The sequence below is a fragment of the Dermacentor silvarum genome, chromosome 1, assembly GCF_013339745.2.
Source record: "Dermacentor silvarum isolate Dsil-2018 chromosome 1, BIME_Dsil_1.4, whole genome shotgun sequence".
Classification (NCBI taxonomy): Eukaryota; Metazoa; Arthropoda; class Arachnida; order Ixodida; family Ixodidae; genus Dermacentor; species Dermacentor silvarum.
Genome location: NC_051154.1, coordinates 134,156,480 through 134,444,837, shown reverse-complemented (window position 1 = coordinate 134,444,837; position 288,358 = coordinate 134,156,480). Strand labels below are relative to the sequence as shown.

General features: G+C 46.1%; 5 protein-coding genes and 1 long non-coding RNA gene across 7 annotated transcripts; 2 read left to right on the top strand and 4 right to left on the bottom strand.

Annotated features, from left to right (window-relative positions):
* The first annotated feature begins 12,282 nt into the window (after nucleotides 1–12,282).
* On the top strand, nucleotides 12,283–19,339 carry LOC125939973 (adult-specific rigid cuticular protein 15.7-like). Its single transcript, XM_049655582.1, has 4 exons — nucleotides 12,283–12,306; nucleotides 15,412–15,501; nucleotides 18,089–18,465; nucleotides 19,182–19,339. The coding sequence occupies exons 1-3, from the start codon at nucleotides 12,295–12,297 to the stop codon at nucleotides 18,416–18,418; spliced, it is 432 nt and encodes a 143-aa protein (XP_049511539.1). The 5' UTR covers nucleotides 12,283–12,294; the 3' UTR covers nucleotides 18,419–18,465; nucleotides 19,182–19,339.
* Nucleotides 19,340–51,159: 31,820 nt separating this feature from the next.
* LOC119460371 (adult-specific rigid cuticular protein 15.7-like) lies at nucleotides 51,160–58,379 on the top strand. The gene is made up of 4 exons (XM_049669229.1): nucleotides 51,160–51,174; nucleotides 52,496–52,612; nucleotides 53,684–54,032; nucleotides 55,923–58,379. The coding sequence occupies exons 1-3, from the start codon at nucleotides 51,160–51,162 to the stop codon at nucleotides 54,002–54,004; spliced, it is 453 nt and encodes a 150-aa protein (XP_049525186.1). The 3' UTR covers nucleotides 54,005–54,032; nucleotides 55,923–58,379.
* Nucleotides 58,380–81,860: 23,481 nt separating this feature from the next.
* Nucleotides 81,861–178,613, bottom strand: LOC119460212 (large neutral amino acids transporter small subunit 2-like). Its single transcript, XM_037721407.2, is given in 11 exon segments — nucleotides 81,861–86,029; nucleotides 93,721–93,898; nucleotides 108,874–109,023; nucleotides 110,998–111,033; nucleotides 111,035–111,095; nucleotides 115,711–115,814; nucleotides 118,049–118,172; nucleotides 119,692–119,736; nucleotides 123,781–123,877; nucleotides 126,669–126,794; nucleotides 178,065–178,613. Coding segments are annotated over 11 exon segments (1,434 nt in total). The 5' UTR covers nucleotides 178,495–178,613; the 3' UTR covers nucleotides 81,861–85,946.
* A 7,820-nt stretch (nucleotides 178,614–186,433) lies between these two features.
* On the bottom strand, nucleotides 186,434–187,895 carry LOC125939983 (uncharacterized). Its single transcript, XR_007463224.1, has 2 exons — nucleotides 187,647–187,895; nucleotides 186,434–186,558 (listed from the first exon to the last, which is right to left on the bottom strand). It is a non-coding gene; the product is annotated as an uncharacterized LOC125939983 (long non-coding RNA).
* Nucleotides 187,896–191,618: 3,723 nt separating this feature from the next.
* Nucleotides 191,619–209,954, bottom strand: LOC119436066 (uncharacterized). Of its 2 annotated transcripts, XM_037702808.2 has the most exons (5): nucleotides 209,677–209,954; nucleotides 203,233–203,244; nucleotides 195,190–195,470; nucleotides 194,127–194,286; nucleotides 191,619–192,281 (listed from the first exon to the last, which is right to left on the bottom strand). In XM_037702808.2, exons 1-5 carry the CDS (start codon nucleotides 209,694–209,696, stop codon nucleotides 191,807–191,809), a joined length of 948 nt encoding a protein of 315 aa, XP_037558736.1. In that variant the 5' UTR covers nucleotides 209,697–209,954; the 3' UTR covers nucleotides 191,619–191,806. The 2 variants fall into 2 exon arrangements, with proteins under 2 accessions (XP_037558736.1, XP_037558737.1); XM_037702809.2 differs by lacking the exon at nucleotides 203,233–203,244.
* A 971-nt stretch (nucleotides 209,955–210,925) lies between these two features.
* On the bottom strand, nucleotides 210,926–266,121 carry LOC119436065 (Y+L amino acid transporter 2-like). The gene is made up of 10 exons (XM_037702807.2): nucleotides 265,363–266,121; nucleotides 264,502–264,627; nucleotides 262,234–262,333; nucleotides 260,195–260,239; nucleotides 259,534–259,657; nucleotides 258,592–258,695; nucleotides 255,719–255,815; nucleotides 253,748–253,897; nucleotides 245,821–245,998; nucleotides 210,926–214,332 (listed from the first exon to the last, which is right to left on the bottom strand). The coding sequence occupies exons 1-10, from the start codon at nucleotides 265,862–265,864 to the stop codon at nucleotides 214,262–214,264; spliced, it is 1,497 nt and encodes a 498-aa protein (XP_037558735.1). The 5' UTR covers nucleotides 265,865–266,121; the 3' UTR covers nucleotides 210,926–214,261.
* Between the last annotated feature and the right edge of the window lie 22,237 nt (nucleotides 266,122–288,358).

Genomic DNA, 288,358 nt, shown 5'->3' with positions numbered 1-288,358 from the left:
TTCGACACCTTTCACGACTACCATCCCACCATTTAGCCAGTTTGCCAGCGCGACGACCACAGGCTACATACTGTAGTATTGTGACGAGACAACACGAGTCGATAACTTCTGGCTTCAAGCCTGCAAAACGCCCAACATCGGCATTGTGGTGTCTCCGGCAAATTCGCGTGTGCCTCTCAGTTCCTGGGATTGCTAAGAAATCAGACCTGTCACCCTTAGCCCTGAAGCAGTTGTCCCTGCTTTGCCTACACGAGTCTTATCTTGACCGAATACATATTTACACGGACGGTTCCACTAATTCCAACAGTTCAACCGGAGCAGTGGTTGTTCCATCGGACGCCGTCTCTTTACAATTTAAGTACTCTCACAACACCACGTCGACAGCAGCAGAACTTGCGGCTCTTCAAGGTGCAATCCATTACGTGCTCCAGCAACCACCAAATCGCTGGGCCATTTTCTGCGATTCGAAAGCAGCCCTACAAACTTTGCAGTTTGCCCTACGTCACGGGTTACACGAACAGCTAGTGTACGAAATAAGACAAGCTCATCACCATGCGATTTAGAAAGGACAGGACATCGTATTTCAGTGGTTGCCGAGCCACTGCGGAATTGTTGGCAACGACAGCGCCGATGAAGCTGCTCGCTCGGCTCATCAAAAACATCAGCGAGTGCCTGTACCACTCTCAAGAACGGACGCTGCGCGGCAACTTCAATCACTTGCTCGCCACATCACACTTCAAAGATGGAATTCACCAGGTTTCAGCAACTCACGCTTGCATTCTCTCGACCCTAAATTGCGACTTCACCTGCCACCTGGACTCTCCCGTGGTGAAGCAACTTTACTGTGTCGCGTGTGGTTGGGCGTCGCATTTACAAATTCCTATTCATTCCTAAAAGGAATGGCTAACAATGCGGCATGCAATTTGTGCGGCTGCGATGAGACGCTAGAGCACCTTCTGTGTTATTCCCCAGCTTTTGACGCTCAACGACGGATTCTTCAAACTCAACTCAGCATGTTAGATAGCAGAGTGCTGTCAGAGGAAAAGATTCTGGGACCATGGCCTACGCATTCCTGCATGCGAAAGGCCACAAAAGCTCTTCTTCAGTTCTTGAAGGAGACTGGACTTTATGAGCGCTTGTGAGAGTGGACCTTCCTCTGCGACTGACTGTGTGAATAACTGACTCTTTATGTGTGTGTTTTTTTTTTCGTATTCTCGCTCCTTATCTATTCTTCCCCTTTCCCTCTCCCCAAGCGTAGGGTAGCCAACCGGGCACGTCCTTGGTTAACCTCCCTACCTTTCTCTTCTCGTTTCTCTCTCTCTCTCTCTCTCTAATGGTCCACCGGTTATCCATCCTACGCATTACATGGCCTGCCCAGCTCCATTTCCCCCGCTTAATGTCAACTAGAATATCGGCTATCCCCGTTTGCTCTCTGGTCCACACCGCTCTCTTCCTGTCTCTTATCGTTAAGCCTAACATTTTTCGTTCCATCGCTCTTTGTGTGGTCCTTAACTTGTTCTCGAGCTTCTTTGTTAACCTCCAAGTTTCTGCCCCATATGTTAGCACCGGTAGAATACAATGATTGTACACGTTTCTTTTCAACGACAGTGGTAGGCTCCCAGTCAGGATTTGGTAATGTCTGCCGTATGCCCTCCAATCAACTTTTATTCTTCTGTAAATTTGTTTCTCATGATCATGGTCCCCTGTGAGTAATTGAACTAGATAAGCGTACTCCTTTACAGACTCTAGAGGCTGACTGGCGATCCTGAATTCTTCTTCCCTTGCCAGGCTATTGAACATTATGTTTGTCTTCTGCATATTAATCTTCAACCCCACTCTTACACTTTCTCGGTTAAGGTCCTCAATCATTTGCTGTAATTCGTCCCCATTGTTGCTTAATAGGACAATGTCATCTGCAAACCGAAGGTTACTGAGATATTCGCCGTTGATCCTCACTCCTAAGCCTTCCCAGTCTAAGAGCTTGAACACTTCTTCTAAGCATGCAGTGAATAGCATTGTAGAGATTGTGTCTCCTTGCCTGACCCATTTCTTTATAGGTAACTTTCTACTTTTGTTGTGGAGAACCAAGGTTGCTGTGCAATCTTTGTACATATTTCCCAATATACTCACATATCCCTCCTTTACTCCTTGATTATGCAATGCCTCTATGACTGCTGGTATCTCTACTGAATCAAATGCTTTTTCATAATCTATGAAAGCCATATAGAGAGGTTGATTGTACTGCGCAGATTTCTCTATTACCTGGTTGATGACATGGATATGATCCATCGTAGAATATCCCTTCTTAAAGCCAGACTGTTCTCTTGGTTGGCTGAAGTGCTGCCCTGATTCTATTTGAAATTACCTTGGTGAATATTTTATACAACACTGAAAGTAAGCTAATGAGCCTATAATTCTTCAATTCTCTAACGTCTCCCTTCTTATGGATTAGTATAATGTTGGCGTTCTTCCAGCTTTCTGGTACACTTGAAGTTGTGAGGCATTGCGTATAAAGGGCCGCAAGCTTTTCACGCATATCTCCTCCATGTTTGATTAAATCGACTGTTATTGCATCTTCTCCGGCAGCTTTTCCCCTGGTCATGTCTTTCAAGGCCCTGCTAACTTCATCGCTAGTTATAGAAGGAACATCTGTATCCTGTTCATCACTACTTCGAATGAAAGTAGCTTGGCTGCTATGGGGACTCTACAGGTCTGTATAGAATTCTTCCGCTGCTTTTACTAAGTCATCGAAATTGCTGATGATATTACCCTGCTTATCTTTCAGTGCATACATTTTGCCTTGTCCTATGCCAAGTTTTCTTCTCACTCATTTGATGCTGCGCCCATATTTTACTGCTTCCTCAATATTTTCCACATTATAATTTCGGACATCCCTTACTCTCTTCTTGTTGATCAGTTTCGACAGTTCTGTGAATTCTATCTTATCTCTCGAGTTTGAGACTTTCATGTTTTGCCGTTTCTTTATTAGGTCCTTTCTTACTTGGGAGAGCTTACCTACTGGTTGGTCATTGTGAACAAGGCTTCCGTAGCGAAGCCGGAACGTCTTTTATTCAGTTTTATTATTTTTTAGTTTTTCTTTTGGTCGGTGTCTGTCATTTTGTTGCTTCATGTTTCATCCCGACCAGACGGGCTTCCGTCAAACCCTCGATTTCACCTACTGGTTGCCTTGGTGCCTTACCTCCCCCTTCAATTGCTGCTTCTGAGATCAACCTAGTTACGGTTTCATTCATTACCTCTATGTTGTCTTTATCTTCCTGTTCTAAAGCTGCATATTTGTTTGCGAGCACCAGCCTGAATTGGTCTGCTTTCACCCTTACTGCGTCTAGGTCGGCCTGTTTCTTCTTCACTAATTTTATTCTTTCTCTCTTCAAATTGAGAGAAATCCTAGACCTCACTAACCTATGGTCACTGAACTTTACCCTACCTAACACTTCTACATCCTGTACTATGCTGTGATCGGCAGAGAGTATGAAATCCATTTGATTCCTTGTTTCTCCATTAGGACTTTTCCAGGTCCACTTGCTGTTGCTGCGCTTCCTGAAGAAGGTATTCATTATTCGTAGCCTATTCCTTTCCGCGAATTCTACCAACATCTCTCCTCTAGTGTTCCTAGAATCGATGCCGTATTAGCCAATTGCTTGCTGACCAGCCTGCTTTCCCCCCACTTTTGCATTGAAGTCGCCCATGACTACCGTATACTCAGTTTGCACCTTTCTCATTGCTAATGCAACATCTTCATAAAACTGTTCTATTTCTTCATCATCGTGACTGGAGGTTGGGGCGTAGGCTTGTACTACCTTCATTCTATGCCTCCTATTAAGCTTTATTACGACGAATGCTACCCTCTCATTAATGCTGTAGAATTCATCACTGTTGCCCGCTATGTCCTTATGGACTAGAAATCCTACTTCGAATTCTCTCTTATCTGGGAGACCTCTGTAGCAGAGGACGTGGCCGTTAGTCAGCACTGTATAGGCCTCATCAGTTCTAGGTAATTCACCTAGGTAATTATTTAGCGGTAAAGATCGACTATATTGTGTTACAAAGGAGCCAAAGACTTAATGTGGCAAGTTTCGGGAAATTTTATTAAGCCAACGCCACCAGAATGCGAAAAAATTACTTCGAAATCCGTGCCGACGTGCGAGTTCCGGCGCGAAATTTAAAAAATGATATTTTCGCCTTCATTTTCTCTTCTAATAACCGACAACAGAGTTTTCAAGCACTGCTTAATCAGTCTAATCTTTTTTATTCTTTCGCTTTAGTGTGTCTTGAAATTTGCTCGGCAGCACACACCGACATCTGCCGAAAGTTGGACATTCTAACACCAACTGCTCAAGCATTTCTCTGGAGTGTCCCGCAAGCAAGCAAGTAACATTAATTCAATCGCAACAAATTACATGGGGAATTTACGCTGCTTGAAAGATGTGCATAAGAAATGGCACACCGAAATTAAAGTAACAAAAGTAAGCACATGTGATTCAATACGGCCTTGACTGTCGAAGGCCGTGTACTAGAGGGGGTTTGGGATTTCTCTTTGCACCCCAACTTTGACGTCATTAAAATGTTTTTGAGTATTCGCAATTTGTCTACCCAAAGAGCCCGAAAAATTACCCCACATCAACGTGTTGTTTGGCCGCTATCTTTTCCCTGGTGCCACGGTACCAGCGGATTTTTTTTTTAAAAAAGGTGTTCTAAGGTAATACTCTTTTAAGTTTTGAATTCGTACGTCCAGTGCCGTCACACTATACTTACGCTAGTTATGACAGCTGCACGTTGAAATTTATAACCTTATGCAGTAAAATGAAATATCTTTTCACCTACGGAAATTAAGACATTTTTACTATTATAATAAAATAAAAAATATTATTGCTTTCATTTAGAAAATGCCGTTCACTTCTACATGTGAACTGCATCGCTTCCACCAGTATTGCAGTGCATGTCGTATCTTGGGGCTAAATAAAAAATAAAATAGTACAATACCTCTGCCGCACCATACAAATACAGTATGTGGTTTTACTATACAACACGAATCAGCGATACTGCAGTGTCACCATGTGTAATGCGAGGGCAAAAAAAAAATAAAAAATTAGCGTAGCTTGCACTGGAGGCGCAATGCTAAAGAAACAGCGGAACTGATGGGCACCTAGCTAGTCCTGGCATTTGGGCTAGGCTAATCACTACCATGTCATCCCTAGTATTTTCAGAAATTTATTGAATATTGATTGATTATCGATTAGCTGTTGATTGGCTATCGATTGGCTATCGCAAAATATTGGCCACGTATTTGGGCTAGGCTAAGCACTGCCAAGTCATCCCCAGCGTTTTCTGGAATTTATTGATTATTGATCGATTATCGATTAGCTATTGATTGGCTATCAATTGGCTATCGATGACTGACTAAGCTTAATTGGATTGGATCGGAACAAACTTTATTTATGCCTGCAGTTGGGCGCTCGTGCGCCCCGACAAGAGCCTACGTCGTCTACGGGGTTGCCGTTACTCGACGCGGGTCTTCGCTCGCCGTTGCCGGCTCACTGGGTCCCTGCCTTTCGAGCGCCCCGAGGACCTGCTGGACGGCCCAGAGCTGTTGGTCTTGGTCATAGCTCATAGCGGCTGCCTCGAGCCGCGGCGGGATCGTTCTTGATCTTCCTTCCTCTGGGTGTTTGATGCAGAGCCACAAGATGTGCGTGTGATCTGCCATCTCCGTCCGGCAGACCACTTGTCGGTCGGGTATGTCTCGCGGTACATGCGATGCATCAGTCCCGGGCTCGGTAGCGATCCTGTCTGGAGCTGTCTCAGTAGTACCGCCTCCGCTCGACTCAGCCTCGGGTGCGGGGGTGGGAGAGTCCTGCGAACCAGGCGGTAGGCCATCGTGATGTCGTTATAATCCGTTATGCGGTTCTTGGCTCCGAACCACGTCGAATGGTCTGTCGCCGGGGCGGGGTTGGTTGACTAAGCTTAAGTAGTCCCAACCACGCTTAGCTAGACTTAGCCAGGCTGTGCTACGCTAGTTCACATGGGTATGTGCCATTGCACTTGGACCCTTTCTGCACGACCGCCAGGATCGGCCCACATTTTCTGTTCGCGGTTGACACATTACGCTCGTATCGCTGGGATTCACGGCGCCCGCAGTGCTTCCATGGACGGCCGTTCTTGTCACCGCTTGGCCGGCGAAAGAATCGACGCGCACTCTGCGTAAACCTTGCAGCAGTATGTCGAAGCAGCAGACACTGCTCTTAATCGAGGCTGCAGTGGAGCGTACCGTTATGCTCATGTAATAAGGCTATCGCGTCAACAGCGATTTTGTGGCATGTACTAAACGAAATATTTAACAGCTGTTGGCATAAGAGACGTCAGTTTTCAGAAACTCTGGGGGCTCATTCCTGCTACCAGGAGGCCCGGAGTGGGGCATTAGTTCCTTTGGGACGAATAAATGTTATTTCTGTCTCTCTCTATTTCTCTCTGGGGGCGGCACTGACAGAAAGTCGCGTTTTCATAATTAGCCCAGTTGGAATTACAATAACTTCCTCCAGCGAATAACACTCGCTAAGCTCGGAAATTCAGCATTATCGGTACATTTTTACCACATTTCACTAACGACCATTTATCTCGCTGGCGATGCCATGCCTAGTGGCATTGTATACTCCCCACTTTTGTGACACGCAATTGTGATGAAAAATGGTGACGTGTCGCAGCAATATACGACACACGGCGCGCTAGAAGACGGGTCTCGTTTTGGTCCTGACGTTATCTAACGTATAATTCCGCAGAATGCGATGTTGGGCTAGGCACAAGGAAAACTAAGCCGGAAGAAGATGGGACAGACAGAGCGATTAAGGGAACACAGCTTATCGATGAAAAATGGAACAGGTTCGCACTTCATTGTGCTTCGTGCGGCTGCGTGCCGCAGTTTGGGCATACGCGTCGGCTAGGTAAGAGCCGGGATTCTGTGGCACATGAATTGCTGGACGCGCTTTACATAAAGAAAAAGTGATTCTTGTATCAGTGTCTCGTAGGTCTCAATGCACAATAAAGAATATCAATTTTTAGATTCTCTATGATGATTTTTCATCTTGATTGCATGTCTTGTCTTTCCCTACGGAAATAACGTTGCTTTTACACGTGTAGTGCACTTGATGGGTTTGCGCATGTCACTCCTGTTTGTATAAAATATGGGTGCTTCTGGGTAATAAATTCAGTTGCAAGTTCGCGGTCTTTTTGTCTCTTCTTCTTTGCGCTTAGTTTTCATTAGGCCAGAACCACATTTCAAGTTATCTGACATCTATCAGAGATGCCTAGTCGAGTAGAATTGCATAGCTGACGTCTGCGTACGAGAGGTAGTACAATTGCCCAGGCATTCGTCCCACCCTTGAAAGGTTCACCGAGGTTACGGCAGCATGCAGACGGGTTGCATATCTCTCTCATTTTGTGGGGAAGGAGCCCTTAAAGCCGGCAATTCCAATACACAGTTGAGAAATATGCACACGCTTGTCACAAGCACACAGAAATAATTAATCTAAAAAAATAATTGGAAATAGATAAACCAAACAAAACAAGAAAAATAGGCCCATATGCAACCGTGTTAAGTAAGAGTTCATGTACACTGTACAATAATATCACTACTAGACACAAAACACAAGAATGTAATTCTTCAAGTAGTCCTGGCGTCAAACCCTCGATTCACATATAGTTCATAAAAGACTACAATTCAAATCATATTAACCAAATTGCTGTCTACAAGAAAATCCCTCAGGGCTGTCAAGGCACATCGCTGTTAAGCGGGGCATCACCATGGACAAAGTATTTTCGTAATGGAAAATTCAGGTCTGTCCAAGTAGCTTAACAGTACAAAAATGGACTCACTGTTGATCGTATTGTGGACAGAATATGAGCAAGTGCTCCACGGAAGTGTCTGGGGTGCCACAGTAGATGCAGTTGGAGGTTGACTTCTTCCTTATTCGGTGCAAAAAGCGAGGCGCATAGGTCACGTCCGGTCGTAAACGGTGCAGAAGGATATCTAATGTACGGTCAATATTTGTGTTCACAGAAAACCATAGAGTGGTGCCGACTCGATACAGCAATGACGTCTCAGCTATGCAGGCTCTGCTGTATGATGAAATAGGGAAGTGGCTGACGTATACTGGCAACAAGAGGCCACATGTCTGTGGGATTCCCGCACAAGCATTTAGACTAAAGACTCGCGGTCTTTAGACATTTGGCCCTGAGGACGAAATGTGGGAACACTAAACCAGACGCTCTGCTAGAAGCTCAGAAAAAAACAAAAAAAAAAACAAAGTAAAGCCATCAGACTTCCACGACTCATTCGGCTTCGAACTCATTTACTGCGATGGCAATATTCCCCCACATTGCAGACGACCATTTTTTTTTTGCCTGCTCGTAGCTCGAATAACTGTGCGCCCCCACCTTGCCCGCTACGGCCGAATGGCCAAAAAGTCATTGGTCATAGAGTGGTTGGTTGGGGGATTGGCCGTTGAATAATGTAATAATAGAAAGTGAAATAACATAAAAAATGAAATATTTGAAATGATATTTAACAGATAATTATAAATCATGCAATATTAAAGAAATAAAAGATTGTTTAGATAAATAATACCATTACTTCATCTTCTTTGTAATGTACCCAGCATCCTCTCTGTGTGATATAGTATTGCATGTTGTGGTGTACAAAATGCATGCACAGACTTCAGCACTTTCAGACACCCCAATTTTAAGCAGACACGATTTATTGAGTTTGAATGAATAGCTTCATGGAACCTTACGCCTGCATCTGTTTGACCAAAGCATTATAAATTTTTTTTCTAGTTGGAAGTGGTTAACTATTTCGAAAATGCTTGATTTACACAGTCTTGGTGTACCATGTTCATTTTCGTTTCTTATGTGTTGCAACATGTTAATGTTACTTTGTGGACAATGTAATAAGTTGGGAGAAGCTGTGTAAAACATATTTTGTTTCAGTAATCCTAAAGACAACATCCAAGCAACCAGCTATCCCACTTGTCAGCAGCGCGGCACTTGAAATGACCTTAAAATATAAAGTTTCTGTACATCATTTTTAAAATTCAGTGTTTTTGCGTAGTAGTATAAACTTTATTTCCCTTCGCGGTTTTGGGCGGTGGGTGGGTCCATCAGGCCAGCGTTCCCCTGGTCTCTGCGGCTCTCTAAGCTCGATCGATAGGAGCTCTCTGGCTCTCTAGTAAATCAATGTTAAATTCGTGGCTGATGAAGGAGTTGCTGCTTCGAATATTTCTCTCTTTTCAGTCTGGATGAGTCGTTTTGAAGGTCCTGGCCGCCGAGCGCTCGAATCTCGGCCGCAGCGTTCCCATTTCGAGGGGGATATATTGTAAAAGTGCTCGCGTAACGTATTTTACGTCACGGTAAAGAACCTCAGGTAGTCTAAATTAATCCGGAACACTCCATTATGACTATTTGTTTATAATAAAACCCACTATGCAGTTTCGGACGTTGAACCCAATGAGATAAAATTGATTTTCGTCACTGCAAGCGTCGCTCGCTGTACGCCTATAAAGTTGTGCGAACGCTGGCAATAAAGCCATAATTGCTGAATTGCAGAACCTACAATTTATTTATTTTTTTACTTGAGCGAAGTTCGATGTATAGAAGTTTTTTCTTTCTTTTTTTTTCAAATATAATTTTGTTTAAGTGGAACGAGTAGAACAGTGATGTATCGACTGTTGTAATTGTCGGAAGTTTTGTTAACTTGACTCGAGTTAAGCGTGTGGGGGGTTCTGTGTCGCATGTTTAAGTTGATTCTGCGCAAAGAATGTAAGCGCACATGAGTTCATAGCAAAATATTTGTAAGGTCATCCTATAGAGCCGGTGATGCGGCAGTGTCCTACTTTCATGATGCCTTGGGTGTTTTTTTTTTTCTATTCTTTAGCATGGTTTAGAACATGAAAACTAGCGCTTCGTTGGTTTCGGATTTCCATGCGATAAGGCAAATTTGGATCTCGTAACATTCGTACAAGATTCTGTAAAAGTTTTGTTTAACCAAAGTTAAAAAGAAAACCATTTCCATTATCCTGAGAATGTAATCATATTGGAATCGCATCACCATTTGACATAATAAGCACAGTTTTACTTGACCGTAATCTCGCTTTATCTAGATTCTAATGCAAACAGAGGAACTACTGTCTCGCGCTGTTTAGGATCCGATACGGAACTTGCATTAAGAAACGATATCGATACCAGTAACATAGAATATTTTTTGCACGACCCACCGGATTTCACACAGCACCTTAGGCAAATTGTTGCGTATTAGTGATTTTGCACATGTATCCTCCAGTTTCGATCCGAAGTGCTTAGAATGCGCTTAGGTGGCAGGTCAAGCGTCTTCATACAGGATTGTTCTCGTTCTCTTGAACTATTTGACCTAAGTTTTGGCAGCAAGCGTCACCACATTGTTTTGTTTTCTGTGCAATAAAAAACCAAAAATATTCGCTTAATCGGTATTGAAATGTTATTGAAGTCTCTTTGCATAGTAAAGTTGCGTTTTTACTTCGACGGAACTCACACTTTACGGATATGACTATTTCGACCTTACCCGCATGTAGTACCCTGCGAGCCTTGAAGGATTACCCTTCCACAATGCTGGGGTTCTCGCTAATGAATCGTGATGCCACCAAAGTCAGTCGTGTAACCTTGAGGCACGCTTTTTACATATTCACAGACCTGCCGCGTAAACCTTGCAATCAGCAGACACCACCTACGTCGTGCTTGATCCGACTGGCCACACAGATCTGGTCAGCCGGGAACCAAACATCGCATATTGCACCGAAATGACGGTATTTACGGAAGTCCTGCGTCTAGATACTGATGGGCCCCACGGCAATGATTTTCTACGCAGAGTGCCTTTACTCAGCGCTGTAATGTGATGTGTGTCGAGCTAAGAACAGAGGCGACTGCATGGTGACTGGAACAAGAAGAACGAGCAGGGTTTATAAGCACGCCTTTATATAGGTGATGTGGCGGAGCAATAGCAGTGCCAAGCGCACAGCTTATCATAACACCTTCACAGCATGATAAGACAGTCAACGCGCTGTCACGATAGGGCAGACAGCGCATGCCTGATACAACCGCATTGACAAAAAGCGTGTAGGTTATAGAGCTGTTAACATCCTCCTTTACTGAGGAGAACTCGCACAATATACATTTGATGTCGATGGTCGCGCTTGGGTTTCATATAATGCGCGTACCGACGCTCCTGAGGCTAATCCTGTCTTCCATGGTATCTTTCTCCCTTCGAAATGTCCCATTCTTTCATCCGTCCGCGTTTTCTTACGATTATGAAACAGAAGTGCTATTGTTATTGGCATGACGAACACTCTAGTACTGAGCTGTATAAATCAATTCCCATGATTCATAGTATTGAAAACAAATTTCCACCAGCCATGCAAGGATGAGGAGACGCTGTAGATTGAAGGTTTCATAAGTTAGCGCAAGAAAATGTGTCTTCGCTTCCCTGCATCATTTCTCAATTTTCTTGCACGTACTTACAGGTGAATATAGAATACGCATGGATCGATATACCGAAGAAAATCCGCCAAGTCTTTTACCTGGAGGTTTCTGTCCAGTCTGTGTACAACATACATTAGCCCCGTGCAACAAGAGGGATCGCGAAGTTCACTGGCCCTCTCAGGGAAGGCCGGACAAAAGCTGGCCCTCAACCTTGCAAGTAAGAGGTGGAACGAAGGTCGAATATACTGCTCACGGTTGCGCAAATGGAGTGGTGCTACTTTGTATCACTTTGTGTTTCTTTTTGTTTTAAATATTTTTCGAGAAAGAACGCTCGAAAAAAAAAAGGAGGGCAAAAAGACGGCGACACATTCGACGGCAGCATGTGGCCGAGGCGTGCAGTGAGCACGTGGCACAAAGTTCACCAAAGCGCGAACGAAACTTTGGTCGGTGGGTAATAAGGCCGCACTCGGCTCGCAAATTGCCGGCAAAACACGCTGGGAAGCCGATTCTGCTCCATACTTTTGCTCAGCGACATAACCTGGCCAACGGTTATGGTCGCTCAAATTTGACTCAACGATGCCGCGCGTCATGCAAAGGTGGCGCGGAGGTGGCCATTCTGGGGCGAAAAAGCCAGCCCCCGCCCCTGCTTATGTCTAAGGTCATTGGAAACAAAGAAAAAAGGATGTGCGCAGAGTTACCGGCCACGGTGCCGAAGTATATAAGGCCAGCGCGAGCAAACAGCGTGCCACTTGGGAATAACAGCACCGACGAGGAGACATGATCGCAAAGGTAAGCCCGTTGTCTTTCTGTGACTTGCAGAGACAATGCGCTTTTGCGCTTTGTGAAGGAGAGACAAGTGCGTACTCTCAACTCCAGTTAATGGTGTTTTTGAGGATTAAATGATTTCATTCGCTCTTTGTTAGGATGGAAGCTTTTAGCCAATGTAGAAGATGCGAGGGTAGGACCATCACAGTGCTGACTTCTGGCCCATTTGTTAAAGCATTGAAAAAGCTTGAAGCGCTACACCGCCGCTACGGCGCAATTTTGGCGCTGCTTCAAAATTAAATCGAGCGGCGTCGTGCTTGTTCTTCCCCTTAGTAGGGTCTTGGTATTTCCCAAGTTTTCAGAAGAATGTAACACCTTTGCTGAAGGCTTTGCTGTTGTTCCCCTGTATGACCTCAATGACTCAATGGAGCTGAAGCGAAGCCTAAGCAGGTGAAGCTCGCTTTCTTGTAGTTATAAGTACCTCTGACGATTTTTATATCACACAAGGCTTTATGGTTTATTTCACGTGCATCGTGCTCAGTAAGAATAAACGTGTTGCTTAAGCAAAGTGTTTTTTTTTTCAGCCGTGCCGAGTACTACTGTTTATTGACCACGAACAGAACGTAAAAACAGAAACGTAATTTGAGAGGTTCTTTTTTCTTTTTTTACCAAGGAAATAGGAAATGAAGCACTAAAGTATGTGCATATTCTACAAGATATGCGCATGAATAACGATCGTGTTAGTACACACAAACGCATAAGTGAAATCGTGAGGTAATTCCAGAGCCCTGACTCTTGTATTCTCAGTCATACGGAGGCTAATATATGAATTCCAGAGACTAGACTGACAAATTCTTCAAGCCGTGGTGCGCGCTGCATAACCTCTGCAGCAGTTGAGCGAACACATCAGAAAGTAGCGATATAATTGCAAAGAAAGTGATGGCTAAGTTGGCTGAAAACAGAGAATAAAAGAGCAAAATTGGTAGAACTTAGCCTTCATGGTTTCCTGGTTACTTGTCTGCGTGAGTCAAACGGCAAGAGTGTTTGCGAGCTTCTTTGTGAAGCACATACAACAAATAACCACTTGGAGTCAACAGACAATGAACACAAGAAAGTCCGTTGGCTTCATGTGATTGTCACTACAAAAAATATATAGAGAGCTCCTCAGTTTCCCTCATTTATTCAAACCGTAAGGCGCGCGAGAAAATAATACGAGCGCTACTGAACTTGCCCTACTGAATTGAACTATGGACATAAGTTGTAGAATCCGGTAGTTGATTCTTAAACAAATCAATCTATATAGGGCGACCGTAAAGTAATATAGCTGAAATATGTTTTTCTCGGGGTTTCTTTTTTTTTTTATGTGTGTGTGGTCGACAATGTCCAGTGTTCTCAACCACGTATGAGTCTCGAACTTATGGCCACGGAAGCATCGATAAGACGTGTTGTAGAGAAAATTTATGACCACGATGGCAGGCCAGCTCGAAGCGCAATGCCTATAGACAAACTGCTATCACCTGCTGTCGCAATATCAGGTATCATAAAGCCAGTATATGTAGCAAGCGCTCTGTTGGCTTACATTCAACGAACCTGGCGTTGTTAAGGACGAAATATAACTGTAGGGTCAAAAACACATCAGTGCTTTATGATTAATTAATTAATTGATTGATTGATTGATTGATTGATTGATTGATTGATTGATTGATTGATTGATTGATTGATTTAGAGCGCCCCAAGGGAACACAGAGGCTATTCATGCTTCTGATCTAATTAGGATAACGAAGCTCTTTTTTTTATGTGCGTTGAAAGATTCATACCGAACCCATCGGATTGCGGCGGGAAATCGAAGCCGCGACCTCGCGCTCAGCAGCGGCACTCCATAGCCATTGAACCACAGAGACGAGTAGCGTTCGTGTTCCGCTCTAGATCATAAAACATTTTCCCGAGTTCAGTGTTCTAGTATAAATGAATTCAGGTTGTCCATAAGCAGCATTTCAAACAGTGAGTATACTCGCCAGAAATTATAAGTAATAGCGCACGAGGCCACCTGCGAGCAAGGCGGCCACGGCTATTTCACAGCATAAATATTAGCTACATTTCACTATATTACGTTTTTATTGCCTGCCGCACCGAAAGGCTGATTCTGACGATATCTCGAGCTAGGCTTCGTTCGAGCTAAGCGCTAATAGGACAGAAATAATGGATTTGGAATGGAAAATAAATAAAATTGTGGAGTCGTGGTGGCATAGTGGCATTGGCGTTGTGCTGCTAACCCCAAGGGCGTGGGATCAAGTCCTGGTAGCGGCGGCCGCATTTCGATGGGGGCGAAATGCAAACGCCCGTGGACCGTGCATTTGACACGTGTTAAAGAACCCGAGTTCGTCAAAACTATTCCAGAGTCCCCCACTGCGGCGTGCCTCAAAATCATATTGTGGCTTTGGTACGTAATACCCCAGACTCTAATTAATGAAATCCCTCCATGCCAGGACTGCAGTGCAAAGAACAGAACGACCATTTCCTGCATGTGTGTGTGGTTGTGCGTGCCAAAAGAACGCCCCTGAAACGCTTGACGTCAGACTTGCATTTTTTTATAACTTATATCCAGCCTTATATCCGTCGCCTGCAGTGACGAGACTAGAGTAACCGCCCCTGTGATACAGCGGTAGGTACTACGCAGCACAAGCAACTAGTCATGTGTGACAAATGTCGAAAGAATGTTGATCTCCGATATTCGCGATGGCGCGTCGATGGCCTCTCAGTGGCGCTTGCACCTTCAATGGATGAGCAATGTGCCGAGACCTGACAATGCCGAAATCGGTGTCCATCCGTCCGCACTAGTTTAATCAAGAAATAAATATTTTCAAGAAGCATACCGCACCGAGAGACGTATTAATGGCACTTTGACATCTCGGAAGTGCTACATCGTTTACAGGTAGACCACTGAAAATAGGCGCCATTGATGTTTTAACAAAGTCACCTTCTTTTATTAGCCGATAAACAATTACGTAGCCACATCGAAAGTTTATTTGCTGTCTGGCTGATTATTATTTGCTGAGCTATAATCATTGTACAGCGCGCGATGTGAGGAACGGCTAAATGGTAAATATTTTTCTCCAAATCTTCCCGCAGGTGGCAACCATCCTGAGCCTAGCAGCAATGGCTGCAGCCGGAGCCATAGCACCACACGGAGGTTTTAGTACAACTCACCGGAAGCAAGATGTAAGCTCACGTCCACGGCGCCTAACTGGATATCTACCTTCCGGTTAACCTCCCTGTCTTTCGCATTTCATATATATATATATATATATATATATATATATATATATATATATATATATAGTGACAATATCTATTGGTTAAAAAAGTTTTATGAACGCAACCCGACGTACACGTAGTTGTATATGAAAGGTTGAGACTTGAACATGAAATATCTGGGCACGAAGGCGGGAAAGCTTCAGTAGAGGGTTTGTATACACCATTCCCTGCATTTTCTGCACAATTCGTTCCAAGTGGACGGATCCACTTGGAACGAATTGTTGGGATGACACCAGTTTCCGAGATATTAATTCCCGAACTTTGCGGAGAAATGCATTATCGTTGCAGTTAGTTTCTTAACAAAACGTCGCTTTATGCGTTGAAGCACAAAATTAACTAGAACGCCAGTGCATTTCTCCGCAAAGTTCGGGAATTAATATCTCGAAACTGGTGTCATCCTGAGAATTAATTCCAAGTGGATCCGTCTTGCGAACTCCACGGCTAGAGTTTGTAAATTGCAATATGGGTCATCAGGTAATTAGTTAAAAACTTAATTAGTGAATTTTTGTTGGTTCGTCGATTATGCATTTCAATTTTATGTGCAACTAATGTCCGCCTCTTCGAGAAGACTAGCTCATTAACTATAATTGGGCTATCTGCCCCAGGCAACCTTAAATAAATTTTGCAAGTGTTCGCTGAAACACCCAGTATATATCTACTTAAGAAGGAAACGCCGGGAGGTGACCCAAGGTCACACCCGGTTGGCTATACTACACGTGGGGAAAGGGGAAACAAAAGATAAGAAGGGAAAAGGAGAGTTATTTTGCAAACACGTGCAGATGAATGTTCGCGCATGTATACAGTGACAAGGGCTTGTCTAGTACGATTGTCCTCAAGAAGCGCATTAGCGTTTTAGTGGCCTTGTGCCCACCAGAGTTCTGCGGCCAAGGTCCCAAGACGGTCTGTCATTTAAGAGTCATGTGCAGAACATGTCGTTTAGAGTCGTAGGTTGGACAGGGGCATAGCATGGGCTCTATGGTCTCATCCCGTCCGCAATACTGGCTTGTGACGCTGGTGGCCATTCCGATGAGGCATGAATAAGCGTTCGGGAATGCGATGCCCATCCTACAAGCGGCACTCTAAAGTTGTTTGACGACGGGAAAGTCCATGTGTCAGGCGAAGTCGCAATCAGGCTCGAGTGAATACAATCGCGAGTTGACGAAAGCTTGCGAATTCCAATGTAGAAGTGTGATGCTACGACCAAATGAGTAAAGCTCCCGCACTGCATCAGTCCTCGATAGCAGCATTCGTACTTACTGATCTCGCTGGTCAGACTAAAGCGCGGCTTCATCTGCCCTGTCGTTGCCGGCAACTCCTCAGCGGCTCGGTAGCCACTGAAATATAGTGTCATGGCTGAGCTTGATGGTGAGCATGTCTAATTTCATACCTGTATTATACTGCCGACCTCCGTCAGTGCACCAAGCTTCTTATTATGAAAGATATGTATCTGCTTTATTCTCAGAATCCATGCTCTCACCTTAGCAACCCCGAGAATTCTCTTCCGCAAGTAGCATGCTATTAGAGGGTCGACAAGACCAGCGTCTAGGCGATATAACGCAAGCTTTTTTTAACCTCTTCTTCGCTTGGTTCATTCACAGATCGACATCTGCGATGTCAAACTCAAGGTGTAACGGTGTCAGTAGGCCTCTGTAGATGACAAGTATCTTCGCTATCCTGAGTGCCGTACGTGCATAGACTTTGTTTGAAAACTAGAGTTATCTACAAAGTTCGCAGGAATTCCAGCCACTTCTGCGCACGGATTACTTATTTGGTAACAATACTGCGCTTCTATGTGAGCGCATGAATGCTTATCACTAAAATCATGCATCTATCTGTACTCAGAGGGTTCCATGATTTCAACTTTTGTGCTTTGCTTATTTTATCAATACTACTGCAATATAAGTGTGAGTGAAGTTCTATAATTAGCCTCTTTGATTTCTTCCAACTTCATTTATGGCTTTCTCAAGGGTTATTTATTATCGAAAAAAATAATCTTGTCATAGAGATTAGTGCCCATGGGATATTTTAAACAACTCAATGAAGTTAACAGCCTATCTTTGTGTGGAGAACTTATTACGATGCAAAAACGCCCGTGTGCTTGCGTTGTAGTGCACGTTAAAGAACCCCAGGTGGTCAAAATTAATCCGGAGCCCTCCACTATGGCATGCCTCATAATCAGAACTGGTTTTGGCACGTAAAACCCCAGAAAGAAGAACTAATTACGAGAATAATTTCGCCAACTGTGCCATAAACACAATGTCTAAAACGAGTGAAATGGGGCTTGCGACACACATATAATACACACCAAACATTATGCTTTCAGGCAAGCCTTCATAGCAATAGAAATAATACTTAAAAATGGGCTGCACAACTGCAAACTGCATGGTGCCACATCTGTAGCTGAGTAGGTCATGTAAAGCGCTGTTAGGTAGCAATGATGCGGGCGATACTGCAGAGATGCTAACGTGTGAGCGCACGCATGTGGTCGCAGGACTTCGGGCGCTACAGCTTCGGCTACAACGTGGTGAACGGCCTGGGCGCCAGGAACAGCCGCTACGAGACCGGCGCGGCATATGGACCCGTAGTGGGCAGCTACAGCCTCGCCGACATCGATGGCCGCGCCCGTCGCGTCGATTACGTGGCCGACAAACTCGGCTTCCGCGCCGTGGTGCGCACCAATGAGCCTGGCACCAAGACGAGCCTGGCCGCCGCCGCGCCCTACGTGTCCGCCAAGGGACCTGTAGTACCTTCGGCTGGATTCGGAGGAGGATACTTCCCCTTCGCTGGTGGCTACGGAGGCTACGGAGGCTTCTACGGCTGAGACGCTTGCCTGAGTCGCCTAAACACACTCCGTCTACGCTTGCGCTAGTGCGTATACATGGACGTCACTGAAATATTTAACACGTATTTGGCACTGAACGTTAAGAAAACTAAGGGAAAATGCTACGTCAGTGAACACTATCGTAGCGGTACGGAAGGCTTCCTTTAAGGTTTGTGGGAAGGTTGTTCTGCGAGGCTTCTATAAATCACTGCTCTAATGTGTCTTGCTGGGATAGTCTCGAGGGAACACAAATTATATACGTCTAGTAGCGTACCAGTACACAGTAAAGAAATAACTTATAGGTGAAATGTGTGCGTAAAGATTTCATCACCAACTGCGGTGATAAGGCATGTCAAGTAGATGTACGATCCAGAAAGCTGATTCCATGATTATTAATCAAACAATGTGGCCTAGCACGGAGATCTTTTTTTTTTCCTTCTTCTTGTGCGTCCTGCCACCACTGACAGGCTCCAGTTCGATGAGTAAATTACAAGAGGGATAAAAGTACTTTTATTGCCTCTGACTTGTGACGTTGCTCACAGTAATTAACGACATATATAAATATGTCGAAAGTGTATTTTCTATTAAGCTAGACGTGATGCGTATTAATTTAAATTTTTTCTATCTGAGTGCAATAAAAATACAATGAATAACTGATACAGCATTTTGCTGCTCTGATGCGTGGGTAAGACAGCACGACGTTCTATGTTCCAGTTCTAACGGAGCCACCTTCTTCCTCCGCTGCTTTTCTCTACTGATGCAGAGTTCGGCGGAGTCTGCTCTTTCAAGCTTACCTCTCTCCGTTCCTGCTGTGCATCGTGATTGTCCGTCATCTTCCGTGACTCCCGTTGCTGATCGCTGCTGAGGCCCTTCTTCGTCCCCGTGTTGTCTCTAGTCTTGTCGCTGCTTGTGTTGATGCTTAGCTTCTCGTGTTTTAAATGGTGCCAGTCTCAGCCATTTCATTATGGGGATGTATATGTGTTCCTAAATATTAACCGCGCATGAATTCTCCTGGCACGACGAAAGTTTTAATGACATTCCCCCGAAAGCTTGTGTTCCTTTGTTCCTGTGATTAACGCTCCTATGATTAACGCTATGTGTAAATAAATATTCCTTGTACATGCGAACTCTCTTTCATTATTTTGCCTCAAGGACTTTCAAACTACCACGCTGTATTACAGATAAGTTATACTTAAGGACTGTCCTAGCAGTCCCGAATAACTTCTTTCTTTTTAGTCTAGACAAAAGGTGCCGATATGCCAAATTACATAATGGCGCCACCATACCATTCTCACCTTTTTTCGTTTTCTGTCTCCTTTATTTATACGCGAAGCGCAGGCAGACATGTGATCGTAGCAGATGTCACACAGCGAGGAGTCAGCAGGGAATGCAAACTTCCGCGTACACTCACGTGCATCCAACTACGCATTGACAATATAGCTAAAAATGACGCGATAAGAGATTTCATGTTCATGTCTGTGCCGACTGATATAGAGCGGGTGTTTTAGCGAATACGCTTCAAGGCAATATAAAACGCAGAGTCATTGAGATTAAAAAAAAAGACTTCTTTTGAAACACGTCATTCGCATGTGGAGCATGAAGTTACTCACAAATTCATAAAATAATTGGCTAAAATTTACTAAATAATAATTTTAATTAGCACGTTTGGAGGAAACGTTGTAGCAGCAAATTTGAAGCTATAGCTAGAACCCAACTGAGCCTACCCATTTGCTAGAAGTCCTTTTCCTAGCGCCAGTATTGAGAAAACCGCCCTCAAAATTTTCAGTGAAATGCATACCTGTTCCATTAAACGCTTAACAGATCTGCGAGAAGAAGAGTGCGCACGTGTAGTGGGGCCGAGTAGGGGCCCGGTGTGCTTGAGGGGTGTATATGGGGTGTGTGTGGGCAGCACTTAATTGCCAGCGACAATATTTTATATTCTGCTGAAGCCTCTTAGTAGGGCAGTCACCGCTGTTATTAACCCACATCTTGATATATTCATGCCGACAGAAAACTGTGGTGCATCAGTCTAAGAAACGTTTTAAACCTCGGCCATTGATCGGAAAAGCTTTCACGTTTACGAAACACCTACCTTTCTGTCTTATTCCTAAATGACGATCTCTTATAATACCTTCGACGCGATCTCCAAGGCCGTGCAAAGAAAGCAGCCTAACTCTAATGGTAAGTTGGCTCGCGAAGACGACGCACAGCATGCTCTTGAAAAGTTGTTATACTGTAGTAGCAGGAGCATTACATAAGAGCGCTTGCCGACAATAGACTTCCACCAGGAAACGACGATCACTGGATAGCTTTCGGCACTCGCAATCAACTGCTGAGGAATGGTCCAGTCATATGCGCTCAAGCCGCAGTACTGAATTAGAAACACATCCCACGGTGAAAACTTCTGATTCCCACCGTTATTACAACGTGCGCTGGCTCACTAACAACCTCAATAGAACTCGAGCCATTCAGCTTAGCAAGAACAACAATAGAAATAGGAAAATTGGCCGTGGCAGAATACTGCTACACACGTGTACGTACATATAAATATATATAGAACTGGGGGTATATTGCGCTGTGTCGGAGGAGGAAAAAAAGGCACGGCTGTTGGCGTTATTACAGAACACCAAGAATGTGTTACATGAACCGTGCGAACACACAAATAAAATGCACGCTGAAAGCAAAGCATCCGAATAAACAAATACGGCATTGTTGCCCGAGCCATGCACGCTGCTTGTCCCGTACCCCGCAAACCACGTTATGCCTTTATGTGCATTACGGCCAAGAAAGGCATGATCTCTTTCACAGCGCAGTAGGCAGAGTCCACGTTAAGGTAAATTTTGAAACGATGCTCCGGTGATGAACCAAAGCAGCAAGAAAGTCAGAACCAAATTTACGGCGCAAAACTGGGGTTTCATGTGCTATCCTGCAGCGTTATTGCGCTGCATGATCAATTAGAAATATGTAACTGAGTCCGAATTTCGGCCAGGTAATTTATAACAACACGCGCAATTGGCCACGCGTTGCCTTGAATAGCTGTTGTCAAAACAAACGAAACAATGTTGACGGACAAACAATGTGGAGAAACGACATGCACAGCGCCTATGTGATTTCTTATGGTTTGTCATGTTCAACGAGCAGCTTTGTTGCCCCTGCATGAGTAATTAATTTGCCCAACTTCAACTGCCGACGTGTACTTCAAACGTGTGTACTTCGACGTGTACTTCAAATATATACGAGTGTGTTGCCAAAATTGTATTCATAAATCAGTGGTATATTTCAAAGCGGTGTATTATACATGAATTTTGTGAACTTTAAAGATATCTCAATAGATACACTTTACAGAATTGTGACATCATTTTTTTTTAATTTCTGACTTAAAAAGTTGTAAACTTGATTCTTGACTTAGTTTTTGTTTGCTACTTTCGCGATTACCGTGATTTAAAAAATAAACATCAATGTCCTGAATCAAGAATGTGCTCCCTGGTACCGGTAGATCATAACTTTTTTTTTTTTTTAACGCAGCAAATACAATCAAATTCGGTGCAGTGGACGCCAAGTAAACAGACTTCTCAGCTTCCGGGGAGAGCACCAAAACTGCTGAAGAAGGCTTCCCTTTCGTGTTAGTGCACTGAGTTACGGTGGCTAGTAACTGAGTTTAGAAACTCCTTCTTGAGAGCTGTGGGAGCGTGACGACGGAACGAGGGCGCTGTGTTGCTGTCTCGCTCGTCTGCTCGACCTCCGGCGGTAACAAGCCGGTTGGACACCACCCACCCCGAACGGGTTCGCTTCACGCAAAACAGCGTAGACGAATCAACCTTACCTGCCACGCTCAGTCGCATTGAGCCCGGCAAAAACACATGACTATGCGTGCTGTTTCGGAGTTCTTTATTGGGGAGCGGCTGAGATAATTATAACCTCGGTCACTATACAGCAGACCTTCAGGAAAAGCACTGCGCCCGAATTCACAAAGCTTCTTGGCACGTACTCGCGAAAAGTTCTTACGCTAAAATTGTTCTTAAGAGCGAATTTCAGCTAATCCGGATGCTCGACATATACTTACTTAAGACGGCCGGCCAATGGCGAAGAGCACTTACGAACGAAAAGCTTTATGAATTCCGACCCTTGTTCATAAGTGCTCGTGGGAATTGGCTGGCGTTTTCGCTAATAATTTGTCCAGCCCCGGCATTCACAGAAAAATTTCCGGCAGAACGCATGTCACGATGAACGTCGACGTGAATGCGATTAGCAACTCAAGCAATGTAGCCGCACACCATATTTGCAACGCCGAAACACGTCATGTATGAGGCGTGTATGCAGCGGGGCTCCTCTCTCGCACTTCCCACTGGACACGTTGTGCGATCTAGTGGCGCCGCCGCGAAGTCCGCGCACGGCGGGTGTGTGAATACATTTTCATACAAAATTGTCTAAGTACATATTAAGCGGGTTCGATTCCGCCCAGCGCCGGACAAGCTCTTAAAGGATTTTTTCTGTCATTCAAAAAGCGGCACATACGCAGTGACACATAGCCAGTTACCCAAGTTCGCGCGAAAGAGGTTCATTGAAGAGCGGATCATACCCATTGGCCCAAGTTGGCCCGACGATTGGTTTCGTAGTCAATTCCCTCAGCACAGCAGCCCGATGAGCTACCCTATAGGACATATGGACTACCCAGTGACTCAAGGTGGGGCGCTATAGCGTAAGGCTATTCCAAACTGTTTTTATTCCGATCTCCTGACGTCAACTTTACGCAACCACCGACGCAGGCATCGGGCGGTGACCCGCAGCGTTGTCTGAACAACTCAATCAAACATCTCCACGTTTATAGGAGGTCACCTTTGTTCGCTTTCAAAACGAATAACATTGCCTGCACTGAGAGGTGTTTGATATCTAATTGGCTGACAAGAGGCGAGGAGCACGCTCTAGTGGAGAGTATTTCGATGGGGCCGAGCCAGCGCAGTGAAATGAGATAACCGCATGAAGAGGGTGGTGCCGGCTTCTCCGATTGGTCCGCTTCGCCTTACTTAGCTTGCGGTGGCTGGTCGAAAATCGCGGCGGCGTGCAACGGTAGGATAAGAATGCCACTAAAACGGATACTCAGCTAGGAAGAGTTGGCAGAGCGATGTCTTATACGTACCAAAAGGACTCTATAACGTTTTACTGCCGCGCAAAAAGGTTTATCATGCGCAAGTAAATACATGCTCACCGGCAGGTGCGAGTAGCGAGGGCCTGAGCGATCGGCGGGCAGCCATCTTCTATTCCTTTCGGAACGGGTCAGTCTCTGGCTAGTCAGAAAAATTTTCAGTTTTGTTCGGCATATTAATCCATTTTTTTCGCGTACACGTCACTTTGACGCGGTTAGTTTTCGTTTTGTGAGGTCGCGTGACAGACAGGCGAAGTTGGCGCAGCCCGAAAACATTGAACCAATAGCAGGCGGCTAATGTTGAAAAGGCGTCGAATCAAGAATAATTATTTTTCTTTTGTGCGGTTTAATCATGCATAATCTTTTCGTGACATCGCGTGACAGACAGGCGACGTTGGGAGTGGCCCGGAAATGTTTTGACCAATCATGGTGGGTTGATTGCAGAATTGGAATAGAAAAGTTTGGAATAGCTTTACGTTGTAGCGCCCTTGGTTGTGAAGCGCTTAGAGACACAAGTAGGTAGGTAGATAGGTAGGTAGAGCCCGCTGAAAATGCGTGAAGTATCCTAAGAATGCTAGTCGTATTAAAATACTAGTGAAAGAGCTTTTTGTGACTACGGTCCCTTGTTACTTCTATGAATATACTCTAACATTTACAAAAAATACCGCGAAAGTAGGGTGAAGGATTACCATCCCCGGGAAGACCGCTATTGGGAGAGCGCCACTCACCCCCTGCGGATGCTTTGGGTTCGAATCCGACTGATAGCTTGTTGTCTTTACGGTTCCTTTCACTTTAACTATAACCGTGACAAACCCTATAAACTGGCGTCCGCCCACAAGTAAAGAAAACTTCCAAGTTGCCTGTACGCCCCTTGATTTCACTGAAAGCCGGCTGCTTTGGTGGCGCCCCTTGACCGCTATTGTTTTGAGCTGATATTTAGTTTCGGCTCATTCTTCGGACATTTTCGGCAACCAGAATGCGTCACCGCTGGGCGCGGCCAACCTGTGCTGTAAGCTAAGTGAGTTGTGACCACTTCGTAAGCGCTTATAGGAGCAGCATGTATACGCAGCTGAAGAGACTGGTGCTTGCAGGCGAGGTGGTGTCGGTATGCCACAACACTATGACGATCTGAGGTTACTATATTAAGCTGGAGACAATGGACCGACACATGTTTTTGTATGTTCGCGAGCTATCTCTCCTTTATATAGCGGGCGGGACGAATTTGGCGACTACTTTACGACCGCCGTCTTGAGTCATTCTTAGGTAGTCGTTTCCGCATTCGACCCTCGCTTCAACACAGTGAGCTAAACTGAGCGGTAAGTGAAGCGTGGAACGTAATACTGTCCTTCCAGCGAAGCGTTTCTTCTCGGGAGAGGTTTATTTAAGACCGGGGCCTTTAATCTTCAGCTCACGCGTCCTCGGGAAGTCAGCAAACGAGCACCTCAGCTTCTGAAGTGCAACAGCCAGTGGGGTTTTTATTTGTCCTTTTTGTTGCTGTTACCAGAGTCCTTACCACTGTTGTTATCACCTTCCACCTCTCACAGGCAAACGTTTGTTCGCCAGTGAGTAAAGAAAATTCTGACAAGAAAAAACAAAAGCACGAAAAAAGAAGAGGATGGCCTGCACTGACGAGCAAGATTAGCAACACTAACTTTGGATTTAAAGGTACGAAGATCCAAGGCACAAGATCCAGGACGCATCGACGTCTCTCTGCCAGGCCGGTCTGCGAGGTCTCCGTTTTCCCGTGTTCATGCCGCCCAAGGTGATGCAGTGGTTGGTAAACTCCGGTTGGTAAACTTAATCACGGCCGCATTGTACACCGACGATGACGGTTTAATCCTTTCTAAATTCTCCAGAATAAGACCTGCCATTGACTCTCATTGCACAGGCTCGCATAACGGGGCGAACGTGAGTTACGTCTGATTGCATCGGCTGTGGTTTTATTGCGATAGCAATTATATGAACACTTCAAGCGGATTTGAGCCATCGTCGTCGCCGTCGTCGTCGCCATCGCCGTGAGGTTCCGTATAAAGTTCAAGGGCGATAAAATCGTCGCCGCGAGCCGTATGTGCGAGTGGCGCAGGGTACGCGCGCTATCCCGGAGAGCGAACGCACGGCGGAGAGCAAACGCGACTTCCGTCGCGTGAAAGGCTGTGGGGGTATCGGAGGGAGGGAGAGGGTGCGACTCTGTGCTGCGGCACCAAATGCGTATGTTGCAACTGGGCGCAAGGGGAACTGGCCACTCAATCTCCCACGCGAAAGGAGGAAAGCGGGAAGGCAGCGCGGGAGGAAGGGGGGGCAGCTTCTATTCTGCCAACAACTTCGCTTGTACTTTGCGCCGGTGCGCGCGACAGCCTGCACCGGCGCAAAGAGCCTCTGGAGCTTACTTGTACTTTGCGTGGCTGAGGGCTGTTGCGTGCATCGTATCTTGAAAGCGATCTCCACACGGCTCTGCCCTTTGTATGCGCTGTGAATTCGCCGCTCAGTTTCCGTTGAAGCGATATACCATACGAACCTTCGCTCGCTGCGGCGGCTGCGCTTGCTGCCAGCGTTTTGACAGTGGTTGTCTGCGGTCATCGAGTGGGATCTATTCGTGTTTGCTTGTGCGCGCTGACACCGCGCTTGTTAATTCAGTTAGTAAGCGAATATGTCCAAGTTTATGCAGCCGATAAAAGTACTATCCCTACTATACTAATTTGCTATCGCAATTGATGCTTCGCCTTTCGGGCGAAACTGCGACATTTTTGTCTTTCATCATATTTTTAGCACAATCAGTGTCATAGGAAATGTCACGTAATGTAGTGCTTCTTCTGAATAGCTGAAAAGCTTAAACGATGAATAGCAAGGTCACAATCAGGCAAATATCTTTTTCTATTGGAATTCCGGACATACAGGTGCTTTCCTTGCATATTTAAAGCAGAGAGAGAGAGAAACAGAATTGCGGAAAGGCACGGAGGTTAACCAGACGGACCTCCGGTTTGCTACCCTGCACTGGGGGGAAGGGCATATAGGGATTAAAAAAGAGTGGGAGAGAGAGCACAGTTTCAAGCACATTGGAAGGAAACAGACATATAACGCACCTCCTCGCATGCACATTACAATTTAGGATACTTGCTTATGCCCATCGGACGATCTTGTTGTTTCTTTGATTAATTAATTAATTAATTATTTATTTAATTGATCGTTCTTTTGCATTCTTGTCAGTGACGACTGTTGAATTATTCATCAGGCCTAGCCTCAGGAACCTGTCAAAAAAACACATTGGCTGACTACCTTTGTGAAAATTAATCGAGCTCTCTGGGGAACAGAAGATTAACGATTCTGCAAGGCAGGGCATTACAAGCAGTTTTCACACTTCAGGCGCGTTTGTCCAAGGAACATACTGCAACATACCAACCACACCAACACATGCACCTCAGCAATTAACAGACCACTGAGCCCCTACGACAACATTTCTGCGCTCTGAAATCATTCAATACAAAAAATCGGCTGCTTCCCACATATTGTGTCGTCAACCCATCGCTTACCTCAGTTGAGTGGCCATCATCGTTCCCATTACCGTGATTCTTACTGCTACTTAATTTAATAAAGAATTCATTGTCCCCTCAAATTTGATCCTCGTTCGCTTTGTGGTGGTGGTGGTGGTGGTGGTGGTGGTCGTGGTGGTCGTAGTAGTAGTAGTAGTAGTAGTAGTAGTAGTAGTAGTAGTAGTAGTAGTAGTAGTAGTAGTAGTAGTAGTAGTAGTAGTAGTAGTAGTAGTAGTAGTAGTAGTAGTAGTAGTAGTAGTAGTAGTAGTAGTAGTAGTAGTAGTAGTAGTAGTAGTAGTAGTAGTAGTAGTAGTAGTAGTAGTAGTAGTAGTAGTAGTAGTAGTAGTAGTAGTAGTAGTAGTAGTAGTAGTAGTAGTAGTAGTAGTAGTAGTAGTAGTAGTAGTAGTAGTAGTAGTAGTAGTAGTAGTAGTAGTAGTAGTAGTAGTAGTAGTAGTAGTAGTAGTAGTAGTAGTAGTAGTAGTAGTAGTAGTAGTAGTAGTAGTAGTAGTAGTAGTAGTAGTAGTAGTAGTAGTAGTAGTAGTAGTAGTAGTAGTAGTAGTAGTAGTAGTAGTAGTAGTAGTAGTAGTAGTAGTAGTAGTAGTAGTAGTAGTAGTAGTAGTAGTAGTAGTAGTAGTAGTAGTAGTAGTAGTAGTAGTAGTAGTAGTAGTAGTAGTAGTAGTAGTAGTAGTAGTAGTAGTAGTAGTAGTAGTAGTAGTAGTAGTAGTAGTAGTAGTAGTAGTAGTAGTAGTAGTAGTAGTAGTAGTAGTAGTAGTAGTAGTAGTAGTAGTAGTAGTAGTAGTAGTAGTAGTAGTAGTAGTAGTAGTAGTAGTAGTAGTAGTAGTAGTAGTAGTAGTAGTAGTAGTAGTAGTAGTAGTAGTAGTAGTAGTAGTAGTAGTAGTAGTAGTAGTAGTAGTAGTAGTAGTAGTAGTAGTAGTAGTAGTAGTAGTAGTAGTAGTAGTAGTAGTAGTAGTAGTAGTAGTAGTAGTAGTAGTAGTAGTAGTAGTAGTAGTAGTAGTAGTAGTAGTAGTAGTAGTAGTAGTAGTAGTAGTAGTAGTAGTAGTAGTAGTAGTAGTAGTAGTAGTAGTAGTAGTAGTAGTAGTAGTAGTAGTAGTAGTAGTAGTAGTAGTAGTAGTAGTAGTAGTAGTAGTAGTAGTAGTAGTAGTAGTAGTAGTAGTAGTAGTAGTAGTAGTAGTAGTAGTAGTAGTAGTAGTAGTAGTAGTAGTAGTAGTAGTAGTAGTAGTAGTAGTAGTAGTAGTAGTAGTAGTAGTAGTAGTAGTAGTAGTAGTAGTAGTAGTAGTAGTAGTAGTAGTAGTAGTAGTAGTAGTAGTAGTAGTAGTAGTAGTAGTAGTAGTAGTAGTAGTAGTAGTAGTAGTAGTAGTAGTAGTAGTAGTAGTAGTAGTAGTAGTAGTAGTAGTAGTAGTAGTAGTAGTAGTAGTAGTAGTAGTAGTAGTAGTAGTAGTAGTAGTAGTAGTAGTAGTAGTAGTAGTAGTAGTAGTAGTAGTAGTAGTAGTAGTAGTAGTAGTAGTAGTAGTAGTAGTAGTAGTAGTAGTAGTAGTAGTAGTAGTAGTAGTAGTAGTAGTAGTAGTAGTAGTAGTAGTAGTAGTAGTAGTAGTAGTAGTAGTAGTAGTAGTAGTAGTAGTAGTAGTAGTAGTAGTAGTAGTAGTAGTAGTAGTAGTAGTAGTAGTAGTAGTAGTAGTAGTAGTAGTAGTAGTAGTAGTAGTAGTAGTAGTAGTAGTAGTAGTAGTAGTAGTAGTAGTAGTAGTAGTAGTAGTAGTAGTAGTAGTAGTAGTAGTAGTAGTAGTAGTAGTAGTAGTAGTAGTAGTAGTAGTAGTAGTAGTAGTAGTAGTAGTAGTAGTAGTAGTAGTAGTAGTAGTAGTAGTAGTAGTAGTAGTAGTAGTAGTAGTAGTAGTAGTAGTAGTAGTAGTAGTAGTAGTAGTAGTAGTAGTAGTAGTAGTAGTAGTAGTAGTAGTAGTAGTAGTAGTAGTAGTATAAACTTCATTGATATACACAAGATTCTCTGCGTGGTTAAATCCCGAGTGGTGCCCTCCTGCAGATCCCCACTTGTTAACGCGGCTAGCCGGGCCTGGTCTAGGGTGGCCAGTTGGCTTCCCGAGTCCAGCTCGAAGAGTCATGCCTCCCAAGACCACGTTGTGAGCGTGTGCATTGTATATATTTCTCGACAACGTTAATGACTACATTCTTCCTGAAAATAATATCCGCGCTAAACACACAGGTTTTATTGAGCCCTTTGTGACCTAGATCGAGTCAGGCGACATTTCTTTTTTTTTTTCTCGTCATCACTGAGTGTACCTACACCGCACTTCATGCAGTGAGTATACACTACACGCAGTGAGTATACCTACACTGCACTCATTTGCTACACCTGATGCATAACACATTGAGGGCAGAAAAATACAAAAGTTTTCTGTGTGGTGACGCACGTATACGTAAAAAGGAAGAACGCGTACGCTGTAGCCATCTACGGAAAATGTTCACTGCTAAATATTTTAAAATGAAGGCTTTGGCACAATCATATACCATATTGAATATGAAATGCTGTGAGAGATGGTGATGAATTCCTCACTTATTCCAGTAGAAGTGAGAAATACAACCGCAATCGGTGATTACAGAAAATAGATAGCCGACCCGATTCGCGCTGTTATGGAAGACGGAAGCAGCCATCAGGTATTGCGTCGTAACGAGAAAGACGACGATGATGACATTGAGGAGGAGGAGAGAAAGAGAGAAGGCAGGGATGTTAAGCAGAAATGCGTCTGGTTGGCTATACCCTACTCTGGGTGTCGGGAAAGGGGGAATAGAAAGATGAGATAGAGAAAGGAATGGTGGGGGGAGGAAGGACACGGTGAGCTCGCGCACGCACGCGGGGGGCCTGAGCAATTCAAAGGCGTTCACATATAGGCCAGTCGCGCTTAAGAAAGACGACAGTGTCTTCACAGCTTTGTGGGAGGACGAGCGATGGAGACGGTCTTCAAGGAGCATCCGCACGGACAACGGCCGATCGTCCAGTCGTCGCAATGCATTCAATAATGTTTGTCTTTCCGACTGAAATCGATCGCAGTGACAGAATAAATGTTCCATGTTCTCTTTGCTACCGCAGACGTCGCACGTAGCCCTTTCGGTCATGGCAATCAAAGCACCCAGTACGCCTTCGTGAAAGCCACTCCAAACCGCAGCCGTTATAGAAGCGATGCCTCACGTCAGTGAATCCCGGGTGGAGGTCGGAGTTGAAGCGAAGGGTTCAGATCGTGCAGCCTGGTGCGCCTTATATTTGAGGTGTTTCATTCAGCTAAAGATAGCTTGCGCGCCAGATGACGAAGCTGCCTTGCAGCGTCTGTCCTGGAAAGAGGAATGGGAACGCTGTGTTGTTCTTGATGTGACTCTCGGGCAGCTTTGTCTGCGTGATCGTTTCCACTGATCCCGCAATGACCAGGGAGCCATTGGAAAATAATTTCGTGGCCTTTCAGTTTGACGTAGTGGTGCAGTTTGACAATTTCGTACGTTAGTTGTTCGTGAGCTCCACGTCGGAGAACTGCCTGCATACTGTGTAAAGCCGGTCTCGAGTCGGAAAACACGGCCCATGTACCAGGACTCTCTGCGTCAATAAATTGAAGTGCACTGCGCAGAGCCGTGAGCTCTGCAGCCCTGGACGTCGTGACATGTGACGTCTTGAATCGCATTGTTACTCCTTTCGTCGGTATAAACACAGCACCGCCAGAACTGGTCGATGTAGTCGATCGGTCCGTATAGACGTGAATGTGACTGCTGTATCTCTCGTACAACAGGAGTAAGCTCAATTGTTTTAGTGCAGACGGTGATAGATCTGACTTTTTCTGAAGTCATGGAATTCTGAGTTGTACTTCAGGGACGGCACAAACACCATGGAGGAGACACCGGCCTGGCCGTAGGTGCGTACCCCGATGTAATCGAGGCACGATATGCACTGACAGTTGTATATTATATGAAGTGCGGGGTCTTTCCACGGTGAGTGCGGCGAGGTGGTGGCAAGGAGTCTGGGAAATGTGCCTGACATGTGCACGCATTATCTCGACGGCGATGTGCGTCGTGATGGAATAATCTTGAGCAATGGCGATAGTTTCAGCCGTTGACGCATTGCGTGGTACTCCAAGACATATCCCAAGAGCTTGCGCCTGAATGCTTTGAATCGTACGCAAATTAGTTTTGTAGGTGTTGGATATAACATGTCGGCTGTACCGGAGGAACCCAACAAACAACACCTTGTATAGCTGTAACATGGATTGTGTGGATACCCCTCAGTTCTTTCCTGCAAGGAACTTGAACAGATGACAAATCGCCATCAGGCGCTTTTTCACGAGGTTGGCGTGAGGAGTCCAGAGACAGGACGCTGCGCCGCAACGACGCTATAGAGGCGACGGGTCCCTTTGTAGCGTCAGTCGCAGTTGCCCGCAGCTTTTACAGCTGTTTACATGCACGTGAAAACCTCGCTGCCCGCGAAATCAATGAAAGCCTCGAAAACGTGCAGCTACGCCTTAAATTGTTTCCATCGAAACTGAAATGGCGCACCAGCACATTGCGCGTAATTGGGTCTGATTCCGAAGACGTTGAAACTAAGAGGCAAGTTGAATGACCGCGATGCGAGAATAAGCATTTTGTACTTATGCCTGTACTGCCGAACATGGAATAGACGTATTCACGTTTAGTAAATAAAGTACTTAGCACATCTACCTCCATACTGCTCACCCTTTCACATCTCTAAAAACTTTAAAATGAGCAACAACAATAAAGAAGTGCTCCAGGTTTCACGCACTGTGGGAATCTAGGTTATGCCAAGTAGTTTGCAAGTACCTGACTATCCAGCATTGTTTGGGGTTCCGCAAAACGATACCAGGTGGACCAACGTAAATTGAGCAGCAAATTGAGCCGTTGTGTGTGTGTGACGACAGCTACATGACAACAACCACGTTGTAGGCCGTCGTATGACAGCAATTGCATGATTTCTACGCCGGCCATTCGAAGCGAGTCTACGACATGGCGATTGTTGTGTTCTACATAGGTAGTGGACGAACGTAAGTGAAGGAAACATGGAATGTGACGTAATGAGCGACTACGTGTTGTACAATCGTACGTACATATGGCTATTTCATGTGACGTATGTTATAACCTACGATTACATTTGTAATTCGGCGAAGAAATGTTAAAACTTGATTAACTTGGGCGATCATGAAGTCTGTACAACGTCGCGCAGTTTCTACTTAGCGAAAAATTCTACTTAGTTTCTACTTACTACGAGGAAATTACTGGCCAAAGTGGGCCGGTCCCAGCGATAGTGCAGTCTAACACAGTGCCTCAAAGCGAGGGCTGCCACAAGGAAAAAACGACGACAAAGTGGCATGGGGTGCACATGCCGAGTGTTTCAAAGAGCAACACTTCTTTTTCACATGCCGCCGATACCTTATTCAAAGGAAAAGATTTTTCGAAGAACCCTTCCAAAACCTTGGCTTGAATTTGACTCTTCCAGTAATTCTTTCCTTTGGGGCTACCGTACTGAACTACAGCCACAGGAACGTTTGTGAAGCCCCGCCCAACCCCGGATGCGCGGAGGCGAGTGCCAGCTGGTGGCGCTGCAAGGAACCCAGCGGCGCGTGCGGCGCGCGGGCTCCGCTGTGATTGGTTGGCCTATTCGGCAAGGGAACAGCCAGGCCGCAGCCACGATCAAGAAATCCGGCGAGGTTCGCAAAGAAAAGCTTTTAAAAGGGTATATGAGAAAGTTATGAGTATGCAAGAAGGAATAGCCAATTATAGAGTGCATACTATGCGTTTAAAATAGCACGAAAGCATGCAGTGCAGTTAGAAAGGGGTGGAACAGCATCCCACTTCTCTATCCATCGTGCTGTTTCATTCCTCCCAAGGACACAGGGCAGAGCAAAATCACTTTCCACGTGGAACGGTCATTAATTAAGCTTAAAAGCACAGGGATAGAAAAAGTTCCATAAATGCGCGTTTTGAAGATCTTTTTTATTAGCACATCTTTGTTTCTGTTTTGGCTTCAGAATGCTAAAAACAAGACAGTTAAAGTTAGTTACTTTTTGAAGCAGAAGAAAACGATTTTCCTTGCACCCGCGCTTCTCCACGACGAAGCGCAGCCACAGATTGTGATGGAAACTATTTCAAGCCGATGACCGATGTATGTATACAATTCTTTCAATATGTTATAGGCTTAAGAAATTAATCGAGCCTTTTTTTTGTGTGTGTGATGAGGACACAGAAAGACATGTCAGAACAAGCGTTGTCATTCTTTCCTTCTTAAGAAAAAAATAATAATGCATCACTATAAGTAGCCCCGCAACGTGTTTTGTTATGTTACATGCTCCCCCGTCGTAATGCCATTTATGGCGCTGTCTGCACAATGAAAATATATAACAAATATACATAAAATTTTGCTTGTTCTGCGGAATCTTTAGACATAAATATCAAAAAAGGGCCTTAATCAAGACGCCTTGGTGAATTGCGTCGGGGCGCTTTTGGAGACAACAATTACGTGTAGGCCGGCGTCACTCCACCGCCGTAGTTGGTCACGCAGGCAACACGGAAATTGAATGATTAGCGCTTTCACTGGATTCCAAAAGGAGCAAAATAGCGAGACCAGCAAATACAACCCGCAGAACTCTCGTTCAACAAATTATATATGGTTGGGCAGCCTCAGGGCAAACATAACAAAAGAACTAAATCAGCGAATCGAATAACGCGCAGGTAGGCGGTGCACTGTTTAAACTTGTTATAATAAATCGGAAAGAAGCCGTGTGTAACGTGCTTTTTTTTATTTTTTAAGATTCTCTGCAGGCGTCTCAGCGAGCTCACAAACTCCACGCGGAAAAGAAATGTTAACCAGGCGCAGATGGCCACCGCTAGCAAAAAGACAAAAAAGCCACAGATATCACGGAAGGCTGCAGTACGGCTTTTGGGAAGCTACAACGATATGCGTTTCGCGTCGTGTGCCGCTCAAGAACATTACAGCAACGACAAGTGACGCTAAACCCGACGTCCCTTGCACAAATTTGTCTTTGTTTGGCGGTGCGCATATCAAGACAGCCTTTCTCTCGGTGGCGTCAATCTCGCCGGGCCAAGATCGAGGAAGACGGCGAAAACAACGGACGGCGACGGAGCGAGCGCACCTTTCATCGCAAGTTGAGCAACTGCCGCCGCGACCCCGCCCAGAGGATAAGTGAGGCTCGCGATGGGGACCCACTGGCCGCCGCGCGGAACAAACACAGCAACATGAGGGATATAGTGCCTCCCACCTCCTCGGAGTGGAAAGAAATAAAAAGCACCAAAGGTACGGCCAGCACACAAATACGCACAAAAGGCCGCGAAATGCCCGCGCTCCACAAAGCGTAACGGGCTCGGACGCTCGGCGAGCCAGCCGCTACCGCCGTCCGGACAGCCGGGCACGAGCGTGCGAGAAGTGGGGGAGGGGGCGCACCGAGAAAGTTGCGCCGCGCGCACGAAATGATAGTGCCCGGAATAACGCCGCCGGCCAACGGGATACAATGCTTGGAGGCCGCCGACACGAACAAACGCTCGCGCGCGCCCATGGCAGATGAAGAGAAAAACGCGGGCGAGAAAATACACGGCAGTCGCGTTAAGCGCAAACTGCGAAGGACTCCATCCAATTGCGCCGATCGAACGGCCCGCGGATATACTATACAGGCAACGACGCACTCGGCTCCTCCGCGACGGCGGCGGCACCGACCGTTCTGGAAGCCGCCTGCCGCCTGCTCGAGCGGCAAAGAAACAAAAGAGAGCAACCGCGTCCGCCTGCGGACACAGCAGTCAGTCAAGCGTCATGCGAGCGCGGCCCCCTCGCTGGAAAGCTCCCCGCTAGCTCCGCAACGCAAAATGCCTGTATGCCGACACAGTGTGCGTTATTTATTTATTTATTTTTTTCCCCTGGCGGAACTTCGTTCCGTATTCAAGACACGCAGTGCCCGACTTATGCGCCACAATCTCTTCGGTCGTATATACGCGCCATTGAAATACTGTTTGATATGCCATTTATGAGTGACGCACACGCTCGCGCTTGCCAGCAGCAGAGATTGTTGTTCACCGCTGTGAGTGACAGCAGGCGTGCTGTCAAAAGTATAGGAGCCGACATTACTCGTCACCAGCGCTCCCCGTTTCTTTTTTTTTTTTTTTTTTCTTTCATCGTGCAGTTCTCATGCATTTTTCTCCCTTTTTATAACAACTGCTCTTTCCCACTTCCTCTGTTTTGTTTTGGTGTTTTTGCCTCCACGTCTCTTTGCACATTGATAAATGCTTGCACACAATTCTCTGGATTACCATTCAAGTGCGCAGTATTCAAACGGCAATGCGCGACCAGTACAACGCGTCAGCGCGTCGCATGCGCGCTGACGCATTTTACCGGTCGCGCGCGTGTCATGCCTGCAGGAGCAGCTTTATTTCCTGCCGTTTCTTTCTCAGCGGCGCGTTCGTTCCCTGAAATAGAAAACGAACTGAATACCTTCTCTTGCACGCAGAAAAATTGTTTGCAACTCTTTGGTAACGTGTGAGTGGCGGGGTGGATCATACTAAGGGGGCGTTTTCATGCGCGAACGTGTGCGCGCATTCAGTTTTGGAGCATAATCAGCCCATTTTATGAGAGCTCGGCGCCCCCGCCGTTACGGTGGAAGACAATGACGCGTGAACTCCATCAGAACGGTACTCCACAGACATCGTTATTTTGCTTTCATGGCGTCCACTGGGGTTCGAGCTTCTTTGCCAGGTTAGGTAGCAACGGTTGGCGCAAGCGAATGCCATAAAATAAAGGGACGATGTGCGTTTTGTTTTCCACAATTTCGAGCACATGCACAGCCTTTTACTGGGTTCGTTCTGCACGTGAGACCAGCACGTGCCTCGCAAAAAGATGCACAGCGTTCTTTGCATCCTTGCGGGAAAAGGGCTTCTTGGTTCTACCTTGTGCTCTCATTTCGCAGTGGTGATGTTGCAGCAGGCGGGTTCACCTTGCCGTGCACGCTTGGCCGCCACTTGTTCTACCTGAGCATCCATTTCGCTGTTAGTACGGGCGTTTTACCAACCATTCATCGATTCGGTGTCTCGGAGAAAAGCAATCAACAGGCATAGAACTGCTCTAATCTTTCTCATTTCTCTTCTTAATTTGTAGCCACGTAGGGCTTCCTTGGTTATCCACAGTTTGAGCTATCGCGCTTACCTACCGACTCCTCAATACTTAATGCCGGTGTCACACGTACAGTTCTGATCGCAATCGGGACCGATTCGGATCGGATTTCTTGATCGCGATCAACCATGGTCTCTGCTACAAGGTTTAACGATTCGGATCGAGTTATTATCGTCGGCTGATCTTCTGCAACTCTCAGAACTGCAAAATGCCTTGGCTGCAGATGCATATTTGCCAAATATGGTTGAATTTGAACAATATTTCGATTTTACAGCTTACGATTGCCGATAAAACGGTTTTTAAACGTTTTTTATTGAGCTGCCTCCGCTTTCTTTGTTTTTAGCGTTTTCAGAATACTGCACTAGAGGGCGCAGGTGTCAGCCTGCGATCGCGATCAAGAAACATGATCGCGATTCACAGGTCGCGAGATTGCAATGACGATCCGACATTGACCGTGTAGCAGCACACGGATCCGGATTGAGCTTAATCCGGATCGTCTCGATCGCGATCAGAAGTGCACGTGTGACACCGGTATAAGGTTCCCTGGTATTGAAACATATTTTTGTATTTCTGCTGTCTTCATTTTACATTTCACTTTATTCGTTTTTTGCAATGCTATGGCCAGAAATTAGCACTGTCCAAGAGGCCAATTTCCGACATTTACGTTCATGCAGGCTCAGTGTCAAACTTACAATAATCAATGATTCATCAACAACAACAGCAGATGTGTGATTGCGCATTGGGTTGTATGTGTCGCCTGCTAAATTCTTTGTAAGCTGTAAAGCCCTGTATATGGTAAAAGTAAGAATAGCCATTTGCCGAAAGGAAATTCTTTTTGCAGTTAATTTAACTCGGGAGCATCGGCAGCAGGGAGACCCAAGAAACGTTTCTCATCATTTTGAGTTCCTTGCGTACGAAAGAGTGAGAAAGACATTGAAAAGGACGGAAGGGGCAGGAAGGTCAACAAGACGTAGTACGCACGGTTTTTTACCACGCATACACTCGGAAATGGTGATCAAATCATGCAAAAGGGGGAGCAATATAAGACTATTAATCAACAGTGAGACGCGCATGCCCATAAAAGGTGTCACAAGGTCACAAACAAATATTGCTAATGACACCACAATAGCTTGGTCAGTTACTAATACAGTTCAGCTTATTTTTATTTGGTGTCCCTCTAAATGAATGGTTTCCCATCCCGAAGCCGTCCAGTGGCCTACTATGTTGAAAGTTGAAAGCTTGAGATTAACATTTACCGCCTGGGATGCTTTAATGTGCACCGAAAGCCCGATACACAAGCGTTGTTTTCTTACTTCCGCTTCTTCCTCTGTTTTTTTTTTTTTTTTTTTTTTTTTTTTTTTAAGATCCCATCGGGACGTAGTAGACCCCGCAAATTGGACGCTTCAAGTCTTCAATCGGGACCAGTTGCATGGCTCTTCTGGTTAAAAATGTTTGTTGTGCAAATTTGCATAAATTGAATAATTACTTCTCCAATTACTAAACCGAGTCATTTTCACATGTATGCCTCTGTGGTAGAAGCAATCCAGAGCGAATCATTTAAAAGTCTTCTATTTAAACGAAATTTCAAACGCGTTTCGTGGAACACCCGGTATAAAACAATTGTCTAAGTTACGACAGAGAAAAAAATATGGCCGTAGTGGCTTCGAATGTATCGTTTATGTATGTGCTCACTGTGACGTTGCATGCCAAGCTGTGACACTTATAAAACGTTCGTAATAACGGCACAACGAGACAACGGTACCAACGAGACATTGGTGTTTTTTTTTTTGTTGTTTTTTTTTTATGTACGGTAACGTGAATACGTTCTAAACATAAGGCTGCAATATAATTCAAGACTTCAATGTTGGAAAAATGCAGTGTTTATACTGAGCGAAACGGACAAATCTTCTCAACGTCGATTATATTGAAATCTTCAAGTATCTTAGTGGTGGTACCTAGCGGTTTAATATTTCCGATATAACGAATTATCTTCGTTTATACAACAAGGATTTTACCCTTGTTCATTCTTGTTGGCAGTACCGCGTGTTAACTTAATCCATCAATGGGCGTGCCTCGTGTGTATTACAGAGGAGAAAAATAAAATTTCAGCAGTAACACTTAAGAGTACTTACGAGCAGGAATGCGAAAGCATTATACTGTTTATAGACCTCGGAACGTCATGAACGCGCTCATGTTATACACATGACGTGGCGCCACCATTGGCTACGCCGTCACGTGCCAAATGACGCACGCACTAGGCCACACCTTTAGTCAGCCAAATGGCTGCGACATGACATGTGCAATGACACACGCACTAGTCACACCTTTAGTTAGAGCCGTGGAGCCACCGTAGCGTCAGGGAAGCATGCTCGACTCGCAGCCCGGAAGTCCCGGTTCGATTCCCACCCAGACCGAAATGTACAAAATTTTCTTTTCGAAACCGTTAATTTACATTGTTTACAGGAACCTCCCTGAGAAATGTGAAGTCAATCCAAGGCTTTCTTGACGTGTTTTACTCGTTTTGACTTTCATGCTTTGACGTTTCTTTAGTAGGTCCTTTGTTACTCACCTACTGGTTGCCTTAGTGCCTTACCTCCCACTTCAATTGCTGCTTCTGACATCAGCCTAGTTAAGCTTTCATTCATTACCTCTATGTTATCCTCATCTTTCTGTACAAAAACTGCATATTTGTTTGCGAGCACCAGCCTCAATTGGTCTGCTTTTACCCTTACTACGTCTAGGTTGGCCTGTTTCTTCTTGACTAATTTTACTCTTTCTCTCTTCAAACTGGTAGAAATCCTAGACATCACTGACCTATGGTCACTGCACTTTACCTCACCTAACACTTTTACATCTTTCACTATGCTGGGATCGGCAGAGAGCATGAAATGTATTTAATTTCTTGTTTCTCCAATCGGCTTTTCCAGGTCCACTTGCTGTTACTACGCTTCCTGAACAAGGTATTTATTATTCGGAGCCCATTCCTTTCCGCGAATTCTACCAAGATCTCTCCTCTAGTGTTCCTAGAATGGATGCCGTAGTTGCCAATTGCTTGTTCACCAGCCTGCTTTTTCCCCACTTTTGCACTGAAGTCGCCCATGACTACAGTAGACTGAGTTTGCACCTTTCTCATCGCCTATTCAACATCTTCATAAAACTGTTCTATTTCTTCATCATGGTGACTGGTGGTTGGGGCGTAGGCTCGTACTACCTTTATTCTATACCTCCTATTCAGCTTTATTACGACGACTGCTACGCTCTCATTAATGCTGTAGAATTCGTCAATGTTGCCGCAATGTGATTATGGATTAGAAATTCTACCCCCTATTCTCTTTTATCTGGAAGACCTCTGTAAGAGAGGACGTAGCCGTGGCATGAAAGCGTCAAACTCAAGAGATCAGATAGAATTCGCTGAACTGTCAAAACTGATCAACAAGAAGAAAGTAAGGAATATTCGAAATTATAGCCTGGAAAAGATTGAGGAAGCCGTAAAATATGGACGCAGCATTAAATCAGTGAAAAGAAAACTTGGCACAGGACAAGGCAAGATGTATGCACTGAAAGATAAGCACGGTAATATCATCAGCAATTTCGATGACATGGTAAAAGCAGCGGAAGAATTATATACTGACCTGTATAGTACCCAGAGCAGCCAAGCTACTTTCATTCGAAGTAGTGATGAAGAGGATACAGAGGTTCCTTCTATAACTAGCGATGAAGTTAGAAGGACCTTGAAAAACATGACCAGGGGAAAAGCAGCTGGAGAAGATGAAATAAAAGTTGATTTAATCAAAGATAGTGGAGATATCATGCTTGAAAAGCTTGCGTGGCCCTTTATACGCAATGCCTCACGACTTCAAGTGTACCAGAAAGCTGGAAGAACGCCAACATTATACTAATCCATAAGAAGGGAGATGTTAAAGAATTGAAGAATTATAGGCCCATTAGCTTGCTTTCAGTACTGTATAAAATATTCACCTAGATAATTTCCAATTCAATCCGGGCAACACTTCACTTCAATCAACCAAGAGAACAGGGTTATTCTACAATTGATCACATCCATGTCATCACATCTATCGATGGATCGACTACGTCGTCCAGTTCTGGTGGTGCGGTAGTTATACCAACGCGAGGAATAACACTGCGGTTCAATACATCGCATGTCACGACCTCAACGGCGGCAGAACTAACGGCTCCGCGTCGGGCACTGAAATTCATTGATTCTGAAAGACCTAGAAAATGGGCTGTGTTTTCTGACTCAAAACCGGCATTACAGTGCACGCAGTCAGTTCTCCGACGCGGATGTCATGAACAGCTGACATACGAAACCGTTAAACTTCACCATCACGTCCAACAAAAAGGCCACGAGGTTGTCTTTCAATGGGTACCTGGTCATTGTGGAATCAGTGGCAATAATTCCGCAGATAACGCTATTCGCACATCACACCAAGAAGAGCACAGCGTTCCAATTCCGCTTTCGAGGACAGACGCCGCAAGGCAGCTTCGACACCTGGTACGCAGTCTCTCATTGACCGAGTGGAACTCGCCAAACTTAAGACTTACATGACTGCATCAATTAAACCCGTCACTGCAACTCCGACCTCCATTCGGACTTCCTCGACGTGAAGCTTCGCTTCTCTGTCGCCTTTGGTTAGGAGTTGCCTTCACAAAGGCATACTGTACATTAATTGGAGTGACTAATAGTGCAGCATGTGAGGTCTGCGGCACCTACGAAACTATCGACCACCTGCTGTGCCACCCTCGATATGCCCCAGAAAGGCAAGAACTTGCTGACTCGCTAAAAAAACTGGACAATCGGACACTTTCTGTGCAGGTGCTGCTGGAACACCGCCCCCATCGTTCGTCGGCCCATAAAGCGGTGAAGGCACTTTTGTGCTTCTTGAGGACGACAGGCTTGTGTCAACGTCTGTGACATGAGTGCAACACACGCGTCAGCGAACTCACCGCTTATTTCCCTTCTTTTCTTTGTGTTTCCCTTTCGCATTCCCCCGGTGCAGGGTAGCCAACCGGACGTTATTCTGGTTAACCTCCCTACCTTCTGCCTTTCTCTTTCCCCCTCCCCTTTATGTCATCGATCAGGTAATCGAGAAATCTACGGAGTATAATAAACTCTATATATGGCTTTCATAGATTATGAGAATGCATTTGATTCAGTAGAGATACCGGCAGTCATAGAGGCATTGCGTAATCAAGGAGTACAGGAGGCATACGTGAACATCTTAGCAAACATCTCCAAGGATTCCACAGCTACCTTGGTTACATTGGTTCTCCACAAGATGAGTAGAAAGTTACCTATCAAGAAAGTGGTCAGCAAGGAGAGACAATCTTTCCTATTCGCTGCATACTTAGAAGAAGTGTTCAAGGTCTTAGACTGGGGAGGCTTACGAGTGAGGATCAACGGCGAATATCTCAGCAACCTTCGGTTTGCGGATGACATTGTTCTATTCAGCAACAATGGGGACGAATTACAAGAAACGATTGAGGACCTTAACCGAGAAAGTGTAAGAGTGGGGTTGAAGATTAATATGCAGAAGACAAACATAATGTTCAATCGCCTGGCAAGGGAAGAAGAATTCAGGATCGCCAGTCAGCCTCTAGAGTCTGTAAAGGAGTACGTTTATCAAGTTCAATTACTCACAGGGGACCATGATCATGAGAAACAAATTTACAGAAGAATAAAAGTTGATTATAGTGCATACGGCAGACATTACCAAATCCTGACTGGGAGCCTACCACTGTCGTTGAAAAGAAACGTGTACAATCATTGCATTCTACCGGTGCTAACATATGGGGTAGAAACTTGGAGGTTAAGATAGAAGCTCGAGAACAAGTCAAGGACCGCACAAATAGCGATGGAATGAAAAATATTAGGCCTAACCTTAAGAGACAGGTAGAGAGCGGTGTGGATTAGAGACCAAACGGGGATAGCCGATGTTCTAATTGACATTAGGAGAAAAAAAATGGAGCTAGGCAAGCCATGTAATGCGTAGGATAGATAACCGGTGGATCATTAGAGTTACAGAATGGGTACCTAGAGAAAGGAAGCGCAGTCGAGGATAGCAGAAAACTGGGTGGAGTGATGAAGTTAGGAAATTAGCAGGTGGAAGTTGGAATCAGCTAGCGCAAGACAGGGGTAATTGGAGATGGCAGGGAGAGGCCTTCATCCTGCAGTGGACATAAATATTGTCTTATTATGTTGATAACGATGATGATGACTCTATTTGACATCGGCCATTTCTGGTACCATCTCAGTCACGCCAACGCCCGCGAATTTTCGCGTAATGGGGCATATAATGATTTAGCAGTAATAAAGGCACCAATCTAGACTCCTGAGTCATTCCAGAAAAGTCATTAGACGCTGAAAACCGACTCAATCATTTCCAGGACTACAATTATATGCGGATGATTACCTGAGCGCAAATAAAGAAGGCAAGGAGATCACGTTCACCTCTATTCAGATTCTCTGACGACAAAATTAATGACGCGGCAGCCTGTGGCCTCAGACACCAGACGCCATATATCAGCCCGCGGAGATGGTGCACATTTTAACTTCCGAGCTAAGCGATCATGACTTAAAAATGAGTTTTCTTGAAGCACGTTACCAAAACTTGTTATAGGTGCGCCCACTACAAATCTCTTCTGACGATAGGGCGGAACGCAAAAACGCACGTTACAGAACCTATGATGTCTAAAATTATTTGTAACCCCTCCACTACGGCGTATCTCGCAGCACCTGGGTTGCTTTTGGACGTTAGATCACATGAATCATTACTCTCCGTCTAGAATGGAATGACTTGCTTATTGAATATGCAAACCCGTGTCATAAAATCAACAATCAAAGCCACTGAGCGTCTCAAGACGCCATCATGGCACTGAACGCCTGGCAAGAAAACTGACCGCTCGAAATAAATAAATAAATAAGTGGAACTGACCCCCTCGTCAGGAACCTGCAATTTTCGCAAGGTCATAGCGGCCCGCAGCGAGCATAGGAATTATGACGGTTGCGCACACCGCGGATATGCAAAATTATACAAAACGAGCGCAGATTTCTCTCGCGGAACAATGGTATTGTTGCGCATGCAGCTGCTCGCGCCCGTAGACGCCAACCCCACCAAACGTGTGTTGCTTACGAGCCGCTACCGTGAGACGAGGCAGAAAAACGCCCATTGGTTCGGTCGTTGAATTTTGGTCTAAATGACACGGTTATTACGGTGCGTCTAACTAACCGTTTCTCGCTGCACGTTACATACAGTAGAGTTTAGTTCGAGCGCCCGTGTAATGGGCCGAATTGACGTATTTCTTGGCCATTTTTATATTATAGCGCACTGCTCAACGCGCGCACAAGGGGGCATTTCCTTGCAGACACGGTGACTGCGCAGCACACAATAGCTCTTCACGGACTGAACGCGGTCTAAGAGGCACGCCCATAACGTTGGCCTCCCTGTAATTACTAAAGCGTTTTCCTTCCTTTTCAGGCGCCCACACATCAACGGCTTTTTTTTTCGGTAACGTGAATGAAAATGCTTGTACTCCAATGTGCAATACGTGTTTGTGTGCATAATCCCTATGTTTTAAATACAGAGAGCTCCATTAGATGGCATCGATTTAGGCTCAGGCTGTTCGTACGTATACCGTTGATCTCGCAGTTAATTCATATACGTCATTGTCTACAGCCAATGTTTACGGGCGAGCAGATGATGTGCGGCTGATCAACGTAATAGCCTTACCATAGGCTACATAGAGGTGGATGTTAACCTTAATTATTCGGTGATGTAAAAAAGTTCGAGCCCCGAATGGAAGCCCCTCGTAACTCGTTCATGGAGTGGGGTAGGGGGTAGGGATATTTGTTGTGAAGCTGGAGATGGGTTCTTTGCCATATAAGAATGAAGAAGAGCAAGAAGCACTTGTTCCAGAACTGAAATAATTGTGTATACACGCGACCGATGAAGGACACGGTGACTACCTTAGAATCAACAGCATCGGAACGAATGGAACGGAACTGCACGTAAACAGTGTTCAGGTTCACGACATCTGATAGCGGCACAACACGCGATGTTTGAAACAAGCCCTATCCTATGTTTTTACGATTACCTTTTCCCTCCGTTGGTCGGACAAGGCGGAATCATTATAGAATGAGCGCGCATACAATGTCATCATCGATGTCGATCAAGTAGCCAAAAATAAATTACGATCAAGAGCGTGCTCTTACACACGGGCAAATGTAAAGTCCTTTGCAGGAAACCCCCTTTGTTACTCCGAAGTACCCTTTGCACAAAGGAGTTGCGCCGATGACACACGACATCGCACTAACTTCTTTAGGTGGTTCCTCAGATGAAAGCGGGGGGGGGGGGGGGGGGGGGGGGGCGTTGTTTGTTAAAGAAGCAAGAGCGAAAACGTTTACAAAAAGATGCGCATGTATATTACATTTAGTGATTGCAGAACCTAAACACATATTTTTTTTTTCATTTTTGGTGATAATGCGCATATTGGGAATTCAACATGGCGGCGCTAGCGACGTGGCGCGAGCCTTTGAGAGTATAGCTAGAGTAAATCTTCACTGTTCGATAAATCGCATTACCACTACAAATTTAAACATTTCCCAAGGTAAAAAAAAAAATACTTACGGGGCACCGTAGTTATCTAACACGTTTTCGTCTATTGATGAGTTGTACACGCTGTACGCGACAGTACACCTTTCAGCTCGAAAAGTAGATGCCCGATCTTCTTTCCCGCAAAGGAACTTTGCCGGGAGGGAGATACTCCTTTGGCGTGTGTCACTGCGCTTGAACGCCTTTCCGGTAGATGTCCCCTTACCTAAAGGACTTTAGAGTGCCCGTGTGTCAGGGGTATTACATGATCATTAGAGTAGGCTACTTACTTATATCGGAAACCCTAAAGTACGTCGGACAATCTTTCACGGCCCGCTACGGCACCGCAGTGGCTATATGGCTTTGCGCTGCTGAGCACAAAGTCGAGGATTTGATCCCAGACGCGGCGGCTGCATTCCGATCAAGGCGGAATTCCCACACACTCGTCTATCGTGCATTGAGCACACGTTAAATGAACCGCTTGTTACCCATATCTTGCCTGCTACCTTGAATTATTCACTATATGCAGACGACTTGTGCATATGGGCATCTGACACGAGTACTGAAGCCGTTTAGCAAAAGTTGCAAGCTGGCCTAACAGTGATTAATGATTTTTTTTAAAGTAGAGGTATGATTATTTCACTTGAGAAAACTGCTATACTTCCTTTTACAAGGAAATGCCTCAAGATATTCCAGCTCGTGCTAGACTCTCAGCGTTTGCAACAACACAAGTGCTTGGGTATTATTATAGACAGACGGCTATCATGGGCTCCCCAAATAAAAGCATTAGAGGAGAAAGCCAACTCCCTAATCAACATTCTTCGTCGATTTGTTGGAGTGAGATGGGGTAGTTCAACCTCTTCTTTATTACGCATTCACTCGGTGATCATTAGACAAAGAATAGCATACTCTGCCCCTGTACTACATGGAATATCCCTTAATTTAGAGGAAACAATTCAAATATTAATGGCCAGAAGCCTTCGCATATGTCTTGGCATTCACCGTGCATCTGCCAGTGCTTTGGTAATTGCTGAGTCCCGTCAACCAACTTTTCATGCACTAAGATTTACGGAAACTTATCGTCACTTTTTTCGTTTGGCAACACAACACGCTAATCATCCACTATGCCAAGACCTTCAAGGTAGAACCGCTGCACGCATACATGATGAAATACGGCGGTGCAAAAACTTACTACCTGCTTACGAATACTGGCCTGCATGCGCAACTCATTCCCCATGGCGATTTGCAATTCCAGAAATAGTCACTTCAATTCCTGGAGTAGGTCGTAAATGTGATATGCCCGTAGTTGAGATAAATCAATTAACTTTATCACATCTTTACACTAACTACGTAGATCGCATTCACGTATATACCGATGTATCATGCTGGAAACAAAGCTCTACATCAGCGTTTTATTTACCTGCATACCAAGAGAAAAGAGCTTATAAGCTTTGCCAATTTACAACGTCCACAACGGCAGAACTTTACGCAACACTTTCTGCTTTACGTTACATATGTCAGCATTCAGGACCTCTTCGTTGGGTAGTTCTGAGTGATTCGCAAGTCTCATTGCTGAGCTTAAATGAAATCAGCTTAAGAAAAACAAACAGCACATTGGCATACGAAATACAGAAGACATACGCCATAGCGAAAGAACTACAACACGACATAACTTTCCAGTGGATTCCAAGTCACTGTGAAATCATAGGAAATGTAACAGCTGACCACATGGCACGTGCAGCTCATCAAAAGAATGAATTATAACTAGTTCCTCTAGCAACGAGTGATGCGCGCTGTTTATTGAACAAACTATGCGGTAAATTGTCCAAGGAAACTTGGTTCATACATGATGCGCAGAACTCTCAATTATATAATATTGATCCTGGAATAGAAGTCAATATTCCGTTTAAAATTAACCGATCGGTTGAAGCAACAGTACATAGGCTTCGGCTAGGCACTGCCTATACTAAAAGCTTCCTGTATAGGATAAGAAAAACTAATAGTGCTACATGCTCACGTGGAGAGGCTGAAAAAACATACAACACCTTCTTCTACACTGTAAAACACATGATGCTCCCCGTAAGAAGCTTTCAGAAAAACTACATGGCTTCGATAGACGACCACTATCCATAGGAAAAATTTTGGGTTCATGGCCGACAGAAAAACTACAAAACATCGCTGCGCGCGCCTTAGTACGATTTTTGGAGGACTCAAAAATATCACAAAATTACTAAGTCAGATATCAGTTATTGCTGGCATTGTTATTATTAACAGGCACTCTTGATTACATGTTTATTGTGTCTTCGTATTTATGTAGCATTTGTGTCTGCGTAAAAGACTGTTGTATTTAGAGCGCGGCCTTCAAGAGGGACCTAATTTGCAAGTGCCCAACATCTTCTGTGTGAACATCTTGGTTTTCTGAACATTTATGCTTTGTGAACTCATGTGTTGCGTGTGAACACTTCGGTTTTGTGATTATTTATGTTAGGTGAACTCTTCTGTTGCGCGAACATTTATTTATATTGCAGTTAAGACTTAGTACGTGAATGTTCGTACATGTGGTTATTAGTCCAGTTTTGTAATTTTTGACAGCTTTCTGAGGACAACTATCATGTCAGAGAAGAGTGTATCCGGCGCTGCATATAAGCATCAACCTCTCCTTAAATACATTTAATAAAAAACAACGCTTGTTCAAAATTAATTCGGCATGTTTCCCCCACATTACGGCATGCCTCATAATCAGATCTTAGTTTGGGCACGTAAAACCCAGAACTTAATTAAATTTTTAACTTCGACGGTTGTGGAGCAAGTTAAAGAGTGATTCGGTTTACCGGGAGTGTCGTTTTTTTTTTTTTTTTTTTTTTTTTTTTAACGGTTCATCCTTGACGAGCGTAACGTTTCGGCCTTGTTGATTAGATTTGTTTGAGCGCATTGACTGCGGGGTTGAGCAAGTGGACGCACAGAAGCGCTAACTTCAACGAAGGCATTATTAGAAACAGGTGCACATATTTATATGCCTGCATTTTGCACTCATGCGGAAGCAAAGATGCCATGTGCGCACTATCAGCATGGTGTCGTGTCGACACACCAAGACGCAGAGATGAACTCACTAGGCTGATTATTGAAGCAGCAAAACTAGCAATCTTAAATGACAGGTGTGGGCGCATCTCTTCACTTGCGTTGTCAAGAAAATAACTATTTCTTTTAAATATGATATAGTGCACTTAGTCTTTTTCGCAGACAAACGCACTCCCTGTCTCTGGAGGTTCTCAATCCTCCGCACGCGCGCCATGCATGCGCCGTCAGCGGCACAGCACGATAACGACGGCGGCGGTGCCGACGGCGTGAATGCGTCTCCTGCGTTCCTATAATTGCTGTCGCAAAAAAAAAAATGACACAATAACCGCCTTACGCGTAGATGCAGTCGGTCGTGGGGTGTCGATTCATGACTCTTGCTGCACTTCTCGCGGTTGGTAGCTTAGGGATTGCAGTCATCTCCGCTCCATACTCTATGTTTCTTTAGTGAGAACAGCCATTGCCAAGGAGGAGCAGGGAAAAAGAGAAAGGAAAGGTAGGAAGGTCGAGCAGTAGCCACTGTCAAACCATGTGGCCAAAGCTGACTCCGCGCCTTGCGATATGCTCCCTTCATGGTTCTTGCGCTATTTACTTTGCACTGACGGGGACAAGAGGAACGCTGGCTAGGAACGAAGACACAAACGGGCACGAAACAGCGCTTCTTCGTGTCAGTTTGTGTCAGCGTTCCGCTTGTCCCCGTCAGTGTGTGCAGCACACAGCGCGAGGACAATGAACGTATACCCCAACTAGCATAATTCATCGCTCTGTTAAATATACTCCCTATCGCATCGCCGGCACTCAAAAGTAATGGGCGGTGGACAAGGGAGCTCTGGTAGTTATTTCCTGCAGTGGATGGATACGGGCGAAAGATAGCGTGCCGATTAAGTACTTCATAATTAGTTTTTTACACACGCCGAGTGAACCGTGTATACCTCTACACAGGCTGCACGTTCAGCCTTGGTTGTCCTACGTATAGCTTTCGCTGTCTGAACGCGTTTCAGGCACTTTGCGTGCCAGTGGGCGGGCAGGAACGTGCGGTGCGGAAAAGCAGCCACTTTCAGCTTATATCCCTCACGTAAGGTAAATAGCTTGTCTAATGAGGGCATGTGCTTGAAAAGGTGTGACATTGCCCTCACAGTCTTCTATTGTTCATTCGTACCTTCTGCACTTCTTTTTTTTTTTCATCTTTAATACCCATTTTCCGCTACCCGAATGCAGACATCCTGAGATATCTTCTGGTTCACCTGCCAACCTTTTCATTGCTTTTCTTTTTTCTGCATCTTTGTTGTGGCGTCGATGGCTGCGCCTCTTTGTTGATTATAAGAGTGACGTCTCACTCTTCTTTATCGTGTACTAGATATGTACAATTTTTAATAAGTAGATCAGTTCACTTTATTTTCTTCCTTCGTTTTCTTTTTCCCCTTTGCCATACATACAAATTCGCTTCTCATCTTGGCTTCCTTACCATCCTCCTAGTACCTCCGTTTTCTTAAGCAGGCTTAGTTTGTTTCATGACTTCCTGTAACATCGTAAATGAAGTCGCCTTTTGCGATAAGTATCATGATTATAAAAGTTGAGAAAGTTTTCCACATAGATTCCAACATGTGCGTTGTATCTGCATAACTTTTGTTGGCGATTGCGTATTCCTTCAGAACATTACTAAATGTCGGTAATAGTTCAAAAAATAATAATAATAGAATTGTAAGATTAGGACATTACGTACAGCTGAATGGAACATTGACCAAACAGAGGAACATAAGAATATTTCTGGGAGGCTCAGGTGTACAATATGCATGTGTGTATAAATAAGCAAATGAATAATAAATAAATAAATAATGTCCTACTTCTGTCATCATTTATTTCTTATATATATATATATATATATATATATATATATATATATATATATATATACCAAAGCTACTTTTTTACCCTATGGCGTCACGTAACACGTGAACTTAGGAGAGCAGGCAGGTGGCTCAAAAGCTCTCGCAAGCTAGGACATCAATGCTGCCAGATTTGAGACCCTAGCTATGAATGAACGCGAGAATAAGGTAAACCGAGGGGTTCGATTTTTTTCATCATGACCATATGAAGCCAACCGACAATGCAGCCAAGGAAAGCATCGGGGAAATTAGCTGTGGTTCACTCCCAGGGCTAGACCTAGTAAACATAAAAACCCAAGTTAGTGGACGGATTGATAGCCATCGCCGTAGCCCAATTGGTAGTACAACGCAGGCGTAATGCGGAGGTTGTGGGTTCGGCTTTCACCGGCGACGAGTTATCTTTTCGCCCAATTTCATTTCCATTTTCTTAATTATTTTCTACATTTCAATTTTTACCACAGCTAATTTCCCCGATGTTTTCCTTGGCTTCATTGTCTGTTGGCTTTATATGGTCATGATTATCAAAATCGACCCCTTTGTCTTTTTTTATTATCGTATTATATATATATATATATATATATATATATATATATACAAAGTGCCACTAATTATGTGAGCGCAAGCGCTACCGTCACAGAGCCCTGAGCTGTAGCTATCTTCGTTGCACAAGTAAATCGGTGACCACACAACGATGTTCGTTCCATGTTTCCTCCTACATCGCAGTGGCCCGTGGAGAGCCGTCTAGTGGAGCCGTGCTTTGTTGATAGCGACGACAAAACGGCCACCGCGGAGCAATTGCCTTCATGAATGCGTGTCGTCGGAATGCATGTTTACCGTCGGAAGCGGAACAACGCAGTGCGTCGGCCCCGCGTTTCTTCATTATTACTATTTTTTCTCACTCTCTCCCTCTTTTTTCCCCGGTTCTGCGTATAACAGGTAATGCGCGCCTCATCTCCGGCCAATCTGAGAGGAGGCGCGCTCGAGTTTAGGCGAAAAGGAAAGCCACGTGGGAAAGCGGGGCGCAATGGTGAGAACCGTTTGAAGAAAGAGTTTAATGCGCCGCAACAAAGGCCGGGGGATTACAAGGGGACTCCCTTTTAATAACCTCCGCTAGCCTAGATACTTTTTTTCTGCGCTGCCGGATTGGCCCGTTCCGCGGCGAAAGTAGGTGGGCGCAGCACCGCCCGGAAATGGCCGTATAAAGCAGCCCGCTGCGGCAGGGTCACTCCCCACCAAGCAGTGCACCGCCGACGCGCGCTCGCATCACTTCGCTCGATCAGTGCGCACACCGAAGGAGAGACGACGACCATGATGCTCGCACCCGTGAGTAGTGTCGCCGCCTCAAGGGCACGCGCTGCCAGCGGTTGCTGCTCCACGCTGCGCGGCCAACAGTCAACCGGTGCCGGAGCGGGCATCGGTTCGCTGTCGCCGCGCGGTCCGTGTTCGCGCACCTCGGTACGCCCCCTGGATATGGCAACGCGGGAATTCTGCCGAGTTTGCGACATTGCTTTTTTTTTTTACATTTGCCTGTAGATCCGCGTGTATTCTCCACCCACTCTTCGACGGCCACTGAACGGATGCTTTGTGAACCTGGTGAAAAATTATTAGGTTGTTGATCCAAGCAGCCTGATAATTTAACGCTTCGGAAAACTGCCTGCGCCGAGGGTCCAATCCTTATTTTCCGCTGCTCCTCCCGTCCTGCTAGTGGATGAGCCTGACTTGCCGCGACAACGCAGGAAAGTCAAGAAAATGTCGCTTTAAATGGTGCTTTGGACTAACGTTTGTAAGTTTGTTTGAGAAAGCAGCTCTTGAGACAATGAAACGAGAATATATATCATAGAAAAGAAAATAATTAAATATTGTACAAGCCCAATAACTTCGAAAATTGCGCTATGCATCAATGACAAAAAACAACGAAGAAAAACTCTATAACATGGGCATCCGCTGTCACTGCTGCATACATATGATAGCCGAAGGGAAGCTTTAACGTCTAAATAACTTGTTTTCGATATTGGCATATTAAATTTTGTTTTGTGCGTTGCCTTGTGAACCAGTATAAATTTTAAAAAATGGGCTTATCTTCGCAATTTTTTTTTTCGTGTCAGATGGTTTCCTGATTGCCTGGCGTTCGGGCACCCGATACTCAAGATAACTATAGGCGTGGTAACGGCACTGTCGCCAGGCCCTTGGTCAGCCTTGGAAAGCACTTACAAAAGAAATCCCGTCTGCGCTAGAATTGCTCGTAATAGAACATTTCAGCCAATCCTGATGCTGGACATACGATTGTCGATGGCGGCAGCCAATGGCAAGGAGCACCTACGAACGAAAAGCTTTGTGAATTTGGCCCCATACGTTTTTTTTTTTTTTTTTTGTAAATAATGGACCCATATTTTTCCGACGTTCGTATTTGACATGAAGCGCAATGACAAGTGATTCATGCCAACTTATTCCTTAAAGCACTTTTTCCTATTAGCTCGTTCTGATGGAACTGTGAAAACTCGCCTAATATGCGCCCGGTATGGCCTATCTGATGAATTATAACACGCACACACGCGTTGCTGCCTCGCAGCTTAGCTTCACTCAGCTAATCTTCTGCGCACAAGTCATAAATTCGGTTGTTGTGACACAAGATCGTGCCCGCTAGCCATCCCATTCCTGGTCTCCTCTGCAGGCTGCTGTCTTTTTTGCACTCCTGGCCCTGGCAAATGCCGGTTACCACGGGCATCACGGAGGTCACAGCAACACCTACAGGAAGCAGAACGTAAGTTTCGTAATTTCCTTTTTTTTAATTTTTTTACACCGAGTGCGTGCAGTGAAAGCAACGGACTAGTTGTGGAAGCAGTGAAGAAGGATCGATGCAAGGTGGCATAAACTTCTTGCCTTGTGGCCGTTCCGTTAAGTTTTGTACCAAATGTCAGATCTCAGAATGCATATATAGTGCGGTATTGAATTCACAGATATGAATCTGCTATCTTCCTCTGGTGCTGTTTTCTTCTTCTTGATGATGATGATGGTGATTTTTTTTTAATAAGATCCATTAGCGACTGCGTTTGCGCTTTGAGGTGGCGGCTGCAACTCCTAGTTGCGTAGTACTAGCAAAACAAGAAAATTTCACTAGCAGAACTTCTCACATCCTTTCTATACAAAACTTAATGTACAGTGTAATTCAATTCTTATTTAGATTTGATTTGTACGGAAAGAACTAATTGTCATTAATGACAAAACGTCCATGAAGCGTTCGTTTAACTTTACTTTCCTCACATATTTTTGCTTTGGCTATCGGTATGCTAGACAACGGTACGTTTTCCAAGCTACTTGCTAAGAATACGATAGTGCTAACAGCGTGACGCTTATTACGGTCTAAGAAGTTTGCAATGATATTGATGGCGGCGAGTGAGGAGGCTGCCTGACACTTCCTCAGTCTGAGCGGCAAAATGGTTGTTCAGCTCTCATATGTCCTGTGGCGTGGCGATTACGCACGTTCTACTATAATCAGTGGAGCCACATAAGCCATATATCGGGGCTGGCATGATGCAACGATTCCTTTCTCTCGATTGTTCTGCTTTTATACCCATCCTCTGTTCACGACCGACCACTCCCAGTGACAACGAAGACGGAGCACTGCTCGGACAACTGACAGAACGCGGAGAAGAATAGCGTTGGAATAAAATCGGTACATTATTCTTGCCCAGATCGCCTTTAAGTAGGGTTGTTCGAATGACTTTGAGTGAATACCATGGCATGGGCGCTGTTGCGGGCTTCAAAGATGGCGAAAAAAATGTAGCCAAACTTTTATTGATGTAATTTACGTGATTATTTTGTCCCTTGCTAGGACTACGGCGAATACTCGTTCGGTTACGACGTTGTGGACGGCTACGGCAGCATCCACGGCCGTCACGAGACCGGCTCCAAGCACGGACCAGTGGTGGGCTCCTACTACCTGGGCAACATCGACGGCCGCCACCGGCAGGTGCACTACGTGGCCGACAAGTGGGGCTTCCGTGCCATGGTCAAGACAAACGAGCCCGGTACCAAGACGAGCCTGCCGGCGGCCGCGCCCTACCACTCGGCCAATGGAAAGCACGTGCCCGCGTACGGCATCTCCGGCTACGGCCACGGCGGTTACGGCGGCTACGGCGGATACCACGGCTAGACCACCGGTTACCCGGAGGCCACGACAAGTAAGCAACACCACGGCGTCGTGACTGGTGCCTGATAGCCATGGCCATCGTGTAGCGCGTGTAACAGAAGTAACAAAGTCCGAGTTCCGCGCCTGCATTCCGCATGCAGTTCAAAAAAGAAAAAGATAGAGAGAAAAAAAAAAGCAAAGAAGCTCGAAAGTAGGACATCGTATGACGGCCACTATTATAAATAACTCTGTTCTATTGGTCTTATGTCACTGTTTCAACAATATAACGAATAAACTATGCGCATGCCACGTCGAAAGTTTGCAGTCCACTGCGCACGTGATCAGAGCTGCAATTGCAGAGCCGTGCGATCGGGGCCTGCATTCGCAAAAAAAAATATTCTTATGCTAGAACTGTTTGTAAGAGGAGGTGACCGACAATCGTGATTTATCGACATATTATTAGCAGAGGCGGCGTCAAATGGCAAAGAGCATTTAAGAACAAAATGCGCTGTGTATTCATCCCGAGGCTCCTGCGATCGAGTACCAACCGTCTCGGCAAGGAAGGAGAAGTCTTCTGAGTGTCCACTGCTTTAGAACGCTGGGATTGCAGTACGAGGACTTGTAAACTACCTGTAGTCAAGTGCGGCCACACGAGGTGTGGCCTCTCTGCTTCTGTCGAATTGTGTGCACATTGTAAAAGAAACAATAGGAGTATATGACTCGCATAATTTCAGTCGGCTTTGCCTATTTTGCTTCAAAATACTAAAAACTACTCTTGGAACTTTCACAGACCCTTGTTTGGAGGTCCAGCACTTCTATATGTCTCGCGAGTACCCTCGACTTCCATTTCCAGCATAACGCCGGTTTGTTTCCAGTCACCATACGGTGTTAGAAGCGGTGTATTCATCACACCGTCCAATCTCTCCAGTAAGAAACACAGCACAAAGATCATGCAGTGATTGTTGCACGGGTGACCCCTATCCCCGTCTTACCAGTGCCTCGTAAGTGTCCTTAAGTGTACTAATCGCAATTCTAAACGGGGCATGAAGCCTCGCAATAGAAAAAGAACAGCTTGTTTTGTTTTCTGTAGTTACTTTCAAAATTTTAGTATGGGCAACACCATGCAATCTTGTACAAGATATACCATTACCCATGTTACGCAGAGCTGTGTTTTAGATTATAGGTGTTGGGACCTTGTGGGATGAGTGAACGCTCGGGTGCATAGTGGCCAAGGCCAAGCTATAGAAATAATAAGGCGCACTGCAGAAAGGCAAAAGCACCATGCCGCTGCAGTTACATTATGACAATTATAATGATAATTAGCCATTTATCCGTACATTATTACATGACGCTCTAGACCTTGAAGCTTTACAGGCCTAAAGATGAACACTTAGTAGCATAATTCCTGACTGTATGACTGTAATATGTTACGGTAAATGATAATATTCAGTGATAGGCCCTTGAACAAAACACAATGTTCATATGGCCCGCGGCATGTAACTGCGCACTCAAAAATAATGGTTAGTGGCTGGTGCCACTGCGCACAAAAATACGTGTAGCTACAACCATGACAGCAACTCTTGCGAGCGGTCACTGTCACGTTCACTTTAATTTTCACCCGCGCTTTATTTCACGTGCCGGAAATAAAAGGCGGGTAGCCGAAATAATGCAACGTTTTCGAATGAGTATTGCTTCATATGATGTTAACCTTAACGTCGCATGGCTCCCAAAATGATAATTTTCGCATTATCTGCCGCATTTAAAAAAGAAAAGCAGAGCAAATTGCGTCAGTTAACTAATCTGTTATGATTGAATAAATCAATCTTCATTCACGTATACGGCTGTCTAAAGAGGATCACAGTCGCACACTTTATCGTTGCAGATGATGCGTACCTTGAGAGAAGCAGCGCTGTGAAATGTGACGCCGTTAATGTTGTCTCAGTTCTCTTTCAGAAAGCGTTTGCAGTACAGACAAAAGCCCAAGCGCCTGGAGTGAACGAAGTGCAACCTCCAGAGGCAACACATGCAGGCAAACAGGGAGAGTGCGTGGCGACGACGAGCGCAGCCCCCGCCGGCGAATCTTCAATTCAGAGCTCCCGTCCAAACATGTCGGGCGTGTCTGTATTTTTGCCTGTTATTTTTTTTATTTCTACCTGAGCGATTTAGGCACTTGCATTCGTTTGATATTGCCAAGAGTCGTAAATACGCAAGAAGATCACCTCTTCTTTCCTTTACGTTTTTTTTTTTTTTTTTTTTTTTACATTGCTGATGCTAGAAGAACAAAAATACTTTGGCCCGCCGTAGTGTCGTCGTTGTCAAATTGATTGTTGCGGCATGCGTCGTGAAAGGATTACATGCGATAAAGCAACACTCAATTAAGCAATAACATCCCGTCCACGCAGATTTAACCGGTACTAATCGGAAGCTGTGGTATGTTGAGAAGCACCTTTATGATTCCTGCCGGCGCATGCAGGCAAGTTTCCCATGAACGGGCTCCCAAACTTCGAATTATTTTCAATATTCACCTTTTCGTAAGTATTCGGGAAGAAAATAACATGCTGGAAATTTACGGCCATGGGTTCCTACAAAAAGTATGACCCGGAATGAATCCGAACATAGCGTGCTCACAAAAAGAGAGAAAGCAAGGAGAGGAAAGGCAGGGGAGGGCAACCGGACGAGCATCTGGTTTGCTACCCTACACTGGGGGTAAGGGAAAGGGGGAATGGAAAAACGGAATTCTTGAGAAAAGTTCCTTCTTCAAGACAGCCTCTTTTATATTTATTTGCTTACTTTGTCTGCAAGAGAAAAGCGAACTTGAAATTACTTCACGTGAACTTCTATTGTTTTGTTATGTTTTTGTTTAAATAGTGTGCTGACAGACGTGGAAGCGACGCATGCCTGTTTCACTTTTGTAATGTTCTATCAACACAAAATTTCCCACATTTTTCACCAATTAGCAGAAAAGGAAATGTATTGCCGTGACAGCCCGTCTCTGTTCTTTTTGCTTGATGCAATGTCAAGATTTTTAGCACTCTATGCGACACTACGGCCAATCGTTCACACAGTCGCTTGGCTCTACAGTGAGGACAGGGTGTGGTCGATGAAGAAAGGGTCGTGCAGCTTAGCTGGTCAATTCAATCGTTAAGCTGCAGTGGTTTGTTTAAGAAAAGAAAAAGAAAAGAAAACTTCGTTGAGCCGGCAGCGACGTCCCCATCCTAATGACGAAATCACCGGCTTTAACAACGTCGACTTTCATTGTGTATACGTGTACAGACAGCTCTCTGCATTGTACTGTTCTCTTTGTAAAATTTTCATGTTCATTGTGCATAAGTGTACAGACAACTATCCACGTTGTGTTAACTACAACTTGTAAACTTCCCCCGTGCAATATATATATAAGTGTACAGACAATTCCCTGCTGTCTTTGCTTCTATTTGTAGTATTTCTTTAATGCCTTTGCCTGTGTGCTGGCTGGAAGTAACCAAATACCTAACTCTTTCCCGCGAAGCAAGACTTTCAACACAGCTTTGGTGCCTTTTTTTTTTTTTTTTTTCTTGCTTCGTGCTGCTTCTGATACCGCTGCTCTCGGCTTGCACCGTTTTGACACGTGTGTTTTCGGCGGACTTAATCCCTTAGCGCGACTAATTTTCTCTTAGTCTGAGTACCATTGGCGAACAACGTACGAATCAATAAGAAAGCATGCCCTCGTTTTAGTCGCAAGTGCGACGACATTGTTTTGATTTTGCTCCAACGACCGCTTCCTGCAATTACCCGCCCGCACGACGCATGCTCCGTATAAGTATTGTTCCGCTCTACTAGCGCCTCGCGTCTGCAGCCTAGAAAACTCACGTTTTCGGTCGGATTAACTCCCTGGAAATTGAAAATGCCCGTTATTTTTGGCTTCAATCTCCTCGTGATTGCAAGCACCGCGATATAAACTGTGCATGCCCACGAAATTCGGCATTGCTTCGCTTCGCTTCGAGGTCTCGTTTAAGCGAGTTTTGTGTACATACGCTCCTTTGTGACTCGCGCGCTCTGTATTTTCCTGGGTTTCATTCTCCGTTCACGTGCTGCGTCGATTTGACGCTCCTTCCTATCTGCGAGCGGGCGTTGCTCGCAGTGCCAACGTGTTGTCGTGGTGCATGGTGAATGCCACGTTGCTTCCATTAAACTGTATGTTGTGGCCGTCCTTGTGCTGTGCGTGCGTCTGTGTGTGTGTGTTCTGTGGCAAATGAGCGAGCGCTCAGCGTTGCACTAACCCCATAGGCACGCGAAAGTTATATAGTTTCCGGCACTCGTGTGCGTCATCTGGTCTGTGATTTGGTATTTAATATTTCCTCTATCCTCTGTACAAAGTGTGCGTTTGGTTCAGCGAAAATAAAAGAAATGCTACTTGTTTGCCTTATGCCTGAAGTTCACTATGCCTCGACAGTTGTGCTCGCCTGGCCCGCCAAAGAAGCTCTGTATGAAATTACGTGCGTGACCTGGGGTAGCGCACAGACACATAGAGAACGTCCATTACGCTAGGTCAGCGCACCTAGTCTTTCCACCACCATTAATTTATTTAGAGCGATCATCATGTCCAAAGGCCAACTAACCCATTTTTATACTTTATGAGTGCCATGAGGAGGAGATAGAAAATGCCCCCCGCCCCCCTTATAAAAATACATCGCGTTCATACATTCAGCGCATACAGTACTGACGGGCAGATCTGCATGCAAAAATAGAATGGTCATGATAACCGCTGAATTACGGCATATAATCCGTAATAAAGTAGTTCCTCTTGTAGTAGACATAAAGGTGTCATTAATAATAGTTAATAATGTAATAGACAGAAGGTGTCCAATGTTAACAAAACTTATAACAAAGTAAAATTTTTAAAAATGTTTGAAAAAGAGAGAACAAAACCTATATAAGGGCTTTGGCTTTATGTGACGGTTTCAAGTACAATTTTCCTCGGGAGGAGGAGGAAGAACAAAAGGTGAAAGGGCAGAAAGGTTAACCAGATTAAGTGTCCAGTTGGCTACTCTGCACAGGGGGATGGAGTAAGGGTAGAAAGGATAAGAAAACAAGAGAACATTAAAAAAAAAGGAACGCAATCAGTTCGCACATTCTATAGTTTTTCAACTACCTTCAAAGTTTTCAGAGAACGTTTTGAACTGCTAGAACACCTTAGTTTTTGCTCCACCCAGAGCTTTATTTAATGAAGACAACGAGTCTGTTCATTATCACATAACCAGTACAAGACATGTGACGGTAGCTCCACCCAGAGCTCTATTTTAATGAAGAAAAGTTTGTTCAATATCTCATTAACAGTAAAAGACAAGTGACCAGCACACAGCAAAACCTATATTTACTCCACCATGTTCCTGCATGCTCCTGAATCGCCTATGCGCTTCTATAACAGAGGATGTGGCAAGTGAAAAGAGAAAGTTCCCGTATTTCATTGTGTTTTCCCGAGGGCTGCCCCTTCACAGAAAAAGAATTAAAAAGGTTCTTTCCAGCTTCAGTAAAACCAGGACCATATAACGAACGAGCTCGATGTGAGCCGTGCTATATCGCTCTACTGTAAATACTAAAGCAGAAAGAACACCTCTGCTCATGCCCATTGATGCTTGCATTTAAACCAGCCATCCGGCAAGCAACATACCGACCGGAGCTAAAAAGAATGATATTGGCCCGGCGTAATTAGTGTTCGTGCAGCCAATACAGTAACTCTGGGCATAATAAAGGGCATCGTACGCCTGAAGCAGCGCGTCACTTATATAGTCACCGTATAAGGCAATATCCACACTGACTCGGCACACATGTGCTTTGGTGTTCTAGCTCCGCCCCAATGCAGCCTTTAATCGAGAGCTCCAGCAGTATCAGTATAGAACGCCGCTAGGCGAACAGGGGCATCTATCAAGTAATAAAAAGTTCAATGACGGAGACAACTTGACTGTCGTTTTGAGCGAGAGAGTATGCATAGTCCCGCTGAACAAGCCTTCTCGGTTCCCAGGGTCTCACTAAATGCCAGTAGTGGGACGCAAATCCTGTTTTTTTTTTAATTGTATTTTTCAATACATGAGTACAATCTTCAGATTCGCTTTCAATGCTTCTGTTAGTTTTGATATTGGTAAATACAACTTTTTTTTTTCATTCGGCAGTGCTAAATGACCGAAAAGGCGTCTGTACTGCTAAAGGAAAAAAATCGTATTTCGAGCGTCTAATTTCCAGTACTGGATAATTCTAATTCCCTTTTCAGCCGTTGCCAGAACTGAAGAATTAGAGGAACTTGGCGCCGGCCAGCGGTTATATTAGAAGCGACGGTTCGGTCACATCAAACGTGTTGACCACGCACAAACAAGCTTGCGAATCCCCTCCTAATCATAGCTTGTTTTACGAGGCTCGGATTCACACAGTGCAGTGAAAGTGTAGACACGGAAGACCCGGCTGAGTTGACCGCCGAGATCACGTCCGTACCAGGGAACGTGGACACGAAAGCCAGGTTAGAGACGTGAGAGTCTTGCAATTTTGCTTGTGCCGCGTCATACTTGGGACTTACGAACGCTAGCACCGGTAACGACAAGCGAGTCCAAGAGCCGCAATATACGGTGACTCATGTTCACACAGCACGCAATGCCGACTAAGCTCTGTGGTGCATATCGCTGTTGCAAGAATTTTCTTATGGTATCATCCTGCGATTATGCGAGTAAATCACCATGACAAGATAATTTACGCAACTGAATGTTTCATTAATTGCACATTTCGTGCACAGCCCTTATGTCGAGCTTCAGATAATTCAAACTAATTATGAATGCCCCGCCGCAGTCGAATAATAAGTCCTGTGCAATGGTCAGCTGCATGAAAGCTATCATTCCAATAGCAAATAAATGTTCTGGCAACGGCTGAAAAGGGAATCGATTTTATGCGAAGCATGTTGCAGCTAGCTATACCTACGCGGCATCGTTTGGGCTTCTGCGAAGCATGGCTAAAACGGGCGAACGTGTCTGTGTAAAGCGAGCAATTGCGACCAGTGTGCGTGCGTGCGTGCGTGCGTGCGTGCGTGCGTGCGTGCGTGCGTGCGTGCGTGTTTTGATGTGCTACGGCGATTCCTAAGGCGCTACAACGTCGCACAGCGTCTATGTAACGCTAGCTGCTACGAGTAAAGGGCTGGAGAATCGGACCTACGGCGGATTTATTTCGACCACTTAGGTTTTGTTAGCGCACCGGTAAATCTAAGTACACGAGCGTTTGTTCATTGCGGCCGCCGCGGCCAGGTATCGAACCCGCGACCTCGTGCTCTGCAGTAGAACGCCATAGCCACATAGCCGTCACAACGGGTCTAAATCATGCTTGACTATTACAGGCCATGATAAAACTCCGCGCCACGATTGCTTAAGATTAACTGCTAGTCAGTGACATTTTCAGATTTTTCGCATCATCACTTTAGCAGTTCATTATGTAACACTAAATAAGTGGAATTGTGAGCGAAATGTACCGTATTTTCGCGCGTATAACCCGTCCTTGCATATAACCCGCACCCCTAACTTTGAACTCCACGAAAAAGAAAAAAGTAACCTCGCGTATAACCCGCACGCGTATCCGAAAAAAAGTGGGGACTATAAGAAGTTACAACTACGCGCAGTGATCATTTCGTTTTCAAAACAAATTTATTTCAAAACGACTGCCGCAACGTTGTCAGTGCTGTCGTCCGATTCACTGCTGCCGTCCGAGGCTTCATCGCCGCTCTCAAAGACGTAATCGTCTTGGGAACCATCTCGCAGCAGCAGGTAATTACCCATTTCTTCAGCAGCGGCTACGATCTTCAGTTTCTCTTTCACTGTAAAAGGCTGCCGCCGAGACACACTCGTGATACCTAAACAAGGCTGGCCAACTGTGCAAACTGGACTTCCAAGAAACGGCACCTGACTCATGCGAGAAGCGTGCGAAAAGCATCTAACCAGACTATGGATGTGGATCTGGCTATAACCTGTGTTGGCCTCTGATTGTATCGTTGGCGCCTAAGCAAAACGACACACAAAGTGGTTGGGCAGCAAAAACTGGCTTGTCTCTTCATTAAGTTCTATTTCATAGCATCCTGCGAGAGGATGCCGCATGCGCCGAAGTGGTTAGGGGAAAGAAGGATGCGCTTGCTATCAGATCGTCTGCTTCCGTGATAGCCAAGTATGCTACACTTATTGGCTTAACACACGTCGATGTCGATAGGCATGCGGACAACGCGGACTCTGCACGGCAGGCCGCGCGTTGCCGTGAAGCCGACCCCCAACCCCTCCCTTCGCGAATCTTCGCAGATAACCCGCACCTCCACTTTTTAAGCAATTTTTTTCAATTTTTGGTGCGGGTTACATGCGAGAAAATACGGTATATATAATTGAACTTTGTCGGCATAGCTTTGCGAATGAGTTACGATTACGTTGGTGCGCTCCCTGGCCCCCACGATTGCGGTTTTGTGAAAGTCCGATAAAAGCTATGACATTATTAGCTGGCTTAAAATTACTAACATTTATAAAATTAGCGCTCAAAAAGATGTGAAAGGTAATTACCGAGTACCATGATCTACGTGTGCACGCATTGAGAGCTCGAATGAACGAATGAACTTGGAACGATCCCGCCCACATCTTAGCAGACAACACAGGGGACAGTCCGCTAGTAAACGTCACTAATCCCCCCACTCTCAGAGTCGCTATTGAGCGTGAGCATGGTCAACAGACATCCGCGAAGTATTGCCACGTTGGAATACTTAATCAGCACTAAAGTTGTCGCATGAGTTGGCTTAATGAACTTCTGAGAAAATACACTGTTCAGTCGGCTCAATGCACATCTAAGCACCGTTTCAATAGGCCGGTCCTTTTTAGTAACCATGAAGAGAAAGAACTGCAGTGGCACAATCGTTTGGATCCTTAGTGCCGACGTACTTGTCTGACTGCATCGAGCCGGTGATCACCTATTGCTTGTTTGGAATAAAGGACGCTCTATGCCGATTAAAGAAACTTGGCTTCGGGAAAGCATTGACTTCCCCGAAGCCAATGCTCCAGCACGTTGCAACTCTTCCAGCCCTTCCGGAGAAGGAAGAGGCGGTGCAGAAAAAGAAATAAGGGTTGCTATAATGCACGGTTTGCTATCGCTCGTTTTTATTTCTTTTATATCATCCACGGCTCACGAGCGGCAGATCCAGGTGATAACATGAGCGTAGCGCCGCTCGTACCACTGCCGAAGCGCGGCAATGAATAGAATTGAAATATCGTTCTTCCTCGTGGTTGCAGGTTAGGTCCGTATACATAGCTTCTTTTGTGATGTTATACCAAGCTGCGCACGTTACTAACCGCTTTAGCAGACTGTAAGCAACCACTTAGTTTCGGCGGCGAAGAAGCTGCGCGAAACATTTGATGGCGCGGGTTGTAAAATGCGCTTATAGACAGTTCTGTGACATGTGATTTTTTTGGTAACGTTTGAGACCACTTACCTGTAGCTATGCTGCTTATGTTACGCCTAGGAATGCTCTTCGCCATGGAGAGACTCATTTAAAGAGCAATCGCCTTCATCGATCCTCCGCAACATCACCTATAACCGTCAAGGTTAGTATCAGAGCGCTGATCGGTTGAGCGCAAACTCCTGGGTTTCATCGAGTACTGTGGGCCATAAAATTTGCTATAGAATCCAGCCGTGCTGATTCTCGGTTTATAGCGTTTCACTTTACACGAGCTGCTATCCGCTTGGGGACTCGTGCTGCGCGATATCTTGGATCACCGCCGGCGTGTTCCGCCAAGAGGGAGATGTTTAATTGTTTAGGAAAGGCCTGTTTATGAATTGTTTAGCTCTGCCTGGACCAGCGTGTTCTAGCCAGGTACGTGGCGTTGGAACGAAGGGAAAGGGAGCAAAAGGATATGGATAGAATGACGATGATGACGACAGGAATCTCCGTTCGCTTTGCGTGGGATTACTGCCGCTTCCCGCTGCGATCATCCTTGCTGGCTGGCTAGCTGTGTTTTCCACCTCTACACAAAATGCCGGTAGCGTTCACGCCGTCTTAACAAAATATAAGGCGTGCTAGCACAGGCCTTGTCTGTCGCTCTCCCTTTCGTGTCTTGTCCACCTGAAGCTGTAGCTTGTATAGATGTACTGCTAAAGGCGCATTTTGAATGTGCGCAATATTACCAAAAATAAGCAGTTCTTTTTTTTTCAAGCACAATTAGTATATGATATTTGGATATATAAATTAGTTTAATGATTATTCAAAACAGTAAACATGAAAAAAGATAAAATAAGCTAGAAAATCATGCACATGCTATACGGCTTACTGGACATAACATTGAATTTGTCAACGCAATCTGCCAATCAGGTCCAGCTCTCCCGAACATAGGCGTTTAGATCGCGTGGGTACCACCACGTGCCGCAGGATCTTTGAATCGAGATGTGTGAAGTTACGTCACGGACCAAAAAACATAAGTGATAAAGGTTGCTTTTGAACGCAGTGTTTCCCGATGAAGCGGAGTTCACTGGCAATCGTCGTCATCAAACTCAAGCTACTAGAAAGGGTACAAAACTTCGCGGTAAGGTTTGCCCTCAACAATAGACCTCTCCTGGGGTACGTCACACCGCACCGGCGACGTCACAGCGTGACGTCAGCGACGCCTGTGCGGTGACCCTGGTTGGCAAAACACAGCCGCCGCCGGCTTTCTGCTTGGATGACAAAGCCATTGTTACCTGTTGGCTGAGAAGCTACGAATAGGGCATCCAGGCTGCGGTCGTCACGCTGCTCTTCCCGGAAGGTGGACAGGTCGGGCAAAATAATATCGTCGATGGCGGCCAGAAACTCATCGAAATTGTCAGCGTCACATTCACTTGTTGGTAGAGGGAGCCTCGAAAAACAATCGGCGTCCGCATGATGTCGGCCACTGTTGTAACGGACTGCAAAGACAAATTCTTGTAAACGTAGCGCCCATCGAGCAAGGCGGCCAGACGGGTCGCGGAGACCAACCAACCAACATAGTGAATGATGGTCAGTAACGATCGTGAAGCGGCGCCTGTAGAGGCGACAGCGAGGCACTCTTGCTCAGTGACGGTGTAATTTTGTTCGGCCTTGCTCAACGAACGACTGGCGTATGCAATCGTATGCTCGGCGTCACCAAAGCGCTGCACGAGGACAGCGCCGAGGCCGATTCCACTCGCGTCGGTGTGCAATTCTGTTGTAGCAGAGGGGTCAAAATGACGAAGTATGGGTCCGGAAGAGAGCAGGAACTTCAGTTGACGAAACGAGGAATCGCAATCTGCTGTCCAGATGACAGGGTTATCCTTGCGCAGCAATGAAGTCAGAGGGTAGGCAGTATCGGCAAAGTTGGGCGCAAAACATCGAAAGTACGAGCAAAGACCCAAGAAGCTCATCAGCTCGCGTTGTGACTGCGGTTGTTTAAAGCCACTAACTGCAGCGGCCTTCTGTGGGTCTGGTCGCATCCCGTGCTTGTCCACTACATGCCCAAGTACTATCGCCTCTCGTTGGCCAAAGTGACATTTCTTTGAATTGAGTGTAAGGGCAGCTTTTTCAAGGCACGTCAAAACAATGTCCAGTCTATCGTTGTGCTCTGCAAAAGTGCGGCCAAAAATGACGACGTCAACAAGATAACACAAACAAATCTCCCATTTCAGGCCGCGCCGTACCGTGTCCATAAACCTTTCAAATGTTACAGGCGCGTTGCATAAACCAAACGGCATGACGTTCAATTCGAAGCCGTCTGGGGTCACAAAAGCAGTTTTCTCTTTGTCAGCTGAATGCATGGGTATCTGCCAGTAGCCTGATCGGAGGTCCACAGATGAAAAGTAGGACGCGGAATGAAGGCAGTCGATAACGTCATCGATCCGGGGAAGTGGATACACATCCTTTTTCGTCACAGAATTGAGACACCGGTAGTCGACATAAAACATCCAGGACCCATCTTTCTTTTTCAAGAGGATGACCGGCGCAGCCCATGGGCTAGAGGATTCTTGGATGATACCCTTGTCTAGCATGTCGCCGACCTGTTCAGCGATGATCTTGCGCTCTGATGCGGACACGCGGTAAGGCTTCTGGCTTATGGGATGCGCGGAACCCGTGTCGATCCTGTGGCGAACCCGCGTAGCTGGAACGCGAACTTTGCTAGCGTTCTGCTCGAAATTAAATAATGACGCATGCTTGCTAAGGACGCTGACAAGGGCTTGACGCTTCTCTGAAGACAGTGACTTGTTTATCATTTTTAGAAAAGGCAACGAGTCTTCAGGGACACCGGAGCCAGCCCCGTGCTCGGGATTCGTGTGACGTGTAATCAGTTAAAGCGCCTATGCGGAGGCTGGTATCCACTTCAAAAGAGGCAAGTCGCATACCCCTGGGTAGCACAACTAACTGGGAGGCTAAATTTGACACCCACAATGTAGTTGTTCCGCAGGCCACAGAGAGGACGCATCGAGGTACGAGCACATTTTTCTTCACAACCATCGAAGGCACAGGCTCAACAATTGCATCAAATGTATCGGCGTCGACACCGCAAGCAGCAACTCGAACTCTGGATAAGGAACGTGCCGGTAACACAGCATCTTCAATGACGGCGAGAGTGCATGAACAGGTAGCAGGTTCTACGTCGGCAAGCGGAGAGAGGAAAAGCTCGCCAGTACCGCAGTCAACAGTGGCACCGTACTGTTGTAGGAAATCGAGGCCAAGAATTACGTTGTGAGTGGATTGAGCAAGCACTGCAAATTCGGCTTGATACACGTTATCAGAGAAATAAAGGTTCGCGGCACGTGCTCACTCCAATATGTCGGAGCAACTCTCCACTCACAGCACGAAATGCATTAGCGTTATCCCATAGAAACATCACTTTAAGGGCTAATCAGGTTTTGAAATCCAGGCTGATAACGGAGACACTCGCTCCTGTGTCCACTAAGGCCAACGTAGCAACATTTTTCACTAAAACACGAATCTGGTTATGACACATGGTGACTGCATGGCGGAGGCATAGGGGCGTGTAACTGATGATGACTGGCGACCTCACCTCCATTGGTCGCGCCTTGTTTCCCGGCGGCGGTGACGTGAGACGCCGTCGCGGAGATGGAGACCTGCGCTGGTGTGAAGGCGGTGACTGTCAAGCTCCGCACAGAAGCTGGTGAGTCGCTACGGTAATTCGCCTGGTGGTTTGTCCTGCCATCGGAGTCAGAAGGCCAGCGTGTCCCATCACCGTGACGATTGCTATGCCGATAAAAAGTGCGCGGTCGCTCATACGACGGTGGTGACGCGTGCGACGGCGATGACGACAAAATCTGGCGACGTGTCCGCGAATACCGCATTGGAAGCAGATGGGACGCTCACGGGACGCACTGAAATTGTCAGAAGTAGGATAACTGGCATGGCCGTCCCACTCCTGAGAAACTTCAGGTGGTCTGGGTGAGTAACCGCAGTGGAACTGATAACTGGGATGCACGTTCATAGTAGGGTTTGGCGCTCTTGAACGAGGAGCGAAGTTGTAGGTGTCTGCGGAGAGGGCAGTGATGGACATCTCACCGAAGTCGCAGTGAGCAAAGGGCTCTCGAACCCGCGGAGTCGAGAGGGAAGCCGCCTCACGTCGGTCAAGCTCTTCGCGCACCACTTGCCGAATAACTGACGCAAGGTCGGATGAAGCTGGGACCACGTCAACACTGGCGACGTTAGTTACGTTGGCCAGACGGCCGAACTTCGGTGTGATACGCCGAGGTCTCAAGGCTTCAAACGTGCGGCAGAGCCGAATGACGTCACTGACGGAGACCAGAGTGTCCTTTCCGATCAGGAACTGGTACACGTCCTCGGCGATCCCTTTTAGAAGATGACCAACTTTGTCCTCTTCTGTCATCTGAGGGTCCGAGGCCTTGCACAATTTCAGCGCTTCCTCGATGTACGTCGTGCATGTTTCGCCGGGAACTTGGGCTCGCCGCATTAGGGTTTGTTCTGCACGCTTCTTTTTAGCTGCCAGATCTCCGAAGCACTTCTTGATTTCATCTACGAAGCGTTCCCACGTCGTTATGCTTTCTTCGTGGTTTTCAAACCACACTGACGCGGTTCCCTTGAGGAAGAAGGCAACGTTGTTAAGCTGGGCGGTGGCATTCCAGCCATTGAACCGACTTGCGCGTTGGTAAAAGCTGAGCCATCCGTCCTCGTCTTCCCCGGCTTTTCCGGCGAAGGTTCGTGGTTCGATGTAGGGCTGCCATGGGGAGCTGGAAGAAGTCGGTGGGTTGTCGCCGTCCGAAGCCATCTCTGGTGGCAGACCGGCAATTCGGCGACTTCGGCGAAGCACCACGGATTGCGTTTATGCGGGCGGTTCGTCGTCGTTGTTCGGGGACGCCGTTATTTTACCCCGCACCTCCACCAAAACTTTTACGATGGGGAACGTTTATTTAAAAGATGAATTGATGAAAGGGGGCTGCGCAGACACCGAGCCGCTACAAAGACAAGCGCACTTCGTCCTCCTCTTCTTCCGTCCTTCCGTAGCTTTAGCGTAACAGTATTTTTAATAAAAACAGAGGTATTGTATATGAAAATATCAGCATCATTATTTTACTCGGGGTGTTAATTCACAAATTATGGGACCCAGATTAGTGGTTTCGTTGGCTCTAAACAAATTATTTCGCCGCAAGCGGCTTTGCCATGTGAGCTCCACTTACTGGTGTATACGGGGTGTTTCAGCGAACGCTTTCAAATACTTTTAAAAATTGCCTGTCGCAAATAGCACAATTCTAGTCCATGAGCTGGCCTACTCAAAGAAGAGGACATTAGTTCCACAAAAAAATTGAAATGCACAATCGGATAATTAATAAACATTCACTAATTAAGTTTTTAACTATTTACCTCATGGCATATATATTGCAATTTATAAATTCTAACCAGGAAGTTCGCAAGGCGGATCCACTTGCAACGAACTCTCAGGATGACACCAGTTTCGAGATATTAATTCCCGAACTTTGCGGAGAAGCGCATTGACGTTCCAGTTATTTTTGCGCTTAAATGCATAAAACGACTTTTTGTTGACAAAGTGGAATGACAATGCATGTTTACCGCAAGCTTGACGGCGCATATATCGTGAATGGTGTCATCCACACAATTTTTTTTTCAAGTGGATATGCCTTTCAGTCTCACCCACTACAATTTGTAAATTGCAATATCTGCAAAAAGATAATTAGTTAAAACTTTATTAGCGAATTTTTGTAAATGAGTCGATTATGCATTTCAATTTCTTGTGCAAGTAATGTCCGCCTCTTTGAGCAGACCAGCTCATACACTAGAATTGTGCTATCTGCCACAGGTAATTGAAAAAAAAATTTTTGATAGTGTTCGCTTAGACACCCTGAATATCCATGCATCGTCACCTATACTGCAGGACACGTTTAGGAAAGAAGAGCGGCTTTAATGGATGGCGCGCGAAAGATCGTATAATTAGAGGTTAATATCCTGTTACAGTGTTGATGAACTAGAGAATGCGCCTTTTTTTTTTTTGCATGCTATAAACATGGCTTAGTCAAGTCGCAAATATTAGTCTCCTGAAAGAAAGGGACAATTTAGCGAAATTAAATTTAAGGCACTTGGGGATAATGTGAAGGGTGATGTGCAGGCAAATTATGAAGTGTGGGGCTAATTAGGGGCTAAATGAAAATTACCAAACCATCATTCCCTGCTTTATCGCAGGCGTTATTGAACAGCGTACAAAGTTTCCCGCTATCTTTCGTTATATTTCTATGCAGAACACGAGGCGCGCAGTTGGTTTTCCCAGTACACTCGTTAGACCATAGATAAAAATACGTTGTGCCTATCTTTATTGTAAGAAATATTCAAAAAGCGCGCAAAATTCAGCTGAAATACTCACGTTAAAGCGTTTAAATGGATACCAGGATACTGTAATACTCGCAATGTTTCCAGTCCTATGAGAACTGTACGTGACACGGCGTTCACATCCGGTGGAAAAAGTGGCCATTTTAGGTGCGATTTCTGGAGAACGTTTAATGTTCTTGTTATATTTGTGATCGTCACAAATATAAACAGAATACTGCAAAAACCTTTTCGCAAGCCCTTTATTTAGGTGCACTTTGCAATTGTAATATGTCGGAATATGTAAGAGCCCGCGAAAGTTTCAAGGAATAAACATGGACAGCATGTTAAAAACTCCGACTTTATTTTATCAGTTGGCTGCACTGGATAACACCCTAAAACGCATTTGATATAATTAGTTGCGCAAGCTTGCCCTATGCGACATCTATATTTAACACCAAGTTCACATTCGCTATCAATCAGGGCCATGTTGGGGGAGGTGTGTGCGGAAATTTCAACGTTTCTGAAATAATTATTCTCTTAGCAAATACATGTTGAATACTTGTAATCTGCCTATTATCGTGCGTAACGAGATGCTTCTAAAACATTTGATTGATGCAATCGATGAACTATACAAATAAAGAGCAGTGATCTGTAGGTAAAACGTAATGCGCGGGCGCCATTACGATTCCTAAATCAAAAAACGTATTCACGCTCTCTGGAGCGCTTATGGAGCGCTTATGTGTGTTTGATATAGGACGCTCAAGTTAGGCCACTGTCCGAGAAGAACTATAAGGGCCACCGCGGTCACTTTAGTGAAAATGCATGGTGGGATTACTATGTGTAGCGAAGAGAGACGCTAGTGGGTCCGGCTGTGCGGAGGGACAGTCCAGTAACGGGCATCGTAACTTTCCGAATAAAGCGACAAAGTTTTCGGAGCAGCGCAGCGTCTCTCTTCGCTACATATGGTTAATATACCTGTGAAAGTAAATGTGCGGGGATAAATTAAAGCGTATATAAAGAACTCATTCGACAGGTGCTATGAAGTGCTATATTGCTATTATTCACTGTGTTTGGCCTATAGAAAGTGTGATGTCTGGCGAAAGGTTAATGTTTTTGACTTAACTATGTACTTTGCGAATAATTTCTGAACCCTTGTTTCTTTTGTGTTCTTAAGCATTAAAAGAAGTTCGTAACATGTTTCCTCGCTATCCTCTGGGAACTCAATAAGCCAGCTTGTTTATACTTCGTGGAAATAAGGACAGGTTTTGGGTGACGTGTGGGCAAGGCCCTACGTTTGTGGGTTAAGTAGGTCTTTTGCAGTGAATCATGTATTTAAGTGTGCTGTGGAGCGTTATAACTGTGCTTTACGAACGTCGCCGCATTTATCCCGCTGTCCCGAGAGAAATATAATGACCACCGAGATAAAATTTAACGAAAATGTAAGGAACAATATGGCTGAAGTGCATGCAGAGGCAAAAGTGAGTAGGTGAAGTACGATATTTGCTAAATGTTCCTTAATTCCGCAAAGCCCAAACACTATTCCACATGAATAAAAACTACGCTTGTTCACCCTTATTTCTGGCCACGAAGAGGACAGCCGTAAAAGAGAGAAATAGAAAGCCAGGAGTGGAAAAGCAGCGATGTCAGCCAGACCAGCGTCCGATTTGCTACCCTACACTGGGGGTAAGAAAAACGGGGAATATAAAGAAGAAAAAAGGAAAAGAATGAGCACTGAATGTACGTGGGAGGATGCGCACGAACACTTTAAATGGTCTCTCAAGGTCTCTCAATCCACTAGTAAACGAATCGCTTTTTGTGCCAGCGACGGATGTATCTTTGACTCAGAGAACGGTCTCGAGTCTAGTCGGTTGAAAGTTGTCCGGAGAGAGAGAGAGAGAGAGAGAGGGAGTTGGACGTTGTAGAGAGGAGAGATACACAATAGGTGCTCGATGGTTTTCTCGCACCCACAGTAGTCGTACGTCGCTCTATAGGCCATTCTCATATGGTAGGAGTGAGCGTTCTGAAACGCAACTCCCAGACACAATTGGGACAGCAATGTCGCTTCGGCCGCAGGAAAAGCAAGAGCTAAAGCGAGGAGTAAAACTTACGCAGTCAGCAAATAAAGACACTTGGCAAACTCCAGAAAACTTTTTTTGAGCAATCAGACAAAGTTGCTTGGTATTGTCCGTCCTCGCCAAATGTATTGGAAGCGTCTAGGTTTCATCGTGGGCAGACCTGTCACCCTTGCCAGCAAAGTCGTTGCCGCCGATGCCACAGTGAGCCGAAAGCCACTTAAAGATTATGCTGTGTCCTGTTTCCAGAGCATGGTGGTGTATTTCCCTAATGTTCGATACCATCTCTTCGTAATGTTACGATTCCCTTAGGCCTGCGATGCCCGGACCACGTGTGGTGAATTCCGATTCACCCAGAGCGACCATGCTCGGACCACGTGCAAACGCATGGTGATCGGCGTGCCTAACGATCTCGCTCGTCAACCTGAATAGACGTGTCAGTCGCGAGGGTCAGAGACAAAACCTTGCTCCCCCGCTGAGGACGTTCACCCGGCTCCGATCGCCTACCATTCCTGCTAACCTTTGGATTGCCCTAGCCTGCAGTAGGCGAGAAGAGAGGGAGAAAGTGCCCGGATGGCCAGCCAGCAGCCACGTGGAGAACACTTTTGCTTTGCCCTAGCGTGCGGGTGGACGTACGCTGAACGTTTCTTGTATGTTTTCTTTGGAGCACACCGCTCACCCGTAACCATGTATTAAACTTGTGTTACTTGTTTTTACGTCGCTTCGGCTTCCCTGCCGGGCCCTCACCGATGGTCAACCTGGTTCGAGCTCCAAGCAGGTGCTGTTGAAGGTACCCCCGAACCTTGGCCCGTGACAGTACGTTCTGTGACGTAAAGCAGACTTGAGGCTGTGAATAGCTGCTTTAAAGCAAAATATATGACCCATTTCTGTGCCGGTTCATCGGTGACGTAGTTCAAAGCGGCATATGCGGATAGCTTTAAGTAATATTTACACTTTGAATTTAACTGTGACCTGCTTCGCTAAAGCCACAAAAGCTGCTGCTGTGCTGGTAGGCGAGATTGAACCGTCTGTATGTATATGTATGCGGTACAGTAATGGCAGTCACTTGCTTCAGAGCCAGGGACGGATGATGATGATGATGATGAGTAGGAGGAGGAGGTGGAGGAGGAGGATGCGGTGTTTAGTGGCGCAAGGGCCATATATTGCCAAAAATTGCCAAGGGACGGATGACTGGCCTTCTGTGAAATTCCGGAAATAGCTCGGTTCACTTGAGGCTGTTGCAATCACTACAGGGGAGATGAATGCTTCAGCGCAGGTGTACCGTGTTTCCCAGCTAATGTTAGCCAAGCTCTTTAACTAAAAAAAAAAAAAGAAGATTAAAAAGCATGGTGCAAGATACGATTGTAGGACCTACAGTATTCGGTCGTCACAGCTATGTTGACCGAACACAGTAGGTTTTTTTGACGGTATATACGCCCTTGATGAGCGCTTATCACTCGCGAAAACGTCGCTTGAGGTATCTCTGCCACCAGAGAAGACATTCGTATAAAGAACAAGTAAATACTACTTAGGTGAAAATTAATGTAATGAGTTATTTAGTGACAGGTTTTCTAAACTCTCCGCAATTGGAACGTCGCTCCAACGTATCAGAAACACTACTATACTGTGGGCATTGCATTAAGCTTCGCGCGCTACAATAAATATCTTGGGTATCAGCCCAATGGCTATGGAATATGAGGTGGCGCTTTCGATCCCAGCCGTGGCGGCCGCATTCCGGTGGGAAAAAACTCCCGTATGCCGTGCATTGAATGCATGTTAAAGAACCCCAGCTGTTCAAAATGAATCCAGAATGAATAGTCAGATTACAATTTTGGCCCGTGAAATCCCAGAATGACATTTTTATAAATGATACGTATGCCCTTTGTTAGATTCAACAAGCGCTGGAAAGCGTTGTGTGGACAACGTCTCCAACTAGCGAGTAATATGCGCGAAACATTTAAAAGTTTGTCCTTTAATTACCGGTAACTGGATTTTCTACTGCAACTGCTAAAAAAAAAAAACTTTTTTTTTTATCGTACTGTAGTTCACGGTTGCGCAAGCAAAAGTCTGGGCCGCGATTTATAGCGGTACCATAGAGAAAGAAATTCAACAAGAGGGGACACTCCCATAGGGCCCAGCGGTCGAATTGACTGCAGCGTGTCAAGCGTTCGGCATCAATCTCTTCTGGTTTCGGTTTTGGGCGCGCGTATTTTGAACGCAAGCTAGCACGCCGGCTGCAACAGAGACTCCCAGCCGGACCATGCTAGACGTTCGCAGAATGCCTTCTACTCGCACTCAAAACAAATGCGTGGGCGCAAAGCCCGTTTCCAGTCCTTTAGAAGACGTAATTTTCGAATTACAAGTTTCTGATATGCTCCTCGGCGTTATCTTTCGCGCGTTCTGCCGGCGCCAGCAGCGCACCCCATGTTATCACTCTTGGCAATCGCCCATCGCATTTTCAACAGGCGTGAGTACCGAAAGAAGGTATATGTTGTTGCGGAGCCACAAAAAACGCCACAGACTTGTCCCTCTAAGATTCATTAACCGCCAAACTAACTTTATCACCACGGCCGAGCTGCTTATCGCGAACTGCGTCACAGCGCGCCTCAAAAGTACCCCAGAAAGGAACGAAATTACTTGTCAGTAATGTCTGGCGTCAGAGAAAGCGGCACAAACTTCTCCTAGCAAGATGCACTAGACTGAGCACCACGGCCGAGTTAGTTCTCGCTAACTGCGACACTGCGCCCTATGCGGCCAGTGTGGCTCAAAAACCAAAATAAGTTGCCATAATCCCTAGGAAGCGTCGGAAACATGTCTCAGCACGATTCATTAACACAAATTAACTGCGCCAGGATGGCCGAGCTGTTTTTCGCTAACTGCGTCGTAAGTCTCGGTCACGCGTGCCGTAAGCCTAATTGCGTCGTAGACTGTGAAACAAGATTTCTCACCTTGCCGTAGACAATAGTGCAGTGGTGTCTTGTCCCAGTGCAGAAGCAACGCAAGAATACGCCAAGAGCCCAATAAACCAGGTTACATAAAAAAAAAGAAGAAAAAGCAGGAGACAGACAGGTCGCCGCGCGCAAGCACTCAAACGCGCACGCAGTACCCGCCGTGGTTGCTCAGTGGCTATGGTGTTGGGCTGCTGAGCACGAGGTCGCGGGATCGAATCCCGGCCACGGCGGCCGCATTTCGATGGGGGCGAAATGCGAAAACACCCGTGTACTTAGATTTAGGTGCACGTTAAAAAAACCCAGGTGGTCCAAATTTCCGGAGTCCCCCACTACGGCGTGCCTCATAATCAGAAGTGGTTTAGGCACGTAAAACCCCATAATTTTTTTTTTTTAACGCGCACGCAGCCATCCTCGCTGGCTTAGGGGGAGTGTCTGGCGGATGACACATGTATCTGGCGCGTCATTGACCTGTGGCTAGGTAAGGCAAGGAAAATAAGTCGCAAAGCTTAAGTTTATTTATACGCAAAACCTTTTAGCTTTCGCGGCAAAGAATTTTAAAAATAAATCAATGCCTGTTAACTTAAGTTCCTTTCTTTTTTTTTTTTTTTTCGATGCTCGCGGCAGCTAACGTTCGGTGTCAAAAGTATAGCGTGACGTATGGTGACGCGTTTCCTGTTGCCAGTTTTTGCCGAGTGTCCCCTCTTGTTGAATTGCTTTCTCTATGGCGGTACCTTTATTTATCCTATTTCTTTTCCCACTTCCTTGCGGTGGTCAGAGCGACGCGGCGACGCTTCGCCCGCCTTATCATCGGGATACCCGCCGTGAACGGCGGATGATAAGATGTAGCGCTGCATCACTGGTTTTGCCGCACGTCAGATGAAAAAAAAAAAGAACGAAAAAAAGAAAGTAAGAAACCCTGGTTCTTCCTACTCATGCCATATACTACGTTCTATCTGTCCGCCATATAATAGGTGCATTCATTTCCTAATTAACTGTGGTGGAATAGCCTTCTTTTGTGCCTTGCAAGTCCGACCAACTATGCGTATTCACCAATGCTTACTCATTAAATACATGGCATGACCGATAGCGCCTATAATTAATATCTGCGTTTGTGGAGAAACCGTAGAACACCTGCTGTGCGACTGCCTTTGAAGATGAAGGATCGCCCTCTGCACCGCTCTATGCCGACTAGAACAGGACACCATAATATGCGGCTTCCGAGCAGATTTGTAGTATTCCGCGGCCGAGTTTTAACTTCTATGGTGTGCCGATACTGCGATCTGAGCATGTATCCATTTGATGAACAATACATTTTTAATTTTTTTTCTTGCCAAAGCCAGGAACAACATGAACCGTTGGCGGTGTCAAGCACGTAAAAGAGATGCGTGGTAGCGTTGGATCTCTTGAAGGGAGCATATAAGAAAGGCGTACGAGTGAGGCAGTTTGGCAAAATTCATGTTGTCTATAATAGTTGATACTTTGAACGAATGTTATGGTGAAAACGCCGACCAAGGATAGCTTTGGTTTGCGTTTACATTATTTAATTCGCTAAACATGCCTCCTCCTGACCCGATGAGATGTCGTCGAACCATCGATTTCATTAGTTGAGTTCATTAGATATTGTATTGGGGGCGAGGAGAAACCGTGGTGCCGACTGCCATGAAACTAGTAACACTTGCCGGACCGTCTGCTTCAGCGCCGTCGCGTGCTTCGGTTTCCGACAAACTGCCACGGAATTTCGGTTGGTTTAGTAGTTTTACGCAACAGCGCTAGTCCTTCGGTCTGATTTTAAGGTTTTATACGATCTACGATAATAGTTAGGATGTTTCAAGTGCCGATATGGGTCATATTTTGCTCTAGGTACTATCGCAGAAATTGAAAGCACAGTAGTCTCTAGAAAGATTTAACGGCCGTTAAACTCCGGTGGCAAATTTTAAAACTACCCGCATATACATTTACAAATAAGTTCCATCCGAAAGCGTGACGTTATCGAACACGTGAAGCGAGATATACGCGACTAATGCAGTCAGTCATGCACATGGCAAAGCGACATACCTTGCAAATCGATGGCCTTTAGTTGTTTTGAACATGTCAAGGGATCTTGTAGTAGATGTTCGGAATTAATTGGCACGTTTTAATTGCACATTTTTCGTTTTCTCGCGGACAACGTGCCCACACGATTGTACCGCAAGGTTCGGATTAGTCAGATAGTGATCATTATCTTAAGCAGTCTATGACCGGGAAATGCGGCTTCACTACCTGCATAACTTGATGCTGCAAGTATCTTCCTAGCTTACTTAAGTTACGAGCAATATCGTTGGTCGATAACGTTCTGTAGCAGCGTAAATTTTATTGCCCGTACAATGCAAAGGTTTCGGGATCAGCGCGCGCCTTTATTAGCCTGCATAAGAAACGCATCATGCCGCGTAGTCGCTTCTCGTTCGCATGCGCCCCAGCGCGCGATAACACAAACGATATCTTGCTGTAATTATCGAGTTTTAGCGTAGAAAATCACTGAAAATAACAGAAGAAAAGAAAGCCCAAAACTACGAAGTGAAGTGGGGAGTGGTCCGGTTTTATATATATTTATTTATTATATATATATAATATATATTATATATATATATAATATGGTTTTATTATATGGACACTCCAGGCGCATTTCTGCCGTATACTCGTCGCCATGATGTTCCGCATAAAGTTCAAGGGCGATAACACCGTCGCCGCGCACCGTATTCTGTATGTGCAAGTGAAAGCATGCGAGGGGAGCCGACGATCGCGGCTTAATCGCGCGCGCAGGGAGGAAAGCGGGGCGGAAACGCAACGTCTTCCGTCGCGCGCAGACTCCGAGGGGAGGGAGGGGGGAGCGCGACGTTGTTGCGCATCCGTATTGGGCGGTCGCGCGCGCCCTATCTTGAAAGCGATCTGCGTTGGAGGCAGCACCGAGACGGCTCGTACCTTTGTGCGTGCTGCGTTCTCACCGCTCAGATCGTGTTGATGCGAGAGACGGCACGAAGGTCAATTAGCTCGATGCTGTTTTCGAGCCTCCTCAGCGTACGGCCACGCTAGCGGCAAAAAATGCGCGCGTCATGCCGCGGGCGGCAAGTTGCCGCGCGTCAGAGCCTTGCCGCGACGCCACCGTGGCAAGCGCCCGCGCGGCTGCGCGATAAGATCTCCCGCGCTCTCCGAACGCGCGAGCAACACCGCGAGTACTCGTTGTTTCATGCGAGAGACGACGATTTTCGATTGAAAACCCGGCGCGGACCAGCGGCGGTCCGGTGTGATGGCTCCGTGACGTCACCCTCGTCGCTCTTGATTGGTTCTTCGCCGCAGAAATGGGTCTCGAACCCATTTCGCACGGCACGCCGCAAAACCCCCGATTCCTGCCGCTTTTGCCGCGCGCGGCATAAAGCAGGAGACACACGGTACGATTCGGCGTCCGATCCGATGTGCAGCGCCGCATGCTCCGGCATGCGGCATACGACGATTCGGGGCACACGAGACGGGCATCCGAACGAGCGAGCGGCGCCTAAGCTCCGCCCAGATTTTGCGCCACAGCTTGTACGCTCGGAAGACTTCGCATCCTCGTCAAGAAATACAAAATAAACAACTTTGCGCAATGCGGCCTCGCTTTACGCGAACACTGTCACTAAAATTACGTCTTTGCGAGCGACAAAACACTAAGCAGCGGTGTGCTCCACTGACGGCTCCACTGACGGCTCCGCCGACAGCCAGCGATAGGGCCGGTAGGCCTAGCTCGGCGGACGCCACGGCCGACGGCTCTTGCAATCCAGTCCGAGCTCGTCGAAGTGCGCTTATTTTTGCCAACACGATTAACACTGTACACGTAGGTTACCCGTAATTAAATACACTTGGATTACTCGACGCCGTCGATGCGAAGGACAAGCGTGCAAGCTATGCGAGTAGCCTCGCTCAGACATTCAGTGTGTGCTGTCTACCTGCGAAATGCTGTCGCATCGCGGCTCCCGGCCGATCTCGCAAGTAGCCGAGTGCTAGTACTAGGCGCGGCTTTGGAGAACAGGTACAGGTTCGAGATAATTTTACCGAACTGGTAACTATTTCGTGTCAGAAACGAATTGTAGCCATGCTGTTGCAGCCTGCATGAAAAAAAAAATGTCACAGTTTCGCCCTAAGGGCGAAGCAATGAATGCGATAGCAACACAGCAATGTCATACGATGTAAGGTAAGCGGCTTTGGTAGCAATATAAATTGTAGTAAACATGAGCTGATTAAGTAAGCAGGTGTGCTGCGGCGTAAGTAGACCGACATGAAGAGAGACTCGATGTCCACGAGAAGGCGCGTGTGAAACGGTGGTGTTGATGAGAAGCGCTTCCCGTGGGCAGCGCGTGCGAAGGGACACACCTGTAGCGCTGCACTGCCGATCCGGGCAGCATTACATGTGTAGCGTGAGTTGGAAAATGTGGCCCGACTATTACTAACTGAATGAACAAGCGTGGTGTGAGCGCGCACAAACAAACATGAATAGATCACACTGAATGACTGCAGACAACGACTGTCAAAACGCTGGCAGCAAGCCCATACGCTGCAGCGGGCGAAGGTACGTGCGGTCTATCGCTTCAACAGAAACTGAGCGGCGAATGCACAGTGCATAAAGGTCAGAGCCGTGTGGAGATAAGAGACGGTGCGGTCGAGCGACGAGCGCGGTTGTTGGCAGAGTAGAAGTGCGCCCCCCCCCCCTCCACTCCGCTCCCTCCGGCGCTGGCTTCCCGCTTCCTTGCTTGCGCGTGGGAGAGATAAGAGACTGTGCGGACGAGCGACGAGCGCGGTTGTTGGCAAAGAAGTGCCCCCCCCCCCCCCCCCTGCTCCCTCCGGCGCTGGCTTTCCGCTTCCTCGCTTGCGCGTGGGAGATTGAGTGCGTTCGCTCTCCGTGATAGCGCGCGTCCCCGCACGCTTCCGCTGGGGCATACGGCGCGCGGCGAAGATTTTATCTATACGGAACCTCACGGCGACGGCGACGACGACGGCCGCGCCGACGGCAGAAATCCGGTTGAAGTGTCCATATATTTGCTATCGCAATAAAAAAGAGGCGACGAGAGACCGGCCCGCCGGCTCCGCCTCTCTGGAGGGAGCGTCAGAGAACGTCACATGCCAGGCGCGCTGTCATTGGCTGCGGCCAAACGACGGTGCGGTTGTCGGACGCGTCGGACGGTGAAAATCTGTTCAGTTTGTCGCACGCCGGGCATCCGATCCGGCGCTTCGGCACGGCAAAACGCCTCGGTTCCGGCTGCCGTTCCGGCACGTCGGACGCCGGATCGGACACCGAATCGGACCGTGTCTTTGCCGCGCGTTTTTGCCACTAGCGTGGCGTACCCTCACTCCAGCGTTTTGACAGCGAGTTTCCGCGGTCATCGAGCGAGATGTGTTTGTTTACCTGTGCACGCGTTACATCGTGTTTTATTGCGATAGCAATTATATGGACTCTTCCACCGGATTTCTGCCGTCGGCGTCGCCGTGAGGTTCCGTATAGATAAAATCTTCGCCGCGCGGCTTATGCCCGAGCGGAAGCGTGCGGAGACGCACGCTGTCACGGAGAGCGAACGCACTCAATCTTCCACGCGCAAGCAAGGAAGCGGGAAGCGAGCGCCGGAGGGAGCGGGGGGGGGGGGGGGGGGGGCGCATTTCTACTCTGCCAACAACCGCGCTCGTCGCTCGCTCGCACCGTCTCTTATCTCCACACGGCTCTGACCTTTATGCGCTGTGCATTCGCCGCTCAGTTTCCGTTGAAGCGATAGACCGCACGTACCTTCGCCCGCTGCGGCGTATATGCGCTTGCTGCCAGCGTTTTGACAGTCGTTGTCTGCAGTCATTCAGTGTGATCTATTCATGTTTGTGCGCGCTCACACCACAGTTAGTAATAGTCGGGCCACATTTTCCAACGCACGCTACACATGCAATGCTGCCCGGATCGGCAGTGCAGCGCTACAGGTGTGTCCCTTCGCACGCGCTGCCCACGGGCAGCGCTTCTCATCAACACCACCGTTTCACACGCGCCTTCTCGTGGTCATCGAGTCTCTCTTCATGTCGGTCTACTTACGCCGCAGCACACCTGCTTACTTAATCAGCTCATGTTTACTACAATTCATATTGCTACCAAAGCCGCTCACCTTACTTCGTATGACATTGCTGTGTTGCTATCGCATTCATTGCTTCGCCCTTAGGGCGAAACTGTTACATTTTTTTAATTTAGTTAGTAAGCAAATGTTTACAAGTTTATACGGCCGATAAAACTACTAACCTTAGTTCGTATAGCTGTCTACTAATTTGCTATCGCAATCGATGCTTCGCCTTTCGGGCGAAACTGCGATTTTTTTAATGGTTCTGCAGGTTTGTTGAAGAGTATCTGCAGAATGTTCCAGACCAGTATTCCCTGCGAAATCAAGCAGAGTCACGGTCGTTAATTACCACGCTTAGTGTGGATTGCTCCTTGTTGTATCTGCTAGCGATGATTGTGTACACGTGCGACTACGGGTGTTGATTTGTCGTTATTGCTGTTCAGCTGTCATGGCAGACTCTTATCGCCTTGTCGGTCTGTTTTTGACAATGAACTGCAGCACTTGACCTTCGACAACCGTGTGTGCCCTGTAATACTTTGTCTATGTCCAGTGCGCGCTGCGAGTTCGCGGTCCCCCGCTCCGTTGGCCACAGACATTTCAATTTTGTTGCTGCCCAGCATATCATGACAGACATTTGATGCCATTCTCAAGAAATTAAGTGGTCGCTACGGTTTCGTAATCCATGCACTACTTTGGTTGAAAAAAAGCAGGGAAGAGATTGATACGACCGGGTCCGTTATAGGCATAGATAGCGGTACAAGGTAGATGGAAAAGTCTGGAGGAAGAAAAAAAGATTAAGGAGATGTATGCAAACATACAAGAATTAAAAACGTGTATAGCATATCTGATTGAATCAACCAGGCTAGGTGACTGCCACTGCCCCGTTTCAAAGGAGATGTCAATAAATTATCAACATATCATCACCACCCTGAAAGCTGGATATGAAAGCACCCATAATAGATTTGTACAAAAAACAATTTATTGACCAAAAAGTGCTGTACAGGTTGTCTTCTGTCAAACCTCGAGCAAGCTTGCTTTCTAGTACCAGGTTGCTCAAAAAAGCAAGAAGGCAAAAAGGCAGTAAAGTATGTTCTTTAGAAAATGTAAAGATATACACGTTCCAAACCACACTGAGAAAACGACATGAATACAAAGGTTATTTGGACAGGCATTTGTAGAGCACAAGACGTGGAATGTTGACTATACTATGAGAATCGGTTTAAAGGTGACATGCAACGTCACTCGCCAACGTGGTCGTTTCTTTGCTTTGCCTCTTTTTTCATCATTGTAGTTGCACCTTAACACAAATGAACACACAGATGATTATGAAGGAATTAAATGGACGAAAATGCAAACAGGAATGTCGTCAGGTCGCTTTTAAGCCTTGTTTGAAATAGGTGGTCCGTACAGATATATAGGCCAAAGTCACATGGAAACCTTAAAACTCTAGCCTTTTGTTAGCCACTTCTGTCAGCTGTTTTCAAACTATACGCTACAACTGTCCGAAATTGCAACGTCTGGCCTAATGCTGTTGCTAAATGCATAGTGAACCACACACCAACATGGATAACAAAAACAGTGAGGTATGAGAAAATGCTCAATATGATGCATTATGTGTACTGTCGTTGGTTCACATTATGGTATAAAAAAGCAAATAAAATCACATTTAAGTTTGTGACTTTCAGATACCAGTGAGGGGACACAAAAGAAAAAAAATCAAGGTCAGCAGCCGTCCCTACCAGATGTCGTTGGAATAGAATATGAGTTGCAGTGTATCGAAGCACAACTATTAAATGCTTTTAGAAAAGTAACAAATATGTCATGTAGCTGTAGCCAAACGATGATAGGAAATGTGATTCAAACACAGTCGAGGACCCCAGCGCGGCAGACATGACCAAATAAGCTGCAAGGCATGCGGTGCACAAACACAATTAAGCAAGCGTGTTATGCCCGCTCGTAGCAAGGTTCGCCTTTATGATTCCACGCAATAACTAAATGCACTCAAATGCTCTTGAATATATTCACTGGAGTGCCACAGCAAATGATGCAACATTAAGAGGTATTTTGATGTCTATAATGCTGTTTCCGTGTAGACATTATCCTTTAGAGCTGGGCATAGCTTTTCCTGTGCTTACCTGAACCATCGCATATCAACCATTTTCTCAGCCTGCTTTACACATGACATCTCAACATACCTGAGTCGCTTTCCTCAACGTAAACAACGATAACCATGCATGTAAATCATGTAACACTCACTAAGTGACTAGTAGCCCAAGCAGGCAAGAAATTGCTCCCAGCCTGCAGACGCAACTAAGGTTTTGTACGTCCCTGTCACTGGCTATAACAATGGACGAAAATGTAATAATCTAATTTGACTACCACCTCCTTTCAAAAGCTTCAGTGTTTGCTTTTCATTTACCAAAGACTTATATTCATACAGTGCCTCACCACGGAACAACATACGCAAACGCTGTAAACTCTCTTCGGACCACTTCGCTGGCGTTTAACTCTGCTACCACCGTCGACTCTCATGTACTTTGAATAAATGCGTTTCTCAACAAAATAATATGGCACTTGCTGTGGAAAACGCGTCGCGCGATTTAGAAAGAAAATGTCAAAATTTGCTATGTCATAGCCAGGGTGAAAATTGAAACACTCCACAGCGTACATACAGTACTTATTGGAAAACACAATTCTGGCACATTCGATATCCTGTCCTAACAGCCCTAGCTCTCATTTGCCACCATCAGTGAACAAAAACTATGCTATGCGATAGAAAGAAAGAACGAACCTGCCTCAACCAATGGCTAAGGTGCGTTACCACTGGAAAAAGACGAGCCAATGTAAGATGTATAAAAATCAACACAAAAAGACGATATTTGGCACTTGTGCTACAATGCTCTGGCAACACGGTGCAATGTTGAATACAAAAAAGTGCCACAAGTGATACTTCCTTAACCGTCATCATACTATCACTGAGCGTCTATCGGCACTAATTTCCTTAAAACTATTTTTATCAAGAAGACTATTAAGAGCTCCTTAAGCCTTGAGCACCGAGGCAGCATTAAAAATATTTTCGACTCTGATATGTTGCGCCCACTACTTACTAAGCTACCCCCACTTGCAAGCCTATCGAAAGGTATGCCACGATATCATAAAAAGTAAATTCTACTTTTCGACAACATTACAAAAACATGGTTCCAAAAATCGACAATCATCATTGTGCTTTCTTCTTTTCATTTCCTCTATCACAAGTAACGGTATGGCTTCATGCAATTTTAAATGAACCGAACAACATGTGTTTGTGCTCCTGTGGCACAGAGTAAAAAATATGATTAAAGTACACCAGCTAAAAAACAACAACCAACCCCAGCAACAAACAAAGAACTGGATCATGTCAAACTGTTGTAAACACAAAATTTTGAACTATCAGCTAAAGAACACAAACAAGGTGTTAGTGTCTATTGCATAGCCTCTACCAGCCCGAAATGAAATGCACAGAAAGGCGATCTAGACCTCCGTTAATTACATGCTCAAAAATTCTTTCTGACGTTTCTTTCGGCCACCAAAAACCACCATATAAAGGACACACATGGCACTTGGCTTGTGAAGCCATCATTACGCCGGCGTTTTACGACAACTTATTTGCACGAGATCAAATGGGAATATTGAAATGTCCCATAAGTGCTGTTACATTCAGACTCAGCACAATGCTGCAAGGAGGATTTTCGAGAAAAGATATACCAAGCTAGTGGTCAGCCTGCACACGATATTCAGATTGCACAGGGAGAATTGACGCGGAATGAAACGCCTGGAAAACGGCAGTCCGAATGGAACAGTTTCACGTTATACGACCCCTGTCTAACGCCACAACCAGTGCCATCTTTTGATGATGCCGGTTATCAGATGGCGCTTCAAGTGACGCGATGCACGTCAGAACCGCCGGCGACTGTAAACGGACGCGTTGGCGTGCACGCGGTGATGGGGAAACTATCTCTGGCCGGAAGCTAGGAGACAAATTGTTTTCCTTTCGCGTAGAGACAGCTGCCCGCATAAGCTTGACTACAGCTCAGCTGCCTTTGGAGTGCGAAATACAGTACTCCGAAAGGTAGGACGTATAATTTTTTGCGTGGATGGAACGTTTCCTTTCACTTGACACCATCGCCAAATGTTCCTTCACGGCAACGACGACAATGCAACAGCACTCAAGGCATGATGAAGTGACACTTTGTTTTACGTTAAAGTAATTTTGGAACAGCAATCAAAACTGAGTGAAGAGCCGCAGTACCCTTCGAGAAATAAAACCACTCCCGGCACTCGCGCTAAATATCTTCACATCTTTTTTCTTTTTCTTACTTGAGCTAGATTTTGCAAGATTAGACGAAGCAGCAATCAGAAGGCTAAAAGCAACATTGTGATAAAAATTAGCGCTATTCCTTGAAAGAGTAACGCCTACTGATTCGCACGTTCTCCTGTCTCAGAAAATGGTAAATATTTCCTAACCTTCCAAGGCACTGCAAGACGAGTAATCAACACACGATAATACTTTTTCGAGCGCATTTACCTGCTAATGAAAAAATTGAAGTTTGACTTGTTACTACCGTCACGACTCTGGGGCCGGATTCACAAAAACGTTCGTTCGCTAAAACTGTTCGTAGAAGCAGGTGTCAGCCAATCGTGGTGTTAGACATAACATTAGCGAAGGCGGTCGGCAAATGGCAAGAGTACTTATGAACGAAAAGCTTTGTGAATTCGGCCCCTGTTCACGTCCCTCCAGTTCATCATGTCAGTTTACAAGTAGGTTTCCGGCTCACTACAAGAAGTTAAGTCATTCTTTCTTCGGTATAGCAACATTCAGTAATGCTTGGGCAGGACAAGTATTTTAACAATCTGACAAAAATCAACATACACCGGTGTTTTCCTGGTTTTTGACGTCGTTGTTCCCATATTGAAGCGACACGGGTTCTGTATGAGAACGCACACTGCAGTAAGTGAGCTGACTGGTCCTTTAGAATTAAGTTCCTGAAAGCATGATTGCAGCCTTCAGGATTCAACTTCCAGAAGCTTTTCTTCTTGCTCAGGAAGTATGACTTCCAGATACTTCTGCATCTCTATTGTCATAAATTCTGAAAAAAAAAGCAATACACATGTTAGTATTGCAACTTTTTACAATAGTACGCTCTATGTCGATAAAACAGATTTAAATTGAAATGAATACATCGGCTCAATGTAAAATTTCACTTAGCGATTGCACACAAAAAAGTTATTGCAAACGAACGAATTTTTTTTTAAAATCAGGGGCCATATTTCGTAAGGACTCTTCGTAAAGGCGATTCTGGGGCGCTATAACGTAAAATGATTCCAAACTGTTTTGATTCCAATTTCTTCAATCAGCCTCCACGATTGGTCAAAACATTCTCGGGCCACTCTCAATTTCGCCTGTCTGTCACGCGACGTCACGAAAACCGCGATAGCTCCCCATCTGATATAACGTGTACACACTGATTATGTATGATTAAACCGCACAAAAGAAAAATAATCGTTCCTGATTCGACGCCTTTCAACCATTAGCACTCTGCTATTGGTCCAATGTTTTCTGGCTACGCCCACTTCGCCTGTCTGTCACGCGACCTCACAAAACCGCGAAAACTCACCACGTCACAGTGACGTGTACGAGAAAAAAAATGCATAAATATGCCGAAAAAAACTGAAAAATTTTCTGAATAGCCACAGACTGCCCCGTTCCGAAAGGAATAGAAGATGGCTGCCCGCCGATCGCTCAGGCCCTCGATTCTCGCACCTGCCAGTGAGCATGTATTTATTTGCGCATGATAAACCTTTTTGCGTGGCAGTAAAACGTTATCGAGCCCTTTCGGCATGCATACGACATCGCTCTGCCAACTCTTCCTTGCTGAGGATCCGTTTTAAGGCCCGTTTATAGTCCGACGTTTCCAGCGAGCGGGCCAGCGTCGTTTGCGGCCGGTCACGCTACGCCGGTTACGCTGCGCCAGCCGAAACGCTATCTCCTCAATACTCTGACGCGCACGCCGTTGGCTGTTATCTTCGGAGCATGCGCAGAACGATCCCAAGCCCGCGCACCGCTTTAAACCATCGGCGAAGCGGCGTGGGCGCCTTTATTTCTTCGCGCGAAATGCATTGTGGGTCGGCGCTGTCGACGCGACCAACGCGCGAATGGGTCAGGAGCCAATTCGGCGCCGGGCACGTCGGGGCGCGCCGAAGCCACCGGTTACGTTGGCTGCGCCGGTGCGCCCGACTATAGAGGGGGTCGTTTTCGCCAACGTGACGTAGCGTGCGCGCTCACGTTACGTCGGACTATAAACGGCCTTTAGCGGCATTCTTATCCTTCAGTTGCAGGCCGCCGCGATTTTCGCCCAGCCACCGCAAGCTAAGTAAGGCGAAGCGGACCAATCGGAGAAGGGGGCCCCACCCTCTTCATGCGGTTATCTATTTTCACTGTGCTGGCTCGGCCCCATCGAAACCCTCTCCACTAGAGCGTGCTCCTCGCCTCTTGTCAGCCAATTAGATAAGAAAAACTGCTGAGTGTAGGCACTGTTATTGGTTTTGAAAGCGAAGAAAGGTGACCTCCTATAAACGAGGAGAGTGTTTGATTGGGTTGTTGATATAACGCTGCGGGTCACCGCCCGATGCTTGCGTCGGTGGTTACGTAAATTTGACGTCAGCAGTTTGGAATCAAAACAGTTTGGAATCATTTTACGTTATAGCGCCCCTGTTCACTTATTATTTGTTCCAAAGAGCGGATGATATATACCGATGGCAGCAGGTGCAACGAAGGGCAAACAGCATGGAAAATGAAAATAATAATTCAATAATATGGGCTCAGGGCTTGTATTCACAAAATATCTTTTACGTAAAGTGCTTCCGATTGTGTGGAAGCTAGCGATCGGTGTGAACTAAGAGAACATCGCAGGGGCGATGGCCTATTTCAGCCAGCACTTGCCTAAGAGAAATTTGGTGAATACGGACTCCGGGGGCTCAATTCAGAACAAATTTCATTCGTGAAATATTTTTTCATTGACCGCTTGACTTATTTACAAGGTGTTCAAAATTAAGCTTCGTGGTTTTCTTAAAATTAGGCACTGGGAGGCACGCGAAGACCACATGTGCATATAAGTTATGTGGCCAGGGAGGCACAAAGTGAGGTGATAATTATCGCTGTCAGCAGCAAAATTAACAAAAATTGAACAATTAACTTTTTGTTGACTGCAGTAAGTGGGTATGTTCGTATTCAAAAGTTAGAAGCAGTCATGTTTCTACACAGTATCAGTTGGAAGAATTCTTCTAGCGTGTCTGTTCTCCGAGATATCCGATTCCAAATTTTAATTTTCGTTCGCATGATTACGCATGCAAGAGAGTTATCGGCGCAAAACTCCTCCCTGATGTGACGCGGCTGTTACGTGCGGCGTTTAGTTTGACAACGGGGCGAAATAAAAAAATCGAAGAACACGGAACCGCTGTCGTAACACGCGACTTCGCAGCCTGTAACGATGGCGGCAGCTGCCGCCACCGGTGCAAAGTTCCTCCCTTATCTCGGTATAACAGAAGCTACCATCGTTACAGGCTGCGCGGTTCCGTGTTTTGATAGCGGTTTCGACTTCTGCGCTTTGCGATTACGCCAGCCGAGAGTGAAAGGAGGGCAGTTATCACTTTTGCCTATGCCTCTTCCCTGTTGTCAGACTAAACACCGTACGCAAAAAACGCGTCACATAAGGGAGGAGCTTTGCGCCGGTCGTCACTGCCTTGCATGCGTAATCATGCGAACGGCAATTAAACTTCGCAGTTGGATATCTCAAAGCACGGATACGCTAGAAGAATTCTACCAAGTGGAACTCTATAGAAACACGACTGCCTCTAACTTTTCAATACAAACCTGCCTGCTTACAGCAGCCAGACAAAAGTTAATTATTTAATTTTTGTTAAAACACTGCTAACCGAGATAATTATCATATCACTTTGTGTCCCCCTCGCCACTTAACCGTACTGTAGAGGTGGTCTTCACGTACGTCTCAGCGCCTAATTAAAAAAACTGCCAACTTAACTTTGATCACCCTGTATGACACCTTACAAAATATATAGACAGACTGTACAGTTAGGATTAATAGTTGGGCGTGTTGGTTGCGCATGGTCTGAAGTGAAGGCGCGAAAACGACGACGGACGACTGCGCCCTGTGTGTGTGCGCTCTCTCTTCGTCCGTCGTCGTTTTCGCGCCTTCACTTCAGACTATACAGGTTATACAGAAGCCGAAAAGACGAAGCGTGCCCGCCTGTGTGCCCAGAAACTAAAACACTCTTCGTGGTGTCCAGGCGGAGCTTAATAGGACCGATAACCGATGTTTAAGGCCAAGCTTTTTATGACGCAACGAAAAGCTAATCCTTGGAGTGTCTATTCCTGCAGCAGCTACTTCCAAAAGCGCATAAAAATTTTGTAAGCAGAATTTTTCCATCTGTGCAATGTTTAAAAAAGTAGGAGTCCCAACGCCAGCAGCACTGAAAAGTGAGAGCGATGTCGATTTCCCGCGTCGCAAACTGAGAAAGCAGAGCGATGGGTGGTTTTTCGCAGGAGTGAGTGCCACTTTTCAACCTTTTTTCACTTTTTCAACCTTTTCAGCACTTTTGAAAATAAAAAAAACTGCTACAATAAGTGTGCGTTGCTGTACAGAGCATTTTTTTTTTATTTATACAGCTTTTTTTCCCCTAAGTACACGCCTACGTCATGGCTTGTCCCTGACGTCATTATTCTGCTGATGGCCAAGCCAAGACATTCAAAATGAAACCACGCTTTTGCAAGAGTCGGCGCGGTAGACCCACACGTGATTTAACTGTGTTGACATTCGGAAAGATATCGTCGCTGCAAAAGCTCAGCGATTTGTTAATTGGATATTCTAGCTCGCGTGCGAAAGAAGAACCTAAATTCGTACGAACAAGCACCTAGCCGCGATGTTTCCACGGCAGCGAAAGTGATGACCAAGATTTTGAAATGCCCCCATCACTGCAAGCCGTCACGCGAACGAAGGGCCACTTTTCTACTCACAACAATCGAAGGTTTAGCTGTGCAATGTAATTTACAAAAAAAAATTGTGGCTAGCTTGCACTAGTGGTGCAAGGCTGGAGTCAACAGCTGAGCTAGTGATCGACCTAGCTTCTTCCTGGTTTTACTAGGCTTGGCTAAGTTTTGCTAAGAAATGCTAAGTGCTGCTAGGCACAGTATTCCGAATCGGTCTCACCGCCGACGCGCAGATTCTCGCATGGCCGCGCGACGCACTTCAAGATGAGCGGCTTCTTCTCCGGGTGTCCGGATCTTCTTTGGTCGTCCCATGTCAAGGCTATAGATGTACTTGCCACAGAGTCAACGAGAGTTCTGCCGCCGTCGCGGCGGCTCCGAGCTATATCTCCCCGGTGACGTCACGGCCAAGCTGCGCCTCCACACTTGCCGGTGCTTGGCTGGTCGAAACCTGTCGAGCCGCCGCCAGGGGTGCCTGCTGCTGTCACGGACACCGCGCACGTTTGGCGCGAACGCGGGGAAACGGGGAATCTCGGACGGCGTCGGCAGCAGCTCTGCGCGTTGCCTCGTTGGTGCTGCTACAATTTCTTTCTTTCTCTCTCTCTCTCTCACTCTCATTTTATCTTTCTCTCTCCCGAGTATAGCGCGCGCCGCGCGCATGCTCTCCTTCCCTCTCCTTAACGTCCTATGTCAAGGCAACATGTGCACGGCACGGAGAGGAGGCGAAGTACACGCCGCTCCGCGAGGTGGTTGCTAGGCAACGCAGGTGACGTCATCACTCAGCGAGGTTTTGTTCGCGACACACGGACTGACGGCCGGATGAAACAGCTCCGCTGTTAAAAAAACTTGCAATAAATTAAAAGGATGATGGTTTTGGCTAGTTGGTTTTCCATGAGACTGTGTGGTGCAGCGCGAAGCAGGACGAGGGACACCGACAAACGAGTATAAGCGCTCGTCCTCGTTTCTCTGTGTCACTCGTCCTGTTTCGCGCTGCACCACACAGCCTTCTAATAAAAATGTATTGCATTTCAATATTTAATAAATGACCAGGAGTCGCATACATTAATGGGAGGACACGTGATAAAGCAACCTACTTGTGTTTTGTGACGAATTAAAATAAAAATCTTCGTTTAATGAGTAAACCGGTGCTCGTTTCAGTCAATACGAGGCACGACCTTTGCATCAGCGGGGCTGTTTCATTTTGTGTACTGAACGGTTGTCTGACCCTTTAAATTGTCAAATTTGTATATTCTTGAAGCATCATTTTGCACAAATTTCAGTTTGCTGTTTTCCATTGCTTCTTGATAGCTTAGCGAAGATTGTTCTAAAAGGAGAGGCATTGTCACGTGCACTTCGTTTTTATTTTTCACTTTTGCCGCACACCGTGTTGTGCTTTGTATACTACATAATAGTTCTGTGGGAAGACATGTAGCTTACGATCTAACACATTTATTTTCTCGTCGGTCGAGACGAAGCGTGCCTCCGAACGCTACTGGCCCGATCACCGAACGTAGCGAACGCAGTAGCGATCACCGAACGCTACTGGCCCGATCGCTCCCTACTCGAGCGCGCGGCGCGCGGAGCTGCGTGCTTAGGCGCCACTTCGTTAAGCGCCGATGGCTCGCCATCGTATGTTATGTACGTTAAGGTATAGCGGTTGTCCTTGCATGGCGGCAAAGGACCGACCAGGTCGATGTGCATGTGGCTGAAGCGCGCGTCAGGAGGCCTGAAAGTACCCAGCGGACTGACGGTGTGGCGGTGAACTTTCGTTTGCTGGCACTGGAGACAATCCCGTGTCCAGCGTCGGAGGTCAATATTCATGCGTGGCCACAGGTATCATGTAGTGACAAGGTGTTGAGTCGCACGAATACCAGGGTGCGACAAGGAATGCATGGCATCGAAAACGGTGCGGCAAAATTGTGACGGAACGTAGGGCCAAGGACAACCTGTAGATAAGTCGCAAACCAAGGGAATATTGCAGCCTGGAAATTGCACGTCTTGAAGTTGGAGGGAATTATTCTTCAGTCGTAAGCCCTGTAGTTCACTGTCCTCTCGCTGTGATGTAGCCATAGCTGCAAAATCCACAGGGGGGCACTCGTCGACGGTTGCGTTGACTTGTAGATGGGATAGTGCGTCAGCGAGTGGGCTGTCTCTGCCGCTGATGTGCCGAATGACGCTCGTGAATTTGGATATGTAGGCAAGTTGGCAAATCTCACGGGGAGTGTGGGCAGAGTTGGCAGCGGTCGCAGCGTATGTGAGTGATTTGTGGTCGGTGAGGACGTAAAATTGCCGACCTTCGAGGAAGTGGCGGAAATGTCTCACGGCCAAATAGGCCGCCAGCAGTTCACGACCGAAAGCGCTGTATCTACGCTCGGCCTGCGAGAGCTTTCGCGAGAAGAACGCGACCGGCTGCCACACTCCGTGGACCAACTGCTGCAGCACTCCTCCGACGGCGACGTCCGAGGAATCCACCGTGAGTGACATCAGGGCGTCGCACTTGGGATGTCCAAGCAGAGTAGTGTTGGTGAGAGCTTCCTTGATGAAGTTGAAAGCTGTCTCGGCATCGTCTGTCCAGGAGATGGGAGCGTTCGCTCTTGTTTGACCGGACAGGAGTGCGTGGAGCGGTTGCAAGATAACAGCGCAGCAAGGAATGAACCACCGGTAATAACTGGCAAGCCCAAGGAATTGTCGTAATTTATGGCTTCCACACGAGTGGCAGGAGGAGATATCCCGCGGGCATCGACGCGATGGCCAAGGAAGTGCAGAGCACTGACACCAAACTTGCTCTTCGGGCCGTTCACGACCAGCCCGTGCTTCCGTAGTCATTCGAACACATGGCTCAGGTGAAGAGCGTGTTCTTCTGCTGAAGCGCTGAAGACGAGGATGTCGTCGATGTAAGCGAAACAGCAGCTCAAACGACGGAGAACCCGATCGACAAATCGTTGAAACGTTTGTGCGGCGTTTCGCAGACCGAATGGCATCCGGAGGTACTCAAACATGCCAAAAGGTGTTATTATGGCTGTCTTTGGTACATCGGAAGGCTCCACAGGGATTTGGTGGTACGCCTTGACTAGGTCTATCTTGCTGGATATTCTGCACCCATGCAGCAACGCGGTAAAGTCCTGAATGTGGGGGATGGGGTACCGGTCCGGTACGGTCATTTTGGTGAGGCACCGTAGTAACCGCACGGTCTCCAGTCACGGAGGGCTTGGAGACTATGTGTAGCGGCGATGATCATGGACAAGATGAAAGGCGGACGTAGCCGAGCCCGAGCATGTACTCGAATTCTTGCCGCACGATCTTGTAAGGGTCAGGAGCAAGACGACAAGGAGGTGCAAAAACCAGTGCTGCCTCAGTCACAGTTCTGTTTCAGCACAATAAGAGTGTCGGGTATCAGAACGCTATTACGTCGCGAGTGCAAAAATAAGTCGACCAATATCAGATGCACGCGATGTGGATAGCACAGTCACGCTGAGATTTCCGCTGTTTGCTATCGTGACGCATTATAAATAAAAGTCTGACTGCCAGCCGCACCATTCGATCAGAAAATCATGCTGGCAGTATCACTGCGCGTTACTGACTAGCTGTGCTATCTATGCAGGCGCAAGTTCACTCAGTAAACATCTTCCATCTTTGATGTACTTCATCAGTTCTCTGCACCCTTCTATTCATGTACAGCTTTTGTCAAGTGTTTAGGCACAAAAAGGCACGAGCAAAACAAATTTAATGCATTGAGGTTTCATAAAAATGCGCAAAAATGACCCAAGCTGTGCTTACCAGAAAACTTTCGGATCACTTTGTTTTTCGGACTCCAAATAACGAATATGTAATAAGCAGGAATGCCAGTGACAAGAATTACAAGGCCCATTCCAGTCTCCGTGGGGCTGGCATACAAGGGCATGAACGTAAGGAAGGTGCACATGGCCAGGAACACAACGGGGAAGATAAGGGGAACCTATAAGAGGAAGGAGAAAGGAAGAAACATAATCAAGATCCGGCGTACAATTACTCTAAGCCAAAGGCACACAGGGTACAGTTTCGCCAGAAAGGAGAAGCATTGATTACAATAGCAAGGTATTAGACAGCTGTGCAAAATATTAAGGACATTAGTTTTATCGGCCGTATCAACTGCTGTTAACATTCGTTTAGTAACTAAATTAGCAAGCATGGTGTCACCTGCGCACAGGAAAACACGAACACATCTCACTCGATGACCGCGGACAGTCGCTGCTAGGACGCTGACGTGATGAAGAGCGGCAGCAGCAGCGAGCGAATTGCCCTTCGTGCTGCCTCTCGCTTCAATACGAACCAGACCCGTGAAAACAAAGCGCACACGAAGACAGTAGCTATCCGGGTTGAATAGTATTGTGACTCGGGGTGAGGACGAGAGACTGAGTCTTGAAGCAGGCGAAGATGAGACGAAAACTTTATACATTATGTACAAATATATACAGATATAGCAGGTAATAACTCGAAATAGCTGCCATTAGCTGGTGACAGCTGGTAAAAGCAGTAAGAGCGCACCAGACCGACGGGGCGGCCGGTGGCGACTCTCTGCTTAACAATGGGCCGGTTCTTCCTTAAATCTCCTTGCCGGCGACTCCTCGTCGACAGGACCCAGGCCGGACGGTTGCTGACGTCACCCGCGTCGTATTGTGTCGTCGCGTCCCCTTGGCGACTCGTCGACAGGACCCAGAGGGACGGATGGCGATGATGGTCGGTGCTGCTTGCAATTACCCGCGACGAATCCATTCAACGCGGATAAATTGGAGTTCCTGTCGCCTCGATGATAGGGTTGGCACGTACTATGGCACAACACTAGCCTCTGCACACAACTCAGATTACCTCCAAGATAGGGCGCGCGCGGCAGCGCTCAGCCGCGCCATGCGCAGCCGCGGCCGGAGGACAAGGGAGGCCCGTTAACCTTCCCTCTCCCCTTTCCGTGCTAGCGCCGTACACATCACTCAGCTCCCCCGTTGCGCGCACGAGAAGATGACGCGGATCCTCCCCGCCCTCCTCCCTTGCGCGCGCAACAAAGCACCATCTTTCTCGGCTCGCCCACGTACACTTTCCCATGCACCTACAGCATACGGTACGGGGCCGCGATCTTATCGCACTTGCACTTTATACGGAACATCACCACAATGCCGACGGCGACAACAAAAATTCGCCTGGAATTGTCCATATAATTGATATCGCAAAAATGAAAGACGCTTAAGCTTCGCCTTTAAGAGTGGAACGCGATAACGTTATCGGGCCCCGTTCGCATCGCATTTTTCTTTCAGTTGGCTTCACTGCAACACAGAGCGCGGGAAAGCCAGCTTACAAAGACCAAGCATACACCGATCCCCTTAAAGTCGGCTTCACTTTTAGACAAAAATGCATTGCTGGGAAGACGTTTTTCCAGGGGCGATATAAGTCGTCTTATATTAAAATGTGAAAGCCCTAGTACCTTTTTTTTATTTTATTAATTGTTTGCTATTGCCCCGACGCGCGCGCGTGTCCAAAACGCAAAAACGCATTAGGCAGGCGAGGTCCCAATTGGACCTGCCGAGGATGCGAGCGCCATCTGGATAGCATTTTCGCAAGTAAACGACCCGAGCGCGCCGCTGTTGATATGGTAGAAATGCTGGAAAAGGGTTTGTGTATGAGTTTCCTCGTAACAGAATTACGTTTTCTGTAAACTTCAAATTATAATCCGACGCCACCATGTCTGTAGGTTGTGGTTAAGTCGTACTTTACTATTTTTCTGACGGATTTCACTGTGAGAAATTCAATTTTTGTTCACCAACACCTTGCAGCCACGCGGAGGGCCTGCGCCGTCGGGGTGGTTGGGGATGATTTTCTCCGCCACGGACGCCGACATCCACGCCAACGCCGAATTTTCTGCGACACGGGGCCCTTAATGCTATCGCGTTAATAAAAGTGGTGCATCGCAGATGGATGAGGTTACAGGCATGTTATGTTTGCTGCCCTGAGCCAACTTTTATTTTATTGCACAAGAACCCACTTAGCTGAATAAAATTGACAATGCTAAGAATTAAACATTATTCCGGGGCACTACTTCAACTCTAAAAGCTGCAGAGGGTGTCCACCAAAGGTTCAATTGTTGAAAAAAACCTACATGTTGCATATTTGTTTTCCCATGGTTAGCTGAAGTCCAACGGGTTTTTTGCATACCGTATGCAGCCTCAACATCGGCGGAGTTAGCAGGAATTGACACTGCAACGAAGTACGCATAAGAGGAGCCAACCACATCGACGTTTGTCATCTTTAGAAGCTCACATGCTTCCTTCAGCAACACACGCACAAAGACACACACGCGCGCGCGCGGGCAACATTACCACAATGAACGACGTCCTGGCGGCAGTTTCGAGTCAGCTCTTACTTCTACTCTCGGCGATCATTTTGACAACATTAATAATAACAATTAGGACTGTATATCATTATTATTAACTTACCTTATGACCCTAACTCTATGAATGTGGTCGCGTGACAGTTTCCTACAGGTTGTAAAGCCCACACCAGTTTATTCCGTCTAGGCACGAATATGGTTTAGCACATTGTAACATAAGAGCGCACCCCTATCGGTCAGCATGGCGGGATAACAAGTAATCAGCGGTAATTCGCGCGAGCGTTACGGGTGCTCGAGAAGCCCTATTCTTACGCAATGGGTCTGTTTCTCTATAGCACGAATGCAGACAACAGAAAAAGCAGAGCCCATACGCCGGGACGTCCCACGGGTCGCGGCCGAATTCCTGAAGCTTTTCTTTCGCAAGTGCTCTTTGCCATTTGGCAGGTCGCCTTCGCTAATAATATGCCCAGCGTCAGGATTTGCTGGAATGTTCTCTTACGAACAATTGTAACGTAACATCGTTTTGTGAATACGGGTCATGGGGCCGAACTCACAAAACTCTTCATTCGTAAGTACTGGTTGCCATTGGGCCTTCGCTAATGATATTCCTGAATCCCGATTGGCTGGCATGTGTTCTTGCGAGAATTTTTAGCGGAAGAACTTTTTTTTAGTGACCACGGGGTTCGATTTTCGTTTGTAAGTGCTCTTTACCATTGGCCGCCCGCCGTCGCTAATAATATTGTTACGTGTAGCTGATGCGCAAGGCTATTTACAATATATTTAAACGTAGGCCAACGGTGGCCAAAACGGTGACTCTATATCAACCGGGAACACGTCGTCTTCCTCCTCTTTAGTGCAGCCACACTGTGGCCGCTGTTCCGTGTCATCACCCCCGACAGTAGAAGCACCGTCCCGGTAGTCAATTGCGACCGCGATGACGCGTTTTGACGACCCGGTCGCTTTCGGAGCAGACAGTCCTGGAACGCCGGCCTATACAATCGTCACACAATAAGTCAGTCAAGGCACTCTTGAAGTTTTTACGTTCGAGTGGACTATCTGACACACTGTTCTCACGGACGTTTCCAACCTCGTCTATTTTTTAAATTCTTTTTATTTTTTTTTTCGTGACTGCTTTTTCTCTCCCCTATTCTTCCGCCTTTCATTTCCCTTTGCCCTTCCCCCAGTGCAGGGTGGCAAACCAGAATCTTTTCAGGTTAACCTCCCTGCCTCCCCTCCCCCCCCTCCGTTTCTCTCTCTCGCTATCCAGTGCTTAAACTACACATCCGTGGTGAAAGGTGTGGGGTAGGGCTTTAGTCTCGCTACGTGAACGATGTCACTTGCAGCTGACGACGACGCTGAGGGGTCAGCGGGGACGATTTCGTATGTGGCATCGGTCACTTGTCGCACCACACGGTATGGATCAGTGTGAACCCACACGGCGGATGGGTGACCAGAGGAGCACGAGAGAACTCGGAGAAAAGTGCATGTCGCGATGGTGGCAATCATAGAGGCGTCTCTGATGCTCCTGTGAAGCATCTAGACGGGTGCGGGCAAGCTGCCGCGCGTGCTCGGCGCGTGCGATCGCGTCGCGGGCGTTTTCAGTGACAAAACGTGCGGTCGAGAGCAGCAACGCGTCCAAGGGCAACGTGGGTTCTCGGCCGTATAGGGGATAGAATGGTGAACAGCCGGCGGTGTCGTGACGCGATGAATAATACGCGAATGTCACATATGGTAAATGAAGATCCCAGTCGTGGTGGTCGGCCGCAACGTACTTGGAAAGCATGTCGGTGATGGTCCGGTTGAGGCGCTCGGTGAGGCCGCTGGTCTGTGGGTGGTATGACGTGCTGAATTTGTGCTGTGTCGAGCAGGAGCGGAGGATGACTTCGGCGACTGCCAAGAAAAAGCTACGGCCACGGTCAGTTAGTAATTGGCGCGGAGCACTATGCACTAAAATGATGCCGTAAAGTAGAAAGTCACAGACGTCAGTAGCGCAACTTGTCGGGAGGGCTCTGGTGATGGCGTACCACGTATAGTGTAATAAGTAGCGACGGCGACCCATTTATTTCCAGAGCTCGAGAGAGGAAAATGCCCAGGAAGGTCTAGACCAACTCGGAAAAATGCTTCGGGCGGGGGGGGGGGGGGGGGGGGCGTCAATTGGCTGGAGACATCCAGCTGGAAGCGCGGAGGGCTTCTTCCGGCGTTGGCTCACAAGCGGCAACGTAACGCCGCACAGAGCGGGCGAGACCCGGCCAAAAGAAGCGACCGCCTACAGGGTCGTATGCGCGAGAGACGCCCTAAGTACCCAGCCAAGGGAGCGTCGTGAAGTTGGCGGAGGGCAGTCGAACGCAGATGTCATGGAATGACGAGCAGAAGGTCAGGGCCGTTAGGATCAAAATTGCGGCTGTATAATGCAGGAGGAACATCCGGAGAGAGACCTCACCAGGCGGTGACACCAGCCGGTCTATGAGGGTTCGCTCGTAACGAAGGATCGCGGCGTTGCTCGTTGCTGATTTGAAGCAACTGTGACAAAGAGAAAACGGAAGCGATGGCGTCCGCATCTGCCGGTTCTTCCACGAGGTAGCGAGAAAAACAATTTGCATCCTGGTGCAAGCGTCCCGTCTCACACACGACGGAGAAGGTATAGTCTTGCAGGCGTAAAGCCGAGCGAGCGAGTCGTCCCGTGGGCTCCTTGAGCGAGGATAGCCAGCAGAGAGCGTGGTAATCAGTGATGACACAGAATGGGCGTCCGTACAAGTATGAACGAAACTTCGCAACAGCCCACACAAGAGCAAGGCACTCGCGCTCTGTGATTGAATAATTGCGCTCGGCGAGTGATAACAGTCGGCTGGCATAGGCTATAACGCGATCATGTCCACGCTGGCGTTGCACTAATACAGCTCCTATGCCGTGACCACTGGCATCAGTTCGAACTTCCGTTGATGCAGACGGGTCAAAGTTGACTAGGATTGGAGGCGTGGTAAGGAGATTAGTGAGATGAGAAAAAAATGAGGCATGATCAGGACCCCAAGAAAACGGGGCGTCTTTCTTCAAGAGGTCGGTAAAGGGACGTGCAATGGTCGCAAAATCCTTTACATAGCGCTGGAAATAGGAGCACAGCCCTACGAAACTACGAACATCCTTTGTAGAATTCGGGACAGATAAGTTCGTAACGGTGCGAAGTTTTTCCGGTTCAGGTCGCACGCCTCTGGCATCCACGAGGTGTCCAAGGACGGCGATTTGGCGGCGAGCGAAGTGACATATTGAAGAGCTTCAACTGGAGACCGGCCCGGCGGAACACGTCAAGAATCGCTGAAAGACGATCGAGATGCGTGTCGAATGTGGGCGAGAAAACGATGACGTCGTCCAGATATCACAAACAGGTGGACCACTTCAACCCCTGAAGCAAAGAGTCCATCATTCGTTCGAAGGTGGCCGGCGCGTTACAGAGACTGAAAGGCATCACCTTGAACTAATAAAGACCGTCAGGGGTAATAAAAGTTGTCTTCTCTAGGTCCATGTCGTCGACGGCAATCTGCCAGTAGCCGGAACGTAGGTCAACAGAAGAAAAATTATTGTTGATCCCTCTTTCATAGGAATCGGTAGAACACGAAAGTGAAACGTGTCTTCATAGAAGCTGTTGCATTTTTGCTTCGTGAACTCACGGTATGTTGCAGCGAAAGGCGCACAATTTGCGAGTAGGCGACCGTGTTGCAGGTTTGCTCGATGCGCGGCAACCTGTTGGCGAGCGCCGTCCTGCTGGCGAGTGGCTTCGGCGAAGGTGCGAGCATTCTGATCCGGCTCCGCAGTAGCTAGGGCAGCCAGTCGAACTGCGACGCGCTCAGCGACAGGAATGCGAGTAGCAGAGTATGCACTGTGCGCCGCGAACGCTCTAAGGCGTTCTGCTTCACGCTGGAGTGTGTCTCGCCGGAGCAAAGCCAGATTCGCCCGGCGACGTCGTTGCCTTTCTGCGCCGCTTAGCGCAGCAGTTGTCTTAAGTGGTGCCATCGCAAGCGAAGCAGTAGGCGATGCACTGCTTATGCATGTTGAAGCCGCTATCCGTAAGCGACGAGGCGCCATAGGCTAATCCGACGCGAAAGCCAAACCAAAGAACACCTATATGGACAAACCATGTGCGGTAACTGCCTACACGGGGCCACATACTCTGGCGTTGCAATCGTTCAGCCACCATGGGAATGATGGCAAGTACATGATCTTCGTGCTTGTGGATTTAGACGTTCTTGTGACTTCGTTTATTGCGCTTCATATGCCTCCATTGTCGTAAATATCCGTAGAATGTATACATTTAGAAGTATAAGACGCTGCGAACACACACAATCGCTGCTAATTACAACGGTTCAGCTTGGCCAGGGGCCCAAATCGAAACACGCCAAACGTCTCAATGCACTAGCTTGCCCGTGATAAATTCATAAGGGCATTTTATTTCGTCTGTCGAGGAGTTCGTCCGTGGCGTAATGGTTTCAACACCGGGTTTCTCTTCCAGAGTTCTTGTGTTCGAATCCTGAGGTCAGACAATATTAGTAATGTTTGTATTGTATGATTATTTATTGTATAATTATTGTATGAAACTATGCACGAGGCTATACTTGGTTGTTTATTCTTTGGCTACACCGCGTTGGACCCTCCGCTGTGCTGTGACTACCGAAGCGCTCCCTGTCGGCGCTCGTTAGTGTCACAATGCAGTGATTCGCTTCACCGCTCCTAGATGGCGACTATCACACCAGTTACATCCGTTGCCGGAAATCAGTCGTGAAACCCGGAATAAAACAGTTTCGTGTTAGAATAAGTGGCACCGTACAGGCAGCCTAGAGCGTCATCAATACGTGGCAAAGGCTAAACGTCGTTTTTTTGTGATTGTTCAGGTGGCGATAATCTACACAAAAGCGCCACGTTCCATTCTTCTTTTTGCCAAGTACGACGGGAGAAGCTCAGGGACTACAGGAAGGGTCGATAATGTCCTTTTCAAGCATCTTCTTTACTTCCTGTTGGATAAGTGCTCGTTCCGACGCGGAATCACGATATGGACGTCGGTGAATAGGGTGCGCAGCGCCAGCGTTTATGCGATGGGTCACAACGGACGTTTATCCTAAGGGTCAATGGTCAAAATAAAAATGTCGCGACAGCCTTCAAGAACGCGGAAGAGGGCTTCAGCTTGAGCAGGGGTAAGGTCAGAGGAAACCATTTTCTCAACGTCGACGTCACCGCCGTGGGATGACGTCGCTGTTTGGGCTGAGCTGCAACAATATTCGACTGTGAAGGGCTCGATCTGATCATCCTGCAGAGTGATAATTTCAGCCAATGAGATCCCTTGTGGGAGGACTTGCACGGTTAGCGCGAAATTGACAAGAGGAAGGCAGATGCGGTTACCAGTAATTGTCAGCAGAGTGTGCGGAACGGTAACACTATGTGTAAGCATCATAGCCGGAATTGGTGCGACCATGTAATTGCCGTCAGGTACAGCTGGTGTGGAAAACAAGTCGACGTGTGTCACAGAGTTAGGCCGGAGGCGAATAAAATCCAAGTAGTATAAACAGCTCTGAGGCGGGTCCACAGGGTCGGCAAGAAGAGGCAAGTCAAGGCGTAGTGGGCCGGCCGAACATTCAGAGGGCAGAATGAGTGGCGAGAAAATCCAGACCGAGAATGAGTTCGTGAGAGCAATGCTCGTTGACGGTGAAGAGAACGACGGTGTTGCTCGCAGAGATGGCGAGTCGGGCAGAGCACATGCCAACAATAACGACGGTCCCTCCATCGGCGACTTGCACGGCTCGGTTCGGGGCAGGTGTCAGAATATTCTTGAGCCGACGGGTAAGCGCAGCACTCATAATACCACATGCGACCGGTGTCAATCAACGCGCACACAGGAACATCGTCAAATAAAACGTCCAAAAGAGTCTGGGCCCAAATTCACAAAGACTTCTTACGCTATGATTGTTCGTAAGAGAAAATTCCAGTCAATCCTGATGCTGGACATATAATTACTGAAGATGACCGACCAATGGGATGGAGCACTTACGAACGAATAGCTTTTTGAATTCGGGCCCTGGTTCGTGGGTAAGGTCAAGCGAGGATACCGTGGCAATGTCGTCAATGCAGCTCCACCTCGAGAAGCTGCACTGTCTAGTTTTCCGGTCGGGGGTGCTGCTAATAGATCGGAGAAGGAGCACGGCGTGGCGGAGGCGAACGAGATTGACGGCGGTAGGGAGAATGTGAGCGGGCGTATCGGGGTCTTGTCAGAGGTGTCGCAGAGTCAGATGATGGGTTGGGCATAGAAGGAGCGAATGAAATGGACGAACTAGAGGGACGAGGGTGGTAGGCAGAAGAATAGCGTGTCGGAGAAGTCCAGCGGCTGCGGCAGTGGCGAGCGATACGCGTATTGCTCGCGTATCGGACGCGCGCGATGTGTCGGCAGTTAAAACATATCGGTTTGTCGTCCATGGTGCGCCATTCGGACGGATTGCGCTGTCCATAAGTGGAGTAAGAGGAGCGAGGAGGGAACGTGGGTGAATAAAGAGGTTCAGAGCGCACGGGACGAACGGAGTGAAGGCCGACGTTGGACAATTCTTGACGGATGAAGGCCTGTATCAAGGAGGTCGTCGCCGGAGAAGGATCAGATGACGGGAATGCAGTGGCCACCGGTTGTGCTGCTTCGACCTCACGACGAATGATGCGGGTTAAGTTGCCACATCGCGATGGCTGGTGGAAGAGGTCGTCACAAGATGACGTAGTAGCTGTGTTGGGAATGCGCGTGATGTGTTGGGATACCCGGCGGCTTTTAGCATGCTCGAGACGGCGGCATTCTTTGAGGATCGTATCGATGCTGGTAAAGTTGTTAAACACCAGTGGATTGAAGGCGTCGTCAGCAATGCATTTGAGGACGTGACCAACCTCATCGTCCTCCGACATGCTCGGGTCGGCCTTGCTACAGAGGGCCAAGACGTCGAGAATTTACGACACGTATAGGACTCGGTCGACGGCTATACGCGTGTGGCAAAGGCCTTCTTTGCATTGAGTTGGCGACCAACTCAATACCTGTGACTGGTGCTTCGTACAAGCGGAGCCAGTCACCAATATCACAACCACCGACTCCAGTGAAAACGTCAAGACCCCGAGGGGGGAAATCGTGACGTAGGTCGTGGCCTCAGGCGTAGATGCTTGCGTAGATGAAGTGCCGCAAGCAGGAGCCGAAGTTGCATTGTCGGCGTTGCGACCGCTGCGAAGCTCCATGGAGGGTACGGGGAACGTCCACCTCCACCAATAATGTTACGTGTAGCTGATGCGCAAGCCTATTTACAATATATTTACACGTAGGCCAACGGTGGCCAAAATGGCAATCCTATATCAATCGGGAACACGTCGTCTTCCTACTCTTCAGTGCAGCCACACTGTGGCGGCTGTTCCCTATCAATATGTCCAGCCTCATCAGGGTTGGCTGAACTTTGCTCTTACGAACAATTCTAGCGTAAAAGCTTTTGTAAATGCGGGCCACGGTCCCTCGATCACCGCACCGAAAGACAAGCCGGCCGAGTCGTCAATGGCTCTGTGTCAGATAATGCCACCGGACCCGTTCATCTTCGCGGCAATCTAGGAATGGCGTTCCTGAAGGAAATACTTTCTGCGCTACTACGCGGGCTCCGAATTCTGCGACAAATCACAGCAAACCTAGGTGGGCATCTTTATTTATCTGATGGTTTTGCAGGCAGAGGCAGTACTGAATACTTTCAAGTTAAACAATGAATGTGTTAGGGCTTTCTTTAAAAGCTTTATATCACATCATTCCGCGTCGTAACGTCATCTTTGAACAAGCCAAATTCAACACCCGCGAGCACGAAGCGGCAAAGCCATGGAAGAATCAGCCACCGCGCAAAATGCACTGGATGAGACATGCAGTTATGGCACCCTTCCCAATCGTATCAAGGAACTCATCCGCAATCGACTTGTCAAACTGGGACCGAAGTGCCTCAAAAGCATTGCAGATCCACTGAAGCATCCACCTCCAGAAGGCTTTAAACGTCGCGAGACAACGCGAGAAAACATTTCGGCTTCAAAGCATGGTGTTCTCGATTATGAACAAGTTCGCGGAAGTGAGCGCCCTTCAGAGGCAGGAGTCAGCCCAGCGATCAAAACTCCAGGCATCGCTTTCACCGAAAACTCCATCGGTGACAAAACTGGATGAGCTCATAGGCAAACCACACAATTTTCAAAAGTAACGAGGTCGACACAGCTGCTGCGGAAAAGTGCGACAGGTCAAAGCTCAGTAGTAAGCAAAATACGCTGTGTACCAAAAGGATAACAAAAGAGATCACTCGGATCCGACAGTTTAGAACATCAAAAAACACGAGCCAGGAATTCTTGGCCTCGGCTCACCGCAGGAATCTGCGGAAGCATGGGAAGTTTTATCATCCTTGAGGTATAAAAACAATCGAACAGCACTCGCTCGGCTTATACCATTATACCAGAGCATATGTTTCAGGAACAGTTCAGTACTCTGTCCTTACAACTTCCCAGTTGCCGGTTGCAGGGACCTGATAGCCAGTTTCCGTGGATTGAAGGAATTACTCGCTTCAAATTGACGTAGAAAAATCAAGGAAAGTCCTTGAAAGTGTTGAGCCTGTAAGAACCTTCACTCTGGAGACCAGTTATAAAGGGTCTGCGACCGATACCAAATCTAGGTAGAATAGAAGTAGTATGCGTTCAGACCGGATTTCCTAGCGCGTTCCAATGGCTCGGAAGAACGGGCACTGAATACCACATACAGCTGCATCAAGCGAAAAAACAATGCAAATCAAATTATGGGGTTGAATGTCCCTAAGCAACACGCGCGCCATGAGACACGCCATAATCGAGGCTCTAGGTTAATTTCAACCACCTTGGGTTATTCAACATGCACTTATTCTATTTTTGCACTCTGCCCTCATCGGAATGCGGTTGCCGCGGCTGGCGATCAAGCCCGCGACCTCCAGCTCTGCAGCAGGAAGCCATAGCCACGGAACCGCCGAGGCGGGTAGTTGCGCTAAGTTGCCATCCCGTTCGCTCCCGGCCAACCCAGAACGTGCGTGCTCGTACCACTCTATCCGAATTTGAAGGGAAGAGCTAGAGAGAATGAAGGGCATCGGAGTCATTACCCACGTCACAGATTCCGACTACCCGGTGTTCCCTCATGGTCGGCTTCTGCAAGCTGTCCACTGATTTACTGATTTATGTCTATTACAAAGAGCTTAACGATCACGTGCTTCGCGAATGGCATCCCGTACCAGCCTTCGAACACACGTGGGAATGTTCTAATCAGCGAAGGTGTTCAACATCTGCGTAAATTCCGGATTTTGCCAATTTCTGTGACAGTACCTACCAATCATCTTACGGCGTTCATCAAGCCATTCATGAGATTCTGCTTCAATTGCTTGCCCTTCGGGATTCTGTGAGCTCCAGAACATTAACAGAGGCGCGTGATGGGTACCCTGCACGGCTTGGATGGACTGCTCTGGCACATGGTCGACATACTTATCTGGGAAGCTACTGAACAAGAGCATGGAAGAGGCTGCGCATCATACAGCCATTTACGTCTTTAACATAGAATACCGGCCAAACCAAGCTTCTATAGCGGGGACTGGAAAAAGTCCGATTCTCAGGAAAAGCAGTGAATAAAAATATCGGCCTTATTTACAATGCATTAAATGACCCACAAAATATGAGCAATACCTGTCTCAAGAATAATATGGAGCACCCTGGATGCACACCATGAAGCACATATAAAGCAATTCACTTATAAAACTAACCACATGTCCTGATAATCTTGTAGACTTACGTTCAATGATCCGAACAATCTGTCTGCGTCATACTACTGCAGCCAACTTGGCTGCAGTTCTTTGCGAACAGGCGGTCACAGGCACTGTCACTGCTGTTCTAACGCAGATGCAGCATTTCAGAAGTTGGTTTGCTCCGGACGTTCTCTTCACGGCCCGCCTTCAGTTACGGCGCCACAGCAGTGCCGGTGCTTTGTGCAGATACACTATGCGATGCTTAGTTTGCAGTTAATACAAGGACCAGTGCTCATGTTGCAGACCATCATTTTTTCTATATTTATAAACTTGGGAGACGATAATGTTAATTTCATATTAATGCGGCGTCAAACAGAAGGAATTCTCACTGATTAACATACGCGGAAGTAGTACAAGGTCTCAGTAAAATGTTTCGAAGCCAAAGTGGCAAAAGACGGTAATTTGGCGCTGTTCACATTGCGAAATAAAAGGCGCGATAGATGTAACCTTTGGAGGTAGATCAGGCCGAACTCGTCATTTTTCAAGACGATGAGCCAGACATAGGTAAATGATCAGGGCAAACTAAAGAGTTGTCTTCGACGTACCAAGTGGACGACGTCTCTTGTTGAAAAATTCCAAAAACGTTCTAGGCAGTTTCTTGCAAACGACTGATCAAACGGATCTATTTCCTAAGACAAGGAAAGAGTTACTTTCAAAAACATGAATCCAGTCAATTTCTGCCACGTTGTTTCGTCAACGCTGAGGTATAGTTTCGCACAGACAGCATACTGATGAGCCGTTTTAAATGGCACATATTTATTTGACGCTCCGGGTAGCTAAGATCTTAGGCGCCCGTTCCTGTTGTGAGAGTCGGCGGCGGAGGCGGCGGCGTAACCGAGCGAACGAGCTCAGCGAAAGGTGAAAGCGAACGCGGAGATGAAAGACGCGAGGAGGAAAGCGAAAAGGAGGGTGCAGGGGAACCGTGAGGCGGAAAGCGGAGGAGGGTATGGCGAAAGCGTGAGTAGAAAAGCGTAGTGCGGCGACGATGGCTACGAGATGGCGCCAGAGTAGCGCGCGTCGTCTGGTAAACTTGCTGGCAGCAGCTGCTGTGAATCGCGCCCACGCGTCAGCCACGTGCTGGCTTTCGCGATCTCCAGATTAGCGAGGCAGTCACGCCACATTTCGCTCCGTTTGCAACGTGTCGCACGAGACAGATTGTCCGCGCCAGCCGGTATATCGCGAAATGAAAAACGCGATATACCGGCTGCGTTTAAATTTCGCATTGGGCGGTATCGTAATCGTCCGCGAATTTTTTTTTTTTTCCAAACGACGTCTTCGCCGCATCCGCGATAACAGAATGGCGACCAGAAACCGAACAAGTATTTTTTCCGGTCACAAGTACGCAAATAAAGAAATCGGTGATAGAAGAGCTCAATATCGGGTGCATTTGACGCGGAATGGCCCAAGTGCGACCCACACCCGAATGTATAATGTCTGTGTGGTGGCCTTTACAGGGACATTAAAGACAAATAAAATTTTCAGAATATTAGCAGGTTCAGACTGTTGTATTTGCAAATAGGTCAGTTCTGCCCCGTGATCGTAAGCTCTGTAAGACGTAAAGCACACAAAGCGAAAGCCCAGGCGGCGACGCCACCTTAAAAATTCCCCCTCAGGTCCCGGTGACGTCATAGACTCTGGCAGCGTCTGCACGAGGCTAGATGATCGTTCATCGATATTTAAAACAGAAAGCTTACGCTTCATTTGGAAGTAAAAATTATCCAACTACCCAATTTTAGTGCGCCACTTCTGCACCGCAAGGGCCTAAATAGGCAAACATTATGGAAAACAGTGATATTGGACGTCCTCGGCGCCATTTTTTTTTTGGCACTCTGTTGAAAATTAAATTGCTTCCTTCATTTTTTCTACTAATAACTATTTTTTTTTCGCTGAAGAAATGCCTATTGAGTTTTGAAAAAGTAGTCTACTATTCGAAACTAATTTCACGTTTCTCTTTAATGTTCATTTAAAGTCGGTACAGATATAATTTTTACCGGTTACAACAATCACTTATAAGTCAATGACAGTGTAATAAAGACACTCAGACGGTTTGATTTACCATTATTTTTTTCGGTATTTGTGAAAGGGGCAGTTTCATCCGCTCTTGCTAAATGCAAAGGAAAAGCACTTTTTTTTTCTTTCTTTTAGACGAGTTTACTACGTCATAATCGATAAGGTTTATTTTGGCTCGAAGCTTCACACGTTAAAGCGGTCATCGCTCAGAAGCCCTTTAGTAATGGCGGCAATGGCTACTGTGTGGATGTGCCACAGTATGTTACGTGCGTGCAGTGAACCATGGTAACGCTGCATGCGATTCGGTCTCTCCCTGGGTCGAAATGCTACCTCACCACGTTCTATGAAAATAAAAGAAATATATTTAGTCACTTATAATGCTGACGGCTACTGCTTTTCACGTAATAGTAATAATAATAGGAAAAATATTGTAAAAGAAGAAGTAACTGCATAGGTTCCAGAAATATTGAGCGGAGTTAGATATGCGCGTAAATGAAGTCCACGCGTAGTCCTGGACGCACTAGGATATACAATGACAAAACACGAGGTCAGATCGCACTGCACACTATACTGAGTCCTTCCACGTGCGCACATAAGTTCCGAACACGTATGTGAGTACGGGGTCCAAAACGAGCAGACGCACAGATGAAGAAAATACAGATATAACATAATACACGCACAGTGACACAGCAGTCAAACCCAAGCTTAACCCATCACACAAGAGGCACAAACCTTGATTGGCCTGTGCATGTTTGGTCTTTTGTAACGCAGCCACAGCATGCCCAGGATGGAGACGCCCACCCAGAGCCACTGGTTGAAGCTCAAGTAGTTGATGAGGACGAAGATGTCGCTCGTCACAAACATCAGCAGCGCCACTGCACACTAGCATCAAAGGTTCTCATCAGACCTTGTCGCGCGGTCATCTCACATGGAAGCAGAAGAGACAGAGAGAGAAGAAAGGGCAGAGGCAGAGAGATTAACCAGAGGGGAAGATTGGTTTTGCTATCCTATGCTGGGAAGGAGAGGGGAGGTAAGGTGACAGGAAAGTAGAGAGAGAGAGAGAGCAAATACACCATCACAGTCAGTCACTGTCACCGCATACTATCACCGCACAGCACGGTAGCACTTGTGTAGCATTACGCCAAGAAACGTCTGCATCGTCAAGTAAATCGCTCTCTGCCGACGTTCCTTTGCACTGATATTACGATGCTCCGCAGCTTTAAAGATAATGCATACTGGCAACAATCCTTGGACTAGTGGAAAATCTTCAGGAGATATGAGATTAAACCCTGTCCTAATACGTGAGAGAACAAAAAAAAAAAAAAAAAGGTTCGGCGACATTCGACTACCACCGAAAGTACCCTAAAATCAATACGCATTTTACACGAGTTTATTGAAAACAACCTGGCACATCGCTTATTCGAGGAACTGCATAGGATTCTGCAGTTGGATACGATAATAATTGACAATTCGGATTCAAACGGAACGTCTCCTTTTATTCGAACGAATTAGGTTAGAGAACTTCATAGCTGGTATTTTCCAATATTCGCTTTTCGACAAATATAGGGGCGTACTCGAGCTTGCATTGGGCAGATCAAAATGCGAGAGCTGGCCGCCTATTGGACGTTTCAAGTGACCGCCAACTTAAGCACAACTTACTTATGCTTGCGATTTCTGCTACAAGCGTAAGATAACTGTTCTACAAGGAGTGAGCGCTGCTAATAAAGTGGGGTCGTTAGTCAGGCAGCATGACGAGCGACATGTTTTCACCAAAAAGGCAAGGTGTGTTTTTGTGTTCTGTTTATTGAATTTTTTTAATATAAACAGAATTTTTAAAAATCACCAAAGGCAGATAGCATAATTCTAGTCCTTGACCTGGATTACTCGAACAAGCAGACGGCAGACATTACTTGCAAGAGAAACGAAAATGCCTAATCGAATAATTAACAAGATTTCACTAATGAAACTTTTTACTAATTACTTTACGGCAGATGTTGCAATTTACGAATAGCAGCCGGCGAGCTTGCAACGAATATCCAATTGGAACAAATTCTGACCAAGGCACCGATTTCGAGATATGCGCCATCAAATTTGCACCGATTATGCCCTGTCGTTCCAGACCCCTTTTTTTTTTTTAATAAAAATGCTGTTTTATGCATTGAAGCACAGAAAGTAGCTGAACTGGAACGCCAATGTGTTTCGTCGCCCGCTTTGGGAATGGTTATCTCGAAACTGGTGTCATCCTGAAAATTCGTTCCGAGTGGATACGCAAAGTGGCTACAATTTTAAGTGGCTACAATTCGTAAATTGCAATGTATGCCATAAACAAATTAGATGAACACTTAATTAGTGAATTTCTGTTATTATTCGATTATGCATTCCAATTTCTCGAGCAAGTAATGCCGGCATCTTTGAGTAATGCCTGCTCAAGGGCTAGGATTACGCAATCTGCTGTAGGCAATTTTTTAAAAAAAAAAAGTATGTTTAGTCTTAAATAAACACCAGGCATGAAAGCCATAGGCTCCTGAAACTCACTATTTTGAGGTATTTCACATATATTGCTTTTTTATATTGCTGGAGAATGTCCTATAGCATTTTCTTCTTTTTTTTACCAAGTCAATGGCTGGTTATTGCCGTGCAAGTACCTGTATGTAAATTTATGCTTCATTTCCTACCACTGGATACTGTAGTATCCGGTTTCAATGGATAATGTAGTATGCAGTGGTAGGAAATGAAAACTAGCTTTTCTTAGGCGGAAATAGCCTGTTGTTAGTACCCGTTGAGTAGCATCAACAAAATAAAAACACCTAAATACACCAATGTTCCCGCGAACAAGAAATACAATCAGAAACTTACAGATAATAAAAGAGGCGGAGTCGGAGTTAGCTTAGGTCGTGTTTATCATACCAAATATCATGGGAAGGTGCCCTTCCAATGCTCCAATGAAAAATAATCTGAAAAGTGCAAACGTGTATGTGTAATCAGCACAAAGTACAGGCAGTCGATGCACGCAAATTTTTTTCTCTCTTTCTTTCTTTTTTCATAATAAAAAAAAAATGCGGCCAAAATATGCGCGGTGTTACGATTCACTTTGAGCGGCCATGCCCAGAACAACTACAAGCGCATGGGAAACGGCGTGCCTAACGATCTCGCTCGTCAACATGAACAGACGTGTCCGTCGCGTGGGTCGAAGGGGAGTATGCGCAGAATGTGCGAAACCTGCCGTGCCGCCTTGCGACCAGCTCATACCCGCTTGTAACGCACCAACCCCGCTTGGATCGTTCATCCTCGTTGCGGCAACCACCCCCGTTTGGGGCAACTCACCCCCGCTTGGGACGTTCACACCGCTACGACCACCAACCCCCGCTGCGGCAGCCCGCCATCACTGCGGCAGCCAACCCTCACTACTGCAACCCACCCTCACTACTTCGTCTTGTTTGCCCTGACGTGTCTCCTAACAAGGCCATCTGCAGTGGGGGCAGCAGAGAAGGAGAATGCCCGGATGGTGGAGGGTATAAGAAAGCCAGGAAGCTGCCACGTGAAGAACACTTTTGCTTTGCTCTAGCGTGCAGGAGCATGCACGCTCAACGATTCTTGTATGTTTTCTTTGGAGCACACCGCGAACCGACCCGCCGTGGTTGCTTAGTTGTTATGTGTTGGGCACGAGGTCGCGGGATCGAATCCCGGCCACGACGGCCGCATCTCGATGGGGGCAAAATGCATAAAACACCCGTGCACTTAGATTTAGGTGCACGTTAAAGAACCCCAGGTGGTCCAAATTAATCTGGAGTCCTCCGCTACGGCGTGCCTCACAATCAGATGGTGGTTTTGGCACGTAAAACCCCATAATTTCACACCGCTCACCCGTAACTATGCATTAAACTTGTGTTATTTGCTTTTTTTACGTCGCTTCGTCTTCCCTGCCGGACCCTGTCCGATGGTCAACCTGGTTCGAGCTCCAAGCAGACGCTGCTGAAGGTTTACCAAACCCCCGCCCGTAACAGTGGTGATGTTAGGCGATTTTTGTCTTCCCTTCCTCCTGCTTTAGAATAGTATTTTTTTTTTTTCATTTACAGATTCTGCAGGCCCTTCTCGGGCCCATGCAGGAGTGGATACTTAGAATACAAACAAGAGAAGTAAATTTAAATGAAGTACTTGACAAAGTTGCAAAAAAGTCACAGTTTCGCCCTAAGGGCGAAGCAATGAATGCGATAGCAACACAGCAATGTCATACGAAGTAAGGTGAGCGGCTTTGGTAGCAATATGAATTGTAGTAAACATGAGCTGATTAAGTAAGCAGGTGTGCTGCGGCGTAAGTAGACCGACATGAAGAGAGACTCGATGACCACGAGAAGGCGCGTGTGAAACGGTGGTGTTGATGAGAAGCGCTGCCCGTGGGCAGCGCGTGCGAAGGGACACACCTGTAGCGCTGCACTGCCGATCCAGGCAGCATTGCATGTGTAGCGTGCGTTGTAAAATGTGGCCCGGCTATTACTAACTGAATGAACAAGCGTGGTGTGAGCGCGCACAAACAAACATGAATAGATCACACTGAATGACTGCAGCCAACGACTGTCAAAACGCTGGCAGCAAGCGCATACGCCGCGCAGCGGGCGAAGGTACGTGCGGTCTATCGCTTCAACGGAAACTGAGCGGCGAATGCACAGCGCATACAAAGGTCAGAGCCGTGTGGAGATAAGAGACGGTGCGGGCGAGCGACGAGCGCGGTTGTTGGCAGAGTAGAAGTGCGCCAGTCAACTTCCTAAATCTCACTTCGACCCTCAAGTGCTTTGCGGACATCTCCTCATATAGCCAACGAAATACGGAGGGAGTAGTGCATGACACGTCTCCAATTCACTCCAATATCAATGGAGTGCGCTCAGGAGTCGGACTCCAAAAGTAACGCTTCGCAGTATCGAAATTTCCGCAGGGTTAAGTTTTACTAAGACATCAGTTAAAAGCACGAAACTGCGTTTGTCCTTTCCGCTATGCCGTCGTCGACATCGTTAAATCGTTGTCGTACACGTCTTCTCGATCGTCAGGCCAACTCCTCTCCTCAGTTTCACATTTGTCCTCACAACTCGTCTTCTCATCAGGCGTAACTTGCACGACGTACCCGTGAAGTTCCGGTGAACCCGCGTCTTGATGAAGGAGCACGAAAATTCACTTCATCGCGAACCCAGTTCATCCAAAACAACTAGAGCAACAAACACATGGACATGTTCCATATCGGGCCAGTTGAATTCGAATTCTCCGCCACCGCCGACAAGAAAAGAAAAGAAGCATGTGCGCTTATTTACAGAACAGTACTTGCCCTTAAGCAGTTATAGAACAGGGCCGGTATTTTGTAGCGATGCCTTATGCCTTATTCTATACTAGACTTGTCATCCACCGCTCATGGCCGGCTGATCTAGTTGATAACGTGAGCAGAAGGTCGCTCTGACCACTGACCAAGGGTGAAAAGCGCGAAAAGGCATTAGCATCGGAAAGGCATCGCTACAAAATACCGGCCCAGGCACCAACCAATCGTCGTGGCAACGTTGGACCAGGCCGCTGAGCAATTACATACAGTTCTCACGAACGAAAACTTTTTGAATCAAGCCCCTCCCGGAATGGCTAGTGGTATTCTCTGTTAGTACTGTTTGCTGCACCACGCATAAGCTAGCAAACCACGAGTGGCAGGAACGAAATGAAAAATAACGCAGGAACGGCAGGAAGATCATATCCAGATAACGAATCGCCAAATACCTTGCGATGTCTGAAAAAAAAAATGTCAGCATCAGCTTCGTAGTGCTGCCAAACTCACGTTGTTTCTCGTTCGCAAAATAGAAAAACAAAATTACGGTTTCGCCAATAACGCGAAGCAGTGACGCGATATCTGGTGAAACATAATGCGCAGTAAGCCTTAGGGCGCTGGTATAGCCAGACGTTTCTGGCGTGCCAAGCAGCGGCCGGCGAAGTCAGATCTATACGTTAAGCCGGCGATGCTGGGATTGCCAAAAAATCGCCCCCCATATAGTTTGGCCCGCCAATGGTGGCCTGTAACAACGCTGTGATCAGCTGTCGTCGTAACGTACGCGCACAAGCGGGCGGCTACGTGCGCTTTTTCACTTGGCAAAGGCGCCAACTCAGCGCGCACTCTGCACTGACCCCGAACTGCAGACACCGATTTGCAAGAGGCCAAGATAGACGCGATGCACTGTCTAGCGGCTCCGGCGTGAGATAGGACATGTGCGTGCTATCGCGCTCAGTGTGAGCTACAACGCGAAAGCGCGTGGCAAAGCGTGTTGTAGCTCATATTAAGCGCGATAGTACCTCGGGGCATGTTCTATGCCCGCACCGGCCGCGTCCAAGCACGCCGAACGCCGCCGGTCAGGCTAGTTGCGCCGTAACGCTATACTGTATACTGTAGACTGTCCACTTTTCCCCAGCGTAGCGTAACTGCGCTGCACGTGCACGCGTTATGCCGCGCTACCTATAACCGCGCCTTTAGACTGTTTCGTGCTGTGTTTATGGGAGTGAACATTCGCAAGTGCAAGCGACAAACCTCCTTTCGAGAAGTAAAACAATTGTGAGTCGTATTAGTTTGTGGAAGCTGCGCCTCCCGGTGGTGAAGTGGAAAGACTCGGATTTTTTTTTTTTTCCTCGTCTTGCCTATCGGGTCTTAGCAACTGATCTGTACTACAACAACCCTTTAGCTTCTTACTATTAAATTCATTCGGCTTTTATCAAGTTTATATTTGGGCTACCTCCCGCTACCCTCGAAAAAAGTAAGACGACGTCAGCACCATCCAATAAACATGAGAAGTCCCCTAATAGAAGAAAACTAATAAAGACCAAGCAGACACGCTCAGTCATTGTCATTACATGTAGTAGAAGAAAACTAAATTTAGGACCACTTCTGTAACTGGGAAGGCGATGTGCTGTAGAACACAAAGAAGGTTCGGACGTCAGCTCTATCAAGCATACAGATGTTGAGCGGGTGTTGGCTAATATTGGCAGCTGCATTCGCGATCGCGCTCTGCAGGATCGGTATTCTCCACTGCTGTAGTGTCGGCAGAATGGCTCGGAGGTAGAATTTTGGACTGTGGTCGTCAATTTGAATCGTCGAGGCACAATGAGAATGTTTCTTTCTACGTAATGTTTTCGCAAAGGCTATGCCAGCGACGGACGGTGGCGGACACCAGCAAACGCCGGCGAACACCAGAACAACCAGAGGAGTGAGCCCATAACAGCTATCGCTGCAAAATATTCAAGTCCCATGCAATGTGGGAATCGGTGTAAGCCACGGCGTAACAATATTTGAGGTGTGGACACTCGCCGCGCACTACAGCGGAGAGCGTGGACCACATAGTGTTCGCTCCAATACAGGCAGCTGCGCTCCTGCTGGTCGCCCTTGTTGCAGCGCCAGCGGGGCAAGTTGAAACGCGACACGGTATAACTTTGGCAGCTTGAAATCACAGCTCCCGAAAGGTAACTGCTGTCAAAATATTAGCACGCGACGTTCAAACCACACAGTGGTTGGCGCATCGTTCCGTAACAGTTCGCGCTACCGATACCGACACTCACCTTGCAATAGTAAACATGATCCCGTTCAAGCCTCCGAAAGTGGACAAGCTGACACATACTGGCATGATCCACGCTACGACACCAATTGTACGCTGTGCGAAAGTCTGAAAATAGAAGCGTCTTTGCGTTAGTCACCGTTTTCTGGCGGATATTACAACCATGAACCAAATGGCAATGCAAATTGGTTGCTGTAGAAATCGTGACCGCCAGAAAAGAAGTAAGTGGGCCAATGGTTTACCTATTCAAAGCGTCCAACACTTCTTCGAGGGTTTGGCAACTGCCTTTAAATTGAAACTTTGTCGTCACTAAGAAACATAAAACAATTACGTGTAGTGATGACTCATCCGAACGTCTTTCTTTTAGCCAAAAAAGCTGCCTATACAGTGAGTCTTTAGTGAATAACATATTCTTTCCGCTTTTGTATGCACCACGCGACATGTGTCAGCTGTGCACCCTTAGCAATGTTAAGTCTATTCCCTCCCCAACTTTCATAAGTTCCACCTAATCCTTACTGTTGCCCGCGCGTTTCTGACTTCGGGTGTAAGCTAGACACAAAGACCCGCGACGAATTATACGCGTCTATATGACTTGGCTGGATGAAGAAAATCTCAAAGTGCTAAATGCGCGGAGAGAGGCATAACATTATAAAAGGAAATCACTTCTTGCACTGCTCTTGTATTGAGAAATGCCGTTTACTTTGCCACAGCATAGCTATGCCACACAACGAAAAAGTCGCTCGCAGAGACTGATTTTGTTTAACCTGTGGTGATTCGTAACACTCATAAGGAAGATGAATGTGGGGCGAAAAGGAATGGCAAATCTGGCAAGTCCAATTAAACCAACCCGGACTGACTAAAATAGCCCGCATGTTAATGCTGCTCACTGCAGTTTGACCACGTGCAGGCAGTGCGACAACATGAATTACGAGAATAAGGTGTCAGAATAAGGCACCATATAGTACTTTGCAGAACCTAGCGCACACCCGTCGCCGTGACCGTGAAATGAGAACATAATGCGGGGAAAGGTTCTGTAAAGTGTGTTACTCGTGAATTTTCACTAGGACTTACAGGTACAGTCGACTTCCGTTAATTCTACATCGTCCGAACATACCACATAAGTTCGATATTAGCGATGTGCGGATCAAACGATGTCAAAATTCACACCGAAATAAAGTTTTATTTACTTGACATACCTTATGACGGCGAGCTGTGTAGCAACGCTCGGAAGCGTGCATGCACTGTGGAAGTTATCACATATACATAATGCCTATATAAACAGTAAATTGTGGTCTGTGTTGTCTTATACACGAAGACAATGCTGGCCCTGACCTTAGCTAAATATGTCATTATCGCACAGACCATCCCTCAAACCGGACGTCCGTCTGGTTAACCTCCCTGCCTTTCCTTTCTTTTTCCTCCTCCTCCATCGCACAGACGCGGAAGCACCCTTACGATTAAACATAGCTCCCCCCCTCCCCCCCCCCCCCCTCAGCCTCTCTCGATATGCTCTCAGAACCCACCGTGCACGCCGCATTATGCCCATATGCAACTGTAGCTATTTGTTTCATCGAGCCGATCTGATTCAACATTTTCAGGTTGCTATGTTGTCAATAATATGGAGCTAATAAACAGTATGCTGTGAAAGTACTACATTTTCCGTATGTACATCAAACATCAAACTTTTATTTCTATAGTAATTGTATCGGCAGTACGCGGCATCTGTTTTTTTTTTTTCAGTCGATATATGTGACAATAAATTCATCGATGAGAGTTAAGCGCTTTTTTTTTCTTCGACAGAAAGTTGGCCACCCTTTTTTTATGTTCAGCACTAAATGTTTTTTTGTAGCCAAAGTAACCAGCCTCGCGACTCGAATCACTAAAGAAAAAAAAGGAGGGGGGGGGGGGGGGGGTAGATGCAAAAGTCACCACACCGGACGATTCTCCGCTCCTGTACCATGCAGTTTCATTACTAGTTGTGACCCAATGCGGGTGTTGTGTCACACTTCCTTCGCACCATCATGCATAAATCAACGCTTAGCGATGGCTATTAGAACTCGTATCCCGCCACAGGTCCTAAGCCGCCGTGACGAGCTTCGACTGCGGAACATTGTCCGATAACGGTAGCATCGCTTTTGCCTTCCCCCTCACCATTAAAGTAGACGACCTCTGCCGCAATCGAAATCGCCTTTCACGCGAAAAGTCACCAGTTGCGCCACTTGTTGGGCATCATTCTGGTGTTGACAACTTCTCCGCCGGCAGCGCCGCTGGTGATGGCACCAGTCGCCATTGTACAATGATCACTGGAAGATACTGCATAGAATAACGTGCTTCAAGCGTACCACAGCAACAGCCGGCGATGCAAGCATTTCTTGGGGAGACACTGCTGTGAAGTAGGCAACGTTGGCGAGGACGTAAACAACCGTCACAAGCGTAATACCGATGTATATAGCTCTCGGTAGGTTTCTGGAAGAAAGATCAAACGCAGTAGAAATACAGCCGTTATAAACAAAAACAAAAAAAACATAGTCGACGATTTAGACAAAACAGCCATTCGCTACATGAATTTGGGCGTCGAATGATAAAGATGTTTCCTTTCCTACAATTATTGCCAAATCGTCCTCAATGTCAACAACACTCGCTCTCTTCTTTCTGGGCGAATAAAGTTGAGAATCTATAGCGCTACAAAAGCAGCACTGAGATCTAAGAAAGTTTTCGTAAACACCGTTAAGGAAAACAAGTACAATGAATTAAAGAAAAGCAACTGCATTAGTACACAATGAAAAACTATTTCGATGCAGAAAGTACACGGCAATGATCCTGGTAAGAAAAGGCATGAGCAGGAGCCAGCATGCGCTCTGCGCTGTTACACGCGTCAGAGCAGCAAGAACGCTTGTTCTATCTCGTCGTCTTATGCTGCATGTACAGTCTTTGTCAAAAGCATACGGCCTACTCCGCGTTTTTACAGTATATGTGTTTCGGCTGTGTGGTGCTGTTCCCGCAACGCTTCCGACATTCCAGTTCTCTGGATCGTGAATACAGAAGTTATTTTCATTCGACAGGGGGTTGGAATTTCCTGCATACCGCCGGAACTCACTTAAATAGCCAGTAGTCAGCCTGGTGGTCGCAGGCAACGTATAACCCGTATATTTTTCCAACTTTTCGTTATCTTTCATGAATTCTTCCTGAAATATCCTGTTATAGAGAGAGAAAATATTTAATATAAACGGGGTGAGGGGGCTATGGCACTACCTTCCAGAAACGTTCGCATCTTCTGAGTGAAACTATCAGCATGTGACAAATAACTGCGCCAGACGTAAAAGTCATTCTTTCCTCTTCCAGCACAAAAACAAGAATTGACGTTTGATAAATGCCCGTGCGATCCAGAAAGCAGCCGTAACCTGACATTAGGTCCTTGCACTATGCACGACACCTGTTCTTTCTTTAGTAGTTTTTTTTTTTCATCTTTGTGGTGCCCCACTTTCACTTGTGCGCGAAATACGCATACGGTATCACACTCCTCTTACGTCAGAAGTGTAGTAGCATGTATGGCTATCACGTACACCAACCCATGCTGCGCATTGTAGAACTGTCACGAAGACCACTCGGTTGTTCCATAATGCACGACGATGCCCTATAATAGGGCGCCAATTGTTCACCGATTCATTTGATCGGATGACCGCCGATCGTGCTGTCAGCATTGCCGCTGTCGCTGTCTGGTTGTTTTAGTGTCGGACACATGTTCACTCACTAAAGTTAACAGTTTCTGAAGTTGTTCGTCACCTGCGTGCTTACATGCCAGATGACTCCATTTCTACGTGCCAATATTAGCAAGAGTTCCGTCATATGCTTTACAACTTTCCAATTTACGACTTAACCCAACACAGACTATGACGAAATCCTCTTTACACATCTCAGCGCAACACCCAGCCGTGACATTTCGTGATAAGCAAGCAGCGACATGATATAAACAAAAGATAATTACCTGTTTGGATCCTTCAATTCCTCGGACACATAATTCAAATAATTCCTATAAAAATAGAAAAAACATTGTCGGTGAGGGTAAATTGTTAAATGTACATCGATAAAACTGTCCTTCGTAACGTTACAAATAAATTGTGGTGGCAGTGTTCCCACACATACGTCTAATCATGAATATATTATGCATCAACGTCGTTAACGAATAATCTCCTTAAACATTAGTTGAGCGAAAAGGCCTTTTGTTTTATTTTTCTGTTTTGTTTTAGGTTGTTTATTTCTTTGCACACTTCATTTAGAGATGACGTCAAACGTTTTATATACTCCGGTTATTCTCGCTTGGAAAGAATGTTGCACTAAGATCGTATTCATGTAGCGACCTCTGTACGTTATTACTATAGCTTTTTCGACAGCAAGACGTCACTACTCATACTTAGATACGTAGATACTTACTAGCGAATATTACCTCACAGTAAGATACGCCCGCTTTGGAACTGCTTCGTGTATACTATAGCTCCTCAGGCTACATTTATAGCAGTAAAAGCAGCTCAAAGTTATGGCACCAGTCTGAGAGAACAATCGAGCTGGGCTGTATTTCGAGTGGATACGTCCGAGGAACACACAAGAGACATGCGTATATTTTCACACTGGAAACAGCTCTGTGCCAAGAGGGCTGCTTCACACTGCAAGGCTCGGCGAAAAAAAAAAAGCAAAACTTTCGACTCGTTAGATAACCGCAATGGAGGCGCAGGGAGTGTCCTATCATCCAACGACCTTTTCGGAACACTCATACGCTACACTCGCCTCCTGCCACGAAGCAGAGAGGAAACAGACTAGCGAAATCATCCAAAGCAATCTTACCAGGCCTTCGTTCAGGCGAAGGGTAGTAAAGCAGTTTTCATCGCACTGAATTTCGCAGTGTCGGCACTCGTTCGGTTTAAGATTAACTGAGTGATGCGGTTTAACGTTCCAAAGCGAAAAAGAGGTATGAGAGACACCGTGAGCACTTAATGAAAAAGTTGAGGCTTAACCTTCGTATTTAGCTGTTCCCTGTCTCTTCTTTTTTTTTTTATTGAAATGAAAGTATAGGAAAGATAAGTAATCCCTCTATATTGGTGACGGCTACTGCTTTTCGTACAGCAGAAACTACATATATATATATATATATATATATATATATATATATATATATATATATATATATATATACAGATTGTCCCAGCTATCATGCTGCATGATTTAAAAAAAGAGGAACGCTGTTATGCCAAGAAAACCTAGTGCGTATTGTCTCCAGTATAGTGGAGTAGCCGCCAGTAATTTTATTCGTTACTGGGATTTAATTAGGTAATTGTAATTATATTTAACTCCAGAAGTACTGTCCTAATTATCAAAGTGTCAATGAGAAAATTGTAGAGCAACACGAAAAACTCCCGATACAGCTCTCTGTTGCTCAATACGTGCTACATAAATGCCTTTTTCCGAGTGTGAAAGAAGCCCGCAAATACACACAGAATTGCCGCGCGACTGGCCGCTCGAGGCACTTTGCGTGCATTTGCGGGCTTCTTTCACGCTCGGAAAAAACACTTTTATGTGGCACTGTATTGAGCAACAGAAAGCTGTTTCGGTAGTTTTTCATGTTGCTCTACAATTTTCTCATTGACACTTTGATAATTAGGACAGTACTTCTGGAGTTAGATAATTAATTAAAATTACCTAACTAAAATTCAGTAACGAAAAAATTACTGGCGGCAACTCCACTGTCCTGGAAACAATACACACTATGTTCGCTTCGCGTAACGAAGTTCCTCTTTTTTTAAATGGTGCTGCGTGATAGCTGGGACACCCTGTATATATAAAGATTACGTAATCGTGACGCCTGCAGCAAAAAAGATGTTCCACATCCGCCGCCTACGTTTGTGAGTGGTGGCACTGGCTAACACTCCCTGGTTAGTTCTGGATGTAATACATAAACACCCCGGAAAGTGGATGGGAAAACGGCGCCGCGCCACGGTACCTCAATGGTAAGAGCATCGTACGCGTAATGCAAAGACGTAGGATCATTCCCCACCTGCGGCCAGTTTTTTTGTCAGCCAAGGACACATAGGGGAAATTACTTGCACTTACTAATTGAATTAAAGAAATAATAAATTAATGGGAATCATTAAATTATTACTTCTTTAATTCAATCAGTAAGTGCAAGTAATTTACCATATGTTGTTCTTGGTGTCATTGTTTGTTGACTTCTTCTGATGATATAATATATATATATATATATATATATATATATACTACTTACTTTACTATATGAGTAAGAGTAGTATATATACTTATACCATATACTACTCTTACTATATATATATAGTAAGAGAACCGACGTCCTAAGGCCAAAAATCAACAGCCCACAGTCTCCTCTCCCCTCCTGTGCCTATGCTTTAATCCTGGAAAGTCGAAGTAAGCCCTACAGTAATTAATGCAGATGTCTGTGAAATTTCGTTTAGGCGCTGTGATTTGTCTTTCTAATGTTGCTTACAAGTACAAGTAATTGAGGCAAATAGGCAAATTTTCGCCATTTACAGAGTGCAATATTTAAAAGAGACAAATGACTGCGAAGTGTTGAAAGGTGCAGGGCACAATGTAAAATGCAATTTACTGTGCTGACACTGCTCCTTGCATAAGGTATCAGAAATAACTTCGAGATAATTCCACTACGTTCTTCCCAATTTAGTACACTTTACTTTTGCAAAGTCTCATATCAATAGGCCAAGTAGTTCGTAAACGCCAATCATTTTACTACCCTGTAAATCACTGAGAACACTAATTGACACAAATATCATAATTTCCTTAAGTAGCCCAAATCGCCAACAACTTTCAATTTTCTGCAGCGTGCTCCGCTTAAGCACACTTTACTACTACACAGTTTCATCTTGATATGCCCGATAGTTCTGAAAGGACACTCTATCGAACAACTCATATAGCTCCAAAGCGCAATTAACAGAAATTTGGGAATGCTAATTTCTACGAGGTACCTTTACGCGACACAGTTCTAACCTTTCCCACACATCACCCTTGACATATGCGAAGCATGCCATCCAAATTTAATTGCGCTAGATCTAACTCTTCCCTCAATCAATATTTGTGCACATCGGAGGGGACGTTTTGGAGCGGGCATTCTCAGCCGCCCATATAATTGCACTATCTTCGCTGTACAAACGATCAGTTACCCTTCTAATGAAACAGTTCATTTGCGACTCGTTCAGCTACGAAAGGCGGCGTCTAAAAACAGCAATACGTTCAACTAAAGTTACTCGCTTCACTGCGGTTACGGTGTGCACGCGCTACGACGCGTCTGTCAGCTCAGCGAATTTCGGCACTGGCTCTGCGCCACTGCTAATATACGCGGGGGTATATACAACAGACATAGAACATTAACAGTAACGCGACGGGGGACTTTCGAGTTTCACGACTTGTCCGCGCGAAAACTGGAAGTACAGAAGCTGTCGCGTTATCAACGACTAACAACAAAAAGAAACCACTTCGTCACGGTGAACTAAAGCGAACGAGACGGCAAGGCCTCGCCTCACCGTAATCCAGCAAGCACGGTGTGGAAGTAGGAGCAGGGGTACAGCGCAGGGAGTTGAAGGTTAACAGGGTGTGCACTTGGTCGAGCTGGTGACCCATATCAATCTTGCTACAGCGCGTTAAAGACAGGACTTAGACATAGAAACGGGTAACACAAACGCAGTTGAAGATTAATATCTGATTGCCAATAACTCCACCCATACGTAACATGTTCTAAAACATCTTGCTCGAAGATATTGGATAAGTTATCATTTTAAATACCAAATAAATTCCACATTGGCTGTTAAAATGTTCACCGGTCCTATTAAATCATCTTGCGTACTCGAGTCAATTCAGATTTTCATCACGACTGTTTCTCATAATATGACTCAGTAGCAAACACCCCTAAAAACTGCATATCAGCTCGCACATAAATGCGCACTGAGCGATCATGCTCGTAATAAACGAGGCGGCCCTTTCATGTCTCGCTCTGTGCTCTACATCATGACAAAGTTTCTCGCTTCATGGATCCACTCACCATCCGCCGAATGCAAAAAGGCCGGCGTAAAAGGACAGCGAGATGCCACCAACAGAGTATTCTCCCTCGAAACTATTTTGCAGGTACCCGACTTCTCCTGAAACGAAACGCAAACATGCCATTGAGTTATCACAGAAATCGTATAGATTATAGGTATCTATGGTCTCCCACAAAAAGCAATTTAAGTCAAACTAGAACACAAATACTCTACTCAGTGACTTTAGCCCATTCAGAATTGTATCCAACAATATAACTACCACTGAGCGCACAAACAAAAACAGATATAAACTCGGATACAAGCACTTAGAACCCAACGAGAGAAAAACTAATAATAGCTAGGTAAACCGCGGCAGACAAGTGCTTTAGGTTACCATGCCGTTTGCGTGCGTGAGATGTTAGCGCGTACGACATTTACGTGTAATTTTCAGCAACGACGGGCCCGCACAAAGGTATAGTGAGTACATCAGTACTTAATCACAACAGCCTGAACATTATAACACCGCATAAAACATGTGGATTGGCACACAATACACTTTTAGCGCCTCTTTAAAGGAGCTGGAGAAGAGGCGTGTTTCTCAAGCAACTCTTCAACGCATGAACCAACGAGGAGCTGCTTAGGTCGTGTGACTGCTTAGGCAGAGGCACGGCGCTGTCCGGCAATCCCTGATGTCAAGGCAGCGCGTCGGGGGTAGAGTTACGCGGTGGTCACATACGACGAGAGCATGCAGGCCCCCGCCGGTAAGACGAGCCGAATACACGCAAAGTGCCTCGAGCGGCCAGTCGCGCGGCACTTTTGCGTGCATTCGCGGGCTTCTTCCACGCTCGGAAAAACACTCTTATGTAGCACGTATTGAGCACCAGAAAGCTGCATGTTGCTCTACAATTTTCTCATTGACACTTTTTATCTATTTATAATATTTAAGCAGTTTATTAATTAAGACTAATTATGTCATTAGGCGGGATGCCATAAACAATCTGAGTATCTCCAAGTGACGGCAAACAACACTACCTTGGTTATGTCGAGCTACGTGGCATTTGCATATTTTAAACCTTGGTGCAGGATAGTTGGGACACCCTGTATTACCGATTTCACAAATCTTAATAATTTTAATAAGATTTGCACGCTCGTATTTATCGGCAATTTGTCCTGCTATGGACTGCTATGGACGTTAGCGCATCCGGCCACCAACAGCACGTTGACGCGACCCTTCAATCCCCAGTGACGACGATGATCCACGTTTGCTTTACCCGCCGCAGTAGCCCAATCGCTATGGCGTTGCGCTACCGAAGTCGCGAGTTCGATCCCACATCGTGGTTTTTGCACGTAAAACCCCACAGTTTAATTTGGTTTCTTTTCCTTTTTTTTTTTTTTCGCCATATGGCGAGGGCCAAGCTGAGGATGGGAAAGTGGCGCGACAACGACGACGCGACGACGGCGTAACAGAAAGGGTGGACTGATATAGAAACCCAATTTCAAGTTCTTAAATGCGGTCACCGTAAATAAACTAGTCCCATAACTGGGGTAGAAGCAGAATTATTGAAAATTCGGACTTTCTTGCTTGTCGTACACTTACGCGTTTCCCTTCTGAACAACAAAGGCGCTGAACTGGCCGCACTAGCAAGTAATGGTTCGAGGTTTTGACCTGCCATTTGAGTGAACGTAGCTTTGAAAGCGGCGTAATTGCCATTAAGCGCATGTTTGTCGGACTAATCAGTAGCTACATACTCACGACGACCTTGCAGTGCATAAGCAGCAACATGAAAATAATAATTAACGGTTCGTCAACCGAAGCGGTCTTACAAAGGTTACACACACACACACACACACACACACACACACACACACACACACACACACACACACACACACACACACACACACACACACACACACCCGCGCGCGCGCGCGCGCGTTATTGGAATCTCGAGGGAGAGAGACCGATACGCGGTAGGTCTGTTCAAAATGATTCCGATGTAGGAGAGCCGCGATTGTTGCGCAGATACACCATTTCTGCGTGAACGCAGGAGGCAGACAACTTCTGCTGACTAATGTTCCGCTTTCAATCAGAATTCCTCGCTTTTAGGCAGCCTCTATACATATGTGTTGCCTGGGCTAAGGGAAAGCAACATAAGTTCCCCTTCTCACTATGTTTCCAACCATTGAAAGCAATTTGCGGTGCCGCGTAGTATGACACTTCTCTCATCCCAAAAGCACAACACTGCGAGCACCTGGTGACCTTGTTGACATCCCTTGTTACATTTCTGTAAGTGTCATGGTGCCGCAGTTGTTTCTCAGATACAAGCTTGTTAGTTGACTGAACGTCCAGTTGCGAACGGCATTACATGCGCGTATCGAATAATGCAAACAAGCCTTGGTTTTTTTTACCTTGTTTAGAAAGGAGAGAATATTTCATATTACAATCGATATTCAGAGGTCGTTTTTATAGAATATTTCTATTCGATTCGATTTAGTCACCAGGGGTAACCCCGACTCTTTTATATTTCGATATCGAATCTGCAGCTGCTTCTTTTCACTTCTCAATAATTCGTTATCCCCCGTTTTGTGCCTGAGACAGCACTGCAAGTAGAAGCAATGTACGTATATATAAGTTGTCCAAGCGGGTCGAGAGCTTGGCCAGTTGGTGCATAATTAAATGGTGACATCCATTTAATTCAAGGACAAGTACAGTGTCGTCCCGTCATCTTCTAGTTTTGTGTACGTTGTGTTAAGCGCCGGATTTCACCATTCACTACAAGTCTCGCTACGTAAACTAAATAAAAATTTAAAGAAAGAAAGCAACTGGCACGCTCAACGTTAAAAAAATAGCTGCGGTCCCCTATATTTAGAACACATCGAGCAACAGCTGGAAATTGTTTCAAAAACGAACCTTGCGCAATCCGAACGATGCCTGTGACGATGATAAGTGCCAGCGCTGCCAGTTTGGCTGTGGTGAAGACGTCCTGTACCTTCATCGCCAGCTTGACACTCTTGCAGTTCACGTACGTCAATAAACCTGGGGGTGATCGAAAAGCACGCAAGTCGGCAAGATGCATGAAAAAAATGCGAGACCAAGACAGTGACACACGTATTATTTGCCATGCACAATTTCTTCAAGAAAAGGAGTCGGTTCTGTGCAATTCATGCAGGCGACTCGTGCAATGAGAAAAGCTGGACGCTAAATATAATAAAGAAAGAACACAACAATAGAAGCACTACTAAGGTCGAAAGTACGATCATCTATTAGACGCGCTAGGCATAATATGAAGGCAATGCTTCCCCGTACCCATGACATCTACGCATTTGACATCTCGGCGTTAATAACTCGCGCCGCACTTCACGTACCCGTGCCCATAATATTGCAATATTTGTGTGTGTGCCGGATTGTGCACATATTCTAATTCATCAGCATCCCTTTTGGATCCATTTTTTCCCATTCATTTTCTCTAGTGCAGAGTGGATAGAGAGAAAAGGAAAGAAAATACCGAATTCCCTGCCTTCATCGGAAGACGCTGTCTCCCTCTTCAGTAATGCCGGCGCCATTTCCACAGGAACAGTACTTCGAATAGCTTTCACACATAAGCGATGGAATTTTTTACGTACTGCCTTTTAAACGCTGTCGTTGCTGTTGTCCGACTAATGGAGCACGGCCACAGCCGCCGATTCCATAACTGCCTCGAGCTCTGCCCGGTCAGAGCATTTAAATAATGATAAGTGTGCTTTCGAATATGCTGAACTAAAGGCACCGCCTTTTGTGCGAATTTTTATTATCATTAGCTTCTACCCTTACAGAAAATACATTCATGAAAGGAGCTGCGTACCAATAACCCTGCATGCTAAGTAGAACATATAGTTAGTCGAACAACGTCTAATTTCTAAATTACGTATTTGTGCAACCACATACCAAACGAAGCAATTTTTACTTACAAAACTACAACTCTACAAATAGAATTGGGGGTAGAATTTCAACAGGATACAAGTATAGTGGGAAACAATGACACTTATTTTATGTCTGAAGGTAACAGATCAACGCGATTGAATATGTTGTTCGAAATGCCAGGACAAGGTTGTTCGAAATACACGACGACAGGTGGAGGAGCCGATTAGCTAGGTGCTTCAGTTCTGCCAAACGGGCGTTGCAAACCGAGCTGATTACCGAAATACCTTGGCACGTGACTGAGACGAACAAGTCTGTTTTCGTGCAGCAGAAAAAGAAAGCCCACCCGCTAATGTACCCACGCTCAAAAGCGCTCAAAGCTGTGCGATGACCTCAATAGCGGAACTCCCGAGCCCTTTGGCTTCTAAGACATTCGCTTCCCCCAAAAGTCGCCTCTACCTCAACCACAAAACGTCACTCTTATCACTGACGACACCTCGCGCCGTCATCCGACTTTATGACTCCGCCAGAGACTCCTCGCAAATAAACACGGTTCCGAATAAACACGGTTCCGATGGCATGTTTGTCAAGCCAGCTGTCTAGACCAGGCACTCATTCGCACGGCGGTGATGATGATGGTCCTTGCACTGCGACGTCATAGCACACAAGGCAGATGAGACCTCCTGAACAAAGCCGGCTTTGGGATACCTAAACTGCACAAGGACGTTGATCGATGGAAGCATGAATGGATATTATGAGCACCCCCCTTTGAAATGCGGCGGACCACTGATGCCACCAAGGCCGTTATTTTTACTTTTCTTCTCCGTTTATTATCGTCCCTTAAACCATCAAACCATAAAAAAAAATTATTACCCCCAAAATATTGTCGTTTTCATTCTCTAATCCCCCGCCGATACGTCACAAATACTACAGCAATCACTTACTGCTCTCCACCACAGATACATTCACACTTTTCCATTATTAAAGCCCAGGGCCACGTATAGGGTAATTACGACCTCATTTAGTTCGGGTTGGATACTGCGAAATGCTAACAACATTGCTACGAGAGAGACATTTAGCCTGGGTCAGACGACGAAGAAGACGGTTCTCTCTGGTACTGGTGGCTGTCCACCATCCCACCAAAATATGTTACGTAAAACGACACAAGGCGGGACTATTTACACTGTATTTACAGTATGGGAGAGACACAGTAGCCAAGATGGTGGACAGCCACCAGTACCAGAGAGAACCGTCTTCTTCGTCGTCTGACCCAGGCTGAATGGCTCTCCCGTAGCACCCCCTGCCCTGCGCTCCTGCCCCTCCCGTGGCTCCCTGCCCCTCCTGCACCCCCTGCCCCTCCCGTGGCTCCGACCTACATCGTTCTGCCGATGTAGGTCGGAGCCACGGCTTGATGGCTCGTGATCCTGGCGTATTTTCCGGCCAGGATGGGGTTGACGTCGACAAATGGCTCAACCTTTACGAACGGATCAGCACCGGCTACAGGTGGGATCCGCCCCTTATGCTCGCCAACGTTCTTTTTTTCCTCGACGGCCCACCGCGGGTGTGGTTCGAGACGCACGAGGCGGACATTACCAGCTGGGACTCTTTCAAAGAGAAGATCCGCGACCTTTTCGGTGACAGCACTGGTCGGCAGCTTGCTGCGCGGAATGAACTTGCGACTCGTGCACAGACATCCTCCGAGTCATACGTCTCGTACATTCAGGACGTTATCGCTCTTTGCCGCCAGGTTGACGAGCACATGCCTGAGTCCGAGAGGGTTTCTCAAGTGCTCAAAGGTATCGCCGACGATGCTTTTAACCTGCTCGTCTATACCAACGTTGATACCGTCGACACGATCATCAATGAGTGCCGGCGGTTTTAACACGCGAAGAGCCGCCGTATTACCCAAAGATTCACCCGGCTGCCCAATACGGCTGCAACTTCATCGTGTGATGCCGTTCAACTGCCGCCCACCTGTGACCACGTTACTCGCATTGTTCGTCGCGAGATTGAAGCCGCCTGTCCTGCACCTATTCAACCCCCAGTGTTTACAACCCACGCCAGTGACCCATCCCAGCCATCGGTGTCCCTCATTCAAGCTGTCGTCAGGCAGGAGTTTGCCAATCTTGGCCTTCCATCAGCGTGCCCACTGACTCGTCCTGACGCTCGGCCTTATTCCTCTGGACCCGCTCGACGCGCCTACACCTCTCCCGTCTCCTTCCGCAATCCTGCGGAATGGAGAACGCCCGACGATCAGCCCATCTGCTTCTCCTGTCATAAGGCCGGGCACATTGCTCGTTATTTCCGTCGCCGTTGGACCTAGCTACGCATCTCGCCAGACCTCCATGTACCCTACTCTTTTCAGACGTCCAGCCGCTGTTTCGCCTACTTACTACTCGTCGTCCTCCCACGAGCCTCTTCCCTCTGACGCCACTGCTCCTGTTCGCCGCTTCTCCCGCTCCCCGTCTCCGCAACGCAGCCAATCCCGCTCTCCGCAGCCTCGCCGCTTTTCCTCGCCGTCCTTCTCTGGACGATCGCCGCAAGAAAACTAGATAGTGCAGCTTATGGAGCTGAAGCTGCAATGCCATCGTCCCCTGCAAATCCTCTACTGACGCTCCCCACTCACCATAGCCTCCTAGAAGTCAAGGTAGACAATGTTCCTGTGACCGCCCTCATCGACACTGGCGCACACTTGTCTATTATGAGCGTCCCTTTACGTCGCCGCCTGCAGAAGATTATGACGCCGTCTACGACACAGACAATACGTGTTGCCGATGGTGGTGCTGTTCAAGTGATCGGAATGTGCACCGCCCGTGTCAGCATTGCCGGTTGCCACACTGTTGTCCTTTTTGCCGTCCTTGCTCACTGCCCCCATGACCTTATCCTTGGCCCTGACTTTCTTTCGGCACACTCGGCCTTAATTGATTGTTCTTCTGAAACGCTCTGCCTCGATCTTCCTCTTGTATCAGATGCCCGCGAAACACCCGTCAGCCGCTTAAGCCCCACCGATTTTGTTCGCCTACCGCCGCGAGCCGTCAGTCACGTACGTGTGTTTTTCATCGACCCCTCCCGTTCCTGACGGCGACTATATCGTCTCTCCGATTACAGACGTCCGCCTGACGCGCAATGTTACTGTGCCACATACCATCGCCACATTAGCTGATAACTGCGTGTTCCTCCCGCTACTAAACTTTGGTCTGACCCCCCAAGTGTTGCCCCACAAGATGTCGCTTGCCCACCTCACCGCTATAACAGACCATGACGTCGAGGTTGTCGCCATAACTGCACCTGAGGAAGCTGCAGTTTCCCCGTCACCAAGTTCCGACGACAGCATTTTTCGCAACATGACTGGATCAGACCTTTCGTCTGACCCAGGCTGAATGTCTCTCTCGTAGCAATATAATGCACTATGGTTTCTGCGCTGTTTCCACGCGCTATGTAGTGGGTGTACGAAAGGTAACTGTGCAGTGCCATACCCATGGTGGTCTCAAAATTTGAAGTTTTATTTACGGCAGTGAGGTGATAACTGCAGGAGATGCTGAAAATGTCCAGCACCGGCTTGAAGACATGATTTCTGCACACGACGCTGCATATTGTTAAACACTCGGTGAACGGTTACTGGAGTTATCTGTGCAATGTGCTTGGTAATGACTGTCTGTAGCTCATGCAGTCTGTGAGGATCGTTCTCGTGCACCCGTCCTTGTGGGCTTCCCACGGACGTCTCACAGAAGTTATCAGACGAACTAACGCTCTTGCGCTATCATATCACACGTGAAACTGCAATGTCATTCACAATTATCGTATTTTTGTTTAATTTCTCACTGCGCACTCACTTTTCCCACACCCATTATGCATAATCGCCATCGTGAAATTGATATAACATTTCTAGAAATCTTGATCAAGCTTCTAAAAGTAGTGCAGTGCCCTTTAAATTATCGTAAATCTTTTTTTAATTTCATTCTTTGCTTCCTAACATAGTAGTCCCATCACTCGTTATTTTCCATCGAAAATATACCGTATATGGTGTTTGTGCATCTCTAAAGTACCCGCTCTCCGCAGGGCTCGAACCCAGGCCTGCTGCGTGAGAGTCGGATACTTTACCACTGAGCCACGCCAGCGCTTGCTATCAGGCAGAAGAAAAATTCCCTTTATACGCGCCTATAGGCCGGCGCGCAGGCGCAGACGACTCGAGCCTCCGCCAGTACTTTGGCGCCATCTAGTTAATGTGCCTGCAACCGCCGCGTGCGACGAGATGCTATTCAGACGCGATGCGATTCAGACGAGGCGCGCAATCAACGCTATCCCGATGTTAGATGTGCGCCACGTATTCTGGGTACCTCTTCGGTACACGTTATGGTGTCTCCTCGCAAGGTATGAACCGCTGCTGAAGAAGCGAATCTTAGAGCTACGTGCGCGGCTACAACCAGGCATCATCCGGCTCAGCAGACTGCTGTGCAGAGAGCATTACAAGCCGCAGCTCACCGTCGACGCCGGGCGGACAGTTCAGATCGTTCTCGTCAAAATCGAGGCGAAGACACTTTGCCGCGAAGACCTTGTTGAGCGTGGTGCCGAAATTGGAGCTACTCTTGCACCGCTCAACCAGCTTACGCTGTGACTGTGCTGCGTGTGCCGCGCAGGCCTGTGACTTTTTTTTTCTTCAAGCGGGAGTCGACGTTTTTCCTGTCGTGGTAACCAAATACCCTAGTCACGCGTCCACTTCCCTTCACATTCCTCAATCGTGTTTAGAAGGATATTTTGTTCTGGGCCTACCGTGCTTCGAAGGATTCCCAACCCATGTCTCCCTGTACTACCTAGTTTGTAGTTTCTTTAGCGCGCGTCCTAGAGCCGTTGTTCCGACAGTTCTTTGATTATACTCTAGTCCCGATTTCCCTTGGCATTTTAAACACCGAGTTTCCATAAGCAAGTTCTGTAACTATGGACCTTTTCAACACACCTCACTCATATTTGTCGTGCCTCCATAGCGCTCTACAATACAGTATGGCAGCGACACTTTTCATGAGGAGTTCAAGGTGTCTTGCACAGGGAACGAACATATATATAGTGTCCAAGAAGTCGCCCCTGGCTTATTATTATATGAATATCTGCAGAATATTCTCGCCACCTTGCTGGATTGTCAAATTTTGTCATGCTCCTCACGCGCACAGATTGAAGTTGTCCAGATTTTTTTAAGACATCACCTTCATCCTTGTGAAGGTGAGGAATTCAAATGTTGAAAGCCTCCAATGGTGAAGGCAAATACAACTTCACCACTGAGGATCGAACTCTTGCCCACTCGACAATGCGCAGTTGGGAGCCGGACGCCCTAGCCTGAGCGCATTCGCACTTCGCAATTTGTGCGTCGTTTTGAGCGTGAGAGTGGTACCGTACGTCTGTGCATTCATTTCGAAGGCCACAACAGGCAATGCTGTAACAGACCAAGACGTGTGCATTGCAAAGAAGTACTCAAGAAGACTCAAAAACATCAACAAGATGGTAGTGTCCGCTGTGATTATTACAGCGAAGCTGTTAAGGACTCAGTCCCCGAGGATCATGTCCGCGTGTAGAAAAAAACTATCATCATCAGTATTGGCTCGAGCGTAGTCGTTTTTTTGAGCGCACGGCTCTTCCTCCCTCCCGGCCGGCTGAGCCCCCGATATCTCCATTCTCTTGCGCCAGTCGACCTTCCCTTATGCCGCGTTCCCCCCTGAGTAGAGTTGGGCCCGGCTGTGAGGCTAGCGCGGCAAGCCTACTGGAAGCTGCGCCCGACTACAGTTGAGCCCTGCTAGGAGGCTAGCGAGGCTAGGCAGGCGGCGGGCGTCGGTTGCTGACGCGCGCGCTTTCCCTCGCCCCTCCGGTTGCTCCGCGTGCGTCTATTGACAGAGCCGCTCTTAAATGGAAGGGAGAGGAGGGCGCGGCGCACCGGCCCGATGGCGGGGGAGAGATACGCGGCTGCCACGCATGCCTGTGCGTGTGTGTGCCCGCTCTCCCACTGCGGCGCATGCGCCCAGCCCTGCCGGCCTCTGCCACCTGTGCCACCGACTTTCTCCGGGCTCTTGTCAGCCTCCCCCCTAACAGGGTCGACAACGACGTTTAGCCATTCCGTGACGTGGACATCGCGCTAGCGCTCTTATCAGTTGCCCTTACTACTCACGATGGCCCGGCCGCGTGCCGTTCGTTCGGATCAACAACGCAACGAGCGACTGCGTGCCCAGAAGCGCGAATGGGAGCACAAACGCCGCGAACGAGCATACCAGCAGAACGTACGTCTAAAGCCCCTGTATATAAAAAGTAGCAACACTCTCCTCCTCCGCCTTCCCTCCTCCTCGTTTCCCCTCTCTTTCGCGCTCCTTTTTCGACCGTTGCGCCGCCTACACCGCTTGAAACACGTGCACTTGTTTATTTTTCACCGCTGATCAGATTCAACGATCGCCGACTGTGTTCGTCGCTATCGTCGTGCTCCTCGCCAGTCGGTAGACGCTTCTCGGGCGAAAATGGCGATGGAGCGTGATCGTAAACAAACGCAGCCAGCGCCCGGGGGTTCGACGGTCCACGTGATGCCATTAGGCCAACACCGACGCGGCGTCGGCCTCGGACAGGGTATGCGAGGAGGCGGCGGCATTCTTCAAAGCGTGACGCTACTTTTTATATATAGGGGCTTTACGTACGTCCAGTGGTTCGGAAGCCCTAGTCGAATAAGAGGTCCGCAATATGATCGGCGCCGGCGGCGGCACCGGAGGCGTTGCCATCTACGCGCGGAACGATTTCCTTGGTGTAGCCCTGCGACACGAGATGCCGGTGGCGAATGATGCCATCGTCTCTGCTTGCGCCGACGCGTGTGCCGTCAAGGTGCGCGAGGTTCGATGGTCGCTAAAACCCCTATATATAAAAAGTAGCGCCATTCTTAGATCTTGCCGCTACCGCGCTCACCCCGGCGTTTCCTCCTCGCCGCCTCTTGTCGCCCCAGCCTCATCCGCTCCCCCATTAGCCAATCCGTGTCACGTGGAAGCACCCGTTTTTTTTTTTTTTTTTTTTTTTTTTTTTTTTTTTTTTTTTTTTTCCAGCGCGCTCCAACCGCCATTCTCGGGCCTGTGCGACGAAAGTGCTGAACGCACAAACAGATCAAACATGTTAGGTACAAGAACGTCGTTGTGATGACATGCTGCTGCGCCTTAAGTTGCCGCAACCGACAAGGCGAGCGCAAAAAGCTTCTTTCTTTACCATCCGGCGAGCGCAAACGCTTGCTGCACACTTGGTATTTGCGCCGTTTTGCATCGTCGCGTTGCTACTTCCAAAACGGCATTATTAAGGCCAGTTACTGACTGACGAAGCAAAATCGCGCCTTAAAAACTTCTCCGCAGGGCGCGATCGAAGTTTTCCGCGGATTTCCTCTGGCGGCGCGTTTGCTGTCGTCTGCCACGGCAGGCCCGACGTAGGCGGCGCCACTGTCGATATCGCGCCTCGATCGCGCTGGCCCCGCCGAGCGAGACAGTGGAACGGAGGAGGAGGGAAGTGGTTGGCGCTACTTTTTATATATAGGGGTTTTAGTGCTCGCCGTCGTGTACGTTCCACCCGCGACGCCCAAGAGAGATATTGAAGCCTTCATGATAGACTTCCTTGGATAGGTTAAGTTCGACGACGAAGCATCTATCGTAATGACGGGTCACTTCAATGTTGACATTGCACGCTCGGATGGAAAGTGGTTCACTTCGTTTATGCTCGAGCGCTTCGGGTTGACGTGTGTGAACGAACCGACGGTAACAAACTACCAGCTACAGCACACCGGACGTGCACAGACCTCCGTGTTTATGAAGAACGTGCCTGCCGTTGTCGTACACCTTATGGCGGTGTACCATAGCGACCATCAGGCCATGGTCATTGTGGTCCCTAAATAAATGAAAACCACCGGATCATATATATTTCTCATTCTTTAATAGTTCAAATAACCAATTACACCATCACACCTCAACATTTATAATTGAAAATAGATAATTCCCACAACAGTACAGCTTCGCTGGTCTTCCATCTCCACCCCAGTGGAAGGGCTGACACTTTTATTATTATTATTATTATTATCATCATCATCATCATCATCATCATTATTATTATTATTATTATTATTATTATTAGCAGAGGTCGACACCAAGTAAAACAGATACTATCCCTCTGTTAACAATGAAGCAAGCGTGAAACTACTACCCGCCGTAGTGGCTCATTCAGCTAAGGCGTTGCGCTGCTGAGCACGAGATCGTGGGATCGAATTCCAGCCGCGGTGGCCGCATTTTGAAATCTAGAAATCTTGATCAAGCTTCTAAAAGTAGTGCAGTGCCCTTTAAATTATCGTAAATCTTTTTTTAATTTCATTCTTTGCTTCCTAACATAGTAGTCCCATCACTCGTTATTTTCCATCGAAAATATACCGTATATGGTGTTTGTGCATCTCTAAAGTACCCGCTCTCCGCAGGGCTCGAACCCAGGCCTGCTGCGTGAGAGTCGGATACTTTACCACTGAGCCACGCCAGCGCTTGCTATCAGGCAGAAGAAAAATTCCCTTTATACGCGCCTATAGGCCGGCGCGCAGGCGCAGACGACTCGAGCCTCCGCCAGTACTTTGGCGCCATCTAGTTAATGTGCCTGCAACCGCCGCGTGCGACGAGATGCTATTCAGACGCGATGCGATTCAGACGAGGCGCGCAATCAACGCTATCCCGATGTTAGATGTGCGCCACGTATTCTGGGTACCTCTTCGGTACACGTTATGGTGTCTCCTCGCAAGGTACGAACCGCTGCTGAAGAAGCGAATCTTAGAGCTACGTGCGCGGCTACAACCAGGCATCATCGGGCTCAGCAGACTGCTGTGCAGAGAGCATTACAAGCCGCAGCTCACCGTCGACGCCGACGCAGGGCGGACAGTTCAGATCGTTCTCGTCAAAATCGAGGCGAAGACACTTTGCCGCGAAGACCTTGTTGAGCGTGGTGCCGAAATTGGAGCTACTCTTGCACCGCTCAACCAGCTTACGCTGTGACTGTGCTGCGTGTGCCGCGCAGGCCTGTGACTTTTTTTTTTCTTCAAGCGGGAGTCGACGTTTTTCCTGTCGTGGTAACCAAATACCCTAGTCACGCGTCCACTTCCCTTCACATTCCTCAATCGTGTTTAGAAGGATATTTTGTTCTGGGCCTACCGTGCTTCGAAGGATTCCCAACCCATGTCTCCCTGTACTACCTAGTTTGTAGTTTCTTTAGCGCGCGTCCTAGAGCCGTTGTTCCGACAGTTCTTTGATTATACTCTAGTCCCGATTTCCCTTGGTATTTTAAACACCGAGTTTCCATAAGCAAGTTCTGTAACTATGGACCTTTTCAACACACCTCACTCATATTTGTCGTGCCTCCATAGCGCTCTACAATACAGTATGGCAGCGACACTTTTCATGAGGAGTTCAAGGTGTCTTGCACAGGGAACGAACATATATATAGTGTCCAAGAAGTCGCCCCTGGCTTATTATTATATGAATATCTGCAGAATATTCTCGCCACCTTGCTGGATTGTCAAATTTTGTCATGCTGCTCACGCGCACAGATTGAAGTTGTCCAGATTTTTTTAAGACATCACCTTCATCCTTGTGAAGGTGAGGAATTCAAATGTTGAAAGCCTCCAATGGTGAAGGCTAATACAACTTCACCACTGAGGATCGAACTCTTGCCCACTCGACAATGCGCAGTTGGGAGCCGGACGCCCTAGCCTGAGCGCATTCGCACTTCGCAATTTGTGCGTCGTTTTGAGCGTGAGAGTGGTACCGTACGTCTGTGCATTCATTTCGAAGGCCACAACAGGCAATGCTGTAACAGACCAAGACATGTGTGCATTGCAAAGAAGTACTCAAGAAGACTCAAAAACATCAACAAGATGGTAGTGTCCGCTGTGATTATTACAGCGAAGCTGTTAAGGGCTCAGTCCCCGAAGATCATGTCCGCGTGTAGAAAAAAACTATTATCATCAGTATTGGCTCGAGCGTAGTCGTATTTTTGAGCGCACGGCTCTTCCTCCCTCCCGGCCGGCTGAGCCCCCGATATCTCCATTCTCTTGCGCCAGTCGACCTTCCCTTATGCCGCGTTCCCCCCTGAGTAGAGTTGGGCCCGGCTGTGAGGCTAGCGCGGCAAGCCTACTGGAAGCTGCGCCCGACTACAGTTGAGCCCTGCTAGGAGGCTAGCGAGGCTAGGCAGGCGGCGGGCGTCGGTTGCTGACGCGCGCGCTTTCCCTCGCCCCTCCGGTTGCTCCGCGTGCGTCTATTGACAGAGCCGCTCTTAAATGGAAGGGAGAGGAGGGCACGGCGCACCGGCCCGATGGCGGGGGAGAGATACACGGCTGCCAAGCATGCCTGTGCTTGTGTGTGCCCGCTCTCCCACTGCGGCGCATGCGCCCAGCCCTGCCGGCCTCTGCCACCTGTGCCACCGACTTTCTCCGGGCTCTTGTCAGCCTCCCCCCTAACAGGGTCGACAACGACGTTTAGCCATTCCGTGATGTGAACATCGCGCTAGCGCTCTTATCAGTTGCCCTTACTACTCACGATGGCCCGGCCGCGTGCCGTTCGTTCGGAGCAACAACGCAACGAGCGACTGCGTGCCCAGAAGCGCGAATGGGAGCACAAACGCCGCGAACGAGAATACCAGCAGAACGTACGTCTAAAGCCCCTGTATATAAAAAGTAGCAACACTCTCCTCCTCCTCGTTTCCCCTCTCTTTCGCGCTCCTTTTTCGACCGTTGCGCCGCCTAAACCGCTTGAAACACGTGCACTTGTTTATTTTTCACCGCTGATCAGATTCGACGATCGCCGACTGTGTTCGTCGCTATCGTCGTGCTCCTCGCCAGTCGGTAGACGCTTCTCGGGCGAAAATGGCGATGGAGCGTGATCGTAAACAAACGCAGCCAGCGCCCGGGGGTTCGACGGTCCACGTGATGCCATTAGGCCAATACCGACGCGGCGTCGGCCTCGGACAGGGTGTGCGAGGAGGCGGCGGCATTCTTCAAAGCGTGACGCTACTTTTTATATATAGGGGCTTTACGTACGTCCAGTGGTTCGGAAGCCCTAGTCGAATAAGAGGTCCGCAATATGATCGGCGCCGGCGGCGGCACCGGAGGCGTTGCCATCTACGCGCGGAACGATTTCCTTGGTGTAGCCCTGCGACACGAGATGCCGGTGGCGAATGATGCCATCGTCTCTGCTTGCGCCGACGCGTGTGCCGTCAAGGTGCGCGAGGTTCGATGGTCGCTAAAACCCCTATATATAAAAAGTAGCGCCATTCTTAGATCTTGCCGCTACCGCGCTCACCCCGGCGTTTCCTCCTCGCCGCCTCTTGTCGCCCCAGCCTCATCCGCTCCCCCATTAGCCAATCCGTGTCACGTGGAAGCACCCGTTCTTTCTTTCCAGCGCGCTCCAACCGCCATTCTCGGGCCTGTGCGACGAAAGTGCTGAACGCACAAACAGATCAAACATGTTAGGTACAAGAACGTCGTTGTGATGACATGCTGCTGCGCCTTAAGTTGCCGCAACCGACAAGGCGAGCGCAAAAAGCTTCTTTCTTTACCATCCGGCGTGCGCAAACGCTTGCTGCACACTTGGTATTTGCGCCGTCTCGCATCGTCGCGTTGCTACTTCCAAACCGGCATTATTAGGGCCAGTTACTGACTGACGAAGCAAAATCGCGCCTTAAAAACTTCTCCGCAGGGCGCGATCGAAGTTTTCCGCGGATTTCCTCTGGCGGCGCGTTTGCTGTCGTCTGCCACGGCAGGCCCGACGTAGGCGGCGCCACTGTCGATATCGCGCCTCGATCGCGCTGGCCCCGCCGAGCGAGACAGTGGAACGGAGGAGGAGGGAAGTGGTTGGCGCTACTTTTTATATATAGGGGTTTTAGTGCTCGCCGTCGTGTACGTTCCACCCGCGACGCCCAAGAGAGATATTGAAGCCTTCATGATAGACTTCCTTGGATAGGTTAAGTTCGACGACGAAGCATCTATCGTAATGACGGGTCACTTCAATGTTGACATTGCACGCTCGGATGGAAAGTGGTTCACTTCGTTTATGCTCGAGCGCTTCGGGTTGACGTGTGTGAACGAACCGACGGTAACAAACTACCAGCTACAGCACACCGGACGTGCACAGACCTCCGTGTTTATGAAGAACGTGCCTGCCGTTGTCGTACACCTTATGGCGGTGTACCATAGCGACCATCAGGCCATGGTCATTGTGGTCCATAAATAAATGAAAACCACCGGATCATATATATTTCTCATTCTTTAATAGTTCAAATAACCAATTACACCATCACACCTCAACATTTATAATTGAAAATAGATAATTCCCACAACAGTACAGCTTCGCTGGTCTTCCATCTCCACCCCAGTGGAAGGGCTGACACTTTTATTATTATTATTATTATTATTATTATTATTATTATTATTATTATTATTATTATTATTATTATTATTATTATTATTATTAGCAGAGGTCGACACCAAGTAAAACAGATACTATCCCTCTGTTAACAATGAAGCAAGCGTGAAACTACTACCCGCCGTAGTGGCTCATTCAGCTAAGGCGTTGCGCTGCTGAGCACGAGATCGTGGGATCGAATTCCAGCCGCGGTGGCCGCATTTTGATGAAGGCGAAATGAGAAAACGCCCGTGCGCTTGCGTTTCAGTGCACTTTAAAGAACCCCAGGTGGTCAAAATTATTCCGGAGCCCTCCACTACGGCGTGCCTCATAATCAGAACTGGCTTTGTCACGTAGAACCCCAGAAAGAAGAAGACGTGAAACTATACTGATGATGTCTCAGATGCGTTTGCACAACACTTTCAATCAGATTTAAGCAGCGGCGGTGGCCCAGCTTCGTCCAACCTTCCGCTGCACAGTGGTAATTCTCCACACACTGCATCTATTAGTGAAGAAGTTATCACCAAAAGCATCCGCAGCGCAAAACCATCACTGTCATGTGACCGTGATGACATTCCTATGGAATAAATTATATGATTTAGTGATGTGCTTAGTCCAATCCTCACTTGCATATACAACACCTGCCTCGAAACACGCACATTTCCTATACCGTGGAACATATCTCGTGTCATTCCCGTCCCCAAATCTGGCTCTAAAATAGACGTACAGTACTACAGACCGATATCTCTCATAGTTCTGCCTCAAAAACCTTTGAGTCTGTTCTGCCCGCATTAATCGCACGCAGCTAACGGAACAGCCGAATATCTAATCAACATGGGTTTATTACAGGCTGCTAACAAACCTCGTCAGCTTTATGGCCCACGCATCAGAAGCGGTCGAGAACAGGAGTCAACTTGACACTGTTTACTGTGACCTAAGCAAGCCGTTTGATGTCGCCAGTCATGCCCTGTTGCTCCCAAAATTCCACGAAACCAGTGTTTCTGCACCTTTGATGCCTTTGCTGCGGGAACACCTGTCAGAACGACAATGCTATGTCACCTCCAACGGACAGTTCTCAAGCACGTACTACATAGCTGCCAGTGGTGTGCCACAGGACTCGATCCTTGTGTTCCTTCCTGTTCTTGATTTTTTTTCTTTATGCTGACGACATCAAAATACTTAAGGAGATACACAGTATTGAGCATTGCTGCGCCTCCACAGTCCGACCTATCCTAATTCTCTGAATGGTGCCAGTTAAACGGGCTCACTCTAAATTAATCGAAAATCAGAATTTTGTCGCATTCGCGTAAAAGCCATAACATCGTCTTCCCTCATTCTGTTGATCATGCGGCGTTGACCAGGGCTGTTGGAATAAACAATTTCGGTGTGCTTTTCGATAGCACGTTAAGCTTCTCCGCCCACTCTAAGCGCGGAGCATCACGAGGCCTGCGCGCGCTCGGTTCGGTCTGCAGACTTGCAAGAGATTTCTGCAGCCCACTTCCCTTCCTCAAATTGTTTACATCCATCTGTTTCCCACTGCTTGAATATGTCTCCATGGTGTGGAATTCACAAGCGATTTAAATAGCCTTTTAATCAGGCCGTGCAGTTCATCATGTATTCAATGACAATAAACTCCGATTTTGATTTGATTTTATTGATTGAACGTGTGCAGAAAAAATCATGAGCATATATATAAACATCAACAACTTTTAAAGTTTGAATAATCATCCTACAATATTGTCACGTAGCTGCAGACGGAGTCGTACCGACATCCTCGTTCTATAAAAAAAAATCATTCATGGAATTATAAATACGGAACTACTGGCTTCTGTTTCACTGCGTGTTCCGCACAAGACTACCAGGGAACATATAGGCCCTCCCACCTTCCTGCCTCTTAAAGCAGACACTCGCCTCTCCGCAGAATGTAAAGTCTATATAATTGTCATTTTCTCCATCTTGACATCTTTCAAAACGTGTTGTCTTCTTTCTGTTCTGAGCTCCGCACTTTCACTTGAGCCTTCTTTCTAACTGAACTGCTCTCTTGTCTTCATTTAGTTTCTCCCTCCTTCCGTATATATATATATATATATATATATATATATATATATATCCTTCCGTAATTATCCTTATATCCTATATATCCTTCCGCGCGCGCGCGCGCGCGCGTGTGCGTGTGTGCGTGTGCGTGTGCGTGTGCGTGTGCGTGTGCGTGTGCGTGTGCGTGTGCGTGTGCGTGTGTGTGTGTGTGTGTGTGTGTGTGTGTGTGTGTGTGTGTGTGAGTGTGTGTGCGTGTGCGTGTGCGTGTGCGTGTGCGTGTGTGTGTGTGTGTGTGTGTGTGTACTCCGTCCCGTATTTGTGCAGTATTGATGTTTTGTTGCTTATGTTTATGCAGTTGTTTTCTTTATTTTCTTTTTCACCAAATGTTTTTATCCTATAACTTTGTGGTTATAGATCTCTACTTTTTTTTTCCTCTGGGCACCACCACTGAGACCACACAGTTGTTCCTGGACAGGTAACTTTATTTATTTATTTATTTATTTATTTATTTATTTATTTATTTATTTATTTATTTATTTATTTATTTATTTATTTATGTTAGTTATGTTAGTTATGTTAGTTAGGTTAGTTGGTTAGTTAGTTATAGAAACTAAACACGGTAATGGACACACTACAACCATGCTTTGAACAATAAAGTTATCTCCATTTTGCCTGAACCCACAAACCCAAGGCGTAAGAAGTCCCATGTGCGTCACTTCCTTAAGCTGTCCTTAACCGGCGGCCCAAGAACACCATTTGTGACCGGGAAAAATTGGTCAGCGAACCGAGAGTAGCACGAAACTATCGGGCAGGTGACCAATTTTTCTTTTTCATTAATCTTCCTACACCTTTCGGATTTCCGCAGAACTTATTTCCCAAGAACTTCCTTTATACGTGTCTGTATGAGCATTGTTTACAAGGCTCACGCCTTTCTTCAGAACGTTACCTTGTGTTTTCACATATGCCCCGTGATGCACCCAGTTCGCTCAGAGAATCTCTATCCAGAACAACGTATATCGTCATCATAGCTTTCTGGTGAAGTTGGCAATTTGACGGCAGTGCGAACCAATAAAACTATATGTAGTTCCGTCATTTCTTTTCGCACAACAAAGGGGTGAACTTCTTCGTCGAAGTAACAATACGGCTTGCGGTAAAAGCGTTGGAAGCGGAGCCTAAAAAGTGAGCTTTAAGTGCACTCCTTCGAGCACTGCGCCCTTTTTCGCCCCTGATAATTTATGCTCGTTTTTAACTTCAAAATACTTCTAGCATCTTTGATTCCACTCGGTTGCACTTCCGGAACAACATCAACGGTGTGGAAGAGTAGAACGTACGCTTTCTTTATTTTCTGGATTTCGTGACAAGCTTGCGTTGCTTCTTGATGAGCAGCTGCACGCAGACTAAGAGGCGGCCCTTGTAGAAGTCGTAGAGGCACAGGACAAACGTAGACAAGAAAAGTACACGCAACGTTGCTCCTGCGCTACCTATTCCTGCGTGCGCCATTCCTCTAGACAAGGGGGTCCCAAACTGCGTTCCAGGAACGGGAACTTAGGGTTCCGCGAGTGGCCAGAATGAATCCGACCACATCCCTCCTTCAGTGTATTTTTTTTCATTAGAGTTTAAATTTATTAATTAAAATCATAAGCATCTCGGCGAGAAAAAAGTAGGGGGGAGGGGGATTTCCGCGGCACCCAGGGAAGGCAGGTTAGAACGTCCCCAAGGCCAGAAAGTTTGGGAACGCCCGCTCTAGACTATTATGAATTACCAACAAGCTCATTTTGCCACACTGATGGTCCTCCTACGGCCACGCGTTACGAATTTCGCGCTCGAGGTCATGAAGTACTCGAGGTCACTGCCCAGGGATAATATTGTCCCGTACGTATGTTTGTGTGTTCTTGGTGTCACAGGTTCTTGCATTCTTTAAACGATCCAGCATGAACTAGCTCGTGCTTTAAAGAGGGTTTCCTTGACTGTGTGTCTTTCCTGAACAATTCATTGTTCTTCATAAATAGGTTCAAAAGAGATTGCTCCCCTTAGTGAAGCTTTTCTGCCGTTGACACGTGGGCCACCCCCCTTTCTTCCCACATTCCACACACTTGCCCTTCGTACAGAATAAGGCTTCACAGTAGTCGCTTGCCTGAATCCTGTCACCTAGCAACCGCACGGCCACGAACTAGCGGGATCAGGACACGTTCGTTGCTAGGGCGCCGCAAAAGGAAAGGCCCGCCTGTCTCGCTATGTCTCTAGCGGAAAAAAGCTCTCCGTCGGCTGCCAAGGGGCATTAGATCCAGGCTCTGCTCTTGTGCTAAATGAACCGCCACGCTTCTCCGCTGATCTGTACCTCGTCTGCCAAAGACGCGAAACGAGAACGCGTTAAGTCCACTTCAGTGTGTGCACATCTCACTATACTCAGACCTGTCACTATAGCGAGTACTCGTCAACCCAAAGGTTCTGTTCATTCTCTTTCTGACTACATCCACAAATGAAAAGAAGACACTTCAAATGTCTGCTCATCAATTCGGTATATGTATCAGCGGAGCAGGTTTTGTTACGTGTTTTTTGTGAACGTTTTCGAGGGCGCAGAGGCATGTTCTGCGCGAAAGATGCACTAAGGTGTCTACAGAAATCCATGCAGTACTTCCAGAAAAGAACAAATCAGCGGACGATACATCTGCTGTAAATACTAACTAATTTATTCCGAGCGCTGATTTTATTTCACTGGCTCAGTAAAATAATAAAACTACAGGTGGCAATGGCGACATCCTTAGAATGCGGACTACAATTAATCAAATCATGTTTTCGTATAACGAAAAAGCCACTTTAGCATCATCGTCCACGTAATCATCGTGACAGTCATCATCGCCTCTCTGGAAGCGGTTTCGTGCGCTCGGCACCTATAACGGCGGAAGAAATACAGTGAGTACAACGTGATGGCAGCGATACAGCTGTATACAAGGCTGCCGCAGAGGCGCAAGAGAGATATCTCTACTTAAAAGCGGGCGTGCCATTTAGTACAGCCGGGTATATGCACAAGCAGTTCTGTCAGCTTCACAATCAAAACAGTATTGTTTTACGAGATATAAAGAAAGTAAACTTGTGCGTGGAAGCAAAGCTGGTATCAACCTGGACGTTTATATTGATATCAGTCCACACACAAACTTATAAGGTTATAGAAGACGAATCTTCCGACTTTGTCACTATCATTGTCAATCGACAGAACAACGAATATGATCAAGGTAATTTACCGAATTTGCACCAATATACCGCGACTCTAAAAAATGCAATGTTCAAAACGATTAAAAATATTTACGCCGTGAAAAACATAAAAAGAAAGAAATTTAAAAGATGGGGGCAGGACAAACAGTGACTAAGACCTACTGCCAATATCGGCGCAGCTCCAGCTGGTAAGCACATTCACAGGCTACGGCTCATGGAGTAAGGACCGGTTCTAGCCTTCACGAAACAGCGGCGACGGATAACATCAGCCGGTCACGAAGGAACCTGTACTGAATTGCAAACAACAAGGACGCGCTCGTGCAAGCACGCGATTAGGCTCGAATGTGGCGGCCGACAGCTCGATCATAAGTAAGTAGTCTTATGTAGTCAGGTTGCTCTAGACTCGGTTTACCGAGTTAAACCAAAGGGCTTGGCTTGCCGGCGGGAATCTAAATGCACAGCAAAACACGCATCAACGCAAAAAAAAAAGGCAGTAGCGCGCTCTCTTACGCTGTCGAAACTGAAGTTCATTCTCTTGCTTCCATACCTTCGTCTTTATGTTAACCTTGTGTTAATTTTAACACGGCCTAACATTCCGGTTTCCCTAGTGTTCCCCTACACGGCTAATGGCAAGACCGTGGGGGCTTTACCAAAAAAAAAAAATTCCATGAAACCGGCATGCGCGACTCCTAGGCTGTGTGGTCCGAAACGTGGTCCCTCGCCAATGGCTCAACTAACGACGACGTGCGCCGCAGATCATATGAAGAAAGTCCTGTATCTCTATCTCGGTATTCGTTTAACTGCTAGCGCCATCAGCCGCGCATCGCTCCCCGCACACCGGATTTGTGCCGTAGATTGGTAATTAACAAAGCCTCCACGTTCCTCAGAGAAAGGTTTCCTTAGTTTCAGGATCACAGTGTACGTTCGCGTTTGTTCGCGTTTGAATACGCCGGGTGCCCCATCGCGCAGTCTGTTTCCAGTGCCCTCAGTACCGCTCACCTTTTTCTGTCACGACGAAAACAGGCCCAACCTCAAATTGATTATCTGCATACGCTGATGACAAGACACAGTGGCAAAAAGCATGTTTACCAGCAAAATCTCAAAGCGCCCCCACAGACTCACAGGCTCACAAACTTCAACGCGGCGCACGGTAATAACAAATGGACTTGGACGTAAAGAAACGGATGCCGCAAAATGACCTCGCTGCATTGGTCAAGGCTGCATCCCGTTAAAGGTGCCCTTCGTTTCTTAGTAGGTTGATCAGCTCGACTATAGGCTCTTTGCGACGGAGTGGTGGTGCGATGTCATGACTGCCTAAGTGGTACACACAAGAGCGACATCCAAACAAGGCCGAAGTTCACAGTAAGGTGGAGGTTTGAAGTAATCAACAGTGGTAGAACAAGGAATGTCGCTGGAGGCAATGTTTCGACAAGAATACTCGTCTTCGTCAGAGAAACAACTGCTAGGCTTATGTCGTAATGAAGGACATATGATTTATCAGATTTATTTTTAGATGCTGGTGATCGCATGCTAGCGAGAACGCTAGAAAGAACAAGCGTCATCACTTGTTTTAGGTGCGTAATAATTAGTACGTATGGGAAAGTCAAAACCGACAAAGCGAGCACAGCATCTACAAAAAGTTGGGCCCCAATCCACGCTGTGAAGGTGGTTGGCCAGAGAAGCTGTGGTATTACCTGATCCGATAGTCCAATGTGACGTAGCCTTGAACGATTGAGCAATGCACTGCAAGACAATTAAATTGTCTAGTTTGAGCACGATGCCATTTGTTCCCGTCGCCACTCATCGTGTTCAGGCTGCTCTTCGGGAGTCCTAATATGCATGGCCTTCCCATAGCGCTATCACAACACAAATGAAATCAGTAGCTAGGCGGGTTCTTCTTTTACATATGAAAGAGTAGTGACGTCATTCCTTACTTCGCATGCTATAGTTGCCGCTTCCCGGCAACTGCAGCTTATGCAACCGTAATCTTTACCGGGAAACGCTTGCGGCGAACGCTACTTGTTTCGCATTGTTCCAACGCGCCTTATCGTTAATCATGCGGTTTTGACTCTTGTTTTGTGCTTTTCTTTATTGAAACGAATACTGGGGTGTGTCTTGCATGCATAATTCCAATGGAGATAGGCACTTTTCGCTTCACTTCGTGGAATAGTTTTCTGTCGACTGTTCTGTCGACGGAGACGAATAAATCCCGGGATCCGAGTCATATACAGCTTCGCTGTAAAAATATATTTGTTTCAGAGACCACGCAAATGGCTCAAATTTACAAAATTCCAATAGCAAGAAAGGCTTCAGTTTCTTGATTTGAACTCGAAGTCAGACGATAGTCCCACGTGTCGTGACGCGACACGACGACAAAATCAACTTTTGGTGTCGCTCTGGTCGCTCAAAAGTAATAAAAAGAGGTGACACCCGATCATCTATCAGGCAAGCAGTGAGTACCACGCCATTGCGGAAAGCATAGACGAGCAGACCAGCAGACACTAGGCACACTAACGGCCTAGGGCACATTTGCGAAAATGTATTGCTGGATGTAAAAAAAAAAAAAAAAAAAAAAAAAAAAAAAAAAAAAAAAAACGACGTGCTACAAAAACACAAGGTAATCCGAGACCCTGTCACTGTGCCTTACATGCGCACTTTGCCAAACAGAATGAGGCAGGCGAGTCAGCGGTTTGACGCGCACGCGCTGTTTTGTGCCCCTCGCAAGATAAAAGGAATGTGTAACGGGATGAACACGAAATGGAGGAAGGACGAAAATTATTTTCTTTACTGACGCCCCCCCCCCCCCCCATCCCCCCCCCACCCACCTCCCCACTGTTCTCTTCCTTTGGTCACATTTTTGTAAGAATTTGTTTCTCCGTTTTCGTATTTAGCTTACTGCGCTTACGCCAGGTCACGTGTCCTTCCCTCATCACCATATACGAGAGTAAATCAAAAAGTAAAGGCAATTTTCACATAACGTACGTCTCTATTTAAACACCGGAAGGGGAATTACACCTGTCACTTTTTGATAGCAGGAGGCAGGAGGCCACATATGCCTCCTGCACAGCAATGCACTTTGGGTATCGACATTATGCAATCAGCTCCTGTATCCCGTCCACGTATAGAAATGTTTGGTTGCTCACAAAGTCATGTCTGCACCACTTGCTGGACCTCGTTATCTGACCTGAACCGAAGACCACAGAGTGCCTCATTCAAAAAGGCGTGGTAATTGGATGGCGCCAGGGCAGCGCTGTACGAAAGATATAGGAAGTGCTAACAGCCAACGGTGTATGTCCGCCGGTTGGACTCCCTCTGAACGCAGAAAGCGCACTACGGCGCGCTGTTCTTCGATGGTGCATTCAGGGAGTGGTGCATCCATACATATATGACCCCTTTTCCTCGCGACATTCGACTGAATGGGGCAGTGTTGGATACTCCTACTTCCACGTCACTCCAAGTGTACACTTGGTGACATCAGACACTCGCAGCCTTCGTTTATACTCGCGAAAACACAAAATGTCCAGTAACTTTTGATTTACTCTCGTATATCCACAACTTGAATAAGACCATTGGAAGTTTTCGCTTCGGCCCTTTCATATATGTGCATGGTTTCTTCTGTAATTTTCTTTTAGTGTGTTAGGGTGTTAGGCAATACGAAGGCACACCAACAAGTTCCATTAGCATTTATTTTCATAAGCAGGCCTATCTACATCGCCTTCAGCAAGGATGTTACCTCCGAATGCAAGATGGCCGCACGGATCGCCTGCCGGGTGTCACACCTACCGTTGTACCGCTCGGGGGAGTTCCCCAGAACCCCAGTGACGCGTTTTATACTATGCAATAGGCTAGAAAAGAGGACTGAAGTAACGAATTCCACTCGACAACATTGTTTCCTGACATCAATCACCATGTATGACACAAATTGTAGAAACTCATATCACTTGCTTGTAGGGCAGGCGCGTGCCTCCCTCATATCAGCCAGCACCACAGGGGCCTCGCTGACGCGCAGTATCTTCAGGTTCCGACGCAAGCTGTTCTGAAATGGCGGCCAAAATAATACCACAACGCCCTACACTGCACATCCCAATCACCACAGACAACCAGAGAGCGACCTTTTCCAGCAAAACCTTAAACTTACTCTTATTTTTGAGCATTTTCATATTATTGTGCTCGTTCGCCCATCACTTCAAAGCATTAACGGTACTCGGAGCTCAAAGGCCGGTAGGCAACGGCAAGGATTCCGGGCATTCTCCAGTGATTCATCAAAATTATGATTGGCCTCCGAGCTGTGACCACACAATCCCTCAAACACACGCGTGTTATGAATATGAAATGAAATGACCATTCAAAACTTCAGACAGAACATCTTTATAACGTTCCAACCAATCCGAGATTGGCCATCTTTGCTGTTTCCAGACTCCATATTTCAGTATAGGCCACATAATTAACATGCAGGCCATATAATAATTGGCATATCACCAAACTTTGAACATTTAACCTTACGCGTTGCAAGAGAAATATATCGCATCGGGATTCACACAGGTCTTTGCGCTCTGTCCGACGACAAAATTAAATATATTCCTTAGTCAACCGTCGTCAGCTCAACACTTAAAAATGAGCGCACATTTCTTTCAAGTCTATTAAATTGCGCACTCCTCACACCGCTTTTTATCGTACACATTCTAGATGTAGTCGAGGACAAGGCGGCAGTCTGGGATAGGTGTCAGAGCTCGTAGAAAACTCCTTACACTTTCTTTCTTATAAGCTCAGATGTTTCGCGAGAAGCGATATCTATTAAAGCGAAACAGAGCTTTACAGTAGCCATTCCACGGAAAACACTTTTTTCTTCCTCTACAGTGTAGAATAAGTATAGGTGTGACAACAGACCGAAAGCTGACATGCTCTATAAAAAGTCAAAGCGTCAGCATAAAAGCTCCCCGCCCTCACCTTTAGCATATTTTGAATTTTGAAGCTGTGGCGACTCCAGTAACCTTTGATCCTAGAGACAACGCGACAACATCTATAGGCATACAGGGTTGAGGTTTTTCAAGGATGTGCAGCTTTTACGTTATACGTTAATGTTTTATCTATGTCTTGATCGCACTAGTCTTATTTAACCAAGTCGCTAATTTCCGTACCTTACTACCTCTCCAACTTGTAAATCTAGCTTTGGTCGATATGTGTGGCGAGGTGTCAACGGCTCCTCTGCTGCAGCTTGTTGTCAGCTGGGCTTCCGAAGTTGCTCTGAGGTTACTTTTTCTGCGCACGTTTTCGCCATAGGTTTCACCCAGACTACTTGCTTTTCGTAATTGTAGTGCGTCACACTGCAACTACGCTACGTTTTTAATGCGAAGCATTCCTTGACTCATTCCAGACACCTTTCGGCAGGCAGGCAGGTAAGTGGGTTCCTGTCTCGCATCCTTTCGGATCTCTTACATTGAAAGACATTTGTCCAATGCTGGCATCGAACGCCGTCGTCCTAGCACAACAGTTCTGCGACAGCTAGTTGATTCTGATTCATAGTGAACGACTAACCACACGAACTGACGAGGACGACCCGAGAAGGCGACACGCACGTGGTTGTTATATATGTTTCTTTATTTTCGCGTGTCATGTGAATGCTATAAATTTCATACACGTCCGAAAATAAAAGTACTTGTAAGACAGCGCATGTGTGCGCCGCCTTCTCGTCTCGACCTCGTCAGTTCGCGCTGTAATTCATTCACTACTAAAGCATTACACCGGCAAAATGCGATGCATCCCACTTGAACGGCTTTAGAAAGACCCCAAAAAAGGCCACCACCCGCAAGCATACATCTCTCTTGCCAACGCCAACTTTTTGAGACGACTGGCGCGGGCGTCACGTTGCTCAGCACGAGCGAGAGCATGTGCGCTGGTGAGCACGGGCGCGCGGGCGCAGGTTTCCTTCGGCCAGAAACGCAGGAATGTAAGCCCAAATTATAATCACTGTCTTTCGCGTGCGTCGCGTCACGCAGCAACAAGTTGCTGATAACAGCTAGAGCATGCCAGTATGTTCCGATCTTCGCTCGTGGCAGCTAGCGCTTCCAGACGCTGTTTTGGCTTGCACAGTCTTCGGGATAGGCCTACATTTAACAGTCCTTTCCTCGTAGTGCCACGCAAACGCTCTACGACACAAGATCGGTTCAGGTAACGGAAAAGGTAGTAAAAAAAAATTGGCCGCATATGTGCTTGCTTCGCTGCAAATGACGTCGAAAGACGATAGCCTTCTGCCACCCCTAATACGTAACACCCTCTCTTCTCCCCACCTCTCACGCTCTTCCCCTCCCCTCTCACTCCTCCCATGATGGATGCAATGGAGGTTTTGCTGAATTCAATTCAAATTTCCCGTGTTCGCCCTGCTCTCGCGCCATCTGTTGGGACCTTTTATCACTGTTGGCTTAAAGCCGGCTACAGAGCCGCGGCTTCAGTCGGCTTGTTTTTAACGCGTAGAGTCTCTTCGACACCAATTCTAACGCGTTCATTTTTTTTATTCGCAGCGTTTCATTTTTCATTTCTTTCTGTCTCTCTCTTTCTCTCTATCTGAGTTCCTCTTTCTTTCTCTCTCTCTTTCTTTAAATGTCTGTTTCTCTCGCCCATAGCAAGTTCTGTAAGAATCGTTGGTACCACGCAATCATATGGTCTCCATAAATGCATGTTCTACAAGCGTGGGTATATAGCCTAGTGGTTGACGCTCCCATTCAGACCGTGGGTACCTGGGTTCACATCCAGCCTCGCCAGCAAGTTTCTTTTATTTACTGCTCTCTGCCTGTCTCTTTTTTATTCTTTCTCTGCACCTCCTCTCCTCATGCTTGGTTTTGGCCGGGCGGTTGAATCGAGTGACAGACAGGCAAAGTTTTTCGCGTTTAGGTAGCTCAAGAAAGACTATCGTCTTTAAAAATTAGTCATCATGCGATCATCGTCATCTTGCTGCTGTCGTCAATCACAATTGCTCGCCTTTCACAAACACTTTGGTCAATCTAGTGACGCTTTGCGAAACTCCAGACTACGCTGGATAGCCAGCTACCTGCAAAATGCTTACCATAATATTAATTCCCACATTGCGTGGGATTTGCATAATTTTATTATCATTTTATACGCCGACATTCGTTTCTTTCTTGCCATACCCCAAAGTTTGAACTTAAACGCTTGTAATGTACTTCAGCAAAAATATTAAAATTTGTTCATACCTGGCGCCGAGAATGATTTCGTACGTCTGCGGCATATTCTCGTTATTCACACGTGCCAAGGAAATAGCCAGCACCAATATTTGGTGCCAACATCTTCCTATACGACCATGTTAATAAAACATAGACACTGCGCACAGCACAATCAAATGTACCAAAGGAAATTTTCGTCTCACTTTTGCATTGTTTGGTGCACACCTGTCAATTAAGAGTAGTAGCCGGTTCTATCTACGGACGCCAACATCTCATCGAACGCAAGTAATAATAAAACCTTCGTAATGACTAGAGACCGGATTTTAGGCAAATGCCTTTTTTGTTCCTTGCGCTCCTATCGCCCCACTTTGATATATGAGCATGAATTAGAGGTTAAGGAGGGCTGCTATGGTGTTTTTATAGTGCCTATAAATGCCTATTTTGGCGTTGGTGCCTAAATGCCTATAAATGCCTATTTTCAATATCGGCGCCTATATGAACACTATTTAGCCTCAAGTTTCGCTTTCGAGTGCAGTTAGAGACCGTTACTCGTGTTACCGGGCAACATTGACTGTTCGGAACTCCATGTCCTTTTAGTTCAACCAACTCCCGCAAAATAACTGCTAGCAGCATTGAAATGGGACGCGCCGGCCAGCATACGCCGCTGCGCTGACATTGCGCGAGCGGTTGGCGAATGCGAAACCGCGGAGAACCGTCAGGGGAAAGGAGAGTGAAGAGCAAAAGAAGAAAGAAAAATGTGATGTGCACGCGGCTTTTGTTTTGTTTGCAAATTACTTTTTAAGGTGTTCACCACCGTCGGGCGTTCCTTCTCAGCGTACGAGATCATTCTCAGTGACAAGAGGCACAATTCTAAATCCAAAAATCTGGAGATGGTGGTAGTTTGCTATTGTTTCCACAATCTTTACAGTGATTCTTAGACTACGTTCCGCGTGCTCTCCAAACAGATTTCTTCAAACATGGGCACTTCAGATGGGTGGAAGTGTATTTGGCGGTGTTGGGACGTCTGGCCTGTACAATTCGGATAATGTCATTGTATATGAGGAAATTGCGAAGAGTTGTACCTAACAGTCCTCATGTAAGAACATGCTAATTTCTTAATAAATCGTAGTCTCTCTTGCATTTGTTATTTGTCTGTTTTTGTTGTGTCTTAATTTAATTGCGTCAGGCATACATAAAGCATCGTTTTTTTTTTAATCAGTATTCCCAGCTTTCAAGTATTCTTTTTCATGCATGTTTCACTATATGCGACGCTCGAGTACAGTGGCCATTGAACATGAATATGAGCAGTGTGCTTATTGAATGAAGCCAATTGATCGTCATTATTCCAGCAGTTTTATGGGACAATTGAACGGCTATGTTCAACTGTTGGCGCCTTTGTGCCATCGTAGACAATAACATTTCTTGCTTTCCTATCGTAGTATAGGCCGCGCACGTCTTCGTTTGAAATTATTTGCATTTATGTAAAAATTTACTGTGCCTATATTTACGACGTTGGAGGCCTAAAACGTTGTTTTGCCTGCCTATTTTTGGCGCCTAAAACGCGATTTTTTAATGCCTAAAGATCCGGCCTCTAGTAATGACACATATCAGTGAGAAGGAAATTTGGCGTAGGACAAGGCAAGATGTATGCACTCAAAGATATACAGGGTAATGTCATCAGCAGTTATGATGATATAGTAACAGCAGCAGAATAATTTTATACTGACCTGTACTGTACCCAGAGCAACCAAGCTACCTTCATTCGAAGTAGTGATAAACAGGATACAGAGGCTCCTTCTAAAACACGCGATGAAGTTAGAAGCACCTTGCAATAGATGAACCGTAGAAAAGCGGCTGGCGAAAATGGAATAACTGTCGATTTAATCAAACACGGAGCGGATACCATGCTTGAATAGCTTGCGGCATTTTATACGCAATGTCTCACGACTTCAACTGTACCAGAGAGCTGGAAGAATGCTAACATTATACTAATCCATAAGAAGGGAGACGTTAAAGAATTGAAGAATTATATGCCCATCAGCTTGCTTTCAGTATTGTATAAAATATTCACCAAGATAACTTCCAATAGAATCAGGGTAGCACTTCAATCAACCAAGAGAACAGGATGAATTCAGTAAGGGATATTCTACGATGTATCAGATCTATGTCATCAATCAGATAACTGAGAAATCTACGGAGTACAATCAACCTCTCTATATGACGGTCATACATTGTGAAAAGCAGTCATGACGATACCAGCAGTCATAGAGGCATTGCATAATCAAGGAGTACAAGAAGCATACGTGAATATCTTGGCAAATATCTACAAGGATTCCACAGCTACCTTGGTTCTCCACAAGAAAAGTAGAAAGTTACCTATCAAGAAAGGGGTCACGCAAGGAGACGCAATCTCTCCAATGCTATTGACTGCATGCTTAGAAGAAAGAAGTATTCAAAGCTATTAGACTGGCAAGGCCTAGGAGTGAGGATCAACGGCGAATATCTGAGCAACCTTCGGTTTACAGATAACATTGGCCTGATCAGCAACACTGGGGAAGAATTACAACAAATTATTGAGGACCATAACCGAGAAAGTGCGACAGTGGGGTTGAAGATGAATATGCAGAACACAAATATAATGCGCAATAGCCTGGCAAGGAATAAGAATTCAGGATCGCCAGTCAGCCTAGCGTCTGGGAAGGAGTACGTTTATCTAGGTCAATTAATCACAGGGGACCTTGATCATGAGAAGGAAATTTACAGAAGAATAAAATTGGGTTGGAGTGCATACGGCAGGCATTGCCAAATCCTGACTGGGAGCTTAAAATTGTCGTTTAGAAGAAAAGTGTACAATCACTGCATTCTACCGGTGCTAACATATGGGGCAGAAACTTGGAGGTTAACAAAGAAGCTCGGGAACAAGTTAAGGACCGCACAAAGAGCGACGGAACGAAAAATATCAGGCCTAACTTTAAGAGACAAGTAGAGAGCGGTGTGGATCAGAGACCAAACGGGGATAGCCGATGTTCTAATTGACATTAAGAGAAAAAAATGGAGCTGGGCAGGCCATGTAATGCGAAGGGTAGACAACCGGTGGACCATTACAGTTACAGAATGGGTGCCAAGGGAAGGGAAGCGCAGTCGAGGACGGCAGAAAACTAGGGGAGTGGGGTGGGTGAAGTTAAGAAATTTGCAGGCGGAAGTTGCGATCAGCTAGCCCAATGCAGGGGTAATTCGAGATAGCATGGAGAGGCCTTCGCATTGCAGGGGACATAAAAATTGGCTGATGATAATTATTATAATGATGATGATGATGACGACGACGACGACACATATCGTACAGTGGCAACAGGATTCGCCCACCAAGTCACCACTTTTGATTACACTGTCTCGGGCATCGGCCAAGTTTACACATTACAAGACGGACGCCGAAGCCCGGGGAATTGGCAAAGAAAGGTTCGCTTTAAACGGAAATGAAGGCCAACTTTGTCGCCGGTGGATAAAGAACCCGCCGCCTCCGCATGACGCGTGCGATGCTATTTCCACTGACCATCGGCGACGAGGCCTCCACCGTCCACTTTCTTGGGTATTTACGTTCATTCATGCAAAACCTATAGCTCGGTGCGGCGGGCCATGGCCAAGTCTCTCGGACGCCGAGCTACGTTTGGAGAAAACAAAGGGGAAAAGTTGCATTTCGACGATAACGTACAGCAATGACGCTATAGTTGGCGCAATATTATGGGCAGTAAGTCTTGTACTGTTCCACGCGATATCGATTTGAGTAACATTCCCAGCTGCGCGTGAGCCCAGCTGCGCGTGAGCAACCTCCTTTTGAGAAGCAGAATAAAACTTTAATCGGTGATACCTCTAGTTCGAGTCGTTTTCGTTCGTGTAGACGGCGCTCCCCGGTCATGGAGAAGCGGAGATACGCGACTCTTCGTCCTCTTTCCTATCTTTCCTTTCACTACTTGCCCGCTGCCTTCGTTCATATTTTTTCGCCTCGGCGCTGGTTTATGGATAAACTGTAGAGCGCGGTTTCAGTCAATCGCTTCAACCAACGCTCGAGAGGACATGCACAGTACTGTCCAGGCGCAGTATTTGCGGCATCATCGGTGGGTTGTCTGAGAGGTAGAATCTTCGGTTGGCGAGAGAGAGAAAAAAATGAAGGAAACGCGCGCAGCTGAACCAGACGGACGTCCGGTTCGCTGCCCTGCACGGGGGTAAGGAGTGAGGGATTGAAAAAAGAGAGAGAGAGAGAGGGGATCCAGTGCACAGTAATGTATTAGAAGACATAGGGTTGTCTATAAGCATCTTTTCATGTCCGTTAATTTTAGGAAAGTCAAAAGAGCGCAAGTAGCTTTTTGGGTTGATGATGAATGATGCACCCAGGATTTTGGCCTCTGTAAAGGGTCGGCTAGGCGAGTTCCAAAGAGAATGATGCTGAACGTCGAAGCGGGTGCAGTAGCGGAGGAGGTGCTCCATGGTATCTTCCCAGTTGCAGTGGTCGCACATGGGAAAGTCCGCCATTCCGAAAACGAAGGAGTACAAATTTGTGAAGGCTCATGCTGCACAGCAGTGCAGTGTCACACCGGGGGAGGGCTGATGGTAATTGCAGACGTTGTTTCATATCAAGCATGAACAAACGACAGTTGGAATTTTACGGAGTCTTCCAAAGAGCCAGCGTGATGTCGCAAGCAGTTCCCTTCTTAAAAAGTTGTCGCAGTTTACACCTGCAGCGGTTGCTTCCAAAAGTGCGTGGATATTTTGTAAGCAGAATTTTTCGATCTGAGCAGCCTCTAAAAAAATAAGAGTCCCTCCTCCAGCAACGCTGAGAAGTGATAGTGATGCCGATAGCCCGCCTCGCAAATTGTGAAAGCCGCCCATCGTCCTGCTTTCACTGGAGAGAGTGTAACTGTGGTTAACCGCCTATATTGTCACCTTTCCAACCACTTTTAAAGGTAAATAGACTGGTACAATAAGTTTGCGTTGCTGTAGAGACCTTTATTATAGCTGCACCGCGTTTTTTTTCCTAAGTACATGCCTACGTCATGGCTGGCTGGCCCCCGTCGTCGTTATTCAGTCGATAGACGAGCCAAGCCAAGTCATCGAAAACGAACGCGAAGGCAGCGCCACTTTTCTACTCATTACAAACGTAGGCTTATCTGCACATTGTAAGTTAGAAAAAACTTATAATAGAAAGAATGTTACTGCATTTCAATATTAATAAAAAGACCAGGAACAGCATACAGTGGTACAAGGTCACGTGGTAGACCTCTTAAATAAGTTCATGTTTTTGCTGCATGGGGCGCCAAAGGTCATTTTTCACGACTTTAGTGAAGACATCATACGGAACCTCACGGCGACGGCGACGGCAACGGCGACGGCGACGCCGACGGCAGAAATCTGCTTTGGAGTGTCCATATAATTGCTATCGCAATAATAATGAGATGAGCATGGACTGTGCATGAGATGAGATGAGCATGAGGGATCGGGCAGCTTCATCAACAAGGTGGTTGGTCAGCAAGGCGGCTGGTAATCAGTGGGCCTGAGTTGGAATATTCGCGGAGCGCTGCGACGTTTACAAGCGAAGCTTGTCTATGTCTATATCCTGAGCGTCCGTGTCTATTCGCATAAACTATCATCATCAGCAATGGCTCAAGCGTCATCGTCTTCTTCCACAGCTGGCGCCCCTCTGCGCAACCGCGCGAACGCTCTCGTGCCATTGCTTCCGCGTTCATCGTCGTCTTCTACAGCTGGCTCGGTTGCCGCTCATCATTCCAGCGTAGAATTTCACTTCTCTTCTGTCGTCGTACTGGGGAGGTCGCGTTTACCCCGGAGGTATGAGCCATTTATTGTCTTACGTGACGGACAGATTTAATTTTGAAGCAATTTAATTTTGAAGAATCGCAAGCGGCAATGGCGGGCGGATGCTGCTAACCACGCCGCCGAGCAAACTCGAGACATCGAACGCAAGCGTTCGACAAAAATTTGATCCCTCAGTCAGTGTGATCCGCTCCGACGAACAGCGACACAATGCCTTGGAAGTATTGAATGAACATTACGCTACTAGTGGAGAAGACCTTGGTGAACTTAGAGTTTGCGGTACGTGTAAGGAATCTTTAATCAAGGGAAAACTGCCTGCGTTCAGCACTGTGAACGAGTACGTATACCATCCATTTGTTGTGATGATGAGAAGCTTCGCTTATCAACCATCGTCACGGAGTGGAAGAGCCGACGAATTTTTAATTTATAAATTACACCGACGGCACCGGTAGACTTCAAAACCTCTAAGGCAGTAAACACATAAGATCTATCGCAGTAAAAGCAAGGATGCATCCATTCTAAACGCGAGGAATTCCTGGTTCTGGCGACAATATTCCCGAAAAAATTGCAGTCAGAGAAAGGAATGCATGTTTGCTGGTGCTGGCAATTAACAATTCCACGCACACCGTTAAAATGATATGTTAATTTAAAGCACAGAAATTATCTGCAATAAGTGCTTCGTGCTTCCCTGGCTGGGTCGAAGTAAGTCATTGTGTTATTATTTGCACTTAGACGAAGTTGTCTTGAAAGAAAATATTGCGCACCATTTAAGGAAGGGTGATATCTATTAGGCACAGCTGTTGGTGAAGAGACAATTTGGAGCTACATATTGGAGAAAGCTTTAGTGTCAAGGTTGCAACACTTAAGCAAGAACGGGAGCAAAATGCATTCCATGAGTGAAAGCTTGTTCGTAAGAGCTTGTCCTTAATCGGCAGGTCCTGCGCAAAATAATAATTGCAACAGATTTCTCAACAGCATATATATATATATATATATATATATATATATATATATATATATATATATATATATATATATCAAAGCAACACATAGCAAAGAAGAACAAAAAATTATTTCACGTGCTAGCACCAATGGCCTTAAGTGCGATGTTTTATGCAATACCACCCCTTTTTCCCTATTAGCTTTTAGCCACTGTTTCCCATCTTTTAAAGCAGTTTTCCTGCAAGACGAACCAATAAGCCTGGATAAATAGGGTTTCTTGCCAAACGGACGTTTGTGAAGAGAAAATCGATTCTGGTCTCTTTTAGAGGACCACAACAACGTCTGTCGCATTTATCGACTGAACGATGAACGATGCTCCCAGCACGTCCCACTATAAGGCAGAATACGGGAAAATGGTTTCCAAGGAAACCGGTGCCGGGAACCGATAAAGACGTCTCATGTTTCCGAAACCGCTTTCTGGGGCTCATATGATATAACGGGATGCCATCGTCGAAGCCGCGGTGATAAACGAGTGGAAATATAGTCGCCACATGCCTCCGAGACGTTCCAGGGTCATATAATTAGAATCACGGCTCTTATCGGCATTATTCATGGTGAGAATAATAACAATGCCCACAAATATTCGCGCGCCATCAATCACTCCCACGCCAGCAAGCAAGCTCACTGGTTTCTTCTATAAAAGACGCTGTTTGTTCTATCCTTTCCATGAAAATATCGTAAAAAAGTGCACTCAAGAAAGAAGAGCTCAAGGTGCGCATATCAATATCAAATCGTAGAGATATATCGCGTCTTTTATTCTGCTATGGACAAAACTAGTAAAATTAAACTGAATACAACAAAGTTAACACCATTTTTTTCCCCCGCAAAATGAGAAGAACGGCTCGATTTCATTGACATATGCAAGGACAATGCTCTCTTCTTGTTGCCTCGTTATGTGCGTTGCTTGATTCTTATAAAGGGTGTTTTAGAAAATGCGTTAAAATGTTTATGCTTGAGCGATTTCATCAGACAATTTAAAAAGACTCGAGGTATAGTAGGCCTAATTAGACAAATTATGAAATTAAGAGCAATTACCTTTTTTTGCCGGAATTGTCGGACAATCGACCCTAATGCGAGTATTGAAACCCGTGACTGTTGTGACATGACTGCTTCCATGCGCCTCACCGTCGGGCGAGCATAAAACGAGGGATTGCGGCGTGATAGAAACGTTCGCTCATGCACGCCCAACGATGAGACGGAAACAGTCGCGTCCTTGGTGGGCGTCTCCCGACTATTGGGCTCTTGCGTTCTTCAGCATTGCAGTATCAGTTTTCTGGGTGAAATTGGCCGTAATTCATCACTCCGCGGAAATTAGCAGCGTCAGGGTGTTGCAAGCCAAAAAAAAAAAAACGATTATGAGCAGTTTGAACGACTGGTTTCAAGCCCCGCATTAACATCGATCGTCTGACACTTTCGGTCAAAACTTTAATAACTTTAAATTTGATAATTACTTCTCTAATTTCCACCTGCGGTCATGTTAAAATGGTTTCCGCTGCGGTAAAAGCAATAGTGAGGAAATCGCTTTCCTGAACGCATTTTCTGAATAATAAATGTTCACGGTTCGTACTCACTCACGGTATTCAAACCGTGATATTGACAGATTATGCAGTAAAGTCCTCAAACAGCTTTCTCAAGCAGGCAAATGCACCTGCACTATAGTGGAGCCACCTGAGGCGGTATACTATATACATTAACACTTCAGCCGAGAAGCACGAAGGCGCAAAGCTGTAACATGCTACACGGTGCAAGATTTTATTTGGCTTTTATTCAGCCGATCACTTAGGGTAATACGAACGTTAGCGACGACGCCGGATCATCCGCCCAGCCTACGTTCCCATTACTGGAAACTATTGCTTCCTATCGATGGGCACTCGGATAATGAGGTGTTCTTCTCTCGCTGTAAATAACAGCGCCGCCATAGCAACCAGCATCCAATGATGCGCTGTTTCCTTGATGAAATATTTGCAGCCTATGTAGGAATACTATCGCTCATGGTAATACCGCTTAATTACGAGCATGCAAGTGGCGTTCGTCGAGACAGGATACGGCTCGTAGCCTCATGAGGCATAAAAGGCGGCGGCAACAAACCACTCCCGGCGTATCAACAAAGAGGCACAGCAGTTTCGACTAGCTGGCAGCTTATCTCTGTTACGATACGGTAGAGTGTACTGGAACACGGTACACTTTAGATACGGTGCGCATTCCGAGAGTTTGGGGCAGCAAAGATAGGTATCTGTAAGCACAGAAGGGGCCGCAAGACAGCCAAAAGCGACGCGATTATGAATGTCTTTAAGAAACCACGGCGTAAGCAGCAAAAGAACGGTACGATTTCGTAAAAGTCCAATGAACGTCTCTGTGAGCTGGCGCGGCAAGTCAGCGCTATTTCTCGGCGCGTCAGGCACAGATTAATCAGGAAGTCTCCACAATGCCATCACTACCTTAATCCCCCACCTCACCCCTGGCGGGTGTGGTTCGTGTCGGCGGCCTTCGCCGACCAGCTGGCCATGGTCCTCCTGACGGAGGAATATCTATAGGTCTTAGGCTGACCTGAAAGAAAGTATTCTCTCTCTCTCGCCATTCAGTCAGTCACCCAGTTTGTTCATTTGTTGTTCGTAAGTTCGTTCGTTCGTTCGTTCATTTGTTTGTTTGTTTGTTTGTTTGTTTGTTTGTTTGTTTGTTTGTTTGTTTGTTTGTTTGTTTGTTTGTTTGTTTGTTTGTTTGTTTGTTTGTTTGTTTGTTTGTTGTTTGTTTGTTTGTTGTTTGTTTGTTTGTTTGTTTGTTTGTTGTTTGTTTGTTTGTTTGTTTGTTTGTTTGTTTGTTTGTTTGTTTGTTTGTTTGTTGTTGTTTGTTTGTTTGTTTGTTTGTTTGTTTGTTTGTTTGTTTGTTTGTTTGTTTGTTTGTTTGTTTGTTTGTTTGTTGTTTGTTTGTTTGTTTGTTTGTTTGTTTGTTTGTTTGTTTGTTTGTTTGTTTGTTTGTTTGTTTGTTTGCACAGATATGTGAATGATGGACAAAATGTGACGCGTTGCGCATCTCGGCTATTGTGTTAGTCTTACTGCTCCTTATCGTGCTACTGAGTATGAAACACGCTCATCGGCGCGGTGGCAACTAGGTTTCATCATGCTCGTGCTACGACACCGATCTCACATATTCTCGATGATTTTGTCAAAGATTTTACCAAAGTTCGCCGGTCCTTGGGCAACAGTACATTTGCCAATCCAGAAGTGAATCAAACCCGAAATGTGAGTCTCTCAAAAGGTAATAGCGAAAACAGACCTCTGCTGCACAGCTCAAGCCTGGGACAGTGGGACGGAGTTTCGATTCCGAGAATGGCAAAATAACGCGGCCCCTCGATAACGAGCGTGGCGCTCTGCCGACTAAGCCCCCATGAGCTCGTCAGTGCCTGTGCACGCACTGAAGAGCTACAGTAGAGTGTAAAACTGGGCGAGTCGGTTTATCTTCATAGTAAAAGCAGCGCAAAAGGAACGGCAACACAAGGCACAGAAGTACACAGGACAGGCACTAACTCAACGCCTGTCGTGTGTACTTCTAGGTCTTGTGTTACCGTTACTTTTGCGCTGCTTTACTACAAAGAAGAGCTACTGCGGCTTAGAAGCGCGCGGTGCATGTCGGAGTGCGAAGAATTCTCGCGGCGACGAAAAGAATGCGTGAGACGGAGATTACTGTATCAGAGAAGTTAGTAGAAGAGATTGTGAGATAGCGTCGCCTCATGACACGCAACTGTAAACGTTATCTAAGCTCTAGCCTGATTGCCTGTGAAATAACACCCGTAGGAACACGTTCTAGTCATTCTCACACCATCAAGAGACCAATTAAAAGAAAAACTTTTGTTTTATTTGGACCCTCGGCGGCACTTTGCTGGACATTAATAAATGCAGCAGTCACCAAACAATGGGGTTTGCCTTTACTTGTTTTGTAGGGCCAACAATTAAGTTACAGGAAGAAGCAAGTAGCAAAACCCACAAGCGGGCTGGTGCCCACTTAGTAGCCCACTAGACGGAAGAAGAAATGCTGAAAAGTGCTCGTCAACAAGCAACAAACAGCTAACGTAATGTCCTAGTAGTGCTTGTTGCCGCAGGTGTGCCATAAAAGCTTGTACGTGTACACGAGTTACACATGCTCACACGCACTCAATTCTAAAGCTTTTTAGACTTCACATCTCTCTTTCTTTATATTCGCTCTCTTTACTTTTTTTTTTTAATGCTCTCGCTTCAAGGTATACGCAAGGGCGGCACGAAAATATCGGAGGAGGTTCATATGGCACATTAACTAGACAGTGGCGGCAAAGTGCACTGAGAATAGCTCACGCGGACAAGAACTTGCATCGATGTACAGCGCGATAACAGGGTCCGCTGCATATTGACGAGAATTTCCCTCCACAGCGTCCTCAACTTTATAAAAGCGAAACGATGTTATCGACAACGATGCCGTACTACTTTTTTTATTCGGAGCGAAACTCGCCTGACAGGCGCACAATCGTGCGATTTCACGCCACCACACTAAATCAAATAGACAGAGCAACACACATCAACTGCGCTCGTACGCGCGCCTGAACGCGTAGATGAATGCCGCGCAAATGAAACGCAAAGCATTCACTAGCTGTCGAAGAGCGCGGCGTCGCCCAGAGCCTCCCGCCTGTCGCGGCCGAGACGAAGGCGAAATTGACCGGGCAACCGACCGACTAGGGCGCGGCCCTGAACGCTGGTTCCGGCGATCAAGACGGAGATCCGACGCAGCCTCGCTTTTCTCGAGCCACCGCTATCGCACATCACAAGAATCCTCGCATAGTATATTACAGTCTTGTCGCTGTGTGAGCCTCCACTTTATCTCCGGGCCTTGTGCGGCCGTCTATTAACGCTTTCTTTGTTCCTTGCTTATATTGAAGCAGAGAAAGTCGAAACGTTCTCTTTCGCTCTCTTTTCCGTCTTGAAGGATTTCTTTTATGCATTGCTTCTGAAAAATCGTAAATACAGGTGGCTCGAGTGTTGGTGTCTATCAAGTGCACGCAATGCACATCGGAAAAGCCAACTCTTGACGCATTCTGCAAGCCTGAACACACCTGCAGGCGCTCGCGAACGTGCCAGCGTCTCTCTCTCTCTCTCTCTCTCTCTCTCTCTTTATGAAATCAGCGAAACCATCAATGCATCCCAAAGGGAATCTCTTCCTCGCGAGAGCAAATAATAGTTGGGAAACTTTAGAGCAACTGAATAATACGCTTGTAGCTTGAGTGTGATGAAAACAGAAGGCCGGATGTGATATGCAACGGCACGTCTGCGCTATCATTCCAAGCCTATTTGTTCGCCATCTTTAGAAAGGTGTCTTATGTGACTTCAACGTGCGCAAGCATCGGCATCACAGCTCTTGATAATTTGGCGCACGCTCAGGAATGCCGATTCTCACTGGTTGACACCATTATTCTTCTCCATGTAATTTGTTGATGGTAAGTACATGCGACTAGCACTTCTTTTCCTTCCTAGACAGCACAACCGGGGTGTCTACAAACACAAACAATAACTATTGACACCCGGCACATTCTCTTAATCTGTTATACAGGGTGTCCCAACTATCATGCACCAAGATTTAAAAATATGCAAATGCCACGTAGCTGAATAGAAACCAATGTAATGTTGTTTGCCATCGCTTGGAGATACTCTGATAATTTTTGCATTCAGCCTAATTACATAATTAGTCTTAATTAATCAACTTCTCAGATATTATAATAAGATGAAAAGTTGACCACTTTCTTTACGGAAGCCCAAAAACAAAACCAAGGCAAGTGAGCAACGTCGCTATAAAGGCTCTTAAGAATTAGGGTTAATGCTTATCTCTCCTCCCAAAATGAAATGAGGTGTACGTATGAATGCGCTTATCGCTTCACCTCTCCGGAGACTGATAATTTTAATGGCGTTAGAACTTCTCCGTTTCTGGGTGTGACGAAAGAGTTCACCTTTACAGCGTCTTTCGTGAAGCGAACTCTGGGTCGTTAAGAGTGCCTAGACAAGTTAGTACAGACTGCACAGACTAAGCGACCGTCGACACATTCAGTCACTGCACCGTGAAAGGACGCTTTCAGCATGACTGTGATCATGATTAATCCTCCGCTTACTTCTAACCTCTCTCGGGTGTTGGTTTGGAACTGCATTAATGTTCACTAGAAGCAACTAGAGTTTGCAGTTACTTCTAGCAAAACTTCTGGTTGGAAAATTGCAAATTAGTGAAAAATAAAATAAACTAGGTCCCTGGGACGACAAAAGCGCCCTATACGGCGGTGCTGTTATGGAGCTGGTCTATGCTCACGCGATAGTCGTGAGTCGTGTGAGGCCCCTGAGTCGTTTGAGGCTGTAGCGTCATTGAATGAGCAAGCGTTTTGTGCAAAGCACAGCGTTGGTGTCTGTTCAGTCCAAACTTTACTGTTTTGAATGTCGCACTTATCCTGCACATTCAAACAAGATACGGGGCAGGCTCTGGAGGCGGCAGCGTCCATCTCCTTCGTCACTGTCCAAACTATCGATGACCGGGTAAGGTTAGACATGCTACCATGACATATGGCTGTTAACGCGCGGCCCCTGGTTCGAAAGGAACCCAGTGAGAGTTGGCAGTACCGGTGTGTAACCAACACCACCGGTATATAGTGCAGGGTGCCCATGTCGCGATAACAAAAATGAAAGAGGTGGCACCGTGACAGGCCGGGGTCTCATTTGCCCGAAGGGATGCACACGATGTGCATGGCAACGCTTTATTTTCCTTCGTATGCGAATAAGTCAATTATTAATGTATGCTTCCAATAAGTTCTTGCTTCGAGGTGTCCCTTGCACAGTGTTTTAGAAGTCACCAGTAACACAAATTTTCCGTTTGAGTGTGCTTTACCCTCTGCTATTGCACGATCTACGAAATTATACAGTCTTGTGACGACGCCAGACAGCCTGCATTACTGGGCCTAGTCGTTGCCAAAGGGTCGTACACCACGACAACTCTTCGCGCTGGCGGAAAGTCGCATGAGCCGTGCTGCAGTGTGAAATCAAATGGCTTCCGACAAGCTATTATAATTATCTCACCCCACCCCCCCTCCCCAACCTTAACGTCCTCAACCTTTTGCGTGTGATAACTGTATTCGTTCTCTCCATTCTAGGTGCCTTCCTTTTTTTCCCATTCTCCCCCCCCCCCCCCCCCCTCCAGTTGGGTAGCAAACCAGTGGTGCTATTCTGGACATTGTCAAATTCCACCATGTTGTCAGATTCTGTACTGGTGGCGCTTTGAGCTAATCAGAGAGGCCGTAGCAGCCCTGTGAAGCAATCAAAACTGGCAAAACGGCGAATTCGACAATATGGCGGAATTTTACAATGTCAACACTAGCCCCCCACCCCCCAGATCACGGTGGAATTGGAGTGCGCGTACCCTACTTCTTCGCTCTGCTGCTCTCAAAATACAAGACTCCTCAGAAAAATTGAAGGGCGTTTAAGCTTCCCCTTTAAGAGTGGAACGCGATAGCATTCAAAGATCCCTGACTGTTTCTCACGCTTCCCGGCAACTGCAGCTTATGTAACCGTAATGTTTACCGGGACACGTTGGCGGCGAACTCTATGCACGAAGGCGAGCTTTCTGGTATAAATGCAGCATCTTACGTGGGCCGATCCTGGAGGTTGTGCACAGCCGCGCCAAAAAATTTACATCATTTTCAGGTTTCTGTTATTGTTTCGCACTCTTAATATTTCAGTCTGAGAAGATTTAACATAAAAGGAAAGCGCTGTCGGTGTTTTGTTTCATGAAATTTGTTTCTGGGCTGTCATTCTCAAAATTCCGAGGAATAACATTGTAAAGAATAGAATGTAAGACAAGGGATGAGCAACTGTAGTGATAGAATAGTGTGACTAACCCGCATATATATACCGCATGTCATATAGCAAGGAGTGGCGTATATACACCTAAATATATACGGGAATCGTCGCTCACGGGACGCCGACGCCCGACGCCGGATTTTCTGCGACACGGGGTTCTTAACGCTACCGCGTTAAAAGTAGAACCTACAGCTATCGTGCATATTCTATGACACTTGCTGAAAGCTACAAAATCGAACACTTCTAAACGTCACTGACTGAAAGATCACCGGAGCAGACACATTATAGGCATCACACCAGTGCCAGCAAACTATGCCTACAGTATGCTGGCAGTATAATCGCACTAAGCTTCAGCTTTCATAGAACAAGCAGCCGCTACTGGCCTCGAAATTAAGCTCAGGTCAGTTACGCTTCGCGCTTCAAGGAAGACACGGACCTAAGTTTGTTTTAAAGACGGTTCTGCTTACTTGAATATACCGAAAATATGGACCATGCACCATGTTTAGAAAGAGTTTTTAACGGCGTGACGTAGTAAAAAAAAAAAAGCGCATGGCGGTAAATTAAATCCATTAAATGCATTTCTCCGCGAAGTTCGGGAATTAATATCTCGAAACTGGCGTCATCCTGAGAATTCGTTCCAAGTGGACTCCACGGCTAGAATTTGTAAATTGCAATATCGACCATGGTGTAATTAGTTAAAACATAATTAGTGAAATTTTGTTAATTAGTCGACTTTGCATTTCAATTTTTTGTGCATGTAATGTCCGCCTCTTTGAGTAGACCAGCTTATGAACTAGAATTGTGCTATCTGCCACAGGCAACCTTTAAACTTTTTGTAGCGTTAGCTACACTGGCCTAGCCAAGCCCGTTTCGCGCGGCACATCAAGAGCCGTGCTGCGCATGCGCAAGGATCAGTGATGTCACACGGCTTGCGCACCGGAGCCACCGGAGCCGGCACCTCTCGCGCACGCCGCCGCCGCCGCGCGCGACTCACCGCCGCCGGTCTGCGCATTCCAGAGGAGTGACGTCGTAGCCGTGGTAGACGCACTGGCGCCGGCGCGCGCTCGCTGTGCAGTCGCCGTCTGACACTGCGCTGCAGCCTCTGCGCTTCTGACTGGCGTTTGTGTGTGTCATTGGAGCAGCAGTAAGCATGACAATCAAGCTAATCCTTGACAATCTAGACAACCAGGAAAGCTAAGAATAATCAGCTGAACCTTTGCTAAAGCTACGTATATCCTGGCATAGCCGAGCTAAGCCACTGCAACATTTTTTTTTCAAGTGTTCGCCCCAAGCACCCGGTACAGAAGAAAAACCATGCACGCGGCTTTGCTTGTAAGCTGATTCGTATAAAAAATAATAAAAAATGCTCTTTTAATAAACTTCGGGTTTGCGATTAAGCAACAGGAGAATATTAATAGAATCCATGTCTACAACTCGGACCATGGCCAATTCCTTTGAAAGAAGGTCTAACCCCACTTTCTCCTCTTTTTTTTTCTTTTTTTTTCGTATATCAAAAGTAATTTTCAATGTAACCATAAAGCATCACCCAAACAACTCATCTTACTCTGGAGTGCCGATGAGCTGTCGTGCTTTGCGAAGCAGTTACCACTCCCCTTGTCGTGGTTTGCTTTCTACATGGTCCTCATATTAGTAAATTGATATTCTGCGCATTAAGAGGCATACACAGCAATTAGCCCCTCTCCGGGCTGCCTCGACTTTTCCTTTAGTGTCGCCCACTTTACTCTTTTGTTCATGGCAAAGAGGCTAGACGCGCATCCGAAGCATCGCAGTCGTTAGACCTGCAGTCTTATTTCACCCACGAGCGATATCGGGCGCCGAACTTTGGCCACGGGCGAGACAGCCTTATCAAAGTTTGAAAAACGGCGATAGGCGCGATATCTACGTAGAAAACACCTGTCTAGAAGCTAGGACCCGGCGCAATCACTGCACGCACTAAGGCAAGCGATACCTGGATCCGGAAGGCGGCCAGCCATTCTCGGGTGTCCGTCGCGACCGGCGGCGGTGCGTCTACGACTACCCTAAAAGAAAGTGATGATGGTGTGGCCGCATCAGATAGCATGGGGCGCCCATTCTAACAGTACTGGCGCGTTGAAGCAGCATTTCATGCCGACACAACAACGGATTACAAAAGCGGTTTTGTCTTGTACAACTCAATACAACAGGCGCAGAATTCACGTGAGACCTCAATTGCAGCCACAGTCTCCTTGGAGAGCCGTACTGCAGAACCTCTGACAAAAAAAAAGAACGAAGCCACTGTGCGCATGGCCTCAGTTGACTCCGAGGCGTCTGGTCGGCCTCTCGTTGACATTCGCACTCCTCTAAGACTACGGAGAGACAGGCAAACTGACTACTGATTTCAAACACCAAAAGTTAAGCGGCTTCGATTCTTTTAACAAAGGCTGTGCATTGAATGATTACTCAACGCGAGACGTTAAACCTTGCTGTTGCCGTCAAAGGTTCGCCCGCTGTGCATTAAATGATGCACCCTGTCATTCGATGTCGAGAAGAATGGTCGTCAGCGAGAGGACGAATAAAGAGGCCCCCACGAGGCTTCGTCGTTAAGGCACCCCCGGACAAGAGTCTGGGTTCAATTTTAGTCCAGTATATGCAATATGTAGACAAGTCACGTTAACTTGTGTTGAAGATACCATGGATATACGGCTGTACAATTTAACGGCTTTCTCAGTATTTAAAGAACACCGCAGGATGACGGAACTTTACCACACCGCTACCGCTCTACTGCTATCATCTATACATGTGTGCAAGGCGCTCAGTGTGCACGCGCAGCTCCCGCTTGCCTGGAGCAGTAGAATCCTGATAAAAACTATACTTGTATAAACAATGGAAGCTTAGCAAAGTTTAAGAGCAGATCATGAAGACTACAGCACTCCTGTGTCAATTAGTCGATTATGCATTTCAATTTTTTGTGCATTTAATGTCCGCCTCTTCGAGTAGACCAGCTCATGAACTAGAATTGTGCTATCTGCCACAGGCAACCCTTAAAGATTTTTGAAAGTGTCCGCTGAAACACCCTGTATATATCGACGAACTTGCCTTTCTTTTCCGTTTTTGTCCCCCCTGCTTCTCGCAAGAACTAACAGCAGTACACATATCTGCTTCCTCTAACTAAACACCGCTGCCATCCGCACTTACTTTTTCTCTCCCTCCATTTTTTAACGCTTTGACTTCGATCACATTACTTTGCGCACCAGCTTATTCTCTTCCTCTAGGACGCTGCTAAGGAAAGGAGTTGCTGCTATGACAAAGACAAGTTCCCTTGTCGAAATGTGGCTCCAGCGACATCCCTTCTTCGACCACTGCTGATCACTTCATGTCCAGCTATAGTATATACACTGGTTGATCATCCTCAGAGGTATCGCGCTGAACTACCCTTGTCACGGGCGTGCGCATCTCAATATAAATGTCAAGCTAGTCATAATAGGCAATGCTAATTTATCGAGCTTCAAGTCCTGAATTTAGGGTAGAACTTCGAATCAAAACGTTGTAGTGCCGCACTCGTTCCAGACAACTTTTTCTCGTGCCATTTTTAGCTATCTGCCCATTACGCAATAATCTGCGCAACTTAAAAAAAGCCCGTGAAATAGGATTATCAAAATCCACCGACGATTACGATACTCCCTAATGCGAAATCTGAGCGCAGCTCTATACGTGTTCTCATTTCGCGATTGGCTGGCCCGGACAATCTGTCTCGTGCGGCATGTTGCAAACGGAGCGAAGTGTGGCGCGACTGCCTCGCTAATCAGGAGATCGCGAGAGGCAGCGCGTGGGTGACGCGTGGCGCGATTCATAGCAGCCGCCGCAGACAGACCTCCACTCACGCAACGCTTTGTTTCCATATATGGTATCGTTGGACGCGCTCGCCGCATGCCATCGGTGAACAGACGACGGCGCGCTACTCTGGCGCCAACTCGTCGCGGTCGTCGCCGCAGAGGCGGCACTACGCTTTTCTTCTAACGCTTTCGCCATACCCTCCTCCTCCGCTTTCCGCCTCAGGGTTCCGCTGCACCCTCCGCGTCCGCTCTCTTCGCTATCGCCGTCGTTCATCGCCCATTGCGCTCCGCGTTCCCTCTTTCATTCTTCGCTGTGCTCGTTCGCTCGGTTACGCCGAAGGACAACGCCGATGCTCAACGCAGGAACAGGCGCATAAGAGCTGCGCTCTAAAAACGCGATCGAAATGCCTTCAAACCTGCTGCGCATGAATGAATAGCCTTTTTAACCTACAGTGCGCTGCCGCTGGGAAAGTGAGAGGACAGAGACTCAGGCGTAGGCTGCGAAACTCATACCAGAGATCAGACTTGCACTGCCGAGAGCAACAGGAGCGGCGGTTCATGATAGCAATGAGCAGATCGGAGAACCGGACATCGTCGCTGCCTTGTCACATTTCCTTAGCGGCAGCGCACTGCTCGTTCACATGTTGCTCTTTCTTACACGGCACGTTTGAGACCACTCCGATCAGGGGCCGCAAAGGGGCAGTCACGTGCTTTTTTCATTTGTGTTATGCATACGCCTTCTTAGGGCGTGGAATAAATTATTGCGTAATATACTATATAGGTGGAAAATTAAATATTTATTGGGATATAGAAAGCCACAAATGTAAGCTGCGGCAGAGCCGCATGCTGTACGCGTTCTAACACCGTAGGTGTGAAGCGATACTTCATGGCTTCTAAATGTTGACGCGTGTGTGTGTGTGTGTGTGTGTGTGTGTGTGTGTGTGTGTGTGTGTGTGTGTGTGTGTGTGTGTGTGTGTGTGTGTGTGTGTGTGTGTGTGTGTGTGTGTGTGTGTGTGTGTGTGTGTGTGTGTGTGTGTGTGTGTGGTGTGTGTGTGTGTGTGTGTGTGTGTGTGTGTGTGTGTGTGTGTGTGTGTGTGTGTGTGTGTGTGTGTGTGTGTGTGTGTGTGTGTGTGTGTGTGTGTGTGGTGTGTGTGTGTGTGTGTGTGTGTGTGTGTGTGTGTGTGTGTGTGTGTGTGTGTGTGTGTGTGTGTGTGTGTGTGTGTGTGGTGTGTGTGTGTGTGTGTGTGTGTGTGTGTGTGTGTGTGTGTGTGTGTGTGTGTGTGTGTGTGTTGTGTGTGTGTGTGTGTGTGTGTGTGTGTGTGTGTGTGTGTGTGTGTGTGTGTGTGTGTGTGTGTGTGTGTGTGTGTGTGTGTGTGTGTGTGTGTGTGTGTGTGTGTGTGTGTGTGTGTGTGTGTGGTGTGTGTGGTGTGCGTGCGTGCGTGCGTGCGTGCGTGCGTGCGTGCGTGCCTGCGTGCCAAATGAATTTAGCCCTAAGTACTTTAGTATTATGCCCTTTTGTACTATGCTTTGGTACTATACTTTAGTACAATGCCCTTTAGAATAAGCCCTAAGTAAGACTGTAGTACTATGTAGTTCAGGTTTTAGTAAACTAACAAATTGACGCTCCGCCGCAACTGATGCGCATACACTGCGCAAGGCCTCAGCCGAGCGTAATTGTGTGGGAAAATGGAACGGGAATAACTCGTGCGACTATTGAGAGCCAAGCGACTGGGATATTATAGGATATCAATCTAGGTGATCAGTAGGAAACGTGGAAGTCACTATATAAGCCAAATGGTACCGCGGTAGTCTCACAGTATAGTATATTTGTAACTTTGCAAAACTGTCTACTGTAAAGAATTCCGCCCTCGCGGAACTTTGGGTCAGTGGCGCCTGTCACTGGGAAAGCCGGGGTAGGCAAGCCACGACATATCAGCGACACACTCCATCGATTAGTGCACGTCAGCGGAGCCCCTGGTTCTCTGGCCAAACGGCACCAGTGGCCGCCCGCGCACACCTACGCCCCGCTTTTTCTGTCTTCGCAACAGTGGGAAGCTCTGGTCAACGTAGTTCCCAGGTTGTCAAGAACTCGGATTCCTTGCGCTGAGCTTCGCGCTCAGTTGAGAGACGCACGCCCCGACGCTATAGGATGCAGGTGGCGAGATGAATGACAGCGGCCCCGTCAGACAAGGGAAAGCGCATTGCTGGGTGAGAAGTAGCGGCGAGGGACGAATTTAAAGAGTGGCACGACATCACAGAGTCGGAACAAAATGACAAGTTAGATATATGCATTGTGATGACATTGAAGAGATGAGACACCTGCTTGAATAGTGGAAGGCTCGCAGAACTATATTTCCTATAGGCGTCTTGCAGTTGCTAAAAGTATTCTTCGTATCCCAGGCACAAGCGCCAGCAGTGAAATAAATTTCATTGCAGCTGGTTACACTTTTCAAGATAAGAATAGGTGCTTAAAGCAGAGTCGTTGGATAGTCTTTTGTTACTGCAAAAAAAAATGTTTAGTATTTTTGCAGCAGTGAATAATTTGCCGGCTTATATTGCCTTACCTGCGATCATTTTAAGGCAAGAACAAAAATGAAGCATGTGTTAAACGCATTTCAAGAGTAATGAAAGGATTCACTAATTACCAGGAAATTAATTCTAGAAAATACATTCACAAGTTCTTCACAACCGAGCAAAAGCGTTTGAGCGTCCAGAAGCATCCCGACACTTTAATGACCGAGTGTTCGTCGCTCCTTGGGCTGTGGATGATTCCGGGGTGATCTTGCGCAAAACGTGGCCGAGTCTCGAAGCATAACCTCGCAAAAACTTGCCCAAACCGAGATAAAGCTACGTGTGGTCGCCAGCTTCGCTGTTTGCCCAGTCTGCGCACCACTAGTGTGAAGCTGCCCCTAATTGTTTAGTCGAACAAAACTGAATTCGGACTATCAAGTGCTCTTGAATAACACTTCAAACCAACGCGAATGCTGCAAAATCTTGCAACGTTGTTGGAGGGGATGTGGAAAATAAAAGAGAACGCAGACAAATTTAATCTCCCAATGCATTTTTCTTTTGAGCGAAGTTGTGGCACGTTAAAATGCGCGGCTATAATGTTCGTTGTCCTGTATTCGTTCTTTTGGGAATACGCTTAACAAATTATGGCATATCAACTTAATGGGGAGGGGGTATTGTCTATGCTGTACATGCACCGCGGTTGACACTCTACATATTAAAACAAACGTAGACAGATCCTAAGTTCACACGTATTATAAAACACGAAACTTGCATTGCTGACTGAAAAATTGACATTAAGATGAAGCTAGCTTGCCGTGACGTCATGAATTTTAACAGCATCTACTCGGGTCTGGTTATTAGCTTATTAAGAAGGACTGCATTTTATTCTAAAGGAATCAACGACTCTAAGTTTGCAAGATCTGAGAGTTTTACCTATAAAGCAGAAAATACATTGAAATCCGTACGTGACACTGAAGTATGCCAGCGCTGAGGTTTCCGCACGAAATTCAAGAACGGGAAGTCTGGCCTTCATTTTTCCCAGCAATTATCAGCATCTTTCGCGACAAATTATTTAATATAGAGTTTTGAAAGAACAACTGGCCAGTCCATACTGATTTTTTTTTTTTTTTTTTTTACGAATGTAGAAAAATGCGAAGGTAGGCCTCTTTAGGTTCATTTTCTCCAAAATCCTAAGCACACTTCTCAGGCACGAATAATACAGGGGGAAAAGGGTATCAAAAGAAAGAAAAACGGTACACTGACTTAGCGTTGCTGTTGGGTGTCTCTTTAAGATCACCACCTGACGCACCTAAAATCGACAGCGCCTTCAGCTGCAAAAGGACGCGACGACGAGCGCCTTACTGCCAGCTGCAACGCATGCTCGCGCTTCCAAACAATGCGAACAAAAGCAACGTAGCCAACGTGGCCGAATGAATCCCAACTCGCACACTGTGCCTCCAACGCACATGCGCATGAGTAAGACGGTGTGTGTGCACCAGCTGCGGCGTCGACTTCATAACTGCGCAGGAATATTAACATCCGGGCGTCCACGCTCTGTAAAATAAGAGTGGCGCGTCGAAAAAATATCGCCATTACGTATCCCCGTATTCATACCACGTCTCGGAAGCTTTACCTCTAACTTTCTCATTCTTGCCGTTATTTGTGGACCCACTGTACTGGGTACTACTGCTGAGCACGAGTCCCAAACCGCTGGAACCCGGAAAGCGATACACACATGCATGGGCGGAGCCATACTTCTTTAATGCGAGGAGGCAATGAATAAACGCAATCAACTTTCATAGAGGCGTAGCGTTACCACATATATTTGCTGTCAGACATCTTAACAGGCTGACGAGGAAAGAAGAAACAATAACCGTTGACATTTCGTACAATAATGCAATAACGGGCGTCGAGTATCACCACTTGCTATCGCTAAATGAGCATTTTATAGGACGTATTCACAACTAGACATGCGTGATCGTTTTACGTGTCAGCTTTTTGCCCATGCATGCTACACTTTACCAATGAAATGGTAAGGTCGTCTTTCCCTCAAGCTACCATTTACCATTCCTATTTCGTGCATCTGCGCACAAACATATCTTAGAATAAATCGGACACTTGTTACAACAACCTAGTGCGTATTGTTCCCAGTATACAGTGGAGTAGCCGCCAGTAATTTTTTTCGTTAGAGAGATTCAATTAGGTAATTGTAATTAATTATCTAACTTGAGAAGTACTGTCCTAATTATCAAAGTGTCAATGAGAAAATTGTAGAGCAACATGAAAAACTCCCGATAGGCCGCTCGAGGCACTTTGCGTGTATTCGCGGGCTTCTTTCACGCTCGGAAAAACACTTTTATGTAGCACGTACTGAGCAACAGAATGCTGTATCGGGAGTTTTTCATGTTGCTCTACAATATTCTGATTGACACTTTGATAATTAGTACAGTACTTCTCGAGTTGTATAATTAATTACAATTACCCAATTAAATCTCAGTAACGAAAAAATTACTGGCGGCTACTCCACTGCATGTACTGGAAACAATACGAACTGTGTTTGCTTCGCGTAAGGCCGTTCCTCTTTTTTTAAATTGTGCTGCGTGATAGCTGGGACACCCTGTGCATATATATAGCATTCACCATTCCTATTCCGTACACCTGTGCACAAAGAAATCTTTGAATACATCGGACACTTGTTACAACATTCGGTAAGATTTGAAACACGTCCGAGATAGAGCACAACCACACACACACACACACACACACACACACACACACACACACACATATATATATATATATATATATATATATATACACACACAACGAGGTGTCCGAACTATCATGCAGCAAGATTTAAAATTATGCAAGTGCCACGTAGCTGGACAGAACCAAGGTGATGTTGTTTGCCGTCGATTGGAGATACTCGGATTATTTTTTGCCTTCCGCCTAACTACTTAATTAGTCTTAATTAAATAATTCACTTCTCAAATATTATAATTAGGTGAAAAGTGTCAATGAGAAAATTGTAGAGCAGCATCAAAAACTCCCGATACAGCTTTCTGTTGCTCAATACGTGCTACATAAAAGTGTTTTTCCGAGCGTGAAAGAAGCCCACGAATACACGCAAAATGCCTCGAGCGGCCAGCCGCGCGGCAATCGCGCGGCAATTCCGTCCTATTTCGGTGCAGGCATGCACTGTGCGGCGAAATATGCGCCATGTACATTTTGCGATGGTGCGGAAGTCGGGCTGCCGCAACTCACAGATATATCGTTGTTTGCATCCATTGCTCTTGTCATCATTTTGTATATTCTGCGTCACTTCACATAGCTCTTATCCATCAACAGCGCATTATTATTATTATTGTTCATGCCAATGCTATCGCTTTAGGCGAGATATTTCCAGCTACATAGGAGATTCATTTCACCCGCATGGTATAAACATTGAAGACGCATGACCAACACTGCCATGCACCGATATATGTATCGGATTCCAGCAAGTCCTCCTCAATTTGTCAAGTGCCCTTTTATGTGATGGAACATGTTTTTATATAAACGGGAGTAATGCGACGCGTTGGAGAGAAGAAATGCAAAGCTGCGGTGACCTTCTGTGTGTACAAGAGCAAAAGGTCGTAACGTCAGAGGCGTTTGTCTACGAGAGCGCGCACTTTCAGTAACACATTACATGCTTGACTTGGTACCTCAGCTGCGATTTAAGCTGCCGGTGTATCGATGTCATCGGAGATCACATCCGACGTATTTATTTTACAGAAGCTATATATCACGCTAATGTGCTTCAAGTGGCTGCAAGTTCTCCGCCGGAAATGTTCGAAAGCGCAAATATAAAATTTGCTCCCGGCCTTCTCCCTGACGCTCTCCGGGTACACAAGTACGGCGATGCTAAACGGCAAAACAAAGAAGTGATTGATGGTTGGCGCTGTTTCCGAGTCTTGCTATCGCGCGAAAGTGTTCTATGTATGATGAAGCATTGTGAGCTCGCTAGAGCCCCGACAACTTTCACTTCGCAAAGAACAATTGCAGTGCTGACATAATCACAGTCCCAAGGGGCCGCCAGCCTGCATTGTGCTAAATTCTAGGCACTATAATTACGCTGTGAATCAGCATGCCCCCGCCGATACTAGCCCCGCAAGAACGCAGCTCGGGAAGACTAAGAGGCCAGTGCACTCCTGAAGAGCAAAATAGCGTCAACCGAGGACGAAGTCCGCTTTGCTATGTCCAGCCAGATAACAATTGCCTGCATAGCTGTTCCCCCCTGAGTACATTGACATGCTTCAGCACAGAGTGAGAGAGAGAGATCCATCTTAATACAGCTGTGACTGCGACATAGCCCTGTTGTACTCTATCCAGGAGTACTCTATCCGTGCGCGTGATATAAAAACGGCAGATGAGGCTGACGCCACATCTGCCGCTGATTGCTAAAGCAAGTGACGCTGTTCTGTTCAAATTTGCGCGCGCTTTACCGGCAAGCGCGAGCGCGTGGCAAGCAAGCGCGGCTGCGGCGTGTGCGTGCGAAACAAATCACGACGACACTCACAGAGGCAGACGATGGCCATGAGCCTGAGTGCCAGGTCCGGTGGTTCGCAGTCCGGGTACAAGGGCTTCACCATGTACGTGGCGAACGTAAGGCTGAGAACGGCGAGGGTGGCCGGCTGCACCACCAGCACCGTCACCCAAAGCCTCAGGAAAGCGGAGAGCGGGCCGAACGCTTCCAGCACGTACGCGTAGTCGCCGCCGGATCGGGGAATGGAGGTGCCCAGCTCGGCGTAGCATACGGCGCCGATCATGGAAAATAGACCGCACAGGACCCATATGACAAGCGAGGCGCCCACAGAGCCGGCGTGCTCGAACACTCCCTTCGGGGAGACGAAAATACCAGAGCCGATTATAGTGCCGACCACGATCATGACGCCACTGAAGAGGCCGATCTCCTTCTTCAGCTTCACCCGTCCTTCGTCCTCGGCCATTTTCAAGCGCCTGAGAAAGTGTGCTTCGGCTGCAACGTGCACGTTTTTAGACAGCGCAGTCTGTGTGCCAGCACACCAGGCGTACCGGCGGCGACGACTCGCGCACTGACAGCGGCCGCGTTTAGTGACACGAATCGCCTTTCCAGTCGCCGTCGCCGCGGACGCCTCTGGTGGTGCGCCGGCGCGTTGCAACAAACCGGAACCGGAATTTGCCGTAGGGTGCTTCGTGCGCAAACCGACAGAGGACGCGCGGACAGCTTGGCTGCTATAGGCGGCGGGAATGTTTAAAATGTCGTGGCTGCATAGAAAGGGTCGATCGCAAATTGTCGAATGCGTGAATACCTTAGTATTCCTTAGGGACACATGTGCTTAAAGATCCAATTTCATTCGTCACTAAATGTAGTTTTATAAAATGCGATGCATCTACAGGGTGTCCCAGCTATCACGCAGCACGATTTAAAAAAAGAGGAACGGCGTTACGCGAAGCAAACCTAGGCCGCGATTTTGTAGCAAGGCATTATGACTTATTCTACTCTAGTTTTATCATCCACCGCTCACGGCCGGCTGATCCCATTGATAATGCGAGCGGACCGTCGCTCCGACCACTGACAAAGCGCGATAAGCGCGAAAAGGCATTATTACATTAAAGGCATCGCTACAAAATACCGGCCCTAGTGCGTATTGTTTCCAGTACAGTGGAGTAGCCGCCAGTAATTTCTTCGTTACTGAGATTTAATTAATTAATTGTAATTATATCTAACTCGAGAAGTACTGTCCTAATTATCAAAGTGTCAATGATAAAGTTGTAAAGCAACATGAAAAACTCCCGATACAGCTTTCTGTTGCTCAATACGTGCCACGTAAATGTGTTTTTTCGAGTGTGAAAGAAGCCCACGAATACACGCAGAATTGCCGCACGACTGGCCGCTCGAGGCACTTTGCGTGTATTCGCAGGCTTCTTTCATGCTCGGAAAAACACTTTTATGCAGCACGTATTGAGCAACGGAAATCTGTATCGGGAGTTTTTCATGTTGCTCTACAACTTTCTCATTGACACTTTGATAATTAGGACAGTACTTCTCGAGTTAGATAATTAATTACAATAAATAATTACAATTAATTAATGTAATCTCAGTAACGAAAAAAATATTGGCGGCTACTGCACTGTACTGGAAACAATACGCACTAGGTTTGCTTCGCGTAACGCCGTTCCTCTTTTTTAAAATCGTGCTGCGTGATAGCTGGGACACCCTGTATTTGCGGTTTTCCAAAACTGTCGCTAGGTTTGTTTGTTTTTTTTTTCGTTTTTTTTCTTTCTTTCTTTCTTTCTTTTCATGTAACCTTTGCAATTTCTTTTTACGCGGCGTGCAATAACTCGTTTCGCTGTAGACATTTTACGTGTAGTAAATTTTTACATAAACTGTGGCGAAATTGTTCATTTCTCAGCTAATTGCTTATTTACAAATTTTGCAAATTGGTCATTTGGCAGCAGGTCTATTTAGCAGTAATCTACGCATGTGTGGAAGGTTTAAAAAAATCGCGATTCCAGGGTGATCTAATACTGGCGATACTGAATAGCAGCTGCATTTCAAGCCCTCAGCTCTGGGAAACAGGCACGCGGCGGTTCAGTGGCTTCGGCGTTCTACAGATGAGCACGAGACCGCGGGTTGGATTCCTGGCCGCGACAGCTGCATTCGAAAGGGGGGCGGAATAGGAAACCGTTAGTGCACCCACCTACGAGTGCACGTTAAGCAAACCCCGGTGGTAAACACTAATCCGAAGTCGTGCACTACGGCATCTTATCTCATGGCCTGTGTCTCGCCGTAGGACGTTAAACCCTGTGAGAAAAGCCTAGATCTCTCTCTCTCTCTCGCTCGCTCGCTCCCCCCCCCCTCTCTCTCTCATATATTAATTTACAATTTTTCTTTTGCGCAAATAAGCGTTAACAATAACGCAACCATGCATAGATAGTAGCACTCTACGCGTTTCCAAAAGTACAGGTGGAAACTTTCTTAGGCTGCGGCAGTTCTACGCATGCAGAAGCTGTGCAGACGTGAGTTTACCAATCAATTTTGCAAGAGGGAAGGATACACTGTAACGTCGTGAGCGCGCCGACGCTGCACAAAAGAAGGCGTCGCGCTTGCTATTTTGCTTCAGACTGTCAACTCAATGGCGAATACATGATGCAGCAGGCTGATTTCTCTACTTCTCGGAATGCATTTCAGTTGCGGCCGGTGTGTCCACGGTGTCAAGAGAGCCACGACAGCTCTATCCGCTGTTCTCTCTGTCTTCCAGTTAGAACTTCGCCTCTAAAATAAAAATACCTGAGCGTAAATTTACGAGCCAAAATCAAATAAATGAATTTTCTTTAACAATGATGACATATCTCGACACGGAGACGGTCAGCTTTTCTTTTCGAGTGAAGCCATTTTGTCGGCTTTTCGCAAGCAAATTAATTTCCACAAGAGCGTAATTAGATGCAGCTAAAGCACTTCAAAAGAACGTCCAGTCAACGAAAAGATGGCATCGCCACCCCTAAATGCGCGTATTCTTGTTTCCTAAAGCCACGCACTATTAACGAAGTTAGGTTCGAGCTACCCGTCTTCACAAGGATACTCAACCAATTATCCGGTTCATGTCGCCGGGCCTAGATCCCCTCCTATATCAGATGTGGAAGAAAAAACGTTCAAGCAAATCTTAAAAAGAATGCAGCAGAAAGGGATTTTATTCCTTGAAGACACATTATCCGCACCAGCGGACGTCAGAAATTTCAATAATCAATTTCTGTCTGCTAATGAATTAAATTCATTATTTAATAACTAAGACACGTGTTGCCTATTGCGGGAAAGAAACCGGTCAGAAACCAGCACGTGCTCGTGGGAGATTCGTTCCAAGAATCTCCCACAAAAAGTGTACCGCATAGTTTTGCCCGGCAATGAAAAAAAAAAAAAAAAAGGATGGTATTTCTGGGAAGATTACTCCAACTATAATGTATTTCGCCTCAGGTGCCAGTTTATAGACCCTGTCCAGCACCACAATTTAGCTCTCTTAAAAGCAATGAATGAAAGTTTACGGAAATTTATTTCGTACGTTTCGGAAGCCAATCCTACACTCGAAGCACTATGACGTCTCCAGCGACCACGTAGTTATAATAAAAGGTCGGGATATTTTAGAAATTAAGCAGTCCCTTATGGTACGGCGAATAAATTCAAAGGGGTAGATTCATCCGAGCAACCTGATCTAAAACAATTCTCTTATCCACATACAGGTGCTCTTATCTTTGTGGTCTCTTTGCCTCCAAGAAAAAGTAAAAAAGTCCCGGCACGGTTCTGTGGAAAACACAAATATTTCGAGCTACTTCGATTGATCTCACGACACCTTCCATTTTATTCTTTTTTTGCCAGTATATATTCGAAGAATTGTACAAATTGCACTGCTGCAATTTAATTATTTCGAATGAGAAATTAAGTTTACAAGCCCTTTCGTCAGATTTTTAAAGCGAGTTCGAGAACCTGAAGCTGTGCTAATCGGCTCATCAATCTACGAGTAAAGCCAGTAGAAACACTATCAAGACACATTTCTTTCCTCGTCCACTTCTTTCTTTTTGTATGCCCCTCGTTCGCTGGCTGTATCTGTAGAATTCTTGTACATCCGGGCCACTGCAGCAGCTTACTCGAAAGCTGCCTCAAAAGTTTATATTGTTCTTGAATCTATACTTTGGACGCAAGAAACGTGCCAAAAAGAGCGTAAAGTTACGTGCATAAATACAAGATCTCGCAAGCAACCTTTTTCTTCTTTTTAATTTTTTTTCTTTCTTTTGTTTTCGTTAGACCACTATGTACCAGCGAGTGATACTAGCGCTGCTGGTGCTGCTGAAAAACCTGAATTAATCAAATCCGTGTTCACCTTGTCTTCTAGCGATATTTAATCGAGCCTGCGAAGTTATCTGAAGCAGACGTAAGTACTCTCCCCCCCTCCCCTCCCCCCTCCATCTCTCTCCGTTTCCTCTCTTGCAGACGGGCTGCCTTTCAAAACAGCCGCTGAGAAATAATTCTATTAACACACAAGAGATGCAACTTGTTTCAATATTAAAACAGGAAACGCAAAGCAAGAAACGTGAAAATAGGAATGGGAAGAATATTCGTAGTTTCGATGCGAATCGAATTTTACACACCAGCTATTCGTATTCGTATTCGAAAACGAACTATTCGGTATACTCGAATATTTGAAACTAACGAAAAATATTTCGCAATAACCGACTGTTACAGTTTTGTCACTGTTCTTCTTCTGCTAAAAAAAACGTAATCCAAATTATCAGAAGTAAAACAACGACAAAAGTTTTCAAAGGAATGCAGAAACAAAATGTATAATGCAAGATTTGTTTTCAATTTCGCGGCGGAAGCCTGCGTGACAACCTCGGAGTATTTCTTGTAGTCTGTCATGTAATGTTTTTATGGTCTAGTCTAGTTTATAGTCTAGTCATGTAGCATTTTTATGGAAACTTCAAGCGGATTTCCGCCGTCGGCGTCACCGTCGTCGTCGCCGTGAGGTTCCGTATAAAGTCCAAGGGCGATAAAATCGTTGCCGCGCACCGTATGTGCGAGTGAAAGCGCGCGAACGCGCGCTTTCACGGAGACCGAACGCACGGCGGAGAGCAAACGCGACTTCTTCCGTTGCGCGAAAGGCCGTGAGGGTATGAGTGGAAGGGACTGAAGGGGGGTGACGCTGTGCTGCGGCACCAAATGCGTATCTTGCAACCGGGCGCAAGGGGAACTGGGGACTCAATCTCCCACGCGAAAGGAGGAAAGCGGGAAGGCAACGCGAGAGGAAGGGGGGCGGCTTCTGCTCTGCCAACAACTGCGTACTTGTACTTTGCGCCGGTGAGGGCTGTCGCGCGCACCGTATCTTCAAAGCGATCTCCACACGGCTCTGACCTTTGTATGCGCTGTGCTTTCGCCGCTCAGTTTCCGTTGAAGCGACAGACCGCGCGAACCTTCGCACGCTGCGGCCGCGCGCTTGCTCACGCCAGCGTTTTGACAGTGGTGTCTGCGGTCATCGAGTGTGACCTATTCATGTTTGCTTGTGCGTACTGACAACACGCTTAATTCAGTTAATAAGTGAATGGGTGCAAGTTTATGCAGCCAATAAAACTACTATCCTTACTCCGTATAGCTATCTACTAATTTGCTATCGCAATTGATGCTTCGCCTTTCGGGCGAAACTGCGACATTTTTTGTATTTCACGCTACGACCCGAAATGCTTTTATTGCAACTGGCCCTCCTACATGACAAGTTTTTTTTTTAATCCACAAGTTCCGTTCTTTTTTTCTTTTTTTACCGCAGCCATTTACTTAGAGCATTTGTAAAACTTTATTTCATACATGTCTTTCATTATTGGAAAGCTTGTTTGCAACCAGGCTCTAAATATGTTGAGAAGCTATTCGTGCAGTTTTTAATAACAATTCGTAATCTTGTATTTAAAACTGATTTTTTGTCTCTGATAGTAAGCTATTATTTTTTGTTCTTGTTTATTTTTTCTAGTCAATTCAGACGTGATACCTAATTATGCAGAAAGAAACTTGGAAGTTAACAAAGAAGCTCGCGAACAAGTTAAGGACCCCGCAAAGAGCGACGGAAAGAAAAATCTTAGGCGTAACCATTAAGAGACATGAAGAGAGCGTTGTGGACCAGAGAGCAAACGAGGATAGCCGATATTCTAGTTGAGATTAAAGAAAAAGATGGAGCTGGGCAGGCCATGTAACGCGTAGGGCAGACAACCGGTGGACGATTAGAGTGACAGAATGGGTGCCAAGGGATGGGAGGAGCATTCGAGGACGGCAGACAATTAGGTGAGGTGATGAAATTAGGAAATTTGCAGGCGCAAGTCGGAGTCAGCTAGCGCAAGGCAGAGTTAATTGGAGATCGCTGAAAGATGTCTTCGCCCTGCAGTGGATATAAATATCGGCTGATGATGATCGATAATCACGAAAACTGATTGCATAGTCGCCTCGTTGGTGTGACAAGGCAGCCCTGAACAGGATATGCAGCGACGGGCGGGCGTTCTGTAGTCTAATGTATAGGCTGTACTGCACACTTGCAGTGCTCAAGAAAGCTAGTCATACCACTGAAAATGCTGAATTACTGTGACATCATTGCTGCGGCACTCACCTCACAACAGAAGGCGAGGAAGGCGCTATCTATCTATCTATGCAGATTCCACGCCCTGTGGGAATAGCTGTATGCAAAGCTTTCATTAGCCAGCAAGGCAAAATGCGCATTATGACAAGAGACGCGCTGCAGATTTAAGGGAAAAACCCGTACCTCAGCCGCCATGGCGAACCTTGCCCAGAAAGCGGAACCTTGCCTAGAGATCGCAGGGAGAGGCCTTCGTCCTGCAGTGGACTTAAAAATAAGCTGATGATAATGAAAGTGAGTGAGTGAGTGAGTGAGTGAGTGAGTGAGTGAGTGAGTGAGTGAGTGAGTGAGTGAGTGAGTGAGTGAGTGAGTGAGTGAGTGAGTGAGTGAGTGAGTGAGTGAGTGAGTGAGTGAGTGAGTGAGTGAGTGAGTGAGTGAGTGAGTGAGTGAGACTATCGGGTTCTATATTTAAACAGGCCACATGAAGACATACTAAGGCTGTTTTCCAATTATGGCCAGCATTGTGAACAGTCTACTTTGACTGCTAAGAAAACAAGTTCGAGCATTTAGAAGACGCCTCAGTGATTAGACGCCACTCTCTCGATAAAGCTAAGAATAGCACATGTTCTCGAGGAATGTAAGGCTTTGCTTGTGCTAATCTATGAAAAACACAGCGTAGATTACGTTAAGCACATAAGAAAGCCTGACTACGTTTTCTTGTGCGCATGCGACCTTCCCGTAGAGTTTCCGAGCATTCTGATCAACCGCCATCTTGTCGAGCATCAAAGTAATTTCGTCGCTGTCTCCACGAAGCTGACGGTTTTTTTTTTTTTTCAGCTTTGTCAGAACTGGAACGACATTTAATATGGCCGCTGTCTGCCTAGCTATCTATTTAATCGTCGATATCAAGTATTCGAACGCAGCCTAAAGAACAACAAAAATTCACCCAGAAACTCCTGCTGGGAGTTGTCTAAGTATGCGTAAGCACTGAGTAAATTGCTCATCTCCACGTAGCCCTTTGTGATTATCAATGTTATGAAACTTGATCCGACCAGTATAAACGACAGCGCTGCGACGACACAAACTGTTGCGGACGGCGGCGCAAGGTGAATTGATAACGCAAGCAAACTACTGCAGGTTGCGGCGCCAGGTGCGCTGACGTAAAGTCCCCCATATAAGAAAAGTACCGCCATCTACTCTTTCCTTTGCAGCCTCCTCTCCTAAAGCGCTTGCTTTTTTCTTTACTTTTTGGTTGCGAAAGCCAAGTCGACGGTGGCGCACCTAGAAAGTCTACGTTGAAGCTTTCAGGCCGGGCGCGCGCCGCCGCCGCCGCCGGCGACTGCGCAGAGGACTTTCAACGTGGCTCTGAGGCGAAAAAAAATATATATATAAAGAAGTGAAAAGCGCGCGCTATCATCGTCCAATCGGAGATACTGGAGAGAGAGAAGCGGCGTTTATCAAAGGATGGCGGTACTTTTTTAATAGGGACTTTACGCTGACGACGTTCCCATAGAGAAAGGAATTCAACCCAAGAGCGGACACTCCCATAGAGCCCAGCGGCCGAATTGACGGTAGCGCGCCAAGCGGTCGGCATCAATAACTTCCGTTTTCGGTTTTGCGCACGCGCATTTTGAACGTTAGCTAGCACGCCGGCGGCGCTTTTTTGTTTTTGTTTTTCCCCGACCGCCCACGGTCTTCGTCCGCGAATCGGTTTATTATTTGGTAAAAATGATTGCGAACGATCTTGTCAAGTCCTATCAAATGTGTGCCACGTGCAATTTCACAAAGTAGACGCAAACTCCTGTGAAATGAGGAAATATTTATTTTGCTCTATATAAAAGCTCGTTCCGTGCTTTTTGTGCGTTCATCCAATGTTGTGACCCCAGGTGAGCAGTAGTTCACGTATGAAGCTCCACCAGACTGCATCAGCTGAAAAAATAGTAAATTACAAGCATGTTACATTTACAAGCATGAAGCAGCATGTTACAAGCATGTGTCATTTGGTATTTAGATATAGGCATACTGCGTGTAGAGGCGAAACGTGCGCAAGCGGTGAATGGGCGGCATTACAAACAAAAGCAATTCGCTTTGACATACATGGCGTAGAAAATACCCGACTCATCCCAAACAATACCATGAAATATTAAAACATCTGATTTCTGAGCATACCCCCATTTCCGGGCATTATTTCCTGCATTTTAGCAGCAGAAATACACGGGCGACTTCGCGTTTCCAAAACTTGGCCTCGGGTGACGCGACGGTACGCTACATACACAGAGACGGACGCAGCAGAGGCTCCCGGCTGGACCATGCTAGACGTTCGCAGAATGCCTTCTACTCGCACTCAAGACAAATGAGTAGGTGCAAAGCCTGTTTTCAGTCCTTTAGAAAACGCAATTTTCGTATTACAAGTTTCTGATATGTTCCTCCGCGTCATCTTTCGCGCGTTCTGCCGGCGCCAGCAACAAGTGCACTCCCATGTTATCACTCTTGGCAATCGCCCATCGCGTTTTCGACAGGCCTGAGTACCGAAAGAAGGTATATGTGTTGTTGCGGGGCCACAAAAAACGTCCCAAACTTGTCCCTCTATAAGATTCATTACACGCCAAACTTTGTCACCACGGCCGAGCTGCTTATCCGCTAACTGCGTCACAGCGCGCTGTGCGGCCAGCATGCCTCAAAAGCTAGTACTCCAAAAAAGTAACGAAATTACTTTTCAGTGATGTCTGGCATCAGAGAAAGCGCCACAAACTTCTCCTAGCAAGATGCACTAGACTACGCACCACTGCCGAGTTGGTTCTCGCTAACTACGTCACAGCGCCCTGTGCGGCCAGTGGTGCCTCAACAAAACCGAAATAAGTTACAATAATCCCCTAGGAAGCGTCAGAAACATGTCCCAGCCCGATTCATTAACTCAAATTAACTGCGCCAGGACGACCGAGCTGTTTTTCGCTAACTGCGTCGGTCCCGTGCCGTAAGCCTAATTGCGTCGTAGACTGTGAAACAAAATTTCTCACCTTGCCGTAGTCCAATAGTGCAGTGTTGTCTTGTCCCAGTGCAGAAGGAACGCAAGAATACGCCGGGAGCCCAAGAAACCGGGCTACATTTAAAAAAAGGGACAGACGGGTCGCCGCAGGCGAGCACTCAAACGCGCGCACAGCCGCCCTCGCTCGCCTCGGGGGAGTGTCTGGCGGATGACACACGCATCTGGCGCGTCATTGGCCTGTCGCTAGGTAAGGCAAGAAAAATAAGTCGCAAAGTTTAAGTCCATCTATACACAAAACGTTTTAGCTTTCGCGGCAAAGAATTTTAAGAATGAATCAATGTCTGTTAACTTAATTGCACTTTCTTTTTTTTTTTTTTTTTCGATGCTCGCGGCAGCTAACGTTCGGCATCCATACTATATATATAGCGTGACGTATAGTGACGTGTTTCCTGTTGCCAGTTTTTGCCGAGTGTCCCTTCTTGTTGAATGTCTTTCTCTATGACGTTCCTGTCATTATACGCCGTTATCGCTCTTTAGCGCCCTATCCATCGGCGTCGAACCATTATCAACCATTATCAACCGTGAACTGCGGCGGCGGCTGCTTATGGCGCGGCGGCCGCGCGGTCCCTATCTTGAAAGCGATCTGCGATGGGGAACACATTGCGCCGGGCGCTATAGCTTCGTGCGCGCTGTGTTCTCGCCGTTTAGTTCACGTTGGTGCGAGAGGCAGCACGAAGGTCAATTCGCTCGCTGCCCTATCTTGGAAGCGATCGTCTTACGTGACGCACGGACGGGTTTCCACGTTGGGTCGGCATAGAAATGCTTACGCATTTAAAAATCTGCTCAGACTAGTAAAAGATTCGCCATTTGCCATTCATTTGGCGGGAAATGTTTGATTGCTAGTGGACAAAATGAAAGACAAACTTCCTTCTTTTTTGTTTTACTTTGGCGCCAGAACCAAGCTCACCGCCAGTACGTTAGTGTGACACGTCACGAATTTCGAAGTATCTTGTCCTACTTCGGCTTTTGTGGCAAAGTAATTGATGTTCAGGAAACTTGCCAGGTTGAGTCCTTGGTTCCTTTAGTATGCAATGTACCCTTCCTTAGCGATAAACAATCAACTAGACCTGAGTAGACAGTCATCAGTACATCAGTACGAAGTGATGCCAAAACTTCGGGGCGACGCCGCTACCCGTCTTCCGTTCTGGCGCCTTTTCTGGCTGACCAAGCCTCCGCTGACTAAGTGTCCATTTTTCTTTTGCAGAAGGGCGCCTTACTAATGCCAGCGTAATATTTCTCTTTAATGACAGTTTACAAAATTCTTTGGCGGCTGTTGTATAACACGTACATTACTCTTTAGAATTCCGTATATAGGGTGTTTCATTTTAGCTGCACCAAATTTTTAAAGATTTGCTGTGGCAGATAGCACAATTATAATCCTTGATCTAAACTACTCTATGAGGCGGCCATTACTTCCACGAGAAATCAAAACGCCTAATTGAATAATTAACATAATTTTGGTAATTAACTTTTTAACTAATTATTTTACGGCATATCTTTCAATCTACGAATTATAGCCGCTGAGTTCGCAAGGCGTATCCGCTTGGAACGAATTCTCAGGACTGAACCAGTTTCGAGATATTAATTTTTAACGTGTCCGACGAAATGTATGGGCGTTCCAGTTAACTTTTTGAGGAAAACGCTGTTTCATGCATTGAAGCACAAAGTTAACTGTAACGCCCATGCATTTCGCCGGACACTTTGAAAATTAATATCTCAAAACGTATTCAGTCCTGAGAATTCGTTCTAAGCGGATACACCTTGCGAACTCAGCGGCTATAATTCGTAGATTGAAAGATGTGCCGTAAAATAATTAGTTGAAAAGTTAATTACCGTAATTATGTTAATTATTCAATTAGGCGTTTTCATTTCTCGTGGAAGTAATGGCCGCCTCATCAAGTAGTTTAGATCAACGATTATAATTGTGCTATCTGCCGCAGGCAATTTTTAAAAATTTGGTGCAGCTAAAATGAAACACCCTGTATATGGTTTCAATATGCTTTCACTTGAACATTTGTTCATATATTGCGTGTGAAGAAATGTTCCCATACACTCAGTAGCTATGCTGTTCTGCTACTCAGCTCGAGGTCACGGGGTAGATTCCCGGCCGCGCCGGCCGCATCTCCATGCGACATGCAAAAAAAAAAAAAAAAAAGAGAGAGAGAGAGAGAGAGAGAGAGAGAAAAAACGTTCGTGTACTTAGACAAGTGTGCGGTCGCAATTATGGCGGAGTCCTCCACTACGGCATTTCAAAGAGACACTAAACAGAAAAATAAATTGAGCTACTCAACAGAAATACTAAATCACCTTTGTAGAATACCGAAAAGGATACTATGAGTCAGAAAAGACGAAAAATAGCACATACTGGTGGCGACGCCGCATTAAGGTTCCCGTACCAGCTAGCCGCGACGTCTTGGATTTTGACGGTCTTGGATTTTGCTCGAGCTTATACTTAACTTTTTATCGGTAAATGTGGACAACGTTGTATTCTAATGGAGCCACAGACTCAACTTAGCAAGTTTCAAGAACATTTACTATGCCGCAACGGCCACTCTACGAGAAAATACGTTGAAATCCGTGACGTCACACTGACGTAAAGCCGCTAGGGTTGCGGCAGGAAATTCAAGAAATGAAATTTTAGCTCTCCTTTTCTGTACTAGTCTAATTTCACCGCTTACAACGAAATTACCGAAAATTAAGTTTGTAAGGAGTGCATCGCCAGTCTAAACAGAAAGCTCGTGCGTTGCTCCAGCATGTTAAACTCCATAATATTTTTTTTTACATCATAAGAAGCCAAAAAACAAATACACTAAGGACAGCATAAGGAATATTACTTGCACTTATTAATTGAATCAAAGAAATGACAAATTAATGGAAATGAAAGTGCATGAAAAAAACTACTGGCCGCAGGTGGGGCAGAACCCACGTCATCGCATTACGCATACGATGCTCTTACGAACTGAGCTACCGCGGCGTCGGTGTCTTTGTTGGCTTCTTATGATATGACTAATAAAAATCGGGGCCTCGGTTTCCTATCATCTCGTTCATAATATCTTTTTTTTTTTTTTGAAATTCAATGAAAGCGATTCTGTAACCGTGCACTTCTACAAAACATGTTTTGCCTCTATAGAAACTAAGCAGACATTCTAAAGAAATTCGACATCCATTTTCGAGATTAGCGTGTTCGAGCAATCCGTGAATTTAATTAGTGACACAGCAAGAAAATAACAGACTACATAGCTGGATTTCAACCAGCGAAGGCTGGTTCACCTCCCCACAAAACATTATGTGCGATCGCAAAACTGCTCGACTAATGTGTGGGCAGGCGTTTCTTCGTGAGTGAAGGTTGATATCCACACTTCGTCTACACATAGTGGCCATGCATATATCTTTTTTACTCATTTTTTTACTCAATCTGAAGACGTCCTGTGTGACAGAAATGACAGCCAAGTCATAAAGAACTCATAGTAACTTCTGGATGGCAACTCGTGCATTACCTTGATCGCAATTATTTTCTGATAACATTTTGGGATTGCCGTATACTTCAATAGTTCAAACTTTGCGTGAGTTTGTTAAATTCTGTCGTAAAAACAGCGATACTGCATGCGTAATGTGCCAGCTATAGGCGTGCAGAATCAATTTTCTCGACTACAGTCGAGTTTGTTCTCTCTCTGGTTGCACATTCGCGAAAAACGGTGTTTCAGCGCTTGTTTCCAGCTTTCAAACCGCTAGTGGCGCTGGTTGTTCATTTCCAGAATTTCTGATCTTGTTACTGCACACTTTCTCATGCGGTTTAGGGCAAAAGCTTGATCGATATCTTGCTTCGTCTTAGAGCTTGATATAAACCAAGACAGTGCTATAAACCACGAAACACAGCGATGTGACGGTCCACAGGCTCTATCTTCTTGAAGCACACAAGGTTGGCATCGCTGTGCAAGACAGAGTTGTTTTCACATGCACACAGTATATCAACGAGTGTTTGCGCAGACACTTCGCACGGGTGAATATGATTCTTGTGATGGATGGCTGTGAAAGGCCGTTCGATGAGCACTGATGTATCGGAGCCTGAAAGGCCCAAAACACTGTGGAAGATTACTGGGTCGCCCTCTTGCGACATCATGGCAGCCGAGGCTACGTGGTAGATGCATTTGCTGACGGCATCATTGGCAGCAACGTGGGGATGCCACCTTGGCGTATCTCAGCAGCCAGCTTGGACTTCTTCATCTCCCAGAACTCCATCTGCGACCGGAGCACGCTCATCTGGAGCTCGTGCTGGACTTTGTGGTACTGTATCTGGCGGCGCACTTTTTCCTTCTGCAGTTCCACCAGGTCTTGCTCCCACTTGCGTTTGCGGAAGTTGTTGACGAACTCGGCAGTCGCGTCTTGAGCTTCGTGTGGCTGGTGATGCTGGTGGTTGCCGTCGGTGGCGCCGTCCTGAGTGCTGCTGCCGGACAGGACGGGCTGGAACGCACGGCTGCCCAGCGAGTGAGGCGCGCACTCGGCAGCCTCGCTCAGCATCTCCGCCTTGACCGACTGCGTCTTGTCGCCCTTGGCAACCGGCGGCCCGTCGCCCGATGACTCTTCCTCTAGCTCCGTGATCACCATGCTGCAAAGGATCGAGAAACCACGCCGTTCGTTTCACCGCGGCGCCGACCATACTCAAAACATGGGCCTCAGATTTACACGGTTCAGTTGCCCCATTCCACACGTGGTTTGTCGGAAGCGCGTTCACGACGAACGATGTGCCCACACAAAGTGCTGTCGATTGTTACTTTTTATGCAGCTGACTGACGACGAGACAGTTTGCTGCATGCTGACACGTGTGCGCTCATTTGCATTTTCATGAATAGGTAACGAATTCGCAATTTGTAGCATCGGCAAATTTACACGACAGCACTGTCGGTGTCCCCTACTATATATAGTATTATCGAATATCGAATGGGTATATACCCATTCGTCTCATAGCTGTTGTCCTCCAAAATGCTATATATCACCAAGATCACAGTTTAGATAAAATGTGTGTTTTTAAGTATGTTTCGTCACTCCATACTTAATGGTTTTCTTTTCCTATCTTTTTTGTCCGAACCTCAAATGATAAATTCCGACGCAGCCTACAGCATTTTACATGCAGCAACGCGAAATTGCTCCATAGTCAACCAGCTTTACTTCCGATGAAAACTCGGGAAGGGTGTGCCCGCCGTCATTCTATTGTATATGCAACCGCTTTTATATACGGCGGCGATTATACCCCCGTCAGACGGGCAAATTTAGTGACACTTCGAGCGAGTGCACTTCGCGGTTAGTGTCACTCGCAGGCTGTCAGACGGAAAGGTTTAGTGACACTTGCCGTGGAGTAAGCGCGCCAGCGAGTGTGTTCTAGGAACTCGCGTCGCTGAGTGAGTAGCCAGTGAGTAGGCTCGATAACAATGCGTCAAAAATAAATAAATAGATGCTCACAGCAGAGTCGGCACTAACTCTAAGACCACTTTTTCGTTATTTCAACTGTTATGAGCGTCTTAGTGGCATCGGTGAAGCCAAAAAAAGCTTTAAACGTTCATTTTCGACGGATTCCGCCATTGTGACCTTGTGGATTTTGGATATGCTTCTTGCGTGCATTGACTCAAAACAAACAGACGTTTTAATGGTATTATAGTATTTCAATTTTTCACGGCGGAGGTTCCTTTACATAGCCACTTTCTTTTACTAAAACATTAACTCTTTCCAAAACACAATATGCCGAGAACCATATCAACCCCTATGGCTTCATAGATCGTCATTGTCATCAATCCCGAATGACACTTCGTTTTGCAATCTAGCACCACGCCGCCGAAGTGACACTCAGCGAGGCGAAGTGCACTCGCTCGAAGTGTCACTAAATTTGCACCTCTAACTTTGGTATAAGCCTCGCGATTTGAGAGACCCATGTGCTCTGGTGAAAAACACGCCCTCGTAACTGCTCCCTCCGGTGCGTACATTGGGACGTCAGACCGCGGTGCAGAGGCGCAGTAGTCATCAGACTAGAGGCCAAAAACGCGCACCCACTCATGGCGGCTCGCCCTACACAGCCGACCGCTAATGAGTCTACATGGATGTCGTAAATAAAGGCCTGAATCCTGCAGAATGTCAGTGAATAGCGTACTAACATCATTGTCCAAGTCAGGTAGGCTTTCATCTGCATCTTTTGCATTCTCTGGTACATTAAGTGTAAAAAGAAAAGAAAAAAAAGAAGATTAGGCAACTGCTTTGCGCGGCGCTGCATGATACGGACTGCTATCATATTCGTGCAAACCAAAAAACGAAAAGGAAAAAAGTGTGCCCGCGGTGCGCTATCACGTTGGTATAGGCTCCACCCGATCCCGATCTTTTTATATATATTTTTTTATCTAGAAGACGGTTCGAGCAAATGTTTACTAAAAAGAGACAGTCCTGTAATACCGTGCTTCAGTCATACCTGGACACTTCGTCGATATATCCGCCAGCATTCGGTGGCTCAGCGAGAGAGGGCACATCTGCCGCGGCGAGGCCGTTCGCGCATTCCAGGGACGCCGGAAAATCCTCGCAGACTATGGACAAGGCCAGCTGGTAGGCCGGAGCCAAGTCTGACAGATTACCTGCAGCGACGCCAACAAAATGCCACTCAGCCAGAGTCCGGCTGACGCGTAGGAAGTATAATTCACTGTATAAGCGACCTCTTGTCGCCTGCTGCTCTTACTGGCATACGACCAGCGCAGTTACCCCGAGTGCGCTTGCAACTACATATATGACAAAAAAAGAAAAGAAACGATGTGAAAGTGCAGCTGTAACGTAGCCGAAGACATAGAGCGCTAATAAAGAGGATGAGGAAAACATATACCGTGAGGCAGAGGTAGTCCTCGCTTTTCTGTTTTATTTTTCTCAGCACTCGAGAAAAACGCGGTACACTGTTTTCGTTCAGTTTACTCCTCTGTTTATTTGTTTGTTTGTTTGTCCTTGACTCGACAAGTATTCGGTCCCACTTAAAGAAGTATTGAAATGACATTTCCGAATTTTCATTTTTTTTTTACGTTAAATGGAGGTCCTGGACCTCCAAACCCCAGAGAAACGACAGGCAAGCTGAAGAAAAAATACTAACAAGATCGCGAGGCCCGACGTAGCGTAACAGACCATGGAGCGAGCCGCAGCAATAGCCAAAACGTAGCGATGTCCTGCTCATACGTGTCCGCCTTCTGCGTCATAACGTCACGACACATAGTCATGGGAAACATATCCAACACTAGACGTAGAAAATCTATTATTTAAATCATTTAGGGCACGCTGAGGCTTGCCGGTATTTCTATTTTCGCGAGTTTCGAGGTCGAGAACTTCATAAACGGAAAAAAAGAAAGAAAGAAAAAATAGAAAAAGAAAAATGTCATGTCAGTACGCCTTCAAGAAATAAGCCCTCTTGCAAACGACAGAATATACGAAATCGCACCGGCAAAGCAAAGCTATAGCCACGCGCGTGATCGTATAGAAGTATAGGCTTGAATCCATACCGGATCGCTTCTGGATGTTGAGCGCGGCCTTCTTGGCTAGCATGATCGTCTTCTCCCACTTGCGCTTCAGCTGGTCCATGGTCTTCCTGGTGTGCGGTGTGAAGCAACGCGCGTTCACCACGTCGGTGATCTCGATCCAGCATTCGCGCTTCTGCAGGTTGGTCACGCTCTCCGAGGCCTTGGCGCGCAGAATGTCCTTCCGCTTCCAGTACTCGGTGATCAGCACCAGCAGGTCGTTCTCCGTCCAGCTGGGAGTCTTAGGTTCCAAGCTCTCCATGCACCTGCAAGCGCGCACACGAACAACAAAACTGCTTACCTATAAGGCAAGCGAACGCGTCCCGGTAGATTTGGCGCAAAACCCTAAGTGTGCGTGCGTGCGCGCGCACACTTTGTGATAACACAGAAATTATCACTTATTTAGCAAAAAAAAAAAACAGTAAGAAACGCAATGAACGGCCCACAACTGTAAATATAAGATTACGTAATGTCAATACAAAGAGAAAATGAGGAGACGTTCCACACACATCCGTTCTTATCAGAACGGATGTGTGCGGAACGTCTCCTGGCGGCACGCTGGAGCAGGAAACGCCAACACGCCAGGCGTAACCATGCCCCAACTACAGGCCAGTGAAATGGCTCGACGGTAACGGTAACAAGCTGTGGCGACCGTTTCACTGGCCTGTAGTTCGGTCATGGTTACGCCTGGCGTGTTGGCGTTTCCTGCTCCAGCGTGCCTTTGATGTCACGTTGAAAGGACCCAGAAATGACCCAAGCGTGTCCGGGGCTTCGCAAATATTAAACTATCTCACTATAAATTACTAGCATTTAAACGAGAATAAAACTGGATATTCAAATAAAAAAAGAAGCAAATATATCGATGAGCTATATATATATATATATATATATATATATATATATATATATATATTTGAAGGAAATACACTACACAAAAGGTGGCATTAGTCATATATCGCCTTACTCATATGCCAAAAATTGAAAAATTGAAGGCATTGAAAAAGAAAACTACATACTGGAGCCTACATATATATCTGCCCGTACTGATCACACATTAAAAGTGCGCGAGTTTGCTACCAGAATAAATCTTTTCAAATATTAATTTTTCCCACGCACAATTAAACAATGGAACAAACTCCCGCAAGAAATTGTCTCCGCTCCCCCTTCAACATTTCCACTTGTGCTTCAAAGTTCCATTTCATCTCAGCCTGGGCTCACATGAAATTTATTGTTTACAGTTTCGTATCCTCCTTCTAGCGATTTGCGCTTGCGATTTGTGCTTACATTTGTGCCTGCTTCTATTTGTGCTTGATTTGTGCTTGCAGGTCGATCTGTGCGATTTGTCCTAGCAATTTCTGTTTTTTTTTTTTGCCTTTGTTAATTTTAAACGAAATTTCATAGTTGTTCTGTGGATCATTCCAAATGACATGTCACCAATCTGCATTTTGCTATGTATTTGTATTTTTTGTATTTGAATGTTAGTACTTCCCCCTACACGAATGCCCCACAAGGGCGCTGTAGGTACTGTAAATAAATAAATACCAAACCCTTCCCAAAACGTTTACCATTCCTATAAACATTTATAATGCCCAAAATGTGTTCACCACTATAACGAAACTTTGCAGCGATATGCAACACTGCCGGTGAGGTGAATGTCATACGAGGTTATTAATGCAAGATACATAATGCAATGCGGCACGTAACGCAAGGTTACCGCCGTGTCTCAAAGCTTGGACACCGTGTGGACAAGAAAGATGAAGCCCTCACACTTTTGAGCGTGAGCAATCACCACTGTCCTTAACCATCAGGGTCACTAGCATGGAACTACATCAAAATGAGATAGTTCGCACATACTTACATTTTCTTCCCGCCGTTTCCAAAGCTAACGTGGAACTATACTATACATTCAGCTGTATGACTTCAACTCCCACAAGTAATAATCAATCAAGCAATCAATCAATCATTTATTTACCGTGCTCAGTAAAAACTCTAAGTTCGGAGTGTTGGAGCACGCACATATAAAAAAAACCTACAAGGGGAAATATCAGTAAAAAAACTGATTAAAAAACATTTATGAAAAGAGGAATGTTTACAAAACCAAGCGCAAGGTAAATGGAAAAGATATATATATGAGGAGAAAGGCAGTTACACAATGTGTGAAACTATGAAACAACAACGCAAAGCTCGGAAAAGAACGATGACAACTAGTTATGAAAGATATCAAGATCACAAAAGTAAGCGTTATAAAGACTTTGTATTCCGTTGACGGATTTTTTTTTTTTTTTTTTTGTGGGCGGGGCGGGGGGGGGGGGGAAGCAAGCACTTTGCATAATCTACAATTTCTGTGCTTTAGCCAGAGGAATCCAACAGCAAATAAAACGCCTAATAATTATAATAATGACACCAAGGATGGTGACGATGTTTATTTCTTCGGCGTTTTACCCAAAGTAATTTAAGAGTGAATGAATAAATACAAGACAGTGATAGAGTGTTTTTGTTAATCAGGGTAAATTCGACCTCAAGCCACCTCCTGAAATGTAATGACTAGAGGCCGGCCGGATCTTTAGGCATTAAAAAATGCGCGTTTTAGGCGCCGAAAATAGGCAGGCAAAACAACGTTTTAGGCCTGCAACGTCGTAAATATAGGCACAATAAATTTTTACATAAATGCAAATAATTTCAAACGAAGACGTGCGCGGCCTATATCTACGATAGGAAAACAAGAAATGTTATTGTCTATGATGGCACAAACTCGCCAACAGTTGAACATAACCGTGTAATTGTCCCATAAAACTGCTGGACTAATGACGATCAATTAGCTTCAATCAATAAGCACACTGCTCATATTCATGTTCAATGGCCACTGTACTCGAGCGTCGCATATAGTGAAAATGGCATGAAAAAGAATACTTGAAAGCTGGGAATACTGATTAAAAAAACGATACTTTATGTCTGCCTGACACAATTAAATTAAGACACAACAAAAACAGACAAATAACAAATGCAAGAGAGACTACGATTTATTAAGAAATTAGCATGTTCTTACACGAGGACTGTTAGGTACAACTCTTCGCAATTTTCTCATATACAATGACATTATCCGAATTGTACAGGCCAGACGTCCCAACACTGCCAAATACACTTCCGCCCATTTGAAGTGCACGTGTTTGAAGAAATATGTTTGGAGAGCACGCGGATAGTCGAAGAATCACTGTGAAGATTGTGGAAACAATAGCAAACTACCACCATCTCCAGATTTTCGGATTCAAAATTGTGCCTCTTGTCACTGAGAATGATCTCGTACGCTGAGAAGGAACGCCCGACGGCGGTGAACACCTTAAAAAGTAAATTACAAGCAAAAGAAAAGCCGCGTGCACATCACATTTTTCTTCTTTTGCTCTTCACTCTCGTTTCCCCTGACGGCTCTCCGCAGTTTCGCATTCGCCAACCGCTCGCGCAATGTCAGCGCGTCGGCGTATGCTGGCCGGCGCGTCTCATTACAATGCTGCTAGCAGTTGTTTTCCGGGAGTTGGTTGAACTAAAGGACTAGGTTGAACCCCATAGAGTTCCGAACAGTAAATGTTGCCCGGTAACATGAGTAACGGTCTCTAACTGCACTCGAAAGCGAAACGTGAGGCTAAGTAGTCTTCATATAGGAGCCGATATTGAAAATAGGCATTTATAGGCATTTAGGCACCAACGCCAAAATAGGCATTTATAGGCACTATAAAAACACTATAAAAGCCCTTCTTAACCTCTAATTCATGCTCATATATTAAAGTGGGGCGATAGGAGCGCAAGGAACAACAAAGGCATTTGCTTATAATCCGGTCTTAGTAATGACAATGTGAACAGAGCGCTAAAGGTACACGTTTGAATGGTGGGGCTGGACGCGTATGGGGGGGGGGGGGGGGGGGGTACAACACTGACATGGGGGTGTAAAGGTTTCGTTTTCGCTCGACTCTGCGCCGCGCGCTTTCAGGTTTCAGTAGTGCAGATATCGCGTAGTGCTGCGCTGGTGTTACTAGCTCGCTAAACTCGCACTTGACATCGCAAGCAGCATAGAATACCACGTCCATGTGATGTCGCGGGATGCCCGAACGGACCGCGCGACTACGGTGTCTAGCCACCGTAGCGCGACGGCACGTCCAGACGGTGACCAGCTTCGTCGCCCGACGTCGCATTGCTGGAGTCCTCGCTGCTTTCGCGCTCGGAAGAGCCGGTGTCGAGGCCGCCGTCATAGTACGCAACGATGCCGGCAGCGCGAGCCCTCAGCAGCATGTCACGCTCATCGGAGCTTAAATCGCTGAAATCGAGCCCAGCGTTACGAGCCAATGCGTCGTTGTGAGTGTCGTCAACAAGGTCCATTGCGACGAGCGTCGACGGTTATCATGTTTACAATGCGGCGCACGCTTTTCCTTCCCTTTCGCTACAGTGTACTAGAAGAACTGTACTTTCGCTATGCCGTCGGCTCTTCTTGGCTCTGTTTCTGGCCGCGCGTCTGGGTTTTCCGCAAAAAAGCCGTAGCGCCGTCTGCGGGCGGCGCTTTCTCTACGGCGGCATAACGTCACTATGAGACCATGACGTCAACACTCGTCGCTCGGGAAGGCGGGCGATTTGAATGACGCTAAAGGTACACGGACGCTTCAGACGCAATTTTTTCATAAAATAAGTCCTTTCTTCGCCTGAAACACCCGTTTCGAGATTCTTGTGATCGTATTTTATCATTCCACGTTGACTTAATATTTGCCTTTAGTGTCCCTTTAAGGAGAGGGAAGGAGAGCATGAACGCGGCGCGCGCTATGCTCGGGAAAAAGAAAGAGAAAATAAGAGCAAGAGAGAGAGAGAAATTGTAGCAGCACCAAGGAGGCAACGCGCCGAGCTGCTTCCGACGCCGTCCGCGTTTCCCCGTTTCCCCGCATTCCCACCGAACGAGCGCGGTGTCCGTGACTGCAGCAGGCGCCTCTGGCGGCGGCTCGGCAGGTTTCGACCAGCCACGCACCGGCAAGTGTGGGGGCGCTGCTTGGCCGTGACGCCACCGGGGAGGAGAATCAGCCGATTCCGAATACCGTGCCTAGCAGTACTTAGCATTTCCTAGCAAAACTTAGCCAAGTCTAGTAAAACCTGGATTAAGCTAGGTCGATTACCAGCTCCGCTGTTTACTCCAGCCTTGCACCACTAGTGCAAGCTGCCCACGTTTTCTTTTTTTTTCTGTACCCGATATATAATGTCACTCTTGGATCTGGAAGAGCCATTCCAGACGACCGACGCATATTCGAGTTGATAAAGACATATGGTTGTGTACAACTTGCGGAATGGTGTAGGAGACTTGAATTCCCTCGATAGTCTGCACACAGAGCCAAGAGAGCGCATACCCCGCATTGCAACACGTTTAGTGTGAGCAGAAAAGTGTAAGGTTGCATCAAAAAGTACACCGAGGTGATTGATCTCGCAGACCTTACACAACGGTACAGAATCTACAGAATAAGAAAAAGAAATACTTGCTTTTTTTTTTTTGCGTGTGAAAGTCACGACTTTGGTCTTAGCAGCATTCAAGGTAAGGTTATTATCTGTACACCATTTAGAAAAAGAAAGCAGGTCAGACTGCAGGATGCGACAGTCATCAACAGTGTGAATTGAATATAAAATCTTTATGTCATCGGCATACACGTATAGAAGGAATGAAGAATGCCGAATGGGCAGAAAGAACGTCATTAATAAAATTTTTAAAAAGGAGTAGTCCCAATACTGATCCCTGAGGGACGCCGCTAGTTGCCATGTGAGAAGAAGACGTTTGGCCATTGACGTTAACATAACACGATCTATCAAGAAGATAACTGCGCAAGAGATTCACAACTGATGAGTCGACATCAAAGTGCGTAAGCTTGATCAGAAGCAGCGAGTGGCTGATAAATTCAAAAGCCTTGCTGAGGTTACAATACATGGCGTCAACTTGACCCCTTCGAAGTACCGGCGCCGAGGTCTATGTCATGAAACTTGCGAGATTTGTTATAGTGAAACGGCGGCGAGAAATCCATGCTGATTTGGAATGAGCGAGTTCTTCACAGTAAAAGGCAATAGGTTTTGAAGAGCAAGCTCAAAAATCTTGGGCGATAATTCGAGAAATCAGATTTACAGCCAGACTTAAATACAGGAAAAACACGAGGAGCAGTTTTCCACATGTGAGGGAAAGCGGAAGTAGTGAGAGTTATTAAATACAAATGTCAATACTGGAGCAAACATACTACCGTAAGCTTTTAGAATTGCGGAGGGGATGCCATAAGGGCCGCAGGATAGGGAAGGCTTCCAGCACTTAGGGCATTCGTGGATGAGCTTTTCACCAAACAACACAGCACTGGATGTAGGAACCGTCGTGTGCTGCTGATTGACACCAGCGTTGAAACCTCCAGCTTTATATAAGGATGAGAAATGGGCAGCAAAACAATCCGCGACTGCTTGGACTTCTACCCCTCTAGAGTCAAGCAGGCGAAAACACTCTTCACGTTTATTGGAGCGCTTACGGATATACTTCCAAAATTCCGCCGGCCGTTCCGAGGCGCTCTTTTCCAAGAATGAAATATATGAGTCTTGATACCGCTTATAGAGGCGTTTACAGAGAGCTCGAAAAAATCGGAATCATTCTCTGCACTCATAAGGCACAGGAATTCTAGATTTTCGGTGCGCGCGATCTTTATGCTTTAGGGCAATTATGAGTTCAGACAAAAACTAGAGGGGAACAACAACAACAACAACAACAACAATATTATTATTATTATTATTATTATTATTATTATTATTATTATTATTATTATTATTATTATTATTATTATTATTATTATGTTATCAATTATAAGAGCCACGAAATAACTTATACAACATCGTACATACGTAAGCAGAATCAGAAACCAAGAACACTATGCGGCATGGAAACATCGAGCGAGATGCACCGATCGAGTACGTTGTCTGCAACTTGTGCACTTGACGTATGGATATGCATCTACTCCTATTCCCCGTACCGAAACAAATGATAACTGCTCTATCTGAAAAAACAGCTGCGCCGTTTTGAATGTATTTATTGCATCTAAAGCAAACAAAAAATAAAGTCAAGTTTTTGTTTACTTATAAAAGCATTGTTCTCATTTATTCTCGTCGTAGATCTTATAAGAAACTTCATAAAATTGTGACATCATGAAAACTTAAAATACAAAGCTTATAACGCTTCAGCTCCCCAGCAATAACAAAAGTCACGAGTTAAACAACAAAAAGTTAAATAAATAATCAGTCCGGGCATTCCAAGGTTCTATTTCGATCGTATCTAATATAATCAAATATATTCCACTACACCTTGCTCAACTCTAAAGTTGGCATATGGGAGCTGTCGTTCTCATCAATGTATCGAAATGTAGCGTTTTCGTTAAAAAAATTAAAAACAGTATATAGTTACGGAGCAGTTTGTAGGTATCCGCGGCTGCCAGCAGCCGAGGAATAAAATAAATAAATAAATAAATATAGTGGAATGTTGACAAATATTGGTAATCGTAAACCTGACACCAGGTAAGTATATATATAAAGAAACGCTGATTTTAGCAAGAGCCAATAGTTGTCTTACGGTTGCTAGGCGTTCCGTGTGGGTTACAAAATGTATCGAACATCGAATCCTTGCCAGTGCTTCGCATCCCTTCTGCTCGCTCTTTTTTCTTTGTTGAAAAACGCGCCACCCGCTCCTCCTACACTCGCGAAAAGCAAGAAACGATCCCGCGGGGGAGCAAAGTGCAGACCTTACCCCTCGTATCGATCTCAGTGCTTGAAATTTTGCCGCGCTCTCGCTTGAAGCAGACGGCAATAACGCACCATTTCTGCGCTTCATCATGACAGTCTAAAGCAGAGAACGCGATAGTGAGGCGAATGTCAAAAGCACCCCTTCACTTTCAACTTTGGCTCCTCCTCCAATAAAAGCTCGCCGTTGAGTAGGGAGAGAGCGAGAGAAAGCTCGAGGATACAGAAGAGGCTCAAAGGATGATGACTCACCTGAGTGCCGAGCTGATTTTCCGAGAGATGAACAGGCAAGAAAGAAAGCATAAAATGAATAAAGTGAGATCATTCCGGTCTCAAAAAAAATTTAAAATAAATAAAAATGAAAGACAGACAGCAGAAAAGCACAGATACAAGAAGGTTCAGCTTGACGAAAAGAATAAGAATAGAATGTGACAACCAGTTGGCAAAAGGTGTAATACCTGCACTCGCTTGTCGTACTGTTTTATATGCGGTCACAATTGCCGCGAAAGTTTACAGACTTTAAAAAATTTTACTACGTAAGGGCAGTAGCGTCAGCGCTGTTAAGGAAAAGTCATGTGCAGCGCTTATAATTAAACCCCGTCACTTATTGAACTTCTCATACAGTATGAGCTCGAAAAAGATAGGGAGAGAGAAAATAGAGAATAGAGAGAGAGAAACGGAAACGAAGAGCAAGAGGAGGATGGAACCTACGGCCGGATCTAGACTAGCGGAGGCACGATCCGCCCAAGCGCACTGACGTGTAACGCACAGTGTAACTAAACTAACTACAAAGGTTGTGGTGGGGCCGGCTTCTGGATCTCGCTTCACCGTTTATTCCGCGAGGTGTCACATTATCATTGTTTTTCTCCCCCCTCTCCTCCAGAAGTGGTCTACTATGTCGACGCTCGTTCCTCACGTAAACTCAACCGTTGCATCTGTTTTGAATTAAGCGCGGCATAGAAGCGACCAGACGACAGTTCACCGCTGGTCCACGTTGTGGCAGCAGTATACTTTGAACAGCGATACTGCGTGCAGCAAGATGCAAGGCCTGGCAAGCTGTTCCAGAAGACCATGCACAATGACGACAAGCTCAGTCAAAAGTTATGCCCTGCAATATTCTGTATACATCAATGGGTGTGTTAGCTCAATCCGTGAGGCATCGTCGTAGGCTGCAAAGCGCAAACCCTTTCAGTGTAATTGTGCGTATCGTAATAATAGGCCAAGCAACGGACGTAACAGCCAATGTTTTCAAAGGGAGTAGTGTTGACAGTTTAGCAATCTTCTGGCTAAATTCGGTGGCACTAACCTTCGTTTGGCGACAGAACTTAAAATTTAGTGATCGGCGATTTATTTAGCGATAATTTATGTCAAATTGGTGATCGTTTACCAATCACTACAAATTAAAGCCACAAACAGTACCACTTTGAGCACTATTTCAGAATTCGAAGAGATGTAAGCAAAACATAATCGTGCTTCGCATACTCGGGGGGTCACGCACTGTGCTGAGCTTCTGAGATGGCAGGCGTGGCGCACCGAATTCGTGGGTGCTGCTCTGCGCCGTTCATTGATGATGAACCTCCCAAGGAGGTCCATCACGAAACTATTCTATTTATGTCCACTGCAGTACGAAAGCCTCTGCCTGAAAAGAGCGGAAGATGCAGCGGAACGAAAGGCTACATATTTTGAAGTTCCGCAGGGAAGCATAACACTTCTCGACACGCCATCCTGCACGCATTCGAGAGAGGACGACTCAATCGTACGAAAAGCACAAACTCACTCATTGCTAACACCACACTATACGCATTATATTAACAGAGACCCAGGCTCTCCCACTTGCAAACACTACGGGCCTGTCCATCCAATAAGCAAACCTAGTGGGAGTGCCCCGCCAATTCTCCATCATCATATAGACAATACTTTCGAAACTACCACCCAGCCAGCGTCCCGGCAGCTGGGAATGGACCACTCCCCCACGAAAATTTGAAGAACAATGGTGACCGCTTCTAGTGCAGCACGTCAAGAACGTGCTGGGCCAGAAGGCCCGGACTGGGGTCTTAGTTCCTTTAGACATAATAAATGCTATTTCTAATAATTTCTCTCTCTCTCTCCCAACGATCTCCAATTGCACCAGTTTTGCGTCAGCTGGCGCCATCCTATGCCCGCAACTTTCCAAATTCCATCGCACCACACAGTTATCTGCCGTCCTCGGCTACGCTTCGCTTCTCTTGGCATCCATTTTGTAACTTTAATAGGCCACCGGTTATCTGCCCTACGCATTACATGGCCTGCCCGGCTCCATTTTTACCTCTTAATGTCAATTAGAATATCGGCTATCCCCGTTTGCTCTCTGATACACACCGCTCTATTCCTGTCTCTAACGTTAGGTCTAACATTTTTCGTTCCATCGCTTTGTGCGGTCCTTGACTTGTTCTCGAGCTTCTATCTTAACTTCCAAGTTTCTACCCCATATGTTAGCACCGGTAGAATGCAATGATTTTATACTTTTATTTTCAACGACAATGGCATCTCAGTCAGGATTTGGTGATGACTGTCGTATGCGCTCCAACCCATTTTTATTCTTCTGAAAGTTTTCTTCTCATGATTAGTGTCCCCTGTAAGTAATTGACCTAGATAAACGTACTCCTACACAGACTCTAGAGGCTCACAGGCGATAATGAATTCTTGTTCCCTTGCCAGGCTATTGAACATTACCTTTGTCTTCTGCATGTTAATCTTCAACCCCACTCTTACACCTTCTCGGTTAAGGTCCTCAATCATTTATTGTAACAGACCGATCCCACCGACAGATCTGCGCGTGCGCCGGTTTTCCGGAAGTAGCACTCCAACATCTTGGTTGTAGTCAACTGGTCAACCACGCCACCGCAGTACAGCCACTGTAACCGCAGTCCGCGCTCGTTGAGTACTGCGCACATCTCTGCGACTCCACCACCGAGAAAAATTCGTCATGTATTTTAAGAAATTAAATCGGCTGTTCGTTGTAGCATGCGAGGCGAACGTTGAAAAGTTCCTGCTGCTCTTTCATTTCGGCTGTTACCCGCTGATTACGCGTTGAGTATCGTATTTGTTCGATCTTTGTATGTAGTACACGCTGATGTACGCGGTCGTTTTGCGTTACTATTTTTTGCACACGTGCATCTCGGTGACTGCAAAGTTATGTTTGCTTAGCGACGGATATAATAGGATTCGTACAGGAGACAGGTTTGAAATGCCACGCCGAAACTTTCGTGCCCTAATGATGCTTACCTCCAGGGGTTTCGCACACGATTTGCCGACTTCGGTAATAGCGATATCTAGAAGTTCTTGGGTAAACTAGGCGGCGTTTTTAACATAATAACGCCGATAGCCAATCATCGCCAAGTCATCGATAGCCAATCAATAGCTAATCGATAATCTATCAATAATGAATAAATTCCAGAAAATGCTGGGCATGACTTGGTAGTGCTTAGCCTAGCCCAAATACGTGGCCACTACCTTGCGATAGCCAATCAATAGCTAATCGATAATCGATGAATAATCAATAAATTCCGGAAAATGCTGGGCATGACTTGGTATAGTGCTTAGCCTAGCCCAAATACATGGCCAATACCTTGCGACAGCCAATAAATAGCTAATCGATCAATATTCAATAAATTTCAGGAAATGCTCGGGATGACTTGGCAATTCTTAGCCTAGCCCAAATACGTGGCCAATTCCTTGCGATAGCCAATCGATGGCCAATCAATAGCTAATTGATAACCGATCAATAATCAATAAATTTCAGGAAATGTTGGGGATGACTTGGTAGCGCTTAGCCTAGCCAAAATACGTGGCAAATAGCTGGCGATAGGTAATCAATAGCTAATCGATTATCGACAAATCGCTAAATTCCGGGAAATCTAAGTACACGGATGTTCTCGCATCTTGACCCCATCGAAACGCGGCCCCTATTCGTCCCCGTGTTTCTTCTCGCGCTGGGTATTATCAGTACCACCTATTATTCCGTTGGATCCACGTCTCTCGAAGCTCTCGCTCTTTAGAAAACGCATAGAATCCGAAGCCTTTGTCCCTTGTGTGGTTGTTGTAGCACCCAGGAAGGCAGCAGCTCAATCCTCCCATCGCACGATGGCTCTACACGAACCATAAAAATTGCCAAAAAGCGTTCGGAAACAGGACGCACAGGCACTCCGGGCAGCTGGAGCGGCCGGATGACTACAAGTACCAGCATGCACCGCGGCAGCGGTGGCGTCGTGAAACTGGCCGGTGGGATCGGTCTATTCGTCCCCAGTGTTGCTGAAAAGTACAATGTCATCTGCAAGCCGCAGGTTGCCGAGATATTTGCCGTTGATCCTCAGTCCTAGTCCTTCCCAGACTAATAGCTTGAATACTTCTAAGCATGCAGTGAACAGCATTGGTGAGATTGTGTCTCCTTGCCTGGTCCCTTTCTTGGTCGGCATTTTTTCCACTTTTGTTGTGGAGAATTAAGGTAGCTGTGGAGTATTTATAGCTATTTACCAAGATATTTACATATAATTCCTATACTCCTTCATTACGCCATATCTCCATGACTGCTGGCAGATCTACAGAATAAAATGCTTTTTCGTAATCTATATAATATGCAAGCCATATACAAAGGTTGGTTGTAATGTTTTTCTCTTTAGTGTGCCTTTAAAGGAACACTGAAGGAACAAGAAATATTTCATCTATTGATAGTACATCACCCGTCAACAATACCAAAAACACCACTGTTACCCTGAGAAGGCCCTAGGTAGCCTGCAAAGACGCAAAAACTAAAGAAGGCCGGTGGTGACGCCGCCCCGCACCAGCTCGTCGTAGTCATGCATTTTGACGGTGTCTGCTCCGGCCTAGTTAATTTTCTATCGGTAAAGATCCACTCCACTGAACTCTAAAAGAGCCAATGGCCGACTTGGCAAGTGTCAGCAACTTTTACCGAGTCAGAACAGCCCACATAAGAAGGGGAGGGGGGGTGGGGGGGACTATCATAACCGTGACGTCACACTGATGTATCGGCGGGGTGGTTTGGCGCGAAATTCAGAAAAACGGAACTTTGAGCTTCATTTTCTCATTTACTTATGAACCTATTACCGCGAAATTACAGGAAACAAAAGCGTTCGGAGAAAATGCAGTACCAGACTTAACGGATTTAGAGTTTCTTTTTCGCGCCCTGTTAACGATGTCATTGCGCACAATTTTTTCCTTTACTGAAAATATCTCCCTCCTATGACATATCCTCCAATGTAACCGTCAACTATTACACTCACAGAGCGGAATATGGGAACAAGGCTGCCGGGAGCCTTGTTCCCAACCCCATTGTGAACAAGGTTCCCGAAAGGGAGCCGAAACGTTAAAAACCATTTTAAATCCTTTTCTGGCTGGTGTCCAGGCCCCTGCCTTGAAGAATGAATCATCCCGACCAGACGGGCTTCCGTCACACACTCAACTTCACTCAGTCTCATGCTAAGCAGGCAAAACTGCGGAAGCTACGCAAGTATAGTGAGGTCTTACAAGTGTAACTTCGCTGCGCGTTTGTTTTTGATACGTCGACGTCTTCTACGGAATAATTACTCCATATATTAGAACTGCAACTTGTGGACGCAGCGTTACGTCAAATTACATATTGGGTGTGCACCTTTGTGTTTCCAGTATACGACGTACGATGGTCTCTGGTCGCGCGGTGCGCTATGGCCGCTGGCTGGAGAAACATGTCACTCCGCTCGTTCGGTGGTAAATACGTTCATATTAGCAACGCTTCTTAAGTAATAAATACGTTATGTTTTGTGATATACAAGAATGAGACAATGTTGCATCGCATTACATGACGCATATACCTATACCCTTCTTTCCTATGTGACGGCACTATTTTCAGTAGCGAATGCGGCCAGTGAGAGAAGTATATCTAGCCTTCGTACCTGCTATGTATGAAACCAGACTATAGTTTCGGTAACATACAGTTCATCTGGACATCACTGCGACAAGCTGGCTGTGAAGCAGCGAACTAGTTTACATCAAATGAACGTTCTTAAGTGAGCTGCAATCAATGCTACGCGAGAGGCACGGAGTCTTCACACAGAATTCTGTGCGTGGGAGCTCTGTAAACAATTTGCGATAGCCATCTCACTCGTGTACTAAACACCGAAACTTTTGGTCACAGTGTCTGCGCTGCACACGTGTACCCCCAATGATTAAGTTTGCACCGCATCTAAAAGCATTGTCAATTTTATGAGACATTTGTGTTATCTGTATGCGGCGGACCACATAGAGACGCTAGCAAGACGAGCCACCGAGCAGTAACCATGCATGCTCTACACTCAAGCTTAGCTTCTCCAGAACAACGCGAGTACCGCGAAACGAGCAAAGCTTTCTACGTCAACGGTCCTACAGTGAGGAATAACTACAAGCGCATTAATGAGCTTCGCCTTAAGCAACCAAAAGGCAAGGAAGCTGAAACAAAACGTAAACTGCTGCTACCGATACAAACAATGAAGGCAGGCACACAACGCACAACAAATGTTCACGTCTCGCGCCCTCTAGCGCCGCGAGGAGAAAGCCGAAGCGTCTACAACCATTAGAAAGCAGCCATGGCGCGCGCGCACACGCTCGCGCCCGACCGCAGCCCGTTATCGCAGCCAAGGCGCGCTAAGTGGCAACATCGCGTTCACTGCCACGCGTTGTACTTACTTCTCGATGTGGTAGTACATGTAGCCGCCCTTGTCACTGCGCTTAAGAACGCGCCGCTCTGCGAGCGGCGAGTCAGTCGCTTCGTCGGCAGACTCCAGCTTGAAAGCGCTGTCGCCTAGCAGAGCAGCACCGCAATCTCCCCCAGCGCGAGCAAGCAGCAGCAGCACTTTTCCACCCTCGTCTCTACCGCCCTGCCCACCAGCCTGGCTGGGGACCCCCTTTCCCAAGGAACCTGGCCGTGCCCTCCCTGCCACCCATCCCCCCTCGTCTCTTCTCGTTGGTCCCCCTCCCCGCCCTTCCGAAAGAGACAAAGGAGAGAGAGGGGAAGGGGGCAAAAAAGCGGATCCCGCTGCTGCAAACCAACGACGCACCGCCGCAGTACGCGCCAAAGGCGAGCCCCCTCGCGAAAGGCCGCGGGTAGAAAAAGCGAACAACGAAAAGATAGCCCAGCGAGAAAGGACGCGAAGCGAACGGGGAAGCAGAAAGACATTGAGGAGGAAGGAGGCGGAGAAAAAAAAAATCAAGAGGGAAGAGTTGCGGGGGGAGGACCGACACTACCGCGGGAGAAGGCGAGCAGAAACGCACCTCGCTGAAGAGAGAGAGAAAGCAAAACTCAGAAACAGAGGAGGCGAGCGAAAACGGAGGAGGAAAGAAAGAAGGCCGAGAAGATGGTTGAGAGAGGAAAGCGGGAGGCAGGAAAAAAAGTCGAGGACGAGAGCAAGGGGGGAGCGAAGCGGTTGCGCACCAAAAGAGAAAACAAAGCGCACACAGAAAGGCGAGAAAGGAAGTGAGCGAGAACCGGCGAGCCAAAAGACAACAGAAAAAGAAGCCAATGAAAAAAATAGAAATGTACGGCGGCAGGAGACAGAAGAGGAAGGAGAGGGATAGATAGCAGCGAGGTGAGGGTGTACCGACTTACAGGAGAAACAACAAAAGACCTGAACGCCGCGGTCTCTCTGCTCCCCTCGCCACCCGTTCCCAACCGCCCTTCCTCCACCCTCGCAGGACGAGGAAAAACGCAGCGTCACCGCCAATCGATGCCCAACACCATCACATACAGCGCATCCAAGAACTTCCATTGCTGCTAGAGTTAAATATTTCTCAGCCCAACTTTAACAGCAAAGAAGACAACGGAAAGAAACCGGCAAAATGTTTTCGTGCACCCGACGCATATTAATATAAGACATCAGGAGACGTCATTGTACACATGTAAAAGGACAGTCAGAACAACTCCAAGTTTTGTAGGATGAAAAAAAAAATTTATTTCCCGGCATTACCTAGAATGACTCGCGTTTGCAAATGAAATCTCCCGTCATCACACACTCCTCATCCCCCACTCAATAAGGCACCTTTGGCAGCAATGTGTTTACAATGATGCAAACAACTCAAATATGTCCGCTTCAACATTTGTTGACAGTACATAAGCACACCGTTCAGTACCCGGCAGTACACAATGACAGTAGCCAGTCAGTCATACAAGACACTTCCACACTCAGAAAGCTTGAATAGCATCGTGAACAACGACAGCACTAAGGTGTGCTATCAAAAATAGCGTGCTCTCTTGTGTCAGAAACATTTGTGTGCATCATGAGCGACAAAAAGCAAATGCTAAAACCGAAGGCACGCATCGCTGACAGCCATAAGAACACAGGGATATGGGAGGGGAAAGAACAAGCGTGAGAGAGTTCGCACGAGCACAAATCCACAAACAGCAGTGAAAAACTTGAAAAACGTTCAAAATCTAGCGCCACGCACGAAGAAAAAAAAAAAAAAAGCAGGGCAAACAACTTAGGCACTTTGCGACACTCCTGGAGGCTTCAGTAACTCAAATGGCCCGTGCGAGCCCGTCCAGCAAAAGTTACTTCCCGGCGTTGTGCACTTTCGACAGTGTGCGTCTTTCAGGTGCACAGCTGCTGCTGCAAGCTATTTCGAGCGAGTGCAGCACACCAGCGCTAAGTACGACTGCTCCTTACGCAATAGCTAGCGGCAATCAAATTCGGCGTCAGGAAAATCGCGAGCGGCACGGGCGACCTGAGGGTCAGGGGCTCCCTCCGAATTCTGTCGACACGTATGCACAACGGCAAGAAGGCGAACAAAGCTGCAGAATCAACGCGGCATTTCTGACGCGCTCCCTCTAAATATTCACCACCTACCTCGCCAAGGAGGGCAACCACATGTGAAAAGAAAAAGGCAACACCAACCCAAGCTTCCTTAACAAACAGGCCACTTCGCTTTGGCAACGCAGTGTATGGGGGAAAAAAAAAACGAAATAAATTCACATGGTCCCTTTGGATTCCGTGTGTCTTTAAGAAACACTGAAAGTCAATATTCGGCAGCACACGAAATAAATGTCTCCAAATTTCCAGCATAGCCGGAAAAAGTATGCCATGCTTTCATGTGGTCATTGTCATTGAGAACTAACAAAAAAAGTACAAGGCATAGCAATAACATGCAAATATATAAACACTAGCAATATAAAGAATTGTGCCAACCCAAAACTTCTCGAGGATATCACAATCTCGACGAAGTGCGTCATCACAAGTCCACGCTGGCCTCTATTTAGCAGCAAGTCTTAATAGTGCACAACTTTCTTGCTTGCCCCCTATACTTAATCGAAAGTGTAGTCATAATGTATAGCAGGTTAATTATAATTAGCAAAAACGATTCAACTTGCAGCCTTTCTTCAGAAACACATCTGCTTGAATTTGACTCAATGAAAGTTCATCGACCGGAACTGAATGCTCGAATTGAGAACAACTCGTGTTCACAAAACCGAGGCAGTAACGTCCTAGTCTGTGCAGACCATGGAGTATCTAAATTTTTGTCAACGGCATTTTTTACGAAAACCTACTTCTTGCATTTCGAATACAAACACTAAAATACAAGCAACAACGGCTTTATCTGCAAAAAGGAAATAGCAGAAGAGCGCCAGCCCGCACTATATAGCATCGACTTGCTACGAGCACTTCATCACAACTACATGTCTGTAAACATATCATCCGCACCATCCGCGCGCACAACAAACGCGCTGTCAGTACTGTGCACTGCGCCGTGGTTTGAACAGTTCACGAATGCGTTTGTTTTCGCGAGTGCTTGGTTCTGCTCGTCGGCAAGTAACAGAACGAGTAAAAATATCGTGCTCTCAAACATTCACACTGCTTTCGCTTCCTAACAGAGCTCAGCAGAAACAGGAATACGACGCTTGTTCCTCAAGTCAGTGCAAATACAGCAAATACACATAATAAAGGCGGAAGTAACGAAAGAACGTATTTTACAAAAAGAAAAAAGAAAAAGACATCGCAGTGCCCCCTGCGATGTCTCGTACCGAACTCTCGCACAGAAGAATCGCAACACCTTTTTTTCAGTTGTGTTAGAACACTTCTATAAATCAATATTGGCGCGTGAAAAAAAATTAAAAGATACCGAATAAACATTAACTCAGTCAAAAATGCAGTATGTTGTCGCTTAACTACGCTTAATTTTGAGCAATTATGCTAACTGCACGGATACAATTTCGTTGCGTACATGGTAACAAAGATACACAGTATTCTACAAGGATCACGATGTATTTCCAAGGAGAAAAATGTACGTGAATCTGCCAACGGAAACAACATTAAAAAAATGCTTAATACTCATAGCACAAGCCAGCGGGAAATAATTCGACTTTTACAACGCCAGATCTCTCCAGCTGCTACTTGCCTAGTTACAATGAGCAATAGTAGACGTGACTATATAAAAAATAATTGCATTCAGCTGAACTACATTTGTGGTCGGAAAATTGCAGACGTAACGTTATCCCACACTGACGGTAACTAAGTGCGAGAGTTAATAATTTGGTTGCTTCCACAGGCAACGCACTTGATTTGCAACTTTTAGAGACAAAACTAACATAATAGGTCAAATTAACGAAAATGTAAAAAAAAGAGGGGGGGGGGGGTGCTGTATTGGAATCTTGTACGCAATTTTTCTGTCTTCATCTATTCCTTTCATATGCATTGGCCTATAAGCACATATACAAGAGAACAGTACAATACCGATATATCAACACTTTTTTGTTTGAACAACGTAAATGCATTTTTAGACATCTCGACATTCGTTTCGAGCAGAAAAACTTAAGTACCACAAAGATATGACGCAAAAGCTGTTCTTTACAGTGTACCACTTCTTCATAGCAATATACAGAGCAGCATCCTTCGAAAGTCTCAACAAAAAACGACACGTGTGCACTGCATAAACACAAAGCCTTCAAATACAAAATAAGGTATGAAGTGCAGGATACATTATCATAAAGAAAAGAATAAATTCGGAAACAAAATTTCTAAAGTCACGTAGATACAAAAACAAAAGCTTCTTTTCTTACCGTGACCTATGTTCTCATTCTGCTCTTTTAAAGCGCATTTTAACATCAGGGAATACATTTTCGCATGCAAATCTATTGCAAAAACTTTTACATATGCACTTTTTTCGGTAAACAAGGCTAGTACACAAACTGATGCGCCTCACAAGCACAGGAAGTCCATATATGAAGATCGCGCTGAGACGGGCCACAGCGTCCTTTCTTGGAAATTGTCCCCGATGCACGCTGCTAATCCGATCCCACCTTGTCTTCTTGTGGAACGCTGTACAATATTTTCTGCACATACTCTGTCACCACACCTGCACACACAGTAAGAGAAAACGTTGAAAATTGAGCTGTCAAAGACTCGCAGTTTGTTTATTTATTGAACTGTTTTTTATATGCGCTACGTATGCAGCTTGAAGAAGAAACCTTCAGCATAATTCCTTGTTACAAGCTTACTTACGATAGAAAACCTTGTGTATCAACCGGCTGAAATTACTAGCGCGGACTTTCGACGTGCTCTGTTATTTAGATTAAAAATTGGCCGAAGTTAGACACACTGCTCTATCAACACACTGAAATGCAAGGGACATAGCGCGTGGCGTTCAGTACTTAAGGCCACGCAGTTTGTCCCTATATCTCCTGTCCTCAGCGTAGGGTAGCTAGAAGGACGTGTCGTCTGGTTAACCTTCCTGCCTTTCCTCTCTCCAGCTTTGGTGCCCCTCAATCGCTACTAATACGATACGCGTAGCGTGTACATGCGTAGAACAGAGGCACAAGTTGAGACAGCGACGGTGCGAATGCGCCGCCATCCACCGTGCGACGCAAAGCCAAAGCAACGATTGTGGCCTCCGAGATCAGGCGGCGCAATGAAAACCGGTTAACGGTTAACGGCGCTAGGTATAGTCGCACACAAATATTGCACCAGGAAGCCTACTCGCTCCACCGTTCCTATACTCCAACGTATAGGTCTAAATCAAGTTACCAATTTTTCGCACCAATATGCGACGTCCGCGAAATAGTAAAGCTAAGTCCATGCGCATTAAGAAAGTGGCTACTCCAACGCCCAAGAGCGAAAATTCAATTTTTCCAAATGTGCGGAGAAATTGTTGACGTTCCGCAGATCACGGGTATTGACTATTCGATTATTAGTACTATTATTAATATATTCCCGCAAAATGGCGCCCAACAAGGACGCATGTTAAAGGGGCCCTGAACCACTATTTATCTAAATGGAGAAAGGCGTTTGAATTGAAAATAGGCTATTTAAGAAATACTTTGCCGCAAAAAGTACTTCAATGCGTTCAGCAGAAGATGAGTTATCGGCAATCAAACACGGCCTCCGCTGTGCTCCCGTTCCTTAATTCTTCAAATGTCTTGCACTGCGAAGGCTACGGCGGTGTGGGCGTGCCCACAACGCTCCGCCTTCTAAATGTCACCGTGGCGCGCAGTTCAAATTTAATTTTGAATGTTAGTGTTGACGCAACGACTTCCGATTTGGTGCCTACGAAGCGTCAAACGTAAGCCAAACGCAGTTGTCCTCAGTGAGCCGCAGTGCGCTTATCCAGTGGACCCGTGGCGGCACCCCGCGGCGGCCGCAGTATCTACGCTGCGTAGCCGACCGCAACTAACAATAGCAGCCGCGTATGGGAATCCGTTTTATTGCGAAATAAAGCGTCCGGAAGAGAGTGAAGAACATGGCTTCTGTTCAAAAGAGAGCGTTTGAGAGAAAGGTGACTGCGCTCAGCTTGCGAGCTCCACGCACCACGTAGGGCAGCAAAACTTGGCTGAGATGTTCACAGCAGCGGATGCTATCCTCGGACTATGTTATTTCACCAAGCCCGAGGAGTGGTTCAGGGCCCCTTGAAAGTCACTAGAACCCGTTGTTCTCGTAACTAACGCATGTCTACTCTGCTCTCGGCCGCTTTTTTTTTTTTTTTTTTTGGGGGGGGGGGGGGGGCAGCAGTATTTTCGATGTACCAGCTGCGTCAAACGCGTGCACGCTAAATGTGTGACCTGGCGGGATGACGAGGTACATTTCTGAAAGTCTGGCTCATGACCCTTCTACTGCAATCTGTGTGAGTTGTCGCAGTGAGACGTTAGGCTTATCGCCGGTTACCGCCTTCCCGCTTCGGACCTGGCTCCCTCACTTGCACCTCTCCTCCACTCACAGGTGACCTTGATTGGCTGCGTGAACTCCTCCTCGACGCGCTGGAAGATATATCTGTTTTGAGCGATGAAGTGGCTCACTTGCGCGAGGAAAATATGCGTCTCAGCCGTGACAACGCTGAAACCATTTCTCGCCAAGTGGACATTGTCGCCTCTCTTAGGCGATAAGTTCAGTCTAAAGCGTCTTCATCGCGTGACGAGAGCGGTATGGGAGCGGCTTTAATTCAGTCGGTAGGCGCCGAGCTAGCACAGCGCCCCGTCAACACAACCTCCCATCCCCGCACTGCTGGCAAGCTGACGCTGTCTGCAAACAAACGTTCTCTGAAAATATCGGAACAAGTTTCGATGTACTCGCCCACCCTGACTGCCCCCTCGGAAGGGTGTGCCGACCGGAATCCTACTGAGACGACAAAAAAGAGAAGTCCCGCCTCAATCGGTGCTTCTATGAGTTGACATTAACTGTTGCCCAGAGACCCAAGCGTCCCAAAGCCATTTTGCGTCGAAGCTTTCAGCTGAGACCACCCTGCACACCTGACTGATCACCTGAGCTCTGTCAATCTTAACCCTGTCTCCTGCCGGCGCCTCAAAACAAAGTACGATTCCTATTCTTCATTCCATGTGGTTGTTAACGACGAAGCTCTTCAACGCCTTGACGACCCATCCGTGTGACCGATGGGTTGCCTTTTCAAGGCTATTTCGTAGCTGCATGATGATAGCTGCATGATGATGATAGCTGCATGATGATGAGGTCACCACTGATCAATGTTGGGCAAAATGTGTAATTTGAACATATATTATCGCAATGCTCAAGGTCTTCGTCCCAAGGCGCCTGAACTATTTGCTAACGTTGTTTCATCTTTATTGTCCATTGTTGTACTAACATAAACCTGACTGTGCAGTGTCATCTTGTCGTCTAACCTGTTCTCGCCTTACTACGATGTATTTCACAGTGGCAGAGTCTTATTTGGATCCAACCAAAAAGGTGGCGGCGTCCTAATTACTGTTGACGGCCCCTTTAGATGTGTAAGACGCCTCGATCTAGAAACTCCACAAGAATCGGTATGGCTAGAAATAAGTCTGGCGCGTTGTCAAAAACTATTAACTGGAGCTTTTTATGTACCAACGAACTTCAATCCTGTCATATTTGATGAGGGAATCACATCTACTGAACATGTGACTAGGCATCTAGAGCGCCAACTACTTATTGTTGGTGACTTTAACACACCTGGTATTCAGTGGAGCAAATACACTTATTCCCCAATACAAGAGTCTCATAGCGAACAAATGCAGCTCTTTGTTCGATTTCCTAGCTTTTAACTCCCTTCAGCAAGACAACTGCGAACTGTCGAGGTAATGTTTGAGACCTGTGACTGTCAAATGTACAGAATGTAACAGTGTCGCAATCTGACTCCCTTCTTCGTTCTGACAAGTTTCACGCCCCCCCCCCCCTCCTCCTCCTTAAGATATCTACGTCCTTGTCGGCCTTACGTCATAATGGTTCAGATTGAGTCAGTAAATTCCCCCGCTATGCTTTCAAATCAGGTTACTATGTTGGCCTTTTCAAGTTTTTATCTGCAGTTGATTGGTCTCTCGTGACTAGTATATATGACGCCGTCGAACAGGTCCATTGGTTTACCGAGGTAGTTCTGGGTGGTATTCATGACTACATACCCCAGTACAAACCCAAACGATGTAAATTTCCTCATTGGTTCTCTGCGGAACTTAGAACTGCTCAAACAGCGTAAAGAGCGTGCCCATAGAAAAGCCATACGTCCTGAGCCTAACAAATGAATATGAGAATTCCGCCTTTTGCGGTCCCCTCTGTAATCACCTGTATAAGCGGGACCACAAGTCTCGCATTGAATCATTAGAGCACAGCAGCTCTAACCAGCCGGCGGCCTTTTGGAGACACTTGAGTGCGCGCTTTGTAGTAAACGTGGGAATAGCATCCGTCTGCTTGACTCCTGTGGTGGAGAAGCAAGCAGTCGCTGATTCTTTAACAGTGCATTTTTCCTCTAGGTATAAACAGTCACCTGAAAGCACTGCCCACCTGTCATGCTCTTCTGCTGGCACTTCCAGCTCGGCATTCTTTGTTGAGAATATCATCAACGAATGCCTCAGGCGTCTGGGGACATCTTTGTCCTGCGTAGTGCTGGGCAGTATCGAAGATATATTTATCTGCGATACTATCGTAGATACTAGTTGGGTATATTGTATCTGTATCATGATACGCCTGAGAAGACGTGTATCAGTATCTGTATTTCCGATACATGAAATAATGTATCGTGTATCTTAAGATACAAGATACTGCTATCGCAACATCACCGTGCTAAACTATAAACGTTGGCTGAACTCCACTTCTCAAGCTTTTACTGCTGCCACTCAGCCACCTGAATAAAACTAAAGGCAGCGACATCCTTCTATCTTTGCGCCAGAGCCCTCCAGCGAGGGCAGGCGACGAGGTCTGCGCATCGCTATTGGTGGAGCAGAGTCCCGTGGTGGCGCTCGCGCTCGTAGCCACACTTGCTCGTAGCCACCCAACTGTGCTGCGTACGCCAATGCGTGCGGCGTTTTTTCGCGCCAATTCTGATGCCGCTATAGTGTCGTTATCAAAATTTCTCTTATGTCGTGCTTTCTTACGTTTCCTCGTATAAGAAATATCGTAAAAGGATTGCACGATAATGAATATGTCGCTAACGAACGCTTTTGCCAGCAGATAAGTCGAATATGAAAGGGCATTGCAGCTTTATGTGCTCTCTGTATACACGATGCGTCACAAAAAATGTCGCTACGAGCACTGTTGCTCCTGTACACCTGTCCGGTGATCCGGTATCGCGTAAACAGTATCACGTTTACGGACAAGGTTAAACTCCACTGCGGTATTTGCGCCAGCGTGCAGATGCTTCTTACTGACGGTCTTGTAATTAGATGGCGACCCGCTAGCTGCAGTCGGCAAGCAAAGTAGCGACTCCCATCGATTACAAAAGCGACAAGAAATACCCGCTGGCAGCGCAGCGTATAAAGAGCTTTCATGTTAAGCAGCTAAAGCAACCCTAATAAATTGTTTCGGAATGAAGATATTATACCTTGAGCAAAAAAGACAAAAATGTTCAGGTAATAACAGAAATTTCATTCAAATGAGATAAGGTAGGTCGGAGTTAAGAAATTTCGAAGCGAATTTTTTGTGCATACGTACGTGTTTGCTGCTACACTATATAGATCTATAAGAAGTTTGCGAATGTATTGAAGTATTTTAAGATACAAATGTAAAGTATCATATCGGATACAATAATTGCAGTGGTATCTTGTATCTGTACCTCAAATACTTGTTGCCCGAGTATTTTGTATCGTATCATGATACAATTGCAAAGTATCTTTGCCTGCAGCCCTGGGACTCCTGCAGCCCAGATGGCATTCCAGCTGTTATTATCGAAGCCTACGGCAGTATCTTTGTAAATGTGCTGACATAAATATTTAATAACTGTTTGAATAATTCAACTTTCCCGCATACTTGGAAAACCGCTCACGTTTTTTTTTCTGTCTTTAAATCCGACATCAGCACGGATGTCGCAAACTATCGGCCGATTTTTTTCTCTTGAATTTCCAAGCTTTTCGAATTAGCTATTCATACACTCTAAGGAACATTACACCCTTGAGGGTGGATTGGATGTCGAAACACCCTTTTTGCACAATTACTTTCATTGAAACATTTTAAACTGGATGCATTCATTAGAAGAGCCCCATTAGTGCACACTTTCATTAATTCGAGCTCGCTAAAAGGGTGTTTTGCGCAAAACATGTACATTGCAGAACTGAAGAGTGCTCGGGCACTTCAACATTTCAAGCAAGTAAAAAGCCATAAGTATGTAATTTTCTAGCGGTTCGCGCCAAGTCTTGTTTGAGCACGTCATATGGTCCCAGTAGGCTATGGATGTCATGCCTGCTACTTCACATACATGACGTCTCCGGCGGTGAAGTGGAAATACGCATTTGCTTTATCTTCTCTCCTTCATGCATTTTACATCTTACTGCTAGCTTCGCTTAATTTTTTTCACCTTGATGCTCATTAATAAACTGAAGCACTGAAGAACGTGGAGTCAGCCTAACACAGCAGCTAGAATCGCTACTGCACTCTCAAGGTACTGTATTATTCCGTGTTGTCTTTTTTTCTTCTTGGGAATCAGAGGAATGCACAGTTTGTGGAATGCGCGAACGATGGACCGCAACGCCGAATCGATTGTACCTACAAGGGTGAACCTTAAGCATGATTATGATCAATACGATATTCAACCGGACTGGTACCCCATTCTGGTGAGGTATTTATCCTTACCACCCTTCTAAAGCGGAACCAGTTTTTCCACCTAAATTATGAGCAGTGTCTCTTCTGTGTGTGACTGTCACTGTATCCGCCATTCTATGACTATGCACAATTGGTGAATGTTTTATTAAATGCGAAGCATTTCTTGCCGGCGGCTCTGTCCGTCCCTCCCGCGTCCCACACCCCCACAGCGCATGCGCGTCCCCTCCCCCCTCTCTCTCCTTTCCTACGCTCCCCCTTTCTCTCCTCTAGGAATCCTCTACGGAACGGCGCCCGCGTGTCACACCCCCACAGCGCATGCGCGTCCCCTCCCCCTCTCCTCTCCTAGGCTCTCCCCCCTTTCTCTCTAGGAATCCGGAGCGGCGCGCACGACAGGTGGTGCGACAGCTGCATAACTCGCTGGGGGCGCCACGGTAGTTCCGCGGTATGAAAATGACGGAGCGCGCGCCTCATTCTCCTGTGCAGCGCCGCGATGAGCGCTCGTGCCGCTGCCGCGATACCATCTCCCGCTCAAGCTAACCAACTCTCCGCTGCTTCGCATTCACACATGGTTCCCTTTAGCGGGTAATGGAGTAATTTTTTGGGTTACATATTACTAATAAATATCATGGAATAAAGGTGATACGTGCTGACAGAGAAAAATTGCGTTCTGTTGAGGGTTATAGACTGATTACAATGTCAAATGGTGACTACAAAATTTTTGCTAAAATTTTGCAAGGTAGCGATTTCAATTCTTACTGGTCCTCATTAAACATGTGTTATCACCGTATCAAAGGCCGTTCCATACAAACTAACATACAAGTCACTCGCAGTGTTCTTTAGTACTGTTCCAATTCTTATAAGCAACTTGCAATGCTTCAGATTAACCTCGCAAAAACATTTGATCGGGTCCGGCATTCCTTTTTAACGCGACAGCGTTAAGGGCCCCGCTTCGCAGAAAATCCGGCGTTGGTGTCGGCGTCCGCGGCTGAGAAAGTTATCCCGAACCACCCCGACCACGCAGGCCCTCCGCGTGGCGCAGAGGCGCTAGTGAAGTAATTGAATTTCTCAAAGTAAAAACCATAAAAAATCGTAAATGACTACTTAACCACAACCTAAAGTCATGATAGCGTCGGATTGTAATTTGAATGTACGAGAAAACATAATTCTGTTACGAGGAAACTCAAACAAAAACCCCTTTTCCAGCATTTCTATCATACCAACAGCGGCGCGCCCGGGTAAGTTACTTGCAAAAACACCATCCAGATGGCGCTCGCCTCCTGGGCAGGTAAAACTGGGACTTAGCCTGCCTAATGCATTTTGGACGCGCGCGCCTCGGGGCAACAGCAAACAGTTCTTAATAAAATAATAAGAGAAGGTCCTAGGGCCTTCACATTTTGATATAAGACGGTTTATATTGCCCCCTGAAAAAAATGTCTTCCCAGCAATGCATTTGTGTTTAAAAGTGAAACCCGCCGGGGTGGCTCATTCAGCTAAGGCGTTGCGCTGCTGAGCACGAAGTCACGGGATCGAATCCCGGCCGCGGCGGCCGCATTTCGATGGGGGCGAAATGCAAAAACGCCCGTGTGCTTGCGTTGTAGTGCACGTTAAAATAAAGAACCCCAGGTGGTCAAAATTAATCTGGAGGCCTCCACTACGGCGTGCCTCATAATCAGAACTGGTTTTGGCTCGTAAAACCCCAAAAAGAAGTTTAAAAGTGAAGCCGACTTTAATGGGATCGGTGTAAGCTTGGTCTTTGTAAGCTGACTTTCTCACGTTGTGTGTTGCAGTGAAGCCTACTTATAAAGAAAAATGCGATGCAAACGGGGCCCGATAACGCTATCCCATTCCACTATTAAAGGCGAAGCTTAAGCGGCCTCCAATTTTTACTTTCTCTTCTAGAAAACGCCAAGTTGGATCCACAGTGCTTAAATAACATTGTTACAGGCGCTGTACAACTCGCTTCGCTGTCAATGGTAGCCTCTCAAATCCTGTCCCCATCCGTTCTTCCGTGAAACAAGGATGTCCTATGTCCCCGCTCCTCTTCGCCCTTTACTTAAAACCACTGTGAGCATTTTGAACTGAAGCAATGCTCTTGGTTTTAATATTCTTGGTAACGAGGTAAAAGTCAGTATACGCTGACGATATCGCGTTCTTCTGCAAAGACAAGCCCAGCATCGATATAACTCTTTCTATCATAGAATAGTTTGGTACTGATAAAACTCTATCATAGAATAGTTTGGTACTGTCTCCGGTGCGCAAATGAATAGCTCTAAGACTTTAGGGCTATGGTTTGGGTCTTGGGCCATTACACCATCACATTATGCTGGCATTGAATGGTCTTGTGTGCGACCTAAATATCTAGGAGTTCCACTGCATGCCTACAAATTAAGTGCACTCAGCTGGAGAGAGCACGTTCCAGCGCTACACAAACACCTTTGTCCCGCACCGTCTTTGAATATTTGGAAGAGCAGAAGCCTGCAACATACTTATGGCAACCAAATGTTCCATATCTTTCTGATTCTTCACTGCGCAAGGCTTTACATTCAAAGCCTTTCACAAGATTTTTCAACATTTATACGGTCTTCCAGTTTTGAACCCATTAGACACGACATTTTTCGACCAGCGAGTGCTGGATGGTTAGGGTTGCTGCATTTGTATGTGCGACAATTAGTCTCGCGCTTTCCCCTTTTTCGGGATAGCTCTCATCCGGTATTACGAGCCTTCTTGCAGGTTAACCTGGTTTATCTCCTACCAGAATTGGTGGTGTCTTCGAATTTCCGTTCTAGACCTTGTTTATGGGGGTTCATGCGTGAGGTTTATTACAGCGAAGCTGTTAAAGGCTAGGTCTCCCAGGATCGTGTCCGCGTGTAGAAAAAAAAACTATTATCAACAGCATTGGCTCGAGCGTCGTCGACTTTTTGAGTGCACGGCCCCTCCTCCCTCCCGGCCGGCTGCGGGCTCTCTTGCGCCAGTCGACCTTCTTTTAGGCCGCGTTCCCCCCTGAGTAGAGTTGGGCCCGGCTGCGAGGCTAGCGCGCTAGGCTAGGCCGGCGGCGCTCCTTCTTTGCGTCCCTCCGCCTCGGCTGCTCCGCATACGTCTATTTTTGTGTAGAGCGAATGTTTTTTTAGAGCGATAGTTCTACTACTTCAGGCACAAACCCAGAAAACGCCTGGTTCCGTAAATCTGACCTTCAAGCTCAGCCAAGGTCAAACTGGGACTTAGCCTGCCACTACGGGCGGCTGCTGAGTACGCCGCGTGGACGCCGATATCTTCGAAACGATCTGCGATGTGGACAAAGTGCGCGGTCGCGCGGGCCTCATCTTCAAATCGATCTGCGATGTGTACAAAGTGCGCCGAATGCTGGTAGCTTCGTATGCTTCGACGCTTAGTTTGCGTTGAAGCGAGTTGCAGCATGAAGGTCAATTCGCTCGCTGCCGCGCCGAGCAGCCTCTGTGTGTTTTCTTGTGGTGCAATGCAGATGCGATAGTTGCTGACGGTGCCGAGCAGCGTCTGTTCATTCCTAAAGCAAGCAAAACCGTGCTATCGTTCGACAAAGTTGGTTTAACCGCGTTCAACCACGGCAATTTTTTTACAGATAGGCCGGCATAGCCTATGGAAAACTCTTATGCAAGACCGAAATGCAGAAATAACAATTTTCTCAAGATCGCATTTCGCTCTGACGATTACGCACTTAAAGGACATTTACGATGAAAAATAATGTCAGCCGGATTGGTATCCACTTTTGATTAGGTGTTTAACTTCTCCTTTCAAGTTTTTGTTGTGATGGAAGATGTTGCTGTGGGACGTTTTCTTTGTAAGTACTGCTTGTTGACCTGCAAGTCCTGTGTTTCATCCATTGGCCTTAAAGCAACTTAGCCTATCGCACATTTTTACTTCAAACGCGTATACCGATGGCTCTGTTACCACATGTGCCTCCGCCGCAGCCTTTGTCATCCCGCAAATGACCATCGCTCGACGTTTTAAATTAGACCACAAGTCCACTTCAACTGCCGCAGAACTTGTTGCTATCCGCGAGGCAATACGATTACTTGCAGGAGAGCCTCTTCGCATATGGACTTTATTTTGCGACGCCAAACCCGCTCTTCAAGCCATTGAGTGCGCTATGAGACAAGGTCTTCATTATATTATAGCTCTCGAAATCACAGAGCTTCTCGACATTGCGACAAAAAGCGGCCACCATGTCACCTTTCAGTGGATACCTGCACAGTATGGCGTGATAGGAAATGAACAAGCAGACGCTGAAGCTAAAATAGCTGTAAATAATACGCCAGGAATAAGCATTGCGTTCTCACAAACAGACACGAATGCCCTGCTTCGGTGCGTTATGCGCAACTCTGCACTTGAGCACTGGATCAATCCAGATCGACGACACAGGCGACTGCACAAATGGGACCCAGAAATGAAGTTTCGCATGCCTCATAAACTGCAGAGGAGTATAACGAGTATGATACACCGGATTGGTCTTGGTGTTGCACTCACGTGGCGTTATACGCATATCATCGGCTGCAGTGACATGGGTCCCCAACTACGATCACTGCCAATCGCCAGAAACACTTGAGCACATTTTCCTCGTGCGCAGCGTACGCGCGAGAACGGCAGAGCCTTATTTCTACTATTCAACGAGTGACTAGAAGACCAATGTCTGACGAGATTGTATTAGGTCCTTGGCCTGACGCCAACAGCGCAGCTGTGGTCATCGGAGCGACTATAGCCTTCCTTCAAGCCACTGGAGTCGACGCACGACCTCAACGTGATGGACATGTATATACGCACCACCTTATCTTATCATCATCATTCATCGCTCTTTTTCCCCCTCCCTCCCCCTTCCCCAGTGTAGAGTAGCAGGCCAGAGCAAACTAACGCTCAAGCCGACCTGTCTGCCTTTCTTCAAATAAACATCTCTCTCTCTCTCTCTGGAGTGCCCATATAATTGGCAATAATAAAACAGTGCATTTTGGGAAAACATATTAGGGGAAAGGGTGCAATCCCCAAAACGATCAACCTTTCAAATGGGTGCATTACGCTTAAACACACTTTTCTATTGGTGTAACAGAGTGAGTTAAAAAAAAAAACACCCTTAAGGGTGAAATTATCCTTAGCGCGTAGTGTATTGTTGTACAGGGTAAAAAATGTTCTTGTTCCAAATCAGCATGGATTTTTTTCTGGCCGCTCAACAACCACCAACCTTCCCGGCTTTATGATATAGCTTTCCACGCCCGTCACGCAAAGGGGGCAAGTTTATTCTGTGTACTGCAACATCAGCAAAGCCCTGGACGCAGTCAATCATCCCCTACTGCTCGAGAAGCTTGCGCACTGCGGCGTTGAAGCTGCTACTGCAGCTCTACTACTCCGCTATACCTCCTCGATAGGCCCTGCTTCGTGAGCGTCAATTATCAATCTTATTTTGCTTTTATCGTATCTAGTGGTGTGCCCCAAGATTCAGCCCGCTTCTCTTTTTTTTTTTTCAACGACGTTTCCTCAGCAATCTAGAAGTCTTCATTTCTACTTTATGCTGACGACATCAATATTTAAGGAGATACACAGTATCGGAGACTGCTGCGCTCTGCAGTCCGACATATCCTCATTCTCTGAATGGTGCCAGTTAAACGGGCTCAATAAATTAATTGAAAATCAGGATTTTGTCACACTCTGTTGATCATGCGGTGTTGACAAGGGTTGTTGAAATAAACGACCTCAGCGTGCTTTTTTGATAGTACGTTAAGCTTCTCCACTCACTCTAAGCGCGTAGCATCAGGAGGCCTGCGCGTGCTCGGTTCAGTGTACACTCAAGGAGATTTCCGTAGCTCACACCCCTTACTATTGTTTACATCCAACTGCCTCCCATTCCTTGAATATGCCTCAGTGGTGTGGAATGGCACAATAAATTCAAATTGCACTTTAAATGAGCGGGTGCAGAAAAAGCTCATGAGTATACCGGGTGTTTCCGCAAACACTTTCAAGATATTTAAGGACTGCCTGTGGCAGATACCACAATTTTAGTCCATGATCTGGTCTACTTGAAGACTTACTCACTACGGACATTACCTACACACACAAAAAATGAAATGCATAATCGACTAATTAACAAAAACTAACAAAAACTCACTACACGGCGGCCGCATTTAGATGGGGGCGAAATGCGAAAACACCCGTGTGCTTAGATTTAGGTGCACGTTAAAAAACCACAGGTGGTCGAAATTTCCGGAGCCCCCCACTACGGCGTGCCTCATAATCAGAACTGGTTTTGGCACGTAAAACCCCATAATTTAATTTTTTTAACTCACTAATTAAGTTTTTAACTATACTTTATGGCCCATATTGCAATTTACGAATTCTAGCGGGTGAGACTGCAAAGCATATCCACTAGACAAGAGAGAGAGAGAGAGAGAGGAACGTGGTGGGAAAGGCCGGGAGGTTAACCGGAAAAGATTCTGGTTTGCTACCCTGCACTGGGGGAAGGGGAAGGGGAAATGAAAGGTGGAAAGAATAGGGAAGAGAAAAAGCAGTCACGAAAAAAAAATCAAGGAATTAAAAAAAAAGAAAAAAAAGAAAAGGAGGAGGTTGGAAACGTCTGTGAGAACTATAGTCTGTCAGATAGTCCACTCGATCGCAAAAACTTCAAGAGTGCCTTGACTGACTTATTGTGTGACGACTGTATAGGCCGGCGTTCCAGGACTGTCTGCTCCGAAAGCGGCCGGTCGTCAAGACGTGCCAGCGCGGTCGCGAATGACTGCCTATGTGCGCTGTATTGGGGACAGTGACAAAGTACGTGCTCGATTGTTTCCTCGTCGCCGCAGTGGTCACACGCAGCGCTATCCTCCCATCCAATGCGGTAAGCAAACGACTTTGTAAATGCGACACCAAGCCACAATCGGCAAAGTACTGTTGTTTCGGGTCGGGATAGTCCAGGTGGAGGTCGAAGTCGAAGACAGGGGTCCAGTCGACGCAGACGTGTGTGTTGCAAACTAGGTGTGTTCCACAACGATTGTGTGGCATCGTTTGCAAGCACTCGAAGTTTCGCTGCTGCATCTGTTCGTGACAGCGGGATTGGTTCCTGTGCGCCGTCTTCATGAGCAGATCGAGCAGCTTCATCAGCATATTCGTTGCCCATTACGCCACAGTGGCTAGGGAGCCACTGAAAGGTGACGTCGTGTCCTTGCTCGACGAGGCAATGAAGGAGCTCTCGGATTTCGAGGACTAGTTGTTCGTAGGGTCCACGGTGTAAGGCGGAAAGCAAGCAATGTAGCGCTGCCTTGGAGTCACTGAAAACACTCCATTTGTTAGGTGGTTCCTCACGAATTATGCGAAGTGCGCTACGAAGAGCAGCAAGACAAGAATTGTGTGGATGACACCATTTACGAGATATGCGCCGTCAATCTTGCGGTAAAAATGCGCTGTCGTTCCACTGACGTCCTTAACAAAACGTCGTTTTATCCATTGAAGCACAACAGCAACTGGAACGTCAGTGCGTTTCTCCGCAAAGTTCAGGAATTAATATCTCGAAACTGGTACCATCCTGAGAATTCGTTCCAAGTGGATCCGCCTTGCGAACTCCCCGGCTAGAATTTGTAAATTGCAATATGTGCCATGAGGTAATTAGTTAAAAATGTAGTAATTTTTTAATTGATCGATTATGCATTTGAATTTTTTGTGTAAGTAATGTCAGGCTCTTTGAGTAGACCAGCTTACGGACCAGAATTGTGGTATCCGCCATAGGCAGTTTTAAAAAATTTTTGAAAGTGTTCGCTGAAATACTCTGTATATAAAGAACGTTTTCCGACCACACACCAACAACTTTTCGAGTCTTAATAATCATCCTACACTTCCGTCACTTAGCTGCAGACATAGTCGTACCGACATCCTCGTTCTATAAAAAAATCATTCATGGAATTATAAGTACGGAACTACTAGCTTCTGTTTCACTGCGTGTTCCGCACAAGACTACCAGGGAACATATAGGCCCTCCCACCTTCCTGCCTCTTAAAGCAGACACTCGCCTCTCCACAGAATGTAAAGTCTATATAATTGTCATTTTCTCCATCTTGATATCTTTCAAAACGTGTTGTCTTCTTTCTGTTCCGAGCTCCGCACTTTCCCTTGAGCCTTCTTTCTAGCTGCGCTCATCTCCTGACTTCCCATAGTTTCTGTCTCCTTCCATACATGTTCTCTGTCTCTCAATTGCGTGCTATTGCTGTTCATTATGAAGCTGTTTATCCAGTTTTTTTTTTTTTTTTCTCAATCTACTTTTTTTATCCCACAACTCTTAGTCGTAGTTGTTTTACATTATTACCGTTTTACGTTTTTGTTTTTCTGTGCACCCCTACCCTAACTTCAATGTTGTTCCTGGGAACAGTAAATATATTAATGATGCATTGATTAATTATTATTATTATTATTATTATTATTATTATTATCTGACAGGCACTGATGGTACATTCCATGCTAGTGCCATGAGGAATGCGAAAGAATGGTACATTATGTCAGTTTTCAGAAGAGGGGAAAGGGTCTCGAAGAACGGAAAGACAAGGCAGCGGCCATCGCAAGTTCCTCACCTCTCGGTAAACACCTCAAGTGTCCTGTGGCTCAGGAAAGAAGAAATGGAAGGAAGGAATAAAACTGGAGGCTCAACACTAAAGCGAGAGAAAACGTCCAGCATCGAACAGGTACAAAAGTTGCAAATTACTGATACAGGAGTAGATACCAGATAAATGCAAGACTTCACGTTTGGGCGTGAACGAGGTGTAATAGCAATAACCGATGGTGCGTTCAGTCCTCCAGCACTGTCAAAGTGCTTTCATTTTTTTTTTTTTTTTCAGGTATGTGCGCTTCGAGTTTTAACTCGTGTTAATGGGTACCCTCGAGGCGTTTTGTAAACGTTTGAAAGCCCAATCAAGCTATCGCGTTCAAAGTTCCAAGACAACTCACGGGCAGCGAGAGATGCCGTACAGGGCGCATCGTATTAACGTCTACAAAGCACGGTACACCAGCGATTTTGCATTCCGCCCGCGTCGGAATACGGCCCCCGCGGCCGTGGATCGAACCGGCGACTTCTTGCCCAGCAGCAGAACGTCATAAAGGAGCAGTGACACAAAAATTTTCGAACTTGTTTTTTTCTGCTGTAATAAGTAGCTAGTGACCCAGTAATCACGACGCGAAACCTCATTTGCTTCAGAACGCGACAGCCTACAGGTAATTATTTTGAGTCTTCTTTGCAACGACCAGTCCAAGTTTCGGTTTCAGAGAGCAACGAGATGGGAGAAGAGGAATTGTAAACACAGTGAGCACGTGATCGCACAAAACTGTGACGTGTCCAAGCTAGCGCGCTCGCAGGTGAGCGAGCTTCGTGTTGCTAGTTCGTCTGCTACGCCTGCACGAGCTTTGCGATATCGTCGCCGTCCTCGTTTTCGTCGTCCAGTGGCGACTATTTCCTCCAGGCGGGACTCGCCACCGTATTAGACGTGGCCAACCACTTTTGATTCGATCCACCACAGGCGAGCTGGCGATCGCTGGGAAACGGTATAGGCTTAGCTCTCTGGCCGTCTGATCCGGGGCCGACGGCCCTTGCCATCCGTCCGCAGCTCGTAATAAAGCACCTATATTCGTCAACACAATCAACGTCTGCACATTTATGACGCTCATAACTGACAGTACAATTAGTTTTGCCGATAGCGTTGGTATAGCGATGAGAAAACAGGTTAACAAGGCGAGCCGCTTCGTAGAGACGATTGCTGCAGCGGCTGCGCTGACCACTTGCGAGCCAAAATCACGCCAACGATTAACCATATCGTACGTTTCATAACATGCACACTTTCTAGGTCACTTTACTCTAAGAGTTATCTCGTTTCAGAAACAATTGAGCCGATTTTTGTGCCGCCGTCAGCGGCGAACGAGGCCAGCGTCTCGACCAGGGAGAAAAAAAGCACCGGGACGATCGGAGTGGCGAGAAACTTGCTCGGCGGCCCCGCCCCGACGGCAGCGCAAACTCGTGACGTAGCGTTTTCTTGGTTATTTACAATCCTTCCTTGATGTCACTGTCGCGAGGTGCTGCGCTTTGCGGGTGGGTGCGCGCACGTACTTTTAAAATTGATTTTAAATATGTTCTAAGCTATATTCGCCGCTGATATTTTGTAAACGATGTGTGTGTGTCCACTTAAATCGATCTCACGAGTTATATCGACCTCAAAGATTTGTGTCAGTACTCCTATAAGGCCGTTTCACATGGCGCGATTTTCACACAGCGAATTCCGTCGCTCAGCGACCGCCGCGACGTCGCGGGCTCTCCGCGAAGGGATTCCAACATGTTGAAATTTTCGTCGCTGAGTCGCAGCGATCGGCGCGATGTGGGCGGAGCAACGTGACGTAACAGCAAGCTCCGTCGAAATAGGCGCTTTCCTGTTTTACCGCGTGTTGGAAGCTCAGCGGAGCAATGTCGCGCACCAGTTTTAATGATGTTTTAACAGAGCGTACCCACATGGACACTTCAACCGGATTTCTGCCGTCGGCGTCGCCGTGAGGTTCCGTATAGATAAAAGCTTCGCCGCGCGCCGTATGCCTGAGCGGAAGCGTCCGGGGACGCGCGCTATCACGGAGAGCGAACGCACTCAATCTCCCACGGGCAAGCAAGGAAGCGGGAAGCCAGCGCCGGAGGGAGCGGGGGGGGGGGGGGGGGGGGGGCGCACTTCTACTCTGCCAACAACCGCGCTCGTCGCTCGCCCGCACCGTCTCTTATCTCCACACGGTAAGCGCGGTGCATTCGCCGCTCAGTTTCCGTTGAAGCGATGGACCGCACGTTCCTCGCCCGCTGCGGCGTATGCGCTTGCTGCCAGCGTTTTGACAGTCGTTGTCTGCAGTCATTCAGTGTGATCTATTCATGTTTGTTTGTGCGCGCTCACACCACGCTTGTTCATTCAGTTAGCAATAGTCGAGCCACATTTTCCAACGCACGCTAACATGCGATGCTGCCCAGATCGGCAGTGCAGCGCTACAGGTGTGTCCCTTCGCACGCGCTGCCCACGGGAAGCGCTTCTCATCAACACCACCGTTTCACACGCGCCTTCTCGTGGTCATCGAGTCTCTCTTCATGTCGGTCTACTTACGCCGCAGCACACCTGCTTACTTAATCAGCTCATGTTTACTACAATTCATATTGCTACCAATGCCGCTCACCTTACTTCGTATGACATTGCTGTGTTGCTATCGCATTCATTGCTTCGCCCTGAGAGCGAAACTGTGACATTTTTTTGAGAAGATGCGAAGAATGCGGTTGTCTGTAAAGTAGGCTGGGAAATCCAGGAACGCGTTGCGTTGTTCAGACGTCTGCCATTGCAGCCAACGTTTCTTCGGCTTCAGAAAAGCGAAGCAAGCGAGCGTCGTGCGTCTCAGGCTTTCAAGCAGCACGGCGCCAAGGTTGCGTCTCCGTCACTGAGCGACTTCAGCTGCCATCTCTTCAGCAACTTTTTCGCGTTTCTTGCAGAGCATCTTGGTATGTGCCGGGCTATACCAACGCTACCGCCAACACTGATTTCTATCAGTCGCGAAAGTTGGAACGAAAATCGGTCCAAAACCAATTGCCGGAGGCAACATGGAGTAGAGCCCGATTCAAGCGCGGCTAGGTACGGGGAAAACAAACAACGCAAGAACTATCTGATAAATATGTTAAAAAGCTTTTGTTCGAAAGATTGCCAAATAATGTAACAATTAACTTTGTTACATTACATTTTGGCGTCTTATAAAACGCAAGTGCACGTTTCTTTCTTCGAGTTTACTCTTTATTAGATCAGGTGTCTCAAACGCGCGGCTCCCGAAACTTAGATGCGGCCCCTCGCACACACTCATTTCCCTCCGACTGCGCCTGCTGCCCGTTTCCTGACTCGTCCAACTCTCAGTGTTCCTTTTGATAGCGAGGTAGACGTATAGCAGTTTTCGCGCCAGAACAATGCAAACAATGAAATAACCAGCACAGATAGACCTTTCTAAGCGATAAGAGCACGCCAACAAGATCAGGCGTGACAAAACGTGACCGTTAATTACCAGAATTGTCGCGCAGTAAAAGATGAGGGACGACAGAAGCAACAGACAGGTGCACACTTCCAACTGATTTAGTTTTAGAAGACAGAGACTATATACATGTATACAGGTGTAGAGAACATGCGCAGCAGGCACAATCAAAAACGATCTCCATTATATTCGTTACTGTGGATTACAATAGAAGTATGTTACAATAGTCTGTTGCTCCTGTCCTGCCTCGTCTTTTGCTGCGCCACAATTCTGGTAATTAATCATGCACGAATAAGCCCAGCAACCTGCTTTACTGAACCGTGGTCATCATTCTGCTTCAAAGTAGGTGCGGGTGTGATACGACTTTCCCCCAAACATATATTAAAATGAGCGGGAGAGACAAATGCGAAGGAAGACATGCGCACAAGAAGCGCTCTCGCCCGCGCTTACATAGCAGGCAGTTTTGCAAACCGTTTCCTTGAACCGCGGTACACCCACACTGACCCATCGGCATGCAGTGCCGCCTGCGGCTCCCTCTCCCATGTGCTCACTGCTAGGCAAGAAGTTGCAGCACTGCGAAAAGAGGGAGGGGGGAGAGAGAGGGGCAGAACGCCTAGCGGTGCGGCCCTCAAGGAGCTAAATGTGGACTCGATGCGGCCCGGTGTCGGAGTTGAGTATGACCACTGTATCAGATGGTTCTTAGAGACCCCTACAGACCAGTGCTTTTCCAGTGAGTGAGTGAGTACGAACTTTATTGAGGTCCTGAGGAGAAAGAATTAAAGCGGGGCCGGAGGGCCCGCCAATCAATCCGGTGGCTCCACCCAGGTCGGGGCCGGTAGACAGCCGAAGGACTCAGTGCTTATCCATCAAGAAATAGCGGACCTGTGCAAGCCTGTCTGCAATTGTGCCATTCAGAACATTGTCAAATTCCGCCGTATTGTAGAATTCGTCATCTTGTCAGCCCTGACTGGACCAAGGGGCTGCTACGGTCTCTCTGATTGGCTCAAAACGCCTGCCATTGCAGAATGTGGCAATATGGCGAAATTTGACTATCTACAATATCGCTCCAGACCTTCTGTTGTGCGGAATCAATGAGGTCATATACTTGTGCGGAATGGCGTTGCTTATTTAACCGCGGTGGTTCGGTCAGTAGTTTTGTTATTTGTGTGAATTGGTTAAACGCGTAGCGTGTGCTTCACCTCAAATTTCGCATACGCTTAGCGCACGGAATTTGTGAGTAAACGAAGGTGTGATTACATACTCTTCGTTATCGTGCATCTGGACGCTGCCGCATCCAACGTGTTGTGTCCTGTCGAAACGAAACCGGAGCGCTCGGTGAAGAAATGCCGCGCGGTATTCACTCACCCATGACTCTCAATAACAAACGTTCTGAGCACACTACAGGCAGAAAAACTGGTATGCTTGCAAAGCTGAAAGCTCAGAAACACTCTACGCAGCAGTTAAATTGTCGAATCTTAAAGAAGTTGAACCATTCGCGCCAAGGAGCATAAAATCCTGTACGTACGTGCCTCTATATCTTCTTTTCGTACTCTTTAAACTTTCAGCATAAAATCCCAACGTTGCTTCCAATTTCGGGTGTAACATTATAGTTTATTTTTTGCTTGACCCCCGAGCAATGTGTCGGAAAGGAACAAAAACGAAAAACGAAGAAAAAAAAAAACGATATTTTTGACCGGAACGAAAACGTGACCGGAACGTTATTTATTATTTTGTTTCGGAGAGAAACCGAAATATTTTTTTATCGGTTTTCGGTCCAAGGGGAAAGTCGGCAATCCGAAACAACCGACGTCAGGCAACGTCAGTATATAAGAGGGGTCCGCATAAGCGCGTATCTCAGGCAGGGATAGTGCGAGCGATAGTCGGTCGCGAAACTAATCTAAGCCTGCCGCTCGGTGCACTAGTAGATCGGCATCGTAGCAAAACCCAGGGCTTGCGCGCTGAAGAGCTTATCCTTTCCTTTTCTTCGAGTACAACGCTTTGTTACCGAAGCCTTATCGTTCGTTCATGCGTTCGTTTATAAGTTTGTTTTATTAGAACAGCTGTCTCACATTTCGGCGAGTACACTAGATGTGCTGCTTCTGAGATCATGTTCAATGCCTTGACTTGAGGCACTGATCATTATCTCAGAATTCGCAATTCACTTATAGAGAAAAATAAATACTGCTTTTATCGTTACTTCGCTTTTAAATTTTTGCATGCGAACAAAAACCGTTATGAACGTTGCGGATCACTTTTTTTTTTTTCGTTCCGAAGCAGAACCAGAACGGAACTTTTTTTTCAGTGGAACCAAACTAAACCCAGAACGAAAAACACTTCGTTCCGACACCTTGCCCCCGAAACACAGATGGCGACGGTTGCAAAACGCCGCCATGTGCGGAAGCTTCGCCATAGAGTAACATACGGATTACAAGAGTGGCCACTCCAGCCTAAAAGCGGCCGAGCTATGCAGCTTCATGCCGCCCGCTAGAGGGCAATACAACGAGCGAAGTGAACTTCGTGCTGTTGTCTATCGCTTCCACGCAAACTGAGCTCCGAGAACATACAGCACGCACAAAGCTACGAGCCACCGACGCCATAGAGTTTCTCACTATAACACCTAGAGGGTACACTGGCGCCACCGTCTATGCGAGATTCTTAAAGGGCGGCCGTGCCCTCATGGGAATGACGGGATATGTGTCTGCGAGGCTTGTGTTGGCTGGCGTTGTACGAGGCTTCGTATAAAACGTGGATATGGCTACACAAATAACGCGTTCTTAAAATAAAAACTACAGAAAAGGCTTTCATTCACCCATATTACATCTCTCAATAAAGTTTACTCACCTACAATGCAGCATCAAGCGAAGAAAAGCAAGAACAGACGACAAGTTGTTCCAAAGCGAGCGAGAATCTTGTCGTCTGCCCTCCAACTCACTCCAAGTATCAGCGACTAGCTGATACTTTTTACGCTTCATAGAATTGTGCATCCAATAGTATGTCCTCAAAATTAAACAAAACATGTTTTTGTGTAATAATAAAGCTAAAGCAGTTTTTTACGTCCTGTTTTAGCAGGAAATGAATCATTGTGACAGACGGAACGGTGCTAGCCAGGCGCGTCTTCAAGGCGTTCTGGCTCTCCAAGAACGATGCCAATCCGAATCCACAATATACTAGCATTCCCTTACATACCACAGCGCAGCAGCGCCACATTTCCCTCTAGGTTTTATAGTGTGAAACTCTATGACCAACGCACCTACACTGGCCCCAACGCAGATCGCTTCCAAGATACGACCGCGCGACCATGTGCAGCCGCCACATACGCAGTTGCAGCTAAAATCCCTATATAGTAAAAGTACAGCCATCTACTCTTTCCTCCGCCACCTCCTCTCCTAAGCTGCTTGCTTTTTTCTTTATTTTTTTGCTTGCGAAAGCAAGTAGGGTGCCTCGATGCCAGCGCCGCCATTCGCCGTTCGGCGGCGCTGGCATCGAGGCATCCTAAAAGCAAGTCGATGGTGGCGGCCCTAGAAAATCCACGTTGAAGCTTTCAGGCTGGCCGGCGAGCGCAAGCCACCGCTGCCGGAGACTGCGGCTGCGCAGAGTGACTTTCAACATGGCTCTGAGGCAGAGAAAAACAAAATGTAAAGAAGTCAAAGCGCGCGCTATCATCATCCAATCGGAGATACAGGAGAAAGCGAAGCCGCGTTGATCAAAGGATGGCGGTACTTTTCTTATATAGGGGAATTCAGTTGCAGCCGGAGCAGAACGCCCCTGAAGTGATTGATTACAAAGTCTGGTTTCGCTGCTGTCCCACTTGGTCGTGGTCGCCGTGTTACGTTTCTCGGATGTGGGGACCTGGTAAGTTGCAGTGGGAAGCAGTCTCTCGAGGTAAGCACCTGCTCCTGCAGTCCGCACAGCAACATAGACTCCCAATTTACACACACCGTGATTGGTGCTCCCCGTTCTGTCCTTTCCTGCTGTAGCAATGTGCAAATTTTGCTTGTGGCCTTCGTCAGCTGCAATTTGGCATGAACATAGACCAGCATACGTGCTTACATGATCTGAGGTGTATGAAGTTGATAGCTACCTAGGTGGAATGGCCCGCAAAAATGGCTGCCGAAGGTGACGCCCACGAAACCAACTTGCCCATACTGAGATAAATTGGGGCACCAAGTGTGAGCCATACATTAGCGGCCCTCCAAAGAAAAGAAACGTGCAGGCTGGAAAGGAGTTAATGCTAAAATGCTGGGTAGTCCATGTTGCTGTGTTGACTGGGGCAGTAGATGCCTGCGTCACCTGATTGCTTCGCAATGCAAACTTGCTAATATTCAATGGTGTCTGTTGCTGCAAATAGGTGGGACACGCCGCCCAATCAGTTTGAGCTGCTTGTTGTCGCTCATTACCAGACCACCATGTGTGTTGAAGGCAAGCACTATGCCTGTAGTCGGACAGCTGAATGTGCCGTAAGCGACCTATGTACGTGAATGCTCACTGTTGCCATATGGATCTTCACCAATGTATAATGTATTGTGTGGACCTTATGCGGTCATTGATTGCAGTCTCATTTCACTGTTATCTGACTTGGTTATGGTTGCCGTGTTACGTTTCTCGGACGTGGGGGCCTGGTCAGCTGCATTGGGAAGCAGTCTCCCGTGGTAAGCATTCACTCCTGCAGTCCGCACAATGACAGACTCCCAATTTACATGCTTCGTGATTGGTGCTCCCCGTTCTGTCCTTTCCTGCTGCAGCCATGGGCAAATTATGCATGTGGCCTTCCTCGGCCACGATTTGGCGTGACCATCATTTAGAAGAGTATAAATGTAGGCCAGTTGGTAATTCACGATTTGAGAAGTTACCGCAAATAACACACGAGACAAAGAGAAGGACAACACGAAGCAGTACTGACAACTGTTTATTTAATGAAGCGAACGCCAAGCTTATATAGATCAGACACACGTGTGCACCCAAAAAGCAACGAGAAAACCAATAATAACACAGAGCGACCTTCAAGAGGGGTGCGATACAAATGCTAAGATACACGCTGATAGACTAGTGAGGCACCTAACACGTGTGTATCACGTGGAAAGAAACAAAAGTTCTTTCTGGGTAACAGCAGATTATCGGCAGAAAAAATGGCCAGCTGAAAAGAGAGGTTGTAGAGGCAATAGCCATGCGACACTTTAAGGATGGTGATTGCGTTAGTTTTCAGTCAGTTGCTGTTACCCAGAAGGAACTTTTTTATTTTTCTACGTGATACACACATGTTAGGTGCCTCGGTAGTCTACAAGTGTTTGCATTTAGCATTTGTATCGCAACCCTGTTGAAAGTCGCTCTGTGTTTTTATTGGATTTCTCGTTGCTTTTCGGGTGCACACGTTTGTCTGAACTATATAAGTTCGGCGTTCATTTCATTAAATAAACAGTTGTCAGTACAGCTTCGTGTTATCTCTTTCTTCGTATCGTGTGTTTTTTGCGGCAATCCTAGACCAGCATACTTGCTTACATGGTCCGATGTGTGTGAAGCTGAAAGGCCCGCAAAAAGGCTGCCGAAGGTGATGCCCACGAAATCGACCATGTCCATATTGAAAGGTAGAAGGTCACCAAGTGTGACCTACACATTCGCGGCCCCCGAAATAACAAAAAAAGAAACGTGCAGGTTCGAACGGAGGTAACGTTAAATTTCCGGGTAGTCCATGTCGCTGTGTTGGCTGCGGCAGCAGATGCCTGCGTCACCCGATTGCTTCGCAATGCAAGTTGCTCATGTTCAACGACGACTGTCGGTGCAAACAGGTGGGACACTGTCCAATCTGCTTGCCACTGCTGGTTGTCGCTCGTTACCAGACCGCCATGTGCGACGATGAAAGTGAGCCGTTTACGAGCTCGCGTTAATGATTCCAGCGTATCTCGACATGCAATTTTTATTTATGCTCTTGTACGAGAAGGTGCACTGCTTGTCTTCTGCCAATAAAGTTGCACGTTCCGTTCACTCACTTGTGGCTTGTTTTTATGGGCGTCAGTAGAGGCTCTTTGGTCTCCTGGCAATTAGAACGCAAAAACTACACGGCAGCCAAGGCAATGAGACGTGCTGCAACGCCAACCGGGCGAGCGCGGCGCGTGCCAGCGTATGCGACCGGTAAAAAGCGGCCATATTGAATTTTGCTCAAAAAAAAAAAACTACATTTCCGCTTCCTGTTTGAGCAGCGCCATCTGTCTTATGCCTACGCAAGTTCCATGCACTGCTGCTTCTTATTTTCATACCACTGTGGAAGGTACAGTTTCCCTTCTCTAAAGTTGGTTCTTTATTCTATGGCCCCCCGGTGGCTCGCAACATTGGGTGCCCTGCGCACAGCGAAAGACGCACTTCCTGCTCGCTTTCCTCCCTTTCACGCGAGCCAAACGCCAAACAAGGAGGCAAGAAATGAAATAGATTTCATACTCTGTGACAACTGCAGCATTGTGCAGGATGTAGAAGTGTTCTGTATACTAAAGTGCAGTAATAAAAGCCCAGTGAGGTGCAGGACATCTCTAAATTTTGAAGAGAGAAACAAGCTCTGCCAAGCAACAAAGGACCTAATAAAGAAACACACCAGAGCCTAAAAGCCTCCAACTCCAGCCATCAGGTCAAATTGGCTAAACTGCCAAAACTGATCAACAAGAGCAAAACAAGTGACATTCCAAATTAATGCACTGGAATAGATTGAGGAAGCATAAAATTGGACTTGCCATCAGCAGGAACATGAATATAGTCAAAGATAAGCAGGGCAACGTCATCAGCAATTGCAATGATATAATAATAAGAGCAGTGGGACTAATATGCAGAAGAGTAAGGTAATGTTCAATAGCCTGGCAAGTGAACAAGAGCTTGTGACTGGTAGTAAGCCTCTAGTAGCTGTGAAAGTACATTTACATAAGCCAAGTACCAGTCACGGGGGACCACGAATCATGGTACAGAAGTTTTAGGACAAATAAAAATGGGTGGAAGTGCGTACAGCCGGCATTCTCAAGTCACGACCAACAGCTTAACAGCACTCTTAAAAAGTATACACTCAATGCATTCTACCAGTACTAACCTATGGGGCTGAAACTTGGAGACTAACAAAGATTGAGACGCTAAGAACTGCACAACAAGCAATGGAACGAAAAATCATAGGTGTAATGCTAATTAAGAGACAGGAAGATAACAGTACGGATTAGAGAGCAAACAGGTGTAGCTCATATTCCAATAAATATTATGAGGAAGTGTAGAGCTGGGCAGGTCACGTAATGCATAGTGCAGAACTGGCAGTATAGTAGAATAACAGGATGGGTGGCAATGGAAACACAAGGATAGCATAGAATTAGGTGGAACAATAAGATTATAAGAGTTGCAGATATGGAGCAGGCTGATGTAAGACAGGGGTAATTGGACATCACTGCAAGTGGCCTTCATCCTGCATTGGCATAAATCAGGATGATGATGATTACTGGCTAAATTTGTAGAATCAAGAGCTATACTGAATATTTTACTCACTGTATTTTGTTTTTTCTTTGTATTTTATATAACCACTTCTAAAGCATCTGGCCTTAAGCACTTAATAAACCTCTATAGAAGGTTGCATATTTATTGATCACATACATTTCCAGTGGAGCAAAAAATAAAGTGACGTCATATTTGTTAAAAAAAAGAAGTGACGTCATTTCTGTTGTCAAAGGTATAAAATTTATTGTGTCCTGCCTTTAGAGCAGTATTTTCATATGCCGCGCAATTCAACTCAATGGCCGTTTCGAACTTCTAGCGCGGAAAGCAATGCAGCGAAATGCCAGTCGTGCTGCTGTCACACCCACACGCAGAAGATTGTTTCTTTGTAGGATGCAGAAAGCTCCGAGTGTTGAGTGTTGGTCGCATCGTTGGACGCCAAGTCTGTTGGCTAGCGCAGCGGAACGAAAGCAGCTAAAGTAAACAAATATCTGGCTGTTGTAACTCACTACTTTTGACTAAACACATGGACTGACGTTGAAGCACACCTCACAAACAGATTCAGACAAATGTTGACAAGCAAACAATCCAAAATGTGAGGGGGACATATAGTAGCAGTTCAACATTACGAGCGCACCTTTCTGCACCCAAGAGCTGCATCGCATTTCACGTGATAGAGTAGTGAATGCCCCTTTTTTTAGCAAGTGCTGAAAAAGTGGTATTTATTGTTAATGATAAAGTGATAGAGAGGTGTATCTTTTTTCCCCATGACAGGTATATAAAATTGATTAGCAATTATATTTTCATTGAATGAGATCAAGTTGTGACTTGCTTTTGATTAAAAACGTTTTTCCTTAAGAATGTTAATTGCCTCCTCACTTAGTCGTGCTTCAATCGCTGCTCCCATAACTGCCCTTGGTGATGTCAGTGACAATTGGTTCTGGACCGCTTTTCGTCTGAAGCTTCGCAGCCCATTTGAATCGACCTTGTGGTAAAAATGACTCAATACACTATATAAAGAAAATTCAGCTGTTACTTTGTGCCTGCTAGAGATGATTCAAGGTTTACGAGCCTCAACTGAACGTGAATTGACACAAGAAGAAAAATTTGTATTTCACTAAGTGTTGTGATCGGCCGTTTACCCCACGAAAACAGTTGTTCACGAAGAACGCGATAATGGTGAACGAGCTGACGACCCCGTCCAAGCCATCCTCGACCATGACGATTCATGTCAGCACTTAGGCTTTGCCAGGAAGGGTTCAAACAGGAGTGGCTCTGCCAGGAGGGGACATTCCTTCATCACCTGTCATTCACCCCAAACATACGTACGCGCCGGGGAGGGGGTCTGTGTGCTTTCCTCCTCCCATGTTTGTGCACAGTGACGTGCATGTGTTTTGGATAAAGCTCCCCTCGGAGAAGGAGGGCTACCAACCTCCGGATTGGTGGGACATGAGGACATCTGTCTCCTGATGCCCGATTGGGGGAAGACGACTGGACAATGACAACGGAGTTGTTAAATGTGGGTACGGACACTGGAAGAGGGAAATCAGCAGCTTGAACTTGAACGCGAACCTCTTATGTTCAGTATTCTTGAAAACCTCTTGTAAATAATGTAATATAAACATGTGTACTTAAACGACTTGGGTGTCGGGCCCAGCCCCACATTCCCTTACTCCTCCTGCGGAATGGATAGCACAAATTGTCGGACACCCAGTCTCAGCAGTAGTTTAACTATTTAACAATTGTTAGCATACACTCAAGCACTCTTAAAAGGCCAAATCTAATACATGACTGGTGCGTATTAATCAGGCTGATATTGACATAAATTTTATCATAATGAGCTTCAGAGAAACTGATCCAGCTGTGAGACCAAAAGGACTTCATACGATAGCTCAGTCTGTAAAACCCTTTAGCTGCTAGTACTTCCTATGAGTGCAATTACAACTAACCATTTCCTTATAATTCTTTATTATAGTACTATTTATTTTCAGGAGCCTCAAGTACTGCTTTACAGGAAAGTCTTTACCAGTTGTTTCCAAGAGAAAAGCATTGACTTTAATTATACACAAGACATTTTGTGAAAGCTGCAATCACCTTTTGCACATCACACAACCAGGGCCGCGATTTTGTAGCGATGCCTTATGACTTATTTTAGAACAGTCTTATCCATCGCTCATGGCCGGCTGATCCCGTTGATAACGCGGGCAGACCGTCGCTCTGACCACTGACAAAGCGCAATAAGTGTGAAAAGGCATTATTACTTTAAAGTCATCGCTACAAAATACCGGCCCAAGTGTTGCTCTGCCTGGTTTCACTGGTTCTTGCGCTTTTTATTTTTTTTACATTGGTGCCTAATAAATTTAGAACACAATTCATTCACATGCTATTCTTTTTTAGGTAATGTTTTATCTCAGACACAATTTGAAGTTGCTCATATGACCCAACATCTCCAGCTAACCATTTTCTAACATAACTGATAGATGTGGCAACTATATTTCATTATTATTCGTTCAAGTTTTGCAACTCTCTGTAAGCGATGATAGTTTTAATGAGGAAAAAATTCAATGATACCTATTAATGGCATAGGTGCATAACAAAAGAAAAGATTGTTGCAAAGGGATTGTGAAGTGCCTTGTCCTCGGCTGCCATTTTTGATTCGAGAAGCCATGTCACCATAGCCAACATAGTGCTGTTTTCTCCACTACTCTGTCAGCACTGGCCAGTTGCTTTTCTCAAAGATTTATCACCGCAATTTTAGAGTGCTATGCTTAAGGTAAATAACCACAAAGCGATCACCTCTGCAAAATACCGAAAGGACTGAGCTGTAATTCCTTGATTGAAGCGTTAACAACTCTTGTTTAAGATTGTTTCACAGCAGGTAATTTATTGTTTCTCACATGTGCTTTGCATTCCATAATGATTTGTTGCTCATGTCAAGGTTATATAAAGTTCACCACGTGCAATTATTGCATGTTTAACAGCTAGGGTTAACAATTTTGATGTTTAACTGATTGTTCATGCATAAACTCATGAAGCAAGAGTGATGAGTTATGGGGCGAGTTGGTATCAATTAATTCAAGGAGCGAAAAACAGACAAAGCACAGAATAGATATGGGACATGCGCTCTGTGCAACGATATACACAACGCTGTCCTATTCTTCATGCACTTTAGAAAAAAAAAATGTGTACTGGCAAAGGGCATATCTACGGCTGCTGTAGAGTGCCTGTGACGAAGTGATTTTCACATATTCTGGCACCTATATGCTTGGTACTCACGGCTCACCATTCTCCATTGTTTGTTTAGTTCCTGCTGCCCATTCACAATTGTTTGCTTCATTCCATGGAAAAGGAACATATCCTTTCCAATGACCGACTAATTCAAACATCCAAGCGTTAAGCAAACAAATATTTGTGTCACAAAAGCATGACTCATCCATGATTACACTTAACAATAGGAATCTTGGAGCAACAAAGAGCTAGGCCTCTAACTCGGAATTCGAAGTTGGCACAGCGGATGACGAACGATGTTGCTATTTACTTATTAAATGAGGGGGCTATAATTTGCCACCATATAGCCAAAAATGGGAATCCCCAATAAAGCAAACCACTCCCACGCAGACTTTGCCACTAAAGTGGAAGTGAAGACAAGAGTGACTTTGATTTTGGCAACTTTCTCAAAGCTTTCTAATGAATAAAGGTGGTTCAGTGGAGGGAAGCACGAGGACAAAAGAAGGCACATTGGATGTACAGGTGCTTCTAACAACAATGATCTTCAACTGCTTCGCCGAGCCGAACAAAACTACCTTCAGTGAATGATGTCACAGATCACGTGAATGACTTTACAATCAAAACTAAAAAAAAAAAAAAAAGGAAGAACAGAGCACGCAGAAGAACTCTGAAAAGTCAAACCATCATGGCATGCCCAGAAAATGCAATTCTTTGTCAGTTAGGGTTAGGGAAGTTTTACTGATAATGCATCACAGAAATAGTGAATTTGCTCGGCTTCAATTATTAGGTAAGTAATTTCACATTTGTTTCTGTCTACAATAACTGTTTCATTGAAAAGGGGTTCACACCCACATCACACCCACATTACCACATCTCTGGCAATGTAGTGCAAGTTGCTTGTTGAAATCAACAAGTTTCACGGCTCTTAAAGGCTGGCTATCCATCCAACTTGATGGTTTCTGTAGCAGAAAGATTACTCAGGCATGTAAATGCGAGTCATAGTGTGTCTAACACAGAAGCTTGCCCTACTTTTAAGAAGAAAAATGTAGCATTTATCCCCTACATCTATCGTGTATCTCACAGCTTAAAGCAGCTAGCTGCACGAGGCAATGTTCAAGTTGTTTTTTCAGCACCCAGTAAACTGGAGCAGTTTATGTAAAAAAAAAAAAAAAAAAGATCCCGCAAAGAATGTGAAGGCTGGGTGTCAAAACGAGCACAGAAAAAAGTTTGCTGAATGCAAAATGTGCGTCATCCATCCTATCCCACTGTCCTGTAACCATTGTTATGTCAGGTAAACGGGAAATTGCATAAATGAGTGGCTCAGAGAGCACAGAAATAAGGCTAATAAAACACCGCCTGATGGTTTTCTTGCGCTACATTGCCAGAGATGTGGGTGCAAAGCCCTTTTTGATAAAACAGTTATCGTAGGCAGAAACAAATTTGACGACACTAGCCTAATAATTGAAGCCAAGCAAATTCACTATTTCAGTGACGCGTGTATCAGTAAATCTTCCCTAACCTTGACTGACAAAGAATTGAATTTTCTGTGCATGCCATGACAGTTCGACTTTTCTTGGTTCTTCTCGGTGCTCTGTTCTTCCTTTTCTGGCTTTGATTGTACAATCATTCACATGACCTGCAGCGTCATTGACTGAAGGTAGTTTTGTTCGGCTAGGCGAAGGAACTAAAGATCATTGTTGTTAGAAGCACCTGTGTGTCCAATGTGCCTTCTTTTGTCCTCGTGTTTCCCGGCGCTCAACCACCTGTAGTCAAGATGTCCTAACAAGCCCACATCACCAACCTTGTTTTCTAATGAAGATGTGACTGCCTGAACTAGCACACAGGACACAACCATCTGTATCACCGTCATTAATTATGCAGCTTATAGGGATAGAGAGATAAAGACTATTAAGCGTTGGAGATGTCACCCTACCGAAATACCTGGCATCCTACTCCAGATGATTACTGTATTAACCCAATTTTAACGCACACCCAATTTTCGCGAGTTTAAAGTAAAGAAATAAAAGTGTACTTGAATGTAATGTGCCCCCTATTTATAAAATAAGAATATAGAATGCCCCCCCACTTCACGATCAGAAAGAACGAGACGTGCATATTAACCTTCACTGAAGAGAAATTTTTTTTTAGTGAGCTTTCGTAATGAAAGCGGCGTGTCGTCGCTAATTTTGCTCCATTGGCCACAGATACCAAGTATACGGGGGCGGTATTCTCGAGCAATCACTTTTAGGGATACTACTATCACTTTCACAAGATTTTACGTGACTCTGCACTAGACTTGAAGTACGCAGTCGACAGCATTCCAGACACTGTGCGGCACTGTGCTGGAGCCTAGGTGTTTTGGCACCTGGACATCATTTTGAGTGATTTACAAAAACTTTAGTGACTGATATGACCTACCCTTTTACAAGAGAGCCAGATAGTAGATGTATGTACATGTGCACTGATTTGGCCATGCAGTCTAGCTGCCTGCTGCTGCATATCACTGTTTCCTAGCAAAGAGCTATTTCCCAGCACAAAATGTGACAACGAAATAGACAATACAGAGCATAAGACAACAGCACATTCCTAGCAAAGTCATGACAGCCTCTCAAAGACAATGTAAGGCGATGCAAATACTTACGAATTGTTCTCCTGTAAGCGAGGGGTTTATCCTTCCAGTAGATTGTGAGGAAGTAAACAGGGATTCCAGAGAGCATGATGCCAGCACCAATGGATGTTTCCAGGGGCTGGCTGAAGAATGGCAGCACCACAAGGAACATCGATATGAGGAAGAACAACACGGGCAGTATGATGTTCACCTGCAAAGCATGGTAACTGTGAACCACTTTGACAGCAGACAGCAAGAATGGTATTTACGCCTACAATAGAAACAAGGTGTGTCCATGAGTATGTGACATTGTACTGATGACATTATTCATGCATTTAAAGCTAGACACAGAACATCATCCAAAGAACAAATGTTTCAAATTTCTCATTTTTCATTATAACAAGAAATTTTAATTAGGCAGAAAAAAATAAGGTTCCCTACACTAGTGATCCTCGCATATCAGGAAGGTTAAGACATGAGGCTTCAGAAGCTGCTTCAACTAAAGTCAAAGCAACAAGGCAGCGACACAAAGAGACGGACAGCAGTTAATTTATTTCCATATTTGCTAATGCCCATGAAAAGTATCGGCCACAGCTGGAACAAGATAATGCACCGGAATAATTTTAAAATTCATGCTACTTCTTGCATGCATGAACACTGAAATGCATAAGTTCCTCAAAATACTTCTCAAGTCACAAAGCTAAAGAGATCTATAGAAAAATTAATTGTGTAAAATGATATGGAACAGTGACTTTTATACATTAAAAGACTACCAGTTAAGAGCGTACTGTCAAAGCTTTTATTTAGTTTATGCCTCTGGTATTTCAGCTACATGGTGTACTGCAGTAAACTTTATCCTAAATACAAGGTGCTACACATATTTCAACCACTTTCACATGCCACATTCAAGAGGCCACTGCTAAAGCACATCAACGTTTTTCAGAAGTTTAATGTTGATGGCATTCCTTTCAGATGTGTCTATATTTAGGCACATCTCAATCCAGCCACAAAATGTTAGCACTGTTTACATACTTATCACACATGTACCATACATAGCAATGCCATGTAAATGCCAGTTCTAGCGCGTGAATAGCTTCACACATCGGCAAAATACTTTCGCACTGTAAGGTAAGACAATTAGACAAACTTTCTGTTCCTCATTCAATGCTTTCCAGCAATTAAAATAAAATGTGTACAATGTTTACTTGGGGTAGTAAAAATTCATGTATATCAGCAGTTTCTTGCTGGGCAAGCTGGTACATAGCAGGTGTCCCATGAAATTTGAACCCAACTTTAAAAATATGCAAATGCCATGTAGCTGGACAGAACCAAGATAATGTTTTTTGCCATTGCTTGTAGAGACTCAGATAATTTTTTGCATTCCACCTATATTACAAAAATAGACTGCATTAACCATAATCAACTACTCAAATATAATAATTAGATGAAAAAGTGTCAATAAGAAAATTGTAGAGCAACATGAGAAAACTACGAATACAGCCTTCTGCTGCTCAATATATGCTACATAAAAGTGCTTTTACAAGCATGAGAGAAGCCCACAAATACACACAAAATTGCCCCGCGACTGGCCGCTCGAGGACTTTGCATGCATTCGCGGGCTTCTTACATGCTTGGAAAAACACTTTTATATAGCACGTATTGAGCAACAGAAAGCTGTATCAGGAGTTTTTCATGTTGGTGTACAATTTTCTCATTGACACTTCATATAATAATATGAGAAGTTGATAAATTATTAAGACTAATTACAGTGAAACCTCGTTGATACGATTCTGTGTAGTACGTTTTCGGGATGATACATTTTCTTTTTCCCCGATATGATTTAGCTGGATGATACAATTTTCGGATTATACGCTTTATTTTCCAGTTCCCGTGAAGACTGTATCAACGAGATTCCACTGTATGTAATTAGGCGGAATGCAAAAAATAATCTGAGTATCTCCAAGTGACGGCAAACAACATTACCTTGGTTCTGTTCATCTACGTGGCATTTGCATATTTTTAAAGTCTGGCTCAAGTTACGTTGGACACCCTATATATGTGAGTGAACAGGAAACCAGTGAACAGAAGCTTACACAAGAAGTGGACACGAAGAGCGTTAGACTTCCTTAACTCTAGCACTCGTCCCGTCCACTTCTTTCCTTGTGTCAGCGTCTGTTCTTTTATTCATCTCGATGCAGTCTATACTAACGATGCTAAAATACACGGGCCTCTGTAGGCATTGCTTATTTTCACGGTCTCCACTGTCCAAACAGCGCCTTTCCCAATTAAAATACCATGTGACTATGCACACACACTCTCCAGACAGTAACATTGTGAAACAGGCTTACTTGGAGAGCTAACACATATCTCCACTGTCCCACTCCCGACAAAATGTTGCCTTACTGCTGGTGTGCAAAATGTGGTGAAAGCTGCTAGCACGTATATAAAGGGTACCCCACCCACCCACTCATTCATTCACACAAACACGCACGCACTGCCCCTGATTAGCATTGTTCTGCATTTTCAGGTCAATTTCTAGAAGTAAAAATTACTTGCATGAAAGCTGCAATAATTAGAAAGATTCACTAATAAGCTTTTTCTTTAGAACACATGCAGAAATTCTAGAATTGTTGCCTCGCAATAGTGAAGTCTTCTTAGTAGAAATCTTAAGACTAGCCCCACGTATGAGATATGTGTCCCCAAAATCTGCCATGCATTCACATTGCAGTAAATATCATCCAAACCTGCCCGAAGCAGGCTTTTGGAAACGTAACTGGAACGCCAACGCATTTCATATCAAATATTAAAGGGGCTCTGCAGCACTTTTGGAACATGGCAAGAAAATGCTCACAATCTGTTGACAAAGCTGCTATGAACAAGCGAGCGAAATATTATTCCACTCCATGCAGCAGACGGCCCACGACCTTGCATAATGTATTGGTTCCGGTCCTGTCACGTAGGGCTTTCCAAGAAGTTTTTTATCGTTACAGACATCACATACGAGATCATGCCCAGAAATCCTGCCAAGACCTCTACTCTATTGTCCCTTGACGTTGTTCATGTCACCAGAGTCAAGCTATAGACTTTTTTCACAAGAGCTCCCTGTGCAATAAAATGCCCTCTGGACTTATAATTATGTGTCAGCGCACAGCAAAAGCCCTTCAGAAACTGCAGTGCGTGTCTTTGTACTCGTGCACAACAGGCAAGGAGACAATCTCTCCAATGCTATTCACTGCTTGCTTAGAAGAAGTATTCAAGCCATTAGACTGGGAAGGCTTAGGCATGAGGATCAACGGCGAATATCTCAGCAACCTTCGGTTTGCAGATGACATTGTCCTGTTCAGCAACACTGGGGACGAATTACAACAAAGGATTGAGGACCTTAACCGAGAAAGTGTAAAAGTGGGGTTGAAGATTAATATGCATAAGACAAACATAATGCTCAATTGCCTGGCAAGGGAACAAGAATTCAGGATCGCCAGTCAGCCTCTAGAGTCTGTAAAGCAGTACATTTCTCTAGGTCAATTACTCACAGGGGACCCTGACCATGAGAAGGATATTTACAGAAGAATAAAAATGGGTTGGAGTGCATACAGCAGGCATTGCCAAATCCTGACTGGGAGCTTATCACTGTCGTTGAAAAGAAAAGTGTACAATCATTGCATTCTACCGGTGCTAACATATGAGGCAGAAACTTGGAGGCTAACAAAGAAGCTCGAGAACAAGTTAAGGACCGCACAAAGAGCAATGGAACAAAAAATGCTAGGAGTAATGTTAAGAGACAGGAAGAGAGCGGTGTGGATCAGAGAGCAAATGGGGATTGCCAATATCCTAATTGACATTAAGAGAAAAAATGGAGCTGGGCAGGCCATGTAATGCGTAGGGTAGATAACCGATGGACCATTAGAGTTACAGAATGGGTGCCAAGAGAAGGGAAGCACAGTCGACGATGGCAGAAATCTAGGAGGGGTAATGAAATTAGGAAATTTCCAGGTGGAAATTGGAATCAGCTGGTGCAAGACAAGGGTAATTGGAGATCACAGGGAGAGGCCTTCGTCCTGCAGTGGACATAAAAATAGGCTGATGATGATGATCAAGCGTGTGCACAAGGCGGTGGGCGTGGGGGGGGGAGGGGGGGTAAGCGCGATACCATGATCACGTGTGCGCTGGAGGGACTGGGAGAAGGTGAGCGCATGTCTCCTTCATCACCCTCCCCCCCCCCTCTCCCCCCCCCCCCGCGACCACGGTGTAAGAATAAGCAAGAGAGGTGCTTACACTCTCCCCAAAACGCACGCGAAAGCGCCGCCCGTTCCCGTCCAGATTATGTTCGGCTCGGTTACAGCTCAGTCGGCGCCGTCGTAGAGGGCGCTGCAGAATGCGGTCCCGGCCTCGGCGGCAAGGCGCCTGCTGCCTCTGCTTCATTTTCCTGTTTGCATGTGCGGCCGCGCTATTCTGAAGGCACGCTTTTTGTTCGCATGCGTTTCATGAGCTTGTGCTTGGGTATTGTCGCCACGGACCCTCGACAAAGGCAGCTGCGGCCTTCTGAGGGGCATTTGAAATGGCTAGAAAGTGCTTTGTTCCGAACTGCAATTCTGGATACCGGACTTGTGCGGAGCTTGTGCCTGTATTCAAAGTGCCATCCGACAGAGGTCGTCTAGAGCAGTGGCGCCGTGCAAATCGGAGGGCAGACCGAACTATAATGCCTACCAACCATGTCTGCACCAACCATTTTTCGGAGGATACGATATCGACAGCATATTACACGGAGCTCAATAAAAGGATTCCCACCTTATTTCCGAACGGTCCAAAGAACCTCACACAGTCAAATAAACCTCGAAAGCCGCTGCGGAAGAGAGAACCCCCTGTGTGCCACAGCAGTTTGTGCAAATTTTGCGGCATGTACAAGATATATACTGGGTGGTTTAACTATCATGCACCAAGATTTAAAAATATGCAAATGTCACATAGCTGGACAGAACAAGGGTAATGTCTGTCGTCGCTTGGAGATACTCAGATTATTTTTTTGTATTCCGCCTAATTACATAATTATTTTCATAATTGATTAATCAACTTTTCTAATGCTATAATTGAATAAAAAGTGTGAACGAGAGAATTGTACAGCAGCATGGAAAACTCCCAATATAGCTTTCTGTTGCTCAATACGCGATACATAAAAGTGTTTTCTGAGCGTGAAAGAAACCCACGAATACACGCAAAATTGCCTCGAGGCACTTTGCGTGTATTCGTGGGCTTCTTTCCCACTCGGAAAACTAGTTCTACGTCGCGCATATTGAGCACTAGAAAGCTGTATCGGGAGTCTTTCGTGTTGCTCTACAATTTTCTCATTGACACTTTTAATCTTATTATAATATTTAAGGAGTTGATCAATAAATAAGACTAATTATGTAATTAGGCAGAATGTAAAAAATAATTGCATATCTCCAAGGGACGGCAGACAACATTACCTTGGTTCTGTCCAGCTACGTGACATTTGCATATTTTAAAATCCTTGTGCACCCTGTATAATACTGCTGTTTTCTGTGCAGATGTGTGCCTGATTTTCAAATTTGTTCCATCCTGGCTACTGAATTTTTTTTTTTTACTATGCGCGTGCGGTGTATATTACATGCTTGCATGTTTTTATGCACCATTTCTTCATCGTGGGAGTGTATGAAAGCGTAAGCTTCTGGGATGGTTATCCCCTATTAAAATTATGGAGCTGCTTCATGCACAATTTTTTTCGCATTGTGTCTTTGCAAAAAAAAAAAAAAAAAAAAGGTCTATGGGATTATTGTGTGGTGGGTGTAAGTGTATTTGTGGACAGGCTGTAGCATGCATTGTCAAACACGCTTACATTGGCACACTCTCATATGTAACTTAAGAAAAAAGAAAGTCACCTCTTTTTGTAGATCTTGCAAGAGCCACTCAGTCCTCAATGGACGAAAGCCAAATGAATAATATACACGGTCTATGTTAAGTGGAATTCGAATAAAAAAAATGTCGCAGTTTCGCCCGAAAGGCAAAGCATCAATTGCGATAGCAAATTAGTAGAGAGCTATTCGGAGTAGGGATAGTAGTTTTATCGGCTGCATAAACTTGGACACATCCGCTTACTAACTGAATTAACAAGCGTGGTGTCAGCGCGCACAAGCAAACATGAATAGATCACACTGAATGACCGCAGACAACGACTGTCAAAACGCTGGCAGCAAGCGCAGCTGCCGCAGCGGGCGAAGGTTATGCGGTCTATCACTTCAAAGGAAACTGAGCGGCGGATGCACAGCGCAAACAAAGGTCAGAGCCGTGTGGAGATAAGAGACGGTGCGGGCGATGGCCACAGCCGGGCAAAGTACGAACGCAGTTGTTGGCAGAGTAGAAGCTGCGCCCTCCCTCCCTCCCTCCCTCCCTCGAGGCCTTCCCGCTTTCTTGGTTTCGCGTGGAAGATTGAGTGGCAAGTTCCCCTTATGCCCGGTTGCAAGATACGCCTTTGGTGCCGGAGCACAGCGTCGCCCCTGCTAAGCTGGGACCGCTGACCGCGGCGCCATCTATTGGCTCGCAGCAGAGCTACTCGGTGCGCCCATGCGCTGCCGAACATAATCTGGACGCGTGCGCGCAGTGTCAACACCTAAATGTTCTTACACCGTGCCCCCAACAGTGGCTACGCATAGCAGTTCCCGCAACTCACCACGTGTGCAGCCTGCACGCCCTATCTTGCAGGTAATATCTGGCAAGTCCAAAGGCTGGGTGAGCCGAAATGGCTTTTGGTTTCATGTGCACTGTCTTCTCGCCTGCCTAGTGTCTGGAGGTCACGTAATCTCCAGTTTCGGAGACGTGTTGAAGCAAAAGGCAGCACGAAGCGTTCGCTCCCTGCTTTTTGCGCTCTTCATCATGCCAGTGTTGTGACAGTGAGTGTTCACAGTCAATGTCACAGTCTGTTCATGTTTGCCTGTGCACACGTGACACCATGCTTGTTAATTTAATTAGTAAGCAAATGTTTGTTCCAGTTTGTGCGGCCAATAAAGCTATGATCTTTACTTCATGTAGTTGTCTAATACTTTGTTATCACTATCAATGCTTCACCTTTTGGGCGAAATTGATTTGGCCCACCCTCGTATTACCGCCCAAATTGCAGTAATGTCCTAGGGGACTCAATTTGAGTATAAAACTAGTGTAAGGCTGTAGTGCAATACTCAAAGTGCACACTTCAGATCGTTCTTTAGAATTAAAGCTATTCATGTTACTCGCATAGTAAGCATGCGGTAAATTTCTTCATAAATTTATTACGGTGCACAGACTGTATTGAATGCAGCATGCTCTAGTTTTCACTCTTACTCTGATCAAGATTGTGTGAACATCAAGGCAACTCATTGTCTTGGGTAGAGTTCTAGAGATTAAGTGCTAGCTCTCCCACTGAGCCTGGTTAAGGGTGATACTAACTAGTGAGTACTGGTACAGTCATATGGTACTTTTATGCCTCACGAACCTTTTTTTTTTTTTGTCAAAAAATTCTCACAGGAAACATATATCACAGCAAACATCTCAATTTGATGTAGCTTCTGATTCCATGAACTTCCTAATTGACATTTGGACAATTATAACAATATTTCAAAACTCAACAAATTAGCTTTAACTAATTAGAAGTCATCAACTAATAATTGTTGTGTCACTGGGCAAAATAAGGGCAGCAGTAGACAATGTGGAAAGGACATACACCAATTTCCTTCTTCCCTTATTCTGCTCAACACCACAACATGATGCACCAACTGGCCCAACAGTCAATCATTCTAATAATCAGCGGTGTTCCAATGTGACTATGGACAGTATACACTTGATTTTCTTTGTGTGAATGATCAGTTTTCTTTTTAACTTTAAGTGCATGTAGCTGAGGTACCTTGCATATAAATGTATAACAATAAAATCTCACAATGCTCAAAAATGTCATCAGAATAGATGTCCATACCTTAATTGGTCGTTTTGTATTGGGCTGTTTTATCCGAAGCCAAAGAAGCCCACCCACAGACAGCATTATAAACATGGCCTCACTAAAGGCAGTGTATGTTATGAGAACAAACACATCTGTGTTTGTCAGGTACAGCAGGCTGAGAAGGCACTGAAAGTAAAAGAAAAAAATCTTTAGACATTTGGAACAACTTAAGGAAAAAGATTTAACTAATGAGGATAGCTTGGTACCTTAAGTTGGGGAAGCACTATCACTGCTTATGTCTGCAGCTTGGGAGAAACAACACAAGACAAAAAGAAACGCATTGACAACACTGGTCTTATCCCGTCCTGTTTCTCCGAAGTGCCACACATAAATAGTGGCAATGCATTATTCATTTACACTAAAATTAAAACACTTGCCATCCCACCAATAAAACAGCTCAATAGAACTGCAGTCTTGCGCATAACTATCAAACCAGCGCACACACCAAAGCTTTCCATACGTTACACCCCACTCCTAAATGAATAATTATTTCAGTAGCTGCAAGTATTCCGCCACAGTTGTAGAGTAAATCCAATAACGGCCTTGCAGCTTCATACATGGTGTTGCAAATTATGAGAAGCACACTTTAAGAACCATAAAAAAAACTATTTTGAAAAAAGAAAAAAAGACTGATGAACATAACATGCATGCATGAAACCTTATTTACTTAATTCCACTGCTTTCATGAATAAAATGGGAAGTGCTACTAGACGACAACAGAGAAAGAAGACGACGCATACTTTCTCTGTCGTCTAGTCGAGATGCACATTAAATCCTGAATTAACACCAACTAAACCGCCAAATGCTTTAGCAAAATCTGTTGCTTTATAAGCATTAAATGTTCAATCGAATAACTTTTCAAGAAAGGCATGACTGCATGTAAAAGCCTATAGTGTGAACTGCTGCAATTCCAAAAAGTAGGCACACTATAAAACCAAATGCAGAAAAGGCTGATGTAACTGCATAGAACAGGCATTTAAACAATTTCTTGAACATGTGTGCCAGATCTTGACACTTAAAGGGACACTAAAGGCAAATACTAAGTCAAGCTAAAGTGATGCATTAGTGCACGAGTATCTCTAAAGCGTCAATATTATCGCGAGCAGAGCCTTAGTAATAGAGAAATTAAGGTAAATGCAGGACATGATTAGCGACTCCCCCGGAACATTCAAGTACTCGCCCGATGACGAAGGAACTCCTCATTTAAATTCTGTCACTAGTACTGAACCACTCGTTATGAAAACATCATTGTACTGTATTATAAGAAGAAAGAAAATACTACTTCACCAGTTGTATTACATTTTTACAAAAAAGAACTAACTGACATTAAACCGTTGACAACAACGCGGGCGGTCAAAATGTTTCGTGTTCGCTCGACTCTGCGCCACCCGCACTTTCGCGTTTCAGTTTTTCTGTTAACGTGTAGTGTTGCACTTGTTTTTCTGGCTCGCGAACCTCGCACTAACTGCAAGTAGCAGAGAATTCCACTTCCACGCGACGTCGCGGAATGCCCGAACGGTCTACGCCACTTTACCAAAATCAGCTGCAGCGGCGCACCGTACCGCTATCTGTCGGGCGCCGTTACACTCACCAACGGCAGAAAATGGCGTATGCAACGTCACCACTCCTCAATTGGCGTGGCGGGTGATTTGAATTGCAATAAAATTATTTGGACCCTTCAGATCCAATTTTTTCGTAAACTAAGTCTTTTCTTTGCATGAGACAAGCGTTTTGAGGTTTCTGGAAAGGTATTTAAACAGTCCACGTCGACTTAGTATTTGCCTTTAGTGTCCCTTTAAACTAGCCAGAAATGCATTACAAACTTGTGGCTAGTGAGTACCTACAAGAAACCTTGTTTAATGTGTTTACAATCCAGTCATACCTTAATGAAAACCACAAAAAATGATGCAACTTGTAAATGCACCAGCAATACAAGTTAACACTAACCAAGAAGACTAGGCTGGGGGCTGGTGTAAAGTGGGACACATTGATCATTGCAAGGCAAGTAGGCAGGTGTCCCTGTCTTGCACCTACAAAAAATAACCTGAAAGGAAAAGTAATCTGCAGTAAGATACAATGGAAGAGTACTAAACATGGTACAGCTAAGTAACTACAGAATTTGGTTTATTGTCTAGATAGCTCCTAAATGACCACTCAACTCCAGCATTTCATTTAGAATAGAGGAACCAGAAAGCAGAAGACAGTTCTGAACAGAGCACTTACCAGACAAAACACAATAGTGCTAAGAAGAGCACAGCGATATTACCTATGGGTGTAATGCAGTTGCACAAGCATTGTTGCTATATTTATGTGATGCACAATTGATATTGCGAAATACTCCTTTCTTGCAGGACAACCAGTTGTAAGAACTGCATGCAGCCATTCAACCTTTCTTTTATATCTTGGCTGTGACAATATTTATCTGTGATGCCACTAAAAGGCATCCGTCTGCTGCATATATTTTGGATTGTGTGTTGGCGCGTTACAAGGGTTCAGTGTTTTCAGTTTGTACTTTCTCAAAATTCAGCATACCTTTTTTTAGTCTTTATTTGTATCAGAACTTTTTTTCTCTTTTTTAATATATTTTTGTAAAAGACCTATAAACGTCTTTGGGTAAATAATTTTTCGTGTCGAACTTCCCGTCTCAATTTTTTTTTTTCTGGTGAATATCTGGTTCACTAATTTTGTTCATGCTAAAACATGCTATATGACTGCACATCCTGCTCATCAATGCTGCAGTTACAGCCAACACACAGATTAAAAGAATTTTTAAGAAGCAGTCTAGTAAGAGCACAATCCATACACTGACGTGACTATGTAGGAATTATTACAGCACATTTGATATTTGAGCACAAATAGAAGTAGGCTTTATTTGTAACATAATGGTTCAGTCCATCAACGAACAAAACAGGGGAAAAAATGACCACCAGATAGATGTGTTACCTGTGTTAATATTAGTGAAGTTGCCAAATTCACCCACTGCAGTGCAAAGACTGCAAGGACCTGGGCCAGAGCTCCCCTGATCCCTCTGCATACACCCCCGCCTCACTTGTTTGTCGCAGTAGCAAGAAAAATGAACGCAAATAAGAAAAAGTAAGATTGCTTGGGCAGCAGGCGGACACGTGATCTTGACCTTATCAGGCTCCTTGCATTAGAGCACATGTAGGCTCACAGCTGTGTGCCAACCACCATCTTAGCTCTCTGGTAAATATGCTTTCACTGACCGTTTTAGGTTGAATTTGAGAATGCTGAACCTGAGTTACGATGTATAAGTCTGTGCATGTGTGTTCGCATGCATGTGGTATGCATTTATGTAGGTACAATTGTGGACAATATTCTGCAAATTATGGAGACCAAGAAGCAACGCATATCACCAAATAGACCAGAAAAATTAGGCATTCCTCAAATGCGCTATCTACAGCCTTACTACAGCTTTAGAGAAATATTTAGCAAGAACTCTTAGAATATCCTTGTCTGTTTTGAATTATGTTAAGTAAAATGAGCAAGAAAATATTTATTACAAACACCCTTTAGCTTTGGGTGCTTTGAGTCAAGAAAATTAACATAACTGTTTTTGTCAAATATGCGTGCTGTTTCCATGACAAATCCCTACTTACCTCAGGAATACCAAAATTTGTTAAAATTTTAAAAACAGACCGTTCAAATGCTCAAACTTTTACGATTAAAGTAAACACAGAAAGCAAAAGCCTACATCATTAATTTCCTGTGAGTACAATATGCAGTGCAGGAGCAAAAGGCAACTCAATAGTGAAGCAATAGCAATGGTCACAGGACTTTTTCCTGATGAAATCGGTATTGTGCCAATATGCTATTTTTCAATTATTAGGTTTCTGTCAGATGCAAGTGAATTTTTCTGCAACAAAGAAATAAAATTAAATTCCGTATTTATTACATTAAAATTGGGGCTGTTCCATGCCTTGTCAATATGAAAACTTCAGTTTCCAGCCTAGAGTGCCCACAAAGCTTGAATATTTATATTGACAAGTCTTGGATAAGAAGAAAAAGCCATTGAGCAAACAACATTTCAAATATGGTCTGTTTTCCCGCATGGTGATGTGTCGTAGGATTCAAATTCAACAAAATCTAGGCAAGCTGTATGGCTTTCCTTCGGTCATTCTTGTCTAGCACTTAATCAGCATGAACACTCAAATGGACAGCTCTTTTCCTGCAGCTTCCCAGCAAAAATCCTGAAGAGCAAATGCACTCAAGCCAAAATCTCTTATGGGGCTCTGTATCCACATGGCTGTCAGGATCTGAATTCAGCTCTCAATGCAGCAAAAGTTGCTTAGACAGCTTTTGATACCCAGTTCTTTTTACATAACACTAATCTGTTTATGGCAGAAGCATATGTGCCATCCATGCAGGCAAATAGAAATGAACGACAGCAAGATCTGTGGCACCAATAAAGCATGAAAACTTGACAAGCTTTCAGGAACACATTGTCAAACACTCAAACGATTAACTAACTGAAGTTCACTTAGCTCCAATGAAATGAAAAAAATATATCTGACTAAGTTCACTAGCCATACATTGTAGCAACTAGAGAGCACCCATTTCACATTGCTTAAATAGTGATTTATAAGGGTTTTCTACATAAGCATTGAAGTTAAACATTCTGTAAATTGCCAGCAGTCAATGCTTCATATATGCAAATTAGAATGCACTATTCAATAAGTATTGCAGAATTAAAGCAAATGAAAACTTTAACTTGCTGTACTTCAAAACAAATACGCATCATCAGAAAAGTGCTTCAATTTTTGTAGCACCTCTCCGAGACCACATTTAATCATTTAACTTACCGAGAGGATGCAAATATTCCACCATTGAGGCCTCCAAATGTGGAAAGTGCCACAGAGACTGGCATAATCCATGACACCACACCAAGAACTTTCTCCCCAAATGTCTGCAATGCAAACACCAGTCCAAAAAATAAGGCCTTTACGTCACTGATGGCAATGCAGATTCTTTAAAAGCAGGAACAAACTCGTCCCTTGATTTTTGTTCCTCAGCTCCTTTTGTCCACATGCAACTTAAAAATTGGTTCATCAATTAAGTTTGTCCACATGACAAATTATACACTTAATGACTACCTAGAACAAACATGTTTCAGAACAGATATCAAACAAAGTGCAAAATGAAAAAAAAATTTCCAAAAATATTTGCAACAGTTATGCCAAGATTCTAGTGTTGCAAATACAATGAAAATGCTCCAAAGCAAATATATGTGCATATGGCCTAAACAAATATACATGCACACATTCCAACAAAGCAGTGACCCACTTTGAAACATTTTAACTTCCCTTTTCCACAGACCCTCACAACCAGACAGATGGTCACAAACAACTCTTAATGATTATGAGAGCAGTTCTTTCATCTCTTAACTAGATGGATCAGAACATTTTCTGTTTATTTTAGCCTTATTATCATTGTGATCTACAGAATTTGAGCATTATTTTAATGATTTTTAACCTAGAGAAAACAATTTCATAGACTGGTTACTAGTATTTTGTTTCAATTTCACGCAATTTATTACTTCTGCTCAGAGAAAATGAAAAACCTGTTTTCCTAGAAATTATGCAACTCTACATGCAATACATATGACAAATCTTGAGCTGACAGGCACAGGCACGAACATCTTCACAAAAATAGTACCCGTCTGATGTGCATTTTCCTACAGAGACAACAGAGATTCATGTTCAAGACAACGGTTGCAAATTAAATTGGGTGACAAGTGCACTTACCACAGCCACAGCATTTGCCGACTGAACTTCATCAGCAGTGAGGACGACAAAGTATGACACATTGGCAAGGAGGTATATGATTGTCACCATGGGCAACGAAATGTAGATAGCAAATGGCAAGTTCCTATGGAAAAAAAAAATATGATCGCTGGAGTGTGATAAAGATGCATGTAACAGTGCAATGCCAACATAAACAGATGGTTTTATGTTGCATAGCAGCACCAGAACTAAACATTGAAAGGCAGCAGACATGTCTTCATCAAATAAACAAAAACAGATATAGTACAACAGCACAGGCTATAAGGAAAGTTTAGAAGCTGCATTGAACACAGCCTGGGCCCTTCAAACGGTGTCACAGTGAATTACCAGCTAGCTAATCAGCCTGTCTCCCAAAACAGCAGTTGAGTGAATCACTAAAATAGTTTTTAAAGTTGTTTGTTAAACACAGGAGTTGCCATGGCCTCCTAATTGACATCTCCAATATTCTCAATACATTGGTCCCTCAAGGCCATTTTTACATTGCAGGACTAGAAGATGTCTTATCATTGGCAGCATGAACATTTTCCTCTAACATTCGTATACATCCAAATCATGTACAAACATGTAATCAATGGTAAGAGTTCCAGGCTGAAATAAAACAAAAAAAAATGTAAGTACATACCTAAAAGGGTTTTTCAATTCCTCAGTTACAAAGTTCAAGTAGTTCCTAGAAAATGAAAAAAAATATATATGAAAATACCTCAAAAAATGCCACAAACAATCAAAATTTCCTATTATTAAAAAGAATGAAACATTGACGGCACAATGTAGGCTGAAAAGACTAAAAAGTACGCACAAACTACAACATTTTTTTTTTCTTTACAAGAAGTAAGCTTCCTAGCACAACGCTTACTTCTAACAACAAAATTTGAATGTTCCCTGAAAGCCTAAAAAGTAAGTACAAATAAAGCTCACCCTTTTATTGCGTTGCAATAACATGATTTCACCGTAAGTAAAACGCCTTTATAATAAAGTGCTTGGTGCCTCAAAAATAATTTGGTGCACAGGTCACAGGACAGAATCATTCCTTCATTATACAGGTAATTTCGTTATAGAGGCATTCAACTATTTCATGAAAAAATTCTTTGCCAAGGTTGTTTCAAGAACACAATTTAACAATACAGCACAGATGAAAATATTCATTTCAGAAGATTGGCACAACATTTTAAAGGAGTACTGACACAAAATTTCAAAGTCAAGACAGCTTGCAAGATCGATTTCTGTGGACACCCACACATCATCTACAATATATCAACGGCAAATGGAGCTTAAAGCATCTAAAATCAGTTTTAAAGTATGTGCGCACAGAAAACCGCAACTCACAGCACCTCACGACATTGACAACAACATGGGTTTGTAAACATAACAGAGCATAACAACAACAGTGCTATGTCACAAGTTTGTGTTGGCTACCATAATCCTTGCATGTCTTGCTCGTCCCACGACCTAGCCCTTCATTGCTGCACTCCCAGTCTTCCTCAGTTGTTAGTCGTAGTGGGATGCTCTCCATGTTACTGCAACAGTTTTTGTCATGCTTGTTGAAATTTTTCGCACTATCTCCATTGGCTATGCTGCACTGACCAGGCACAAAATGCAAGTACAGCCCAATGTTGGATGTATATTGCGTCGTTGACTTCTGGGTATACAGTATATATAGTCATGCATAGGTTTCCCCGCGATGGCCCTCAGCGGGAGAAGCGGCTAGAGTTTGTGCACGGCAATGGACGCAAGGAGAGGAGAAGAGCAACTGCATTTGCTCACCTCACTTTTGGCATAGAAAAAAAACATATTTTACGCTTACCTCTGCGTTGCCTTACTGAAAATTTCCTGAAATATTGCATTTTATTGCCTGGGTGGTTCATTAAAACACAAGTTACTCTTACTTGCCTGATTTTTAAGAAAAAAATGTGATGCCTTCATCTACGGGAAAGCCAGCTGTTGCCAAGACGGTGCTAGCATGGACCTGTGCCGAAACCTATCGGCAGCTTCTAAAAGCGAAGCAGTCATTCCAGCAGGGTTGCCACGTGGGAAAGCTGGTTGGTTTGAAGATGTCTATGCCAAAAAGTGATCGGCCACGTATAGTATGGCGACGACTCCCCATCAGCAGAAAATTGTGGCTGCTGCACAATAAGTTAAGGACAACGAGGACAGCGAGGAAATTGCACGGTACGTGCGTACATAGATGGAGAAAAACAACTAGCAACAATGAATCTCATGCTCCAATGTTCGCATCGCAGTTTTGTGCTATCATGTGACCGTGCAGCTGTGTTCACAAACCTACTGTCCCCTTTCACTGAGCTCTGAAATCGAAACTTGGGCTTGTTGCAATAAACAAGGCATTAAATAATTAACCAGCATGCACTGAAGCAAACAAATTTTCGTGCCATGATAACTTGGCTACTTATTACAACAAAAAAGACAAGATACAAAATTTTTGTGTCAGTGCTCCCTATAAGGCATAAAATAGAATAGCACTACACTGTCTAACAAACACCAATCAGCCACCCTTGCAGCATGGATTTGGCGGTTTGTGAAAACAGTTTTACAACAAAACACACAAACAACATTTGCCTTACTCCAAACCACATTGCAACAGATATCTTGAACTCAATGCTATGAATGTGCATACATTTGCGTGCATAGATAACCTATTCAGCTTACCATCCTGCGTAGGAGAAGAGACCAGAGTAAAATGACAAGCAAATGAGCCCAGGATCCCTAGTTGTCCCTTCAAACATATTCTGGAGGTTTCCTGTGTTCCCTGCAACACACAAAAAATTGGAAGTAAATGCTAGTGCAACGAAAATTACAAGCCAATGCACCTTTAAATGTAAAACAAATACCACCAAAAGCAGTTGAAGATTGCATAAAATTTAAGATTAATGACACAGAGGTCAGCACAAGTGTTTCAGCAAGTGGCAACACTTTGCAAGAAACGCGAATGGCACTGCCTGTCTGTCTCTCCTGAATAGTACACTGAGCTAGCTATTCAATTCCATTTGTGAGGACAGCACAGGTACATATTACATGACTTTGATCCTGTCAAATACTTTGATAAACTACACTTTCGAAAGAAGTAACACAATGCAAAGTTTCGTGAAAGTACTACACTGCAAAGGCTGCCATCAATAACTGCACATGTTTGTGGCTTGAAGAAAATGAAAGCTGTACAAAAAGTGCAACAAAGAATACACCTATCCCACAACTATATAATTAAATTCTGGGGTCTAACACGCCAAAACCATGATCTGGTTATGAGGCACGCCGTAGTGAGGGCTCCAGATTAATCATTACCACCTGGGGTTTTTTAATGCACACTCAATGCACGGTTACAAGCACTTTCACACTTTGCCCCCATCAAGCAGCAGCGATCAAATCCACGACCTTGAGTGAGCTCAACAGTGCAATGCCATAGCCATTGGGCTACAACCGCGGTGGATCTATTCCACGAGAAGAAACGCATGTTTTACATATTTATTGCACGGATGCACTAGTGCTAGCAGTAAAAACTCATTCACAGTTCAAAACACCAAAAATAAGTGTGCCTGACACAATGAAAGCAAACTGTTTTAAATGGCACTAGGCAAGTATTTAGTGAACACTAGCAAGTAGGACGCTAGAAATTGTGTAATATAATAATAATAATAATAATAATAATAATAATAATAATAATAATAATAATAATAATAATAATAATAATAATAATGTTTTGAAGGAACTAAACCTAAGGGTTTGCATAAAGGGCACATGTAGAGCCATTACTCAGCATAAACTTCAACATTTTCCAAATATACAATGCATACGAACAATGCGGATATCTTCTATGTGAGCATTTAGAAGCTCTAACATCGAGCTTCGAAATGCTCCTCTCCTTGCTCTCTCTCTCTAACATAGAGGTTGGAAAAGAATTTAGGCTGGTCCACCAGCCAATTAAACCTTGGTAAACAAGAACTTTCGTATGTTTGTCCTTCTCTTCAATGTGTGTGTGTGTGTGTGCCCCCCCCATCATGAATCCTTGCCAAAGCTTCAAAATCACCCAGACATTGTTTTCTAACAACCCACAAGCATATTGGGCTGCTGCTGCAGAAGTTCGTTGTGCTCTACTTGCTCTTTATCACAGTTTCTTTGATAATAATAGTAACCCCTAGCAAGTGTGCTCTGCAAGAGGCACCCATTGTAGAACGACTTCATTCTTCCTTTAAAAGGACTGTCTATGGCTGGGAACATGTATTTAGATTGTGGTGGGAATGAGAACATTGTGTGTCATATTGACAGAAACGAGCATGCCTGCATCCCCTAAATAAGGAACTTATTTTTAATTTGGCCCTGAAAGTGGTGCAAGGTAGAGTCACTGGTGCAAGGATGACATGTGACCACACCTGCCGGTAAAACAGTGCAACCAATCCGTGTATCGTCACGTAACCAAAAAGCCGTGCACGAAGTTATTTTGCTTGGATGCAATACTGTATTGCCTGAAATTTAATTTTATGCGCTTTTACTAGCTTTTCTTTACGTGAGAGAGCACTTTGTTTCCATCTAGTGGGTGTTGACAAGTGGCGCCGCTTTGCGCAAACGAACGGAGCTATGGCGATCGGAGTGGTGCACATATGCGTGGCCTCCGAGATTGCTTTCGCGCCTTTGTAATCGGTGTCACCGGCGTTAAAGTCATATTTTCTGCTCTTCAACAGCAAAAAAATATCTACGAACTTCAGTCGGCGTCAGTACACAATTTTAAGAAAAGACTAACTACGCAGACTGAAAAATTTTTCCAAAGTTGTCGACTCAATTTCTAGAGAAACCACAGCATGTTTAGACACTTCGAATGATACGCTTTCTGCTGCGCTACAATATGGAAGTTCCTTGAAAAAGGGTAGACAGTCCCTTTAATCCAACATAATTGTGCACGAAAAAGAATAAAAGTGAACTTACCTTGACCAAGGTGCACGAAACCTGCGATAATGATGATGACCAAAGCGATGACCTTAGCAAACATGAGTGAATCTTGAACAAATGTTGCCCACTTGACATTGTAGCAATTGATAAAGGTAAGTAAACCTATAGAAAAGAAGAAAATGAAAATAAGGGGGGGTGCAGTGAATGACAACGCCATTGGCAATTAGCATGCTAAAATCAGAATACATATGCTGCTTAGGAAGGTGCAGTTATAATTCAGGTCGAGTACACATTTATAATGATAATTCCGACGTGCAATACATGTTCTCATGCTGAAAACGATGCAATACACCATATCACGGCTCCACGCCTGTACTTAAAAGCTATGCGAGGGGGCAAAATGACGTTACCAGGGTCTCCTAGAATGTAGTACAGTAAATCCATGAGGAGAAATAGTACGCAGACCGAGGCTGTGCTCGTGTGCTCGCGCACCTGATCAGACGACCTTAGTACATCAAAATGCGTGTTATCGCGTTACGGACGGACACGCGAGCACCGAGCATCGGCAGTGAACGGCGTATACGCCATGACAGTCGACCCAGCACAACTGCTTCCCTCTCTTCCTACAGCGCTGACACTACCAAACAAATTTATTAAACCGCGACGCACCACAGTCCGTAATTTTATGCTTAGCGAGAAAAGAGAGAGATAATACACCAGCTTCCGGCGAGATTCACGGTGGACCAAAGCACAAGACAACGTGTCATACTGTGAGCAGAATAACTTATGCATGCTAGAGTAAATTGAGAAAGATCCACAGTTCTGCGACCGAGTTGCAAAAATAAGTTACACTGCGTCTGACGGCGTAGCCGCTGGTCTAAAACATGTGGAGCTTACATAAGACAATGGCCGCTATGAGCCTGAGAGCCAAGGGAGGCGGGAGGCATTCCACGTCATCGTAGAACGGTCGCAGCACGTAGTTCGCAAACGTGAGCGCTACGATAGCGTTGCCAGCCGGCTGCACTATTACAAGCATCGTCCAGAGCTGAAGAAACGCGGCGAAAGGTCCAAATGCAGCCGAGATGTACGCGTAGTCTCCTCCTGACTTTGGAATCATGGTGCCCAGCTCGGTGTAACATAGCGCCCCGATGAAACAGGCAGCACCCGAAAGTACCCACACGACCAAGGACATGCCCACGGATCCGGCATAACGGATGACGCCAGCAGGCGACACGAAAATGCCGGCCCCGACAATCGAGCCAACGATCAGCGATACGCCATTGGTAAGACCGAGCTTCTTCTTAAGGTGCACAGCATTTGGTGATGCATGACTGCCTGGAATGCCGGGAGACTTGGGCAAAAGGGGCGACGTTTCGCTCGGACGCTCGCTCCGGACCATTATTCAGGCACGCGACAGCCGATTGCTGAGCAGAAAGTGGCGCTGCTCAGGGCGAGTGCAGCGAAAGGCGACGATAGGGCTAAACACACATCACTCCGAGCGTCGCTGGACGATGTTCGGATCGCGACGATCTTAGGATACACCCGCTCCTCACAAGGAATAAACAGTCGAAGACTAGTTCCGTCTGGCCACTGATAGGTTCGACATCTGACTTTGGCCACTGCCTTTCCGCTCATGGTGGAGCCTGCACAATAAAGATAAAGCGATAACGACAACAGCCATAAAACTGAGCCCCAAATTGCAGCGTGACGACCGAAAATTGTCAATAAATCTAGTAAGTGCCGATAAGATATTTTTTGTGCGACGCTATTCAACAGACTTTCGAAATCACGAGATCGCATTTGCAACTGAGGGGTTTCTTCTTAATTTTTTTTTTTCTTTTCTTGCGTTGGCGTTTTCAGCCGTTCGCTTCGTTACGATTGCCAGCAACAGGCAACAGGTACTAAGAAGAAAAAAAAATATGGGGTTTTACTTGCCAAAACCATTTCTGATTATGAGGCACGCCGTAGTGGGGGACTCCGGAATAATTTGGACCACCTGGGGTTCTTTAATGTGCACCTAAATTTAAGTACACGGGTGTTTTCGCACTTCGCCCCCATCGAAATGCGGCCGCCGTGGCCGGGATTCGATCCCGCGACCGCGTGCTCAGCAGCCCAACACCATAGCCACTGAGCAACCATGGCGGGTAGACAACAGGTACTGTTGGGTCCTACCATTGGCCAAATACATGAATACACCACGTTTCAGTAGTAGACTACTAACTCAGTATTTTATCGCAGTCGATGACACAGCACGTCACCAAACCAAGACAGAATATGGACTGGAAACGTATCCGTGAGGACAGAAGCTGCTTCGATTTCCTTCGAAATGCAAATGAAACTTAAGCCATGCTCAGTAAAGATATACGATTTCCAGAAACCTGATTATGGTGGCTCTAGCCACCATGACCCGATGGAAACAAGATGGAAGGCGCGCCACATGGCGATAAGGCCATGGCTATAGTTCACTATAGCCATGGTCATGTCATCCGCTGTTAGGACACACCTCAAAATGACGAGGCTCCACCTGTAATATATTTCGTTCTAGTGTTAATGATAAATAAATAAATCATGGAGGCTTACTTAAAATGTCCAGGAACAACAAGCTAGTAGAGCAGCGATAATAGCCCCACCTAAACACACGCGCCGCAAGCAGGCACCCACACCACCAATCGTCTTGGGAGGACATTAGAAAGCTTAAATACACTCGCGATAATATATATATATATATATATATATATATATATATATATATATATTGAAGTACTGAAATTTCGTTTAAGTGATAATGACATTTCAGTACTTTTTACATAATGTCGTTAGTGGGCACTAGTAATTGCAGAATTAACTCAGAGCATAGCATTTTGCTAGAAACTCTGTGCTATAGCACCCCTTTCGAGAAGTACGAACTCAGAATCTGCTGTGAAATGCATTGCTGCTCCAGTTAACAATAGAGAAGTTAGTCAATAAAGCTCGAACACGGTAACGGTAAGTTACTTCCCCACAGAGACTGATGTGCAGCATTATTTTTTTTTTTTTTTTTTTTTTTTTTTTTACTGTTCTTACCGAGCGCGGAATTATCATCCGGTCATATGCTCTTCTTCTACTCACTTTCAGCGCGTAAAATATACGAGGTCAAAGAGCGTCGCACAAGGTCAACAGCGGAAGACGCTGCCAACCCACTAAGTTTGAATTCCGAAGAATACGGACACCAAGGCCGGTATTTTGTAGCGATGCCTTTTAAAGTCATAATGCCTTTTCGCGCTTATCGCGCTTTGTCAGTGGTCAGAGCGACGGTCCGCTCACGATATCAACGTTGATAACGCGAGCGGGCCGTCGCTCTGACCACTGACATAGCGCGATAAGCGCGAAAAGGCATTATTACTTTAAAGGCATCGCTACAAAATACCCGCCCAAGGCCGGTATTTTGTAACGATGCCTTTCCGATGCTAATGCCTTTTCGCGCTTTTCGCGCTTGGTCAGTGGTCAGAGCGACGGTCCGCTCAAGTTATCAACGGGATCATCCGGCTGTGAGCGGTGGATGATAAGACTAGTATAGAATAAAGCATAACAGAACGCTACAAAATACCGGCCCAAGACTCCTGACGGAACAGAGTGCCGGCTCACAGCGTTCATAGAGGAACGTGCTTCTATAAATGTCGCCATGTCCGGGTTGGTTATGACCCGATCCCATGCAATGTATAACATACAGCTATAGAAGAAGCGCTTAGTCATGCGCCTATGTACGATGACCTGCGCATTTATTTGAACAAATTTAAAAGTAGACATTGCAGTTGCCGTTGATTACGCTTAAATTATTTCGCCACGATAGCGCACTGTCTTCCGGTGCCCCCCCGCCCTTCTATGACTACGCCCCTGGTCATGTTTTCCTGGACTTACATATGGAAACTTGGTGGTATGTTTAACATACAAAGTGAAAACAGGACTAGAGACTAACCAAAGGGCTGTTTGAAAGGCTAGCTTTAGGTGCCCATGCACGTAAAGACTACAAATGCGGCAGTACAGAGAAGCATGGGCTGGAAGTTCTTGGAAGAAATTTTAAGGAAAATAGATGGGGTGGCTAATGTATTTTGGTACTTAAATAGGAAAAACGTCCACTCACAGTGGAGAAAAAGGACTATGGACCGGACCACTAAACATTACGTTAACGGCGTACAGTTACAAAGGGGGTTAAACGTAATTTTGGAGATGCAGAAACAACATACTAGATAGGTGCGATGGAGAAATCAGCGATGGAAGTATACCAAACAGCAAAGAATGAAGTCAAAATAGCAAAGTTTTACAATAAATCAAAGGGCCGTGCACTATACTGTTCTAAGCAAGATCAGAATGTTTGAGAACACGATGGATGGATGGATGGATGGATGGATGGATGGATGGATGGATGGATGGATGGATGGATGGATGGATGGATGGATGGATGGATGGATGGATGGATGGATGGATGGATGGATGGACGGACGGACGGACGGACGGACGGACGGACGGACGGACGGACGGACGGACGGACGGACGGACGGATGGACGTCGTCCGTTTAATGAGCCGGGCTCAGGTCTCCCATGAGGGGACTTCGAGGCCTTGCCTCCTCGCCGCCTCCCGGGCCCGCTGGACTGCCCACTCTTATGTCTTGAGGTTGGAGCTGCGCAGAGCGGCGGCCCATTTCGACGCAAGAGCCTCCGGAGCTACTGCCATTTTCGCTGCTATAACAGGACACTCCCACATGTGGGAGAGTGTCGCTCTAGTTGCCTGACATGACTTGCAAAGAACACTCGTGTATTGCGCGAGGAAAATGTGCCGCAATCGCACCGGACTGGGGAAGGTGTGTGTCTGCAGTTGTCGCCAGACGACTGCCTGGCGACGTTTCAGTTTGGGGTGAGGTGGGGGCAATATCCTCCTGCCTAACTGGTATTTCTAGTGCTGATATCGCTATATCTGACTAAGCGTTCTCGCGTGTTTCGCACCAGGAGTTCCGAACTCGAAGAGGGTGTCTCAGACTCTGCGCGGCGGGTCAGTTCTCGCGCAGAGCGGTGTGCCACCTCATTCAAGTTAGGGGGGCCCTCGTCGGTGGGGGTGGCGACGTGCGCTGGGAACCACATCACTTCGATAGCTAGTCGACTAGCTTTGCTTGGGATCTGAAGAGCTTCGGAGGAAATGCACCCCCGCGCGTAGCTAGATACGAACTGCAGATTGTGAGTCGCTAAGAACTACCTCGCAGAAGGGGTCGGTAAGTGCAAGCGCAATCGCAACCTCTTCCGCTGTTTCTGGGTATTCCGTGCTGACACTAAACGCGTGCATAAGCCGGGAGTTAACGTCTACGACTACCGCCGTGAACCGGTGTTCTTGTGTCTACTCTTCCGCGTCTACGAAGCGCGTAGTCGTCTTCCCACCAAAGGAGCGCAGCAGTGCCTTGGCACGGGCCTGGCGTCGGCCCCCGTTATGTTGGGGGTGCATGATTCGAGGGATAGGGGCGACAATCAGCGTGTCGCTGATGTCAGGTGGAATGGCCTGTTTCTGACCGTGTTGGACATGGTAATTGAAGCCGAGTTTCTACAGGATGTACCGACCCATGGCTGTCAGGGACATGCGTTCGAGTTGCGATGCTCTTTGCGTATCCACGATTTCCTCAAGCATGTTGTATACCCCCAGCTGTAGCAGATGAGAAGTGCTCTTGGACTCCAGTAGACCAAGGGCGATCTTGTAAGTTGCGTATAAGGGTGTTGAGTTTCTCCCTTTCGGTGACACTCCAGTTGTGGAAGGCAGCCACATAAGTAATGTGAATGATTGCGAAGGGGTGTATGAGGCACATGACGCTGTCCTCCTTCACGCCCGTGTGCTTGTGTTAAAGAAGAAAATTTGCCGACGACGACTATACTGTGTAGCATGTGAAAATAGCGCAGAAACCACAGGGCATATTTTGTTAGCATGTCGCAGTATCATTAAAGATGTAAATGAAAACATAGTTACCCTGCCCGATGTATTGGGCTTTAATGATATAATAGAGGAAAACTTAATGAAACTGCGGTGGAGAGTACAGTAGTAAAATACGGCTGGAGTATTGGTGGCGTAAAGGTAGGGAACACACATATTGAAAACACGTCAGTTTTTAAAGTAATAAATTTAAATAAGGTACGACTGTTTGTTAATACGAACAATGGGTCTTAGGGCTGATAATGAGCGCAGAAGGTAAATATAGCGAGCTTTGTGGCATCAGCCATCACTATACGTATCAAATGGGATGCTCATAATATCCGTCCGTCCGTTGGATATTATGATTGATTCAGTTTTATATTCAAAAGCAACGCTATAGAGTATATGAGATAAGGGTGCCAAATTTTGACCACCTCGAATTCTTCAATGTGCACCGGAATCTCAAGAGCCAGCGCTGCAGGGGAACAGAATCAGGTGCCACGCATTAGCATCGGTGCATCGATTATTGACACATGCTTTCAAGGTTAACCAATTCTAACTTACGTCAGCGCCGACTTCAGTACATTTGCCGCCGTTTGCAGCACTGCTGACGGCTACTGACGTAACTTTCGAAGGCCCTAAGTATACATATGCACGGCGCACAAGGTGACCGTTCAAGCCGTTCCACCGCCCTTGTTGATCCAGTCTTGCTGCATTGGCGTGACTCCTTCGGCCGCTTGCACCAAGCATTTTACCTCTGTGTAAATTTACCTACCAGAAAAATTTTTCATGCCAGAGACAGTATGCCTCGTGCAAGTGGCCTTTCCTTGGTTCGATAGAAAGGGATGATGTCAAAAGTGAAATCAGCAGATAAGAGTACGTAGAACACACACATGCGGTCGGCGGAATGCAAATCGTCACTTCTGATTCTCGACAAATGCGCATTCTGATGGGGGCGAAATGCAAGAACGTTCTTGTACTTATATTTAGGTGCACGTTAAAGAGAACCTCAGGTAGTAAAAATTAATTCGAAGCTCCCTACTACGGCGTCCCTCATAACCGGTTAGTTGCTTTGGGACGTTAAACCATTTAAATTGATTTGATTTCCTGACGTAAACTTCCAGCCGCCGCGCTCGATATATCCGGAAGTTCCTGTGACGTACTGCACAGACTAACTCGTATCGCGAAGAAAACCAGACGACGGCGTTGACTCGACGCAGCGAAAATGAGAGATGCAGTTAAAAGCAGCACATAAAGTGAACAGCCGGTTTCTTTCTCCCGTCAGATTAGAAAAGACTACTATCCAGAAACCTACAAGCTCAAGATCAGTAGCCTCACGTGGCACCACTAATTCTATATGCTGAGCGAAGAGCCTTTTGCTATTCCGTTCGTCAAATGGGAGTCCTGCAGAAATCCGCGAAGTGAGGGAAGATTCAGGAAAAGGAGAGTTGGCATGCACCTGAAAGTAGCTAAAAGTTAATTAGATATATATCTTCAGGCAGCCCCTCCATATCAAGATGGTGACAGGAGGTGTCACCTCGGTGTAAAAAGAAATTTACGTAACCTAAGTTTCCTTCATGCTTTCACAGATGTACTCTGATTTCTACCAACCTTCTCCACCAATCATCCAGTTTCATCTTGCTTATTTAAACATTTGCATGCTAACCTCCCAGTCGCGGCTTTTAAATTGCAATACTTCTGTAGGGTATCTGTGATTGCCTCGTCAATCTGGGACTTACGATAATTATTTAGAATTTATTACAATAGCTTCAGTCATTGACGTTTGCTTGCAGAATTTTGTTCTCAAGCACCCTGCCTCAGCTGTAAAAAGTAAAGCGCGCCTATTTGAGTTGTCAAAAAAAAAAAAAAAAGTTTATTTCTTAATGACCTCTCTAGCCGTCCTGCCTTATCGGCGTTAAAATATTACGGGACACATAATTTGGAGAAAACGTCAATATTTCCACAGGCTGCGCAACGTAGCATGGCATTCGGATTTCCAGTCTGTAAGAAAACAACGTAGTATTGCAAGGTCAATATTTCCAAAGGCTGCGCAACGTAGCATGGCATTCGGATTTCCAGTCTGTAAGCAAACAACGTAGTATTGCAAGGTCAATATTTCCAAAGGCTGCGCAACGTAGCATGGCATTCGGATTTCCAGTCTGTAAGCAAACAACGCAGTATTGCAAGGTTTTACTGGGTGCGGGCACAAACTTTCGGAGGTTAAACGTTTTCTCGAAATCTACGCCCCGTGAACTTTTGACACCGGCTGTAAATATCTCTTTATCTAGCCTTCTTTAGTCCTCCAGTAAATCGCCTCGTAATCTCTTTTACTTTCTGTCTCAAAGTAACTTACACATTTCGTGCTCCTCCTTTGACACCCGTATTTACTTGCAAGCCACCCAGTAACCAACACTGAACCGATACAGGTATACATATATACCTGAAAACTATAGGCGTCCATCGCTGAATTTCCACTTGCCTGAGCCGTCCTTCATACTTCGCTGAAGCTTGCTTGTTGTGCTTCAAGTGTTGACCATCCAAGGTCTCCTCAATTGCACTGTTTCATTTAAGGTGAACGTGAAGGCTAATAACTTAATAAGCCATAATATACGCAAGCAGGAAAAACGGGTGGCGAGACGAGATTCCTTGCGATTCCCGCCCTAGCTTGCATGACGTGACGTCGTGAATTTTGACAGCGATTGCGTTAGACTAGTTATTAGTTTATCGATAAGCAATGACTCCATTGCATTCTAAACGAGCCAAAGGATCGAACTAGCAAATGTCCGAGAACTTTTTCTGTACAAAAGGCGGCCGAAAAAGGCGACAATACTTGGATACCTTTGACGTTACTCTAGCGTAGCTGCACTGCATGCTGTTTAGGCACGAAATTAAAAAAAAAAAAAAAAAGAAGGAAGGTTGTCCCTTTTCAAAATGAGGGCTCGAAAGAATGCTTCACCGCTATAAACTGATTTAGTGGTGCTCTTTAGTGCCTCTTAAAGCAGGCCGGAAGCACACGAGCGATAAGTTATTTTACACGACCTCCCTACTCCAGGAAAGAGGAGGCTGCGATAATATTGCCGCGCACGTACATTTTGCTGCTAGCGAACGGGCTGCCGTCAACACAAAGCCGGCGTATTCCGCAACGCGGTATCTTTCCGGCGCGTCGGACCACGAGCTCGCGCCGAAGGACGCCAGCGTTTAAGCTCGTCCAGTGGGTTTATTTCGCCCTTTAGGGTTTATTTCGCCCTTTACAAAAGCGGTCCTACGACGCCCGCTTTCAACAAAGGACCTCACACAGAAGCCCGATTAAGCATCGGGCTTCGTAACCTTGACGCAAGGCACCCACTTGAACCACTGGTCTTGAAAAGCAGTTCCCCAAAAGACTGCCTTTCAACGACAAATAATAATAAGAAAACGAGAGAGAAAGAGAGATAAGTAATAAGGTAATTGTAGGGAGGTTAACCAGGCTGAGCCCGGTTGTCTACCCTGCACTGGGGAAGGGTAGTGAAAGATGAGAAGATGGAGAGAGGTTCTCAGTACGCATGTACACACATACAATGAAGCGTTTATAGTTCATAAATCGCACACCGAAGATGATCGTAGGCAACAGCTATCTTTTCTAAAGAGTTTCACATTAATCAAATACACGTTAATTTCCACAACGTCATTCTAGCTTTGGCGTTTTGACAGTGCGAACAGAAATGACGATAAAACAACTTTCGTCGGGTGTGTTTGTACTGTAACAGATTTTCTATAGAATCACTAATGGGCTAATTCGTTCTGGTAAGCATCTTCGCCCCTCCCCGCCCGTCACAGGTCGCAACGATTTCTCGAATTCAAGAGTCATTCGTCTCATCACTAATGCACCTAATTCTCTCAGAAAAAGCCGAGTACCACAATTGCTCGACAGCTTTACGTGGTTGAAAGCTACTGCAGAGATGGCAAAAGAAAAAAAAAAAGAAAACAGTGGTAGAGAATTCGCATGCAGCTAATCCCTTTCTACTATGATTATACGCATGACAATTTCGCGACAGCAGATCATATCTGTGAAATGCCAGAGCGACGCGCGATCCGACCTGTTCAGTCACCCAACCCGCGACGCAAATGTCATCGCTAGTCGATGGCCGTCGTACGAGCGTTGGCTATCACTGCTTTCTTCCCGTTTCATTCTGTACTGGCAGTTTAGACGTATCAGCACCCGCTTACTCTTCGAGGAGGACGCACAGCTCCGATTCTCAAGACGTTCGACCAGAATCGCAAGCCCTAAAGCGAATTACTGCATTGCATATACACGAAGGCTCACACGAGGCTTTCACAACATTGCTGAGCGCTATAAATGTCTTTGAGCGTCAAGAAATCAAGTCAGTAGTACTCGAATAGCCATGTCTGTCGTCTCGCCATCGTTAGAGGCCTAAAACCACGACAGAACGTTTATATTCCCTTCGCATCTGGTCCCAATAATGATTTCCTACAGTTAAGCAAGTTTTCGTGCCGACAAAAGTGCCCCTGCTTACTGCTTCCCAAAGGCAGTCTTTCACAATCGCGCAGTGTATCAGCCTAATTTCCATGGCTCTCCTCCAAAACCCCGTGAAAATTCCCAGATGTATCTGCACCAAATTAACAAAACTCTTGGTTCGTAATAACTCTACGTCATGGGCCGACCTCCGTCATTAATAGCATGTTCGCTATCCCGATTGGTGCGCGTCCGATCTACTACCAACAGGTGCCGGCCTCTACTCATGAGTTATACGCGCCTTGTCAATCACATTCCGCGATGGAACCTACGCGCGTGTACACAGGCTGTCCCACCTAGATCACGAACGAAGTCTTTAAAGAAAGCAGAGCATTCCGCGCGGATGAAACCAACTGTGTGTTGCTAGGAGCCACATGAAGAAGCGTCCTTAGGAGCGGTATTCTCGGCCGATCACTTTCGGGGATATATACGATATATTTCGCGAGATTTCGCATGACCCGGCACCAGATGCTTCGGCGTCTGCGGGAGTTCCGGCGTTCCTTGCACAGTTCCAAGCATGCTGTCTTGGAACTGTGCACAGTGCCAGGAACGCTGTTGCTCGTAGACGCCGACGTCTCCGGCGCCGAGTCACGCGAAATCTCGCGAGACAGACCGCATCCGTGAAAGTGATGGACCGAGAATATAAGACCCCAGTTTTCCGTTGCCCTACTTAAGTAATTGGAAGTGATTAATTAATAACTTCCTAATAAATAGGAGTGTGCGAATATTCGAAACGTCGATTACGAATCTAACGGTCCTTGCAATTGGAATCGTACTCAAATCGAGAATCCACTATTAGAAAATTGTCGAATACTCGTCTCTATTCGAATACTCGAGACTCCGAGCAACACTCCGAAGTATCGAGGGACAGAAACCGATGCAAGCGGTGACTGCTCCGAATGACTTCGCTGCAGAAAAGCCACCGGTGTAGTGCAGAAACCATCAGTTTCTGAGCGAACGTGCGGGACAGATAACTTCTGCTAAATAATATGCAGTTTTTCTAAATTATCGGCTCACTTTTAGGCAGCCTATATGCGGATATGTGGTGTCCATTCAGGAGATGCAGTTAATTATTTGGCCAGCCTCACCGCGTTTGCGCACCTCTAAAATGATGCCAGGTGCTGTGGTCGTATCCCGCTTCTCAACGAACACAACAATCTACGTGCATGTGGTGATCTGCTCTTCCCTTGTTTCATTACTGTCGTTGTCTCTTTGCCCAAGATAACTGAAAGTAGTTGTTTCTCACTTACAAGTTACTTAAATGACTGGGCGTCCAACGGCATTACATTCACGTAACAAAATAATTATTTAATTAATTGATTAAATAATTAATAACCGACTACGCCTGTTTTTTGTTTGTTTTTTTATTAGACGGACTCCGCACAATCTCTAGATTGCACTTGGTTTAGACGTGAAAATATTCGATATGCGTTCGATATTCGGAGGTCGTTATTTTTTTTTCTCTCGTTTTTTTCGAATATGATTATATTCGGAAATATCACTAATCGAACACTCCTTGAAATAAATAAGCTACCATTTGGTGAATAAGGGGTGTTTAGGGCGCATTCGAAAACATCAGCGTGAGTTGCTTGCAGCGCGGTATCTTTAGCGTAGCTCTTTTATTTACCGCTTTAAAAAAAATGTTCACGAAATTTCCAAAACGCTTCCTGTTTACGCACAACAGCGGCGCTTCTCTCAAACACGCTACACGCTGCGAACTAAACGCGCTCCATGCCTCTAACCACGTGATTGCATCGATTTGACAGTGCGCTTAACTTGGTGTGACCGTTAAACTGCTACTAACAGCAAGCTACGCACCTCCTCCTGGCATATCGATCGTAATGGTAATTGCAAGTTAGCTAATTACCCTGAATCAGTAAATTACGAAGGACACAAAAAATGCTGCTAACGACATACAACTGATTGGGCCCTGGTAGAACGCTTATCTTTTTTTTTATTGCGATAGCAATTATATGGACACTTCAACCGGATTTCTGCCGTCGGCGTCGCCGTCGCCGTGAGGTTCCGTATAGATAAAATCTTCGCCGCGCGCCGTATGCCCCAGCGGAAGCGTGCGGGGACGCGCGCTATCACGGAGAGCGAACGCACTCAATCTCCCACGCGCAAGCAAGGAAGCGGAAAGCCAGCGCCGGAGGGAGCAGGGGGGGGGGGGGCACTTCTCTGCCAACAACCGCGCTCGTCGCTCGTCCGCACAGTCTCTTATCTCTCCCACGCGCACGCAAGGAAGCGGGAAGCCAGCGCCGGAGGGAGCGGGAGGGGGGGGGGGGGCGCACTTCTACTCTGCCAGCAACCGCGCTCGTCGCTCGCTCGCACCGTCGCTTATCTCCACACGGCTCTGACCTTTATGCGCCGTGCATTCGCCGCTCAGTTTCCGTTGAAGCGATAGGCCGCACGTACCTTCGCCCGCTGCCAGCGTTTTGACAGTCGTTGGCTGCAGTCATTCAGTGTGATCTATTCATGTTTGTTTGTGCGCGCTCACACCACGCTTGTTCATTCAGTTAGTAATAGTCGGGCCACATTTTCCAACGCACGCTACACATGCAATGCTGCCCAGATCGGCAGTGCAGCACTACAGGTGTGTCCCTTCGCACGCGCTGCCCACGGTAAGCGCTTCTCATCAACACCACCGTTTCACACGCGCCTTCTCGTGGTCATCGAGTCTCTCTTCATGTCGGTCTACTTACGCCGCAGCACACCTGCTTACTTAATCAGCTCATGTTTACTACAATTCATATTGCTACCAAAGGCCGCTCACCTTACTTCGTATGACATTGCTGTGTTGCTATCGCATTCATTGATTCGCCCTTAGGGCGAAACTGTGACATTTTTTCCCCCCATAAATTTGTTACGCGTTAGTTGTAAAACATTGCATGTATTGTGGACCCTTTGTCGCCCCTCCCCAGATGCAAGAGATAAACAGGCCTGCGCGTCTTAACAGCGCGATAAATGTCTGCCTGGCGAGACGGCATTCTTATGGCTACGCACGATAAGAACAGCAATACGAAGCAGCGCGGAACGATGCCAACAAGAACGAACAGCTGCGCGTCGGTGGCGCCGGCCAAATGTCAAGTTGTCCGACGCACGTGTAACAAAACAAAGCAGGCTAAAGGGGGCAAGGCAGGACCGAGGTGGACATGCTGCGCTTCGTTCGGATAAAACGAACGCTCCGAGGTCCATAGCCAAGCTTCTGGTGCCTTTTGCACCTCCGCACTGTGACTGCAATCGAAAGCGCAGCGAACGTCATGAACAAAGGCGGAAGGTAACCTCGAAAGCGCAGGCAGCGCGTCTCAAAAGCGGTCGTGGGAGAATACGTAGTTTGTATCCTAGGGAGCAGGATGCTACATGCCTGTTCCACAGAAAGCGCTTGGTGGGTAATCGAGACAAGGTAAACGCAAGGACGGAAGACCAGCGCAGCCTGTTGAAAGCAGAACCCACGGCCGATGCCGGATACGTCAAATTTGAAGCGTACCTCAAAACAGCTCGCTCAATACTACGGTTTGTAAAATATGCAGGTTGCCCCACGTAACTTGAGCCAAAACTTCAAAAATGAAAGGCACTGCGGACGCGAATTGAACCGAACGTATAGTGTTGGCAATAGCCTATAGAGTCACTCGAGCTTTTTTTTTTTTTTCGCCATAACTAATTATTTATTTACGTTTAATTACGCAACGTTTTTAATTAATGACTTAAGACCACAAGTGTGATACGCAAAGTTGTAGAGCACGTTCAGAAACCACCTAATAAATTGTTTTTTACGCCATATATCTCACGTAGTTCTTTTTTTTTTTTTCCGCCTGCCAAAGAAAGCCCGCGAAATACGAAAAAAGAAAGAAGAAAAAAAAAACGTGATGAGGGGCCCCCTGTATTACTAAAATGATAAGCTACTTCATTTGAGAATGGTTCTTAAATGAGTTTGTTGAATGCACATTGCGAACTAATTCCCAGCAGAAAACAGCAATCCTGTCCTTGTTTTCTGCTAGAAATCATTTTGCAAAACTGTTTCCCTTCACGTTGGAAGAAAAAAAAGTGACCACGTTGAGAGGATATGCAAAGTTTTAAAGTAAAAGTGCGAGACTTCAAAGGAATGTTAACGGGTAGAGTATAACAGAACGGACGCTCTTTTTTTTTCTTTTTTTTTTTTTTTTTTCTTTTTTTTGCATCGGCAGAAGCTGGTGACTTGGACCCCTGCCCACTCATAAAGGCAGGACTCGAGGTCAGTGGTGAAAGAAAGCGCCCGTGCCGGCCGGACAGGAAACTGTGTAAATGCACGTGCAATTGTTACAATTACGCGTCCCACATGAAAAAAAGCATCAATGAAGACCTGCTCCTTCCTATACCGACACATGCAGGTCACACAATACATGAACATTATGTAAAGAGACTGATTACTTCATTTCTAAAAATCCTAGATTCAACACTGTATTGGATTTGGCAAATGTAATTAATAACAAACGATTAACTCATTAATAATGAAATTGGGGGATATAAATAACACGAACAGCCATTCAATAATTATTCATTAATTCATTTAGTTAGGTTGCGATTATTACTGACCATAATATCTAATGATTTGAGTAATTATATATGTAGTTAGGTAGATAAAATTAGTTAATTAATTTAATTAATTAAGCACGGGTGACAATATTGCGGTGACAATTAACCGCTGCGTATAATTCAAACTGGAATAACTCAGGAAGAAGCAATCCTTTATTTTAAATGAATGCCTCATTCAAACTACATAAACTACAACAAAAAATCACAAACAACACAAACTTCGAAGCGCACGCTAGCAGCGCGCACAACCAGCACACAACAAGCAGCAGGGGAATGAGCGACGGATGTTGGCGGCGGCGTTGCTGTCGCTTGAGCATTTGGTCGTCCATGTGCCGGACCTTCCCAAGCTTCCCGCTTCACGCCAATGCATTGCGCGCGCCGCTGATGAACGCACTACCTACCCCCTTCTAGTGCACTGTAACCAAATAAAAAAAAATAGGAAACTGAAGTTCAAAAGTACGGCTGAATGGGCGAGTTGGTGCATCATATTCATGTTTTGCTTTAGCGCAACTCAATTTGAGCAGGAAGGAAAAGTGAACCTGTCACCTGTCTGTCCCTTTTCCGTTTTCCTTCATGCTCAAACTGAGTTGTGCTAAAGCAAAACAAGAATAGGAAACTGAACGTTTATTCATGACACAACTACGTCATTTTGCTTTATTATTTTGTAGTCTCAGAAGCTAGATCCAAAATATGCATAAGTTATTGAATTGTTCATTGGGTATACCAGGAACATGGCGACGCATATATTTTGCCAGTATCGAAAATTGTCCTCCCTGTGGTTTTGCCGTAGGCACGGACCTCGGACGAACTCAAGTGCAAATGCAAGTAGGAGCCATTCCGTCTAGCTGTGCCCAGTGATGCAAAACGCTGTCGAAGACGTTCTTCCGAATTACAAATGATGAAAGCTGCGCTATCTTGTCCGTTTTAGAGTCGGCAATGAATGTGCATCAGATAACTATATCAGCCTGTTGCAGTATCAGGCATAGCATAGAACTATTTTATTTGCGTTTTCTATGCAGATGGTTGGATTGCATGATGGAGCTGAAGGGTATTATAAGGAGCTAGACGTGATCTGCTTGGCCAGTGAGAAGCTCCATGAACCACAGCAGGTGTCATGGTGCCGTATTTTATATGGTTGCAATGACAGGACGCTCAAAACAACTTTGAGCTGTATAGTCATATGGAGTTCGAACGTGGCAAGTCGTGTGGTATAAGTTGTGTGTATTTTGTTCTGTGAATAGCGTCCTTCGATTTGTTTGCTTAATCCGCCGTCGTTGCTTGATGGCTACGGCGTTGCGCTGCTAAGCACGAGGTTGCGGGATCAAATCCCGGCCTCGGCGGCCGCATTCCGGTGGCGACCAAATGCAATAACACCCGTTAAAGAACCCCAGGCGGTCGAAATTAATCCGGAGTCCCCCAATACGACGAGCCTCATAATCAGATGATGATTTTGGTACGGAAAACCCCATAATACAATTTAGCTTGATTAACATTTTGCTTAGAAGTTATCTATGAACCTCTACCCCATACCAACAGCTCCGTGCAGGGCTGCGAAAGATACAGGACAAACTAGCGACGAACATACTGAGAAGCCGGAGGAATGAAGTCCCGCGGCTGCACTATGGGCAGGTGACATCGGCAGTGCGCAAGGATGATGCCAGTTATGGTTTGATACACAGTATCGAATGCGTCCTGTAGTCTGAAACATAATAAACATTAAGCCAGTTCCACGCTTGTGAAATCTGATGAAACAGCGGAGCTCTGCAAGCGTGGGTGTATAGCGCAGTGGCTATGACGCTCGCCTTCGGACCGTGAGTACCCGGGTTCAAATCCCGCCTTGTCAAGACAGTTTATATTGTTTCTCTCTCTCTCTCTCGCTCATTTCTCTCTTTCTCTTGCCCATAGCAAGTGGTGTTGCAATCGTCGGTACAATGCAACCATATGGTTGCCATAAAATGCATGGTTTTCAAACGTGGGTGTATAGCGTCAGTGGTTATGACGCTCGCTTTCGGGCCGTGGGTACCCGGGTTCGAATCTCGCCACGCCAAGAAAGTTCATTTTGTTTTCTTTATTTCTCTCGCTCTTTGTCTGTCTCTTCCTGCGCTCCTGTTCCCCTATGCTCTGCTTTCACTACTGATCGGCACGGTTCAAGCTCGGCTAAACAGCTCCGCTGTTAAAGAAAGACGAGAAATGTGAACCAACATATCGTAGTACGACACTTATTTCTTACTCTCTGTATTAGGCTCTACATTAAAACCTGTCGCTCTGTCTGTACTAGTCTTTCTTCCTTTTCTTCTTTTTTTTTTTTTTTGATGGATACAGGGAAATTATTACATAGAGTCTTTGAAATGCTTGCAGAGGTGTAACCATTTTGCCTGTAAGTGTTTCCTGCCACAATTAATGAAATAAACGCAAAACAATTGGTGTCCAACAAAAGAAAAAGCTTTTTTTGTTCATTATTTTCTTTCGGGAAGATGTTTCCTTTCGGGCCTGTCAGCGCGATGGCACGTCCAAATCAAGCACATCATTTCTCCCGATTTATCTAGAGGCAAAGCGATCAACATTTTTTCGAGGGTGCAAAGAAACGCCTGCGCGCGCGATGCGTGAGACGGTGGCCTCACGAAGAGAGCAACTGACCTGGAGGCTGGCGATGCGCGCTCTCGAACTGGTGCAAAACAAGCCAGAACGCCTTAAGCGGCGTAGTGTCATTTCGAGCCATATTCTGATGTTCATTCGCAGTAACTAGTAACGCAGCTCGAGCTCGAATGAAAGGCACTGTTTCGGCGCGTCGCTGTTGCGAATTACAGGTGGAGTTTTTTTTTTTTTTTTTTTTTTTTTTTTTTTTTTTTTTTTTTTTTTTCTACCATCGACGGACGAGTCGCCAACTTCAAGTATCATAAGGAAAAGACTCATTAAAGATAAGTGAGGTAACGCATTAAGATGCATTGAGCCTTGATAATAAACGAGTGCATCCAGATAACATTCAGAACCAATTTTTTTCGCTCTTCCTCACTGGTTCGAGCGGGGCCGCATTGCTGTACTTGTGGCTAATAACCGATCGGCGAGGCGATACATAAGAATTAATTACAAGTGGAAGAAACACTTTCAAGCCACGTCCGTGGCTTTTAGTTCCGGTCCGGTTTCATTGTATTGACATACGAATAAAGAAATTAATTATTATTTAAATATTCGCTGAATTAATTTATGTCAGCTTTGGGAGTAACTACGACTGCTTGCCATATACTTTGAATGAGCCAAGGCGCTGCTGCATCGACTGCAGCCATGTCAGGACGCACACGGAGAGTATGAAGATAAAGTGACAAAACTTGAAGAGAGAGAGACAAAACTTTTATTTACGAAGCTATAGTAGGAAGTTCTTCCTCGATGAGTGAGACGCTCAGTCCAGGGCTCCATTGCCTTGCGCGACTACGCGAGACCGCTGGACCAGCCCGCTTAGTAGGTGGTCCAACTTTTACTTTATGCTGTGTAAACAGAAGTCCGGGTCAAAACCTTGCGCAACCCTATTATTGGCGTCAGTTTAAGCGCGCTCTATCCCCCCTGCACGCAGGAACACTCACTGTAAAATATGCTCATGCCCTCACTATACAGCAGGATGCCGGTGGCCGTCCGCTAGACGAAAGAAACGCAGACTCGAGGAATGCAACCCGGCGCACGTGACGCGCGTGCTTCGCGTTATCAGCGGCTGTGAACGAGCGCGCGGCGTCGCTCGCGGCACAGACGCTCGATCTCGGTCATGCGGCATTCCGCTCGCGCTACCAACCGCCGCGAAGGCGACGCTATCCGCGCTCGACGACGCCAGATAAGGAGCACCGCGACAAAAGAAGCGCGCGGAGACAGCACGCGCGGGCCAACAGGTGCCCGGTAGCATTTACGACACGCGGCGCCACGCCAAGCGCGTGTCAGGCCGCCGCCAAGCTATAGACAAGCTTTGAGTCGCGCTAGCGCTGCGACCAAGGCCGACAGCACAGCGCGCGCCGCACTATAGGTGTGCACTTTCCGAACCAGAAGCGGCTGTGCCTGCTCTACTATCCTGAGACGAGGAGCCTCGGGGCAAACTTGACACGAACTACTGAAACAGTGGTTTGGAAAGGGCATTAGCTCGATGACATTTACGACTCGTCGGCCCTATGAAGCCACTTATTTGGAACGCGTTAAGAGGCAACGCTATGAGGAAAGTCCTTTCGTTTCTTTTTTTTGAAAGACGCGTGAGTCGATGCTCTCGAAAACGCGAAGAGTACCATTGGCACATTTACCATGCGGAAATCGAGAGAAAAGGCGAGTGGCTGGAGAAGGGGTAACAAAAAGAAAAAAAAAGAAGCGGGAAGAAAATCGACCTTCCGTATGCAGACCCTGCAACTCGTCACCCTTACGAGGAGACCGAGCAGACACGGGCCTCGGGGTAGGTTCCCTGAAAATCCATTGGGAAAACACTACTACCGCGGCCGGTTTATCACGACATCGAGCGGCCGTGCTACTATTATTGGCATACTCACGGAATGCCGTAAGAATTTTTTTTATTTTATTTTATTTATTTTATTTTTTTTTTTTTTTGGGGGGGGGGGGGGTCTTCTAGTTTCAGTTTGCTTTCCGACCAGTTGCTTTCCAACTGCTTTCCGACCTATGTCCGGAATTCCAAAGTCTGTCCTAAAGTGAATAATTCAAAAGCTAATTAGTGAATCTTTCATTCGCTACATGTGCACTGATATTTTCATTCATGCGGACAATTTCCGCCCCTTCCATAAGTCCCCCTAAAAATGGCTGAACAGCGCTATCATTTACAGGCGATTTTAAAAAATTCATTAGAACTAAAAAAAAGTGCTGTGTTCACAACGATCTCTCTTTCTCTCTCTGCGCGCGTGTGCGTATTTTTTTTTGTTGTGTGTGTGTGCGTGTGCGTGTGTGTGGTGGTGGTGTGTGTGTGTGTGTGCGTGTGTGTGTGTGTGTGTGTGTGTGTGTGTGTGTGTGTGTGTGTGTGTGTGTGTGTGTGTGTGTGTGTGCAACGTCACGGTAATTGAGCTAGCTGTTTGTGCAAACATTCCCTGCATCAATAAAATCTAGACATTCACTTCGAGATGAACATTTATCACCCTACACAACCCCTCACCGTCGGCAAGACAGGTTCAAAGATAAAATCCTCCTGTCGTTAGTTCATGGAACACACGCGCATTACTTCTGGTAATGTGCAGTTTGGCCAGAGGGCGATAACACGCTTTCATTTATCACCCCAGCGTCGCCGACACCGGCCGCTTAGGGACGCGAAACGGCACTCCAAGCTACAACGACCCACGATTCATCGCTCGTATGAGTTTTCCGCACCGAGCTGTAACTTGGGAATGTTCGCGCTTCTAATCTCGATAGCATGACATGGCGAGTCATGCGGACTCGCGGAGCATGTGCACTTAGAGGTTTTCAGGTCTCGGACACTCGTGAACAGTGATTAGCGATCGGAGGCGTTGGAGGCGAATATGCGTCGCGTCGCTCCCATTTTCCCTTCCACCGCTCGCCATATAGGCTACGTGTTCTGGCACTGCTGTCACTGTGGAAAGCTTCAGCGCAAGGTGCCCATAGTTGTGCTTTCTTGAATATACAGCGCAACAATTGCATGGTGTTCACCTTAAAATCCAACCTTTTCATTCAGCACATTCCGAAATTAAAATGTACTCCAGCTATCGATGCGGACCTACCACAACGAGATCCACTATACCTGTAGTGCGCCTTTTTATGCGTCTCGCGGCCACTGCGTCGGCACCCCTGGGCAGTAACTAACTAATGGCGCTGAGGGCGGCGAACAAGCAGCATTATAATGTCGTGCAGCAAACAACTTTCCTCCCGTCTAGAGGACGGAGCAGATATGCAGAACAGGTGTCACTGGGACACGTAGTGCCATTGTTTCTCGAAGACAAAGCACATGCCATCGGGAGAAACGAGGCTCTCTCCGTACAGGTGCTGATCATTATGCGGATACGAGCGGCATCTGCTCAACGCACAGCCAGACGTAACTCGTGAGAGGCTCCGCCGGCGGGCGACGCGTATTCCTTTGTCGCGACGCCACCGCGCAGCCTGCGCTGTACACGAAAACAAGGTGTCGATTTCGTCCAGATCACAGCGCCATCGATTTGCTCCGCGCACGCGCTGTACGCAGGCGTACATCGGAGCACCAAAGACGACCGCGTTGGAAGCGCAACGCACCTTGTTGCCGTACGTCTTTCGTACGAACACACGAAAAACACTGTTTTCGCAACAACGTCACCCAGAGAGAACGCTATTTCTTATTGTTAGTTTGAATATTTCCCATCTTCTGGGAACTTTGACTGTGGGGTGTATATGAGACTGTCACCTCTGTTATGCAATGTCCGTACATTTGGTGTGTTTATTTCTTACGTGTCTTCCTGTCTTTCAACGTCTTTTTTTCTCTCTCTCTCTCTCTCTTTGACAGGCGGACTCTATATTGTTATACTTCGGGCCTTGCATTCCATTATTATTATTATTATTATTATTATTATTATTATTATTATTATTATTATTATTATTATTATTATTATTATTGGATGGATGGATGGATGTAAAACTTTAATGAAAGTCCTGAGGTACGCGACTCAGCGCGCAGCGGCCCGCTCCCACGTTGGGACAGTCAGGCCATGCCCGACCGCCGCATCGTGGGCACTCTGGACCGCCCATAGTTGCGCCCCGGCATCGGGGCTCTTGATAGCGGAGAGCCACTTGTCCTCATTGATTTGTTCCGTGCCTCGTAACGAGGGGCAACGCCAGAGCATATGGTCTAGGCTAGCGAAGTCATTGCAGTGCCTGCAAGAACTACTGGCATAAGTGTCGGGATAAAGCTTGTGTAATAAAGCCAGGCTGGGATACGAGCCTGTTTGCAATAATCTGAGGGTCAATGCCTGCGCTCTATTTAACTTATTATTACTATTATTAAAGAGGGCGGTCGAGCTCACGGATACAGTGCGGACGATCGCAAATAAGCGCGCATTGTACAGTGTCTGTGATTTCGCGGACGTAAAATTTCTCGAAGAGTCCAGAATACCCGCTGTCCTCTCCGGTCTCTAGACTGATATATTAAATTTGCGAGAAATTCAGCGCGAAATAAACGAAATACCGCAACAGTACACCACTACCCACCGCCACGCAGCCACGATAATGGCGAATTCCACTGGGAGAACAGGAGCACTCAAAAGCACGCTGAAAGTGCTCGTTCCAGAGGCGACGTGTTTCAGTGGCCGAACAGGAGTGGGAGAGCCGTCATCCAGTGGTAGAACAAGAGCAGTTTCGCTGCGCCGAGAGCAGCCGGGAGCAGTCCGGACTGCTGGCGGAAACGTTGTGGGATGCGTCGGCGCTGCACGAAAGTATGTATATAGTACGTGGCCGCAAACGGTGACAGCGTTACGCCCGACAGATCACAAGACGATCACGCGTGTTTTGCCGCTCTCCTGCAGAGAATGGTGGGACGTCGATTGCTTTAGTCACATGGTATACATTTCTCCTCACACGTCGCCCTCCTATATACCTGCGCTCAGAATGCACGCCGTATTCCAGCGGCGGGTCGAGTGTCCCTGCTCTCACTGCGCTGCCACCCGACATTCGCACTGCGCGGCGCCCTGCTCCTCTTCTCCCAATGGAATTCGCCATAACATTCGAAAGCGCGCAATCGCTCAGACGCCGTAGCGCGGATGAAACTATAAACCCCCGCCAACAGCATCCAAGTTTACGCAACGCGGCAGAGAGGGAGGTAAACGAGCGCGCAATGGCGCCGCCGAGAAGCCGCATACGCCTCGCGTTCCCATGGTAGGCGCACGACGGTAGGGGGGAAAAAGGAACAAGACAAAGCAGCGGGCTCTGGGACATTTAACCACAGAGCTGCGGCTCCACCGCGAGCGTATATAGCGCCTCAAACACTCGCCGCCGCTGCTCGTCACGAGACGAACAGGCGCGCCACTAGCGAGCTCGTGTGCGCTCCGCTCCGCCGCAACGCACCGACGTGATGGATACACGTTGAGAAATGAGCGCACACTATCGATCTGGCACTGTCTACACGAAGTGGCCTCCGATGACATCGCTAATTTCCGACATGAGCTTCCGTGTGGGTGCCCCGTCTCACAGTATAGTAACACTGACATAGATTGAAACAAAATGGATCGTTGCGAGCTATAGCAAGCCATTGTAAGACCGGATGCGTGTTCTTCCGGTGTGTGTGTGTGTGTGTGTGTGTGTGTGTGTGTGTGTGTGTGTGTGTGTGTGTGTGTGTGTGTGTGTGTGTGTGTGTGTGTGTGTGTGTGTGTGTGGTGTCACTGTAGTTTCGCAACTAGAACATGTGCCCCAATGTGAACAATTAAAAATTATATATTAGTGATCGTTTTTGTCATTAGCCACCTGGCCAAACGTAGCCTGATAAATGTTAATAATGATTGAATTCGCTGATGCTTCATTCGCACTACGATGCGGATGATAGCGCTCAAGTTTAATTTAGACCCCCTAAACTCGTTCCAGTGCACCGCCATTCGCCTGCATCAAACATGCCTGCGACCCTAGAGTACACGTGGGCGCGGCCACACCAACAAGGTATCGCAACCGCGATCTCGGCAACCGTGGCGCAAAGCGCGGCTCCTCTGCCTTGCCGACTCGGCAAGAGGTGAACGACCGCGATCGCCACACAATGAGGGATCGCGCTCGTTGCTAGCAATGGAATGCGAGCACAAGTGGCATCCTATAGCCGTTGGAGCATTCATCTGCCAGTGCGCTGCTACCTGTGGTCGCCGGTGGACGCTGCTCACCGTCAAACGAGGGGGTAGGAAGGCGACACTCCACGTGCCACTCAACGTATCGCCTTGCCAGCGGCGTCTTTA

Coding starts and splice junctions, on each gene's coding strand:
- LOC125939973 (XM_049655582.1), top strand. Junction 15,502..18,088: donor CAACTCACCGGAAGCAAGAT/GTAAGCTCACGT, acceptor ATGTGGTCGCAG/GACTTCGGGCGCTACAGCTT.
- LOC119460371 (XM_049669229.1), top strand. Junction 52,613..53,683: donor ACACCTACAGGAAGCAGAAC/GTAAGTTTCGTA, acceptor GTCCCTTGCTAG/GACTACGGCGAATACTCGTT.
- LOC119436066 (XM_037702808.2), bottom strand. CDS start 209,696: ATGTACTACCACATCGAGAA. Junction 194,287..195,189: donor CAACATCCAGAAGCGATCCG/GTATGGATTCAA, acceptor GCGTCGCTGCAG/GTAATCTGTCAGACTTGGCT. Junction 192,282..194,126: donor TATATCGACGAAGTGTCCAG/GTATGACTGAAG, acceptor GATCCTTTGCAG/CATGGTGATCACGGAGCTAG.
- LOC119436065 (XM_037702807.2), bottom strand. CDS start 265,864: ATGGTCCGGAGCGAGCGTCCGAGCGAAACGTCGCCCCTTTTGCCCAAG. Junction 259,658..260,194: donor GAATTGAAAAACCCTTTTAG/GTATGTACTTAC, acceptor TTTTTTCCATAG/GAACTTGCCATTTGCTATCT. Junction 255,816..258,591: donor GGAATATTTGCATCCTCTCG/GTAAGTTAAATG, acceptor TTTTCCTTTCAG/GTTATTTTTTGTAGGTGCAA.